We start from the raw sequence: 288,358 nt of genomic DNA, 5'->3' as shown, positions 1-288,358 counted from the left end.
GTGATCATGAAAGAATGTTCCCGGCAGCACTGTATCATTAAGTAATTACTTACATGGCTTATACGAATTCTAGATAAATTGATACTACTATGGAATACATTGTACTGCCCCCACCCCATCCAGATTTTATATGTTGAAGCCCTAATCCCCAGTGTGATGGTGTTTGGAGATACAGCCATTGAGAGGTAATTAGGTCATGAAGGTGAATCCCTTATGACAGGATTAGGGCCCTTACAAGAAGAGAGAGGAGATCTTTCTCTCTCTCTCTATTTCTCTCTCTCTCTCTGCCATAAGAGGACATAGCAATAAAACTGCCATCTGCAAGTCAGGAAGAGGGCCCTCATCAGGAACCAAACCAGCTAGCACCTTGATCTTAGACTTCCCAGCCTCCAGAATGGTAAGAAATAAATGTCTTTTGCTTAAGTCTCATAGTCTATGATATTTTTTATAGCAGCCTGAGCAGACTAAGACAGACACCTAGCAGAATTCAGATAGAATGACTAGTTTAGCCTAATCAAGCAGTTAGTCAGGTCAGGATGCAGTTAGTTGAGGATGCAATTAGTTAGGTGAGGCCTGGATCTGGGCACATGCCTCGGAGGAAGACATGAGAATTATTCATGGTTGGTCCCGAGTACCCCACAATGAAAGAAACACATGTGAAGAAATAGGAGACCCATCCTAAAATTAAATCATTATATATAATATTATAGATAGTAATTATATTTATAATGTTATATAGATTATTTTCTTTGGTTTTAGGAAACAATCTGTTTTTGGTTTTAACCCCTCGCTATTTTAAAATCCATATTTTCTCATGCACAATTGATGTTGGCTGTCCCCAGAGGTGTTGTGAAATGGACTTACTTCAATTCAATGAATCTAAAGGTATTGAGGGCATTGAACATTTAGGGTCGAGACTTAGTATCCTATTCTCTTATGTGTTGCAGAGACTGAAAATCCATTATTTATGTTCTTTTGAACCATGAGATGTCCTTTGAACCACAGGTTTCTTTAACCTGGAAAATAAGCTTTTTAATTTAGAATACTACAGCTTGGAGCTACATATACAGGATGTACGCATCTTCATGGGATAGGAGAGAGTGCGTTACAATGTAGGAGTGTTTCGCCACCTGGGGAGATGCTGGCCTTAAATCCCTGGAAGAACGCCTGGAGACAGAGGGAACCTGGGTCACACCCCTTCTAGAACATGAGGCTTCTTGGGGTTCTGTAAACAAATTACAAGTACTTCAAACTAAAGAGGCTTTTTCTTTTTTGTTAATCTGCAAAGTTAATACTGGCAACAGGAAAAATAAAAGATCAAAGAAAAATATATTTCCAAAGAAAAATGACCATAATAGTGAGAATCTGAAGGTCGCATTACAAAAAATTATTAAGTGTTGCAAAATATGAAGTTTATTTTTTTTTCACCAGATGAAGTAGTGCATGTAACTCTAATTTTATTTTCAAGACAATGGGAAGGTAAATACAGGTAAACAGAGAAGGAGGCAGATTCAGCAACTTAGGGAAATGTCATTTTCACTTGGTTTGACTAATGTTCCTAGTCAAGCTAGAGAAGCATTTATATTAAACTATCACTATTAAGGAGACAGTGTGACAATGGGAAACTCACAGTTGTTTCCAGTCTCTTTGGAAATGCTTTTGTAACACAGAAGGCAAGTGTGAATTCAATCCAAAGACATTAAATCTCAATAGACAATGGGAAAATCTTATGTTTTCAATTTGAAGAAAATAACGTATTTGCCCCATATATGTATATGCATCTTTTTCCAACATGGGAATTGGGAAAGAGCATTTGCAAATCATTACCTAAAATTTACTGCTCTAAAGTCTACAATGGCAAAACTTTGGGAAGGAAAGAAACCAGGGCAAGTAAAATAGTACAGATAAAATTTGAACTATTTCATACACATATATATGAATGTGTGTGTGTATACATATATAAATATATATATAGATACATAGTTAAAATAGTTGTGTGTGCTGATCATCTTTTTTGTGTAGGTGTTCAACACAATTATATTGGAAAATAACACAGTCCCCAGACATTTATCTTAGTTTCTTCAGTAAATTCTATATCTTTATTCACATTACTTAATGTTTATCTTTTTAAAAGAGTAAATAAATTCTGAACCATTAATCATTTACATAGTTTGGCCAGGCATGGTGGCTCATGCCTGTAATCCCAACATTTTGGAAGGCTAAGGCAGGCGGATCACCTGAGGTCAGGAGTTCAAGACTAGCGTGGGCAACATAGTGAAACCCCGACTCTACTAAAAATACAAAAATTAGCTGAGCATGGTGGCGGGCACCTGTAATCCCAGCTACTCAGGAGGCTGAGGCAGGAGAATTGCTTAAACCCCAGAGGTAGAGGTTGCAGTGAGCTGAGATCATGCACCACTGCACTCCAGCCTGGGCGGCAGAGCGAAACTCGGTCTCAAAAAAAAAAAAAAAAAAAAAAATCATTTACATAGTTTGTGTTAATGTTAGAAATAATGATGAAAAAATGCTAGATAATCCTGTGAATCTCTTAAAGCTGACTTCTCATCATACTCCAGTCCTTTTAGTTTGACATCCTAAATTACCAAGGAGACATTCTTAACTCCTACAAATTGCTATTTCAATCAACGTCTACAAAAATTCTTAAGAAGTGAGCATTTCTTTTCAGGGCTAGCTGGATTCTCCTCTGATATATAGTCCCTTATAGTGAGTTATGATGCCTTCTTGATTTATATGCCATCTCCTAGTCTCTCTCTCCTCTGCAGATGTATCCAAATAAGCACTACTATTGTTGCATCTTTTATTCATTATGCAAATGTTTATTCAACATTGAAGGGAATGCAAAGATGCATGAGACGGCGTTCTAGTCTTGAAGGAGTTCACAGTTGAATGTAGACAGCTTAGGCTACACATTACACCAATGGCAGTGATAATAAATACTTTCACCTTTATTCATTTAAAAACTTTGCAATGACTTCACATTCACTATAAAGTCCCTTCTCTTTAGTAGGCTGCTCATAGTCCTTGACTAGCTATGTTCTAAATTCATTTCCTCCTCCATATACAATGTCAATTTGGGGAAGGAATATGATTATTTTATTTCCCAAGTTTCTGCAAATACTACTTCCCTTGTCTCAATGCCCTTATCACATCTCATGGCTTCTTACGATATAATCATTTTTTTAAAATGCAGTTTTATTCCCTCTAGTATAAAAATGTCTCTCTTGACCTTTACAGTTACCAGTTATAGTTCCGACTGTAAATTCATAAGGGTTTTTTTGACCAATTAGTGACATTTCCCATATTTTAGCTGTGTATTATATCTTAACTTCTAAATGTGTGTTTATCCTATATCATCCCCTGAAATGCTTAACACAGGTGTGATGCACACAGTATGTTGAGAAAATACCTGATGAATAAATTAACAAACGGAGGTGTTCACCACTTTATTATTTCTCCATCAGAGATAAACCAGAGCTGAGAATACCCAACATGGAGGGGTTAAGACTCCAATTTAAACATGAAAAAAAAAATGAAGCTTAAAAAAAATTCTAGGGAATGCAAAGACCTGCCATTGAATACTGGAGTGAAACAAAACATTTGCCAAAGGAAAAAGGACATGTTTGATAGAAACATTACAAGCCCCAAATTAATTTAAGTACCAAATCCAGCATCTATGGAAAAGGAGGAGACAGTTTGGCCAAGAAAGGGAACGTGCTTCTTCATAGGAGGCTTTGAGGGAACAGAGAGCGTTCCATTTCCTACTGAACTGAGTTAGTCATGTCTGAGGAGGACCCAGAATGAGACCTGCTCAGCATCCATGCAGTGATCTGTGTGGTTCCACTTGTGGTTAGGTTGTTTCCTGCATTGCTTCCAAGCGGCAGAATGAAATCCACAGCGGACTTTCATCAAAGGCCTCTATTATGCTATGTGCTCATGCATATGTCAGTGAATGAGATACTCTATGGTAGTGAGTTCTCATTCTAACTTGACAGTTCAGAGAACTGACTAAAGTATTAACAGATCTAATGGCCATGGCTACTAAAGTGACTGAGTTCCAATTTGAATGGTGATCTCATTCGATTCTTTTCATATCTTTAGTTTTTTCTCATTTTTTAAGATTTGTGAACTCCTTTTACAGTAATACCTATTCTTCTATAGCCCCATTAGAATTTAAAAATAATTATCCCACCAATTTTGCCAAGTGGAAGAAAAAGAACTGACAAGAAATTTGAAATTATATCAGATTAGTCTACTATATAATTATATTATACATTTTATTTTAAATAATATCCAATACCATTCCTAATCTTTGTATATAATACAAAATTCAATTTTTTCTCATGTAATAAATAAGGCACATTGCCTAATTATTTTTATATCTGTCTTGGGGGTTGGGGAAGGGAAGCATGATTTTTTTAATACAACTCCAAAAAGTGAAATATTGGTTTCAGAAAGAGATTAAATTTAACATCCTGTTATTTTATTTTTTAAAATATGATTTATATGCTGCATAGTAAGTGCTATCTGATAGGCATAACTTACAAATTTAGGGAGACTCATTTTGAGGTAAATTTGTAGAATTTTGTAGAATTATCATGTTCATATTTCTTATCAACTTGTTCTTTTTCTTTCCACTGTTATTCAGTAGTGAACTATGCACATAAATTAAACAATATAAGTCTTAGAACGAAACCTATTTGTAATTGAATAGCTTTCTAAACCACAACACCAAGTAAAATTCTGTTTAGGGATAAACAAAGTGACAGAATCAAAAGCAGAGTTATGAGACCTGTGGTAACCAACATGGTACTTAATTTTCTAAATAAGCACCCATAGGCTCTTTAACTACTTTATATTGGAGGTAAGCACATTGAAATGATTATTTTCTGTACCACTTTTTAACAAATGGAAATCGATACACGTTAAGAACGTGAACCTTCAGCATAACTTCGAGAACTACTGGAACTTCTGAAACTATTGGGAAGGGAATCATTTTGTAATCTGCTCTACCGAGGAGAGGGTTAATTAAGAAGGGCCTTTGCAGAGGGGAGATGAGTCATCATCATCACATGTGGGCAGCCAGCAAACAGTGAGGTGGAGTTCTGACCTTCAGCCTCTGTCACTAATTCAATGTGCAAATTGACTGCTGAGTTAGTAACGCAGCTATGTTGACATGTCAAAGACCAGATGAATTCACATTGCATTGGCTCCAGAGGTGACAGTAGAGCTTACAGCCTTTATTTATTTATTTTTATTGATACATCATGGCTGGTGCATATTTTTAGGGTTTGTGTGATAATTTGATACATTCACATAAATCAAGTTAAGTGTAATTGGGTTATCCATCACCTTAAATATTTATATTTTCTTTACTTATAGCCTTAATTGATGTGACTTTCAATGACTTAAACATATTAAATTCATCTAGCCATGAGAATTTAGCAGCTGAAATCTAACATTTGAAATGTTAACACTGGTGAACTTATAATTAAAGAATAATTTACAGAAAGTTGACCTAAAAGGTAAACTATGCGTTATTATTGATGGTCAGACTATCCAAGTATAAAATTCCATGTATGGATCATTTTATTTTTATTTTGCTTTGTTTTTAGTTTTGTGGGTACCTAGTAGGTATATCTATTCATGGCATACATGAGATATTTTTATACAGGTGTACAATGTCTAATAAGCACATCAGGGTAAATGGGGATATCCAGCATTTCAGGCATTTATCCTTTCTTTGGATTACAAACATTCCAATTATACTCTTTTAGTTATTTTTAAATGTACAAGTAAATCATTGTTAACTGTCATTACCTCATTGTGCTAACAAATACTAGCTTCAATTCATTCTACCTAACTATAATTTTGTACCCATTAAGTATCCCCACCTCCCTTCCCCCTGACTACCCTTCTCAGCCTCTGGTTACCATAATTCTATTCTCTATCTCCATGAGGTTAATTGTTTTTTTTTAATTATTTTTTTTTAGCTCCCACAAATAAGTGATCATTTTGTTTTTAAGCCCTGCCTTTCCATTACATAGAGGAAATCTGTCCAACTTCCATAAATATAATTGGGAACACTTTGCAAAATTAAAACTGTCTTTTTAGGCTTAGGTCTAAATGCCACTCATGTAATTACTCTCTCTAGTATTAGTCCTCCGAAATTTTGTCACTGGTTTTGAGGTTTCAATTTATTTAACGAACCTTTCAGAGTACAACAAAATAAAATGTCAGATGGGCAAAGTTAATTTTTTGAATTCCTGAGGGAAGTGAACTAGTTGGAGGACAAGATAATGTAAACTTAAAAAAAGAAACAAAGAAAGAAACCTAGAAACCTCATTATGAAAGTCAATAAATCATTTGTAATTTCCTTACAAACTTATGACTAGTAAACTCTATGTTAATTCAAGATGGAGTCTCTCTCTATCTTTCTCTCGCTCTCGCTCTCTAAATGTTTTACATTTTTCAAACCACCACATGGGATTACCATATAGGGTTTCCATAACCTAAGTCTCCTATAGAGGGCAGGCAACTAGTGATACCTTATCTTCCTTCAAGCTAGAAAGCCTTTGCAAATAATCAAGAAGTGGGATTGTTGGCATCTGCCAAGATTATTGAAGCAGTTGGTCCTTGTTTTCTGTAATGGTGGACTGAGTTTTGAGAAAAGGGTTATGGTTACATGAAAAACGTTCCATCATTAACACTAAAGGTACAAAAACAGCTGAAAAACATCTTTTATGCCTAAATCTCAGGGTTTTTGTTCAGTGATTTCGTATTCCCATCTTGAAGTGTGTGCCATTTTAATGACAACTCATTGTGTCCTAGAAAAACTCTACTTCATAATTTCCTTCTTTCATTATTTTACAAATAATGTGGCTGAAAACAAGAATGGATTCTTTTAAAAATATTTGAAGGTGTTAGTTATCAACCCTCAGCTTCAGAAGACTGGGTAACACAATGCCTTTTTGAAAATGAAATAAAGGCACAACTGGAAAAGTAAAAAAGATGTTTCCTGTGTCATGTACTCGTGTACATGAAGATCAGATTTAACAAACTCATGCACTAGAAGAGAGAAGAGGCACGGCGAAACAAGCAGGTACAACAAAGGTTGTAGCAAACATTTCAACTCCGTGTTTTCCCCATGTCTACACACTGACTTGCAAAGTTTCAGAAGGTGAAAAAGAACCCTAACCCTACTCTAAGAATACACACCTGCACTTGTTCATCCTATAGCTGTTTGAAGTAGTAGACTGATATAATTCTAGTGTGTTGTTGTTGTTGTTGTTGTTGTTTTTAGAGAAAGGGTCTCACTCTCTTGCCCAGGCTGGAGTGCAGTGACGTGATGTGATCTCAACTCACTGCAGCCTCGACCTCCCTGGGTGCAAGTGACCCTCCCACCTCAGCCTCCCAAGTGGCTGGGACTCCAGGCACATGCCACCTTGCCTAGCTATTTTCTTAATTTTTATTTTTTGTAGAGACGGGGTTTTGCCATATTGCCCAGGCTGGTCTTGAACTCCCAGGCTCAAATGACCCTCCTGCCTCCACCTCGCAAAGTGCTGGGATTACAGGCATGAGCCACTGTGCGCAGCCTAACCTAATTCCTGTATTTTTAACATAGCTAGCTAGCTAGCAAGCACACTTTTCTCTATGTCCAGCCATGGAGGAGTCAATGCACAACTGTGGACTCACATGTAGAATACCCTCTGAAATTCTTGACCTTCCTGGGTTGAGGAGTGTCCAAGAGAGGCTTGAGAGCCTTGAGAAGCTTCTGGAGCTTGAGAGACTTCCGTGGGATAGCATAAGAGGAGATCTCCTTGTACACATACTAATAGCTCATTTATTGAGCACTTACTATGTTCCAGGGAATGCTCTAAGCACCTACATGTGATGACCTCATTTAACCCTACAATAGCTTCATGTTAAAGTTACTCTTCTTACCCCATTTCACAGTTAAGGAAACAGAAGCATAACAACTAAGGGAAAAGATGGTGTTCACCCAGCTAGTCAATAACAGAGCAAAACTGCAAACTCAGCCATCTGGCTCCATGGCCTTTTCCTTCCTCCTTCAGTTCTGTTTTGCTTTATTGGAGAAGAGCTTGCCTTTTCCCCAGTAAAGTCGTTTTAATCACCTGCAGTGGATGGGGTACAGGACTTATTAGCAAGGTCTCTGGTGATTCTGCACTAATTTTAATTGCCCCTTTGTTATGATGGGATGTGGAGCGAGGGAGGTAAGGCTGAGCTGTGTGGGAAGCCAGGTTTTTCATGACTAAATAGCTTAACAAAGATGGATCCTGCCAGTTAGAACCCCTTTTAACCCCTTCCCCAAATTTAAGGTGTATTACTTTCTGATTTGGCTATGAAAAAGAAAAGTCGGATTTTTCTTATTTTGTTTGCTTCCTTAATTGGCAAAATTTAATCTGAAAAACTACACACACACACACACACACACACACACACACACATCTACTTTATTAAGCTTTCTCCGTTTTTCCTTTAAGTCGTATAGAGCTAAAAATGATACTTGAAGAAGAGACAAATGGGTAGGTTCTGCAATTGCAAATAGTTTTATTCTCTAAATGTGAAAACTAGTTGTGTTCATCAAATTATTTGCAAATTCAAATTCACAAATTGTTTGTTGTTCACCAAATTTTTCATTGAATGATGCTTTTCTACTAAACTTTCAAATTTATTATTTACTAATGTATTTATCTTTAACAGAGGGAACATTCAGTGGGAAAGAGAAAGAAAAAGATTTCCTTTTTGTTAAGTGTCTGAATAGTAGCCTAGTTTTGTTTGTTTGTTTTGGATATATACTCCACATATACCTTGCTACGCATGTATCTATGTAGGAAAAAATACTTAAAGGGAAATAAAATAGCTCAATTCAGGCATAGTTATATTGTCAAGACCCAGTTCCAATAGCAATCAAAATATATTACCCTGAAAATGATGTTTTATCTACAGGCATGATTGAATTGACTGTTATGATAGTGAATTTTTTTTAAAAAAATAAGAAAACAGACAAGATTTTTAAACTGACTAAATTGCCTTGGCCCTTGCTTAGCTAAGTACATAGGCAAGATTTATAACTCCAGTGATCTACAGAGCAAGTCTTGATATTATTCCTATACTATTCAATATTGCTGCCTCTTCTTACTCTGATTCAATATTAGATGCCTAAACTTAAAATAAATAAGATATTCTTAGAGGAGAGTCCTTTCAGCAAATCTATGATGATGATGGTGATAACAGCAGATATTTACTGAGTGTTACTACAGTTAAACGTTATATAGACATTATATCGTTCAACCTTTCTAACAACCCTATAGACTAGATGTTAATATCTCTTTTCATAGATGATGAAAATGAGCTTCAGGGCATTAAGTCAGTTACCAAAGATGGCTCAGTAAGAAAGATTAAATCAAGATTTAAACCCATGTGTTTATGACTCTAAAGCCCTTGCTTTTACTACTACAAATAACTCTTCATATTTATAATTTACGATGTTAATTTTCTCAAAATAAAAATTTTCAAAAAGACCACTGCAAAGTGAAAGATTTTATGCTGTAATGGAGAACATTCTACCATATATTCAAATTCAAATGGAGAAATGAGATATCCATGATTTAATTTCATTAGATTCAAGAAGATTTTTTATTTAGAATACTTAAATAATTTAATAATGTTTTATTTAGAATGATTAGATCAGTCCCATGATTTAGTTAAATAATTTATTTCAGTGATTTAACAATTATTTAATAGAATAATTAAATAGAATCATTAAATAAATTTTATTTAGAATAATTAAATAATTCCCATGATTTAATTTCATTGGATTCAGTAAGATTTTTTATTTAGAATTTTAAAATTCTAAATAAACTTTTTAATGAATTATAACAAATTGTTTATAAGGTCCTCCTGGCATATTTTGCACCAGCATGATAGAAATTTTGTACCCAAATTGCATTTTGTCTTTTTATGTATAATACGAAAACTGTAAAAATTTAAACATGGAGTTTAAGATATTTTACAGAATTTGAATGTCTGCCAATATGAGAAACAAAACCTGGAGGGAAATTCTGTGACTTTTCTATGTCTTTTTTGCTTTGAAATCAATTGCCATGGCTACTCATAGTTAATATTTTAATCAATCGTGTCATTAAGATTTCATATTGTTCATTAAAAAATTCACTGGCCTTGCTCATGGACACTATATTTCTTGCAATGTAATTTTTATTTTCAACAAATACAGTGGGATGTATGGGGAAGTTTTGTGTTATTTGGCAACTCCAGAAGGACGTCTACCTGCCTCTATAGAACTCTGCTGCTGTTGGTCAAAGGTGTTTCCAGGGCTTAAGATACAGAATTACTTGACTTCATTCAGTGTCGTGTGCTTTTTAGCCACTGGCAGAGAACTATATACATGTTTGCAACTCTTTCCATTCTTTTCCCTGCCACACACATACAAACAAAAATATGCTAATAAATCAAGGACTATGCAAAAAAAGGGGCAAAGTCAGGTTCATCAGAGCCATGTCCATTTTAGCACGCAAAATATGCATAATTAATGTAAAATGAGGGAAATAGAATTGGCAGAAAAGTGTGCATTGGTTTTATCTTTGAGGGGCAGATGAGACTTTATTTTCAATGAGTATATAGTGTTTTTGAAAGAAAATAGAAATATGAAAAATAATATGATAGAAATTTTAGTAATCATGAAAAAGTAGTTATTTTGATTAGTGATTTGTTTCTAAAATTGTTTGAACAAATCTTCATTAATATTTCTGAAGAAGAGGGTCTAAAATATAAAGTGATAATTATTGTATGTATGCACTGTTTCAATAGAATACGTGTTATGATTTGAAAAAAAACAAAAAGGTTAGAATAATTTTGCTTTCCATTTTTAACTTCTATTATATTCTAGAGAGGAAATAAAGACCTTGACTTATATAAATTAGTTTTGAACCAAAGGACCAAAGTTAATGAATGCTTAGGATTTTGCTTTGTTTTGTTTTATGATGATGAAAAAAATATATTTTCATACAGCAATTTACAAAAAGTACACAGACTATAGACAACTAGAAGTAGATAAATAAACCAAAATAGAATTAAATCAAGGCAAACAGTACACAGTAGGAAAGTAAGAAACCAGGAATGTGATTAATACACAAAATACATTACAGAGTAATAAATCAATGCAAATAGTATGAAAAACTCCCATCTTCCTCACAATATTCTCTCCATAGTCTCCCCTATTTGGCTAGGTGGTCAAATACTTCTGGACTACAAAAAAAAATAAGGCTGCCTATGGGAATTTGATCAGATTCTTTCTGTGCTGATTCTTGACTGGTTGTTAGCATTACTGATCCATGCTGTGCCTGAGACTGGCTTTCCTGAATACTCTTTCTAAAACGTACCTGCTCATGCCATGCTCTTGCTTAAAATCCCTCGGGGTCTCCAGTGTGAAAGAACACCCTTCAAAACCTAACCATGTCATGGAAGAAGCTCTGTGATCCTGCTTGCTTCTCAATTATGCTCCATCTCATAGCCATCTTCACCACCACAATTGTTCAACAGTTTTCTCAACAGGACCAACTTTGCTTCCTATTTGGGCATTTTTATGTGTTGTTCCCATAGTTTCATTTTTCCCATGTTCCATTTCTCTGTCTTTATATATATTACCATTTCATCTTTAACAGCCAAATACTACCTCTCCTGAAAAACCTTCTCCAGTATCCCCAGCTCTGGAGATCCAGGCTGATGTCTCTCCTCTTAACACTGCTCTCTGTAATTATTTTCTTACAAGCATTTGCCTTCTGGACTATGAGTCCTGGATGGCAGGGCTTGGTTTGAATGTTGTTAGAATCCTCAGCACTGAGGTTAGTCATCAGCTCACTGTAGGTTTTTAATAAATGGTTGGTGAGTAAACTAGGTAGGGACGAAACAAAGCAACCTCATAGAAGTGACTGTCCAGTGGGAGGAGTATTCATGCTTACACAGGATTCAGAGCTTACAGGAAATAACACATTGTCATAATATGCCAGCGCAGTGTCTCAGCCACATATACAACTCTCTTCCATATCATACAGGGAGAATTGTCCAGGTATCTTCCCAAATTTATAAAAGTGGAGATTCTGCATCTCAAAATTTGTTTTCACAAAAGTCATTTCCACATCTAGTCCACATGAACAAATACTGAAGGCATACAACACAAGATTGGTTTGAATTGCATTCAAAGGGTGCCATTGGTCTTTTCTCCTGGTAAATCGCATGCTTCAGTAATGACTTTCCAAACTATCTGATCAAACAGAACTATAAAGGAAGAAAGGTGAGTATTTTTTTTCCCCATGGAATCGGAAATGACAATTTGGAGAAGTTCACAACTTCAGTTAATATATTTTGAATAATCCAACTAATAGCATCATATCATTTGACAGTGTGACACTGTGATATAATATTAATAAAAATATATATAGATCTGCTCTCTGCCCTGGTTTCTAGCACACAGCTCCTAAAACTCTAGGAATCTGGGGAGTGTTAAGAGGAGGTTTTTGTATGCAAATGAGATGACTGGTGGTTGAGGACTCTTAAACAGCTTCAGGATGGCACTGGTCACCAGAAAGAACAAGGCAGGATTAGAGGGTTGGGGCTTTCAGCCCCATCCGTAGATTTCTCAGGAGGCAAGAGGGACTGAAGATTCAGTTGATCATCAATGGCCAAAGATTTAATCAATCATGCCTACATAATGAAGCTTCCATAAAAACTCAAAAGGACTGAGTTCAGAGCTTCCAGATCACTGAACAGGTGGGAGTCTCTGTGAAGTGGTGTGCTTGGGGAGGGCATGGAAGCTCCACACGCCTTTCCAGGTACCTTGCCCTACACATCTCCTCCATCTGGCTGTTCTTCCGTATCTTTTGTAATACCCTTCCTAATAAATGGGTAAACTGAAGTAAGTGTTGCCCTGAATTCTGTGAGCTACTTTAGCAAATAAATTGAACCCAAGGAGGAGACTGTGGGAATCCAGATTTCTAGCCTGTTGGTCAGACTCACACATCGCAACCTGGGGCTTGCAATTTGAAGTGGGAAGAAGTCTTGTGGGACTGAGCCCTGAAGCAATGGGATCTGATGCTTTCTCCAGGTAGAAAATGCCAGAATTGTACTGAATTAGAGGATATCCAGCTGGTGTCTGCTGGAGAATTGCTTGCTTGGTGAGTGGGAGAAAAATCCCATACACATCTGGTGTCAGAAGTGTTGTGTTGAGATTAGGAAAAACACTTTTCTTTGTGTCTACTAATAACCAGAAAAACTAGTTTCTGAATTCCACCACTCCCAAATTCAGATACTGTATGTGGGTATATTAACATATTGAGTAAAATCCCTGTTTAATTTCTAGCATAATGAACATTAAAATCTGACAACTTTCTGCACTTTGTATATGAAGCTTAATTCCCTGCTCCTAGGTCAGAAGGAATACTGTTTTACATCCTTAATTCAGGAGTGGTGAAACATGGAAATTTTCATCTATGTTTTTATCCATGGGGATCTCCCTTGTATGGCTACAGATGGTAAATAAAAAGTTTATTCAGGGTGGTCACTGATTACAACATATTGTGGTTGATTGTTAGCCATAACTATAAGTGCTGGAACAAATTAGTGAATTTCATCTTTGAAAATAATGAGAATATGATTTTTCTAAACTATTAAGATTTTAGAAAATAAACATTCTGCTAACATTTAGCAAAAAGCTAATTTTAATTCATTTTCTTTTATTGATTGCTAATAGTCTCCCAATAGGGCTTATTTTCTATATTAAGCTTACTTCCCAAATCATCATCTGCCAGTTCACTGAAGTATGGCCCAGGCATTGACCAAAAGGTTTCTTTATATCCCCACAATCTCATACTTAAGTTAGGACACAAACGTTTCTCTTAGGTTCTTTCTTCTTAGAGTAAGGAATCTATTTTTGCCACAGGAGTACATTTGATATACCATTTTGTCTCTGATGGCACATTTCTGCCAAAATCACATACTGACTACAATTCTTTGGATAATAACAATAAAAAAAGCTAGCTGATCACAACACTCTGATCCTTCAAGTGGAGTTAATAGCAGTAAGTTGAAGCCATAATTCACATCATAAGTTACATAGCAGTTGTGAAAGAGGTGACTTTTCATGCAGAAATACAGTAGCACTTAAACATTGAAAAACTACTTTCTGTACTGCTATGTGAATAGTCTAGGGGAAAAAAAATACCTGATTATTTAGTATTTTCTCAGGCAAAACTCCCAATAAATTTGATGAGAAGTTTCCCTTAGTAAATAGTGCAGAATTAGCTCATTTACTTTTCCTTGAGCTATTTTATGGTTATGCAATAAAGTAGAATATACATGCCCAATAAAACTTGTTAAGAGTCAGCTAAGGGATGTGTACTTATTCTTCTATTGTATACAAATAAATGCGTGAAGTATAGATCTTTATTTCCTTAATATTTATTGTTATTTCCTATCTTGACGTAAGAACGATTCTTCAAGAACTTTGATAAATACAGTGAAACTAAACAACCATTCAGTCTACTCCAATGAATTTGCATCTGTGTTTCCCATGATGATGCTGCATTTTGTACTCTTTCATATTTTAGAGTGGGCATGTCACATCCATCAATAGTTGGGAATTGCACTCACTATGAAGCACAGCCCTAACACATAGAAGTGGCAAACTGATGAAAAAACGAATTGAAAAGCAATGAAGCAATCCCTAATGAACAGGAGAACATGACTTGTTTAGCACTAAAAAATCGATGAGGTGAAACAGTTTCCCCCACCAAATGAATACGGTGAAAATCAACCTATCATTGAACCCTGTAATTTCTCATCTTCATACCAACCATATACATGGAACCACCATTCTAACGCGCCTGAGTTTTACCATTGAGAGCAAGATAAAGTATGTTTCTTTATCTTAAGTAAAGTCTCTCACTTACCCATTAACCCTTTGCATTTTGATGTTTTGAAGACTTTCAATAGTCAGCAATAACCTTGTGTTTAACAAAGTTAAAGTTTTTAAAGTTCTTCCTACTCTAACAGCTGAAGCATGAAATTCTTCTAGGACGGCTTCTGTGAGCTGACACTCTACTTGTTCTCTTCCCATTGAAGAACGTCTTTTAATTCTGCTATGGTATTATTTTCCCCCTTAACTTTTATCTTACCCCATAAATGACAGTATTGCTCAAAGCTTCTGCTTTACACCTTTATCTCTTCTCTCTTCCTGCTTCCTTTTTCTTACCACTCATCTACCATTTTCAGAACTGACTACCTCTATCTCTATGCAGTTGACACCCAAATGTACAATTGCAGTTCGTTTACCATACAAGAATCAGTCCGGAATTTCAGCTTCCACTCAAATATGTATGAGAATTTCCTCTGGGTGGTTGAATGCCCTGGCCTCAGGCTGGCTTTGTCAGCCTTAATTCATGTGTCCAGTATGATCGAGCCACAATACTCCTCATGGAGAACACAAGGATGGCAGGACACAGCCTCTGTTCTTTCACAGTTTGCAAACATATAAACAGACAAAAACAATGGAACATGACAGCTGGTGAAATAGAGCAAAGCTCTGTAAGGACACAGAGCATTTCTTCCTTGTTGTGTCCGCATTTATTCTATTGTATCACTGTTTTCCCATACTCCACACTGGAAACCTCAGATTTATCCTTTGTTCTTCCAGTTGACAATTTCCTCTAGCTTTACTTCTGATTCATGGTTTGAAGGAGCCTCCTGCTTTATACACCTTTGCCTTTTGACTGCATCTCCTCCTATAATAATACTTCCATAATCCCATTACTTCTGCCTCTGGCTTCCCTAACATGGATATATTAAGGACTCTCCATGATGGGTCCCAACCTGTTTTCTGTTTCTGCTTAATACATGCTCACATTCACAATCAAACAGAGCTCCATGATATTTTCCAAACAGATCTTTTCGCTAAAAATGTATTTTTTTTTCCTTCAAGTTACTCTTATTCTTGGCTCAGAAAATTGAATTCCTATATGTTATCAAGGTTTGGATAAAAATCCAGTTGCCAAGTAATATTTACTAGTCCTTCTACCTAAACACAAATTTTCTTTTATGAATTTTCAGAGACATTTATTTACACAATTTTCAAACTTAGAATATTTCGTGATGCATTACAGTTTTATATACCCATACAAATGTGCGTGTGCGTGTGCACACACACACACACACACACACATAGTCCTTCTCTCATTAGATGAAGAGATAACAGTGGAAAGAGCTAGGTTTTGGAATAAGATAGATCTTCCATTTACAAGCTACAATAGCTTATTCAAGTTACCAACCTCTCTGAGTCTTCATTTTCTCATCCATAAAATTAAATGTGATAAATAATGCAAAGTACCTTGTAGTAGAATACATGGCATATTGCAGGTATTCAGTAAAGGCTAACTGTAATAACAATGAATAATGGAAGTAGAAACATTGTGAAAAGGAACTATGCTCTCCTACTCTGTTATTTTTGACAAGGTCTAACAGAGGCCTTTGCCTGTACTTGACTCTCAGTAAATGCATTTTCTATGAATGAATATATAGATGTGTTATACTTCTTAACAATATGATTTTCTGTCTAAGAACTCTTCAATGATGCTTCAGATTTCAGATTATCTTTTGTGCTTAACACTACTTTCAGCACATCTTGGATTCTTTTTCCATACCCATTTGTCCCTCTTATAGTTACAGAGTTTCTATAAAACCATCATATTAGACACCTATTCCTTGATCTTCCAAACTTTCTCTTTCTAGGACATTTTCTCCATTTCCCGAAATGCTTAATTATCACATAGTTGATATGCACTTTCTGGAGCCCTTAATTATCACACAGTTAATATGCAATAGGAGATAATTTCATCAATTCCCCATTCCTCTAGCAGCCTCATCCTGTTGGTGTCCTGGAGCAAGCGCTCTACCCAACGACTTTTCCTGGTTTCCTCAAGGCTTCAAAGGGCAGCATTTCCAGGCAGTGGCAGAGCCAGAATCTAAACACAGCTACACATGAATTTAGAGTGTAAACGCTCAACTATTTACAATCCTACCATCTCTTATTCTCATGTCTTCTGGTTTTTTTTATTTTATTTATTTTTATTTTTTTTTATTTATGGCCGGGCGCGGTGGCTCACGCCTGTAATCCCAGAACTTTGGGAGGCCAAGGCGGGCGGATCACGAAGTCAGGAGATCGAGACCGTCCCGGCTAACATGGTGAAACCCCGTCTCTACTGAAAATACAAAAAAAAAAAAAAAAAAAAAAAAAAAATTACCTGTGCGTTTTGGCGGGCGCCTGTAGTCCCAGCTACTCGGGAGGCTGAGGCAGGAGAATGGCGTGAACCCGGGAGGCGGAGCTTGCAGTGAGCCGAGATCGCGCCACCGCACTCCAGCCTGGGCGACAGAGCGAGACTCCGTCTCAAAACAACAAAACAAAACAAAAACAAACCAAAACAAAACAAAACATTTATATCTCTCTTATGTTAAGGATAAAAATTATTTACATTGATTTTTTAAAGCTTAAATAACTAACAAAATTTGTTCTAAACCCATCACACACAGGTGAAAATGGAGGCTTAGAGCATTTCAAGGGCTCACAAACGACAAGGTTCGAAAATAATTTCCATAAGAATATAGATCAGTACAAACGTTGCTAACAGGTATGAGAAGGTGACGATCATGAAGAAAAATTATTTTTTTCATAGACTATTTTAAACATATATGATATAGAAAATATATTCCGAAAGGAAAAGTATGTGAATAATTACGCTCATTCACAAAACATTTTCTAAGCACTTTATAAAAATTACAAAAGTTTGCCACATACGTATTTCATCATGTATGCTTTCATGCATGTTTTTGAAGTAATTTTGGAAATAAAATATTTGTACAATTTTAAATATGTACAATATTTACCTTTAAAATGAAATATAGGAATTTAAACACTTTTTTTGGTACACTGTGGAAGCTATTATCTTGAAATTCTCCAGCCTCTTCTAGCACTAAATGTTCTATCAGTATACTAAATGTTTTCTATAGTAAAGAATAATTTGAAATAACTACTCAAAATACGGAGTTGTCTATGTTATCCTATGCTTTGCAAATATATATATATATATATATGATTAGGTTAGGTTTAAAAATATTTTGGCAGGACAAATATTTTTCTATACCTATAAAAGTTAAAATACAATTTTCCAAAAATGAGAAAATTATAACTCTCATGTGATACTAGAAGAAAAAGTATAAAATTATAATATTACTCAACTTGATTACAGATGGAACTAGTAAGATGTTAAAACTGGTCCAAAGAGCATTTGACAAAGAAATAATTATAGGCAGTACTGGAATAGGTTTTCCGATTTACGTATGAAGCTTGTTAATGTCCAACAGGGCCATAAACTGTGACCTTTGAAGTAACCTGTTCCATTTGATAGAATTATCTGCATCTCTACTGGACAAAAATCTACACATTAACTTCCACCTCTACAGAGTTGTGAAACAACTCAGACAATAGTCATTCAAGCCTAGCACTGCTCAGAAAGAACACCCTGGAATATCTCTTGCCTGTTTCCAAGTTTCAGATAATATTTCTGACCTGGCTATTTTTGACAATGAGGTAATACACTCCAAAATATATTCGTATGTATATAACATGCATTGGCAACATTTACTCAAAATATTTATTCCTTACGCTAGAATACTTTGTATCTTCATTCCTGTGTTGGCTTTAATGAACTGAGGGCAGGGTGCCCATATCAAATTCCCCTGAAATGCTAACTGCTGAAGAAATTTTAGAAAATCTGTAAGAAAAAAAAATGACTGAAGATCTAAGAAAAGAAGAGAACACAATCAGATATACCCATGGAAATAAATAAAGAGGAATTAAATAAAAAGCCTTCTATATATAACCCATTGCCCATAGTAATTCCTATTTTCTGACAGTCCTACCAACAATTCATTAACAATTTATCTGAATCTATCCATCTATCTTTACTAATAATTACACATTTTTACTTTACAAGAAAAATATACATATCAATGGCACTACATTTTATCATAAAATATGTACTAAAATAGCACAAATGGAAAAAGTGTTTTAAAGTAGTTAGTAAGAGACCTATTATTATACCTATTAAGATGTAATGCAAAGAACTACATTAGTCTATTTATAGACATATTATAGTGCCTCTTTGTCCCAAATTGATTTCCTGTATCTCCAACAGTGCCTGTCTTGAATAATATCTTGATTTATCCACTCAGGTATTTAATGGGCACCCAAAGCATACCCAGTCTAAAACACTCCTGATTCCCCAGGCTTCTGTACCCACTGTCTTCTCTGCCCCATTGTCTTCTCTACCCCTGTCTACCCAGCAGATCACATTAAAAAACTGGGGGTCATCCTTCAGTCTTGTATTTTTTCTACCCTCAATATTGAATCCCTCAAAAAGCATTTTGGCCTTCTGACCTCTCCTAACCATTGCCACATCTACCACCACCACATCAGTAGACATTGTGAACTTCTCCCTGAATTAAAGAAATATATTCTCCCTCATGTCACTGTTTCAAAACCCATGTCTCTAACCAGTCTCCTTATTCAATAGGCAACAGCAAAACTCTTCTTCTAAAGTCATGCTATATCACTCCCATGCCTTTTATCTTCCAATGACTTCTCATCCCAATAAGAAAAAAAAAAAAATTCAAAACTTTACCATGACCTAGAAGGTGCTGTATGTCCTGATCCCTGGGTAGCTTCCTGACCTCACCTTGTGCCTTAGTTTCTGAAATCAGCAGGTCTTTTAGTTTCTCCAAAAGGCTTTCCTCCTTCTCAAGATCTTTCTTTCAGATTCGTTAAGAGCAATCCCTTTCACATACTTTATAACATTTATCAGAGAGGACTTTCCTGACTCCAAAATGTATTCCCAACATTTCCTATCCCTTTAACCAACTTTCTTTTTCTTTGTATTACTAAGCACTCAGTATGTTTTATTTCTTATTTATAGGCTTACACTTATTCATTGTCTGTGTTACTCACTAGAATGAAAGTTCCACAAAAACACGGCTGTTTTTCCTGTGTTTTGTGGTATCTTCATTGCCCAAAACAATACCTGGCATATGGCAGGCATTACATAAATAGTTGTTGAATGAATGAATTAAAAAGCAAATGATTAAGAGAATAAAATAGAAAATATCAACTTAAAGTTTTTATTGTCTCATACACATCATTAAAAATGCCAAACTACTGTCACTTTGTCCAATTTTTCAAGAACAATGTTCTTTCCTTTCTAGGTTTACATGAAGTAATTTCAAGTAGGAAAATTTTATTCTATTAATACAGAAGGAAACCAGTAGTCACATAAGTGAGCCTTCTAAACAAATGATGTTTGATAGAACTTTGAGAAATGTACGTATTATATCAAAATAATTTTTACCTGTGTCATTTGTCATATTATTAAACATAGATTCCTTGCCTTTCCTCTGTTGATACTATGTTTATAAACATACTCTACTGATAATAAAATTCTCATCAAAATATAGCCCTAAGATTTACCTACAGCTTTGATGTTTTATATTCTGATGATAATTAAGTAGAAACATTTAAATTCTTGCATATTTCAAAATGGACTCCCGAAAACAGTCACACAGAAATTTTTAGCACATACTTAAGCTTCTTTCATGAAGGCTGTTTTTAAAAATTACAATATATGTTCTAGAGATCAGCAAAAACAGCAGAGAATCCTAATTTTACAATTAGACCAATGGAAAAAAATCTAATACGTCAAAAATTGAACCTTATAATAATTAATAGAGTTCCTTATTTTGTTTTTATTAAGGTGCATACACATTATGACCTTTCTTATTCCTAATTTTGTCACTATTCCTGATAGAAAGGAATAAGAAGAAATTTAAATAAAAATAGTATTATGCATTATGAGAAGCAATGTGATGAAGATCAGTAAGGTCTTACTAAAATGCCATACCATACTAACAACCTTTGGTTTCGATAGGATTACTTGACCAGAAGAAGAGCAATAGACTTGGCTGTACAGAAAGGGCCCAGCCCGAGCATATTTATTTCCTGCATTCCCCTTGGGTTAGAAGGGCTTGACTACATGGGTAAGACTACAGCTTCGCCTTATCATCTCTTATAAAGAACGACACATTTAGGCCAGGCATGGTGGCTCACGCCTGTAATCCCAGCACTTTGGGAGCCCGAGGTGGGTGGATCACTTGAGGTCAGGAGTTTGAGACCAGCCTGGCCAACATGGTGAAACCCCGTCTCTACTAAAAATACAAAAATTAGCCAGGCATAGTGGTGGGTGCCTGTAATTCCAGCTACTCAGGAGGCTGAGGCAGGAGAATTGCTTGAACTCAGGAGGCGGAGGTTGCAGTGAGCCGAGATCGTGCCACTACACTCTAGCCTGGGTGACAGAGTGACACTCCACTTTAAAATAAATAAATAAATAAATAAATAAATAAATAAATAAATAAAATAGTGATCCTAAGAGGTCATTAAAAAAAAGAATGACACATTTGCCACTTTTTTCACTAATAACCAATCCATAAGACTTAACCTTCACATTTGAGAGAAATGACATGCAACCTGCATACTGAATTAATGATATAGACTCAACTCAGAATTGAACTTCTTTACCTACTTGTCAATAATATTACAGCAGTGCTGGCTGCCCACATGTGATGATTCCAGACTGTCTGATTCATCTCCTACCTGCAACTGGTACTCTTTAATCCTCTCACCTATGGATGGGCTTAGGAAACTCTTCCCTTACCACTAGTTTGAGAAGTTGTAATAATTCATAAAGGAATTATTAGGATTCATATATTATTTTTTGAGATGGAGTCTCACTCTGTCACCCAGGCTGGGGAACAGTGGTGTCATCTCAGCTCACTGCAGCCTCCTCCACCTCCCCTGTTTAAGCAGTTCTCCTGCCTCCGCCTCCCAAGTAGCTGGAATTACAGGCACACGTAACCCCACCCAGCTAATTTTTGTATTTTTAGTAGAGACAGGATTTTGTCACATTGGCCAGGCTGGTCTCAAACTCCTGACCTCAAGTGATCCACCCACCTCGGCCTCCCAAAGTGTTGGGATTACAGCCATGAGCCACCGCACTCGGCCACGGTTCATATTCTTAATGTATGTTGATTTCCATTCTTTAAAAAACAGTACAGAAAATAATCATTTTAATATGTTTATTTTCATAATACAATAGTTTAAGAACCTATGTGTGTTTAATTAAAAAATTACGTATTATCTAGGCTACCACATATTTAATGACCCTGCTTTTAATATATTTTAAATTACCTCAAGTCACTGACTTGAGGCACAAAGGCTATTAAAGTCACAGATTTAGGCAAACTCTAACTCACAGCCACATTCAGATGATCAGATGAGATAGCATGTTATCAAATGCCTTTAAAACTGTGAATTTTATCTAAGTGTCTTAATTTCTTACAAATAATAGTTGTCTATTAAGTATTTATTATAATCAAGCACAGTACTATGTGTGCTTTAATTCTTTTCTCATTCCATCTTCATTACAATATAAGAATTCATGATCAATTCCATTTTCCACATGAGAACATAGATATTCATGGTAGAGTCACTAGGACCAATTATATCTCCTTGCTAAAGGAGGTATAACTGGTAAATGATGAGCAAGGAATTGAATATAAGTTTATCTAACGTCATCCCTGTGTTCCATCTACAATACTTCCACTGCCTCCAGAGAAAGAAAGAGCTCAAATAGGGTAACAGTTTTCAAAAGTGTAAAGTCCATTATTTACCAACTCTGCCAAGTCTGGTAAGGTGTAGGGTAGATGGTGCCATGGATATAGTTAACCCTTCTCTAATTTTCCTAAGGCTGACATGGATGTTTTAGCTATTTTCTATTTGAATCGTTATATAAAACATGCTTTGTAAGTTTAATAACCTCTTTAATCACTGAGAAGATATGGGGCTTCTCTTTGGAGTCTCTATCAATGATGACATTCTTAACAAAATAGTTGATGGATGCCTAGGATGTGCCAGGTACTTCTTAGGACCTGTGGGAATTATTAGAAAACACTGTTCCGTGGCTCAGTCTAGATGAAAGAGACAAAATGTAATAAGCACAATAAATAATAAATTATATAGAATGTTAGAAATTAAGTGTTTGGAAAATAGCACAATTTAAGAGAGTAGTAGCACAGGCGAAGGAGAATGGGAGCAAAGCTGTAATTTTAAATAAAATTGTCAAGACTGACATTGTTGGCAAAAAGACATTTGATCAATGAGGGGATGGAAGTAGGGGGCGTTAATTATATGAACACAACAGAGACAATAGAGAAGACTTTGGCAGGCAAAGAAAATAATCGGCACAAAGGCTTTAAACCCAGTGAGTTTAAAGCAGAATAAGGAAGAAGAGCCAAGATAGGGATGGGAGCTGGAAAATCATGGTCTCACCTGCCTTCATAAGAACTTTGACTTTGACTCTAATGGACACATGAGCCACCAGGAGTGCTTGACTGCAGGAATGACATGGTCTAATAATGGCAGGGTCTCCTCATTATATAGGGGTCAGTTTGGGTGCTGTATTGAAAGTGGATTTTAGAATAAAGAAACAGGGAAAGATGGAGACTAGTTAGAAGGTAATGTTGTTAATCCTGGTGAGACATGATGATGGCTTAGTCTAGGGTAGCACAAGGTGATGAGAAGTGTTTGGATTCTGGATATTATTTTTAGTAAGAGCCAATAGGACTGTCTTAAAGATGACTGGGAAAGCTGCAAGGAACAAGTTTAGGTTTGGAGTGAGATCAGAGAAAAGCAAGACTTGAGATTTGGCTATGTAGAGTTCCAGACACCTATTAGATATCATATCTTGTCACTATCTTGTGTTTGTTGAAGTCATCAGTAACAAGTGTGGTGACCTTCCCTTGAACTCAAGTGCAACCACAGAGTCCTTCCCAGTAGAGTACTCCTGGTAACCACTGCCAGTAGAGATAAGCTTACATTAGACAAGGAAGTACAAGGAAGCTATTTGCCATCACTCTGAATTGCTGGTTGTTAACTGAAGCATTAACCAGCTGCATAGGTAGATGTTTCTTCTACCTGCTGACAAATACTTATGCTTTTACCTTTTTTTTCTTTTTTTTCTTTTTTTTTTTTAGACAAGGTCTCACGCTGTCAGGCTGGAGTGCAGTGCCATGATCACAGCTCTTGACCTAAACTCAAGCAATCCTCCCACCTCAAACTCTCAAGTAGCTGTGACTACAGGCATGCACCACCACACCCTGCTAAATTTTAAAATTATTTGTGGAGATGGGGGTCTCACTATGTTGCCCAGCTTGGTCTCAAATTCCTGGCCTCAAGAATCCTCCCACCTTGGCCTCCCAAAGCACTGGGGTTTCAGGCATGAGCCACCATGCCCAGACTGCTTTTATTTTACATATGCATCTGAGGTAGAGACTCATTTAGAGTGCATTACTGAGATCATTTTGTCAGTGGAATGTGGTCACGTTAGAATTACATTTCTCTGAAAGTATGTTTTCTTTTTGACTTGGGGTCATTAAAACCTTGAGATAATTTACACACATTATAAGCCATAAATTCGAAATTACATAATAATGTATTCTGCAATTCTGTGTATTTCTACACAGCTTGTTTAGCAATAAAATAAAATAAAACAAAACTCAAAGGTGGTCTTTTTTGTTTTCCTTTATACTTTATATAACACTTCTGATAAACTCCAACTCTGGGTCAACATCTCATTCCAATAGCACTTGAAGGTCAATACTAACCTGCTTGATTTTCTTCAAACAGAGAACTGTTTTTCAGACAGTATTCTAACTTGATGTATCTATGTGAAAAGGGAGATGAGGTTAAGTCAGCCATCAAAGCAGATTGTTTACTGAATAAGGATAAAGTTCAGAGAGGAGAAAGGGAGGAAACAACAACTCATCCCCATTGTTGCAGTTATTGTAATTACCAGGATCTAGGAAGTAACAATAATTATGCCTAAAGGAAAAAAGAAGATAAATATAACAGCTCAGTGTCTCTATGCACCAAGACAATTAATGCACTGGATGAGAATGTCAGGATTCAGGAAGATCTTGGCAGATTGAGTGACAGGCAGAAACTGACAGAAGGGTATTTAACAAGGATAAGTTAAGTTCATAATTTAAGAACTTTTATTTGGATGAACATATAATTTTGTATAAGTATTCCAATATTTTAAAGATAGGAAACATCTGTTACAGTTTATAGAGAAAAGACAGGAAGCCTGGACATCTGGCATCTGGTTCCAGATCTTCAGAAAACTACATATGTGACCTTGGCACATCGCGGTAAAAGCTCCGTTTTCACCACTCTCAAAATGATGGAGGCCTGACTTTATCAGTAAGTCCTTTCCCTTCCACATGTAAAAATTGCTATGAGCCTAGATACTGACTGACATGATGTCAATAAAGTAACACAGCTAAACAATTTCTCCAGGTTTTAGTCACTGCATAAAATGCAGTCATACTATATATATGCACTTCCAATAAGTACATACCCCAGATAACTTAAAAGATAAGCTCCAATGCATGTGTTTCCCAGGTCTTGTAGAATTTTCCTTTACCTTGTCAGAGTCCAATTCCACAAGAAGGCAGACACAGAATTGTATTCTTGGAAAACACTGCCTAATGTTTATTTAATAACTTTGTTGAAAATCCTATCATATATAAAAATAATACACAAAACGATTTGTAGGGTGTATGTTTAATGAAAATTAAATATTAATCTAATAAGAATTACTTTTTCTTTTCTTAAAGTCTGAAAGTCACTGACTCTCATCTGATTTCATTAAAGAAAAAAATCACAGAATTTTATAAGTCAGATTTCTCCTTGGATTCTATATTACACCTTGCCTCGTTTTTGGTCAAAATATAACTCATATTTTTGCGGTCCTGAGAAAGTTTCTTCAGAAAAGATTGACAAAAATAAAGCTCTATGAGGCTCCCTACTGCAGTGTGCGTAACAGAAAAGAAAATAAGAACTCCATCTAACTACATGCTGCAGCTGAACAGGCCAGCTCCTGGATATTGCATGAAATTCCGCTGGGTGCCCGAGAGCATTGTTCTTCAGAACCCAAGAAGATTTTATCAGCTTTCTGTTGACAGTGCAAATCCAGAATTAGCTACAGTAAGCAGAATAATCAATTAATAGTTTTTGGCCTTCTGACCTTCTAAAAATCCCTGCCGACACACTGTACAGGTACTGCTGAATTAAACTGTGATTGGCAGGAACGTCTCACGAAGAGGCAAACAGACAATTTCTGTTGTGGTCCTATACCAAATTTACCATCAATATGCTGAACAACATCTCCTATTTTGACAGAAGATCCAATATGGAGACTAAAAAGGCTGCGGGATGGTGTCTTCATAGCACTCCGATATTTTCATTATTGCATTGGAGAGCCAGTGTTGGACTAGGTGCTGATGGAAATTTGAACGAGAGTTGAGCGATTAATTCAACTGGGTCTTAAAAATATAAACCTGCATCTTTCTCGATACAGTGGTGAAACTGATGTATTCAAGATGAAGTTTCCAGCCTGAATGCTTTTATAGGTGGAAAATGAAAAAGTTTAGAAAATGGAAACGATCTAATGAAAAACATAACATATCCCATTTTGAACGTGATCATTCAGCCAGGTAAAGTCTGAGGTTTGTCTGCCAGTACTTTAATTGTATCCCAGGCAATGGAAGAGTTATTCATTTATCAAGGAACAGAGATGACCTAACTCAGGCTGACTGCAAAGCTCTCAGAAGCCCTGAAGCTTTGGACTTTCAGCTGCCCAGCCACCAAGATCATTTCTGCAGGCCTTTTAGAAATAGCCTCACATCCTCACGTACCAGTTTTTCTTTAGTTCTACTACTGTGGCAGAAGAGATTAGTTTGCAGATAACTGTATTCAAATTTTAACCACATACCCTGGCTGAACACAAATTTCCTTTATCCTTTGAGCAATTGCCGTGTACAAGAGGCACCATTCACAGAACGTTTAAAGCTGCTGCCCATGCATCCCTGCCTGGTCCACCTCTTTCCATCCCACCTTGGGAAAAAGCATTACTTTGTAATTTTATTGTAATTGATATTGGAGCGAGACAACTGATAATTTTTTCAGGTTAGAGATTTCATATATACGTTCTGCTGTATGATACTTAGAAGATGATTTTATGTGATTATGTAATACAAAGTTGTCTTTATTTTAATAAAATGATTAATACTTTCAGTGTGTATAAATGTGTCAGCCTAATGTCACATAAATATGGACATTAATAAACATTCAGTGAACACCTAAATGGCAATGTTATCATTGCCACTCTACTGTTTCCATTATTGCAAATGTTAAGGAAACGTGTACCTTATATTTAGACACGTGTAATTTCAAGCTTTTCCCTAATGTCAAGTCTACAGGCATGCTGTCATTGTTTTGGTAAACCTTTCCTTTACTTTTAATTTAGGGGCAATGTATTGACCTTTGCTGAAGGTATCCATTGCCCTATAATTAAAACAATATTTTCACAATGTAAAAGATAAAACTTCAAACGTAAAACAACAACTAAAATCTGTAATATTTTGCTACTCTGTATATCTGAATCTCCTTTTCATGTAAATGTTATTTTGTTTTCTATGTCCTCTCTTGATTTTAAATTGTATATTTTAATCTTCTTACAAGGCCATATTTTATCATTTTAGTGTTATTACCCCATTTACACATGTGTTCTTGAATCACTTCTCAAATATATGCCATCATTCTTTTGAAATACATTTACTCCTGAGTCTGAGAGCCTCAATTTCCTGTGGATCCCAAAATGATTCTTGGAAACTGAAGGTAAGGGGAGTTCTTGAGTGATACACCCATGTTTAAAAGAAACTATAAAATTGCTGTCTTAAGAGCTGAGGTATAACAACCCCTTCATTCTGCTCCACTCCCTTCATTTCTTCCTGAATGTAGATCTTAAGTAAACAGCAAGGCCACATCTCAAAATTTGCTGAGTCTGTGATACAGTCACATTACACCTTCCAGCCTTATTTCAAAAGTCACTTCCCTCGGGATAGCTCTCCTCTTCCCCGGGCAGAGAAAGTAATTGCTTCTCTCTAGTCTTTTTTTTTTTTTTTTTTTTTTTTCTGAGACGGAGTCTCCCTCTGTCGCCAGGCTGGAGTGCAGTGGTGCAATCTCGGCTCACTGCAACCTCCGCTTCCTGGGTTCAAGCGATTCTCCTGCCTCAGCGAGTAGCTGGGGCTACAGACGCGCACTACCACGTCCAGCTAATTTTTGTATTTTTAGTAGAGACAGGGTTTCACCGCGTTGGCCAGGTTCGTCTCTACCTCTTGACCTCATGATCTGCCCACCTTGGCCTCCCAAAGTGCTGGGATTACAGGCATGAACCACGGCACCCGGCTGCCTCTCTCTACTCTTACAGCATTTTACACTTATATCTGTTATAACTCACATTACTTGTATTGCAATTGTGCATTTATGTATCTTTCTCCCTCACCAGACAGCAAGATCCTTGCGGGCAGGAAAAGTGTCCTCCTGTATCTTACATACTGACTGCTGGAAAATCCATATGGGCTAAATCATTAAATCAAATAATCTCTTCACACTATTTATCTGTGACAACACAGACGCTGCTATAGGAGGCAAAATAGTACTCAATCACGATTCTTCTCCAAGTTAATATTATACCTGAATTAAACCAGAGGTGGAGCTATCCCCACTGCATCAAGAGCACAGTGCATGATGACTGAACAACCTTTTACATTTTAACCTGTTTTTTAATGCCAGTTAATAAGTGTACATGAAATGAAATCTCATCCAATTGCCTGAAGGATGTTTTACACCTACCTAAAACCAAGTGGACACACACCAACAAGGTATCGGCAGTTTTTCAAGAATTTGAAAATCCTTCTTCTGCTTCATACCCAAGAACCAAAGCAAAGGAAGCCAAGTAGTGCAGGTGCCCTTGCCTTCCCTGTGGATCCTGCATCTTACCCTGCTATAGGCCTTTGTATCACTCTCTTGGAGGTTCAGCTGAAGTGTTATAGACTGGATCAAACATCTCACTCTCTTCTATTTAGATTTTTCCTTTTCCCAGGAAAGATTTTTTTTATTGTTGTTTCCTGTAAAGTAGGCAGTTGCCTAACCCTCCATTCTATAATACCATAATACTCCAGGTCTCATCCCACCAGTTTCTCGGCCTCAATGTATAAAGAGATGCTTTTGAAATATCTGCCTTGAGTGACTAGCTCTTATAATGGAAAATCTGACTTTCAAAAAAGATTGTTTCCAAAATGGGCAATAAGACTTATGGAGGACAAAATCAGATGTTGATTTTTGCTTTCACTTTGCATTCCCTCTTTCTTAATTCTGGAGATGGCAGATTGATCCTTCTGACTTAGGTAAAAAGACCATACAAGAAAGGAAGTATGAATAAATATAAACTCTTTACAGTTGAAATTTCCACATTGATGGAAGAATAATAATAAGTCCCAGTAAATGAGCATCTTTTTGTGTGCCTGTTTACCCCCTATATCATTCACAAGGGATCCTCACTGTGGTCCTGCCAGTTGGAAACAGACTCCACGCCGCGAAGGTCACATTGCTGTCCAAGCAGAAAATAAATGGCAGCTGCAGGGTCTTGTAGCTCAGGCCTATAATCCCAGCACTTCAGGAGGCTGAGCGGGGGTGGGTCACTTGAGGTCAGGAGTTTCAGACCAGCTTGGTCAACATGGTGAAACCCTGTCTCTACTAAAAATACAAAAATTAGCTGGGTGTGGTGACACTTGCCTGTAATACAGCTTCTCATTAGTCTGAGGCAGGAGAATCACTTGAACTTGGGAGGCAGAGGTTGCAGTGAACAGAGATTATGCCACTGCACTCTAGCCTGGTCAACAGAGCGAGACTGCGTCTCAAAAAAAAAAAAAAAAAAAGAAGAAGAAAGAAAGACAGGGCAGTAAATCTTACTGATGTGCAATGATCTCTGCTATCAACCTTATTTTGATAGTTTGCAATATATTTCCTTGTGATAAACTCTGGAGGAAGAGTAATATTCTAATTATTTAACAATGATAGAAAAAACTTTTTTTTTACTCCAATAAATTCGTTTTTTATTGGGGTAACCAAACGCAGATTATCTGAAACACTTTAAAATCTCTGCATGAAGCAATACTTCAAAAAGTGTAAAGAATTTACATGTTTAAATAAATATCATTATTTTTTCAGTCATTAAATTGGCCAAACTTTTAAAATGCTTTTAAATCAGTGAATCAGGCCACACATTGTCAAATTAAATTTTGTGAAAAATACTACAAGATGATTAGCTCCATTATAAGAAAATCTTTTTTTTTATTTTTTATCTTTTTTTTTTTTTAATTGTTTGAGACGGAGTCTTGCTCTGTCGCCCAGGCTGGAGTACAGTGGTGCGATCTTGGCTCACTGCAACCTCCACCTCCTGGGTTCAAGCAGTTCTCCTGCCTCAGCCTCCCGAGTAGCTGGGATTACAGATTCCCACCACCACACCCAACTAACTTTTTATATTTTTAGTAGAGACAGGGTTTCATCACGTTAGCCAAGCTGGTCTCGATCTCCTGAACTCAGGTGATCCACCTGCCCTGGCCTCCCAAAGTGCTGGGATTACAGGCGTGAGCCACCGCGTTCAGCCAAGAAAATCTTTAAAATAGTTTTCAAAAATAAAAATACATTTTAACTTTAAATATTATAATTTAATGATTTTAACATTTTACATTTTAGAAACAATTTAGACAATTAGAATTCTTGGGAATCCTTTTTTAAAATCCTAACCACATTCAAGGAAATAGTACCCCACAGAAGAGAGAAATCACTTGGGAAAAGCTTCAGGGGGAGACAGAGACCACACCCTTGCCCCGCAAAGTGAGAGTCCAGGCTCAGGACTCAGTTCCAGTCCTGATCCTGGCACCTGCTTGCGAGCTCTGTTGCTTCACCTCTTTGAGTCTCCACTTCTTTGGCATCTGCAAAATGAAAAAACTGGACAGGATGATCTAAAGAAATCTTCCATTTCTTAGGAGCATAATTATACGACTTGATAAGCTATTTCACAACTTTTAAGTAGGAGGCTTGCGATTGATCAGAAAAATAAAATAAAAATGCAACTTTTGGTGCAGTTTGATTAAGTAATGAGCTTCTCTGACAGTGGAACGTCAGAATGTGCATTTGGTGATGGCTGAACCCTCGCACCACCTGGGATATTGTACTTTCCACTCTTCCAATGGACTTTATTTTCTAAGGTGATGGACGGATGGCCTAGGTATAGCGTGACTGAATGGAGAAGCAGGATATCCCTAATTTATGCTTTAAGATTTTTTTAATTTAAAATACTTTTCATGAAACAAGTCAATCTTTATTTTAATACTCTTTCCAAATTTAGCAGTAAAGGTCAGTACTATTTTTTCAAGCAAAATCTGAGAATTAAGGACAGTTAGCTAGAGTTTAATGACAAACTTGCTGTTTCGAATGTGTGTGCCATCCCAGAGGATTCTGTAGACACATCAGATCTGTGATTTGAAATGAAGCTGTTTCAAAAGAAGAGTGACAGGATCAAGCCAAGTGATATAGCATGGGTTCCAATGCACAGATTTCTTAAAGAAATTATAGTTTTTTAAAAAGGTTCCTTTAGCTTATTTTTCAAATTCAGACTCTGACTCCACATGTGGTCAAATGAAAACCACAACTTTGCTCTGTAAAATGGCAATCTAAGCCAAGTCTCCTCCTTTGAGAAACAGAATAGCATCGTAATTGTGCCCACTTGCTGGAGTCAAGACAACCTGGGCGCTGGTTCTTCACCGAGTAGATGTGGGCAAGTTATTTAAAACCTGTCAGCTACAGTTTTCTCATTTATCACAAGAGGGACATAGGAGTCCCCACATACTGGGTTCTTTTGTGGATGACAGGAGCCAATCCTTTACAAACATTAAGCATAGTGATTGGCAGGTAGTACGTGCTCAAAATATATGAGGTTTAGTTTTATTTTTTAATTAATTAATTTATTTATTTTTGAGACGGAGTCTCGCTCTGTCGCCCAGGCTGGAGTGCAGTGGCGCGATCTCGGCTCACTGCAAGCTCCGCCTCCCGGGTTCACGCCATTCTCCTGCCTCAGCCTCCCGAGTAGCTGGGACTACAGGCGCCCGCCACCACGCCCGGCTAATTTTTTGTATTTTTAGTAGAGACGGGGTTTCACCGTGTTATCCAGGATGGTCTCAATCTCCTGACCTCGTGATCCGCCCGCCTCTGCCTCCCAAAGTGCTGGGATTACAGGCGTGAGCCACCATGCCCGGCCTTATTTTTTAATCTTTTAAAAAAATCTGTAAAGCATCGCTTGTAGCTTGTAAAAACCAGCAAAATAAAAACCATAATGATAAAAATAATAAAGGCTACTAGTGATCTAAATTACAGTATATTTTTTTATTCTCCAAAACATTACCCAGAATGGGTTCAGACTTTCCTTGCGTGTCAACCAGGCGTAGTTTCAAAAACCCGAGGAGCAAGCCAGGCCTTTCCAGGTAGTGTGTCTACCTCCCACTCCAGCCCAGGCGAGGAGCCGGGCGGGGGCAGGGCTGGGTTCGGAGAAACCCTCTGCTTGGCTCTCCAGGCATAGCTGCCGTGTGCCACTATGCCTGACACTGATCCCAAACTCAGACTTCTCCACTGTGCAAATCCTCCTGCCTTCTTCTGTTACAAGGGCATGGCAGGATGCAAATTCTCTCACTTTGTGATAAAAAGAAACCACTCCGAAAAACCTCTGGCCTTGCAAACCTTGCTTCTTATTGTTCTGAATTACTCTGCATTTCTGTCATTTTTTTCCACTCTATGCTCTTTATTATCCAAGCAACACATTTTCCTCTGAATATCCTCTTTTTCATCCAACTTTAAAAAATTCAATTTAGACAGTATTTATTGAATGCACAAAAAATGATGAGGCCTTGCTCCTGTTTTCAGGGGCTTAGAATGAAAATGAAAAAAGTAAAGAAGATACACAGGCATGGAACAAACAATGATCCCATGATACTCTGACTTCCTTTATGATTCTGAGGCACCACCAGGTGCTTGCATCAGGGTCTACTTTGTAATATTCAAATCAAGGATTAGGTCCTTTGCCAATATGATAGCCACTAGCCACATGTAGCTATTTAAGTTCTAATTAGTCAAAATGAAATAAAACCACAAATACAGTTCTTTAGTCACACTAGCTGCATTTCAAGTGGTCAACGTCTACACAGGGCAAGTGGATACCATACTGGACAGTGCTAGGGAATATTCCTATTATTGCAGAACGCCAATTAGATGGTGCTGATCTAGGGAACTTTGACTTGTGTCATGTTTTGGATTCATGGAAATGCTCAGATTATTACATTAATTTTCATTCTACAAAATTCCTTCCAACGTTTTCTGAAATAATCTAGAATGCAAACAAATCGAGTGATCTTTTGAGCTATATATGACTGATCTACAGGAACATTAATACATGGGATATTTCATTAAAGGATTTGATTTGGTAAAATTTGAGTCATCTATAAAAGGTTGTTGTTGGAGGGAAATTCCAACTACATATGTAGAAAAAGTGATTTTATTTGAACATTATTGGCTTTAGAAATAATTCATATGTAAACAAGATAGTACAAGCAGTCTTCTCTGTGTGTGTGTGTGTGTGTGTGTGTGTGTGTGTATAAGAGAAAGAAAGAGAGAGAAAGATGTTGATGATGATAATGATGCTTTCTCATTTAGTATATCAGAACTTTTCACTCAAAGGGATCTAACACATGCCTACTCAAATATAAAGTAATAGTAACAACAAAGAAACCAAATTACCATGCCCATCTCAACAGGTCCATTTGATAGGAATAACAATTTCACATCAGAATGTAAATCAAGAGTTAGCAAAGGCAAGAATGATGTGGGGAAAAAGCCACTTAGACATTTTATTATTGCTTAAGATATGAGTAAGAATATTTTAAAAATTAAAGGTCCACGTGAGGTGCCTCACACCTGTAATCCCAGCACTTTGGGAGACTGAGGTGGGAGAATCACTTGATGCCAGAAGTTGGAGATCAGCCTGGACAACATAGTGAGACCCCATCTCTACAAACACCAAAAAATATATATATATAAACAAAGCAAACCCCAGACCTCTACATTTTATCTACCCTGAACTTCCCCCAAATGCTGTGAACTGCACCAGATCATTACAGAATTTATATATGACGCAGACTCTCCCTGATATCAAAAGGTTGTATGCATATAACATTTAAATTTCTGCTCTGTGTCAACAGATGCCGCTACAAAGTTCAGCAATGGCACATCTAATATGATTAAGGTGGATGGGGCACTCTAAATTCTGACTTGTTCTTGGTGCTTATTTAAGTAGCTAGCATTGAAGAAAACAAAATTCAAAAATAGTCTTTTCCCAGATGCGCACCATCCCCTCCCAACTCCCCATCTACCCAGGCAGCATCCAACCTTATAAAGGAATTCTCAAAATGTTTGCTAGTAGAGTTAATCTTGCTTCCCATGGATTTTAATCACTGCAGAACCCTTTTGGTTGATAAATACTGTTTAAAGTTCTTAATTCATTGTTTGGATCTCTCTGTACTCAAAATCTTTCTATGAGTTCTTCGTCTTCCCAGGGTCAGGAATCTTTTCTCCTGGATTGTCTCAATGCAAAAATTGAAGTCACCTGAACTATTACAGATGCTTCAACTTTTACACTTTGCTTCTAATTACTGCCAGATGCAATCTAATTAAACCCACCAGGTGTCTCCCCTCAGGTTAGAGTACCTCATAGAATCCTTGCTACGAATAAAATATGGAACAGCAGAACGCTAAGTATGTAACGAACCCTTCATGAAGCAGTTGATAGGTAGGCTTAAACATTTTTTTTGTTATTGACTATAATAGAAAGAGTGAGAATAAATTAACTAAGAATCGTGTAGGCAGTGATGTTCATGACTATTCTGTCATTCCATTGCTCCCAAACATATTTATCGCTGCAAAGTTTCTTTTCTTCATTTAAATGAAAATGTTATTTACTTATCATGCTAAATATAACAGTACAGCTCAAAAGTACCATGTGGGATTTTTCAGATAGACATACTATTTTATTTTCTCAAGGATATGCATGTAATAATTAATACTCTACATGTTCTTAAGTTATATGTAATTTTATTCATTGTTTAATTTTTCATATATAAGCATTATTTGTTAAATGTTTAATATCTTACATTAAACCTTCTGTGTTAATATATTTGTATAATTATGATTCCATAAGCCTTCTTGCTTACTAGTGTATTAATATAATAACCATCAGACTAAAATCTCAGAATGAGACAATTATCACCTTAACTGTAACTTTAGCATGATATAATAACTATGTATAGTTGACAAAGTGCTTATGAGAGTCAATGCATTTACATTTGAATTTTATTTGAACATTAATTTATAATATATTTAATTACTTGTTTCTTACGAAAAATGTTCAGTTTATTTTATAATATAAAATGCTATATGTACAGAAATATAATGAAATTAATATATCAACATATTTGCATATGCAAACTAGGTTTATTCTTTTCTAATTTGGATGATTTTTTCAAAATAGCAAATTATTTTTCAGAGTTAAAAATACAACTGGTTTAAAATAACTTAGCTATTACAATTAATTTTTATTAAGTGAAACTTAAAATCATTTAATAATACCTTGAGCAAAAATACAGCACAAATAGGAAATATATTATGCCATTTATAATTCAAACATTAAACAAGATTTCCCTATCCTTTATGAATTTTTAAATGAATGCATTCTTAAGTTATGATAGAAATATCTAAACATTATGAATTTCTTTCCCTTTATCAGCAGAACAAGGATAAACTCACATTTAGTTGCTAAAATAATACTAAACTTTAAAAAATACCAGACTTCCTTATAATATTTTATTATTAAAATATGATAGTATATGACTATCATTTCATATTATTATAAAATGCAGCCATAACAAAATAGAGAAATATCAGTGACTATCATTTCTAATAGTCACCTATGATATTTCACCATTTTGTTATGGATGCATTTTAAAACAACATTTTTCTTAGAATTATCTGCAACTATATATATATATATATATATATATATATATATATATATATATATACCAACATTTATGTAAAGAAGAGTAGTTTTATAATTAGCAATCCACAGCACAGGCCATCAGAATAATGTTATATTTCTTCTCATTTTAGTGCGTTGGGTGTATTTGATTGAAAAAGTTAATCTATATAACTATCACTTTACTGGCATATGTATGGATAAAATCTCAAAGGCTCAATTATGAAAGTCTGTATTACACTATGGTCAATTCCAAACATTCTTGTATATTCGATAATATTAATTCACAAATACAAAGTCAATATATTGCAAAATAAACAACTAAATGAGGAATATATGAGCTTTGTGTGTATGTGTGTGTGGCTATTCCGAGAAATGTTTAATAATCAGGCTAGGTTGAGCTTTTGACATTTCTTCCCTGGACTTGCTAACACACACTTCAAGGCTGCAATAACTAGATTAAAGTAATAACATATCAAGTGTAGCTCCAGGCTACAGTTTTAGCTGACACAAATCATCTTTCACTGGAAACACTTTATAGTCTCTAACACCGATGACTTTGCTGGAAAAGTTAGTATTTGCCAAGTTGGGGTTGTATTTATATACTGTCATAAATCTGCAGCTAGTCACCACAAGTTTTTGAGTTTGTAATGAAATAGTTCTGATGTAGTTAAAATATCTTCATTATATTTTTAAATCACGTCAGCTTTAACCAGTGTATCCTACGAGTAAATGCTAGCTGATCTGGGTTCCTATTGGCTCCTGAGAATTTTTGGCTGAAGGCTAACAGTTTCATTTGCGCATTTAAAATAGCACATTTGTCTTCAATTTAGAAAAATTAAACTAGTAGTTTAAATGCAAAAGTAAGGAAACAGCATATCTGGCTGAATTATAATAGGTTGTAAGAAAATGAACTCACATCATAAAATTGTGTATCCTAACATTATAAAATACATATTTTACATAAAAATTTGATGATTGATTTTCAATAATAAGCTTTCAGAAATATGTGTTTATAAATATATAATAAACAGGTCTGAAGCATTGTCTATCTATACATCTTTAGAAAAACTAAAAAACAAGTCATGTTTGGGAGTTTATGATTTAATTGGTAGTGTTGAGTCTAGGAAGAACTACAAAGTATGCTTTGAGGAGTGTCAAAACCTAAGAGATTTTAACATAGGTATTTCTACTTCATAAAAATGAAACACTTAGGGATTACATAATTATTTTTATGGGAAACAAATACTATTGATAATACAGTTTGCATGATTCCTCTCAAGAATATACGGTTGACTCTGTGGAACTACACTAGCAAACAGTTTTGCGAGAAACTTCCAATTACGGCATTTTTCCCTTTCCCCATACCTGAATCACAAGCCCCTTAACATACAGAAGAATTATGTTTATCTGACTTTAAAAGCACATTTTGCGGATAAGAACATATTGAAACATATCAGAATGTGATAGTGAAACAGCATTTACCAAGAAATCATCATACCACGTTTGATTTCAATTTCTTGAATCACTTTGAACCACAAAAACCAGACAGCTGGTATTTCGAAGTTTCATAATATCTGTAAAAGTAAACGTTATATATTTACACAAAAACAACTACATAAATACATATATACAAGGGTATCATCAGTTTGAGAGTCACACAGATGGTGAGAATTTGTATAGTAGTAAAACAGGTGATTTTGTTGTCTTAGAAAACGATATGCAATTTCTCATAAGGAACCATAACAGGCAAGTGGTCCATACATTTAGGGGTTCGCTTCCAACATTTATTTACATCCTCTGAATCCTTACAGTGAAGTATGCTGGTTAGATACAATTTATTTTAAAATGAGTACTGTTATATGCAATAATAGTTATTTATAAAACATTAAAGAAGGCTGGAAGCTACTTCACAAAAGGAAACAGTTATCCTTTAAATTTGTTTTTTTTTACTACGGGCAATAGTGCAGGTGATTAACAGATGTAATGATTGAATATATGAGTATATAATATATGAATATACGAAAAATATATGATATATGAGAAATATATGAATATATGAATATATGAATATTTGAAATATATGAATATATGAAATATATTTGAAATATATGAATATATGAAAAATATTTGAGTTATTAAAGAAATATTAAGCACTTTATGTTAAGGGAAGTTTTTTCTGAGTTCCAGTCGACTTGTTTTCAAAATTACCTGGATCTGGGCTAATTCTAAAACACGGTGCTAATATAAAAACCACGCAGGTAACAGTGCTGCCTGTTTTCATGCTACTTACCTGGAAAAACAGTCTAAAACCTGGTAGGGATTGGTCATTTCCTTTTGAGGATGGGAGAACAGTAGGCTATATTTTGTGGAGAAATAAAATGGGCTAGTTTTCAAGTCTGCTGATACATACAGTGCCTAAGCATAGCCTCTATATTTACAAAAAGAATAAAGACTAAATCAGTGGAGTGACTTCTTTTACTGTTTAGAACCAGGACATGAGGTAGAAAAGCTGGAGCCAGTGTGCCTGTCTTCAGGATGTTTGGACATATTTGATGCTTCCATATGCATATGTATGTTACGTATGTATGCAGGTGTACGCATACAGTATGTATCTATGTCCAATGTAGGTGTGCATGCCTGATGTCTGTCTGGCATGTGTATTGTGTGTGATATGTGTATGTACATATATACATGTATGTCTATCTATATAGTTGATAAGATTTCAGTCTTATTCTTTGAGGACAGCATTTTTACTCAGGTTTGCCTTCATTCTGCATTTCCGCAAGATAGTTTAAAGACCCTGGATAACATATAATGTAAAAATAATGTAAGAAATTGTTGCAGTTTTTAGAGCAAAGAGACAAGACACTAGCTTTGAGACAAATGTTTCACTTAAAATTTGTCAGTTTTCAGGTCCTATTTTTCTCCCATTATTTTGTAGTCTCCTTAATTCACTTTTCCAGACCCCAGCTAATGACTTCTTATCTTTGCCTTTTCCATATCAACCATTTCTCCGCATCTCAATTCTGCTACTTGTATTGCAATTGACTTTCTTACCTATTCTCCAAATATTTTTTCACTTATTAAGCACTGCTTCTTTTCTAAGACATCTTCTGTTTTTAGTGTTACATAAGCCTGTTCTATTACATTTGTTAACAGTTGAAAATCTATGATGGTATTAAAAAGGTAAATTAAAAAATGGTAAAAACATCTTGTTCTCTATTCATTGTTAATATCATTTACTATTGTATGATAAAATGTGACTAAACATTTCAATTCATAAAATTTTTCTTAAGAAATCATTTAAGCCTGCCGGAATAACTAGTAGATATGCTAGTACAGTTTTAGAAAGGTTGTTTTAGTGTCATTCTAAGTCATTAATATGCTGTGATTACATGATTACACTTTCAGTTAGCAGGTATCATATTTTACAAGTTTATTTTTTTACGAATGGTTTATTACTGAATTATGAATATGTTAGCAGGAAAATTGAACATTTATTATTTTTCTTTTTTCCTTAAATTATCTTTTTAAAAAGTCAGCATAGAAAGAATTCCTAAATGCTCAATGGTCACAGATTTAAAGCAATATCAGAAATAGTAAGGATTTCAGGGTTATTAAATTGCTGTCTTTAGAATCATGTCTTACTATGTAGACCCAGAACAAAACAACAAATGAAAAGGGGAGCAATAGCACCCTAAACAAATCAAAATAGCAATGTATTGCAACACCTCCAAATTACATTTCCAGTTTTACTTGTATTACTTATTTTGAAATATGCTTAAATATAATTTCAGTTTTGCAAAATAGGTGTGCAATTTAATGATTCTTGCAATGGTTTTCAAAATATCACATTAAAAATCACCTACCCTTCTGCAGTCTCGAGGATTGTTTCTTTCCCATTTCCCTCTGTTAAACTAAATTTGATCTTGCCTAAAGGTGCAAGTATACTTATGTGTGCAGGGACGTCAATAATTCATATTTTTGACATCCAGACATTATATGACCCACTGAATATTCTTAATTAGTTGGGGAAGGAAGCATCTGTATGGATTCACAAATTGTTTTAAACATGCTTTTAAATATTTTAAATTAGAGCTTCCAATTAAAATTGTACATGTCACATTGTCTCATTTAATTCCACTGTTCTTTTTAGGAAGCACAGCCTCAGCTGAACAAGCCTCACTGATGTGAGCTGAGCTCAATTAGTTTCTGATGTTCTGCCAAATTGCCTCATTACCTGTCATACAAACACCACTGACACTTTTAAAGTGGAGCCCTTTGCATCCATATTATTGTCTTTAGAACAAAAATAATTATTCTCATTAGAGTAGTAAAAATAAGCATTTTGCTAATAAACAGTAAACCAATATATTTGTAATATAAATAATACAATAAAGCAATGATGAGACATAAATCAAGTGTGTGCTTACACATATACGTATGTGCCCCTGTGGGGACACACGAGCACACAATGTTTTAAAATTATATAGACTGTGGGTCCTTCATGCAGTCCCTGGAGGTTTGTTATTACAATTACTTTGACCACTGGGTTTTCCATATTAACTGACAATGTATTGATGATAAGAGAAACTAGGAGTTTTCCATTCTGTCTATATTTGAATTTAAAATGTACTTCACCCTTGGATCATAAAACCATTATGAATTCCTCATTGTACAGAAGGCTTAAAGTGGCTTAAAATACACTTACACTACATTCTAGAAGAGAAAGTATAAGCAACTATTGCAAACAATCTTTATTTGTAAGTCTTTCACTAATGTTGTTGACCACTTCTCAAAATATTGACCCACAGGTAAAGATTTATGTGGTTTTTAACCCTTGCATCTTTAGCTTTTTCCTTCTCCCTTGCCCTTTATTCATTGCCTTTTGCGTAGGGAAACAGCAGGACCGAAGGTTAGAATCTAATTAAGAGATAATGTTTCTTCAAAGCTGGTCTATACACATGACATATATCGAAGCAGAAACCATTTTTTTTTTCCTGAATGGCTGGCAGAAGATCATTAATAGAGAGAGAAAAAAGTCGCATTCCATTAACAGCCTCATGATACTGTAAAACACTCTAGTTAGAAAAGTTTCTGTTTGCCAGTGGCTTTCAACCCCAGCTGTATATTATAATCACCTAGAGGGTTTTTAAAAAATACCCCTGCCTGGGCTGTACTGCACACCAATTAAATCAGAATCTTGGTGCTAGAGCTGGAGGCATGGGTATTTTGTAAAACCTCCCTGGCTGATTCTACTGCACAGCCAGGGCTGGGACCCGCTGTTCCAAGAACTTCCACCTTACAGATTAGAGGTAATCATGGCACCAGGCGTAACCACATGCCTTTCTTTGGGCCTCACATCTATTCTTTATTTTAAGTAAACTCCAAAGGACTCTTTAAAACTAAAATTACCATGAACAAAATTGTACGTTACTTTAAATATTGTTGGACGTGTCTATATCCCTGGAGTTTGTATTGACATATTTATGAGTCTTGTTTTATTTTGTGATGGAATTTAGATAATCTAAGGAACTCAATATTTGTGTAACTAAAAATATACTATTTTAAATTTCTACTTTAGGATGGAAGAATCCTTTTTGTCTTGTATAATATGAGATTAAATGTCAGAAATCTTAGTGTTGCCTTGGATACAAACCTGGGGTAATTATTAGAAGATTGGGCCATCTGAATTTCTCTCCCACTCAAGTTTTATGTTGATCTCATTACCCATGCATTGTTATCAGTGTTCCTGGAAAATGTGAATAACCTGGCGTCTGCAAACACTGAACAACAAGCCTTTCTGGAAAGGAAATTTGCTCCTGTGCTATAAGGTTCATGCCATCAGCAAATATCACTGCGCAATTTACTTTCAGCACCCTTTCCACTTAGCAGAGGCGTTCTGCAAACACACAAGGAGGTTACAAGAATAATATATGGACTGACAAATGCACTTCACTCAGCATGGCATGCGGTGTCCTTACCTTCCATGCCTCTAAATCAGTAATTCTTAAGGTGGGCAGTTCATCGGAGTGTCTGGAAAGGGCCTGGGAGACATAGTAGCAATGTAGAAACAAAGCAATGTGTTTCCCCGTTAATTGTATTTGGACTAGTCTCACTATTTAACTTCATTTTTAACTTACGGCCAATATTACAGGAGGGCAAATAGTATACTATTTCCTGTTAATTAAAGGGTCAGGAAATTAACACGTTCACTCATTTGAAGGAGCACTCTGGGTCAGGTGATTTTGGAGAAGGTTCTCCTAATTCAAGATCTCCTGACCTTGGGCACTACTGACATTTTGAGAAGGATAACTGTTGCGCAGGGCTAGCCTGTGAATTGTGGGATATTTGAGAGCACCCCTGGCATCTACACACCAGATACCAGTACCACCCTCCTTGCATGACAATGAAAAATGCTTCCAGATGTTACCAAATGTCCCCTAGGGTGAAACTAGTGCCCCTCACCCCCCACCCCACTGAAAACCATACTTCTAATTCAAGTCTTAGTAGTTGATTAGTCTATTTTATTACTCTATAATTACTATGTAAATACATGTTTTCAATTTCCTAGACAAAGGATATTCACGATGTTTCAGACAATGACATTGAGCAGGGAGGGCTTATGCAGTGAATTTCAACCTGGTGTTAGTTTTCTCAACATAGAGTGAGCTGCATTTGTGACACTGGTTCCTGATCAGATCATTGACCATTATTTCTCCCATTCTTTGCTTTACAGTGAGCCACTTACTACAATTCCCATCTTGTCAGTTTTGTCCTTCATATTAATACTATGCTACTTTGCCAGACACTCTTCATGACTCAGAGATGGTGGAAAGTAAGATTAGATGATGCACTGCCCCGCTTTGTAGCTAACTTCACAGTGATGTCACATTGGTTGGGAAAGCTTTTTCCATTTTCAAATCAGAATAATGAGGGCATCAGATAATTTTAGAATCTTAGAGACCTTTTAATAGAGATATCTTTATTTTATATGTTAAGAGACAGTGGCAGAGGTAATTTAAATGACTTGTCAATGTGTCTCATGACAAGTTGGTGTTAGAACTCAGATTAAACATTTCTAAGCCTTCTTACTGGGTCCACTTTTCATTTTATTGCAGTTTGTTTCCTTTCCTAATGCTCTGAATATCATATATATCACTATAGTGATTGCTAAAGAAAACAAAGCTCTGAAAGCAAATCCCAATTCTGCAATACTTGTTATTTATGCTAGGCAGTTAAGACATTTTCCTTGATGCTCATATCTGTCTCGATTGGAACTTATAGACCAAAATTAGCCTCGTGAATTATTGTTTATAGAAATAATGTCGTGTGTAAGCTTAGGATACATTCAGATAGTTTAGCTAGCTGGTAAAAGACTTCAAAATTCTGTTTAATCTCCTATTTATAGTGCTGTCATTGGATATTATTTTGCTTTTCTGATAAGGTAAATAATAATAAAATAATTATGATAGCAAAATAAATTTCCAAAAAAGGCTGACATTAACACTTTGAGATTTTACTAGGAATCTTGTGATTTTCCCGCATATGCATCTTAAATGCAAAGCCAATCCTCAGAGTATATTTTCCATTTATTAATTAACAATGGTCCTCTTCATTTTTCATCTCTCTACACTCTGTTGCCTGTCTTGGAATAATTTCACTGCACCTAAGCACATTTATTAGAGCAGATAGAAGGGGGAGAGAGAAAGAAAAATTCAGTGAAGTTCATTTTTCTATTCCAAAGCAGGTCCTGCAAGATCTCAAGGGATTTATGCTGCTTTGCACTCCATCTGTGATTGCCGTGCCTCTTAGTCCCTTGAGAGCAACTACAATGCCACTTGGTTTTAAAGTTAGTTTCAGCAAGTTGTTGTCGCATAGCTTCTTTCACCTACAAAGTGATCACCTCCCTCTCCCTCTTCCTTTCTCTCTTCCTTTCTCTTTCTCTTACTGTCTGTGTTAAAAAACACATACATGTATATTCATTTTGCTTTACATTGTATGCATATTTACACCATCCTTAACCCCAAGCTAATGAGAACACTTGATCCAGGTCACATAATTCTCCCCAACTTGCTAAATGAATTCTAACCATGTATGTGTTTGTAACATTTTTAACTCACTTTACATTTTCTCATTGAAACTGCATATATATTGTGGCTATGTATGTGCCTTTTTGAGGATAATAAATTAAATGTGGCAAGTGTCCTCACTGCATGCATTAAGAAACAGAGGCCCACTTAGGCCTCTTCAAGATGAGGCTCGAAATTCCACTTTGAGGCTAGAAATTCACTGCAGTCTTGGGGACACCATGTTGTGAATAACCCAGGTGATATCACACGGGCATGGCACTTCCCTCAGCTTATGCCTCAGCCCAGACATCTTAGAGGATATAGCCTACTGGGCAGCCTGGATTTTTATCCTGCAAATGCTCATAAATTAATTTCATGTTGCAGAAATTAAATGCATTGGAAGAAGACTCCATTTAAATTAAAATGGTTTGAGTTAATTATGCAATAGGCATAACATAGCAATAGAGAGTGGGCTAGTAAAAAAAAAAAAAGTTTTGATGGGTGGTGTTTGCTACTTTCTATGGTGTAAATATTCCCACCAGAGCCATTTTCAAGCTACCAATGTGATGTCACTGAACACGAGGTTGAGAAGAGACATGTAGAATTGGCTCAGGATGAGTGGCTTGCATCCAAGAAAGAGGCAGAGGAGTAAAATACAGCCTATGATGAGCTAGTGCAGGCTGCTCCCAGTGGATTGGCATCTAAAGTGGGCAATTAAGGTAACTGCAACAGAGCAAGGTTCTCCACAGCCTTGCAAATCAAATCAATTTCTGAGGATCAGCACCTTTGTCATCATCTATAAATTTGTGAGATATGAAAGATCTCAGGCATTTCTCCCATACTTAGTCAGAATCTGCATTTTACAAGATTTCCAGGTGATTCACATACAAATTAAATTTTGAGAAGCACTGGTCTACAGAGTCATCCCATTCTAAGAGACCCAGAATCTCTGCAAGAGAAAGCCTTGTCCCATCCATTTGCCCATGTTCTGCTCTAGAGCCTTCCCTTGGCATCACCGTACAGGATGCATTGTGTCAAAAGGACATGTGCCCCATCCCCTTTGCTCAGGTCAAGGTGTGCATTTCTCTAATTCAGTGAATTTGCCAGTTGAACAGTTATGAGATTAGGACTCACATCTGTTAGGTGAGAAAATTCTTTTTTATTCATGACTCCACAGGGGAAAAAAAAGGGTTTTTATTTAATGATTATTCCCTTTTTGCATTTTATTCAGTTTTTATAAGTTAGCCAACATTTTGCTGCAGTCAGGGACAGGATGCATAGACATAGCAGGTACAGTCAAAACCTGATGTTTGCTGGGCAGAGTGGGGGACTGTTTCTGGCAGAGACTGCATCGCGGCAGAAAGGCAGGGCAATAATACTGCCCAGGGCAATAAGGAGGATAAGATGAGGGTCTTTGAAAAAACCACGTTTTTCTTTTTTCTGTCTCCAAGGGCAGCATTTTTTTTTTCTGTGCTGAATGTCAACTATTCTCCGCTCCATTCCTGAACTCTCAGAAAATGACTCAACCCTTCCCCTCTCTCCAGAATCTCCTTCACTTGTGCCCCTCTTCTTCCTTCCCTCTACTTCCCACCTGCATATCTTCTTCCATCACTTAGATCTCTTCTCTTTTAGATCTTTTGTGTCTTACTATTCAAGGGCTATTCAAGGACCCCTTAGAGAGGCAAAGGTGATACTGTTGAAAATATTTCAATTATATTTAGGGCAGTTGTAGGTTCATCTCAGCTTTGACACTTACTAGCTGGGTGTATTTGGGTATTTTTTTCTTACCTCTCTAAGTTTGTTTCTTCATCCCTAAAATGGTTTTAATAATTCAGAGGCAAGATATCATAAGCTTCAAGCTTTTAGCAGTGTCTGGCATATAGTAAGACCTCAAACGGAGTAGTTTTTCCAATTTCTTATTGTATTATTTAGTACATGCTTAACCCTGGACCAAAACTGCTCTCTTGAAAATCATCAAGGATCTGCAAGTGATGAGATTCGTTGGCCCTTTCCAAGTCTACAGTCTGTTGAAGCATTTTAGACCTTTGATATACTTTACACACAAATGTCTCCCCTTCCACATTTGTTATCATTGTTGATTACAATTTATTCTCGCTGCTGACAAAACATTTTGCTCCTTTCTACATGCTTAAGGAAGGTTACTCTTGAATCAGAACTCTCTTATTTCTCAGATTGAGGCAATTAATTGCTCAGAAGACCATAAATGAGTGGAAAGATTATAAAAAGTGGTGTCAAACAAATACTGGTTCTGCCACTTACTGCCTGAAAGTAATTTAAACTCCCTGAACTTCAGTTTACCCTTGATAAAAATTATCTATTTGGAAGCATCTTGAAGGTTAAGAGATAAAAATTATTGTGTGCAAATACTAAGCATAGCATTTGGAAATTACATAATAAAAGGTTTGTCCTTTCTCCTTTTCTGTTTTACAACTCACGTGCTGATTAATTGTTTCACTGTGTGAGGGTGAAAAAAAAAAACACTTGGATTCTAGTAAGTCTACATTCTTATTTTTAGTTCTACAATGATCCCTATTGACATTTATGCCACATTTAACCATGAGCTGTTGTTATTAATGATAAACATCTGCTTGGTAGAGTCATTATACTTAACATTCAAAAACAAAATTTGGGTCTCAACTACTATGTATTGCTTTTATAAATGTGTTATCTTTCTTCATTTAAATCCCATAAAGTGCTATGCTTTGTGAAAGTGCATTTGTTGATAGTGTGCCTACCAAAAAAGATAGCATTTCAGGAGAGTATATAAAAATAGACATTCTTAGAAAGGAGGCATTTCAATAGATAATGGAAAATACTAAAACTGGAAATTATGTCATTTTGATCGTAGCACAACGTACAAATTCCCTTCAAATCAGTGTCTTTGGGTAATTTTAAATCTCCTCTATGCAAATCAGATCTACTGAATCATCTAAGAATCACCTTAAATGATTCCTTAATTGAAAATTTTAATTATGCATAAATGTTTCAGTATAGTCTTAATGGTAAAGTCCACTTCATTTGACTGATGTACTTACTTTGAGGTGCTATATTAACATGAACTCAAAGTTCCTTGTAAAAGCGTTCTGTGTTTAGATGGGAAAGATATTACAGGCTTCGTTGTAACATTATTGTAAGCAAGTTGTTTTCATAAATGTGTGCTTCTGACCCTGAAACACTCAGCTCCCTAGAACCACAGGGATACTTGGAGCTTGAGAGTTGACTGGAGAGCCAGGACACACTAGTAAAGGATTTACAATTATTTTCTGTGAATTCATTGCCTCAGTCAAAAATCATACCAGGTCTATGCCAAGTACTGAGGATATCAAATGAGGAAATATGTTCCTTGTCCTCAAGAAATTCACCTTACACAGCCCATAGCCAAAATCACACGGTGAAACATTTGAACTTCAAATGGAAGAATATGTCAATGATCTGATGTTATCGGGTATAAAGTCTTAGTGTGTGGATATCTCTGCCTCACCCAGAAGACAATCAGTGTGTCAGGTGACCTGTGTGTATTGATAACTAAGTTGCACTGGGAAGGCTGAGGTAGGTTACGGTAAGTAGAGACTTGTGGTCGTCACATTTTAGACTTGGAGATAGAGATACCAGTGAGTCTCCTATGCTGTCCAGGACCCCACAGTTACCAAGAGATGAATTTGGGGACCAAACACCAAAGCCTAACAAACTCATTAAGCAAAGCACTACATTCTTATTGCATTTAGGATGATTCATAGAACAGAACTTCAAAAATGTCCCATTCTCTCGGGCCGTTGAAACTGAAACTGCATCATAAAATCTAATAAAATTAAAAGTGGTGTGATCACTCTTTAAAAAAAGCAATGGGTCTGTGTGTAAGCCATGCACAAGAAGCAGCTTTTAGGCTGGAGAAGTGAAAATAGACTCCTTGGGTTTCTCTGTTTAAAAGGTGTGAGGTGAAGTGATCAGCAGATATCGGGAAGGAAGCTGTAAAAGATATTTTTATCATGAACTGATATTCGCCTCACTCAACAGGGCCACTTTCCGCCTTTGCTTTCAGTGGTAAATTGTCTCTCTCAGCCCCATTGCCCTCCCTGCTTCTTCCTTTTGCCCATCGCAGCCTTGGTGGCCATGAGTTTGTTGCAAAGGTCTTTGGTCACTGCGGTGGCAGCTCTGTCTGATGCCACCTTGGCACTCTGCTCAGATTCAAGACCTTCTCACCTGTGGCTTTCGAAAGGGAGATCATGGGAAAAGATTGTTTACCATCAAACTTTCTGGATTCAATGATAGGTTTTGTTTGTTTGTTTGTTTGTTTGTTTGTTTTAATTTATTGAAATTCCACATTTTGTTGACTGGGATTCCAGCAGCAGCTTGCATAACTTTGGTGAATGGATGCATGGGTGAAGCTGAACTAGCAGAAAGTCCAAAAGCCTATATCCCAGAACATTGGGAATACTATAAGCATCCTATATCAAGACGGATTGCCCACAGTTTCCATAATAGTCCTGAAAAGAACTATGAAAGAGCAGTGACCGTCATTCAGATCGAAGCCAAAAAGGCTGAATTACAGTTAAAGCAGCTGGAAATATGAAGATTAATACCTGACAGAGGAGATGGGCCCTAGTATGAATATCTGTTATTAAGGCACTTATTGAGCATTCTCCAAAATCAGCTCCTGAAAATTAATCATTCATTTTTCTAAATACAAAGTATATTTTCTTTAGTGAAAAATAAATTGTAAATATATTCTCAATTTTTCCTCTCTGATGAATAAAAGAGCTTCTTCCGTTGCTCTGTTTCTCAATGTTGATTTAGATTAAGGCTTTTGATGGGGGTTTTGGCTTTCTCTTTTGGGTTTAAAATATACTAATAAAAACTGGAGAAATAGGAATTTGTAAATTCCAAACTTTGTGGTAACTGTGAAAGGTTAGCATTGATCTGACAAATGGAAGTTTAGAAGAGAAGTCTAATTATGTTAAGCATCTGTAACTGTGATAGTTTTTACAAACATCTATATTATAGACATCTGTATTATTGAGAAACAACTCAGGATTTTAAGTTCCATAAAAACTTTGAACCAACTATATAAAACATTAACACTTTAATAAACAATTTTCAGCAAAAAAGAAGAAATGATATTCTAAGATTAAAAAGTGAATCAGCAGTCTCCCTATTTTGGAATTTGATGGATCAATACGATCTAAAATACCATTTAATGACCAATGGGCATTGCCCACTTGTGGTATGTGGGAAAGGCAATTAAGAAATGTAAAAACCAAACTTAAACCACTTGCTGACACCATAATGTCACAAAAGGGTACACTTTGCAACACAAAACATTAAAAAGTATATAATCTTCAAATAAAGGAGCTTTTAGAAAGTTATTTAATTTATAAAAAAATCTTCTGGCTACACTCAGTGGCTCATGCCTGTAATCCAGCACTTAGGGAAGCTAAGGCGGGAGGATCACTTGAGCCCAGGAGTTTGAGACCAGCCTGGGCAACATATGTCTCTACAAAAACAAAAACAAAAACTTCCCACGTACATTCTTGTCCTTGGTATGTATGATGTATGTACACACAGGCCCATAAACTAGTTTGTATGAACCTTTGATTTAGATCATTTAGAGTTGTGCTTTGGAGCCTCGGTGTGCACATGGGAATTCATCCTTTTCAGGGGGACTTTCTGCCTCTACTTCAGAGCCAGCCTGCTACTACTGCGAGAGGAACAGCTATCTCAGGGTACCTTTGTGAGTACACTATGGTGATGCTGCTGGAAGAGAAAGCATATTGTTTTCCTCACTCCACAGCTGTTGCTTCAATTCAGCTATAGTCGCCACCTTTCACTTTGTAAAGCAAAGCTGCTTCCATGTGGGCATTAGGAGAGGTGTAGGTTAAAAGGATAAAGAGGTTGGAGAAGGGGAGGTTTTTTTTTTTTCTCTTCACACCTTGAGAATTATCATGATCTGGTTCAGAGAAGGATTTTGCCTATCTGTGTAAAATGTTTAGATGAAACTCACACAATAACATATACTTTCAATTTTCCTTGTAAGATAACTAAAAACATTCACTTGCATGAATATGTAAACGCTTTTTTAAACATGTGCATTGCACTTCTTCAGCACACTACATCTCTGAACATGCTTCACATAGTATGAGAGACACAGCCGGGCATTCTGGGCAATTCTTTTAAATGTTCCGTGATGACTTTTTAGGCTGTAGATTTTGGAGAATGAGAATTTATCCAGTGCCAAGCAGCGTGTCTATTATGCGTCATTGATCCCTGTAAATGTAGTTTTTGACTTGAGATGGATGGCTGTAAACTTCTCCACAGTCATCTAAGTAACAAGGAAAATCATTAGCATCTCAAACAGGCTGTTCAGACCAAAATGTTTTGCATTACTTCTGTCCACATTTGCCAGCCCCACTGTTTTATTGCTCGATGCACAGAAATAGCTGTCTGCAGCACACCCACTTTTAGTGCCTCTCAGACACAGATTCCCATCAAAGTGAAATGCAGTGGGGCCAGAGTGAGGTGCTGTGACTTGGATCAGTTCTCCATCGTTTCCTGCCCACAGAGTTGGAGCGGTTTTGTAGATTTAGAACTTTCACCCCCAGAATTGCTCCCTACCTTTTGAGATTCCCATTTCAAGATACACAGTTGCAGGGGTAAAAACTGTAGGAAGAGATGAAGGTACTCCCCAATGCTCTGGAAAGAATCGTTTCTTTTCCTAGAGTTGTTTATGGGGGAATACCAGGGCCTAAAAGTGTGCAGTGATGGTGGCTGCTACTCTTTTTCCCTCCTTAGCCCTCCTGATAACATATTACTTTGGATCAACCAGTGAAATTGATGAGTTGTTCATTCATGTAAAAATCTCTCTTGGCTCCTTACTTGACGCCAGGCACAATGCTATTGCAGACATTGTAAGTACGGTGGTCAAATTAGGGAGGAGAGATGCTATTTCTAATGGAGCTTACCTGCTAATGAGGGCAAGAAAGCCAAGAAACACACAGAAAAGCAAGCAGCAGATGATTTCAGATGGCGGTGGGTGACGTGGATGGCTGGGTGATGGTGAGAATAGAGAGTAACTTAAGGAGCTGGTGTTACACAAGAGAGGACGAGATCAGAACGCTTTCCCAGAGACCTGACAACCAAAGCCTGAATCCAAGGGGATATCTAAGTGTACGGCTCAAGTACAAATAAAATCAATTGTGAAAATCCCAAGGCAGGAAAAAGCAGTTTTGAAGAAAATGAATTAAGGCGACATTGGTCTAGGCCAGTTAGACCATAGCAGTAAGAAGTGAGGTCGGGGAGAGAGGCAGGAACAAGAACCTGGCAGGGTCTTTTTTTTTTTTCTTTTTTTTTTCTTTTTTTTTTTTTTTTTGAGACGGAGTCTCGCTCTGTTGCCCAGGCTGGAGTGCAGTGGCGCAATCTCGGCTCACTGCAAGCTCTGCCGCCCAGTTCACGCCATTCTCCTGCCTCAGCCTCCCGAGTAGCTGCGACTACAGGCGCCCGCCACCGCGCCCTGCTAATTTTTTTGTATTTTTAATAGAGACGGGGTTTCACCGTGTTAGACAGGATGGTCTCGATATCCTGATCTTGTGATCCACCCGCCTCGGCCTCCCAAAGTGCTGGGATTACAGGCGTGAACCACCGCCCAGCCCCTGGCAGGGACATATAGGAACGGATGAGCACTTGATTTTTACTTCATCTTCATCCTTTAAGGGTGAGCATTGTTGATGCTATGGAGATAGAAACAGATATACATGCCCAGGAATCCATAGCACCTACAGTTAACGGAGAGAGGAAATTCATTTCTCTTCCTTTCCTTGGCCCCAAATATAGATAGAACATATCTGCTGGAACTTGGAATCTCCTAGCACCACTCTAAGTATAGTCGTCTCTATTTTTTCTCTGTATTTTAAAACATCAATTGGGGTTATTAAGATTTATTTTATACAGCCGCATCATGAGAGAATGTAATTTTTTCATTTCATTGTTATGCTCACTAATGGGAATTGTGACATTTTTGTTCAAATGTCTTTCCCTGTAGCTTGTTTGTTTATCTGAAAAATCTTCATTTAGTGCTGTCAGAAGCAGCAAAATAATACTTAGGCCTTTTCTGCTGAGCAAATATTGCATCCGCCACATCCCTTCTGCTATCGCTCCTGTCATGTATTTTCAGGAACATAACATTAAATCAATATTTTTAACAAAAGTAAAAGTAGTGTATATTTAGCTCCATGTGTTGAGAAATAATTCAGTGCCGAAGACCCATCAAAGATGTCAGCAGAGTTCAACACATATTTTTGTTAACGGATGTCTAGAACAGAATAAAATATGTCTGCTGCATAAAGCTTTTCATAGTATACTTGAATTATTTTTCATTGCTAGGTGGGGTAAGAAATCATAATATTTAAAGTAATTGTTTTTACATATCTCAATTGTTTCACACACAACAAATATACAATTTGTGTCATCACCTTAAAAATAAAAAGTGACCCAATATTGCCATATTTTACAATCATCATCTTGGATTTCCTTCTTGAATATCTAACATTGTATTCTTTTTTTTTTATTTATTTTTGCTTAAAAGCTTTTTTTTTTTTTTTTTTTGGTTGTTTATTTTAAGTACCTCTTTTAGAAATACAAGTGCTCAAAATGTTTCAAATGTTACCTGAGGGATTCCCTCCTCAGATTTGGGAAAAATTCAAAATGACATTGAACATAACTCCTTGGCTGTATCTCTAGCATAAAAAATTCCATTTTATTTTTAATATGCCTCAGTGCATTCAAAATAAAGTCTTTAACATTTCAAATGCATAAGTGATGAGAACTTACTCTTTAGTATACTGAGTCCCAAACTATGGCTTCAGTCACTGTGTGAAACTTTGATGGCCCAAGGATTTTAAAATTCCTAAAATGTTACTGTGGTCACCAAACCCAAGAAAAGCATAGTAGGTTAAATTTATATTTAAAACATTTGCGGCTTTCCTCGTAATTAAGCAAACAAGTATATCACAAAATCTTTAACTCTCTTACGGGTGAAAAGAAGGTTTGTAAACGTATGTCCTATTTAAACACAAATATTTAAAATGCTGTATGTGAGAAGGTTATATGAGGTGAGTGTTTTGCAGGTCTTTGAAATCCGCCTTTTGTTAGGGTTTTAGGGTAAAATTTTGTGTTTAAAATATTACTGATCATTTATTTGGGAAAATATCCCAATTTACAACTAACGTTATAATTTAAATTAATGTGTCTTAAAATGCAACTGACCTTTATCTAGTAAATTATGAATGAATTCATAACCACTGCTATGGTTCATGGCCATTTTTTAAGGATAGAAGCAAGTGCTGGAGGAAAATATGATTTACTAACAGACTGCTTTGAGAATGGAATATTTTAATAATTTGGGTTTTCTAGCCAAATGAATTGCTGCTAGAGATCATTTATATTTCAAACTATGACATTGAAAATCTTCCTGACGTCTGTTATTCCCAGTCCCCGGGCCGATGTCTGTAGGCACCGGGTAAATATTTGTTGAAGGCGATGCAGGGCTGATTCCAGTCCTGAAACTGTCGCAAGGGTGTGCGGTGAGTGCCCCTCCTGGGAATGTGCTCTTCAAACTAGCACAGAAAGAAGTATGACTTTCTTCTTTCTTTTTTTTTTTTTTTTTTTTTTTTTTTTTTTTGAGACGGAGTCTCGCTCTGTCGCCCAGGCTGGAGTGCAGTGGTGCGATCTCGGCTCACTGCAAGCTCCGTCCGCCAGGTTCACGCCATTCCCCTGCCTCAGCCTCCCGAGTAGCTGGGACTACAGGCTCCCGCCACCATGGTCTCGATCTCTTGACCTCGTGATCTGCCCGCCTCGACCTCCCAAAGTACTGGGATTACAGACGTGAGCCACCGCGCCCAGCCGGCAGAAAGAAGTATGACTTTCTAATCCAAAATCAGATTTCGCCATTTAGAGAAGATTTGAGAAATTCTGTTTGTATTTAAATCATCCTCATCCCACCCTCAAGCCTCAAGAAAGATGAGAAAAGTATACTATGTGTGGGGAATGCTTTTATTCAAAAGCTTGTTCCTACCTTCCTTCAGGAGACATGTCACACTGCACATTTTGTCTTACATTATTTTGAATATATTAATTGTCTATTACGCATAATGATCATATACTACTAGCCCATAGATCCCATGAGGACAGGAGCCATGTGGATTTTATTGATTAGTGTGTACACAGCACCTGCCACATACCTGACACAGATTAGAAACTCACTATGTATCTCTCAAATGAATTAATGAATATTAAATATTGAATTAATGAATAGTGAAAACCAGGCAATAAGAATGTTTTAGCAGCTGATATTTATTAAATTAGGTTTTCCTAGGTAGCTCACGGCAGCTAAGCTAATTACAGTAAGTCTTCACTTAACATCATTGATAGGTTCTTGGAAACTGTGACTTTAAGCAAAACAACGTATAATGAGAGCAATTTTCCCATAGGCTAATTGATATGAACAAGATTTTAGCTACTAGGGCATATTTCTGGTCTCCTAAACATCAGCAAACTTCTAAATAAAGACCAAAACATTTTCATATAAACATTTAAATAAATGTGAGCTGGACATACATTTAAGAAGGATTAATCAAAACAAGTAAGATAATTATTCACCAACTTATTCCAGTCCAGGGTCCCAGGTGGCTGGAGCCACCCACTGACACCCACACTCACCCATAAACACCCTCACTCATTCACTCTCATTCACACTCACCCACACACTCACACGCACCCAAAAAACACACTCGTTCACTCTCGCTCACACTAACCCACACACTCACACGCACCCACAAACACCCTCACTCATGCACTCTCACTCTTACCCACACACTCACACTCACCCACAAACACCCTCACTCATTCTTTCTCACTCACACTCACCCACACACTCACACGCACCCACAAACACCCTCACTCATTCTCTCACTCCACTCACCCACACACACGCACCCACAAACACCCTCACTCATTCACTCTCACTCACACTCACCCACACACACGCACCCAGAAACACCCTCATTCACTCTCACACACGCACCCACACTGACCCACACTCCCCCTCATTCACCCTCACCCCTACTCCCCCTCATTCACCCTCACTCACCCACACTCACCCTCATTCACCCTCACTCACCCACACTCACCCTCGTTCACCTTCACTCACCTTCATTCACCCTCACCCACACTCACCCACCCAATCACACCCACACCGATGCTCACTCACCCACACACCCTCACTCACCCACACACCCACCCAATCACATTCACACACACCCTCACTCACCCTCACCGTCACCCACACACCCACACACCCTCACCCTCACTCACACTCACTTTCACCCTCACCCACACTCACTCACACTCACCCTTAGTCACACACCCACACATTCACACATACCCACACACCCACACTGACCCACACACACCCTTGCTCATTTACTCTGTCACACTCACCTACACACTCACCCACACTGACCCAAACTCACCCTCATTCACCCTCACTCACCCACCCAAGCACACTCAGCCACACTGATGCTCACCCTCACCCACACCCACATACACCCTCACCCACACACCCACCCACTCACATTCACCCACACCCTCACCCTCACCTACACCCACTCACCCTCACACTCACACACCCTCACACTCACCCTCACCATCACCCACTCTCACCCACACACCTGCACCCTCACTCATACACCCTCACCCACACTCACACCCACACTCACAATCACCTACACTCAGTGACCCTCACCCACACTCACCCTCACACACCCTCACTCAACCTCACTGACCCTCACACACACCCACACTCACCCAGTCACACTCACCCTCACACATTCACATTCATCTGCATTCACCCTCACCCCCACACTCACACCCTCACCTCATCTCACCCACACTCACCCTCACTCACACCCAGTCACCCTCACTCACCTACAGTCACCCACACTCACCCTCACACTCTCACACTCTCACCCCCCACTTCCTCCCACTCACCTGTATTCACCCACACCCACTCTCACATTCACAGTCACCCACTCCCACACTCACCCTCACCCACTCACCCTCACCCACAAACACCTTCACTCACCCACTCACCCACACTCCCTCCTGCTCACCCACACTCACCCACATTCACCCTCACCTGCATTCACCCAAACTCCCTCCCGGTCACCCACACTCACCCACACCCACTGTCACACTCACACTCATTCACACGCCCCCACACTCACACTGGGCCCTGAGGACGCACCAGCTCAAAGGGCTAAAGGACACCTCTTGGGGATGTGGGAGGAAACTGGAGTCCCTGGAGTAAAGCCACACAGGCCGAGGGAGAAGGGGCAGATCCTGTACACACCGGGGGCCCGATGGGTAGCAGCTGTTTTCTCTTCACCATTATAACAAAACAACCCTGTAGGGACCAATGTTATTGTCAGACCTGAAGTGTAATGAAGCGCCCCCTTTTTCTAAGTGGGTCTCACTCACAGAGATGCCATTAAAAATTATTCCTGGCCAGGCGCAGTGGCTCACGCCTGTAATCCCAGTACTTCGAGAGGCCGAGGCGGGTGAATCACCTGAAGTCAGGAGTTCGAGATCAGCTTGGCCAACACGGTGAAACGCCGTCTCTCCTAAAAATACTAAAATTAGCCGGGCGTCTGTAATCCCAGCTACTCGGGAGGCTGAGGCAGGAGAATAGCTTGAACCCGGGAGGCGGAGCTTGCAGTGAGCCAAGATCATGCCACTGCACTCCAGCCTGGGCAACAGAGTGACACTCCATCTCAAAAAAAGAAAGGAAGGGAGGAAGGAAGGAAGGAAGGAAGGAAGGAAGGAAGGAAGGAAGGAAGGAAGGAAGGAAAGAAAGAAAAAAGACTCCTAACTCCCAGCTTGTCACTCTTGGAATAGAGTGCCGTCTCTTTTACAGGGTATGAGGAAGTGGGAGGGAAGGTGAAAGGAGTCATTGCCAGAAGGGCCCAGGGTCTCCCAAGACTAACGCATCCTTCCTGGTTTCACGATGCCATTAGAGCCAGAACAACGCCTTTACTTTTTTCTTTTTTTTGGAAGGCAGTCTTGCACAGATCCAAACCAGGTGGAAAAATGCTTAAGGTTTCCCCACTTTCTCAAAAAATGTCATCACTAGTCCCAAATCAGTTAACCCTTTGCTCACATAAAATGCATTTGTACTCCTTAAATGCACCAACAAATAACGATTCCAGTTGACCCTGTTAAATCTAAGAACACATAAGAGTAGGATTAAACAGTTTGGCAGGCAGGTTCTCTGACTGCTGAACTCTTGGAAATACAATCACTCACCCTAGATCCTTTTTCCTCACATAAGGGCTATGAAGCGAGCTTTCTAACTATCCTTCAGCTGAGCACATAGCTTTCTTCAAGGAACGAACACCACTTCATCCTAATTGCTATTGTTTCTTTTCATAGCTGGCACTATCTCTGCCTTCTTGGCTCGTGGACTGTGCGAGAAGCAGATGTAAGGGGAGGGCTTTAAACTGAGAAGGGAAGACAGGTAGTAAATCTAAAATACAAAATTAATTAGGAACTAATTCAGGAAGAGAGTATAACTTGCTGACTTTATTGCCATCTTCAAAGCAGATGGGGCGGTGGTAAAATTCCCTTTCAGCAGCAAAGTGAAACAACAGTCAAATGTGAATTCCATCTTAATAATTATTTTTGCCTAAATACAGCCCTCCTTTGAAGAGACAGAGACTAGCAAAAAATAAACTTACAATTACGTGTTAGTGCAGGGAAGATGTGGTCTGGATAACACCAAGGGGATTGGCAAAGACATTCATCTCTTTGTTCAGAAATCATTATATCGACCTTGACTTACTGGCATGTAGCAGGCTCAGGCTGGCCTGCGCAGCAGCAGAGTCCCACCCTCCATCCAGCCAGGCCCCCCTGGCCAGCTCATTCTCCTTCACTGATTAAAGTAAGGAGAGCAAGTCCCTCAGTCACAGGATCCCCAAGATGAAAGGCATTTAAAAATAGTTTGGAACACACACAAAAATCTTCCTTTACCATTAATAAGGATTTCTCTTGTTTATTTTTTTCGATGACAGCTTTTTAGAAAGAGCCTATTGTTTTGGTTTGTGAGAGACAGAAACTTGTTAGTTTTTCTTCTTTTAAGTTAAAAAAGACTAACGGGAGCTATTAGCAGTTGGAGTGAAACTCATTCTTCATTGCCAAAATCATAAATGTTATATCATGTGAAAATATAAATGTCAAAGGATTTATGGTAGGGTGGCCCTTTAAACACCCCAAATCCAATACAAAGCAATCTACTATTGTAATGCATAGACAGAAAAATATCCCTTTTTCTTTTTAGTATATTACACTGGCAGAGATACTCTGAAAATAGTTCAGGATCAGAAAAACGTTCATGGCCCTTGTGTTGTTATCTTGCAAATTGGGGACTATCTATACTCACCCTGCTCTCCCTGTAGAGCCTGCACTCAAATCCCAAATGTTCTGTGAGAACTGGCGAAGACACCTCCTCCAGGGAGCCTTCCCTGATTTACTTCCCTTTAAAAGAATCATGCTATTGACTTGAATCTTTCAGCAATTGTGGACCGAACCCTTTACCAGGATATTTAATACTGACACACACTTTCAGATCTGTTTCATTCTCTTTTAAAATGTAATGCTAATAAAATAAATAGCTGCATATTGCTAATGCACGTTATCTTAGACATATACATCTAATTTCCAAAATTAGATTGACGGTTGAGGTAGCATATTTTTAAATCACAAAATAGGGTTGTATATATTTTTCCATCTGTTTGGGGGATCCTTTCCCTTTCTTAGTCCAGAATATTCCTATTCACTTTTAAGAGCCAGCCAAATAAGGCTTCTGTTTGAATAAGGGCTTCTACGTGAAGAGCACCACTGCCCCAGCCTGGCACAATCCCAGTCCTTTGTTCGTCTTTACAAGACAGCACTCTGCCGTTTGTGTCTTTCTGGTCTGTTCTCCCATTTACCTGTCAGTATCCACTGAGTTCCGCCAAAGCAGACACATGGATCATTTATTCATGTCTGAATCCCCAGGACACAGAGAATACAAATGTGTAGGCTGTGGTACTCAATCACCGGTATTATATGTTTGAGAATGAATGCTATAACATCGCAACATTTTTAAAAATATGATACAACGATAGCCTTTTAAAGTGTGTTTTAAGACATTTGGAAATTTACACATTCTACTGGGTTACTGTACATTAAAAAATAACCCTTAAATCTAGCAGAATGATAGGAAATAAATTAGCTGGCTTAGGATGCTGTGATATTTCTACATGTGATTCAAAAATTACTCTATTTGAATAAAACTTTTGACGAATGCTGCTCAAAATGTGTTCCTAGAACGGCAACATCATCATCATCCCTGGGAACTTGTTAGAATGCACCTTCTCAGGCCTTTTCAACACCCTCTGAGTCAGAAATCCTGGGGTTGGTGGGCAACAAGCTGAGTTTCAGCAAACCTTCCAGATGATTCGAATGCTCACTAAAGTTGAATAACTATTGTGATTTTATTGGGAGGCAGAGGCACAAGAATCGCTTGATACCAGGAGGCAGAGGTTGCAGTGAGCTGAGGTTGCGCCACTGCACTCCAGCCTTGGTGACGGAGTAAGACTCCATCTCCAAAAACAAAACAAAATAAACAAACAAACAAACTATTGTGATTGTATTGAAATATGAAAATCTGTAAGCAAATACTCTAATTATAATTTTGAAAATAAGATTTAAAAAGAGGAATGCTTTGGTCTTGGATGCAAATGTTTAATTATAGGATGTGCTTATCTCACTTTTTCTTTTGTCACCTTTCATAGCTCTTTATAGCTTCATTTTCCACATATGTTTGTGAGGTCTTCAAAGCCAGAGGCCTCTAAGTCACATGACCATTATTCTAGTTAGAAATAACCCTGTTGAAATTTATTTTGACTTCTAGGATTATACGCCTTCGGTCTAAGCTAAGACTGCTATACTAATTCCTCCTCCAGCTCTGTGATCTAAGGAGGAGAAAAGTGTAAGTAGGGCCAGAACATTAACTCAACGTCAAAAGCCTTTTGTGACATGAAACAATTCAGGAGACACACAGTCCGGTCATTTCAAACTGGGCCTTATCTCTCAAGCTCTTTTATTTTGTTATTTTTTATTTCCATTTAATATTTCTTTCTCCAGAAACTCTTCACTCTTTATGATATTCCTGTATTTTTTTAAATGGCAGAAACTTTGGTATTTCCAAAAAGCAAACAAATAAATGATACTGACCTTCTAATTTAACATTTTAATATTATAGAAAATGAAACCAAAGTTAATAGGTTAAATTATTTTCTTGAGATCTTCTACTTAAAGACAGAAGCAAGATTTGTTGCTCAGTGATATGCGTGTGTGCGTGTGTATGTGTGTAAATATATAATTGGGTAGGATAGGAGGACAAATACATCCAAAAAATACAGTAATTTTCTCTACATTATTATTTTTAGTTGTTTTATAGTGTACTATTTTGAATCTTACAATACCTTTCCTGATGAAAATGCAAATAAATAAATAAATAGATGGAAATAAACTCTTGTGTCATCTCTTCTTTCTAATAATCCTACACTGTAATAAAATTTTGCCTTTAGAAATTTTTGCTCATAAACAAAATATAAAGAGTGTTTGTTAAACACAAAGTCCCAGGTGAGTCACAAATTTAGGACAGAAAAGTTGAAACATTAAAATACAAACTGAATAGGCAGTTTTAACAGCATGCATAATTTCTTAGACTTATTTTGAATCATATTCCATTAACATCTTTGTTTTATTTATTTAGGACTCTTAGCTGAAGCTTTGTTCAGGGTGTTTTGGTTCATGACATCCTAATAAGTCCTTTCATTTCTGAATTTTTTCTTTCCTCCCTCTCTTCCTGAGATGTATGTAATACTTCCTCTACATTGGATTGCTAAATTCTGTTTCTGTTGAGATATCTGCCAAGCTTACTGACTCATAGTCCAAATGCCTTTACACAGAATCTGTCGGGGAGAAATAATCCTAGAGAACCTGCTACTGGAGCCTCATTTTAGAGATAAAGAAAGAGAAACCAAGATGTTAGCTGGAATTAGCAGAATAAAAGCAGACTTCAATCCAGAACTTTTTCCACTACATGAAAAAATTAACTCCCGTACATGAAAAATGTGTAAGTCATATAAACAATAATGTTTTACTGATGGACAGTTTTTAGTATACAGGTTAAAAATCTAGACTTTAATTTCAGTCAGCCTTGGTGAGAATCCGCATTCCGTAATTTACTTGTAAGTTTTAGCAAGTTTTGTACCTTCACTAAGCCTCAGTGTTCTCATCCTTTAAGTGAGGACAACAATAGTTCTTAGCTCAGAGCTTCTATGAGGGTGGGATGAAGTGATATTTAAGTCACTTAGTTTAGTGCTTCACACTGAAAAGCACTCAACTGATTTCTCTAGTATAAGTACATTTTAAATGTTTACTCTATTGTAAATTGAACTCTTTGCTGTTAAAAATCATTATTAATATTTAAAAAGCCAACCTTTCTATCTGAATTATCTAGAGAACGATCAATGTAATATTGTTTTCTATATCCCTTTACTGATAAAAATCACAGTTTCATTTTCCACCCAAAGGTACCTTTCAATGTTCTTTGGTTGGCTCAAGTGATACGGACTTAAGCAGACTTCTGCAAGAAACAAATTTCTAATAGGAATGTTTTAACTAATTATCTGAGGAGCTCTCAGGAAGCCTGGAATCTATAAGTATATTAATGAAGAATAAAAGATTGAAAAGGACAAAAATGTATCAAACAGGAAACTGATACCTACATGTAAAGTAAAACTCCTACCTAAATTAGCATGGGTCCAATTTGAGAGCAACAAAATGCCCTGAGAAGGGAGGGTGCAGGCCCTGAACAAGCATCCCTGCTGTATGTCCACACCTCCTCTTTCTGGACTGCAGGAGGTCTCAGTTCTGGTAGAGAACCCTGAAAGCTTATTGGGAATTGCTTACTCTCAAAAAGCATGAGAATTCCTACCTAAATGGGAGATATTTTTGCTCTTCTGCTCTTAAGCTTAATATAAAAATAGGGTGTTATACATACATGTTAACTGAATCGGGTGGGGGGAGGGGGGAGGGATAGCATTAGGAGATATACCTAATGCTAAATGACGAGTTAATGGGTGCAGCACACCAGCATGGCATATGTATACATATGTAACTAACCTGCACTGTGTGCACATGTACCCTAAAACTGAAAGTATAATAATAATAAAATAAAAAAAATAGGTGAGCCTTGAAAGCAAAATGAAATATAAAAAATTTCCCCAAAATTTCTAATATAGCTTGACACATCATTAGTAGAAATAAAGAAAAGGTATATTTTTAAGGAACAAGTGAGTGTATAATAAAATATTTAAACAGAAATAAATAAACCTATACGTATATAATAATTCAATAATGACGTAAGAAATTTTTAAAATAGTTTTATAATCTAGGAAAAATCCTGGCCATTTTAGAAGATAATTTTATGACAATTTAGATGTCATTAAAAAAGTATATGACTAAGGACAAAAAACTTCTTGTCAAAGTCACAATATTTCTAAAACGTAGGTTTGAATAGGGTGCTATTTACAGTAGAATCTTGAGGCTTTAAATAAATCTAATAGGCTTATGTTTCAAACCATTCCGAGTTTCAGATTTTTAGCAAATACTTTCAAGTGACTTATTTGCAACCCAATGATACCAATAAATTCTTAAAAAGTTTATGCTCAGAGTGATCTGTGCGCAATGATCTCTCATTATTTATCTTAATTGGCTTTATCTCCTGGTGCCACCATCAGAGATCTGTCACCATAGAGATGCATTTAAGGTGCCAGCAGGAGAACAAGTGGGTTTAATCTCTTTACTTTACTTTGGTAACATATCAGTGTTATTAGAAAATAATTAAATTAATTATGCTGGCCAAATAACATAGGGCATTCTTGTATTAACTTAATCTTGTATTTTTGCTTACAGAGCTCACAGTAGTTTATAGTACTTGACATGCATTTTTTTTCTGTAAGTAAAAAAAAAAAAAATCTAAAGACAGATAATCTTTTCTCCAACTCAAGTGCTACCAAAGCCCAAATCAATATTCTGTAAATTGATAATTATTCATTGTTTCTATGATTTAGACTTTGTTAGCAGGCATATTCAATGTTCAGTCTCGGAGACGACTTTGTACAAAGAGAGAGAAGATGATGGGGGAATGGTAGCAGGCACTGTGACCCTTCCAGGCTGGACAAGGTTTCTCACGGTGCAAATAGGAGCCTGAAGGCTGTGGAGACAACTGCATATGAACTTTCTGAGGGCAGGAAATTGCGGCTTACAAATATACTTGGCACCTAGAATGGGTTCAGTGTGTGTTTATTGAAATAAATGGAGACAATAATGACTCAGCGAATAAACCTGTCTAATCTAGGGGGTGGGGGGATAACAAACGCACTACTCCCCTCAGCCACAGCCAGGTATGGCAGCCTTCGTTGCTGAGAACGCTAAAACTCTGCCCCAGATCTCTAATCCTGACCAAAACATCCTATCTTCTCGACACACAAAAAGATATTATTCAAGTGTTTGTTTAGGACATGGTTTAGAGACAATGTGGCTATGATTTATGCAGACAAAACCTCTGCTCAGCATTTTTTGCATTGATGTTTCTTGTAAATAGCAATAAATAACACCAGCAATAATTATTAAGTAAGTGACAGGGAAATCTTTTCTTTATTTACGAATTCTTGGAGTAGAGCTCCCCCTTAGCTCCCCAAAGCAAACGTGATAGACTCCAAATCTGCCACTTACCCTTGCATGATTGTTTGGTCACTCCCTCCCCATTTGTTTTTATTTTCCCAGCTAGTCAGTCATGTGTAATGATGCTTCTCTGCAACGATACTGACCACTTCTCTCTGGTGTGTAAAAAACAAGCCCTGTCAGTGACGGGCTGCAATTGTGTCTCCTTAAATCATTCTGAAGGGATCACTGCATTTGGCAACAATCAAATAAATACTCAGTTGCTTTTATTGTTTGCTAGAGCAAAGTAATACCTTTAAATGAGTGCATACTGTAGTTAAGGCATTAAATGATGGGCTATAAAACATGCATTGCCTGTCATTTATTCCCGCTATATTTTGTGATTCCTAGGGTTACTTGTTTGATGCATGGGATAGTTTGATGGTTACTATTGATTCATTTGGATCTAGCAGTAAAGTCATGAGATGGATAGAGGTAAGGTCTGAAAATGATAGTTTTCTGAGCTACATTTAAACTTCAAGCAGAAGGATGCTCAAAGAAACAGGAGCAATAATATAGTTCTTTTTTTTCCCAAGTAGAGTATGCATTGAAGGGACTGTGTCAGAAGTTATAACAATGTGGAGTCCAAGATGGGACTATTGTGGTCTTTGCTTTATGGAGCAAGATAGCCCAGGAACCTGGTGAGGCAATTTCCTGATGCAATTCTTGAACCGTCCATTAGGAGGCTCTTAGTGTATTTGTGTATTTTCATTTTTACGTAGTCATAAAGTACTAAACAAACAAACAAACAAAAAGTTAAAAACAGGTGATAAAAAAAAACACATGGCATGGGTCCAATTTGAGAGCAACGAAATGCCCTGAGAAGGGAGGGTGCAGGCCCTGAACAAGCATCCCTGCTATATGTCCACACCTCCTCTTTCTGGACTGCAGGAGGTCTCAGTTCTGGTAGAGAACCCTGCAAGCTTATTGGGAATTGGTTACTCTCAAAAAGCATGGGAATTTCTAATCTGGAGCAGCTTTAACCCTACTAATAATTTAAAGATTAGGAATGGTCATTACCTACAATATAGGAATGACCCTAGAAAAGTTTGGTGAAGGTGGCTTGATCTTTTCTTCTCAACCATAGCAAGGATGTGCCAGGGTATTCTGTCTCACTGCCCCAGTTAACCTCAGGAATCTAACTTGACCCATAAAGAAATGGACACATTCTGTTTCCTGACCCTGATACTAGTAGCTTGGAATAGAGGGTTCCCCCATATTGGCTGTCAATATGCCCAGTTTATGGGATCTTAGACTAAATATATATACCTGTCTCTCCCAGGCATTGTTTGCAAACTCTCATAGTACCTATTTTTGACACTTACTCTAGCTTCCAGTTCGACATGAAGAGGTCTAATTAGTTGTCAGTTCCTGGGTATTACCTACTCCGATGTCTCCAACTTCTGAATAAAGTTCTAATTTTTAAATTACACTAACAAACAACGCTCTGTGTCTTACACTATTTGAATAGAATGGGTGTGTATAATCAGTGAGAAATATGCCACTTAAACACATGCTTTGAATCACTAGTATATCAAAAACATTGATGTATTATAATTATACATACAAGTGAGGTATACTCTAGGAGCTATGATTTAGAAGTCAAAGTGCAGTATCAACCATACAAAATACTGGGAAGTAGTGTAAATTGCACTAAATGTATAGTAAGAGAGTTTTGATAAGCTTCTTTCATAAAGAGGGGTAATAAAAAATTAAGGACCTAAGTTTCTACCATGCAAAATCTAAATAAGAATAAGTTAAATACTGTATTGTGCAAATGCCATTCTTTAGTGATGTAAATCCATAATATATTGGTAAGTTGCCTACGTATGGTGTTTACATACACAGACTAAGGGTGTCATACAAGATGAAGGACAAGCAAATGAAAACAAGTGAAATTTTTAAGTCTCCTGCTATGACTTAAGCATTTCATTAACTTCTTACTCTTCATTTTTTTTTTTTTGCCCCCAAGCCCCATCTTGCTGGAGGGCTTGCCTGTAACCACAAAATTGACTAAAAGTTGGAGTAGTTTCCATATGCTCACCAAGCTGTAGGAATGTCTGGAGGAGAGTGCTTGTCAGGAATGCTGCAGAAAGAAATATATTTTGGGCATCCTCAGCAAGAAATGAATATAGGTTTTCTAATGGAAATATCCTTATTGTGACAAATGATGGTTTTGTGCTATGGTGCATTGTGAATCAAGTCGTCAAAGTGAAGTGTAAACAAAACTTTGGGTGCAGAAGATAATCCCTGGAGTACAGTTTTAAAAAAAAAAGGTAGAACTTTAATCTGTGTTTATTTATTTTTCAGTCCTATCTTTTTGACTTTCTATTTTTACAAATGTGTTATAATGCACACAATATATTAGGATACAATACCTGCAAAGGATTTATAATATATGGAACATGTATTCTTAAAACATTTTACTAATAGAGTTCCAAGAAAGCTTGGCGACTACAATTGATACACATACAGATACTATGATTTATATGACAGTGTTAACCTGCCTTGTGGATAGGCTGAAAATTCTTTCTCCCATTTATAACAATGACTGTGGGAATATTCTTTGTAAATAAGTCATTAGTATTATGACCTACATATGAACTCCTGTTGTTCACCAATGTGTACAGTAGGAACTCTTGAAGTCCTAATAAGAAGAAAATGTAAATTCTTACTAACAACCTCTGATTCCTGCTCCTTTTGGTATCTCAGATCAGTTTAACCGGCCATTATCCAACTGGTGGTTGGATCTATACCCTCTATCTCCTACGGCTAACTCATACATCATTTCAAAAGGGCTAGCCAGAAAATTGTAACTTCTTTCTAGTGAGCCGCATAATGATTATATCTCACATTTTTATAGCACCTTGCAGTTTACAACGCATTTTCATATCCATTATCTCATTTCATATATTGCCCACAAGCCTCTGGCTTCCTGGGATTCTATCATTCAAATCTCTCAGCAGTGACTTTAAGCACCACACTTTTCAATAATGTTGGGTTTTCTTTTATCTTGCCATTCTCTGTCAATTTTACATCCCTGAAGGGTTATGAGTTTCCTCTCTTATTTTTTTTATTTTATTTTTTATTTTTTTTTCTGAGACAGAGTTTTGCTCTGTCGCCCAGGCTGGAGTGCAGCGGTGCGATCTCGGCTCACTGCAAGCTCCGCCTCCCGGGTTCACGCCATTCTCCTGCCTCAGCCTCCCGACTAGCTGGGACTACAGGCGCCCGCCACCACGCCCGGCTAATTTTTTTGTATTTTTAGTAGAGACGGGGTTTCACCGTGTTAGCCGGGATGGTCTCAATCTCCTGACCTCATGATCCGCCCGCCTCGGCCTCCCAAAGTGCTGGGATTACAGGCGTGAGCCACCGCGCCCGGCCTCCTCTCTCATCTTAAAAATTCATCTCCCCTCCATGTCACACTGAACACAGTAGGCGGTCAATCCACACTTGTTGGATGGTTGGAGTCATTATGGGTCAGTCTGGCTTCCTCCGGTCGGGCAGGCTACTCACCGACTTACTTGAATCAAATGGCTCCTGAAACCCCACAAAGACTTCTCTATTTCTTCATCATTCCCCAAGTAGCTACAGGTAGTTTGATTTTCTGAAACACAGAATTTTTTTCCCAACATTGGTATTTACTGCACATGCTTTATTCACATCTCCATATCCAGCTTTTCTAGGAATGTTTATCTATGCTGCAGAGCTAGAGTTAGTTTAAGGAGGTATTACAGAATGTGTAAGTCCATGGTTTAGGTTGGTAGTGAATTCTGTTTGGCAACAATTACTTATCATTCAATCAGTACTGACTGTGTATTTGACAAAAACGAGCCAGGTAGTTGGTGCAGAACTTAGATAGTTGGTGTTATACTGTAGGAAAGGCTATTCCCAAATAACTGTAATACCAAGCAGACTGCGTTAAGCCTCATGAAAGACAGTTTGAATGTGTTTTCAAGTTCAAAGGAAGAAAGAGTACATTCAATTAATGCTGACAAGTTTAATAACAATCACGAGGGTTTAAGAAGTTCCTATTTATGCACAACATTTGTTAAAAATTAAATTAGTAAAAGCAAAAAGATTTAGTCTCTGTGTTTATGAGCACATTATGTTTTAATAAAAACATTAAGGGCATAAAGAGGAATCAGTATTACACACAAATACAAATTAATTGTTAAAAGTAGTAGCAGAGAATTGAAAGTGATAAAAATTTAATATTTCTCAAGCTGTCCCTCATTACTTTCAAGTGATCTAGAGACGTGATTCCTGCCTACATCCCAGTACAGTGGAGAGTCATAAAAAAATGGGTAACATGGGAATTCTATTCTATTGAGCAGCCCTAGCATTTTGTTCAAGGAGTTGTTAGGACTGTGGTTCCCTTTAGCAAGATGTGGCTTCAACATCCATAATTCAACTTACCTGTTCATTGAATTACAGTGATTCTGCTGAGAGGTGTGGAAAACACATTCTCCACAAGAAAACATAATGACAACACAGAGAATGTTCTGAAAAAATTGCTTGCCAGCTTTCAACACTCTGTCTCAAAGACTGACTTCAGGGATACATGTTTTCGTTTTAACCACTTTCCCCCTACTATTTCTTAAAGCCACTGGCTCAAAATTTAGAAGACTAAGATAATGAGAACTCTCTCCTGTGTGTTTTAGCTATTTAACTTAAGATAGTTAACCAGAATTTATACTTATTTAACATTTTATGATGAACCAGAAATGCCGATTTTAGCTCCCAACCACAGGTGAACCTTTTGACAAGTGAGTTTTAGAAAGTGTCATGCAGATACTTCTGCCTTTTACAAATGTGCAGAGAAAAAAATCATAAGTACATGGGAATTGAACTTCCCTGGTATATAATATTTATGCCTTTAGGGTACAGAAAAATTGGCCAAAAGCCAGTTCCTAAATAAATATTCATTGATTTTACCCTAAGGGCACTTGTATCATATTTTACTAATAAGGATGTTGTTTATAGAGGTGGCATTATAAAGAGTAGAGGCTAACGAAATAGCACTTTTATTATCTTTGGTTTCTCCTGAAAAAGAGAGAAAGAAATTAAGAATGTGCATTTTGTTGCCTAAATGAACTGAAAAAGTCCCCAACGTGTCAAAACAAATAAATATCTATTAATTAGTCTATGGTTGAACTGTAAGAATGTTGACGAGGCTGTAGTGTTTCTGGGCCTAAATCTAATTATAAAGGCCAATATCCCCTTGAATGTACATTTACATCTGCATAAATGATCTGTTTAAAATGCTATTATAAAATTATTTACTAAAACCTTTCTGGAAATTTTGTATTTGAGAAAGTTATTTCAAAGTGTCATTCTCTAAAAGCTTCTGAACTGATTGCATAGGAACTTCATTTTTGTTCTATCCCGTTCTCTGAACAAAGTTGTTCTTGTTTAGTTGAACGACCATTTGGCAGTAAAACTTCCGTAGTTTCAGCTTCCACAGGTGTTTGTTTTATGAGAGGGGCCACAACTGCAGACTGAAATAGGGCATATTGAGAACATATATGATATTACACAATCTTCCTTTGCTGTTCTTCAACACCAGGAAAGTGTCAGTCTGCCGCTGAGATCCCAATGGCTTTGGAAGAGGAACAAACTTTTCTGAGTTTTGAAGGTTGACGTCCACATGAGCAACCATACTCTCCTATAAAATTTTCCTTTGTACCACCATCAAAGACAATATTCTGTACTGACTCAGTGACTGTACCACAGATCTCAATCTGTCCGACATTTCCTACCTTCTCAAATAATACACAGAGGTGAGATCTGAATAAATTTTAAGGAGCTAAGTTTTCCCTTTGGATAACAAGAAAAATAGATTATGTCAGGATTGCAATATATAATTGTTATAATATGCATGAAGTTATCTTGATTTATATCTACAAATAAATAAATTCCCTGTTTCGAAGAATTACTCAGTTAGTTGTATTAATTATACTATATTATAATCAGGTATTTTTAGTTTTGCAAAGTATCTTTTCCACATTTGTGTGGTTTATACTTAGGGTAATGCTGAGCATTAGATAAATTAGATGTGGAGTTTAGTAGTTCTCAGATCCTGAAATGAGCTGCTTTCATATTAGGAACACCCATATTCTAATAATATGCAGGTTGTTTGGACCCAGTACTGGGATTAGAATCTAGTTTCCTTACTTCTGGCCGAAACGTTTTGTTGTGGTTACTTTATTTATTTATTTTGTTATTATATAGCATCAATTGTTGTGTTGTCACATGGAATAAAGCAACATAGTTTAACAGTTTATAGTTTTAATATAAACTAAAGGTAAAATCCAAACTAGAGTAAGTCAGCAAATGTTGAGTGCTATGATAGGATTAGCACCACACTAGAGGCTACATAAAATAAAACTCCACCCCAAGGAAGATTGTTATCTAACCAGAGGAATATAGGAAACATCTTCAGATATCAGAAAATGTAGTTCAATGAAAAATTAGTATTCACGCACCATCTAAAATAGGGGTTCAGAAGTGGGAGATAGATTTAGAGACTGCACAGTAAGATTCATGGACGACAGTTTGAAATGAGCAAGCTACATTTTAGCATCAGTGAGTACAGCATGCTTACTGGAAGAGAGGGTCATGCAACAGATTAGGAGGTAAGTTTGCAAAGGCAGGCTAAGGGAGGAGACGCACTGAATGCCATGGTAAGAACTCTGGACATAAAAATATTGGAAGTTGTTGAGCAAGTGAAAAAAATGTTTGGAAGTGTTACTTTAGCAATGGCAAGAATGATAGTATGGAATAGATTGGCAGAATGAAGGCAAAATGATTAGACATATTGCATTAAGGTAAAAAATGATAACTGAAGAATTATGTGCCACACTTATTAATAAGAAAGAATATGTGAACCTTGCAGATGTTTCCCTCTAGTAGAACCAGAGGCCAAGAGGAACCTAGTAACTCAAACAGATCTTTCAGCAATCAGTAGAAGAGCTCTTCACATCTTCATAGGGTCAGCTTGCTTAGATATTGAATCATCTTGCCAATTCCTTCATGACCCACAGTGAAGCCTCATACTTGTTCATTTCGTTCCTTATGGTCTCTGTGTAGTATCTTCTGGTTTTCTAGACACTGTAGTTAAGATTAATTTGTTTATTTATTTATTTGTTTATTTTTGAGATAGAGTCTGGCTCTGTCACCCAGGCTGGAGCGCAGTGGCACAATCTTGGCTCACTGCAACCTCTGCCTCCCGGGTTCAAGTAATTGTCCTGTCTCAGCCTCCTGAGTAGCTGGGACTACAGGTGCATGCCACCACACTTGGCTAATTTTTTGTGTATTTAGTAGAGACAGGGTTTCACCTTGTTAGCCAGGATGGTCTCAATCTCCTGAGCTCGTGATCCACCCGCCTCACACTCCCGAAGTGCTGGGATTACAGGCATGAGCCACCGCGCCCGGCCGAGATTTATGTTATATCAAGAAATTCAACCATCCCTCAGTGTCCATGGGTTCTGCATCCTCAGATTCAACCAACCCCAGATTGCAAATATTAAAAAATAAAAACAACAATAAAAATAACACAACAATAAAAATAATAAAAGGCTGTATAACAACTGTTTATATAGCACTGACAATGTATTAGGTATTATGGTTACAGTAGGCAGACAGTTAGACATGAGTGGGACATGGGGGGCATGAAAAAAGGCAAGTCTGGAAAACCTGACACCAGAAACCAGAAACCTGCATGCTATGGATGACCAGACAAGAGGGGAAATATCTGCAGAAAGAAACACCCCTTAAGACGCCCAGTAATTGCTCACTCTGCAGTTAACTTGTCAGAATGTAGCTACCTAAATGCTGATAAGGAGGGGAAGAGGTCAAAGGAGAAACTCCTAAGATATACAAAGGCACAGTAAGTGCAGATTTAACTGCTATGAGGCTTTCCTGGGGTGGCAGTAATGAGCAACACCACCACTAGGTAGAATTCGTATCCGGGCCTATGCAGGTGCATCAGCTGACAGTAAGGGGGAATCCCACAAACCTGGGATGGGAACTAGCTGGAGAGAGGTGGAGACAAGGCAGCAGCGAGAAAACTAGACAAAGAAAAAAGATGGAGACTTAAGACAGGGGTGGAAACTTCAAGAAAAATCCGACGTTGTAAAAACCGAATGCCGATCTCTCAGGGCTGCTACTGGCTCATTCTCTTTCAGCAGCCCACTCTGCCTCGTCTTTCAGAGTGTCCTGTCTCTCTAAATCAACTCTCTGCTATTTTCCTTCGATAAATTCTCCTCTTTGGCTAAATTGTCTCTTGGCTGAATTCTTTCTCCCAAGTTAGACAAGAACCAAGATTTGTGCACTTCCTGGTAACATTGCAAGTAATCTAGAAATGATTTAAAGTATATGGAAGAATGTGCATAGGTTATGTGCAAATAGTCTTTTTTTTTTTTTTACAAGGGACTTGATTCTCATATCTGTGCGGGTTCCTAGAGCCAATTCCTCAAGGATACCAAGAGACCACTGTATTTGTATGTACCATAGCCACATTTTCTGCAGACATCCCTGAGCTACTTTTGAAGAATACATCTGTAATTTAACCGTCACACTTAATGGCTAACTGAACACATGGAAGAAATAGTGTTGGGGAAAAGATATAATTCAAAAATAAATATGTCTGATCCTGGATAGTGAGAGAATAACCAATATTAAGTGTTTCTCAAAATTTAGTAAAGAATATACAAAATACCACAAAAATGTTATCACACTTAATTTTTATTAAAGTGCACTTAATATTGTTTATCTGCTTATAAACAGCAAATTAGCCCTTATAAAACTGAAAAAGTACCCTCAAACTTTAAAAATCTGTAAAACCAGTACAACTTAAAGTAACCGTTTCAAGTTTTTTACATAAAAAAGCAGCAAATCGTGTCACTCACAGCAACATGGATGAGCCTGGGGTACATTATGTTAAGTGAAGTAAGTCAGGTACAGAAAGATAAACACTATATGTCCTGACTCATATGTGGACCTTAGAAAAGTTGATCTCCTAGAAGTAGATAGTAGAATAGTGATTACCAGAGGGGGGAAAGGGTAAGTGGAAGGGGAGATAGAAAGAAGTTGGTTAAAAGAAACAAAATTACAGCTAGGCAGGAGGGGTAAGTTCTAGTGTCCTATAGAGCTATAGAGTGATTATCGTAAACAATAATTTATTGTAATTTTTCAAATAGCTAGAAGAGACGATTTTGAATGTTACCAACACAAAGCAATGATAAAGTTTTGAGATAACCGATATGCTAATTACCTTGATTACATATTGTTTACATGTATCAAAATATCACACTGTAGCCCATAAATATGTACAATTATTATGTTTCAATTAAAATATATATGTTAAAAACATGTAACTTTCCTGTCTGAAAAATAAATAAAAGAGGCATAATATATTATCACTGATAATGTTGTTTAGAGGAGACTAAACGGCCACTTGCAATATTACTAAATTTTAAAGTGGAAACTTTTATAAATTCCACTTTGTATTATTTGTCAAGTAATGACTTAATTCTCCCAACAATTTTCTGCATTCTAACGACAGTGAAACAGGTGATTCCAGCTTTCTTGGCTTCAGATGGCTTTAACTTAACGTTAACACTTTATTTAACTGATTTATCTTTCTCTCACTCTCTCTCTCCCCGCCCCCTCATGGTTTCTTACAAACTATAGCAGTACAATTTGAAATTGCATGGTACACAGTATTATAAGGTGGTTAATCAGGATCCCATTAGCATTCATATATCAACATATTTAAAGATTAATGAAGAATCAAAACACAGAGATGCACACTTAATCATAAAAATCTCATGGGAAACTCATGAACCCCTGAAAATAGGTTTGAGGGTGTCCAATTTCTGGGAAAATCAGGTTTGAGAAACACACATAAAACAGTGAAAGTCACAAAAGAAGAGAAGTATTTACATTTTTGTTTGTTTGTTTGTATTCCAGGAACGATGATTAATTTTCTTTGGGCTAAGCAGAGGTAGAAATGACAGGAGAACATTTTCAACTAAATGATGTATATGAAAATTTTACATTTTCCTTGTAAGAGTTGCTGCCTCCAAACACACATTTTCCTCAGTGAGAGCAGTATTTATAATATATATAAAACACTCCAGATTTTCGTTCTGTAAATCTATTCTTTCTGGGCTTTTAGCCAAGATGTAGGAACATGCTGATAACTCAGGTGACAATTTCTATATCACCTAGGTCATTACTATAGTTACAAATGGAATATTTGAGTTGTATGAAATTTATAATTCCATTTAACAAAAAAGGAGGGAAAAGCCTGACTTTTTTGCATTATTTGCCATTTATTTCAACTGCAGTTCTTTGAGAGTGGAAGACGGGCGTCTACATGGTTTGAACAATAACCACAATAGTCAGACTTATGTTCTTGCCAGTGGGTGAAAAAAAATCTAAGGGAATCTTCAACTCTTAAGTAAATGTGAAGTTGCTAGAGGACACTGTTTCCTCCTTAATCCTTTAAATACTGGAATGTGGTTCATAGTTTTGTCCCCAAATGCTCTTGGATATGTTCAAGTCTCCTAGGTCCTCTGCTGCTCCTTTAGAAACCCTCTGTTTCAACCATACTGGTGTAAGCAGATTTTTTTTTCTGTCTGATCTCCTCTAAAGAGGCTATTGTGAGTCTTGCCCTGCTAAGCTTGAGATCACTGTGGAGATACAGAGATGGGCAGACAAGGAACAAGCGAGGAGGTGAATAAGTCCCAACAGGTAGAAAGTTCTGAGCTCAAAGGCTGAGAAGCCAACCTTAGGTCTTAACTCCATGGGACAAAAGAAGGGGAAGGGGACAAATGATAACAACTTTTGTGTTCTGAATGGGGAAGAACTGGTGTAAAGGATGAGTGAATTATAGCCAGATGCAAGCTGAAGGCGTTTAGGCAGATGGCCCTACACAGCACAGAACAGCCCTCTAGTAACAAGGCTTCTATGGCTCAGGTAAACATGGCCTGGTCTCCAGGCATAAGGAACTCCTGTTGCTAATTAAGAAAAGTAGGTTGCACTTTGGGAGGCCGAGGCTGGCAGATCACTTGAGGTCAGGAGTTAGAGACCAGCCTGGCCAGCATGGTGAAACCCCATCTCTACTAAAAATACGAAAATTAGACAGGCACAGTGGCTCATGCCTGTAATCCCAGAACTTTGGGAGGCCGAGGCTGGCAGATCCCTTGAGGTCAGGAGTTCAAGACCAGCCTGGCCAACATAGCAAAACCCCATTTCTACTAAAAATAAAAGAATTAGCCAGGTGTGGTGGTGCATGCCTATAATCCCAGCTACTGGGAGGCTGAGGCAGGAGAATCACTTGAACCTGGGAAGTGGCAGTTGCAGTGAGCCAAGATCACGCCACTGCACTCCAGCCTGGGCAACAGACTGAGCCTCTGTCTGAAAAAAAAAAAAAAAAATTGCCGGGCATGGTGGTGGTGGTGCGTGCCTGTAATCCCAGCTACTCGGGAGGCTGAGGCTGGAGAATCTCTTGAACTCAGGAGGAGGAGGTTGCAGTGAACTGAGATCATGCCACTGCACTCCAGCCTGGGTGACAAAGCAAAACTCCATCTTAAAAAAAAAAAAATTAAAAAAGAAAGAAAAGTAGGTTGATGATCTTATGATGGATCCTGTGTAGCGTGAAGCTGCTAGAATGTGTTAAATTCATACTGAGCAACATGCAAGGATGTTCAAGACATATTGCAGAGCAAAATCAGAAGTAGGCAATCCAAACACGTAAACAAAGCCTGGAACATAAATGGAGGAAATCCTTGAGCCTGGAGATCCAGTGTCTCACATTTTCAAGCAGTAGGACTTTCAAAGTGACTGCAGAACTGCTTGAGGGAACACGGAGATAGCACAGCTAAAGAATGGTAGAGTGTTTCTTTGATAATAAATCTGCAGCATGAATAATAAAATACCACTTGGAAATACTTCCATTAGTTCACCTCTGGGAACTTATCTGAAGGGACTAATAGAGGTTGTACATATGTACAGAGGTTCTCCTTATGACATTATCACTAAGAGGGAAAACTAGAAAACAAGATGAATGTTCAACTGTGGTACACGTGTAGCCTGAAGCTGTTAGAATGTGATAAAAATGATACCGAACAACAAGCAAGGATGTTCAAGACACATTGTAGAGCAAAATCAGAAGCAGGCAATAAAACCACGTATAAACTGCAGTACGAGTCAAAGTTCCAACTAGGAATGGATGGCACCTCCTTCTTATTAGGACAATTCCCAGACAGTTAAAGAAAGGAACCATTGATCACGAGGTCAGGAGATCGAGACCATCCTGGCTAACGCAGTGAAACCACGTCTCTACTAAAAATACAAAAAAAAAAAAAAAAAAAAAATTAGCTGGGCGTGGTGGCGGGCGCTTGCAGTTCCAGCTACTCGGGAGGCTGAGGCAGGAGAATGGCGTGAACCCGGGAGTCGGAGCTTGCAGTGAGCCACGATCGCGCCACTGCACTCCAGCCTGGGCGACAGAGCGAGCCTCTGCCTCAAACAAACAAACAAACAAAACAGAGGAACCACTGATAAAGGTGTAGGTGGAATGTTCCGAAAACCCCAAGAAGTTCCAAAGGAAAATTCTTACCGTGCCTTGGGTGGCAGGGACAGACAAGGGGCAGTTCCCACAACCCAGAAGAGAGTTGCTGAGGGAAGTGTGCCTGGCGGGGAACTGAGAACTGTGGCCAAGGGACACAGACAGCTTGAGGTGATCTTGGAGGGAGGGAGCCAGAGAAAGAAACCCTGATCTCACTCTCTTATCTCCTTCTCATCTCCCTGGCTATCTCTCTCCCTGACAGACAAAATCCAGACCCAGAGAGACCTTGATGCCTCTCAGGACAGAGGGCGGGATGGGAAACAGCATATCTAAGAAAGGGACTTGGAATACAGTAGCCCCCCAACTCACTGAGGGCATACCTTCCCAGACCCACAGTGGATGCCTGAAACCACAAATAGTAAGCAACCCTGGCCGGGCGCGGTGGCTCACGCCTATAATCCCGGCACTTTAGGAGGCCGAGGCGGGTGGGTCACGAGGTCAGGATTTTGAGACCAGCCTGACCAACATGGTGAAACCCTGTCTCTACTAAAAATACAAAAATTAGCCGAATGTGTTGGCGCACGCCTGTAATCCCAGCTACTAAGGAGGCTGAGGCAGGAGAATCGCTGGAACCCGGGAGGCAGAGATTGCAGTGAGCCGAGATCGTGCCACTGCACTCCAGCCTGGGTGACAGAGTGAGACTCTGTCACAGAAAAAATAAATAAATGAAATAAAAATAAATAAATAAATAAAAATAGTATGGAATCCGATATATAGTATTTTTTCTATACCTATATACGTATGATAAAGTTTTACTATAATTAGGCACAGTAAAAGATTAACGACAGCTAATAGTAAATTAGAAGAATTATAAGTATATACAGTGGACCCTCAATATCCACAGGTTCTGCATCCTTGGATTCAGCTGACCCCAGATTGAAAATAATCCAAAATGTTTTTTAATTTAAAAATTTACAATTATAAATAATACAAATAAAAATACATTAGAGCACTTAGTTACATAGCATATGCATTGTATTAGGTATTACATATAATCTAGAGATAGCTTAAAGTATACAGGAGGATGAGTGTAGGTTCCCAGACCAAGACTCACAGTGATGATGCTGATGGCTGGATGTCAGAAGCAGCCACATCAGTGACTAATGGGTGGGTAGTGTCTACAGTGTGGCTATGCTAGACAATTGGATGGCCCAAATGTGAGGCAGGACAGAGCAGGATGGCATGATATTTCACCATGCTACTCAGAATGGCACACATTTTAAAATGGATAAATTTGTTTATTTCTGGAATGTTTCTTTTAATATTTTCTGGACCATGGTTGACCACAGGTAATGGAAACTGAGTAAGGTGAAACGGCCGGCAAGAAGAGATTAGTCTATATCTGCGCAGCTGCCATAACATTGATTACGTATAAATAAATGCATTAAAAGTCCAGTTGAACACTGGAATTCCAGTAGTAGTTATCTCAGAATAATTGGGTGATGGTGAAATTTTGTCTTCTATAAATTCACCATAACCCAGGAGCTGCATTTGATGCTCTTTCTATAACGAACGTTCATTGTGGAAAGAGAAGCTTGCTCATATTTATTTTATTGTATAATTCAAGTTGTAATATCTATACCGATTTTCAATATGAAGGTTTTGTACTTATGGTAATTATTTAAATTAAGAAAACTAGTTCTTGGGAATTCTGAGGAGAAAAAGGTGGCCCAAGCATGCACTTTAATCACTCTCTCAAGTGGTGTGAGGCAAACACATTTAATCTAAGGTAAATGTATAAAAGTAAATGTGTGATGATATGTGGAAAAAAGGACCGAATGCTAAATTTTATTCTATAGAGACGAAATTCATTTAAAGAAACCCAACATTTTATCTGGTTTTCTATGCTTTACATATTCACCTGAAATAGTGATATAAAGTTCGATCTCAAAAATATGCTAATGACCAAATTGCCAGTGAAAACATGTCAAAAGTTGGAAGTTATAAAGAAGCATAGAGTTTGATTCAGAAATGAAATAGAGGTACCATGGCTCAAGAGAACTAGGTACAATATCAGAATTATCAAAAAATGAAATAGAAATGCATGTGTGCCTTTGGCAAGGAAGTCAACAATACATGATGTAGGTTTTAAAAAATATGTGCAAGCAGGACATTCTAGATGTAAAGAAAAAAAAGTCTCTGGATTTTTCAGTCTTCTAGGAAAAACTGCACGCTAAAAAATAAAATTTATTCAGAAGTGTTAACTTTAGATTTGAATGCTTCTCATATAGTTGCAATGCTCACAATGGACACCCCTATCCAACTTCTAACCTATAAGCCCAGATAAACTCATCACATGCTACTTTTATGATCATTTTAACATCAGTGTGTGGATTTATCAAAATTAATATAGGATTACTGTTCAAAACAATCAAGAAGCAAAGAATAAACAAAAACATCCATTTGTCTGATTGGGGAAGAAATTGTTTTGTGATTAGTAGGTATAATTAGTAGGTTTTGGCTTGAGAAGAGTGAGGCAAACCATAAGAAATTTAGGCTCACATAGATGATATGATGAGATAAAAAAGGTATTTTCTGAAAGCACTAGAATCCAGCAGTAACTTTTCAGTAAAAATAGAAAGTAAATCAAGAGAAAACTACAAGATAAAAAATCAACAAATGTCAAAGACTTTCAATTCTTTATTATTAAAGCACTTGGAATGACATTTAAGGGTCAATTAAAAAGTTCTCAGGGGAATCTATTGTCCTTTTTTCTTAGTCACCAGGATTAGGTAACTATGCCTGGCAAATTGTGACATATAGGTCTTCTATCATTTTTCCCAGAACTTTACTAATGTCACATATACATTGCATTATTCAAGCAGAGAATTCCATTTAAAAATGAATCTCTCATTTATCACTTGTAAACTATCTTCATTTTTGGCTTTTTGCTATTAAAACACATCAAGCTCCCTGTCAACACTCAGTTTATTTTGGCAAGGAGCCTGGGGAGGGCTGGGCTATTGAGGAGCTGAGTCACATTACCACATGCAGTACATTTTGTCTGGTTTTCTTGTCTCATATTTGCATATGCATGAGTAAATCCATAGAAGGAAAATAGCACATGAATTGCTTTTACGTGATAGAATGACGTCGACAATTTGAACTGCTTTGGGTGTCAGAAACCCCAGTATTAACCGATGTTCTGCAGAGTTTAGCCAAGTCACGTCCTTCTCTGTTTCCTGATCAGAAACACAAAAGTCGTGATTTCCCCCAAACTTAACAAAACTGTTTGGCTCAGGTGTATGAGAATTTGTGATAAGCAAAACATATAAATTATTCTTAAAATTTTGAAGGCAACTAAAAAATCAAAGGGGTTGGAGAATAGTACAGAGAAGATTTAAAATAATGTGTTCACAATTTTCAGAGGAGAACTAGATATCAATTTATGTCCATTTGAAATTTTTTATCTGCAGTGGGAGAAAGGGGAAAAAGAGAAAGAGAATATTTACGTGAAGCCTTGGATGCACGTAGAAGCTTTATAACAAGCATGGAGAGGAAGCAACCCTACTTTTATAAGTTTACAGGGCTGCCTGGGAATAACTTTGGGCCTCAAATTATTCCCCATACCAAAGAGCTCATCATATTCCCTTGTATTTAGGTTAAACCATTACAAAAGCTCATTAAAATGTAAATACTACCTTGAAAGGCTATTGAAACATTTTCAGTCATGTAGCTATTCAATTACCCAGCAGAGTTTGGAGAGAAAGGATTGTAAGGAGATGCTTTCCTAAATAGAGGAATAAAAGAAGCTAGAACAGGGCCCCAGTTCTAAGCTTTAGTATGTAGTAAAGAGGACTAGGTCTCTGGACAAGAAATAGCCTAAGTAAGGGCACTGAAGAGAAGACAAAAAAGGAAAGAAGTATTTAAGATTCATAAAGAGTTTACTAAAATGAGAGTTGTTTGCATTCACAAAATGCCTGTAAATCAATCTCATGGGTGTATACTTTCACACCAACAGAAGGCAGCATCTTTATACAGAGTTTAGCAAGATATTATGTTCTGTTTTGTAGATGTGAATAGTCTACCAGGTTAGTATATTCAAGGCAAAGTTTATATACATAGAAGAAAAAAAAAGAGACAAGCTTACCATAAAATTATAGTTTTATCAGATACAGCATTAAGGAATTTGTCTAAGGCTGTGTACACAAGATGAGATTGACTCTTAGGGGAAAGCAGGGAACCAACAAATCACTTGCAGCATGTTTATGGCAGTTGTGCAAAATAGGTATTATTATATTCAGTCTGAAAACTAATTTAAATGTCTCAGAGGGGTGAAGTAACTTGCCTGAAATCACACAGCAAGTAAGAGCTGGAGGTAGGTCTACAAGTGAGTTCTAACTGATCCTAAAGTCTACGTTCTTTTTACTACCCAGTTTGTATGGAAGGGGAAAAAAACTTTCGAAATGGTTAAATTTTTTACTTTTCTTGATTGTTTTTCTGCAATGTAGTCTAAACCATGGCTCTCATAACCTGTACATCATATATTTACATAGCTTAAGATTAACTTATAAAAAAAGAACTTCGTTGTAATTCTGTCATAGTTACCAACTTCCATGACATGGCAGAATTTGTGAATTGTACTTTTAAACATAATTCTTGGTAACTTACTTAACAGAATTACGGGCTCCTACCGTAAGAGAGCAGGAATTTACAAGTAACAGACGTGCTATTTTCAAAATGCAAAGTGCCTGTAAAATATATTGCTTTGCTAACTGCATAACTAGCTGTGATAGTTAGCATGATGCTAATACATCAAGCTAATACACCAACTTTACCTGATAGCAGAAATACAACCCCGTAAATAAACAATTATCAGGTGGAGGAAAGAGTTATAATTTATTAATTTACTTATCTTGGCAACATAATTACACACAGAGCTCCTCCGTTATTATAAGCAGAAGCTGAATTCAAATGCCCTAAAGGCAAGAAGTTTCTCTCGTTACAGCATCCAAAACGTATAGAAGTAAAAAAGTGATGATACTCAACCAAGAGGTATAAACAAGTGAAACTTCCAAGCTAGAGCAGTAATAGAGATTGATGTTTGCCATGGATGCTGTAGAAGGGTGTCTTCTGAAGACATTCACCATGACTTGTTAGAGAAACAAAGACTATACCAGGAATACAGTAATTAATCACCCCTCTATGTTTTCACTGTCTGAATCAATGCTTAGGGAAAGGCAAGCCGAGAAATAACACAACGAAGGAGTCATTTTTGGGTACATAATAAAGCACAAAGTATTCTCTACTTAAGCATTTAGTTTGCTTTCAAACATCACAGAATTCTTGAAAATTTAAATACTAGATTGAGTCAGCTCTAAAATTTAACTTATGGTTGAAACTAATACATTGCAAAATTTGAAAATATAAATGTAGTCTAGTCAAAACTGTACAGTCTTTATTGGTAAGTAATATCTTTCAGACACAAACATTTTTAACTTTCAAAATGTACAAGCCCATTCTCTGACTCCAATTAACCAAACAAATAAGAAAGAAAAACCAGTAAAACAACAACAACAGCAACAACAACAACAAAAGCAAACTGTGGCCATACTCTAAGTTACTGGCAATTTCCATGAAAATTATCTACATCCATCCAGAACTGAAACAAATGTGATCAAACTGAACTGTGTTAGTTGTATCTTACTTCAACAGGTATTTCTTCTAAAAATCACCAGGTTAATTAATTATTCTTACTAAAATAGAAAACTGCGCCAGTTTGTCCTTTATACTTAATGTCAGCACCATGAACGATAATCTGGAGCTTAAGATAATTAATACTATATATCCTCGCCTTTGAACAACACAGCTGTCAGCCATGGGGCTTTAAAATTAATAGGCTCTTCAAAGCTATAAATCAGAAATGATGATAATTTTATATAATATTTCTTAAAAAGGCACTTACCTTTTAAAAAGGAAAACACACTTCTGGCAGCAAATTGCCTGTTAAAATAAAACATATCATTTATTGGTATCCAGTAAATGATATAAAGAATGATGCATTGTTATACTAAGCACAATTACAGCACAACTTTAAAAAAACTTTTCCTGACCTCATTTAGTTTCTTTTTTACCCGAAAAGAAAATCACCTCCTTGGTGGTAATAATTAAACGCTTTTCTGTTCATTGCATGTGCACTGAAACCACAAAAGCTAATGAGTTTCATGTCTGAGAGCAAAAACAGAAATTACGGGGCACATTATCCAGGTCATGGGTATAGATTGGAGCATATTCCACTCAACGTCTATAATGAGAAGCATGTGAATTAAGGTCTATTCCAGAAAATTTAAAGGTTAGGTGTCATAGAGAATTTCATTTCTACTAGATAAAAATAAAATACCACTGGGTAGAAGTTATTAATATCAAATGTACTCTTTTCAAATATTACATTAGTTATTTGAGTTCCTTATATACTTTTCACTGTGCTGCATTAACGTCCAAGAGATTTTTATTTACAATACCTCACAAATATCACTGAGATAAAATAAGGTAAAATCAAGGTTTCATGCAATGTATACTTGAAACAAGCTGGCCAGAATCAATAAAACATTTAATCCCAACCAGAGGAAAGGAGGGATATACTGGGTAACTAGAAGGAGAAACAGCAGCAGAAGAAACTCTTTTGATTGTTTACTTTCCTGTAGGACCTGAATTGGTTTTCTCAGAAGTGAAAACCAAAAGTATCGAGTATAATTTCCTTAGGAACTCTGCTTTATTTGCATATGCAAGACTACGCAGATGCATTTTTTTCAGCTGTCTCTGTACGTCACAAATGCTGACGTTTGAGTTTCTCAAATTACAGAGAATTGTTTTTAACTTTGTTTTATTGTCTCTTCAAAACAAGTAAAATCCCAATGCTTGCAAAATTGATAAGTGTAGATACTAATTTGTAAACAGAGGTAGATGATGTTGCAAAGTCATCTGAGTTAACTTGAGTGTTAAATTGTCAGGACAGCAAAATTGCTTCTCACTCCAGTCCTAGACTGACTCTCTAACAAGATTTAGAAAGGGGTCGGGTGCTCAGAGGTGGATGGAGTGGCGGTCTGGTAATTCTCTTGGCTCCTTGGGAATGGCTCTCCTTCTGAGCAGACCTTCCTCTCCTGGTGCCCTGTCTCTCATATTGCACTCGTTGGAACTGCATTTCCTCCCTGATGGTGCCTTCTCAAGCAATTAAAGGCAAAACTGACTAATAGTAAATGAAACAATTAATACAAATTTTCATCCGTCTACAGAGATGATTTTAAGATGTCTCTTTGCTTTGATATAAACAGAAGCATTTAGGGCAAAATAAATTTCTCAAGTTTTAGTTCCGTTAGTTCTTGAAAATAAACAGTTTATTACTGAACCAGCACACAAAAACAGTTTTCTTCCCCCACTACTGCCACGATAGCTGAATTTCCACAATCTCTCAAAATGGCTATTACTTTAGCTTGCTAAGAGTCTTCACAATTCTCTAGCTATTCATGCACCTAACCCCAACCCTAATCCTTTATCCACACAGATGTTAAGAGTGTTTTTTTTTAATAAGCAGGTATAATCAACTTTCAATCCTACCTAACTATTGCAACATTTTCTTTTTATCGCTCATTTGAAAATCCTTGACATGGTCTCCAAGACTTGTTCAGAACCCTGCTGACTTCTCTGTTCTAATTTCCCCAGCACCCTCCTTACTCATCATTCTGCAGAGACACTGGCCTTTCTTTTATGCTAAAATGTGCATCCCTATTTCCTTTCTCAGCCTTGGGACCTTAGCAAATGCGAGAGCTGAGAAAGTCACTTCCCTCATCTAATTCTTGCTCTAACTTTTGAATCCCAAACATCCTCTCATTAAATAATCTTCCTCGAATCCTAAGCTGGATCCCTTTTGCAATATTGTAGTTGTCTTTTGCTCAGTTTTCCATTTTCAAGCATTGCAGAGACAAATTCTGACTCTGCTTAATCCCCTTTTGGATAGAGTGGACATAAAATTTATTGCTCACACTGGAAGACTTTTGAGATTAAAGAAGGAAGTAAATGAACAAGATGCTAGCACACTAATGTGATCCAGCACTGGGCTCGGCAAACCGGGGGCATATGGTCAACCACTCTGTGGAGGGAAAAGTTACCATTTCATCTTAAGGCTGCCCAACATGACCTAAAGGGACAAGATGCAAGCAGCTGATGAGCTTTAAAAGCTGATGGCTACTCACATGACGTGTTATACAAACAGTCAAAGTGTGAACAATTTTTAGTGTTTTTCCCTGTTGTAAACAACTATGATAAAACATTTCCCTAAACAGCTCAAAGTAACATCACAACAGTATGCAATTAATGCATCAGGTTATAAATAGCTGGACTATAGCCCAAATCAAGGACACCAATTAAGTGATATCTGGGCTTCATTCTGTGCAAGCCAGGGCTGTCATTTCTCAGTCTTGCTGCCAACTTCTCTCTGGTTAGAAGCACATTCCTATCCATCAGCTTCCCAATCAAGGGCTGCGGCAAATGACCTTAACTCTTCTACCTGAGTGCACTGGTGATAGACATAAGTTCAGTGGAAGAGAGGTGGCCATTTAGCTCTTCTAACAGCTTTGCAAAGTCCTCTTTGAAAATATTTTAGGGTGAGGCGTGAACACTATTTTAGTGTGAGGAGAAGCAATAGACCCTTCCCTTCAGAAACTGATCTTCAAATGAACTATCCACAGAAAAAGATAAAGAAGAAAAAGCTGGGAGGCCAGTTGTGGTGGCCCATGCCTGTAATACCAGTGTTTTGGGAGGCCAAGGTGAGAGGATCACTTTAGGCTAGGAGTTTGAGACCAGCCAGGGCAACATAGTGAGACCCCCATCTCTATATTTTTTTTTCTTAAGTCAGCTGGATGTAGTGGCACATGCCTATAGTCCCAGCTACTCAGGAAGCTAAGATGGAAGAATTGCTTGAGTTCAGGAGTTTGAGGTTACAGAGAGCTATGATTGTATCCCTCCAGTCTGGGTGAGAGAGTGAGACCCTGTCTCAGAAAAAAAAAAAAAAAAGAAAGAAAAGAAAAAAAGAGCATGAGCATTTCGATTTTTGAAATGTACCACCTTTCTTGACATGGTCAATACTTCTGGGTAAGTTCATCTCCTTTTGTGAGAATGTGTGTGTGTGTGTGTGTGTGTGTGTGTGAGACATAGGAGTTATTGGGTGTGCAAGGTAACTTATTTTTCGTTATTTGGAGGTTGAAGGAAAGAGTGAGTGGTATTTAATCGGACAATCAGACAGTGACAAATGGATAGGCAAAGGTCAAAGATATGGGGCAACCTCACAGCCTAGAATATTTCCAGGGTGCTCACTTTGCCCAAATTAGAGAAAGACTTTGAAGGAGGCAGGAAATAATTCTGGAAGGCCTAGATCAGTATGCTGCTTTAAGATGATCCAACTTTTTAAACAGAAGAAATGTGGATCGTTTTAAAAAGGCAGGCTGGTATATTTCTGTTTTGGATAATCAAGTTAGCAACGTGGCGGATGGCTACACTGAATGAAGCAAGCTGGTTAAGAGACCTTTACATTAACCCACAATTGAAATGGGGAAAGTCTTAACTGACACAATGGCCATGAGAATGTAAAGAGAGAGGCTCCCAACTTATTTGGAAAGCATAATTGATAGATAGTTTTAACCATCTGAGAACAGAAGTTTATAGAATATCTTTCTGATTTGGGGCTTAAGTGACTGAAGCACCATTTACTAACACAAAGATCATAAGAGAAACAAAAGGGGTGCAAAATTAGGGAAGGAGAAAATAATGAATTTGTTTTCAGATTTTTTAAGTTTTGGATTTTTCAAGTTCAGCAAAAATCTCAGTAGACTGGGCTCAGCACTTTTATACATGTTACTCTCATTTTATAATTGAGGACATTAAAACTAAGAGATCCTATGTGTGTTATCTTAAGGCTTTACAGCTACTATGTGGTAAGGAAAGGATTTTACTTCAATTCCTTGACTTGAAGCGCCATCCCTGCTACAGAACTGGCTGGACAGCTTTTTAAATTATACCTGTCTACCACAGTTTCTTTATCTGGAAAATAATGGTGGTATCTCTCCTTTTGATTATCTGAGATATATATTAGAAAGTTAAGATTTAGTAAATAAGGCAAAAATCTATAAAGTGAATATACTGGCTGGCCTTGATATAAGATCCTTTCGAAACCTAATCATCGGTGGGAAATATCTTGTCAAAAAACAAAATGGAAATGGTTGTGTGGCACTGCCCTACCATTCCACATTGATTCCACTTAATTAGGGGACCAAAAACCATGTCCATGTCTACATTGATAGAGGACAGTGGATATGGAGCATGAAAGGGACCAGATGGCTCTTAAAGTTGAATCGGCTACCTAGCAAGACATTGACTCTGAATATTTTCATTTCTCTCTGTTTCAGGCTGGCCTCTAATGCTCTTTTAATGTAGATTTTTATTTGTGCATTTCATGGGTTGTTATGTGAATCTGTTGCTGATGAGTATGTTGAATCTTAAGGCTTTTGTGAAAATTAGCATGATTCTTTGTAGTTAGGAATAACAAATATATTCCTTTTGATAGAAAGGAAAATTAAAAGCTTTTCTGGTTATCTTTATTCTTAAATTTTGCTCATATTGATTTATTTAGATGGTAATCATCACTAAACTTAAAAAGATTATATCAAATGAGAGCATGTTATATAATGTCTATTTTGCTCTTTGCTAGAAATGGACCATTACAATGCCAAAATGCATTATTGGAGTAACTTATTTTCCTGGTTTTCACCCTCCCCCACTCTACTGTGAAAAGATATGTTAGTGTATTCCTCTAAGGTCTTGCATTTTTAGAGATGATGAAAAAGAATTTGTCATGCATAACATAAAGCAGAAATATTATTTATCACTGAAGTTAGTAGAGGGTTGAAACATGTTTAATTGTACAGAGTATGCAGCAGTAAGTCAGCTTGTGGAATTTTAAAAAGTTGCATTTAGGTAGAAAGGATTTTGTTACTTGAAAGGTTTAAAGAATTTTAAGAAATCAATTGCATAGTGTTTATCAAAAGTGAATAGCTGGAGTTTAGGAGAACTGACTCACGGGTCATACTATCTGCGTTCAAAGGGTATCTCAATACCCCCTCACTACAGGGTGACCTTCAGTAACTCATTTATCTCTTTCTACTACTAATTCTTTAAGTGCAAAAGGAGGAAAATAATAGGCACCATCTTACAGGGCTATTGTGTTATAATTAAATGAATCAGTTTTTGTAAAGGTGTTAGAATACCGCTTGACTCATAATTAGCCTTCAATATAGGCTAGCTTTTATAATGATTTGAATGAATCTATTTTTCTACTTTTTGCTATAATAGTTATCAAATAACATTTATTATGTAAGCTCAGATTTTTCTAAATATGAAATGCCAGAAGGTCTCAATTATTTAGAACTCATCAGAAAATCAGAGAGCAAGAAAAAATGTGAGTAGCAAAGAGCTATCACAAACTCCATGCACCCAATTTGAAGTATATTAGCTATATAGGAAAGCCTAGCATGTTTAGGTCCAGGGCTATGCCACAAGAGATACAACAATAAACAAGAATCTTCTCCCTTAAGCAATTTGTAATCTAGTTGGAAAATAAATAAAAATAAATAGAGTGTTGTGTCTTGCAGGATTGTTTTTATGAGTGGATTACAAGAAGAGAGGGATCAAAGAAGGCATGTGAATGTTGGCAGAAAGGCAGACTTCCAGAAAGAAGCCCCATCATGTGGATCCACACTGCTGTTTCGTCATTTCTAAATTCACTTCTAGAATTATTCCCTCTAGACTAAGCCTCAGTCTCAGGCTATCTAACAGCTGAGGCCTCATTTCTAGTTATGTGTACTGCTGGACAGCACCGTTTCTTTCTTTTTTTTTTTTTTTTGAGATGGAGTCTTGCTGTGTTGCCCAGGCTGGAGTGCAGTGGCACGATCTCGGCTCACTGCAATCTCTGCCTCCCGGGTTCAAGTTATGCTCCTGCCTCAGCCTCCTGAGTAGCTGGGATTACAGGCACCCACGACCACACCCAGCTATTTTTTTTTATTTTTTTTAGTAGAGACGGGGTTTCACCATGTTGACCAGGCTAGTCTTGAACTCCTGACATCGTGATCCACCCGCCTCTGCCTCCCGAAGTTCTGGGATTACAGGTGTGAGCCACAGCGTCCGGCCAGCATCATTAATTTAATGAATATTTACTGAGCACCAACCAAAGTGAAGCACGGAAAGACGGCATCATGGACCTTTTAGTCTAGAGTTTTGAAAACAGTCACAAAATGAACAAAGCCGTACTGAGTTCTCTGAATAAACTAAAACAGGGTATAATAATAGTGTGTGAGTGACAGAATCCATTGTATTTTGCATGGCCGTGAAAGTGCGCTCAGAAGATACGACCTGGGTGGATGAGCAGCAGCAGGCAGCCTGGGAGGGTCTAGCAGCAGAGCGCTCCGGGAAGAAGGAAGCACAACAGCGAGGGCCTGAAGGCAGAAAGTTTGGAAACTGCTAGGAGAAAGCCTCTCAGAGCGAGAAGGTTTGTGAAGAAGATCTGGAAGGTGGATATGAGACAAGATTTAGAACTTGAGGGTCAGTTGCTAAGAGAAAAAGGATAACGTGGGGGTTTGGGAGTGATATGGCTTGGATTTTGGCCCCTCCCAACTCTTGCAATCCGGGTTTGGGAGGCGGGGCCTGGTGGGAGGTGATTGGATGATGGAGGCGGACTTCCCCCTTGCCTTTCTCGTGATAGTGAGTGAGTTCTCACGAGATCTGCTGGTTTAAAAGTGTGTAGCACCTCTCCCTTCACTCTCTTTCTCCTGTTTGGCCGTGTACCAAGTTCCTGCCTGTCTTCTGTCTTCACCCGTGACTGTAAGTTTCCTGAAGCCTCCCCAGCCATGCTTCCCATACAGCCTGCAGAGCCATGAGACAACTAAACCTTTTTACTTTATAAATTACCTGGTTTCAGGTATTTCTTTATAGCAGTGTGAGAGCAGACTACTTACTACAGGGACGAAAATAGATGTCCAATTCGTGTTTTAAAAAGAGTTCTTCAGGTGCTATGGGAATGGAAAGCAGGGGCCTCAGGCAGCCGCTGGGAAAAGAATTCAGAGGCTACTGCATGATGGGGGTCAGGTGTGGTGGCTTCAACGGACATGAAGAGAAATAGATGATGCTAGAATGAATTTTGGAAGTAGAGCTCACAGAATTTGCTGATTGAGTAGATGTGAGAATGTGAAAAAGACAGGAATTGAGCCAACTCCTAGGTTTCTGGGAGGTAAGATAGACTATGCTCCCACGATGGGATTCCAAGAGAAAAAAACGTACTCAGGGAGGGAAATAAAGATTTCTCTTTTAGCCCTTTCAAGTGTGAGGCACACATCGCCATTTCAGTGGCAATGTGGCATAACATGCGTTCATAACAGAGCGACTATATGTTTCTCAACCTCATTACTATAGACTTTTTCGCCCAGATATTTATTTGTTCTGGGGGCTGTCCTGTGCATGTCTGCATTGTAGGATATGTCACAGCACCTCTTGCCTCTGCCTACTTAATGACAGTGTCTCCCCCACCCAGTTGTGAAAACCAAAAATGTCTCCAGAAATGGCTGAGTGAGGGCAAGGCAGTGAGCGAAATTGCTCAGGATTGAGAATCACTGGGCTGCAGAAACAAATTTAAATGTAAAAATACAGATGGAATTTGGCACCAGAATGTGGATGATCTCACCTATGGAAAGATAAAAAAGAGTAGAGGGTTCACACTAGGGGACTTCACAATTAGAAAGAGAACAGAGGCTCCAGCAGAGGAGACAATCAGGCAGGGATTCCAGCTGATGAGTGCGGTGGGCTGGGTGGGAGTCCTGGAGGAGAAGTTGCCAGCAGGAGGGGGTGAGCATGTGTGGCTCACATGAATGAGTTTGATTAGGTAAACCAGGACAGAAAAACAATCACTTCAAGATCTGTATCAAAAGAGAACTCTTCTAAAGAAGCCGCGAGACAGTCTCCACATGAACATTGCTGTAACCATAAATCATTTTTGCAGGACATTTGCTTGGACAAGGGTCTGACAATGGCTAAGAGTTAGTTGCTTATAAGCTCTTCCTTAATATGATTAGCTTCATTTGAATTTAGTACACAAGGGGCTGGCTGCAGGTGAGGATGGATGAGAACTTCCGCCCATGGATTTGCACAAGAGGTAGAAGTACCTCCAGGGAGCAAAGGGGCATGGACCTGAAGCTCCCACCTGCCTCCTCCTTACCATTGAATTGTAATGCTTTACCAATATCTGCACTGCCAAAGATCAAGGCCAGATTGCAAAAAAAGACAAAGTGTTCATGCAAGGAAACTTATCATGCAGGTGGAAGGACTCCAGACCAGCAGACTGGTCTCTGCTCTGAGGGCAATGCATCACAGAGGAGTGCCACTCTGGACCTAGCCTGTTTCTGACACTGAAAACTTTCTTGCCAGCCATGCTGATCCTGCAAACATTTGGAGAGGGGTTGCCATGGACATGAACTGGAGAAGCTGTATTTCCAAAATGCTATAGCACCCAAGATTCAGCCACATATGGCAGTGCTTTCCTGGCTTATTAAAAAACCAAGTCAGGAAAGGGGCAGAGAGAGCCCTGCCAAGCTCCCAACCCCAAAAGCATTGTGATGGAAATGAAATCACAGCACAAGGGCCTGGCAATAGAAAGCTTTAGAGGCACTGTGACTAGGTGCTTTGGTGGCAATTGCACTTTAGCCAGTAACAATGGCAGCAACTTTAGACTTCCAAGACCACCATAAGGAGTGACTGATCAGATCTTCAGTTACATCATGGCTATTTTAGCAGTGACACTTGAGACAATGAAGCAGAGACAAGCCAGCAGATTCATACAGGAGGAATTGGAGAGGGCAGGGAGGTGAGAGAAGACAGAAGCTGAAGAATTCAGCCACAGAAGAGCTAATGAATTTATATATATATATAATTCCTGCAGAATTAACTGTGCTGGGTCAGGGGATATATAGATTTATAATTTCAATTAATAATTTTAGTAGACACTGATAGATTAAACTTTTAGTAACTTACAATAATACATAAGCCCACTTATGAATTAATAATAACAATTTCTCTAAATATTCACCAGCTCTAGATTTAAATGATCTTTAATTTTGGCAATCTGATGGGTTTAAAAAAAGTTTTCTCATTGTTGCTCTAAATTGTAATTTATGTTCACTAGTGAAGACAAAATAGACATAGGCTCTTTGTACTTACTATTCTATAAAACATCTATTCGTATTCTTTCCTTATTTTTTTTTGTGAGAATATTGGTCCATGTATTAGTGTGTTCAAATGCCACTATAAAGAACTGCCTGAGACTGAGTAATTTAGAAAGAAAAGAGGTTTAATTGACTCACAGTTCTACAGGGCTGGGGAGGCCTCAGGAAATTTGCAATCATGCCAGAAGGGGAAGCAAACAAGTCCTTCTTCACATGGTGGCAGGAAGGAAAAGAATGATTGCCCAGTGAAGGGGAAAGCTCCTTATAAAACCACCACATCTCCTGAGAACAAACTCACTATCACAAGAACAGCATGGGGGAAACTGCCCCCATGATTCAATCATCTCCACCTGGTGTCTCCCATAATCTGTGGGGATTATGGGAACTACAATTCAAGATGAGATTTGGGTGGGGACACAGCCAAACCATATCAGTTCATTTCACATGTATTTATAGGAACTCTTTTTATATTAGGGGCATTATTCTTTGTCATATTTCAAGATATCATCCTATTTAATATAGGTGTATTTCTGCAAAACAATTTACATATTCCCGTAAATCACTGATGCTTGTCTGATAACACTTCTCTGAAAACCCAAAATTTAGATGACTCCCTTGTGAAAGTCTGAATGTACAACCCCTAGAAAAGACTGACATTCCTATTAGTAGGACAGGTAGGGACTTTGAATTATGAAAATATATATTATTAATATGATTTTTTTTCATAACATGATTAGGAAAAAAGTGACCACCTGTTTGTTTTAGGATAAGGATCTAGCTCATCATTCCTTTGCTTTGAAAGACAGTTGGGTCTTTCTAAACCATCATGAGTTTCTTCATTTAAGGTAGATTTCCCAACCAAAAGATAATCCCTGAGGTGCTATTAGTTGTTGGAATAAAAAAAAGTCTGTGGTTAAATATATTTGGAAAATATTTTGTATTTTTATAAAAGTTTTTATTAAAAGATTTCACCAGTACTTTTAAATACTAATGTTCATTATGAATCACTTAGAGAAACCTGAATGTGCAGAATTCCCAAGATTATTGAACTACAGCCCTTCGAGGTTTCTTTTTTCCGACTAGTTTTTTTCCAGCGATAGTATTTCATGAAACAACATTTTTGATGAATGCTGACTTCAGGAACTATCTTCACACTTCTTTGCAAATGAATGGCTTTCCTTGTATTTGCCTTAGAACTGCCATCTTGTCACCACAAATCCTTCAGAGGCAACAGCAAACCTTGTATAAAATTACTAGGGAACATTTTTGAAAAGATTCATAAATTCAGTACAAGGTTTGAGTTGAGTTGGCACAACCTAAATGTAGTTAGACATTGTACAGTAAAGTAAAAAATAAAGCTCAGTGTTTTTGATTTTTCTTGTGTGTGGGTAGGGTGGAGGGGTTTGCCATATCTCTATGAAGGTTATAAGAAGGGGCCACTCCTTTAACCCAAACAACATATGAAGAGATATGTGCAGAAAGATGGGAACTTAACACTTTCTGAGATGCCTTTACTAATTAGGTAGAGCTAAAACAGAACAATATAATTATAATATTTTAAAAATATTTTAGTATAATTTTGCTTATATTTATGATGAATTTTACTTACATTTAACTGTTTTGGAAGCATCACATTTTTACAAATTTATTCGTTCTAATTTCTCAGGACATACCCTGATTTCCTTTGTTGTTACTCAATATAATTTTAAAATTTAGTTTGGTTTTGCCCACCTTTATATGTTCATGAAGAGTAGAGGTAAAATTATAAGAGATATATTGGTTGAGAGAATTACCATAAATCATCTATATTGACATGACTGGCTCATCATGCAATTAATTAGAAGGTAATATTGATAAAATATAAGTAAATGATGGCTAATTACTCCTGAATTCCTATGCTTACCATTTTACCCATGGTTTTTAATAACTACTGGTTCTTCACTGTTCAGCACATAGGAACATTTCTTCTAAAAATGCAGACTTATGCACTGCCTATTAAAGTTATTGCCAGCATCTCAGAAACTGAAGTAAATGCTTTCACAAATAGCATTTCCAATGAATAATGCTGAAATCAGACTTTTTTTTTTTTTCCATTGCAAGTGCCTCAAGTAGTTGGCTCCTTTCCCACCGGCTACTTTGTAACTGCGAATATGACAACATGACGGTGATTCACAGATGCCAAAATATGACGAGCAGAGCAAATCTGTGTTCCAGATATGATAAGGTGAGAAAAGCGGAACTCTCGGCCCCAGGTGATTTCCATGAAGACACCTACATACGGCGGGCCTCACTATCTGTACCATGCAGCCGCCAACTCTAATAACCTGGCCAGGAGAGAAACACATCTAAAAATGCAAATGAATGAAAAAAATAAAACTGGGTTGCATAGTAACATCTTAAGCAGATTTGAGAGATGTATGTTTGAAAAGCATAAGCTTCAGCCTTGGAAAATGCTTTCTGTTGTATTCAACACATATTGGGCTAGAACTAAGAAAAATACATAGAAATTATGAATGCCTTTAAAAGTCCCTTCTCCAATCCACCAACCTTATAAACAATGCAATATTGAGTGAAATAACAGCCTGTTTCTTATTTTTATCGTAATATTTGGAACCTTATTTTAAATATACATATGCTTTATAGATTATAGTTACACATCATTGGAACAGAGAAAATAGATTGTGAACATGCGTCTTAGAAAGACCAGCTACACAATCATATAAACCACTTCTCATTCTTGCACCGCAGCACTCAGGAATAATATAATTACAAATTATACAAGACTGTTTTTACTGGTTGTACATATACATTTTGTATATTGAACTCATACATTCTGACTTCTGCCAAGCCTGATTGGCAATTTAACTGATGTGAGCTCATTTACTGGCAGAATTTATACTTAAAGTCAGTGTTTTCCATGTCCAGTCCAGAAGAGGCTTTTATTAGACAAAAGATAATGTAGATAAATATTATAGTAACTTTACCAGCATGAGAAAATTAAAGGTATTTTTATGTCAGATGATGATTTCTAAATATATTGTTTAAAATAAATGTGAGAAAAATAAGAATATATATTTTTCTTTTTTAATAAATGAGAAAAAGATTTGATAAGAAAAAATAAGAAAAAAGAAAATAAGAAAAAAAATTGTCAATGTTTCTTCTAATGCATACCTTAATGGTATTACTTGGATGTATCTGCGTATGTTAAGCAACAGTGCTATTTTTGAAAACTACATAGTATAGGAAAATAAGAGTTGTAGCATAGACGGTTTTCAAGCAGTTTCTTGTCAGTTTGTATGGCAAGCTACAGATGAACTGCAGAGTATTTACAGATGTTAAGCTCTCTGAGAGGAGACTTGTTTGTTTACCATTGCATTTCAACATTTAGTACAGTGCCAAACATGCAGTAGGTGTTCAGTAAACATTTGTGGAATGAATTCATGAATAAATTGAGAATTGAAGTCGATTTTGGAAGACGAGGCCTAATCAAAATATTTTGCAAACTACCCAAGTCCAGCAATCAATATTAAATATAAACTACCTTTTGCCTCACTGTATACATTAAGGTTCTTTTTGCAAAGAATTGCTCAAAATGTTTCCTCATCAATTTCCTCCTTTTTTAGGGTGACATGAAGGAAGAAAAAGAACCTATTATCATGTAAAAACCATACTATGGAAAGCGATTTCATAAAAAGTGGAATTCTGTAATATAATGCTACTTATTCACCACATTCTATTGATAAAGGCTTGGTCCCTACCTCACGGTATCTCTTCCTCCCTGCCAATATGGCATCCAGAGCAATGATAGGACAGAAACATGTTCATTTCAACATTCACCCACACACACTTTACCATTTCTGACAACATGCCTTGATTCTTTGAATGCTTACTATATTCCAAGCACACACTACATTCTGTACACATATAATCTCATTGAAGTACATGCTGTTATTATCCCTGTTATACAAATAAGAAACTTAGGCTCAGATAGGTAAGTAAATTACCCAAGGTTATATAAAAGAAAGTGGTGGGACATTTATTAAACAGTCAGAGAAAAATAATTCTATCTAGCTTCTTAGCTACATAGCATTAAGAAGCCTTATAAAGGAGTAAACCAAAGGCAAGAGAAGGACTAAATTGAGAAAGAGACTAAGAAAGATACAGACTAAAGAATGTGTACTGGATTTCTAGATTAGGAATGCAAAACAGTTTCAAAGGAGTATTTGGAAGAAGCCAGGTAGCAATGCATTGAGCAATTAATGAATAGTGAGAAGGCAAATAAAATGGATTAGCCACCTGGGAGAGTAAGGAGATAAATTTGGTTATGTGTAGAGGAGAAGGGGAGAAATATATCTGGTTACTAGAAGAATGATCTAGGTATGTTTTTAGCCTGAGAAGCAACAGATTGATTTAGGAGACAGATTCCTCTTAGGGTATGGGATGGAGAGCAGTCTATAGATTCAAATGAGATCTGTCTGTAGATGCAGAATAAATCAGAATGAAATGCACATTTCATACACAAATGTTGGCCTTGCATGTATACATGCTATAATTGTCTATATTCATCGCATATATAAATATTTATTAAATAATGCAGGGCCGCCAATATTTATGGCAATTTATTCAGTCATGAGCAGTGAGCAGTGATAAAGGCACGTGCTTGGTTCCTGTAGTGGGGCCCAGAGACCAAAGGCTCAAACCTGACCTTAGGAACCTTGGCGCCTAGCAGACAACACAAGAGAGATTTGCTTCAATCCATGACAAGCTTCATTATTCTGAGTTTATGTAGGAGGAAGACCTAAGCCAGTGGGAGGGAAGAGGTTTTCTAAAAGAGGTACAAGAAGTTGAATATTACAGTTAAATTTTAATACTTAAATAAACATACACATAGGTGTTGGATGTATTTATACATATGTAGATACATGTACACTCTATCAGTGTTGAGTTTCAGAACCAGAGAACATCATAGAAACCATATTTGAAACAATGATCTCTAAGTGATGGGAAGGCTTATAAAATAATCACAATACAACTTTCTTAGTTTTTAAATATAAATAGACACAGACATATTTTGAGTATTTTCTTTTTCAATTAGAGAATTATTCAGAAATTATGAAATTTGAAGTCATATTGCTTAATAACTACTTTGAATGATTATTTTTGAGAACCAAAATTACGAGAAAAAAATTGCAGTATAGATAGAATGAAATTAAGGTCCTTCGGAGCAAATGTCTTACCAGATAAATGTAAAATAATAATAGTATAGAATGAAATTAAGGTCCTTTGGAGCAAATGTCTTACCAGATAAATGTAAAATAATAATAGTAGAAACCATGTAGCATTTATTCCTCACAATATCACTGGGTGGGATAATATTATTACTAGCATTTTACAGATGAGAAAACTGAAGACTAAGAAGTTAATGAGCTGGCCTCTTTAACCCAATAGTAAATGTAATACTACCTGTATTAAGGACAACTCTGGGAATATATCATCACATAATTTGAAAGGTTAAGATGGAATAAATAGACCAGACATGGTGGCTCATACCTGTAATCCTAGCACTTTGGAGGCCAAGGCATGTGGATCATTTGAGTCCAGAAGACTGAGACCAGCCTGGGTATTATTTTGTAGAGACTCCACCTCTACAAAGAAAAAAAAAAAATAGCTGCATATGGTGGCACACATCTGTGGTCCCACCTACTTGGGAAGCTGAGGTAGGAGGATCGCTTGATCCCAGAAGTTTGTGACCAGCCTGGGCATCACAGTGAGGCCCCCATGTCTACAAAATAAAAAAAAAAAATAGCCTGGTGTGGTGGTGTGCACCTGTGGTCCCACCTCCTTGAGAAGCTGAGGTGGGAGGATCACTTGAGGCCAGGAGGTCGAGGCTGCAATGAGTCATGATCCTGCCATGGTGGGCAGTAGAGTGAGACTCTGTCTCACACACAAAAAAGGGACAAATAAAATACTATTGGATAACAAAAGAAATCTTAATATTAACAAGTTGATCAAAGTATCAAAACACATAAAAGTTTCCAACAGGTTTAATTCTGAACACACAGAAGCACACAAATGTAAAAGCTATCAGATTAATTTCCATGAGACTAAAATATACGACCTCACATTTGAATGCAACATGGAATCCTGGTTGGTATCATGCTGAGACAGTTCTTGTTTGGTTTTGGTTTAATTTTCTTTGAGATATTGATTGTTACATCATCTACATCACCTCATAAGATACAGACTTTTAATATTAATATAATATACTTACTAATTCAATACAAAAAAGAGATATCATTAATTTAGAAAACATAAATTTTTAATATCCCAATGTAAGTTACGATGCCAAAGTAGCCCAAAGGAAAAAAGAAAAGTACAATTGTGGAGTGAAGTCTGTGTGGAAGATACACCCCATGGAAGCCTTTCATTTGATTGGATTTACAGTGTAATTACTTTGCAAGTAAAGAAAAGTACAGATTCCTCCCTTTCACTTACTCTCTCTCCCTGCTACTCTCTTTCTCTATAAAAGCATGTGAACTTTAAGTTGATCTAAAAGAACGTCTGAAACATTGAAAACTTTGCATGCTACTTAATATTAAAAACTGCTCCTGAGAGACGTCTATGTCAAATTTCACCTTTGGCTACGATATTATAAAATCCAATATTAAAATCATTACAATGAGCATGTGCATGGAGGGGGAACTAGTGTGTGGTGCAAGGGAAATAATTAGGAAATACATTTTGGGATCAGATTAGAGAGTCCTTCAGTGCCAGTCTAAGAATTTTCTGCTTTATTCAAAAAACCGTAGGAAGCCACTGCAGGTTTTTGAGCTAGATGACATGGCCAATGTCATGCTTCAGAAAGGAAAAGTTGACAGCAGTGTTTGGAGCCTTCAGAAAAGAGAAAAACTAGAAACTGAGAGATTAGGAAGCCCATTAAGCTGTGCACTAAATAGTGCATAGTTTCTCTCATTATTGATAGAAAGTAGATTTCAGATCATTTACATCGTTTTGAAAATTCCTCATTTAAAAGTTGTGCCTAACAGTTTTCTCTCAATGATAGAGGTCATATGACTATGTGAATTAAAGAAGATGTCTCGAGAAGTAATGAAGTTAAAGCATATTTTAAACAAAAAATGTGCTTAGAGGTTATTTTAAAAAGAGAGACAGAAAGAGAGTGAGACTGTCAGAATCCTGTGAAAACTTGCCTACTTGCACTGAAAGATTACCCTCTAGTGAATTGCCTTCAGGCTGCATTTTCAGAAATTATATTCTAGTAGTGGTCAATTTTTCAACCCAAAGGGTGATATTTCTCTCCATAAATTTGATTCCCAGTCAATATTTCTTACACATAATATGATCTAGGTACTTCACAGTTAAAAATAACCAAGGTTAAAATGTATCATAAATACATAGCATCATTAAACATCGGCCACATAAGGTGAGTTCTAGGTGTTTCACTGTTGAAGCTAAGTGTGTTACAGGCCTACTTGTCACTCTTTATTCTTAGAAAATTTCAACAAATAAATAGTGAAGCCCATTATTTACAGCTCCCGCTGTCAGAAGCTGCCATTCTTATCCCTATCCAAATAAGAGAATGTGCTACTTATTTTTGTAAGAGGATGTGGCCACTTTTATAATGCCCAAACATGATGTAATTCCAGTGAAGTTGATGGAATGCAGGTAGATTGTAAAGATATGAATGTCTAGGTTCATTCCAAATGCATGATAATTTCCTGGGTATCATTTATTTCTAAATGTTTAATAAACCTGTACACTCTTTTCCCCGATTATATGACAGTTCAAACGGTTTCAGACTGGATTCTAGCACACCGCTTTGCAGCACATGAGTGTCTTGCAATTGGGTGAAAAGCTGACACAATCTGATGTACAGAAAGTGGTCATGTGATAGCAGTCCACTCTCATCTTTCTAATCCACTCATTCACGTCGGGGCAGTCACTCATTCAACTGACTTCAATCTTTTTTTCTTTGCTACAGGAGACTCCCTTTAAGTCTCTAATTCTTACTTTCCACTCAACTTTTTTATTTAAAACTTAATACACAGCATTTAACTTGTTGGTATTGCTTTGAACTCAAACTTCTGATCAATAGAGTTCATTCCCTTCCCACCAACCCTTCACACCCAGAAACTGATGCTTCCTCATTATACTGGTGATGTCTAGAAATGTTGAGTTACCTGTGTCTGTGATCCTTTTTTTTTTTTAATTAAAAAAATAAGGGGGGTGCTGGGTGCGGTGGCTCACGCCTGTAATCCCAGCACTTTGGGAGGCCGAGGTGGGTGAATCATGAGGTCAGGAAATCGAGACCATCTTGGCTAACACGGTGAAACCCCGTCTCTACTAAAAATACAAAAAAAATTAGCCGGGCTTGGTGGCGGGCGCCTGTAGTCCCAGCTACTCGGGAGGCTGAGACAGGAGAATGGCGTGAACCCGGGAGGCGGAGCTTGCAGTGAGCACAGATCACGCCACTGCACTCCAGTCTGGGCTACAGAGCGAGACTCTGTCTCAAAAAAAAAAAAAAAAAAAAAGTGTAGAGACATAGTCTTTCTAAGTTGCCTAGGCTGGACTGCAGTGGCATGATCATAGCTCACTGCAGCCTCAACCTCCTGTTCTCAAGTGATTCTCCAGCCTCAACCTGCCAAAGTGCTGGGATTACAGGCAGGAGCCACTGCACTCAGCAAAGACTCTGCTCTTTTATCACCTAAGTCCAGAGCACCAAGTATTGTGAGTCCTTCCTTTGCAGATTCCATTTGATTTGCTTCTTTCCTTTCCATTTTAACAATGAGATTTTATATACTAGCTCATAATCTAAACAACTGATCAGAACAAAAGCCTTGGAGCTGCTTTCCTGGCCTCCGTCCCTCTCACTCTGTCCACCCTGCTTGGTGTTATGCCACTAGTTTTATCCTGACTGCCCTGTTCAAGAATCTAACCTAGTTGAAATCTGTCCATGCATAGTTGTCAATGGTACACACAAAGGGTCCTTTTACTCAGGAGAATGGCTTTGCATGAATAGTGATGACAAATGTGTTATGAATTCGGATTTATTACTAACATTCGATTCGAAGCCAAAGGAGGAAAAAAAAAAAACCAGTATTAATGGACATTTCCTAATGAATCCGTAGGCTTTTAGTACCTGTTGATTGTTCTGGTTAAAGGTAGTTTCCCAGTCACATTTTCTTCCATTTAATAGCTAATGGGGCAGTTTAGAAGTCTGTAGTAGACTTCGCTTTTAGATGCTCATTGCTATAGTTCAGGAGGAAAAAATGAAAATGGAAGTGATTGTTGGGAATGGAAACTTCCCCCCCTTTTTTTTTTCTGAGGGAGAAACCTTTTTATGAATGGTAAGATTTTTTTTTGTCCATTTGCTTTTTCTCTTGAATAAAATTCCTTTTAAAATCTGATCTACATGTTCACTTTTTAAAATCTCAATGCTTTATTTTCAGTCAACTTATTAACAAAGTACAGCTCCAGGGGCTCTGTCCAGCCAACAATTTTATTTAATCACAAATTATAAATGTATATTTGGTATATGCATCACCCCCAACGTTTTAATAAATCAGCAATGGCTTCTGCCCTCTAAGAGCGCATTGTCTATACATCAATAATGATCAGGCTTTACTGAGCATGTCATGATGTGCAGATACTGTGCTCTGTGATTTATCTATAGTATCTCATTTAAGACTCACAATAACCAAGCTTTACAGATGAGGAAACTGAGAACGAAAAACAAACTTGCCAAAAGACACATGAGTAAATTTTGAAATGAGAATTTTTATAGAATCTTCTCTGACTTCAAAGACCAGAAATATAACCTCCATGAAACACTGTATTCCCATGCTTCCTGTAATATAACACTTACCGAACTCAATTATGGAAAACTATCTGTATTCTCTTCTATTCCCTTGCTAAATATGAACTTCTTGAGGAAAGGATTTAGCTTATTAATCTTTAGTTTCAACAACACAATGTAAGACCCATCTAGCAACCAGTTAAATATGTTTGAACTGAACTAAGTACATTTTCTGAAATAGGATAGAGAATGCATATTCTTACAGGAAGAAACACAATACTTCATAGGTTAAACATATGATGTCTTAAGTAATCATTTATAAAACGTATTTCAAACGATTTGATCATGGAATACCACAAATTGCATTTTGCTGGGAGCTGACCATCACTGTTTTCTCTCTGAGAGGCAGAGTTCAAGAGCAAACCCCAGGGGCCAGTGTTTTACTAGCTGTGTGACAGGGGAACCCTCACTAGAATCATTTCATGGCTCATTTTCTTCATGTGTAAAACAGAAATGATGATAATAAAATGTTTACATAGATTTCATATGAGAATTACATCAATTAATTTATTAAAAAGCACTTAGGTCAGTGCCTGGCTTACTGCTAACAGTAGATGTTAGCTATTCTTATTACTTAGGCATAACATACAGCAGATCGCAAACATTTCAGTCTCAGATGGCTTTTATTTTGATTTACATATTCTTAGAATTATTGACTACCCAATAACTTTAATTTATTTAAGTTATACCTATTGTATTTACCATATTAGAAATTAAAACTGAGAGGATATAAAAAGATTTAATTAATTTAAAAGTAATATGAATAATCCCATACATGTTGACATAAAAATGATTATGAAAAATAACATTTTTAAAATAAAAGCATAGTGAGGGAAGAAGGCATTATTTTATATTTTTTGACGTCAGTTTCTACATTGCAATATAATATTGTAGCCTCTGGAAAACTCACTGTACACTGATGAATGAAAAAGGCAAATCACATCTTAGCACTATTAGTGGACATAGTTTTGAGCTTTTAGGACTCCCTAAAAGGAGATACAGAAACCCTAAGGTTCCCAAGACCAAACATGGAGAAACTGTTTTATAGAGAAGCTTCCGCAAGTAAATCTCATGTTTTTGAACACTGATGTTTACTGACAGCTCTTATTATTTCAGTGTGTATCCAATTGTGCATATTCCAACTGGTTCGAGGGTAGAATATTGTTTATTTTGGAAAGAAAACATACAGTTTTCTTCTCATTAAGACAAGAAATCCTAAGGTAAACAACCTTTCCCTCTAACCAGCTCCAGTGTGGTCTCTGCAGCTTCCCTTGACCCTGCTTTACAGCATGGATGTGCCTGGAGCCAGCTTGGGAAGCACAGAGTTTAAAACTAAATGAAAGAAAATTGGATTTCCCGTCGACTGCTTTCCTAGGAAACACTCTCAGGAGACACAATACATGTGGAAAAAAAAGGAAAAATCTTTTCATACAGTGCGTTATTTACAACATTTGGCTAAAAGTGTTCTGAATACTTTAGATTTAAAAAACCGATGATGCAAGGTAAAACAGACTATAAAATATTTTAACTGACAAATACATAGTTCCAGGGAATTATTTTTAAATTTTATGAAAAGAAAAAACATTTTGATATCTACCAAACTCAGGATGAAGTTTCTCACTTTTCAAGATTCTACTAAATTAGAGTATCATGGTTTTCCATAAAACAAACAAACAAAAAGCATCCCTTATGTTTTAAACTCTAAATATCAAAAATATCATTAATTTGTTTTTAAAAATTTACAAGAAAAGGGACATATGAGATTTTTAGCGCTGAACACATCTGGCCAGTGTGTTTTATTAAAAAAATAAAACAGCCAGCTGGGCGCAGTGGCTCATGCGTGTAATCCCAGCACTTTGGGAAGCCAAGGTGGGCAGATCACGAGGTCAGGAGTTTGAGACCAGCCTGGCCAGCATGGTGAAACCTTGTCTCTACTAAAGATACAAAAAAAAAAAAAACTTAGCTGGGCGTGGTGGCACATGCGTGTAATCCCAGCTACTCTGGAAGCTGAGGCAGGAGAATGGCTTGAACCTGGGAGGCGGAGTTTGCAGTGAGCTGAAATCTTGCCATTGTACTCCAGCCTCAGCTGCAGGGCAAGATTCTGTCTCAAAATAATAATAATAATAACAATAATACTAACTAGTTCGATAATGTCTCATTAGTCTTTATCTTCAAATCTCCTAAAACAAGATTTAGTATAATGTCAGTAATAATGGTAATGATATTTATTTAGTGATTACTATGTGCTAGATACCGTCCTAACGACTTCACACACATTTACCAACGAACACATTTACCCTTCATGATAGGTGTTACTAATTTCATCTTACAGATGGGTTAACTGAATAAGGAATAATTTAAGGCTGGGCGTGGTGGCTCACACCTGTAATCCCAACACTTTGGGAGGCCAAGGAGGGCAGATCAACTGAGTTTGAGACCAGCCTGGCCAACATGGCGAAACCCCGTCTCTACTAAAAATACAAAAATTAGCTGGGCTTCGTGGCACATGCCTGTAATCCCAGCTACTTGGGAGGCTGAGGCAGGAGAATTGTTTGATTACGGGAGGCAGAGGTTGCAGTGAGCTGAAATTGTGCCATTGCACTCCAGCCGGGGCAACAAGAGCGAAACTCCATCTCAAAATAATAATAATAATAATAATAATAATAATAATAATAATAATAATAATTTAAGTAAGTTGTTCAAAGTCACAGAGATCTTATGTTTGGAGCTAGAGTTTGATCCCCAGCAGCCTCTAAGTTAGAACCTGGATTCTCTACTGGTATGTCACATTTCCATACTTGGTAAATATTTGTTGCAAGAGAGATCATGAATGGTGTGGTTAAGTTTATGTCATCTTTTTCTTAAAATTTTAATGTAAACTTGGTTTTCTGTATAATTTATAAAAGAAAATGTATGTTTCATTGGCAGAATAGCAATTGGATTTGGCAAACAATAAGAAGACAAAAATGACACCCTACAGGGAGCCTAACCAGTTGGTAAATACTTGAATGAGCTGAGAGCCAGGAAATTACCCTGCATTTCTAATCCCATGAATTAAGCACATGTTTATGACACAACTTTATATATTATTTAATGTTAAATTCCTCCAACTTTTCTCTCTCTCTCTCTCTCTCCCCCCCCTCCCTCTTTTGGGATAGGGTCTTGCTCTGTGTCCCAGGCTGAAGTGCAGTGGCACAATCATAGCTCACTGCAGCCTCAACCATTCAGGCTCAACAATCCTCCGACTTCAGTTTCCCAAGTAGCTGGTACTACAGGCACATGCCACCACACCCAGCTAGTTTTTTAATTTTTTGTAGAGGTAGGAACTCTTGATGTTCCCCCGGCTGGTCTCAAACTCCTGGGCTTAAGCAATCCTCCAACCATGGCCTCCCAAAGAGCTGGAATGACAGACATGAGCCACTCCACTTGACCTTCTCTCATTTTTTTTTAATATTGTTAAATAATCAGGATGTAACAAAAAATGGTCCTCCTGTAATCCTGGCACTTTGGTAGGCCAAGGCAGGAAGATTGCTTGAGGCCAGGAGCAATGTTTTCAAACAGAAGGCTGTTTGAAAACAGCCTGGGCAGCATCGGGAGACCCAGTCTCTCTATAAAGATTTTTTAAAAATAAAAATTAAAAATGTTCTTAATCACATGGATATTTCTAATTAAGTTAATTAGTAATTTAATAGTATAATCTATTCCTGTATCCATTTAAATTTAGAAGTTTTTAAGTCTTTGACTTTTCAACTAAAAATTATCTAGTCACTAGACAATTCACTAGTCAGCTTCACTTGAATTTCCCACTGGAAGCTGTTTTTTTTTTTTTTCTAACATTTCTACAGTTAAATCAATCACTTTACTCACCACCTTATTCCTCTCCCTCTATGCCAGTCTCCAAGAATAGTGCCAACTTTGAAAGACTTGGCCCTGCCAGAGACTTGGGAGTCTTCTGAGATGGGTTCCTACCACCTCACTCTCCCAATCCAGTTAGCTGCCAAGTCACCAGTTTACCTTTTCAATAGCTATAAATATATCACTCTTGCTCCACTGCCACTGTCTGAGCTATGCTCTGACCCCCATCATCTTCCCCTGTATTACTCAAGCAGCCTCATAGCTGGTATCCACATCTCCATTCTGTCTTCCCTCCAACTCTTCTCCAGGCTGAGGCTGTCTATCACCAGGCATCATCTTCCCAAATTAAAAATCTGATCATGTCCCACCTTGTTGAAAATCTTCAGTGGCGTTCAGTTTTCATGGGGTGAAATTAAAACTGCTTAACATGATATACAACATCAAATGCAATCTGCTCTAGCCTACCTTTCTCTGTTCAGTTTTAACCAATTTCCTCTCCTCTCTGAAACTCGGAACCTCTTCTCTAGCCATTCTGTAGCTTTGGGAAAGTACAATGTATACCCCACATACTATCTTTGTTTATGCCTGGAATTTAGTCACCCAATTTCTTCACCAGCTCCTACTCATTTTTTTTTTTTTTGCAATATATCTGCTCTAGAAGCTTTCTCTAACTTTTTCCTATTCCATTGCCTTTATTCTTTCTGCAGAGTGATATCAGGGGCCACACATCCCCATGGCAGGCAGTGCTTAGCTTGGCATAGGGCTTCTCACTCTGTTTCCTCACCTGCTTTCTGCATGTACTGTGAAGGATAGAAGCATGCTCTTTTTTTTTTTTTTCCAAGACTGAGTCTGTCTCTGCTGCCCAGGCTGGAGTGCAATGGCGCAATCTCAGCTCACTGCAACCTCCGCCTCCTGGGTTCAAGCGATTCTCCTGCCTCAACCTCCCGAGTAGCTGGGACTGCAGGCGCATGCCACCACACCCAGCCAACTTTTGTATTTTTAGTAGAGACGGGGTTTCACCATGCTGGCCAGGATGGTCTCGATCTTTTGACCTTGTGATCCACCCGCCTCGGCCTCCCAAAGTGCTGGGATTACAGGCATGAGCCACCACGCCCGGCCAACATACTCATCTTTGCATCCTCAGTACCCAGCACAGTGCCCAATCTATCATAGGCATTCAATAATTACATGTTTAACAAAAGTCAATATTATAAAGAAAAATAGAATTGCTTTTTTCCTGGTCTTATGCTTCAATAAATAAACTGTTATGTTGCCTAGGTAGTAATATGTTTTTACTAGCTTAATTACTGACTCTAACTTTGAATTCCTAAACAGTTTCAAATGATAACTGTTTGAATAGGAAAATCATAACTAATTTTTTTTTTCTTTGAGACAGGGTCTCACTCTGTCACCCAGGCTGCAGTGAAGTGCTGGGATTTCAGCTCATTGTATTCTTGACCTCCCCAGGCTCACTTAATCCTCCCACCTCAGCCTCCTGAGTGGCTGGGACTACAGGTGTGTGCCACCATGCCTGGATAATTTTTGTGCTTTAGTAGAGACAGGGTCTTGCCATGTTTGCCCAGGCTGGTCTTGAACTCCTGGGCTCAAGAGATCTGGCCACCTGTGCCTACCAAACTGCTAGGATTACAGGTGTGAGACACCATACCTAGCTAAACGTAGTGACTAGTTGAATTAAAAAATCTGTCAAGTTATGAGTTTATGCGATACAGATGGTCTCAACTTAGTATGGTCCAACTTACAATTTTTTGACTTTACTATGGTGCAAAGCAATATGCATTCAATAGAAGCAGAATTTCAAATTTCTAATGTTGATCTTTTCCCGGGCTGGCCATACGCAGTGCAATACACTCGCCAAGCTGGGCAGCGGCAGCAACCACAGCTCCCAGTCAGTCACACAATCATGAGAAAATAACCAATATTCTATGGTGTCCTGTGTTGCCCATGATTTTGTCCACATGTAGGTCTATTTAAGTGTTCTGGGCATGTTTAAGGTAAGCTGGGAAATACCATGATGTTTGGTTGGTGAAGGGTATTAAATGCATTTTCGACTTACAATATTTTTAATATACAATGTGCTCATCAGATAAAACCCCATCGTAAGTGGAGAAGCACCTGCATTGTGATGTTAGCTCCATGCACGCACTTCATCCGTGCTTTGCCTGATGCGTCTCTTCCATTTGGCCGTTTTTGAGTGGTATCCTTTATAAGAATAACCCAGTAATAGTAAGTTAAGTACTTTCTTGAGTTTTATAAGCGATTCTAGTAAATTATTGAACCTGAAGTAAAGGGTCATGGGTACCCTCAACGTTGTAGCCGATCACTCAGGAATACATTAGCCCTGATTTGCCAATGGTGTCTAACATGTGGGCAGTCTTGTGTGACTGAGCCCTTAACCTGTGGGGTCTGCATTAACTCTGGGTAGTTGGTGTCAGAATTAAGTTAAATTGTGGAACACTCGGTTGTTGTCCAGAGAGTTGGAGAACTCCTTGGTGTGAGAAAAAAAAAAAATCCACACATTTGGGATGAGAAGTATTGTAAGTAAAAGCATTTCAATTGATTATTTAATAAATTAAAAAATATTACTCTTATAGAGTAGATCAATGACAATAAGCTGAAATATAATGGACTGGAATCTCACTTCTAAGTTAAAACAAATTATTGGCATTGTGATTTTATTTCAAAATAGTATGGTCTTATCATCAACAGCATTCTCAAAGGATTCATTCACCAATTAATCTTGAAAGTAAAACACTTTGACATGGTTTCAAAATGTTTGAAACAACATTTATTTACATATTTTAAAGCTTGGCTGCAATGGCTGGAGGGATCTCACAACATGTCTGCTATTCTGTGCATTAAGACACAGGTGTTTAGATCTCTGGTTCTAGAGTTAGCCTTGCCGGGATTTCCATTTTAGTGCTCTGTCACTTCCTCACTGCACAATTTGGGAAAAATCACTTAACTTCACTGAGCCTCTCAGTTTCTTAGCTGTAAAATAGGATCAGCCATTGTCTCTGCTTCTTTGGTTGTGGTGAGACTGATGTAAGATAGAACTCAATGCATTGTCAGACACAGTAAGGCTCTATAAGTAATTCCACTTATTGCTGATACTATTGTTTTTATTGTAATCTTACTATTATATTTAAAATTGAACTCCTTCAGAACAAATCCCACTGAGCTCTACTTTATTCATAACCCACATGTGGCTGGCAGTCCTCCTGAGCAGCGGCATGATCAGCAATGCTTCAAGAGGCATGGAAGTATTTGAGAGCATCTGGCTCTTCAAAACCAGCTGGCCTGCCTCATAAACCCTACCTCCTGTTGTCTAAATTTCCAAAGTCAGCATGATACTGATAGGGGATTCAAGGAGAAGACAGTGCTGGCACTGAATAAGCAATAGCTCATTATTCTACAGGGTCACTTGTCATTGTCTTTCTCAAGATGGTAAACTCTTGATTTAACAATAAATGCCTTTGCCTAAATTACTCTAGCAAGACTTCCAGAGATGAGTTCTGTACTTTATACTGGTGTACGAGCATATGGTTAGCAATGCCTGCACAAGGAATGAGTTGACTTGTTTGTGGGATAAGGACATGCAAATAGTCTGGCTAAAGGCCAGAATGAGATAATGATGAGGATGGCCAGCCAGGCGCATTGCAACTAGGATCACACAGGACTCTTGATCTTCCAAAGCTAGAATCAGAGCCAAAAACAAGGACTAAAAGAATGCCAGATAAAGGAAGGATATGTATTATTCCTTAACTCCAGCATCTGTCTTATAGTCCCTATCAATTTTTTCCTCTATTAAAGTATTATTTGTGTAACTGTTTTGCCCCCTCTACTTGATTATGAACTTCATCAAAGCAGGTTTTATGTCCCATGCTTCTATGTACATGAGGGCCAACAAAGAAAATTCGATAAGGGGAGACAAATAAATTATTGATACAATGTCCTCATTCAAGCTCACCTTTAAAATAGAATGTTAAATGTTGACATGTATTAGTTATTAGACATTGAGTAAATACGAAAATCATCTGAATAATTGCAGTAAGTGGCACTATTTCAATTACAAGAGAAGATTCTTACAATTACTATTTCCTATTTAAGTACAAAGATGAAGAGGTTAAAAAGTAATGTTCAGAGGTAATTATCATGGATCTTCAGTATTTAATCAGAGTAAAGGTAAATCACCTCCTAAATGAATTTGTAAGTGGTAGTAAGTGCTAAGACACCATTCAAGATACTGAAAGGGATGGGATAAGGTTAAAATGAGAAGAAATATGTAATACCCCAAGCAAGATAGAAACTTATTTACAGAAAACTGCAAACAGAGGAGAATGTGTGAAAAACCAGGTGGACCAAATACCCAATGTTATTTTTTAATTTTTTTTTGTAGCATTGATTGAGTAGTGTCTCTAGAGAAGAAATGGAAGAGAAGTAAAATGAGTGGAAGAATGTAATGAGGTCTATAAAATCCCTGAAGACTAACTGGGTTTATAATCTAAATTAGATTAACAAAGTCTACACTCAATGGGGGATTCAATTAGGCAAGATCAATTATAATAACTGTACATTTTCAACAAGTTAAAAAAGAGAGGCAAAAGTGTATTACATCTAAACAAAATTAATTTATATTTTATGACAAGATTCCTGAGGACAGTAAAAAGGTGACAACAGGAAAGAATTAATTTGGGATTTCATAGACAACATTTTTATAAATGTACCTAAGTTCTTAATAGACATTTATCCATACAGAAATATGAAGCTAAAGTAGGAAGCACAGCTAGATAAGGAAGCTGGCCGATTGTTTTGCTTGGTCAATCACCTTTTTATGCCTTACTGAAGGGCATTAGTGGGAATTACATCCTTTGCATTGGCAGAAAATTGTCTTTCACTTTGTTTCATATTCTCTATATAAGTGATATTCTCTCAAAATTGTTGGAGACTTCTGCTGTGCTTAAAGGAACCTAGAATACATGTTCAGTCATGTGCAAATAATTATTTTAATCGATCCTTATTCCAAATAAGATTTTAGTGAGCTATCCAATATTTATACCAGTTTATTAAGAGATATTTCCATTTCCTAAAAATCAAAAAAAAGGAAGGAGGGAAGGGAGGAGGGAAGGAAGGAAGGAGGGAAGGAAAGAAAATGATAGAAGAAAACAGAAAGACAAGAAAAAACTAACAAAGTTAATATTTTAAAATATATTTTTAATTATTCCCTCTACTGTTAGAGAAGAATATATAGAATAGTTTTTGATTAGCTGAAGAAAAGAAAATTGATAGAAAGTAAAATACAATTTAAATTTTTATGTATTCATTTTAAAAATCAGGTATGGAAATATTATTATTCAAAGAGCTGTCTGTCAACAGAGGCTAAGTTTTTGACTAGAAAAGTAGCAACATGGGTCTTGGTTGTGAATATTGAGGACTCAGTTACAAAAGAAATCCCAGATACGCTTCAAGAAATCTAGATATTAGCCAGGATAGAAATACAGGGAGGAAGACATCATCCTAGATGAGCACTGGTATGAGCGAGGGATTCATGGAGTCGGGTATGTGACATTAACTTTATTACTAGGGAAGGCAGTACCAAGAGCAATGGCAGTAAGGATAATGTTGTCTACTGGTTTCAGGGATGGGCCTAGCTGTCAGAAGATTTGGGCTTAACGTGTTACTGTGTGACCTTTTGCAAGTTATTTACTTCTGATTCTTCACTTGTAATGGAGTACGATACTATCTATGTTATTGCCAGGTTATAAGGATGAAATCTGGGCCATGTGTCCAGTGAAGTAACTTACAGATAAGAAAGTCATTTTAGATGGTATAAATGTTAATAAAAATTATGATTTGTGGCCAGGAACTGTGGCTCACGCCTATAATCCCAGCACGTTGGGAGGCCGAGGTGGGTGGACCACCTGAGGTTAGGAGTTCGAGACCAGCCTGGCCAACATGGTGAAACCCCATCTCTACTAAAAATACAAAAAAATTAGCCAGGCATGGTGGTGGGTGCCTGTAATCTCAGCTACTCAGGAAGCTGAGACAAGAGAATCGCTTGAACCCAGGAGGCGGAGGTTGCAGTGAGCCGAGATCGTGCCACTGCACTCCAGCCTGGGCAACAAGAACAAAACTCTGTCTCAAAAAAATACATATGATTTGTTTGTTTTATTCTTGTTATTATCAATTTCATATTGTTTCTGTTACTTCTTCCTACCTAAAACAAGATTACAATCAAAACCGTTCAATGAAACGAAATCTACAGGGAGAGGTGAAATGGCCCCAGCTTTAAAGTAGAAGACTGGGATGCAGACTGGCTTGCATGTATTTAGACTTTGCAATGACTAACCTGAATGTCTCAGTTGAGGAAATTTTTCAAATTTTGATTTCACATAAAGTATTTGCTTCCATCTGCTTTTGAGAATGCTGTTAAATACGCTTGACAAGGGAGATGGGTAAAGATTGTGTGATTGCTACTTCCAAAGGAGACAGAGAGGAAAAAAATAACTAAACTGGTTTATTTAGTTAAAATGATCAGAATAGTAGTTTTTTTAATGTAAAGCTTCAGCATTTATCTTTTAAAGAAAATAATTATAATTAATTAAATATTCCCTAGTGCATATATTCCCAAAGAAACATAGGAAATTGGCATTGATGTCATGAAAGATGACACAGTCACATTGGTATTTAGTAAATCATTCTGAGTTCTTGCCTATTTTGACAACCCTTAAAAAACTGATGAGTACTGAAGAAGATGCAGCCTTAGATGAGTGCCATGGGGGTGAAAATGCAAGTGAAAAAGTACGACAGATTGCTTAAAAATTACTCCTTTCATTTCTTCAGTAGTGAAGATTTGATTAAGTTATAAGTCCACATCTCTCTCTAAGCAGAAAAGCAATAGAAACAAATCACTAGAAAAAAAATCAATAACTTTGAAAACATAATTAAATATTCTGTAAGTAATAACCACGAAATTAAAGGCAAATGATATTCTGGGAAAATATTTGCAGCAAATATACTAACTGGGTTACAACATAATCTCTACAAAAATTGTAGTGATAAAAAAGTCTTACATTCCAACATAAGCATTAGACAAATAATACAAACAGATAATATGCAGAAATAAAAAGCGAAGAGTCTGACTCCAACCTCAATCAATAAATTAAAAAGTGAAAAAGCAAATTACCATTCTTTACCAAACTAGCCTTTTTGTTTTCTCTAAAAGTTGTAAAGGGTCTGTATTGCTGGAGTGGGAATAAGAAAACGCATATACCCCTATACCACAGGGGTATTTCGGAAGGACAATTTTAAATGTGTCTTAAATATCTGTAAAAGTCTCTGGAAGCTCACAACAAAAGTTTATTAATTTCTTATTTTATCAAGGATTGACTGAACCAGTTTTCTCTGCTACATTCTTTACAAATTTTGGAAAATAGTTAGTGCATAAATTTTTATAATTACAGTCTTGGGAAATAACACTTTAGTCAATGACAGGCCACATGTATGACGGTTGTCCTATAAGGTACAGTATTTCTATTGTACCTCCTTAAGTTTAGTTATGTTTAGATGCACAGATATTTACCATTGCGTTACAATTGCCTACAGTATTCAGTTGAGTCACATGCTGTACGGGTTTGTAGCCTAGGAGCAATAGGCCATAGTATATAGCCCAGGTTTGTAGCAGGCTGTACAATCTAGGTTTGTGTAAGCACATTCTATGATATTCACACAATGACAAAATTGCCTCAAGATGCATTTTCTCAGAACATATCCCAGTCATTAGGCGACACATGACTATAATTAAATTGTCGCAAAAATACCACTTCCATCTAGTACAAAAATAAATTATATGCAATGCCAAACATACTTCTAAATATTTTAATTTCTTTGAGACATTCTAGTGTCCAGTAGACACAGCTATACAATGGCTGTATTACAAGGCATGCCTGTAATTTTTACTTCCTGTATATAATATGAATTTTAGAGATCACTCAAAATTAATCTTTGACACATTCAAACTACTAGAATATCTAGAAGTTAAATTCAGATGTAACACTTAATAAGTATCCAGATTTCTTGGGGAAAAAAGACAAAACCCAGTACGCATGCATGATGGGTTTTATTTTCTTATGCTTCTACAATCACAGAAGTTGCTGTGGCACCATCTTGGGTCTCAGAATAAATATTCATGGAGTAGAGCCAACATGTAGAGGAGTGAGAAATGCATGCTCCCAATTCGTCCTGAAATTCATTTTATTTGATTTCATGTATTTGAATTTTCTAGAAAAAAAGCAAAACTATAAAGACAGAAAGCAGATAATTGGTTTCTGGGGCAGTGGATAGGAATTAGCTATAAATGGACACGAGGCATTTTTAGAGTGATGAAAGGAGGCTAAAATGAATTGTTATTGATGGCTACATAAGTGCACTACAACACACGAACAGCAAACTTAACATGGGTGAATGTTATGTAAATTTATCTAAATTATGCCTCAATAAAGCTGTTTTTAAAAATGAATGTAATTTATATTTGCTGCATTTGTAGATATATTTGACTTATTTCTGTGATATTTTGTGTTTTATGATTATCAAGCTTTTTTTTTCCATTGCTATCAGATAGGTAAAATTCTCCTGGCAATTTAGCCCATACTAATATAACTGAAATTCATAAATTTTAAAATTTCCCTGTATCAACATCTTAGCAAAATATACATCTTAAATGCTGATCCAGATGATTATCTTCTTATGCCTTTACTTCCCTCTGATCTACACATGAGAATCCATCCTTCTCACTCTCAACCATATTTGTATTTTATTGCAAAATCCAGAGAATTATGGGAACAGTCTTGAAAGTCATCCCTCATTTAGACAACAATGTATGCTTCTAACATCTTGCCTCGCTCATAATTTCTCTACATTTGTCACTATACTCAACTTTCTTTTCTTTTTTCTTTTTAATTTTTTTTTTTTTTTTTTTTTTTTTTTTTTTTTTTTTTGAGACAGAGTCTTACTCTGCCTTCCAGGCTGGAGTGCAATGGCATGATCTCGGCTCACTGCCACCTTCGCCTCCTGGGTTCAAGCGATTCTCCTGCTTCAGCCTCCCAAGTAGCTGGAACCACGGGCCACCACTCCCAGCTAATTTTTATATTTTTAGTAAAGACAGGGTTTCACCATGTTGGCCCGGCTGGTCTTAAACTCTTGACCTCAAGTGATCCGTCCACCTCGGCCTCGCAAAGTGTTGGGATTACAGGCGTGAGCCACCAAGCTCGGCCCCTCAACTTTATTTTCTTTGTTTTGGCATCTCTCAGGTTGAATTTGGTGAGAGGCCCAAGAGCCCATGCTGAGTCTCGTCCTTCTAAAGCCCTTCACTAAGCATTGTGTTGTTCAGTGAATGTTCCTCCTCTGGATTCACATTACTACTCACTAGCACCTCATTTGACGGTGGATGTAGACTCATTTGCATGCTTATTTCCTGTTTTATGTTTATGCCGACCTTCTTAAATAAAATAAATCCTTTATGAGTTCTACCTCATTTTATTCCCCTTTTTCACCACTTTGACCATACTGATTCCCCCAAAACCTGTTCTAGAAAATGTATTTAATAATGTTGATGATGACAATGATGTCTAATGTCAATAATGACATGGTAAAAAATTTCTGTTTCAGGAATTTTTTTTTACATTCAATAAAGATACAATACATAGATGAAGTATAATTTTAAAACATGGTCACTTTCGGAATTCTGACAATCTTTGAAAAACCAAAAGAGGCAAAATGGAATTTTGATCCTGATATACCTTATCCAAACTTGAAAGAACAAGTGATTAAGATAACAAAGAAGACTTGATATTCTTGATATTTGGTCTGTGATGGAATGGCCTGGGAGACAACCCAATAAGCAGAGAGCTGGCCAGTAAGGTATACACTGGAAATAAGCATTTAATTACTGTACCCAAATATCATAAATTTAGAGTAATGAAAATAATATCTGAGGTCATTTAACTTGGATGATATCTCCATTTCTGATTTGTCCTACATGTATTGGGACAAATGTTATATTTATGCCAAATAATCACAATATCTTTTATAGGACAATCAATTGTTTAATTTCTTTCCAATATTTAAGATGGCTTGTAAGTAAGAGGTGGGAAAAACTAGTTTGAAAACAATAAATTTCTTTTTTTAACACTGTAATCAATATATGGGGATAGTTTTAATATTAAAAATCTTAAAATACATTTAAAAATATCCCCAATATATGGGGATAGCTTTAATATTAAAAATCACTAAGAAATTGAAGGCAGGTTAATTAGACTTCACAATTATAGGCATGTGTCAGTGACTTCCATCCATACCCCTTTTTTTGTATTAGCGATGCTCTCTGCTGTAGGAAATTGTATATTATGAAGATGGCATATCATGGAAATGGCCAACTTGGTAAGAACCAAAGGATGGGTACAGATGCCCACATTAATTCCAAACAAGGGGTAATAAAGTCAAGGTGTCCATGGCTTAGGTGGGCAGCTCGTACTGAAGCTTCTGATTTACTTCCCTATTTTGTTCAAGGAATCCAGAATCAAGGCTTAGAAGGCTTTATGTGTAGATGGAAAAGGGATCTTTAATTTTTCCGGGAAAAAAAGATAAGGAAATTTTTATCCTTAGATAGAGAGCACAAATGACAGAGACCCAAGCAATGATATCCAAAGAAGATTTCTTCTGAATAAAATTATTTTTTTTCCTAAAAAGGAAAACTTATTCTAATTGAAATTTCTTCATCTGGTATTTGTGACTATGATTTTACTAATTAAAAATTAAACTTTAAAAATTCAGAGAGTAAGCACCTGACAGAACTTGATATTACAAGGAAAAACAACAACAAAAAGAGGATTTTTAATCTATGAAACAAATGGCAAATTACCAAATGACTTTAGGAAGTGAACCTATTCCAGACTTAGGGTGACCAATGTATCCTTGTTGGCCTGGAGATGTCCTAGTTTGGACACTGAAATTGTTTATCCCAGGAAATCACTCTGTCCCAGTTAAACTAGAACATCAGTTACATTGTGACTAGAACATAATACTAGTAACTAACATAGACTGGCCTTCCACCTAGAAAATGATGGTGCTACCTTTAAATATGAAGGGTGTGCATCCGGAGGAGACATGCTTTTCCAAATAGCATATGGTGGAGGACTTCTCAAAGGGGAAATGAAAATTCTCCAACCCTGAGACTCAGGCACGTGAACTTCTTGATTAATGATTGTCTCGTTTGCCCAATATGTTCACCAGGTCTGTGGTGTGGGCCAGAAGCCAGCCACTACTCACGTTCCTCCCAAAAGAGTGAAACACCTGAAAGTTTAAGCTGGACCATTTCATCTGTTCTGGATTATAACTCAGGTTTAAACACTCAACCTAAACATATCACATGACCTGACATATTGGTCAGGAATAATTCTCTGTTGTTTTATATATTTTCAAAGTACTTATTTAGTAAAGTATTTAGACATGTTTCTGCAATAAGACTCGAAAGCACAATATAGAGCACATGGCTAGTTGGAAAGAGGTATACTGATACTTTTGATTATAAATATTTCCATGATCGGCACAAAAGTATAAAAATTTTCCTTAGAGTATCGAACTGCATAAGGACAGAATGATCATCCCATGTAAGGCATGATTGGAAGAAGGAAGTTAGTTATTCTATAGTTCTCTTATGTAACATCATTTCCTTTACATTTCCAGGCAGATAGTCCCGCCTTCCCAGCTGGGGGATGCAAACAGTGATCAGATATAGGTGGAAGAACAGGTGAAAGGGGTGGGACTAAAGGAATGGCTCATTTTGTTCCCAAAAGGTGTGCTAAAGAAATAAGGGGAGCTGGGTGCACATATTAGGTACACATAGGATTTGATCTGAATATTTCTTGATTGCATCAATTAGATTTTTTCCTAGTTTACATACTAACACATGTCTGATATGACTATCCTGACTATAGATATCATCAAGCTAGTTAAAATAACTCTACTTAAATCAACAGTCTATCTAAGGGAATTATAAATTAGGAAAAATGTACAATCTTTAAACTACCGAGAAGTATGAAGTAATGACAGATTATTAAATCAATTAAAGAAGGGCTGGATAAACCTGACAATGTAAGTCTGTGTCAAGTGGAAGAACATATTCTTGTCAAAACTGTAAAAATTCAGTTGGTTCTCCAGATATTTTGGTAACATTCATATGTTCAAATGCACAGCTCTTTGGATTTGCCAGGCAGACAAAACATGCTAATGATGGCCTGGATTGATTCAGTTTGTTCATCTCTCCTTCAAATGACTAACGCTATGTGGGCAGTCTTAATATTCACCAGTTTGTCTGATGATGTCTTGAAAAAAAAAGAAAGAAAACACTTCTGGAAAATATTTTTCTAAAAAGCTAATGTCTTGGAATCCCAGTCTTGGGAATCCCAGCTGCCTAAAAGGTGTGTGTGTGTGTGTGTGTGTGTGTGTGTGTGTGTGTATGTTTATGTTTGAAATAAATGTGTAAGAGGTAGGAAATCTATAGCTGGGATAGATAACTGATTGCAGAACAATCAGTTATCCCAAGCTATGTATATACAGAGTTGAGCAGGTCTTGATATAATTTGATTTTGAAACAGTCAATAGTAAAATAAGATCACAGGTTTTTGCATGCATTTTTTTTTTTTACCATTAAAGGCAGTTTCCCTGTTCAATCGATGCTTACCACTGTAGTCTGTTGCTTTATATTTGTTCCTAATTTTAACATTAATGTTCCCTGCAAATGTTCCTCAAATAATCTGGTTATAAGACCAAGTTTCCATTTACTCTTAGAGAACAGGAGTGTCAGTCACACTTTCATCCCAGGCAGTGATCAGGATTGGACTTCATGGCTGCCTGTGCCATTAATGTTAAGAGAATTTCAAGAACCAATGTTTTGTGGAGATTTCAAAATACTCAGCCGAATGACCTCAAACACAATAAAGGATATTATAGAATATTCTAGTCTACAAAGTATTATAAACAATTACATTCTCATATTTCTCATCACAAAACATGGTTCTTTTTCAAAATGTGGAAAATATATCTTAAGATAGATAAAATCTCAAGACCTTTATCACTTTAATTGTATTATAAATAACTAGTTTTGTTATGTAGACAGAGTACCATTCTTTCAAAAAACACTAAGTTGCCAATCAACATGCATTTTAGAGAAGGATTGTGGATTTTAGAATTGGGAAGTGAATGAGATTATGTTTTAGTAGTTTGCTCTATTCCAACTAGCCCTTTCCCCTCCCATGTTTTTCTAACTGACTTTATTGTTGTTGTTCATTCATAAAATCACTTTTACTGATGAGTTCTTGTGAAATTAGAAAGCTCCCACTTATATTTATTTATTTATTTATTTATTTATTTAATTTTTGAGATGGAGTCTCGCTCTGTTGCCCAGGCTGGAGTGCAGTGGCATGAGCTCTGCTCACTGCAACCTCCGCCTCCCAGGTGCAAGCAATTCTTCTGCCTCAGCCACCTGAGTAGCTGGGATTACAGGCGTGCACCACCATGCCCAGTTAATTTTTGTAATTTTAGCAGAGACGGGGTTTCATCATGTTGGCCAGGCTGGTCTTGAACTCCTGATCTCAAGTGATCCACTCGCCTTGGCCTCCCAAAGTGCTGGGATTACAGGCGTGAGCCACTGTGCCCCGCCCCCTTATTTCTTTAGCACACCTTTTGGGAACAAAATGAGCCATTCATTTACTCCCACTTCCTTTCACCTCCTCTTCCACCTGTATGTGATGACTGTTTGCATCCCCCAGCTGGAAAGGCAGGACTATCTGCCTGGAAATGTAATCATATCACATTGGGGTAAAAAAGAAAATTAATATTGATTGAAAAGCCTCCAGATTCTGACAGTATCTTTAATGGCATATCTTTTATCATCTCTGAGACACAAAATCTGATTTACTAATGAAACAAAACCTCTGAAATGAAATATTTAGCAACTTGTTTAAGGGCACACAGTAAGTGTCAGGGCTGATATTCAAGCTGGGATCTATCTTATGGAAAGGCCTTGGCTCTCGTATTACCTCTCACTAATCATCTTCAGAAGTAAATGTAAGAAGTTTAAATTATAAAAATTTCCTATTAACTTTAGATCAAGATGGAAGGTTCCTGTAATTCCTGCCTAGCTTGAATGTTTGATGATTCTATTGAACAAGATACTTTGGTTCGACCTATGGTCTTGCTCATAAGATACGTGATATTGAACAAGTCATTTCATCTTTCTCAAACTTAACTACACATCTAGAAAATACAAGAATTGAACAGAAATCTCCAAACAGAAAACTGGTATGATTATCTATAAGATACAATATTATATTATTCTTATTCTACCAATATTCTCAAAATTAGATTTTAGCCAAAACATGTTGACTGCCTCATTTAAAAATATGTTCCTCTTTTGGAATGCACATGATTCTAATAGTTGTCATTTGTTGTTTGAGTCTCTTATATGATTCAAAATAATATAAAATTTCAAGTCACTCAAAAATGGCGATTTGAGAATATATGTTAAATATGAAAGACCTTAGAGGCAATTAATCATCAAAATACTAAGAGAACAACTGCATATCCACAAATGGTGAAGACAGAGGCATATGAAACTCAGCATTCTTAAATAATAATTACCAGAATGTAATTTCAGTAGTTGTATAAAGGCATCATCTTATTGTAATATAACTACACAAAACAGTTTGTAGTTAACTTGAAAGACCCATGTGCTAAATCCACAACTTAAATCAAACTACATCTCATATAAATGAAGTAAATCTAGTCATTGTCTTTACTTACCTCTTGGAAGCAATTAGAAGCAAATAGAAAATGCTACTAACCATGACTAATCCAGGAAGAATGCAGTGATAGTTGGGACTTACCAAAAGCAAAGAACAGAACAATTTCTAATATTTTTAGCTTTCAGAAATTTCATATTTCATATTTCAATTTCATATTTCAGAAATAGGTAAATTTCTGAAATAAAATTTAATGAAAATTATGTGACCTCTCGGTATAAAATACTTCTTATAATAATTTGTTAAGTGACATAGAGAAAATGGCAAAGGGAAATAAAATATAGGTAAATGGAAGTTATTTGGCTGGGTAGAGGGTTCATAACTGCTCAATCTATTATTAAAAGCAGATGAATGGTTAGATCCATTTCTGTGATGCACATGTGCAATGCACCAAGGATGAACCAATTCCCTATGATTGAATTTTCTTAAAAATACAAACAAACCAATGGAAAATCATGTGCAATAATTATGTACAATAATTCAAAATTGTAATACCTTACAATTTTGAGATAGGGAAGAATTTATTTTTACAGAAACATGAGCTTTGTAATTATGGTAGAGAATAAGAGAATTTCATTTAAGTAAAATAAAAAAGGATTAAGCACATTGTGTAATACTGCAGATAAAAAATTAAAATACAGAGTTTCCATATTGGCAATATGCCAATGCATATTGGCATATGCATTAACATGCATAAATTAAAAATTAAAGTAATACTGGATATTATAATTGTTAAACAAGCATTTAGCACAGTATTGACAATTCTTGTCACAGTTTATAACATTTAATTCACAATCAGTGAGTGGAAAATGTGTTCTTTTCTAAATAAAACATTATTTCCTTTTTATATGGCCTATTGGAAAGCAAGTAAAAGCATTAATAAATAACTAAGCACCTTAGAAATAAGGTTGATGACTGAAGAACAGCCAGAATTTGAGAGCCAGATGTGTTCTGATCCTTCTTTAAAAAACATCCTTAAGAGAATAGAGAGGCATTTCTAGTTCCTACTTTGATCAATTAAGCAGATGCTAATCAAAGTAATCTAAATAGAATTATATCCAAAGTTTAATATGGATAGAGAAACTAAGACAGTCTTCATTTGTCACCATCATCATCAGCAGCATCAAACACCATTGCCAAATTCATCATCTTTATTGCCATCCTCATCATTGGTAGTGTTATACTTCTGAAACACACAACTCAAGGATTGTAGTGTTATGAGCAAAAGTGAGTTCATCTAGAGTGTGGAGGGAAAACATAATGTTGAAATACAACTTTAAACAAGACAGCATATGCTATTTACTGCTAGGAGATGGCAGCATCACGTAGCATACAGCCATCTAAGTGGCCATCATTCAGTGGCAACAAAGACAGAGTACAACATCTAAGGCGAAGAGACAGAAATATGAACAGCAGTTGCCCCTGCAAACCACAGCCACAGCTGCTACCCAGAAGACATACTACAAGTGAGCTTCCAATGCAAACTGTTTGATGTTAAATCACAGAGAGAGGAGCCAAGCTCTCTTCAGGTTTTGAATAAAACTCTGTTAAAATCAGTGCCGTGTTCAAGATCAATAATTGCTGTTTCATCATCAAAATACAAATACAATTATTTGTAATATGAATTAATTGTATGAGAGTACTCCAGGTTATTCTAATACTTTGAATCACTTCCAATCTGATACAGGTTTGTAAGTTATAGAATTAGAATTCATATCCTCATTTATTTGACAGAAGCCAAGAGAAATCTGTACCATATGGTCAACTAAAGATAATATTATCAAATTCAGTATATAACTCCTGATGTTCTAATATGTCCTATTCAGTTATTTTACATCCATTGTTATGGTTTATTGGAAAAAGAGCAACCTTATATCTGATAGGGTTATATATTGTTGTAGGTACCACACACATACAATTTTGTATGAAACAATGTTCCTTCCCTAATGGAAATGACATTCTAGAGGTCAAGAAAGGCATTAAACAAATAAACTAATAAATAATCATAAAATTCATAATTTTCAATCAATGACAGAAAAAAATAAACAGCACTGGAATAAAAAAAATGCTTTTAAATGTATTGGTTAAGAAGGTAATTTCTAAGGCTTTCTAAGGAGATAATATTGAGAGAAAAACCCAAAGTATGGAAAGGAAGCAGTCATGTAAAAAACCAAGGAAAAAGCAGTCTAGGCACATGGAAAGGCAAATTTAAAAGCCTGGAGGCAGAAAAGACCATCCTATGCATATCCGAAAATGTATCTGCAGGCTAATGTGGCCAGAAGGTTGGAGGGAGAGTGTAGGAACACAATGTTAGAGAAGTTGGTTAGGGATACATGCAAGGCATTAAAGACAGGGAAGATGGGCTGCACATGATGTTAAGTTTAGCAGGAAGCCAGAAAAGAAATTGAAGCAGGAGAGCAACAGGATTGGATTCATATCTTTCAAAGGTGATTCTAGTCCTTGGAGAGTTAATGAAATGCAGATTAGGCCAGGGGTGGGAAGCTGTGACAGAATAAGACTGGTTAGGAGGGTATGGCTGGAGTTCAAGCAAAAGATGGTACCAGCATAGACTGAGATGTCATCCATAATGATGGAGGCACAGGGCTGGGTGCAATATATTTTGGAGGTAGAATCTGCATACTTGGATTTGATGTGAAGGGTAATTAAAAGAAGACTCAAAATAATAACTTGGTAACTGATTTTCACTACTATTTGGATGAATGATTCAATTTACTATGATGGGGAAGAAACCAGTTCAAAGATCTTGAAGCATTTAGGGTTGGACATGCTACATTTGAGATGCCTATGAGACATCCAGGGAAACTCAATTTTATGTCCTCACCTAAAAATGTGAAGAGAGATCTAGGTTGGCACCATAAAATTTTTAAAAATATGAACAAGTAGATGGTATTTAAAACTGTGGCATATAATCTGGCAATCCCACTGCTAGGTATATACCCAAAGTTATATACAAGATATACCTAGATGGTATTTAAACCTGTGTCTTATAATCTGGCAATTCTACTTCTAGGTATACACCAGAAGGTGTATACTGGAAAGGAAATCAGTATATGGAGGAGATACCTTCACTCCCATATTTATTGCAGCACTGTTCACAATAACCAAGATTTGAAGTCAACCTAAGTGTTTATCAACAGAGGAATAAATAAAGAAAATGTGGTACAGATATACGATAGAATACTATTTAGTCATAAAAAATGAAATTCTGTCATTTGCAACATCATAGATGGAGCTGGAGGCCATTATGTTAATAAAACAGGCACAGAAAGACAAATTTTGCAAGTCTCATATATGGGAGCTAAAAAATAAAATAATTAAACTCATGGAGACAGAGAGTAGAAGGGTGGTTACCAGAGGCTGGGAAGCGTAGCAGGGAGTGTGGCAAAAAATGGGGATTCTTAATGGGTACAAAATATAGTTAGACAGAATTAATAAAATCTAGTGTTTCATAGCACAACAGAGTGATGGCACTCAATAATAATTTACTGTATATGTTAAAATAAATAAAAGAGTGAAAGTGGAATGTTCCTAACACAAAGAAATGATAAATGCTTGAGCTAATGAATATCCCCAATTACCATGATTTGATCATTGCACATTGTATGGCTGTATCAAAACATAACAGGTACCTTATAAATACATACATGTATCTACTATGTACCAATAATAAAAAAAACTAAAACGGTGGGCAAAGAGATAACCAACAGATAGTATAGCTTGAGATAAAGGTGGTCAGGATTTCACCGGCAAAGTATGGGTAGAGGAAAGTCAGAAAAAGGATGGAAGCGCAAGATCCGGCAAAGTCAAAAGAATGGTGTGGCTCCATGGAAGGGTTTCAGGAAGGAGGAAGCAAAGGATTGTTTTCAAACCTGTTGGAAAATCTGTGATAATGTAATCAGGAAACATAGGATAATGCAGGATCAATTGTTGTCCCTGATAAGACAAGTGTCAGTGGATTGATGGGGAGAGAATTCAGTTTGGGGTGGATAGAGGTGTCAGTGAGAAGAGAGGAACGGGGACAAAGAAAGTGTAGAATGTGATTTTAAGACAAGTAATAGACTGATAAACAAGGAAGAGAATTCCTTGCATAAGGCTGGGGATACGGGGTCCAGAACATCTGAGAGGAATTTTAACAGGAAGAAGATGGGAATGGTTGGTATGAATGTAAGTGTGTTTTCAGTTCCAGTGAACCATGAGGATACTGCTGTCCAGTGGCTTCCCTTTCTTTACTAAGTGTGAGGAAAGGGCACACGGGAGAGGAGGAGATGGCCTAACGAGACAGGGAAAAATTGGTCATCTCAAATTATGGGGAAGGAAAATGCTGGAACAGCATGATTGCAAGAAGTGTTAATTATCCATTTGAGTTCAATAATCTACGAATTTAAAGGAAAATTGGTCAGTTGGTTTTGTGGGCTCGCTCTCTCTCTCTCTCACTCTCATTCTCTCTGTCTCTCTCTGTCTTTAGAAACCTAAAGCTGCTTGCTTTTGAGGCATGGAGAATCTGATTTGAACCCAACAAATAAATTCTAGTTGCAATCTTGGCATTTTTCTTAACTTTTCCAAATATGTTTGCTCTTTTATGCCTACCTGTTGCCATTTGCAGATTTGTTATTTTCTCATTTCTTCTGTGCCTTTTTTTAACCTGTGCATTTTTTAAACTTGAAATTTATGTCTCAATGAATTCACAGTCACAGGTAAAAAAAAATCAGTATGTATGAATATGCAGGCGCCAATTATATAGGACTCACATGTATTTGTATATGTGTATACATAAAAATATATGTATTAGAAAGCTCTAAAATTAAACAACTGTGTGTGTGTGTGTGTGTGTGTGTATTGTCCCTCCATTTACAATCTTCCTTTTTTTTTTTTTTTGCTCATCTATTCCATTTATTTTTTTATTTTATTTTTTTAAATTATACTTTAAGTTTTAGGGTACATGTGCACAATGTGCCGGTTAGTTACATATGTATACATGTGCCATGCTGATGCGCTGCACCCACTAACTCGTCATCTAGCATTAGGTATATCTCCCAATGCTATCCCTCCCCCCTCCCCCCACCCCACAACAGTCCCCAGAGTGTGATGTTCCCCTTCCTGTGTCCACGTGTTCTCATTGTTCAATTCTCACCTATGAGTGAGAATATGCGGTGTTTGGTTTTTTGTTCTTGCGATAGTTTACTGAGAATGATGATTTCCAATTTCATCCATGTCCCTACAAAGGACATGAACTCATCATTTTTTATGGCTGCATAGTATTCCATGGTGTATATGTGCCACATTTTCTTAATCCAGTCTATGATTGTTGGACATTTAGGTTGGTTCCAAGTCTTTGCTATTGTGAATAGTGCCGCAATAAACATATGTGTGCATGTGTCTTTATAGCAGCATGATTTATAGTCCTTTGGGTATATACCCAGTAATGGGATGGCTGGGTCAAATGGTATTTCTAGTTCTAGATCCCTGAGGAATCGCCACACTGACTTCCACAATGGTTGAACTAGTTTACAGTCCCACCAACAGTGTAAAAGTGTTCCTATTTCTCCACATCCTCTCCAGCACCTGTTGTTTCCTGACTTTTTAATGATTGCCATTCTAACTGGTGTGAGATGATATCTCATTGTGGTTTTGATTTGCATTTCTCTGATGGCCAGTGATGGTGAGCATTTTTTCATGTGTTTTTTTGGCTGCATAAATGTCTAAACCCACAGCCAATATCATACTGAATGGGCAAAAACTGGAAGCATTCCCTTTGAAAACTGGCACAAGACAGGGATGCCCTCTCTCACCACTCCTATTCAACATAGTGTTGGAAGTTCTGGCCAGGGCAATTAGGCAGGAGAAGGAAATAAAGGGTATTCAATTAGGAAAAGAGGAAGTCAAATTGTCCCTGTTTGCAGACGACATGATTGTATATCTAGAAAACCCCATTGTCTCAGCCCAAAAGCTCCTTAAGCTGATAAGCAACTTCAGCAAAGTCTCAGGATACAAAATCAATGTGCAAAAATCACAAGCGTTCTTATACACCAATAACAGACAAACAGAGAGCTAAATCATGAGGGAACTCCCATTCACAATTGCTTCAAAGAGAATAAAATACCTAGGAATCCACCTTACAAGGGACGTGAAGGACCTCTTCAAGGTGAACTACAAACCACTGCTCAATGAAATAAAAGAGGATACAAACAAATGGAAGAACATTCCATGCTCATGGGTATGAAGAATCAATATTGTGAAAATGGCCACACTGCCCAAGGTAATTTATAGATTCAATGCCATCCCCATCAAGCTACCAATGACTTTCTTCACAGAATTGGAAAAAACTACTTTAAAGTTCACATGGAACCAAAAAAGAGCCCGCATCGCCAAGTCAATCCTAAGCCAAAAGAACAAAGCTGGAGGCATCACACTACCTGACTTCAAACTATACTACAAGGCTACAGTAACCAAAACAGCATGGTACTGGTACCAAAACAGAGATATAGATCAATGGAACAGAACAGAGCCCTCAGAAATAACGCCGTATATCTACAACTATCTGATCTTTGACAAACCTGACAAAAACAAGCAATGGGGAAAGGATTCCCTATTTAATAAATGGTGCTGGGAAAACTGGCTAGCCATATGTAGAAAGCTGAAACTGGATCCCTTCCTTACACCTTATACAAAAATCAATTCAAGATGGATTAAAGACTTACATGTTAGACCTAAAACCATAAAAACCCTAGAAGAAAACCTAGGGATTACCATTCAGGACATAGGCATGGGCAAGGACTTCATGTCTAAAACACCAAAAGCAATGGCAACAAAAGCCAAAATTGACAAATGGGATCTAATTAAACTAAAGAGCTTCTAGCACAGCAAAAGCAACCACCATCAGAGTGAACAGGCAACCCACAAAATGGGAGAAAATTTTTGCAACCCACTCATCTGACAAAGGGCTAATATCCAGAATCTACAATGAACTCAAACAAATTTACAAGAAAAAAACAACCCCATCAAAAAGTGGGTGAAGGACATGAACAGACACTTCTCCATTTACAATCTTTCAATGGCTTCTGGCTGCCTTCAGGATGAGGTTCAAACCTCACACCTTGCATAAAAGGCTTTTGTGTCTTCTAGCTATAACCTTTTTCACCCTGATAGTTCTTCATACAAAACAGAAAATGAATATTCCTGTCCATTTTTATCCTATCATCTTCAGATTATCACTTTAAATTTATTTTTCACTTTATATGTTTATCTACCTATATCTATAAGAAAGACTTCGATAACTCGAATAATTTTTTTTAGCCTTAAACTGAATATTTCCTCATGCCACTGGTCATTCTTCTAAACACTATATTTAAAGTCTGTTTAGAGTTAACTCCCACTAAATTATGATGATTAATAAATTTCATGATATACTAATTTAAGGACATAGATAGACAAAGATATAGATAGAACTTCTAACTATTCACTTTTGTAGATAATGCTGTGGCATGTATCCTTTCATAAGAAAGTCTTTTTTGTTTTTTTGAGACAGAGTCTCATTCTGTTGCTCAGGCTGGAGTGCAGTGGTACAGTCATGGCTAATTGCAACCTCGAACTCCTGGGCTTAGGCGATCCTCCTGCCTCAGCCTCCTGAGTAGCTGGGAGTACAGGTGTGTGCCATCATACCCAGCTAATTTAAAAACAAATTATATAGAGATGGGGTGTTGCCATGTTGCCCAGGCTCCTCCTGCCTCAACCTCCCAAAGCACTGGGATTACAGGTATAAGACATTGCAGCTGGTCTTAAATGAAAGTTTTAATCCATCTCTGATTACTTCCTAGAACTTGAATGACTTGGTTAAAAGATGAGGACCTCAAACATATTGATAAATTACAATTTGAAGATGTTATACTAGGCAATGCTTCCATGAAAAATGTATGAGATTGAGTTTTTGTTTCACGACACCACTATCATCCCATGTTAATATTATTTTAAATAGTGTTACTAATTTATTAGGAAAAATGACAAATACTACCCATAGACCTATAACTTCATTTATCTATTTTCCTGACTAAGAACTGTGGGGAGTTCAAGGAGGGCGCCTGGTATGTCTTATTTACTGTTGTATGATTCCACATGCCTGGATCAAAACTCACAGTAAATGTTTAATATTTGACTGAATCAACAAACTGTTTTCCAGAGTCCAAGGTCTATATGTCTAATTGCCTGCCATCTATCTCCATCTGAAGAACCCATAGAAATTGCAAACTCAGCGTCTTATAAATTAAGCTTATGTAACTTCCTTGACTTGATTAGCTCCCCAACCACTCTGAGTTACCCAAGTTTGAAGAGTTCAGTCATGCTTGAGTTTTCTTTCTATCTCAGAATCTGTACTGAATAAGCCACAAACTTGAGTATTCTCGAGTACCTTTCCATTGTCTCTCCTAAATACTTTCAGTCCCTTAGTTCTGGTTTTAATTTTTTTTTCACTTGAACCATAGCAATGGCCTCCTACAAGGGAATTCCACCGCAGACTTCTCCTTCTAAACAGCCCCATTAGCTACATGATTGGCTGTTTCTCAGCAGCAGCAGAATTGATATTTGGAGCAGATAATTATTGTAGTCCTGTCCTGTTCACTTAGCAGCATCTCTGGTTTCTCCTCACTACAGGCCAGCAGTACATCTCCCACTGACAGCAAAAATGTCTCTAGCCATTACCAAATGACCCCCAAGGGGCAAAATCACTGTCCACTCCCTACACTTGTTCAGAACCAGGGATCTACACTGTGGTTTCAAATCCTCTCAAGCCTCTTCATTTCCTGGCGGCTAACATGCAGATTTCTTATTATGACATTTTGGCTCCATGAACTGTGATCCCAACCCACATTTTCCAGCTTCATTATTTGCTGACTTGCACACTCCATTTATCTTCTATCTTTCCTCTCTCAAATTAAATAGAACACGCTGTTTCTGAAGCATACTATGTGTTCTCTTTTTATTCACTTCTTTGCACTAAAAGTCTCTCCCTCTCTTATTTACGTGAAAAACTCCTATCCCTTCTTCAAGATTCATCTCATGTGTCATCATTTCTACAATTATTTTCCTGATTCCAGCATGCTTCAAAAAAATAGCTCTCTTACAGTACTAGTACTTTGTTCTATATTATTATTTCTATGTTGGTTACGCCTTGAGAGCAAGAATTGCCTCCCATTGATCTCTGTACACCCAATTCTGAGCATAATAATTAGCCAGTCCATGGTGAGCATTCAATAAATGGTTAATGAGTTCAAATATACTATTGATTGTTTTAGGTGAGCCCACATTCATACCCCAGCATAGCTAAAGCACAGGCTTTCACCTTTTCAGTGAATGGCTCCAAGTTTTGGTACAACCTAAGCATGTCTCTCTCAATATTGACACAATATTCCTTGCACATTCAAAATTATTCTTATGCACTGTATGTCTCTGTACTTTTCTGATTCAGTCCTTGCATTATATTGTATGCAAAGTAAATATACAGGCCAGGCACGTTGGCTCACGCCTGTATTACCAGCAATTTGGGAGGCCGAGGTGGACAGATCACTTGAGGTCAGGAGTTCGAGACCAGCCTGGCCAACATGTTGAAACCCAGTCTCTACTAAAAATACAAAAAGTATCCAGGTGTGGTGGCAGGTGCCTGTAATCCCAGCTACTCAGAAGGTTGAGACATGAGAATTGCTTGAACATGGGAGGCAGTGGTTGCAATGAGTCAAGATCATGCCACTGCACTCCGGCCTGGACGACAAAGTGAGACTCCACCTCAGTAAATAAATAAATATACAGATAATTGTATTTAAAATTAAATTACAATTAAAATTATACACATGTACAATTTTGTATATTGTACATTTCACAATTTGTATTTGTACACTGTACATATGCATTATAAAATAATATACATATAATGAATATATACAATGAATATGTACAATGTTCATTAATATAAAGCATGTATCATATACAATAAAGTCACTTTATTTCTATACAAAATATATGATTCTCATTAATCTCTGACTCTGGCTGTAATGTCTCTGAATTTCCAGCCTCTACAACCTGGAAAATCGAGAGCTGAGTAAAATTTCATTTTTGATTGAGTACATGTAAGCTGAGCACTTAGCTAGCTCATTTCCTTCTATTTAACTGCAAGAGACAATTTAAGAGGAAAGTAGGAAATGGATATAGCCCTAGAAGCTCTGAAATATATCCTTACTGATGATTCACAAAGAGTAGAAGGAATAATGATGAAGTGCCTCTAAAGCATATTGATGGGTTTCCTTGAAAAGCAAAGGAGATTGTTAGGAGCAGTGGGTTGGAGAAACATATATTAGCTATGGTTTCGTGGGAAAAGCCATCAGCCATTATCTGAGTTTGTGCGGAGGTCAACATTGTAACACCAGTGAGGTCATCCTTGAAGCATTTTTTTTTCCCCTCACATACCACTATCTATTAGCATGCACATTTTAGGGCAGTAGTTTAAAATACTCAATAAATATTAATAATTTATTAAATTGGCTATAGAAGTGAGAAATGCTGTTATTTGCACATGATCAATAGAGGGGTACAAGAAGATATTAAATGACTTGATCATTATAGTCAAACCAAAAAATAGGACTTATGTTTGATTAGACAAGATTCAACGATAAGCTATTCTGTAGAATTCAGTGATTGGCCTTTAAGTATTCTAAACTGGTTAGACATAACAGAAGACACACATATACTGTCTAAGTATAATAAAATTATTTTAAAAACAAGCATTTGGATGTCAGGAATTTTCTGTTTTCCTAGTAGTTCCCCCACACAGAGTTCTCTGTGTTGAGGATTTTTCAATCCATATCCTTAGATAAGGAGAGAACACAGTGTCACTCAACACTGGCTCTTATACAGAATTGACAAATTCAAAGCATTATTATTTTCTCTGGTAACAAAGAAAACACAGCTTTATTTCATTGATTAAAATGACTCAGATGTAGAAACTCCAGAAATCAGTCTGTTCCTACAGAGGAAAAGGAAACACATTAGGTGTGAAAGTCTGAGTTTTAGCTCAACTGTTGGCTTAGTTCCTGATTAAGGAGGCACCTTGAATCATCATTTTAGGAAATCATAGTCATTATACACCTCCCTCCTCTAGGTTCTCAAATTTGAGGTTAAACCCAAAAGTTTTGTAAAGCATGAAAGTAATTTTCACAAAGGAAAGAAAATTTATATATGTTTTTAAATGCCAAAACCTAGAGGGAAATGACGCTATTAAATTTTCCTCACGCCTCAACCTTAAATGGTGATTGTTTAGATGGTACATAGTGTTCTTCAGAATGGGAAAGGGAGAATTGAACTAGATGGCTTGAAAACATTAACTATAGCATAAAATATGAATTTTGCAGAAAGTATATTCACCTCCTTCCAATGACAGAAAATGTAAAAATCAGAAGTGTGAAAAATTTGACATGTATAACTATGAAAGAACCATGGACCCTCTTTAATTCAAAAAGCACATTATATCTGGAATTACTTACAGGTAATGAAAAAAATGTAAATGATAGAAACAGAAATGATGATATCATTCAGAGTTTAACAGTGGAAAAAGAATATTAAAAGAAGTCAACTTCTATGGGCCAAATCACAATTTCTCATTCACTGTAATTGCAAATATTGGTTCCTGAATGCAGCAGAATGCAAATAGAAGAGAGCAGCACCATGACAATGCAATAGGCAAAGAAAGGCAATACATTTAAATAAAATTGCATGCATGTGTCCATTTGCATTGTAATTGAAATGGTAATTTGAAGGCTAAGCACAAAATTATCCTAGGTATAGAATATATACTGAGAAATTTGCAGTTCTGGCTGTAAGTTGACAGGCTTTTGAAATGGTTACTGTAAAAAGATGGACTATCCATATATGGAAGAAAAATGGCAGGTAGAAAGGGAACACTTATTTCACTTATCTCTGTAGTTCTTTTCCTAATTTTATTGTTAATGGGAGTAAAATTTCATTTTTATTTTTCATTCTTTAAAATCTTTAGCCTTTAAAAAGGATAAAATCTGCCTTCTCTTTCTAATTCTCAAACTGACCATCTATGTTTTTCTTATATTGTAGAATTAAGATTAAGAATACCTTATCAATAAAGTTCAAGCAAAGATTGCTGAATATAGAAGAGTAATTGACAGTCCTTCACAACAGAAGAAAAGGGGACTTTTCAGTTTGTCTAGTACCTTGAAAAGAGGCCATACAAGTACAAACTTCAAGCATAATTTTACTATTTTACAAACCCACCACATGTGATTTTTCTTCTCCATTGAGAATAAGAAAACAAAAGTCAGTGGTAAATATGTAATCATATCTACATTTTATACACGGGAGTTCAAGCAACAAAGTACATGAGAAGACTCCAGAGCCCACTGTCTTATTTTCTCAAAGTCTATCCTTCTGAGCCATTCAAGTGCACTGGGCACTTGGATTTATTCCTTAAATGAATTGTAGACAAAATTCAGTCCTCATGTCTTGACTTAGCATTCCAAATGAAGGAAAACCTTGAAGAGCCTGTATGTCCCCACCAAAAAACAAGCCACCACCTAGGATAGCTCCAAGCTTTCCTCTGGCAGCAGAATTTTCCGAGTAACGATGTATTAAGCACCCACATTACTAGGCATTTTATTTGTATTATATCATGTGTAAGAATTATATAAATGAAGTGATTACCCCATTCTATGCATGCTAATGAGGCCAAGGCTCACTGAGGTTTGGTAGATGGCACCAGATCACACAGGTCATTCAATTAAGCATTGGCAATAGGATTAAAAGGGCAAGACTGGGGCTGGGCACAGTGGCTCACACCTTTAATCCCAGCAGTTTGGGAGGCTGAAGCGGGAGGATCATCTGAGGTCAGAAGTTTGAGACCAGCCTAGCCAACATGGCGAAACCCTGTCTCTACTAACATTACAAAAATTAGCTGGGCGTGGTGGTGGGCGCCTGTAATCCCAGCTACTCCGGAGGCTGATGCAGGAGAATCGCTTGAACCCCAGAGGCTGAGGTTGCAGGGAGCTGAAATCGTGCCACTGCACTCCAGCTTGGGCAACAAGAGTAAAACTCTGTCTTAATAAAGAAGAAAACAAGGCCAAGACTGTCTGGTTCTGAAGCATACCATTTCCGAAGCATTAACCACTTGACCTCCTTTTGCCGATATATTACATTTCACCCTCAATTACAAAGGCTCCACCTAAGTTGCCAGTATGCCACCACTGTAATTACCTCTGCATGCTTTCAGGCTCAGGCTTAGTCACATTTTGCTATATTTTTGAAGCCACATCTGCAAGATCATGTCACCACACTTTATTTTCCTCCACACACAAATTTCCAATGGCTATTAAAGTTTATAAGAGTTTCCCTAGCCTAGTGTGGAGTGTGCATATAAGCAGCTATATACCCACCAACAAAACACAAAAATAAACGGAGGTTATAACACTTCCTCTTGCTTATGGGATTCCTGACTCACAAGGTCCAATACATATCTTGACCCATTTCCCATTGACGTCCATGCTCACAGTTAGTGACATCAATTTTCAGGAATAACCCCAGTTATGTTTCTGATTCAACACACTATTTCAGTATTTCAGTGCACAGATTCAATGTTTATCTTTCCAGATTCTAAACAAAATTTTTTTGGATTGTGATTTTTTCTTTTTGTACTAGAAATGTATCTGTGGAATGATGTGTGTAATGTCCTAGGCAATTAGACCCCTCACCCAGGGCCTGTCTCCCTGTATGCAACACTTAGAGAATATATTCATGCTTAGTTTCATCTGGCCACATAATATTCCTTCCCCTCCTTAAATATTATGAATTGACTAATAATCAATGAAAGAAAATTACTGTATCCAATTAGAGTTTTCACAAAATATATGCCTTTCTCTTCTTTAAAACTGTAGTGATTCTGGCAGTTTAAAAAAAAAAAAAACAAAAAAAACAATGAATCGAAATATTTAATCCAACATTCCAGGCAAATATGATTTCTGAGGGATAAGGAGGTACATGTCTTCATTTATTCTACCCACACAAATTAAGAACTTACTATTCTTATCTGATATTTTGTTGTCATGTATAGCAGTTAAATTTTTTTATGTTGCAAATGACTGACATTTACTGAATTTAATTCAGCTTCATTTATATTGAAAAACATAATTTATGACATTAAGTAACTGAATAGTTTAGGCTTATGCTGGTCTTAAGCATGGCTTGATCCAAGGCTGAAATGATGGTGCTAGTATACATCTTTCATCTTTGTGTCTTATGTGACATACACTGGCTAACTCTTCATCAAGCCATTTCATGTTTCTCCTAAATACACAACTAGATTACATTATATAATCTCCCTTACGCTTAATATGGCCATGTACTGGCTCTAGCCAATAAAACGTATGTGAAAATGATGCCTGCAACTTGTAGGCAGGCCCATTAAGATCCCTCAAGCACTATCGTCCACTCTTTTTCTCCATCTGTTAACTGAATACTGGTCTTGGAATACGGATGCTGAATACAGACCCTTCATCAGCTTCATCCAGCCAAGCACCAACACAAACACCCCCACTAACTGGAATTTCTGAGTGAAAAATGGATTTCTATTACATTAAACTCCAAATATTTTGAGTTTATCTGCAGTAGTAAGTAGCACTGGCTTAATCTAGTTGATGTTTCCTGCATTCTTGGAAAGCTCTCTGTATGTGGTCATAAGACATGTTACTATTTCCTTTACAGGTGTATCTTCCACCAGTCATCACACAGAATTCATGAGCTTCACTCTGATTAGGCCAGTGCAGGTAGTATGTCTACTCCGGAATTAATCATTGCTCATTAACTGGGTCTCTTCCCTAGGCCCCACCCTAGAGCTGGGAGCAATCAGCTTCTAAGCACATGCGTCTGTTGGAGGAGCGCAGAGAAAAGTGAAGCTATTCAAACCAAATGGTAGTTGTGTTGCCTTGAATGATAGGAAATGGAATCTGGGAGGCCACATTCAGCAAATGTTTGCTACCCTAGAGAGACAAAGATAAGAAAGCCCAAGTTTTATCTGTTATCTTTAGTACACAATTCATAAGTTTTTAGTAATTGTGAAAGCAAAATTCAAATAGAGACCACATCTGAAAAATTCCTTAGCCAACAATACCAACTAGGCCTTAAAAATAGTCTTGACCTTGCTTACACTGCAAACGTGGTTGAAACTTAATTTGGGTCATTTCTGGTAAGTGCTTGTGTTAGAGAAAAGCAAAACTTAAAACCCCAACCAATGAAAAGCAGCCAAGAAACATCTGAATAACATCTGAGTGCCTATAATCTCAGCACTTTGGGAGGTCGAGGTGGGAAGATCACGAGTTCAGGAGATCGAGACCATCCTGTCTAATACATCTCTGTCTCTACTAAAAATACAAAAAAATTAGCTGGGCGTGGTGGTGGGCGCCTGTAGTCCCAGCTACTTGGGAGGCTGAGGCAGGAGAATTGCTTGAACCCAGGAGGCAGAGCTTGCAGTAAGCTGAGATCATGCCACTGCACTCCAGCCTGGTCGACAGAGCAAGAATTCATCTCAAAAAAAAAAAAAAAAAATTTGCCGCAGGTTTTTCTTTGTTTTTTCTTTTTTTTTTTTTTAGCAGCATAAAAATTTTACTTAGGAATATGGAGATAATTAAGAAAATGCAAAAGAATTTGAAAGTTTTTCCCATGAGAAATACACCCTCCATTTATTTCAATATTTGCAGTCATCATAATCTTCATTCTTGATGTTCCTTGGAGAAAATTCATCCACTTCATTCTAATATTTCACCAATTTCTTTGTAAAATTAAAATGTAATAATTTTATAATTATAATTTATGGGGAACATGGGCTATTGTGATAGCTGCATACATAACAGCATGGTATTGGCAATAAAAACACACACATACAAGAAAAATGTTTTGACATACAAATCTAGGATATGTCCCAACTAGTTTCTAAAAAATCATATGGTCCAATGGAGTTCTGAAATAAACAAGTTTTGCCAAATTTTATTTACTTTCATCTTTTCAGCCTGGAGTAAAACATCATATATTTTCAAAGGTCTACTTCTAATAACATTTTATTTATTTATTTATTTATTTATTTATTTATTTATTTTTTACTTCAAATGATGGAGCAGGTATTGAGAGTGTGAAAAATCCTTTTTCTAGCTATCCCTATGCTCTGCTTCCTCACATTCTTCAGTTTCCAGCTCAAATGTCAGCCTATTAACAAGCCCTCAAGACCTTCTTTTAAGAAGCCTCCCAAGGACTCAACATCTCCATAACACAATTTGATTGTTCCCCAAAGTGCATTTCACCATCTGACATATGCTATCTTAATGTATTGATTGGAGCTTCTCACTAGGATGTAAGTTACATGAGGGCAGGGACTTAATTTATTTTGTTTATTTCTACATAACTGGCAATGCTAATCATATAACACATGATCAATATTTTCTGATGTGGTGTTAAGTTGGTTCCTCATTTATTTACATGCATCCTGTACACGTACCTATTTACAAAGTTCTAAGTATTTTATTATTCCTATAGTAATAATATGATTGACACTATTTACAAGTAGTATTAATACCAGCATGCTTAATACATTTTCAAAAAATATTTGACTAAGAATACCAGTACAAGCTACACATTAGTCACTATACAACACTTCTTTACACTGTAACATAATTTATGGAGATATTTCATTTCTTAAACTCTGATTTGTCTTCTTTTAAATATTTTGCAGTGTTATGAAGCAAAAGATTGGAATGTATTTAAAATAGTGCCAGCTTATCTTTAAAGAGTACTTCATAAAGACTATAATTTCAGGGATCATATCTATAGTTTGTTACTAGAGAACTAGAGAAGTTTTTCTGAACGTGTAGAGCACCAAAAAAAAAAAAAAAAAAAAAAAAAAAAAAAAAACCAAGAGTATTTCATGGTAAGTACTAAATAGATGGCTTCTTTTCCTGTAAGTTGACAAAAGAATTGAAGGAAGAAAGGAAGGAAGGAAAGAGTAAAGAAAAAAAGTGAATTAGAAAAGAAAAACTATACATACAAACACACACCATCAAAAAGAGAGGCAATGAGTACATATGTTTGTATTGGTCTTGATTCATGGTTCCCAACTGAGGGTAAATTTCTCCTCTACCCAGGAAACAGCTGGCAACATCTGGTGACATGTTTGGTTGTCATTACTTGGAGGAGGATCTACTCTGATACTGGTATCTAGTGGGTAGAATCCAGGGATGCTACTGACATATTAAAATGCCGAAGACAGTTCCTACTCATAACAAAAACTACCCAGCCCAAGATATCAATACTGCCAAGATGAAGAAACCTTGGTTTTGATCCTGGCTAGTTTGTAGAAACAAGTTCTTGCTATGTTGACCAGGCTGCTCTCAAACTCCTGGCCTTAAGCAAACCTTACAAGCCTGAGCCACTATGCCGGGCTAGAATTTTAAAAATAAAACAAAACAATGTCTCCCTGAGAATTGAATAACCTAAGCTAACCCTCACATGGATTTGGGACCTAAATTCATTCCAAGTAGCTCCTGATATTGGAAAGTGAGGGAGAAGGGAGTAAAAAAAATAGACCATTGTTTTCCAGGAAGCGCTTTTAAACTGAAAGGAACTGGGAGGAGTTTTTTGTGCGGCACCCCCTCCCCTTTTTTTACTTAGGAGGGGGCAGGGGGCATCTCAATAATCGAAACAAAACTAATAAATACCCTCGTTGAGAAAAAAAAACTTTCAAAGTATAACGCTGTAAATTACCTACAAAATAGTACATTTTCCATTCATATTAAGCATAGGAGAAAAGCGGAAAACATAGTTTCAGATTTTAAGAAAACAAAAGGCTCTACTTACTAATTACTACAGAAATTTAATGTGATACAGTTTTTTTCCTCAACTGTCTCATTTATATTATATATTCTTAGCTTCAGAATAATTTGATTTGTATTAATATACGTATCATATTATATGATTTATATTATTCTGAAGATAAGAAGTAGATTCTTTAAGAACGCCATTTTTTATTTAGCTAACTGTACTTGCAGCCATTTGAGAGCATTGGTCACCAAACCCCGTAGCAACAAATGTAGCCAAATGTAATGAGGTGATATAGTGTCCATTGTTTTTTTAGGGACTTTTGCTCTCAACTTTGTAATCAGTGTTGAAACTGTCTTTCTTCCCCACTATGGAGATTGCATTGCAATTCAGTTTGGGATAAAGTGAATGTATTATCTGAAGATTTAGTTTTGTTACTTGGAGGTTAACCTGTTTGATTTTTATTATCTATTTATAAAGGATCTAACACTCACTTCAGAGTTGTGAATTGCAAGTGTGAATTTTGAAAAGTAGGGTACTTGACTTTTTGGATGGTAACAGTGGGAAAGGGGTGTTGGTACACAGTCTCCTCGTCTCTCCTCACTGCTGTTAATGCAAGCCATCTGCTAGCTGTTGCATATTTCTCCTTGTGCTGAATTCCTACTGCCCATTCTTGGATAAATCCATATGCTGGGCTTGCCCACTCACATGAGCCTGTCTGTTTCTGTAACCATAAACTATCAACTCTCAGGCTCAAATATAAAACATACTCATTTTTTTAATAAAGGAGAATTAAAGGAAAATTATATTTTTCTTCTTGTTTGCTTTCATGATACTTTTATTCCCTTCATTAACTGAAACTTATCAGATGAAGTCACATAAATGTTATTGCATTTAAAAATTCTCCTAAGCTATTTTGAGTGACTTTGAATATAGTTCCTTTACTTTAAAGCAGCGGTTAGCAAACATTTTTGGTAAAGGGCCACATAGTAAATAATTCAGGATTTGCAGAACGTCGTGTCTCTGTCTCAACTATTCATCATTGCTGTTGTAGCACAAATCCAGTCAGAGACAACATGCAAACAAATGAAACTGGCTCTAGTCCAATAAGATTTTATTTAGGATCACTAAATTGTGAATTTTATAAAGTTTTCACAAGGCACAAAATATTCTTCACCTTTTTTTCAACCATTTACACATGTAAAACCCATTCTTAGCCTACAGGCCATACAAAGCATGCAATGGTCACATTCATCCTTGCGGGCCATAGTTTGCAAACCCTTGCTCTAAGCTATAGTGTTTGAAACTCTAGATCATTTTTCTCTTCCAACAAAAATTATACAGGCACTTGTAATCTACATTGTCTACATAAAAACAAAACAAAAAAAATCTAATCATCACCACAATACCTGTTTCTAACAGAGAATATGGTAACTTTTTCCCTATAAATATTTATATGCTTACATCTTTGAAAACATATTATCATTCTATGCATGTTGAAGCTTTTTGCTGAAGCTCCTTAATAAACCAATAAATCTTACTGCTTTGCTTGAACCTTTTGAGTATGTTTCTCCTTTAGGTAATAAGAATCAATTCTGCATTGTGATCAATGCAAGGAACATATTACCTGCATGTGGATGTCCAACTGACTTCAAAGTATCCTTGGATTAAATCCATGGGGTGCAAAACCAGAAGAGAATTAGAACTGTCCATGATGACTCCAAACAATCACATAGCTACTGTACACCCAGTTTAAAAAGTCAGATTTAGAAAATAAATTAGAAATTAAACTTTCCGCTACCAAGGTATTATGGCAATATTTTTCTTTGCAAGCATGAGAATTGTACAATCGCCTTGTCTCAAGGTATCCATTTGCCTCTCTGAATGACTGACAGGAGATTATTATTTGTATCTTTGTCATTACTAAATAAATTGCACCTTTGGAAATTAGTGCTTACCTCAATGAACTGTGCCACAAGGAAACCTATAAATAAATTAAATAGCTGAAGGTACTTATAAAAGCAGTATGAAGAGATAATTCTCTTTTCCAAATTTTAATAGTGCATACAATCTTTCCCCCTAAAATATCTGATCTCTTTTTATTCATATTTCCTATTATCACTGAGAGCAAAGTAGCATTCTAACCATTCAGTGGTAGATAACTATCCCTAAGAACTTAACTCTCATCAAGATAGAACCACCCTTCAATGTTAGAAGTTCCAGTCTTCCCAGCATGCAACATGTGAAGGTTACCTGTTTCCAAGCAATACCAGCAGGATTAGTTACAGACCAATTGCATAGGCAGAAAATAAGAACAAAAGGCTTACTGAAATATTTAAAAGAAGGGAAAGAGAAAAGAGAACACTTTTCTTTACTGACTGCTTTAGTCACTGGATGCCCTAAATATGCCACACTCTTTCTTATCCTGTATTTACTTTTGCTGCTTACTGAGCTAAGAATGTCTTCTCCCTGTATCCAAATGCTGAACCTCTGTTGCATGCTCAAGAGTCCAGATGGACTTTGCTGGTCTTCCCAAGCAGTAAAGCACTCCTTCCTCTGATTTCCCACACTGCCATGTACATAGCAAATGCAAAAGTCCTTAACCTATTCCATGGTTGTTATTAATATTGTATGTATTGGACTCAAAGCTTATTTCAGACTGGAATTATTTCCTTTATATATTGGTATCCATCCATGTCATCTAGAACAGTGTCTATCAATAAATGTTGAGTGAATGGGGAAGAATGAAATTTATCAAGCAAAGGAACAAGAGGAATCTATCAGAGTTCCACCCATTACTATAGATGACACTCTGTATAGTTTCTAATTTCCAAGTCTTCATCTGGCAAAGGACAGCTAGGATAGTTCACTGGGGGAGAAAGGAGGTAATTTCAGTAGTTAAGGCGAGATTCACATTAAAAATAGCAATGATTGTATTAGAAACATTAATGAAAGAACAGTAACGGTTACCATTTATTGTCTGTTTCTCTGCTAAGCATTGCGTGTATTTTGCCTTTTTTATCAGCATTTTTATGCAAATGACAGATCTGTACAGAATGTATATATGCTGTAGCACTAGATAGCTTTATTCTCTCCTCCCCCATCTCACCAGATTACTGCCCAGCTAATAGCAGCAAAGAGGTCCTATCCAAACATTCCCCTGATAAGAGAGTTTTCGTTCTGTGCAAGTTTTTCACTCTATTCAGCCTGACGCTAGTTTGTCAGGAAGATGAGAGTACAGCAGTAGGTATAATTGTTAGAACAGAATTCATTTCAAATTACTCATCCTCCACAAGTACGTTAGGGAGAAAAAAGACAAAAAGCTACGCAGAAAGAGGAAGAAGTACAGTTATCAATGATGATTCCTTTCAGTATGATATTGAGCACTGGCTTATCTTTTGCTCTTCTGTAAATTGCATTTGTGAAAGCCTGAGAATCTTGTTACATTTGAGTTAAGTTATATAAGCATGTCTTATACAAGTTAATGAGAATGACATGAAAGGAAAATAAATCTCTTTTTCAATGAAAATGGTTATAAATATGTCAGCAGATTTAATATTTTAAATGATTAAATAATGTTTTCATTTGAAAATAATGTTCAATTTTTAGTTAGCTTTAACAAGGTCATTAAAGAATCTTATACTGTATCATATTTAGTATTAAATTATAAAATAACCCTGGATCACATATTGGTATAAAAAATTACATGTAGAAAACACATTTTTAGTGATATTCTCACATTCTTTCATAATAACCTGTTATGCATTACAAAAACATAAACTCCAACAAAAGTACCTTTGATGAATGTAAAAATTGAGAATATCTGAAATGTACACTCTATGTTTCATAACTCAAATTTAGTATATCTCCCCTAAACATTTTGTTGTCAAGAATTTTTGTTTTAAAAGTATATTTTAGGTTAATCTATTTATGACTTGATGTGAAGCCAAGTGAATAATTATATACATGAAAAGTATAAAATAATTATAAATAAGTTTGGAAATTTGTTCCCAGTTCATTAGCTTCAGCACATTTATCATTGTACAATTTAATTCCAACAACTGTTACATGTAAACCATTTTGTCCAGTTAATCTCTATTTTAAAAGTACATTCAGCCGGGCATGGTGGCTCACGCCTGTAATCCCAGCACTTTGGGTGGCCGAAGTGGATGGATCACCTGAAGTCAGGAGTTTGAGACCAGCCTGACCAACATGTGAAACCTCATCTCTACTAAGAATACGACCATTAGCGGGGTGTGGTGGTGGGTGACTGTAATTCCAGCTACTTGGGAGGCTGAGGCAGGAGAATCACTTGAACCCAGGAGGCACAGGTTGCAGTGAGCCGAGATTGCACCACTGCACTCCAGCCTGGGCCACAGAGCGAGACTCCATCTCAAAATAGATACATGAATAAATAAATAAATACATAAAAGTACATTTAAAAAAAGGCCTGTATAGCCAGCTGTTGCTATTTTATAATATGATGCATTTAATGTATATTAACACCCCTAATGAGAGCAGATGGCAGTTACCCCTTTTAACATGTTTAAAGCATTAATTTTTTCAGTTTAATTTCTGCTGTGTTGAGCACTGGGCATTTTAAAAAGTAACATGTTCAAGTTCAGAATGAATATTTGCAGCAAGATCATTAAGTGAAATTCTGCTGTCATTTTAATTAACTCATTTGGGATGTATCTAAATTCATCATTATTGATGGCTGTTTTTGTAAAAATTCTCTAACAATGCTGTACCTTAAAAAATGAGAAGTGACATAGCATACTATTTAGTAATCATAGAGCTGAAGTATTTTTGACTATATTTTAAAAATGAAGTTGTCCATGCGCCTTAATTAAACTACTAGGTACACATGAAATCTGAGACAGTTCTTAGCTATTTACTTTATTATGATAAAAGACCAAACAATTTCTTTTTCTCAACTCTTGTTTTGATAGAATATCTATCAGTAATTTTAAAAATTGATTTAATGGTCTGCAGAAACTCTTTTAAACATATTTATAACAAAACAGATATTTAACCACCATCATAATTTTAATTCCTGGAAGATATACAAGTGAATGACTAGCATGTATTGAAAATAAAATCTTAAGAATTGTTTTAAATTGAGAAACTCTGTTTTATCTAAATCATTTCAGAGAGATTAATGCCTGTAAACCAGTCTGTAAGATGTCTGTAGAGGATTATCTAATGCTCAAAACGGCCAATTTGAATTCATTTATTTATTTTATATATATATATATTTATTCAATATATATGTATATTGAATATATATAGAACTACAGTGGCCCAGGCATAGTCCCAGGCACTGGAGATATAATGGCGAATAAAACCTATAACATTCCTGCCATCATGTAACTTGAATTTTGGGGAAAGATGAATACAAAACAGATTCACACATATATCAATAACATATTCAGATGATAGTGCTCTGACAATTTCAAAATCAGGATATGAGAGATAGAAAGTCTTAGAGGAATGATTGGTTGTAATTTTTTGAAGATCTTACAAAAGATTGTACCTCTTACACATCTCACAAATATTAATACAAATTTAGCATCTCTTTACAATCTATGAAGAGTCTTTGAGCACTAGCAAAACGTGAAAATTAAGTAGATGAAGACAAGTCGAAAACAAAGTTATTTATTTATTTAGAGAAAATGTTGACGTCTTCTGAAAATAGAGAAATTTGAAGGTTTTAAGAGAAAAAAACAGATTAAATTTTTTTTAAACCTTTACTTGGTCCTTTAAATATGTTGAACAATATCTGAATCCTCAGAAAGTCTTGCTTTTTAGAATAATTTAATGAATAACAATAGTCATTCTGCAATTAGAACATCATGTGTTCCAGAATCTTTGTTAAGCTATGTATAAAGATTGTCTCATTAATTCTTATAATACATTCGTAAGTTAGATATTGTCTCCATTGTATAGAGGATAAATCAAAATTACAAGCAGTTAAGTCACTTTGTCAAAATCACACTGCTTGCAAATATGTGGCAGACCTGAGATTTAAATATCCCCTCATGTGTGATTTCAAATATTATGCTGCACCATCAACCTCGTGCTATTTTATTAGTCCTATTTTTTTTTTACTAATGACTGAGTAAACATTTAATTTTTAAAAGCACTTTTTTTTTTTACCACTACTAGAAAAACTAAAACATTTGAACTCCAACCTAAAGTTCATACATGCTAAAATCAAGCTAGGGAGATTATTGTAAAACTCAAACAAAAATATACAAAAAGAAAATTAAAGAATAAAATCTCTCAAGGAAGTAAAAGGTTAAAAAGAAGAAAACAAAAAAACTAGTGAAAAAGCATTAATACTGGAAGAAGACAGGTCCGAGGAACAAATTCAGATCTTGAAATGACAATGCCTCTAAGACAGAGAAGTGAGCAAGCATTGAAAAATGAACAACAAAGACAAGAAATGGGAATATAGTCAATCAATTTCATATGTATTTAATATAGAATCCATTACTTGTGCATTGAGTACTAATGATAAATACAATTATACATTATGTGTGTATATATATATATACACACACATATAAACATATATATACATACACACAAATACAAATGATTAAAAATATCATTCTGCCTGGCTTCATACTGTAGGAAGCATATGCTGCCCATGTGTCAGGCAAGTGACAGGCCACAATGACAATTCAAGTGGGAACTTGATGAAGTGTCAAGTTCTTTATGAGAAAAAGGTAATGCGGCCTCCAGCCAATGTTCCTCATGTGCTTTCAGCCTATAACTTTTATATTGTACACTGTATACTTTGTCAAAAAGACAGCACAGTATACCAGAAAATGCACTTAACTGAGAGTAAAGAGATCAGACTTCTAGTGCTATACCTGCCCTCATGTAGCTAAAGGTACATGAACAGCTTACTTGATTGTAATATATAAAATGAGAAGGTTAGACTAGGTAATCTTGAGAATGTATGAAAATGTCATGATTAAAATCTATATTTGCATGTGTGTCTCTGTGTGTGCATGCATCTTCAATTCATTGTTTTCTTAAAAAGTGAAAAGAAAAGTCAGATGTGAAACGCAAAGCAATTTTTCTTCCAGTGTGGAGAAGTAAGCTCCTGAACAGAATTATACTTAGTGAATGCACTGAGTTATAATTCTATAGCACCTTGTAAAAGGATTTCATTTAAATCATGATGAAAGCTTATGAGGAATGTTGAAGAAATTAAATGAATATAGACCAGAAACTCCTGAAAAAGCTTATTAAGAGGCAAGGGTGCTGAAGGAAATAGGAATATAATTGAAGAACTCTTAATGTACATTTTATGAGCACATTTGTTCCTGCAGAGGCTCATAAAGCAGAAAAGTAGCCAACAGACTTTCTTTATTTCTGCAAAATGGAAAGGATCCCAATACACATTCGCCTATTACTATCTAATTTAATGACTACTGTGGCAAATGTCATAGAAACAATTTAAAAGGATCAAGGAGCACATTTCACATTTTGATTAAGGCAAATACAAGGTATTTGAGAAAATGCATCCTTTTTATTTGAAAATGCTATTTCTATATTTCTAGCACAAGATAATCAGGTCACATGACCACTCCCAAATGTGTCTTTTACAGTTTCAAGATTTGAGGGAAATGTTGAACATTTAATGATAATAGTCATTAAATGAAATATGCACTTTCAACGTATGCAATGTTAATTTAACCTTAGCTTAGAAAAATGTGGCTTTTTTGAAAAGTATTTTATTTTATATCTGTATATAAGGACATAGCCAAGACTGGGTAATTTATAAAGGAAAGAGGTTTAATTGACTCACAGTTCCACAGCGCTGGGGAGGCCTTGGAAAACTTACAATCATGCCAGAAAGGGAAGCAAACACATTCTTCTTCACATGGCGGAACTCACTATCACAAGAACAGAATGGGGGAAAGCAACCCCATAATTCAATTATCTCCACCTGGTTCCTCCCATGATACTTGGGGATTATGGGAACTACAATTCAAGATGAGATTTGGGTGGAGACACAGCCAAACCTTATCAATATCATAAGGCAGGTGCAGTGGCTCACGCCTGTAATCCAAGCAATTTGGGAGGCCAAGGTGAGATGATTGCCTGAGACCAGGAGTTTGAGAATAGCCTGGGTAACATAGGGAGACCCTGTCTCTACCAAAAATAAAAATAAATCAATAAAAAGTAAGAAAATTATACAGTAACTCCTCACTTAACATCATCAATAGATCCTTGGAAACTGCAACTTTAAGCCAAACAATGTTTAATGAAACCGATGTTCTTATAGGCTAATTGATATAAATGAAGTTCTTAGGGCATATTTTTGGTCACAAAGACATCACCAAACTTCTAACTAGAGACCAAGGTACTTCTAATATTAAACAATGAAATAAATGTGTGCTCTCTCTATATATATTTAAGAAGGATTAGTCAAAACAAGATAAGTATTTACCTGCTTATTCCAGTTCAGGGTTGAGGGTGGCCACAGCCCTTCACACCAGCTTAGGACCCCAGGTGGGATCTTTCCTGTAGGGGCACCCCCCCATCACAGGGCAACTCACACTCACCTTCACCCACCCTCACCCACACTCCCAGCGACCATGTACACATGGCAGTGAGCCTAACAAGCACATCTTTGGGAGGTGGAAGGAATTGGGAGAAAACCTACGCGGATGTGGAGACAACATGTGGACTCCACACAAGGGGCCCAGCCTAGAAGTGATTGTTTTTTCTTTTCTCATCAACATCATAATAAATGGCACTGAACAGTATTATTCGAGGACCTACTGCATAATTTGAAATATTAATATAATATTCCTATAGTTCTCACCAGAGCAAACAGAAGGATATTTCCTATTTGTATTCTTGAAGTTAAAAGACAGGTGAAATATTTATTTCTTTAAATTTATTTATTTTAATCGTACAGCATGGAGATAAAATACAGAAAAAAACTTCTTGTAAGAAGAGGCCTTTTTACAACAGTCTATTAAAAAGACTTAATGATTCCCAATACTAATGAAAGTTGTCATGTAAAAACAAAGACACACAGAAAGGAAACAGAAACTCAAATGATCAATAAACAGCTTAACTTGCATGTACATAAATTTCACTAAATCAAATATAAGTCATGAAGAGATCTACTGACATTGGCAAAAAAACATATTTTAAGCAAAAGAAGAACTTTAGGTTTACAAGAGATATTGCTAATACTTTTATTCTATGTATTCCTTATCAAATTGATTATAGAAACTGTATATTAATTTATATTCATAACAACTTATGACAACCTCAGGAAAGAAACAGCAAAATAAAGAGTTTCTGACTCATTTCTTTCAGCCCAGGCTTTAAAAAAATTGCCTTCAGGTAATTTGGCTATTTGTTACACAAGAAATTTATAATGTGACAGCAAATATGACTAAATAAAGATCTAACAGGAGTGGAATTTATCCTTCTATTCAAATTAAAAATAAATGCCCAGATGGTTATGAATTTTCCAGATAGGCAGTATTGGTTCCATTTTTATCCCTTTTACTGATGTCTCTCATCTAAGAAGAGCTCACAGGGCAAGTGTTAACAAAAGAGACATCTGAGCGAACTTCACCTGGGAGAATTCCCTTTCCTGAATAAACCCATGAACCTAAAAGGCATCAACTGGGGTAGGCTGAATAATGGCCTTTCAAAAATGTCCACATTCTCATCTATGGAACCTGAGAACATGTTACCCAATATGGCAGAAGGAATTTTGCAGGTCTAATTAGATTACGGATCTTCAGATGGGGATATTATCTTGGATTTTCTGGACAGGAATGGTGTAATCACAAGTCTTTATAAGAGGCAAGCAGGGGGTTAAGAGTCAGAAAAGAAGATATGAAGATGGAAGCAGAGACAGAAGAGATGGAGGCCCACCAGCCAAAGGATACGGGCAGATTCTAGAAGCTGGAAAAGGCAAGGAACAGGTTCTCTTTCAGGGCCCCCAAAAGTAAGCTCACTGACCCATTTTGGACTGTGAACTCAGAACTATGAGATAATAAATGTGGTTTGTTTTAAGCCGTTATGTTTGTGGTAGTAGGTCACAGCAGCAATAAAAAACTGATACAACTATGTGGCCAACTAAACCAAAAGTGGATAATTTGGATCTTGACTCTTCAGACCCATGTTTACATTTACTCTATACCTAAAACATTTCTGCATGATGATCCATGCCATCAAAGAGAGCTAAATGTTAATAGGTAAATGATAAACAAAATATTATTTTAATTTCATGATTAAAATAACAAATGCCTATTAATTATATCTGTGATTAGAGCCACTTAGCATATCACGTCATGAAAACAGCTGGGAAACAGACTGTCTTTAAAGTCTCCTTTGAATTTTGGGAAAGCCTGTCATAGTGTTTTTTAATTATTTGTCTTTGTTGACTTTAAGAAATTAGTATGGTCACATGTGAATTTTTTTATCCATAAAATCTTGGTGAAAGGTTGTATTTTTAAATGCAATATACAAATTAGCAATTGTTAAGCACTGCTTGTTACTTTCAGCCACTGCCTTAATTATGTTGAAGCACAGGTAGGACAGATATAAATCTTGTGGTAACAAAGATAATTAAGCAAAGCACATATTGTTAAAGATTTAAACAAACAAATAAAATAAAAATATTGGCTGCATGTTAGTATGCTAGATCCTGAACTGAACATAAAAATCAACAAAGGTTTTCTGTTTTTTTAATATACTTTAAGTTTTGGGATGCATGTGCCGAACATGCAGGTTTGTTACATAGGTATACATGTGCCATGGTGGTTTGCCGCACCCATAAAACCATCATATACATTAGGTATTTCTCCTAATGCTATCCCTCTCCCAGGCCCCCACCACCCGACAGGCCCTGGTGTATGATATTCCCCTCTCTCATTGTTCAGCTCCCGCTTATGAATGATAACATGCAGTGTTTGGTTTTCTGTTCCTGTGTTACCTTGCTGAGAATGATGGTTTCCAGCTTCACCCATGTCCCTGCAAAAGACATGAACTCTTTGTTTTTTATGGCTGCATAGTACTCCATGGAGTGTATGTCCCACATTTTCTTTATCCAGTGATTATCCATCATGGATGGGCATTTGGGTGGGTTCCAAGCCTTTGCTATTGTGAATAGTGCTGCAATAAACATACGTGTGCATGTGTCTTTGTAGTAGAATGATTTATTTATTTTTTATTTATTTATTTTTTTGAGATGGAGTCTCACACTGTCACCTGGGCTGGAGTGCAATGGAGCAATCTTGGTTCACTGCAACCTCCGCCTCCTGGGTTCAAGTGATTCTCCTTCCTCGGCCTCCTGAGTAGCTGGGGTTACAGGCACCTGCCACCACGCCCAGCTAATTTTTTGTATTTTTAGTAGAGATGGGTTTTCACTATGTTGGCCAGGCTGGTCTTGAACTCCTGACTTCATGATCCACCCGCCTCAGCCTCCCAAAGTGGATACATTCCATCAATAACTAGTTTATTGAGTGTTTTTAGCATGAAGAGGTGTTGAATTTTATTGAAGGCCTTTTCTGCATCTATTGATATAATCATGCGGGTTTTGTCATTGGTTCTTTTTATGTGATGGATTACGTTTATTGATTTGCGTGTGTTGAACCAGCCTTGCATCCCAGAGATGAAGCCGACTTGATCATGGTGGATAAGCTTTTTAATGTGCTGCTGGATTCGGTTTGCCAGTATTTTAATGAGGATTTTCGCACTGATGTTCATCAGGGACATTGGCCTGAAATTTTCTTTTTTTGTTGTGTCTCTGCCAGGTATTGGTAACAGGATGATGCCGGCCTCATAAAATGACTTAGGGAGGAGTCCCTCTTTTTCTATTGTTTGGAATAGTTTTAGAAGGAATGGTACCAGCTCCTCTTTGCACTTCTGGTAGAATCTGGCTGTGAATCCAACTGGTCCTGGGCATTTTTGGCTGGTAGGCTATTAATCACTGCCTCAATTTCAGAACTTGGTATTGGTGTATTCAGGGATTCGACTTCTTCCTGGTTTAGTCTTGGGAGAGTATATGTGTCCAGGAATGTATCCATTTCTTCCAGATTTTCTAGTTTATTTGTGAGGAGGTGTTTATAGTATTCTCTGATGGTAATTTGTATTTCTGTGGTATCAGTGGAGATATCCCCTTTATCATTTCTCTTGTGTCTATTTGATTCTTCTCTCTTTTCTTCTTTATTAGCCTGGCCAGTGGTCTATGTAATTTGTTAATGTTTAAAAAAAAACCAGCTCCTAGATTCATTAATTTTTTGAAAGGTTTTCATGTCTCTATCTCCTTCAGTTCTGCTCTGATCTTAGTTATTTATTGTCTTCTGCTAGCTTTTGAATTTGTTTGCTCTTGCTTCTCTAGTTCTTTTAATTGTGATGTTAGGGTGTTGATTTTAGATCTTTCCCACTTTCTCCTGTGGATATTTAGTGCTATAAATTTCCCTCTAAACACTCCTTTAGCTGTGACCCAGAGATTCTGGTACATGTGTCTTTGTTCTCATTGGTTTCAAAGAACTTATTTATTTCTTCCTTAATTTTGTTATTTACCCAGTAGTAATTAAGGAGCAGGTTGTTCTGTTTCCATGTAGTTGTGTGGTTTTCAGTGAATTTCTTAATCCTGAGTTCTAATTAGATTGCACTGTGGTCTGAGAGACTGTTTGTTATGATTTCCATTGTTTTGCATTTGCTGAGGAGTATTTTACTTCCAATTACGTGGTCAATTTTAGAATAAGTGCTATGTGGTGCTGAGAAGAATGTATATTCTGTTTATTTGGGGTGGAAAGTTCTGTAGATGTCTGTTAGTTCCACTTGGTTCAGAGCTGATTTCCAGTCCTGAATATCCTTGTTAATTTTCTGTCTCGTTGATCTGTCTAATATTGACAGTGGGGTGTTAAAGTCTCCCACTATCATTGTGTTGGAGTCTAAGTCTCTTTGTATGTCTCTAAGAACTTGCTTTATGAATTTGGGTGCTCCTGTATTGGGTTCTTACATATTTAGGACAGTTAGCTCTTCTTGTTGCATTGATCCCTTGACCATTATGTAATGCCTTTCTTTGACTCTTTTGATCTTTGTTGGTTTAAAATCTCTTTTAGCAGAGACTAGGACTGCAACTCCTGCTTTTTTTTTTGTACTTTCCATTTGCTTGGTAAATCTTCCTCCATCCTTTTATTTTGAGCCTATGTTTGTCTTTGCATGTGAGATGGGTCTCCTGAACACAGCACACTGATGGGTCTTGACTCTTTATCCAATTCACCAGTCTGTGTCTTCTAATTGGGGCTTTTAGCCCATTTACATTTAAGTTTAGTATTGTTATGTGTGAATTTGATCCTGTCATTATGATGCTAGCTGGTTATTTTGCCCATTAGTTGATGCAGTTTCTTCTTAGTATCAATAGTCTTTACATTTTGGTATGTTTTTACAGTGGCTAGTACTGGTTTTTCCTTTCCTTTGCATACTTAGTGCTTCCTTCAGGAGTTCTTTGACATTTGGTGGTGACAAAATGCCTCAGCATTTGCTTGTCTGTAAAGGATTTTATTTCTCTTTCACTTCTGAAGCTTAGTTTGGCTGGATATGAAATTCTGGGTTGAAATTTTTTCCTTTAAGAATGTTGAATGTTGGCCCCCACTCTCTTCTGGCTTGTAAGGTTTCTGCAGAGACATCCACTGTTAGTCTGATGGGCTTCCCTTTGTGGGTAACCCAACCTTTCTCTCTGGATGCCCTTAACATTTTTTCCCTCATTTCAACCTTGGTGAATCTGACGATTATGTGTCTTGGGATTGCTCTTCTCGAGGAGTATCTTTGTGGTGTTCTCTGAATTTCCTGAATTTGAATGTTGGCCTGTCTTGCTAGGTTGGGGAAGTTCTTCTGGATAGTATCGTGAAGTGTATTTTCCAGCTTGGTTCCATTCTCCCTATCACTTTCAGGTACACCAATCAATCGTAGGTTTGTTCTTTTCACATAGTCCTATATTTCTTGGAGACTTTGTTCATTCCTTTTCATTCTTTTTTCTCTAATCTTGTCTTCATGCTTTATTTCATTAAGTTGATCTTCAATCTGTAATATCCTTTCTTCTGCTTGATCGATTCAGCTATTGATACTTGTTTATGCCTCACAAAGTTCTCATGCTGTGTTTCAGCTCCATCAGGTCATTTATGTTCTTCTCTAAACTGGTTACTCTAGTTAGCAGTTCCTGTAACCTTTTATCAAGGTTCTTAGCTTCCTTGCATTGGATTTGAACATGCTCCTTTAACTCAGGGGGGCTTGTTATTACCCACCTGCTGAAGCCTACTTCTGTCAATTCATCAAACTCATTCTCTGTCCAGTTTTGTTCCCTTGCTGGTGAGGAGTTGTGATCCTTTGGAGGAGAAGAGGCATTCTGGTTTTGAAATTTTCAGCATTTTTACACTGGCATTTCCTAATCTTTGTGGATTTATCTACCTTTGGTCTTTAACGTTGGTGACCTTTGGATGGGGTTTTTGCGTGGTTGTCATTTTGTTAATGCTGATGCTATTGCTTTCTATTTGCTAGTTTTCCTTCTGACAGTCAGGCCCTTCTGCTGCAGGTCTGCTGGAGTTTGCTGGAGGTACACTCCAGACCCTGTTTGCCTGTGTATCACCAGCAGAGGCTGTAGAACAGCAAAGATTGCTGCCTGCTCCTTCCTCTGGAAGTTTTGTCCTAGAGGGGCAGCTGCCAGATGCCAGCTGGAGCTCTTCTGTATGAGATGTCTGCCGACCCCTGCAGGGATGTGTCTCCCAGTCAGGAGGCACGGGGATCAGGGACCCACTTGAGGAGGCAATCTGTCCCTTAGCAGAGCTCGAGCACTGTGTTGGGAGATCTGTTGCTCTCTTCAGAGCCATCAGGCAGGAATATTTAAGTCTGCTGAAGCTGAGCCCACAGCCACCCCTACCCCCAAGTGCTCTGTCCCAAGGAGATGGGAGTTTTATCTGTAAGTCCCTGACCAGAGAGGAGGAATCTAGAGAGGTAGTCTGGCTACAGTGGCTTTGCTGAGGTGGGCTCTTCCCAGTTCAAACTTCCCAGCGGCTTTGTTTACACTGTGGGGGGAAAACTGCCTACTCAAGGCTCAGTAATGCTGGATGCTCCTCCCCTCACCAAGCTGGAGCTTCCCAGGTCCACTTCAGGCTGCTGTGCTGGAAGCGAGAATTTCAAGCCAGTGGATTTTTAGCTTGCTGGTCTCCATGGGGGTGGGCTCCATTGAGCAAGACCACTTGGCTCCCTGACTGCAGCCCCCTTTCCCGGGAAATGAACGGTTCTGTCTTGCTGGTGTTCCAGGCACCACTGGGGTTCGGAAAACAACAACAACAACAACAACAAAGAAAAACGCCTGCAGCTAGCTCGGTGTCTGCCCAAACGGCTGCCCAGTTTTGTGCTTAAAACCTGAGGCCCTGGTGGTATAGGCACTCAAGGGAATCTCCTGGTTTGCAGGTTGCGAAGACAGTGGGAAAAGCATTGTATCTGGGCTGGATTGCACTGTTCCTCACTCGCAGCTTCCCTTGGCTAGGGGAGAGAGTTCCCCAACCCCTTGCACTTCCCGGGTGAGGCAACACCCTACCCTGCTTCTGCTTGCCCTCTGTGGGCTGCACCCACTGTCTAAACAATCCCAATGAGATGAGCCGGGTACCTCAGTTGGAAATGCAGAAGTTACCCACCTTCTGCATTGGTCTTGCTGGGAACTGCAGACCAGAGCTGTTCCTATTTGGCCATCTTGCCTGGGAATCCCAAACAAATGTTTTTTAATTGGTGTTCACATGATAGTAGTGGTAGCCCCTGAACAATAAGACAGGACATTTATTAGAGGCACCAATTGCTGGAGCTATTCCAAGGAAGGCTGATGCAGCAGGTAGAATGCAGAAACTGTAGGAACCATTATCATTATAAAGCATGGCATATGAGGAACCACTCCTGTCATAGACTTTTCCCTGACCTAACCAGAAGGGACCTCTCCTGCTTCAGAAGCCCCATCCCAGTGGCCTGTGCGACTCCTAGAACACACTGATGACGTAGGTAGCAATAAGAGGATAAGAGGTTTTGTCTCTTATCTGCCCTCTTCCAATTGTAGGTTCTTAGAGAACAGTGCTTTTGTCTAATGGAAGTTAAATATTCTGCAGGTTAAGAAGCTGCAAATGCATTTGGAGTTTTTTTGTTTTTTTTTTTTTTTTGGTCTGTGTCAATTTCTTCAATATCTGTTTTCATCATTCACCTTTATCATTATAAACTGTAACAAATGTATCTAGCTCTTGTCAGAAGAAAGAATGAGTGTGAAAGATTTAATTATATGTATTAAACCCACGGAAAAGAATAGTTTTCTTGAACTTTGTGACTTTTTTGTGTAAATCTAAGAATCAACAGGAATAAATCCTCCTACTTTTTAGAAATTTGGCATGCGCAAATGATACATGCTTCCACAGACTTATGATTGCTAAATAGTTCAGATTACATGAATTATAATTTTTTCTTTGATTCATTTATAAACTCAATGAAATTATATTATCAATATTATTTTATAAATGTAACTTACATTTTAGAAATATTCTAGATATTTTATTTATCTTCTTAGCTCTAGTAATATCAAATTAGTTCTGGAAAGATTCATTCTTTTTGGATGCTTTGTTTGACCAAATATATATTTATTCTTCAAAAAAAACCCCACACAATTGAAGTAAAATTTGAAAGTATAACTATGTGATATTTAAAGAGGAACAATGAAAACACCGTAGTAGGCTTGCATTAAATAGGCAATCAGCTAATAAATCCATAAATGCTAATAGAGATTGTTAACCTTGAAAAATACTCCCAAACTGCATGTTTTCCCATTTCACTGGGATGCCACATTCTTATTTACAGGGATTAACTAGACTGATTTGTTCTGCTTTCTACACAAGCAGAAAATGTCAGGTTTTCAATTCAACAGAGCACAAATAAATATCAGTTTGCTTGTGTGTGGTTGTGTGTGCATGTGCACACACACACATACACACACCCATATCCAGAGTCGATGGGAGGATTATTATTTTTTTCTAGATGAACTCTGGAAAACAGCCTCAGAATGACTTATTTCTGATGCTAATTGCTGTTCTGCAGATATCATACTCTTCCTGGTCCAGACAGTTATGACAGAAGAGGTGCTACTTCCATAATCAATTTTGGCATGAGAGATGCTGTGCTAGTCGATGATGTGGAAAAATATGGATCAGACATTTCATCCATAATTGATTACAAACCTAATGTATTATTCCAAAAACCACAATTCTAGTCAGAGCCCATTCCTATTACACTATTTTTCCTCTTGCTATTTTGCTTTTTATAGTGTATTTCCATGAATTTCTAAAGTTGGACGATTAAACAAAGACAAAGATCTCTTACAGTAATTAGAGCAAATGAATGCTCTAGAGTCCACTCATTTCCTTGAAATATCAAATTCCATAAAATGCACACCGGTATTTCATTCTGCATTTGAGGATTTTGAACATTAAATAGAAGATCAAGTTTCACACTGAACAACATAAGTGATTATTTTCCCTTTATAAATATGAATACATTAACCTTTGGAGAGTAGTAGATGAGTGAATTATTGCTTTAAAGGTGAAAAATAACAAAGGGTTAAATTAATATGTTTAAGGTTTATATTATATATATATTTCATGTAATATTTAACAGTATTTATTAATACTTTGTAATCATGACCTAAAACATTTTCTTTTCTATTACATAAAACATATAATGTCCCTAATACTTCTAAGCAACCTAAAACTATGTTCCTATGCATAGTAGCCTGCTGTTCTCCCTTTTCATTAACCAAAGGTGGTCAAACCCTTACAAACAACTGACTGTGTGGCAGAAACAGTAAAATTATTCCAAAAATACTTATTGAAAGAACCATTGGTTAACTGACTAAATGAATACTACCTAAATTTGCTTAGTGGCTTAAGTATATACTTCTGCATTTTTCCAAGGAGCTGGCGGGTTTTGTTTATTCAACAAATATTTACTACATATGCCCTACTATTAATGCAATCTGCTAGGGACTGGGAATTAAAGAGTTATCCAAATACACTCATTAATTTGGAGGCTTATAGGGAATTCAGATCAGGACTCTCACAATTCCACCATTACAGAATATAATGTGGAAGAATGAGACTGTTCTGGAAATGAGGCTTTCTGGAGGACGGAACAACTAAATTGATACCTGAATGATGAGCAACTAATGGCCAGTTGAAGAAAACCCTTGTTAGTGGAAGTGAAATCAACTCTCACTGAGGAAATAGCATATGCAAATATCTAAAGTGGGGAGAGAGAGACAGAGAGAGAGGTGGGGGGAGTGATGGAGATGAGAGAAAGATACATTTGTTAGGTGGAAATAAAAGTATATTAGCTTGACCAGAATACACAGTAGACAGGGGATAGTCAAGAAACATAACTCAGACATCAACGTGAACTAGATCTTCACGGGCATGTGAGGCATATTGACAAATTCAGAGTTCTTTCTATTGTCAATGAAGACCAATTGAACATTTTCTATCAGAGGGTGATTAGAGCAATTAGATTTGTACCCTAGCAGTGAAACAAAGGGAATAGAAATAAATTTAGCCCAGATAGTACTAAAATTTCTGCTGAAATCCGGTGCTATCTGATGGCCCTCCAACCAGTTACATGGTTGGCAACTCCGTGAAGAAAAGTCATGACGATAGTTATGTGTAATTAAGACATTAGGACCTTATGTTACAGCATCCCTTTCACTGTTTATTCCCATAAAAATAAAGCACAAATAAATAAACAAAGCCTCCCAGCCTTCTTTCATTCTTAGCTATACTCTTCATCTTTTCTCTCTAATAAGCTATACTCTTTTCATAATTTTAACTTAAAAACAATGCTTTGAGAATTATATTTTATCAAAAGAATATTCAGAAGGCAACTAGTATTTAATATGAAAACCTACATTTTCCACAATAGATGCAATAAGGAAATAGGGATGATAAGATAGACCCTTAAAATTTTATATATTTACAGGTTTGAAGACATTTATGTATAGAAGTGTGTGCATGTGTATTTATCCACATATCAATCTATTCTATCTATCTAATCTTCTAGGCCAGGCCTATAGGAATTTATTGCTTAAAGAACTAAAAATATACATAATTTTACTGTGGAGATTATAAGGATTGGCAATGTAAAATATTAGGCTTTAATTTTATATATTCTCATGGGCTTATTAATATGGTAATTACTAACGTAATAGTAGATAGAACTTGTTTCTAATAACATTTTTGCTATTGACAAAAAATGGGCCTATCTTCAATTTTAAGTATATTTTCGGTCTCTTTGGGGAATAATCAGCTGCTCTCGTGTGTGTGTGTGTGTGTGTGTGTGTGTGTGTGTGCGTGTGTGTGTGTATAAATTCATAAGAAGGAAGAACTGACAGAAGAAAATTGGAGCGAAAGTATCTGAATATGTTATAGTAGTGACAGCCTCTATCAAAGTAGGATTTAAGAGCAGTAAAACAGCTCCTAGGTTGTCCTACTATTATCAATACTACTCAAACGTATAATCAACGACATTTTGCAACAGGGTATATGCCTTTGGCATTGCTAGTTTGCTGTTTGCATTAATATTTTTAAAGGGTCTTGGATGATGATATGGTATGTTTAAAAAACTACAAATAGAAGATATGTCAACAGCTTCAAGTATCATAGCTACTGGGTAGACTACAATAGTGAATACCAACTCTCGAACAACCTTGTCTAATAAATCTTATGAAATGCAGCAGGAATTCACATTTCTATCTGACTATGTCTGCCTCTCCTCCATTTATTTTCTCCTATTTCTGTTTCTGCCTGTCTACTCATTTATGCTTCATAATTTCCAAAAGGACTGGAAGTACTTTATAGAAATACATTTAGTTCAATAAGATAAAGTGTAAATAGAAGAAAATTGACAAGGAGCAGCAGGTGTTTTTTGTTCCAATGGCATCAGCAAACTAATGGTATGAGTTTGAATGTTTGAGTACAGTACCTCTGACAAAAGCCTTCTGATCCAATCACAAATTTAAGAAATTAGTCTTCCCCTTGAGAATTGCATGTTTCAAAGATAAGTAATAAAATCTAGGCCACATATATCAAATTTCCTGACTTTTATTTTACTATTCCACTATTAGCAATTATATACATTTCAAACCTTTATTTTCAAAAGGTGGCATTGATATTCTTCATCTCTAAAATCAACAACTTAGAAAAACTGTTCTCAGTTTTCCAACCAGATGGCATTGCCACTGTCTTCTTAATGAATATAAAAAGGCATAGTGAAGCAGAGTAAAACTGTAAATGTAAACAAAGGGGAAATTTATCATCTTTTTTATCCTCCTCAATAAGTACATGTCAATAACAAATATATTTTCTGATACCTAAAAAAAAACTCAAAGATTTTCATGATGTTAACTAGAGACATTACTGGATTTAATTCTGACCTATTTATGAAAACAAAATAAAATATATATCTTTCCTTTTTCAAAATGTAGAATCAATTATTACACTAAGAAAAAAATAATCGATCTTCTTATTACCTCCAACTCTCCTCGATCACATACCTTCAATGCCTTAGAATAGGCTATTTAACACATTAAATGCTGCCCTCTTATTACATGTACAGAAATGTGTCAGGCAGTATGTGTGATGTAAAGATGCATGTAAAGATCAGCAAAAAGGAATAGTATAAGATGATATTCAGGGAGATCTTCTAAAAGATTATATGAGGTGACCAAATGTATGGTACAGAGAATAATTACTGCTAGAAGAGAAAGAAGGCTTGGAATTACTGCTGGAAGAGAAAGAAGGCTTGGAAAGAAGGCTGGAAGAGAAAGAAGGCTTGGAATAATTACTGCTGGAAGAGAAAGAAGGTCTTAGCTAGGTTCAGAAAAAGAGGGAAAGAAGAAAACACCGAAGAAAAAAGCCTAGAGGAAAATATGATGTAGATTTGACAACCATTGGGAAAATCATATGAAAATTTTATATAGAGGAGAAAAGTTGGGAAAGTGTTAAAATTATGTAAAGGATGAAATAAATATCTGAAAGATAATTTGGATTTCAGAGACAAACTGTAAAGGCAGAAAATACTCAGGAAAAGACTTTCCACAAATGTTGTAAAGAATGTATTCGAATAACCAACACTCACAGAGAAAATATTAGCTTCCTCTACAAGTTTCCTTTATGCTATTCAGTGGCCTTTATTGTCAGGCATTTTTTTTGGAATTTTATACAAAATATTAAAACTTTGCATTGCACACTAAACCACCCTTTTGCTCCTAAAATCATTTAATTTATTTTGCAAATATATGTAAGAAAATGACAGCGATAATTTAGTGAGACGGGAGGATGAATTAATTTCCACTGAGTCACCGTCATTCTTCCGATTAATAAGTGTTAACTGTATAGCTGGACAGCCAATTATCTTCAGTATCTCCACAATCTAGTTCCTAGATGCCAAACAACTGTGACCATGTCATAACTTGCCTTACATAAACATAAAACAACACGTATCGAATGTCTTTTGTGTACTAGGCTAAATGCATTACCTACAAAACTCACTCAAATCTCACAAAACCCTTTGAAGTAGTTTATTATTGATATCTTCATTTTCTAAGAGTAAAGCTAGACCTCAGAGAAGTTAAGTGAATTGTCTAAGTTCACTCAACAGGGAAGGGTGGATCCATGGTTCCCATCTAAGCCAAGTTGCCACTCAACAAGGATGTTATTATAGAGATATTCTGCTTCAGCAGTACTCTAGGCACTACGAAGCTTAAAAAAAAAAAAGAGAGAGGATTTTTTTTCTTGATTAAAACCATCTTTCCTTCCAAAATATCTATTTCAGAATGTAAGCAGTGAAGCATAATTTAATTCTATAAGTTGTTCAACAACCAGTGGGAAATAAATTAAAATAATAAATAAATTAAAATGTTAACTATTCGAATTCACATCATAAATACAAAGACATGTGTGTGTATAATAAGACTACCAAAAGTAGTCTTATTTAGTTATGAAAAGATGCCTTTCATGCGTATAGCTTATAAAAGAATTTGCATTTTAATTGAGTAACAATTGTAGAAAACATTTTCACATGATCAGAGAGAAAACTCTTCATGAAAATCCATTGACCATAGTAGGACACCATTAATTTCTAGCAGCTCCTTAGCTTTTTATCAGGTTTATCTAAAGTCTCAAGTGCCAGACAGCCCTCTGAAGCACTTCAATTCTGGTAATAACAGGTTGTTTCCTCTGGAGTAACAACTTACTAGTCAATCTCGTTTTCAGTATTGTTAATGTAGGTATTTTCATATCACAAAGGTATTACCTCTTATTGCTATCAAACTGAGAAGTGTGATGATGGCTTTTTCCCTAGAAAGTGAAAGTTACATTATTTCATCTCTATTTCCCCCGTTTAATCTGCCTTTTGCATATGGTATTTTGAAAATTCCATCAAATAATTTTTATAGAAATTCCCCTCAGTGTTGCAACAGATACTATTTCAAAACCAAGGATCTAATTAAATGGTCCTAGTGATTTGTAATTTCTCACTGGGGAAATTAATGTCCCTGTTACATGCACATTTAAATGATTTTGTAGATACTGCTATAAAGACATAGCACATAAGCAAAGCTTGTCATTTACTCTGCAATCTAACCTAAGGATACAAACTCTGAGAAAAAAAGTCCTAAGTCCACTGCCTAATTTTTCAAAAGAGATGCACAGACAGCCCCTTAAATGAACTTCAGCTTTGGATATTGTCTAACTTGTCAATCAGAAAAACAGTTCTGCCCCTACTCAATCATTTTACTAAAAATATGCATAGAGACCAGCAACAGATGAAAAGAAAAAATAACTGTGGCTAAAGATACGTTTGTCCACAGTGGTCTGCTGAGGTCAGAATCACACAGCTTCTCTTATTTATGACTATCAGTCTATGTCGCCTCCAGGCACTTCCTAATGAAAATCCTTGCTCCTGGTAACACACTTCAAAGTCAAGCTGCTGGAATGTGCAACTGAAGGAGCAATAAAATATAAATTTATTTAAATGCACAGAGTAAGCAGCGGGTTATCACTGAACACTCTCAACAAAACATTTCAGTTTGTTTTGCTTTTTCTTGAAACACCTAAATGTTAACAGATAATTGGTAGTTTCAATTTTTAGTAGAAACGTAAGGCAATTTTTTTGCTCAAAATATGTTTGAACTCTATGCTTATTTAATATATAGGATGACATATTCTCATAGTTGCAGAATTTCAGTCCTGACTTTTTCTACCATGTCTCTATTGTTTGTTTTACTTTTGTTTTCTAGGTCCCATCTTCTTAGGAAGTTTTAAACAACTGTCAAAAGTATGCACAATCAAAATCAAGAATCAAATCTGAATATCACCGTAACCCATATTTTGCTCAGTTACCATCTTGTCAATTGCTTTTCAGTGATTTTTGCATAAAGGTTTGTTCACTAAACTGATAAAACAAAGTAACGACATCAAAGGAATATTTTTCAAAAACAGGTTTTGGCTACGTTGACTATTTCATGAGTGAATCCTCCCATATAACCTAAGTTAGTATATGAAAATATTTTTGGTGATACATTTTAAGCTGCTAGAAACAGCAGTGTAGTGAGATCTAGGAGTAAATTAATTCAATCAAATCAAGTCAAGTCTATAAGATGACATTACAAATTCCAAAACAATATCAATGCAAATCAGAGGGACAGTGTTTGGGCTAGCCAGTCCCCTATAAAATAGTATTTGAATATAAATTACTTTCAAAAATTGGAAAAGCGATCAGAAATAAATTTGATGCTACTCAATTTAGATAAATGTTGAGAGGAAAAAAAATCACTATGCAAATCCTAAGGGTAAATAAATAGAATGATATGTAGCTTATCACTAAAGAGGTTTGAAGTTAATTCACAGTCTTATATAGGATTTTAAATCCTTTCAACTCACCTTGCTTTTACTCTTGGTCATTTTAGAGAAAAAAAATATACTGTCAAAAATGCATCTATTCACATCAGGCCTAACTCAGAGAGGCAAAAGTGTGTTGTCTAATAGAATCAGTTTTGAAACAGCTATCAAATATACATGACTTAATTTTGTCTATAAATCTTTAAAATGTCATATATGGGGAAGTTCCATCATGGACTATATTTAAACTTGTTTTTCAGGTTAAAAAGCAGTCATTTACCTCATGTCACTCAATCCTCTATTTTTTGCAATGTAAGAATGTCAATCTGGGGTCATAAAAATGGTCACGTTCTAAATATGTAATAATTTTCTGCCTCTTAGTTTACTTGCTGTTAGGTTGAATAACAAGAAACTGTCTATATGTAAACTTTTTAGCTTCACAAAACAGCAGTTTTATATGGCTCAACATAATATATCAGCTCCCAAAAATCTTAATCAGAATCTTCCTTAGAGATTCAAGTTTGGAAACAAAAAGAGAGAGAAGGGAAGATTTTCTTTCCTTTTTTTTTTTTTCCAGTTGCTACATGGCATTTACCATTTGTCCCCAGAGGATGTTTGCCGCAGTGGACTCTACTGCTTTCTAAACAGTGAAAGATACAATCAACATCGCGGCTTAAGAATGGGATTCCTTGAAAAAGATACATTGAAGCCCTAACGCCTGGCACATGTGAATGTGACTTTATTTGGAAACAGGGTCTTTGCAGATGTAATCAAGTTGACGTCATACTGGACTAGAGGCCCCTGATCCAATGTGTGTTGTTATTATAAGAAGAGGAAGCAGAGACAGACACAGAGACACACACAACAGAAAGCCATGTGGAAATGGAGGCAGAGCCTGGAGTGCTTTATCCACAAACTAAGGAACTGCCAAGAATTGCTGGAGAACACTAGAAGCTGGAAGAGAAGCATAGATTCTCTCTCTGAGCCCCCAAGAAATAATTAATCCGCATGAAACCTTAAGTGTAGTCTTTGTTCTCAAGAACTGTGGGAGAATACATGTCTGTTATTTTAAGCTGACAAATTTGTGTCAATTTGTCCTGGTAGTCTGAGGGAACTAAGGATTCCTTTATGGGAGGTTCCCAAAATTTCCCTTGCAATACTGCCTCTCACCCACCTAAAGCTGCAATAACAGGGCAGCACCATCATGTGATTATGTCAGATTGGATTTTCTGGAGCCCTCAGTCTATGGAAGCCATGCCACACTTCATCAGGTAAATGATGCTCTTCTCTTCATGTTTTATTATGGGATGAGCACCAAAGAAATATTACCCCAAAGGTCTCACAGTGCATCAGTGAAATGAACTCTTCCATGTTTGTTCTTTCATTTTTCCTTGCAGTTCACTCTTTCCTGAGAAATGGGATGAGCTGGTGGTTGAGCTGAGCAATAGTCACCATATCATCGGCAGAACTTGCCCTTCCAAGTCTCTCTGTGTTTCTCTTGCTCACAAACCAGCATTTATTTCACACAAAAAAAATCATGAGAATAAAAGAGTCCAGGGCTGAGTCTGAGAGCATGGTGGGGGTGTAGATAAAGAGTTGTCTTCCAGAAATAGGTGTACATCTGAATCCTGCAGTAAATACAGCATAAGCTCACATTATAAATAAACCATCTCTAGCAGGATCTGCTAACCTTTTTGTTCATAAATTGTCTTAAGTTCTTCAAGATCTGCTGCGTATCAATGTAGAACTAGGAGAAAATTCAGGCATTTGTTAGGTGGATGTTGGGTATACAAAAATGGGAGAAGAGACCAGGCATTGTGGCTCACTCCTGTAATGCTAGCATGCTGGGAGGCCAAGGTGGGTGGATTACTTGAGGTCAGGAGTTCAAGACCAGCCTGGCCAACAATGGTGAAACTCCATCTCTAATAAAAATACAAAAATTAGCCAAGTGTGTTGGCGTGCACCTGTAGTCCCAGCTACTGGGGAGGCTGAGGCAAGAGAATCGCTTGAACCCGGGAGGTGGAGGTTGAAGTGAGCTGAGATCGTTCCACTACACTACAGGCTGGGCAACAGAACGAGACTCTATCTCGAAAAACACAAACCACAAAAAAAAAAAGAAGAAAAATGTTTTAGGGGAAACAACCAAGAAAAGAAGATAAATTCTGGATTAAATATACAGGGAATTAGAACTATATTTTGCATGGTCAACTACCAGAGTAAAGGAAGATAATGTGGTTTAGTAGAAAAAGGACATAAGCAGCATGGTTTTGCCTCAGCAAAGCTAACAGGATTCTCATAAAACTGAGAATGCCAAATGTACACTAAAATTCAGAAGTTCACAAAGAATGAATACAACTTTAAAAAGTACTTCTCATGTAATAGTGAAAGGTTTTATAATTATATTAAAGATGCTGTGCAACCTTTTGAAGTTTGTGGAAATAAAAGTATGCTGAGAGTCACAAAGAAGTAACTCAGAGAATAAATGAATTTTTTTTAATTATTGTTATTTTTTTAGAAGGAGTCTCACTCTGTCACTGAGGCTGGAGTGTAGTGGCGACATCTCAGCTCACTGCAACCTCTGCCTCTGGGGTTCCAGCAATTCTCCTGCCTCGGCCTCCGGAGTAGCTGGGATTACAGGCGTGAGCCACCACACCTGGCTAATTTTTGTATTTTTGGTAGAGACGGGATTTCACTTTGTTGGCCAGGCTGGTCACAAACAAGTGATCCACCCGCCTCGGCCTCCCAAAGTGCCGGGATTACGAAAATAATATGAGGATATTTTCACCGCCATGTGGTCAGATTTGGAAATGCTAGGTATGCATATGGACAGCCCTCAGGACGTTCCAAGGAATTAAAAGACATCAAGATACATCAGTACGCCTAGGTAAGTGTAATCTGGGAATCAGGAAGGAAGTAGAGCAAAGTCTTGCAAACGAGAATTGCTACTGAGACCCAGCTTGAACATGTGTGTACCTGGGCTGCACTAAGTTTAAGAAATTGGCATGGAAAGCCTTTCTAGGGAACCATTCCACACTGACTACCCTGCATTATTGTGAGGCCCAGGTTCACCTTGCTTATTTGTATGATCCCCCTGCTTTGTCTCTGGGAATTAAGTTTTTTTTTGTTTTGTTTTTGTTTTTGTTTTTGTTTTCTGAGACCGGGTCTGGCTCTGTTGCCCAGGCTGGAGTGCAATGGCGTGATCTCGGCTCACTGCAGCCACAAACTCCTGGGCTCAAGCCAGCCTCCCACCTCATTCTCCTGAGTAGCAGGGACTACAGGTGCGTGCCATCATGCTCAGTTGAATTTTCATATTTTTTGTAGAGATGGGGTTTCGCCATGTTGCCCAGGATAGTCTGGAACTCCTGGGCTCAAATGATCAGCCCACCTCAGCCTCCCAAAGTGGTGGGATTACAGGCGAGAGCCACTGTGCCCTGCCTCTGGGCATTAACTTTTGAGACCCATGACCAGATGGAAAACACTGCTCATTGGGAAAATGGGTGCTGTACTGGCAAAGAGGTGGCCTGTTGATGCTTACCTACCAGCTATGCAAGAAAGTCGAGTTTATTAGAAAGCACACACTTATTAATTAAAAAAAACTTGCTGGAGAAAAAAATGGTTATGTTAAAGAGAAACGATCATAATAATGGGGCTGCAGGGAACCTATTTGAATCATTTTTAAGAAGATAATAAGTATATAGATTAATAGAATGTAGAGGTTATATTTTACGTAAATATTTTGCACATCCTTAAGTTCTCTGCCAACGACTGTTTAATAAATGCAATCACTAAGGGCGTTAGCAGGAGAGGAACTTCTTTTATCATAAGTGAAAACAATTCAAGGTAATAAAGAATAAGGCTCTATGGCCATTTCTCTGCCTAAAAATATAAGAAATAAACAGCATTGATATAAAAACCATTAGACTAATTAAATATGAGTATAAGGTAAACATTTTTACTCTTTATCATAAATATGGCCTTATCTAAGAGGAATTAGGTCTGAGTAGCAGTTTAAAAGCTAAGGAGTCTTAGCTTTTTCTTTAATGAGGTTTATCCTCTCTAAGACAATCCTGCCTGTGAGGCCACCACTACCAGACTTAATTAGGCCTTCTGGCCATCATAACGTTGAGCAAGAAAAGGCAACAGTTTATTGCACTTTCTAATGAACACTTCATTTCATAATTTTAATTTATTTGGATACATTAGACATAACTATATTTAGACAACAAATGTATTTGTTCCCACAGCAAAATAGTAAGCAAATTATCCCACTTTGTCACTTGTACATCCCGTTTATCTAATTCTGAGTAGCTTTTACTTAGAGATATTAAACAATGGGATCACTGAGATTTTCTTGGGCACAGCATACTACAACACTGGAAAGAACTGTTCATTTACAGCCACCATGTGAAAACAATTCTGTGTCCTCCAAAACAGAGGAGCTGGGAGGATACTGAGCTTCTGTTCACTAAGGTGCAAAACCTGTTTTGCAGCTTTTCAAATGCAGAAGAAATGCATAAAACATGTCCTGTGACTACAGACCGTAATTAGCTTGGTACCTAGGCTGTCAGTCTTAATAAGTACATAAATAAGTAACATTTATATTAGTATTTTATGGCTATTTCCAAAAAAAGAAAATTAAAAAGAACTTCTCTTTATGTTGATTTCCCACGTTTATTTATCTGATGTTATGTGAATGCCTAGAATATACCAACAGGTGAAAGCGGCCTATTAAAGTGCAGTATCATGTTGTATTGTGAAATATTTTTCAAAAGATCTTAAGAAGTAGTTTCCTTATTGTCAGCCGTATAAGACATAAAAGACAAAAGCCAAAAGCCTTATTGTCAGGCTTATAAGACAAATTTAAAAAGAAATGGATTCTGTATTTGAATGTGTAGAGAAAATCCTTTCTTCTACTGGGCAATTTCAGTTCTAAAAATAGTAAATTCTGAGAAACATTCATGGCATTGTTCAAAATTTAACAAGATGATTGTTCATTATCAAAGTATTGATGACAATACAGAAAAATGGAAAGCAACTTAAAAGTTAAACAGCAGAAAATTGGTTAAATATGTTATGGTATATTCATATTATAAGGCAATATTATGTAGCTATTGAAAATAGGTAAATACAGATTAAACCAAAAGAGTAGATTAAAATCTAAATATACAGAATAACCTAAGAACCACCACCAAAAGAAGCCAGAAAAAACTTTTATTCATACACAAACAAAATACCATAAGAGTATTCACCAAAATGTAAGTAGTGTTTAGTCCTAGATGTTGAGGTCGTGTATCAATTGCTTTTAATTTTATTTTTTTCTTACACTATGCCTTTCCTATGTTTTAAAGTTAAAACAATAGGGCTCTGGTAATAAAGCAATAAGATTATTCTAATTTTGAAAGAGGAATAAAGAGGACTGATACATACAATTCCTAACTCTCCTTTTATCAATATGTATAGGATCACAAAAGATCATAAAGGACTGTTTCCAAAGCTTAATTCCCTCAGGTTCTCCTAAAACTCACAATACTACATAGAAAATTGAGACCTCACACATAGATAAATATTATCTATTTAATCTCGCTTAAGTAAAAAAGGAAAAGAAAAAGTGTTAGTCATAGTTTAGTTCAAGCAATGAAAGCTGAGCTACATTTAGCAAAATACATCGCCTAGAAGGAAAGTATGAGCTGCAAATCTAAAACGAAAATCACATCAGTATGGTTTATAGGAAGAGATATATGGCTAAAAGTAGAAAAATTCCTAAGTGAAGGGTATACAGCAAAGCATACCACATAACAAGAAATGCTTAACATAAACTCAGAAACAACTTTAAAAAAATTCCCCAACAGCAGATTTATGACAAACACAAAATGAAAAGGAAACGTAATGTAGTCGGAAATGTTTTAAAGGATAATGTATGCTGTCAGTTGCCACACTTGGTTTTTATCTGGTCATTGAAAATGTCTTCATGTAGTGTTTTCTAACAATGATATGTTGAAAATGTTGCTCTGAAATGTTTTTTTTTAAATCTATACTTTTTTCTCCTCCTCCTGTTTTGGCCATGGATATAACACCTAATTCAAACAGCCACAGCATGATGGCTCTGGATTTTGTCTTTTTAATGATCAGTTTAGATTGTTCCATGCTCAATTTAACCGTAATAAACCAATCCATCAAATCCTACCTACTCAGTCGCTATGCTCAGACAGGTGATTTAAGTAAAATCAAGTAGTATCTCAGGAGCAGTTACCTTCCAATATTTGAATAACATGGCAGCAGGTCTAGTTCCTAGCCTAGTCACCTACATGGTGACATTTAAAACACATTCAAAAATGTTTCTCCCTGCTAATGTGAGACTGGAATTTTGCTATTTTTCTCAAATATCTTCATTTGTACACCCAATATTGTTGATCTGACATTAACCAACCTAAACTTCACGATTCCTTTCATGTTACATTTTGTTTGATATTTTAAGTCAAACTTGCCTACAACTTCTACCTCCCTCCATGGAGGGTGGTAAATAAAAAATAGATACATGACAATACAGAAATTAATGTATGACAGCTGCAACTCTCCGGGGGGCCACACAGACTGATGGGAGCGACAGATATTTACCAATTAAAATTAAATACAGCAAGTGTTAGGGATGCACATTCTAACAGAAGTGTGTACAAAGTACTCTGAGGAGGAAAAAGGCAAAATGGAGTACAAATTCATCTATCAAGTCTTCCAGGGAACCACAAGAAATGCAACAACAGTGTATGATAAATACTGAGTGAACAAGTGTTAATAAAATCTATGGGAAGCCATTGATTTGGACTGTGCTTCTGTACTACACCCTAACAGACCAACCCAAAATGGAGTCACTCAGGTTAAGGTCCCATGTCACCAAACCAAAACCAAGCTGTTTACTTGTAAGATGTGACCTTCTAAGAAATCAGGGGAGAGGTGAAAGTCAGATTTCCATGTAGGCTGGTTTCATGGAAAAAAAAAAAAGCCAGGAGACTCACAGCAACCAATCTGAAGGGGTCCAGTCAGCCTGAGCTGCTATGGTAAGGGCTTCCTGTGCTGTAACCCATGCAAGGAAAGTAACGTGAAGTAACCTGATACTGACCAGTCCACTTTGTGCACTAGGCTGTTCCCTTGTTCCTGCTCCAGCTGCCTTACACAAACTGACTTTTCTATCAGATGCAGAGGAGCTCCTGTGTACTTTATAGACTGGATGCTGCTCAGTTCATGAATCACTAATAAAAGCTAATTAGATCTTTAAAAACTCAATTTGTTGAAATTTTGTTCTTTGACAGGAGTAAGACCTGCGAGTAAAAGATGAGCAGGAAGCAGTCTTTCAAATAATTGTCTAAGGTCACTCTTCTTGAGCACATCCAAGAAAGGTCCTAAATCTACATCTGGTTATTTTCCTGTATTAGCTTCCCATTTCCTTGTAATTTCAATTTACTAAATGATTCATAATTTATTTTCCTGAGGAAAATAGAATGTGGAAAATGGCCACCTACAGGATGTCAAAAACGCCTAAACTACTAATGAGGTTTCTTTACAATAAGAGTTTTTTAAAAAAATTATATTATCACCAGCATATCTGCAGGAGTTCAAATGTAATACAAATCCAAGATTAAAATATTTAAAATCTTATAAGCAAATAATAAACTCATGGTATTTTACTCTATTCTCAGTTATCAAAAGAAAAATTTATAAAGAGGGTCCTTAACTTACAATGGTTTGACTTATGGTTCTTTGTTTTTTTTTTGACTTTTTGACAATGTGGAAGCTATATGCATTCAGTATCCTCCTTGGTTACAATGAGGTTGCTGAAATGTACTTTTGATTTATGCTATTTTCAACTTATAATGTGTTTATCTGCATGTAATCCTATTGCAAATCCAAGAGCATCTATGATCAATATATATTTCTAACTATAGAAATATATTGACAAAATATTTTTAATATATTGCTCATGTATACAACCTTCAGTTGATAATGATAAGAACATAGCTTAAAAACTCAAGAACTCAAATCCAACATTTTAGCCTTAAATATTATATTTAGATTAAATATTTTCATGTGTAGCAAATAAAGCACTATAAATAACTTCTTCCTTGTTTTGAAATAACAACTTTAATTCTCCTTCAGGAAATATAAAACAAAGCAATAAAAATGATTATAAAATAAATGATGAAGATCACTTAAAGGATAATGGCAAGATCAACTGCAATTTAGGCCATGTTTCAAGGTTCTGAAAAGCTTGATATTTACAAATATTTATCAATCTTTAGTGTCAAATAATGTTGAATAGGTATTGATTATTTACAAGTAATCTATATCCTAATATTAGCTTTGAATTTTGTTTGAATAATATATCTGTGAAATGAAGAATCAATATTTCATTTGTTTAATTTTAAAAAGCAGTTTGAAAGATAAGGATTCTTCTCTAATCCTAAGCATAGGGCCATAGTTTTAGCTATGGACAACAGGATGAAAATGGAGGAAGCAATATCTGTGAGAAACAAATGAGTTTTCCAGTCTAAAATTTTGGAGTGTAAATTCAAAACGGAAAACAATTTAACGTCATACATAATTGTCCTGAGTTTCCTAACTTTTGGAGTATCAGGAATGCCTCACTCCTATTCCAGAAGCTACCACTCCATTGAAGTCCTAAGAACTCTCTCTCACTTACCTGCCTATGATTTCTTTTCTTTAGCAGAGAATTCCCTAAAATAGTGGAAAAAGGTTTCTGAAAAGTAAGTACCCTGTCATGTGTTAGTTTTGATAATGTTTACTGTGGTTATTGAGACACACACAACTGAATAACAAAAGAGCCGTTCTAAAAGTCATCGCTTATGCTTTGACTTGGCATTCAGTGCATCCAAAACCATTCAACAAAAATATTTGTATAGCCTCATCCTCCTCTGCAGATCCATACCTGCCTACTGAACTATTCAGGTAGGGGCCATGTATAATTTGTACTTCCCAACCTCTTTGTTCCTGCTATTCTCATAGTTTGCAATGTCTTTCGGCTTTGCCCTTTCTTTCCTTCCTGACTTTGTCTTTTTTTTTTTTTTTTTTTTTTTTTTTTTGAGACAGAGTCTCACTCTGTTGCCCAGGCTGGAGTGCAGTGGCACAATCTTGGCTCACTGCAACCTCCCACCTCAATGGGCTCAAGCAATCCTCCCACCTCAGCCCCCCGAGCAGCTGGGACTACAGGCATGCGCCACCATGCCCGGCTAATTTTTGTGTTTTTTGGTAGAGAAGGGGTTTCACTATGTTGGCCAGACTGGTCTCAAGCACCTGACCTCAAGTGATCCACCTGCCACGGACTCCCAAAGTGCTGGGATTACAGGAGTGAGCCACTCTGCCCAGCCATAACTGTCTTAGCTATGGAAGTTCTATTCATACGTCAAAGTCAGGCTTGAAAGATTGCTTTCTTTCTCTAGAACTTTCCTCAGCCTCTTGTTTTTCAGACCAAGTTAACTGCCCCCATATCAGTGTTTCCATAGCATTTTTCTCATTTCTTATGGCATTTGCTGTACCTATACTTTATTTTTTTCTCTTTATTCTTGTCTTTCCTACTTGATCGCTAAAACCTTGAAGGCAGGATGATTTTAATATCTACATACACCTTACTGAACACCTTTAATATAATAAGCTATGATATCTGGCAAGTTATTTAGCCTTTTTGTCTCCTTTTTATACTTAGGAATAGTAAAGATGTCTATCACAAAATATTATTATGAGAATTTATTAAATGAAACGTTGAATATAAGTACAACGCCTGGGAGAGCAAATGCTAAAAAAAAATTAGTTATTAGTTTAAAGTAATGACCATATAATGAATATAAGCTTATTTCATGCATCCTTCAAGAAATCTAGCAAAATGTTTTGCATGTAGTAGGCACTCAAATACCGAATTAAATTGATATCTGCAACTATATTCTCTAAACTCTGAAAGCCAAGAGCAAATTTCTTTCAGCAGCAAAATTATTAGGGAATTCTGAAGTTCAAAAATCCTCTTCCAGGGTTGATATACTTTCATAAATTACCTGTATGAAATGTTAAGTTTCAGTAGCATAAACCCAGTCTCTGCTTGATATTGCCTTTCGTGGATAAATAAGTGAAACTTGGGGCCAGAAATCCCAGTTGGATATAAAAGCAAGGCGTAGGTAGAAAAAACACATAGAAGTTTAATATTATAGATCTTCCATCCTCCTACCGTGCTGGTCATTTCTAACTCCAGGCAGGCAGGATTCTAGTCACTGGAAACAGGAAATCGTCACTGACTAGGCAGCAGGGAGCTGGCAGCCAACTTGCGCCCTCTAAAGGAGAGGGAGCTTCACCACACATTTGTGGGCTGCAGAGAAAACCGTCTCTTCTTTATACATCTGTGGATAATGTCACTATATTTGATTTGGCACAAACACACTGAGAAACAAGTATCTTTGGTTGAATTTAGATGTGAGTCTCAGTTTCATATCTACCTGGCAATAATAAATTCTGATATTTACCTTGTAATGGTGTAGCACGTGATTATATACATTAAACCTTAAAATTATCCATCAGAAAGAAATACTGTAAAATCTGAAGAGGCTATATGTAGGTTTTAATCTTATACGGTCTATTAAAGCAGTCAGAATTTTCAAAGCAGTCAGAATTTTCTTTTTTTGTATATATTTTCAAAGCAGTCAGAATTTTCCAACAGTCAGAATTTTCTTTTTGTACATATTAACAAAGCAGTCAGAATTTTCTTTTTTTGTATATATTTATACATTTAATCTCCTTGCCAACTCTAGCTATTTTCTTTATCTTTGTGTAAAATCAATGGAAATAATAATAGTAGCTAAACAAACTTTGGAAGACTAATACTCATTCTCACAGTGAAGGTATACCTCTTTAGGTGAATTTAAGAGAAGCAGTTTGAATAGTAGCTTTTATGAAGATGGAGAGAAGCAGAAGGCTTCCAGTATATCACAGAGAGACGCAAGAAATATTTTTAAACCTCTTCTTTAATAATTCAAACCTAGCCAAAGAAGGTTGTACTCTCTGTTTCTTTGTGGACTCAGAGGTGTTTGGGCATTGGCGTCAAATTGGTTCTTTCCCAAGAGAAGCTTATGAGTGGGGTAAAAAACAAATGGAATCAAATAGAAGGGAGAAAACTATTCTCTTGCATTTATTATAAAAATAAGTGTAACATTATATAGTATACAATACAAAATGATACAAATGAGTTTTAGCACCTGTTAAAGAAAGTTTATGGGAGGCCATTGTTTTGGACCAGCCTCCTGCCCTAGGCCCCAGCAGACCAGATCAAACTAGAATGGAGTCACATATGCTAAGTGCCACCTACTCAAATTGAATTTTGAAACTGCCCAGTTTTCCAAAAAAAACAGGAAAGTCCAGTTGAACTTTGTTAGCATAATAAGGAAGTCCTCTCTGATTTTAACCCCATAAGAGAAGTCACTTTGAAATGATTCATCTGCTTTTTATTCACCATTTCTGCCTTCTTCAGACCTTTCCTGCCTATGAAACCAATTTCCTCGGCTCAGCTCATCTGAACATTTATTTTATTTTATAAAATGATGTGTTGCCTGATTCTAGAACCTCTGAAAACCATTAGATATTTAAACTAAATTTGCTGTTATTTTGCCTTTGACACATCTTAAATGTTTAAATATCTAGAATGAAAAGTGGTAAAATATTTTTAAATGTAAGTATAATATAAGAATATAAGAATATGTTTAGTAAGATTTTCAAAAGGGGCATTGTGAATATGACAGAGTTCTTGATTTAAACTATGAAGTAGTTTTTTTTTAACAGATTGTACAAGGTAAGACATGTTTTAGAATTGTTATCTTAAAATAACATGTTGGCATCATTATTATCTAGTTTTAATGGGTAAGTTTATGAGTAATATTTTTATGCACTTCTACATTTTCAAAATTTTGACTAGAGCACACTTTGACTTTATAATGAGAAAAGACTTATTAAACAAATAAGGCCAAATGCATGCAATCAATAAACAAAGATTAACAGACAAGTAGTTTCAATTCAGATCTGTGTTTTTATACGTTCTGCTTTAAATGTATAATTTATCTTCCAACTTCTTTCTATAGATCATAATTGCATTGATAGTTGCTGCTGGCATTTTAAATTTAAAGGTCCCATTTTTTTAGAATAAGAGAAACTCCAAACCTCAGCATCACAAAATATAACCATGTAACAAACGTGCACATTAACCCCCTGAATCTAAAATAAAAGTAGAAATTCAAAAACATAAGCTAATTGAATATTAACATTTATCTCTTTTTTTTTGCTTTAAGTTAAAGTTTGAAAAATAGTAAATTTGAAAGCTGACATAATTCAATTACACATGTTTTATATGGCATTCTTTTTAATAAAAGTGATTTCAGGAAAAAAAAAAAAAGAAACTAGACAAGACTCATCAGCAGTAACAGCCTGAATGCAGGAGATTCAGAGTTTTACACTGTCAAACAAGAGGGTCCATGCAAACTATCAGAGGCCAGAAGTATGTGCTCATATGCATTTAGTTTGCAGACACAGAGATATAGAGCCTCTGGAGCATCGAAAAATAAAACATATAATAAAGGTCTATGTCTACCTAATAGTTAATTGCAAAATCCTCTATAACTCTTGAAATCCCACATCACTCTTGAAAATCAGCTACCGTCTAAAGTACCAAAGTTGCAAAGAAGGCAAAGAATAAATTAGTGTCACCTGTTCCATTCCCATCTCTACATGCTCAAATCATGAATCTTCATTTCTTTTCTTTTCTTTCTTTCTTTCTTTTTTTTTTTTTTTTTTTGATAGGGTCTCACTCTGTCACCCAGGCTGGAGTTTGGTGGTGCAGCCACAGCTCTTCATGCAGCCTTGACGTCCCATGCTCAGATGATTCCCCTACCTCAGTCTTCCAAGTAGCTGAGACTACAGGTGCGTGCCACCGTGCCAGGCAATTTTTTGTTTGTTTGTTTGTTTTTTGATAGAGACAGGGTTTTGCCATGTTGGCCAGAGACAGGGTTTTGCCATGTTGGCCAGGCTGGTCTCAAACTTCTGGGCTCAAGCAATCTGCCCACTTTGACCCCCCAAAATGTTGGGATTATAGGCATGAGCCACTCTGCACCAGGTTCTTCATTTCTAAGAAGCTAAGTGGTTTCTGGCAGAAACAGAATAAAAATGGGCTACCTGGCATGGTGACTGTTCTACACTATCTCATAACTTTCTTCTTCCTTAACGCTATACATTCCACAATTCAGCTGGCTTTCTTTTGCTTATATTTTTCAGTAAACAAAGACAATTTATTACATAATTTGTTTTGAAATTTTGGTTGTGAAAAATGTTTTACATTTGAACGAAGATGTCAAATGACAAGAAAACAAGCTCTTAGCACTTGGGATTCAGCAGTGCTCTGCCCTAGTGTTCAGCGACTTTATGTACTCAGTTATTTACAGATCCAAGTATATGCTCACTTAGTATTAAAAAAATAGAGGAAGAGACAGCCAAATATAGAAGATTCTTTCGCAGCACTATGGTAATTTGACAAATTTTCCACATTAAAATGATAGTTATATTCTAATTTAAGGAGAGTGAAATTGAGACTGAAAACTGGTTCCTTATTTCAGATGCATAGGGCAACATACCTCAAGAAATATGGCTCTGCCTAGTTACACGGAGACGTGTGCTTTAGGAAACAAAGTGCTCAGCCTCGTGTTGCTATAGCTACACTTGTGTACCTGTAAGAATTCTGCAAAAATGAATCCCATTATATTGAAGAACAAAACACCAGAGACATTTCACTTGACAGAAAATTTAAATATATCTCCTTACAGAATATGCATCACTTTTAGTCACTTTGCAGGGGAGTGACCTGCTACTGTAGTAGTTCCATTCATTATATATGCATAAATTTTAAGACTATTGCTATTTGCACAGTACAAAAGAAATATTTGCATGCTGGGACATAATGAGAATCCATCACAATGAAAAGTTTCATAGTTTATGGGAAAATGTTTAGTTTTAATATGCTTGGTTCTTCAATTTGGGAATATGCCAAATTCTTTTGTAAAATCCTGTAAATTAGAAAGATCTTCCCCACTCCCTCATCAAATGCTTCTGGACCATAGGCTTCACCTCTGTTGCTTGTCATGATAAAAAAAAAAAAAGTTGATAGAATAAAAGGGAAATGGAGATTCTTCTTTTTCTACAATAGCAAGGCTTATGAAAAACTAGCATTAGTTCAAGCCAGAACCAAAAATCACAGTTCATTTATAAGCACTAATATTATTTACACTACTATCCTGCTGTTAATCATGTTATAAGGAACAGGCCTATGAGACATGCTGTTTCTACTTTTTTCCATTATCTCATTTTCAATGAATTCCTTTAAACTTTTTCTTCTGATACAGTCTAGAGGCCCCATCATGCTGTCTTTAGGATCATAATCCCTTATGTCTGAGACCTTGGCTTGAAGCCTTGACAATGTTCTTTATCAGTTGTCCAACTCTTCTACTAAATGGTGCTAATCATAGAATCTACACCATGTATTGGTTGTGAGGTTAAATGAGAACTCTTACCCCAGTGCTGAACCCAGTAAGTTCTCTGTGTGAGTTCACTATTATCATTGGTAATTTTGCAGGAGCAAACATAATAGCAATTATAATCACTATGGCACACTGTACTACCAGATAGCTGGTAAGCAGAATAGATAAATCTTATCAATCGCTGTGACTTGAGCTATTAATGGCCCAAAACTTAACTACAGTGCTTTTGTCCCCATACTTCGTGTTAGCATTAACTCTCAAGCAAAGACATTTAGTCATTTAAAAACATGTTTTAAAGACACATACATAGCATATGTTGTTTTAACCTAGAGGTCTTTTCTGTAACATTGATCCTGAGGATGACATTATAGTAATAATTATGCTTGGAAATTCATCCACTTGCAGATGCTTACAACCCTGTACCAGAGTTGAAGTGACAAACCAAAGACAACCTGTGCTCTAACAAACATTCAAGTATTACCTCTATTTAGATCTAAATTTATGTGTACGTCATAGTCATATCTATACCTATATATATAGAATTATAACTTACAGGTAGTATTTGAAAAATTATAATGAATCAATAAATCCTACATTTTTTGCAGATTTGTCATGTTATCTAGACAAAATCCTTCTAAAAACATTAAAGCAAAACCACCTTCTCAGCTGTTACACAACAGAACTACCTCTCCATCCTGTTTGCCAAATAAAATTCTACTTTCTTTCATGTTTACCATTCTATCAGGGACACCCCCAATTCCACTTTGGTCTGTATCAAACGCTTTTAATGCCACATGCCAGCACATAATTTCCACTTATTTTAGTGTTGAGTTTTCCTGCCTTCATTTTATTTTATTTTTTTGAGTTGGAGTCTCGCTCTCTTGCCCAGGATGGAGTGCAACGGCATGATCTCGGCTCACTGCAACCTCCACCTACCAGTTTCATACAGTTCTGATTCTCCCACCTCAGCCTCCCAGGTGGCTGGGACTGCAGGTGTATGCCACCATGCCTGGCTAATATTTTTGTGTCATTAGTAGAGACAGGGTTTCACCATGTTGGCCAGGCTGGTCTCAAACTCCTGACCTCAAGTGATCTGCCCACCTCGGCCTCCCAGAGTGCTGGAATTACAGGCGTGAGCCACTGCACCAGGCCCTGCCTTCATGATTACTTACCTCCCCTTTCATGATGCCCAATCTCAAGAGGTGCCCCTCTGCAAACAGTTATCTGCCTTTGAGACATCACGGCTGTAGACTACTCATCCTCGGCCTCTATTAAATTATCTGGTTATATTTAGTGACAAAAGTGAGACAATTCTTTCCCCTGTTATCAATGCAGCATATCCTGGGAAAACACAGTCATGAGTCAGTCTCTTATATAAATATACTTAAGATTTTTACTATTCTCTAGATTGAAACTCCTCAGTGTTTAATTCATATGCAAATCACATGAGGAAACTGATGAAAGGTAGATTCAGATTCCATAGGCCTGGGGTGGGACTTGAGAATTCAGATGATCCTGATGAGGCTGTTCCAAGGTCTACGCTTTATCAAACCAGGAGCTAAAGTGATCCTAATGCTATCCTTTATTTTGATAACTGTCATTTCATTCTACTTTATTAATGTGAAATTTGGCATATTCCTATATAATTTTTGTCCCATAAATTCTAGCCTTCCATAATTCAATGTTTAATAGGACACAGGCTACTTTCTGGAAGTTTAACATTGTAAACGGCATGCATATCTTCTGGTAGAGACTTTTATGAATCTTTTCCACAATATTTCAAACAGTTATCTAAACGCTGGGCACGCACATACACATAAACAGTGACAGGAGCTGGAGATTTTATTTTTTCTCTCATAATCCTCATCAAAAGGATATTCTAGGACATTATCAGATGACATTGGTAAAATAAAATGATATATGAGAGCATTTTAAATTTATTTTTTATTTTCCATTTTTTGGGAGGGTGTAGGGTAGATGAAGATACAACAAAGTTTCAAGTCTCTCAACTACAGGAGATAGTAACGATGCCTGAAGTCTCTCACTTTATTCATACAAAAACTCTTATATACAATAAGATGAGGTGTTTTTTTGTGGTGGAGTACATTGTTAGTGATGTAATGATTCACGATAATTATTTCCATCATTCTTAGCCAAAGACAGCCTGGGACAAAGTTGGGTTTAAATCTTAAATCTTAGTTCTGCCACTAACTAGCTTTGTGACCTACAGCTCAATCTTAGGAAATGTCTGACACTTAATATTCATTTGATTATTCATTACTAATACTTTTCATACTGGCATATTACAGAGAACTTTGAAATTATAGTTGTGGACATGACCATATGGCAAGAATGAGGTAAGGGTGGATGGCTGTCTTGGAGCACACAAGAGCAGGGATGCTAGGAGGTTTTATAGAGCCTTCAATTTTCCCACTGGTCCCTTCCTTACGTTTCCAAGTTTTTCCTCATGTTATTGATCTAAACCTGCACAGGGATAAAAAAAGTTATAGAACATAACTAAGATCAGTGAAGAAATTAGCTACTAGAAAATAGCGACAAGAATCAGAAGTCCTCAAATTCATAAATTGACAGAAAATTTGATGTCCATAAAGTTTATGTTGACCTAAATAAGGGCAAAAATATATTCTGAATATTCCAGCTAAATGTATCCATCTAATTATTTCTTATATATTCCTAAAAAAGATTTCAGTACCATTGTCTTGAAAATTGTATAAGCAACACACATCCTTACTATCTGCATTTTAAATTGAATTAAATAAAGAATAACCTATTCTACTTAAATTTATAAACAGTGAAAAACAGTGTTAAAATTAAACACAATTTTGAAAAAAACGTACACTGATAAATGGCCAAGGAAATTTTAAACATATATGCATTTAATTGCAGTATAATATTTCCAACTATGAATCAAGTGAATTTCCAGAATTTTCTCAATAATGAAATTTATGGGCTTCAGGTTCATTATTATGATCTTGAGGAAATTTCACAGGACTGCAGTGCCATCATTACACTGTTCCATTACACCTCTTAGAATGCAACCATTTTCATTTAGGGCACAGGTAGATATTGAGTCAAATGTGACGGCACATTTATTTGATGTTATGGAATAGATATAAATATATTATTTACATTTGATTACTTTGCAAACAAACTGTTATTATATAGTTATTTCATGTATTTATTTTTTGGGATTGTCTAATGCGGTTTTAAAATTTCTTCCTGATTTGAGAGATATAACTCACTGTTTATTCTGGAGAATTAAAATATGCAAGTGAATTATTGAGATATATATTTATAATTTAATTTTATTCAACAGTCAAATAATACAAATGTAGAAATATTACTTTCTAAATCTATGGGGATGCATAATGCAAAATTATAAATAACTTAAACCATACTGAATACGTTTGAATAAAATTTTTACTGCTGATTCCTCCTATATTTAATTACTAGTTATATTATGTATTTTTCCTCCAGGTACCAGATACTTTAAATAACAAATGCTATTTTTATGGTGCATTATCATATCATTTAGAATATGAACTGATTATACATACTAACTTGAGTTACACATTATTCTCACCCCTAATGCTGATTTGGATACATTTCTGTACTGGAAAATATAGGAAGGCTGAAGCACCAGCTAACATTTATATGACAACAGAAAAACCCAAATAAAAAACATTTGGATCTGAACTAAAGTGAATGCATCTGATGAAATCTAAATTGCAATGGCATAACATTATCTGGTAATGTTACCATAAAAGAACTGCTGCTAGAATCCAAATTTACCTTACAGATATCACAAAAGTTAAGTGGTGTTACTAAAATTTGATTCTTAGGACGTTTCTATGGGAGGCAAGTGTATTCAAATGTTCTGTGCAATTTGACTCAAGATGTCTTTTTCAGTAATGATCATTTATAAGGCTTGTAATGAAACACAGACAGTGAGAGAACACATGGTTATGTGGGTGTTAGGAGGGTAAACGTAAATTCCCGGCCCTGGAACCAATTTCTTGAAAAAGGCTTCCCTCCATCACCTCATCCTAGTTCAAAACAACTAATTGCACTTCAAAATTTTAAGGAACAAGTTAAATAAGAACAAGGACTGGCATTTCACTATTATGGCCAAGGAGTTAATTATTCCTAATTATATGAAATCATTTCCAAGTATATCGCTTAAAATTCTTGATTTACTAGGGTTGGGAAGTTTGGGGGAGTAACTAGGTGAGGTCTTAGCCACATCTCTGTTGTACCTATGGGCTCATCTTATGCGAGTGCTTTCCTTGCTTGAGACTGTTAACAAGAATAGACTCTAAAGAAATAGCACAGGCTGGACCCGGTGCCTCATGACTATAATCCCAGCACTTTGGGAGGCCAAGGCGGGTGGATCTCGAAGTCAGGAGTTCGAGACCAGCCTGGCCAACATGGTGAAACCCCATCTCTACTAAAAATACAAAAATTAGCCGGGCACAGTGGCAGGTGCCTGTAATCCCAGCACTTTGGGAGGCCAAGGCGGGTGGATCTCAAAGTCAGGAGTTCGAGACCAGCCTGGCCAACATGGTGAAACCCCATCTCTACCAAAAATACAAAAATTAGCCGGGCATGGTGGCAGGTGCCTGTAATCCCAGCACTTTGGGAGGCCAAGGCGGGTGGATCTCGAGGTCAGAAGTTTGAGACCAGCCTGACCAACATGGTGAAACCCCATCTCTACTAAAAATACAAAAATTAGCCGGGCACAGTGGCAGGTGCCTGTAATCCCAGCTACTCGGGAAGCTGAGGCAGGAAAATTGCTTGAACCCGGGAGGCGGAGTTTGAAGTGAGCCAAGATCACGCCACTGCACTCCAGTCTGGGTGATAGAGCAAGACTCCATCTGGGGGAAAAAAAAAAAAAAAAAAAAAAGAGCAGAGAAGCTCTCTGGATTGTGTGGGAGAACAGAACAACACATTTCATTCAGAATGATGTTGGAAAGTAGAAATTGAAATATATATCGGTCCTGGACTTTTTCAGGTGTTCTAAAATTCCTTTGGGCTTTCTGTTTTGTGGAATGATTCTTGGACTCAATTCTCCACATATGTTCCATTTACTGGTCATTAAAAATGATTTGAGATACAGAGCAAGAACAATCAATTAACTACGGGCACAAAACACACAGGGATCTCACAAACAATACTGAGTGAACAGAAGCAAGACTCAAAAAAGTACTAATTGTATGATTCAATTTATATCAGTTCAAAACTGAGGAAACTCATCTATGGTGTTAGAATTGAGGATGGTGGTTACACTTACGAGGGAGTAAGGAGAGAGGGAGGAATAGTAGACGACAGGGACTTTCTCTAGTTTGGATTGAGTTGCAGATTATATGAGTAGGTTTAGTCTGTGAAAACTCTTTGAATTAAACACCCATTATTTGTGAGCAAGTTGTACTTTAATAAAAGTTGATTTAAAATGATTTGAGGCAATCAGAGAGGGAAGATATTTATATGGTCTATAGTGGTATTTACATTGTGTAAATTGTGTGAAATGAGTAATGTCAACCTGTTTACAATGACTAGATTAATTCATTTAGAAATAATAAGGCCGGGCACGGTGGCTCACGCCTGTAATCCCAGCATTTGGGAGGCCGAAGTGGGCAGATCACGAGGTCAGGAAATCGAGACCATCCTGGCTAACACGGCAAAACACTGTCTCTACTAAAAATACAAAAAATTAGCCGGGGGTGGTAGCGGGTGCCTGTAGTCTCAGCTACTCAGGAGGCTGAGGCAGGAGAATGGCGTGAACCCGGGAGGCAGAGCTTGCAGTGAGCCAAGATTGTGCCACTGGACTCCAGCCCGGGTGATAGAGTGAGACGCCATCTCACAAAAAAAAAAAAAAAAGAATAAATAATAATAATAATAATAATAATAATAATAAAATGAGGAAATACACCAATTTTATCTTGGAAGAAATCTGTAATCATAAACCAGGTTCACTGCTGAAATGAAGTACTGTTCTCATAACGATAGATTTCAATTTTGTTTGAAATAAAAAAATGAAAAATGATTTTCAACTTCTGTTTTTTGGTGGTGGTTGTTCGTTTTTTGAGACAGAGTTTCGATCTTATCACCCAGGCTGGAGTGCAATGGCACTATCTCAGCTCACCGCAACCTCTGCCACCTGGGCTCAAGCGATTCTCCTACCTCAGTCCCTCAAGTAGCTGGGATTATAGGCACCCGCCACCACGCCCGGCTAATTTTTGTTTTCTTTTTTTTAGTAGAGAAGAGGTTTCTCTATGTGGGTCAGGCTGGTCTCCAACTCCTAACCTCAGGTGATCCACCCGCCTTGGCCTTCCAAAGTGCTGGGATCACAGGCATGAGCCACAGCTTCCGGCCTAATTTTTTACCTCTGAACACCCTATGGATAATAAAATCCATTTCCTCATTTAAATTATCCGAGTTTATCAATAAATTGCATAAATACTTATAGTCAGGTACGTGTCACATGCTTTGCAAATATCCAATTCTACTTTCAGAAAAAATAAAGAACTTTTAAAATATTCCTATTTGACAAAAAGGAGGAAATGAGACTCAGAAGTTTGAAGTATCTTCTCTGGGATCAAATTACCAGTAAGAATAAGAGCTCTAACATTAATCTTGGATTTTCATTCATGACACCAGCCGTTCTCAACATCTGGTGTAACAGAATGAGACCACTGTGCAGCAGAGGGCTCGTTCAACACAGACTGCGGCAATCCACTCTCGGGTCTTCTGGTTCAGTGGGTGTGGATTGGGGCCCAGGAACATGCATTTCGAACAAGTTCCCAGGTGACACTGCTGGGGCTGGTGGAGACACTTTAGGACCCCTGTGCTACCCCAGGCTGTCTGTGGTTTCTCTCCCTTACTTGACTGTGCCCACCTTGAGGTTTAGAGCCTGGTCCCTTTATTAGGTATCACTCTATTCCCAGAGCCTAACAGAGTGTTTGGGATATAGGAGGCATCCAATAAATACATAGGAATAAGTAGATGATTGAAGAAAGTCTTCTTTTTTTTTTTTCTTTTTTTTTTGAGACAGAGTCGCTCTGTCATACAGGCTGGAGTACAGTGGTATGACACAGCTCACTGTAGCCTCCACCTCCCAGGCTCAAGTGATTCCTCTGCCTCAGCCTCCCGAGTAGCTGGGATTACAGGCATGCACCACCCCCTGCGGCTAATTTTTGTATTTTTAGTAGAGACGGGGTTTTGCCATGTTGGCCAGGCTGATCTCAAATTCCTGACCTCAAGTGATCCACCTGCCTCGGCCTCCCAAAGTGCTGGGATTACAGGCATGATCCACTGTGCCCGGCCTTAAAGAAAGTCTTTACAAGATACTTGGAATGGCTCAGCTCCTCTTTGAATCCAGTTGAACATAAATTGCTGTGATAGAATTCCAGAAGGTGAGGTGAACTTCCTCATTTTACAGATGACGAACTGAGTTCCAGAGACCACAAGTGAACTGCCTGAGGATCAGGAAGCCAAGACCACAACAGCTGCCTGTTAGTATTTTCCTTCTTTAAAAGAATACAGCTTATTAAGCTGTCTAGGGAAACTACGGGAACTTCAGACAATAAACCATTTATCTTAGTGTTTTATCCGTTGTTTCAAACTGAGATGTGGGAAATATAAGAATTCAAATGTGTGTGCTCAACACAGATTTCATGCCTATGATGCACCAGGCACAGTGGAGAGCGTAAGAGATTTGTAAAGCACAGTCCCTTCCATCAAAATCGTACCTTCCAGTTAGGGAGATGAAATTCACACATAAATCCCACGCAGCGATACCAGTCAGCATAAATTGAAAGTAGTGCGGTGCTTGTTATGCATCCGCTAGTGCCGACAGAAGACGAGTGCTCTTTAGAGATGATAAAGCTTCAAGAAGAGGTGGAGTTTGAGCAAGGCCTAAAAAAATGTGAACTGGCAGGAGGAGAGGAGCTTGGAGAGTAAAATAGCTTAAAAGTGCACATCATAGTACATAAAACAGATGTGGAAATGTGCGTATTGAAGTTGGGGATGACGGCATTTGGGAATAAGTGAAATGATAACAGGGTACATTGACAGACTTTCAGAAAAACTTAGAAACCACTGAATATTGTGGAATGACTGCGGTTACTAGGGCAGGGTAGTGACACGGGAAAAGGGAAAGGGAAGCTGAGATTTTCTTCACTCACACCTTACGTGGCTCACTCACCCTTCCACCCGCCCCAGGATCCACTGCAGGCAAAAATATTTCCTGAGAAAATGCATCCCAAGCCTGAGACGCTTCCGCAGTGTTTATCTCAACTTACCTATGGCATGGATGTAATGACAAATAGGACTCTTGGCTCATATAATCTAAGATTTCCAAATTTATTTATCTGCATATGAAGAATGCACAGTTTATTTTGTAGCCACTGCCTGTGTTTCTCTGTTTCTAAGAGGATGACTTCTCTACCCCTTGTTTGGCATGAACCCGTGCCATGCAACCACGCTCTTACCCTATCCTCTACCAACAACCACAATTCTTTCATGTGAACTGCTTTTTTTTTTTTTTTTTCGGTCTAAGACCAAACAACAACAACAATTAAAAAAAATAATCTTTGGTCTGTGGTTAGATTGTAAATCAAAACTGCCATTCCTGAAGTTAAGTGAACCTCAGTGCAAAAGCCTTCCTGAAATTGTTCCCAGAGAAATTCCCTAACTAGCCTTTCATCTGTCTTTTTTGTACATCAACCATATTCAGCCATTTGTGTCTGGAATCCAACTAGCCCATCTGCTCCTGTTTTTAATAATTTTCTAGCACATTGCTTAGTTCAGCAGCCCCTCCAATCTCAATGAGGCCATTCTGACTCAATTGTTTGTTCTCTTCTTTCTCTTATAGAAATTTGTATTTTGCTTTGAAAGGCCGCTTTCTTACTCAAGACCATCCAACTCCCCATAGGGACTCCTCTCCTTACACACACTCCTGTGATTAGGATATTGTTGTCTCATCTTCAGACTGAATACATTGTTCAGGATTTGTTTATTTTATAGGATAAATTCCAAGTGTTACTCAGCAACAACCTTCATATTGCTATAGTCTCCTTCCAACTAAGGATATTCTTAAATCTACATGTGGATTCCAGGGAATATTTGAGTACTTTTTAAAATGTGATTTTACAAGAATTAGTGGATCACAATACAGATCAAATTTGAAAATGATTTTCACAAAAGACCACATAGAGAGGTTGTTTCTGAAAGTGTTAATCCATGCAGCATTGTAAATGCTTTCTGCCAGCATTTGGTTGTTCTAATAATATTGTTTATTGTCACAGGTTTTTAAAAAATCTATAAATATATTTTTAATTATGTAGAAATATTATACCATATGTAGCTAGCTGTCACTCTTCCTGCATGTATATGTTAAAGAAGAAGTTGAAAATTGAATATTTAGCTTGGATATCATGAGTTTAATCATGAGAGTTTAACACAAAAACAAAAGGCAACTAACCAGGGGAAAAAAAACCCCACTTCAATCCCTTTATTGTAAATCACAAGTTAATGAATCTATTATAAATTCACAGACTTTATCTTGCTAATTAAAAGAAATCATTAATCCTAGACTACTAAGTGAATTCATCAAATTATAACAGAAAACCAAGTATAAAAACTGACCAAGCATTAAGAGATACTCTGAAAGCATTATCTATATTGCCCAAATCTCTGCATTTGTGAAGTTTATTCACTAATCCTATTAGTTTCTGATTATGGGCTGTTAAAATAAGAAGTAATATATTACTATAATAAATGTTTGATGTTAGTAACCAATAATTATTTCCAAAGAATTTTTAATTAACCAGTAGCCTTATAAACCACAAGGCAAGGCAAATTAAATACTACTTTAGTAAAAAAAATATTTCTTTAAGTGCTTATTTTTTACAAGAAGGTAAATCATTAAAAGCAACTGAAAATGGACTTCTCAATTTGAAAGTCATAGCCGATAGAATTGAAAATATGTAGTATTTTCATTATTTTCTGAAAACACTTGTTAAGTCCCTATGGTACTGACTCACTTTCAAATTTCTGAATGTCTACCAGAATGAGACACTCTTGTGCTGAAAATCCACTGGAGAATTATCCTCGATATAGGATAGCAATATCTATCCCATTGTTTCATTCAGATGTAAATGTGTATACATTTCCTCTGCATTCTTGCCTTCAGGGAAGCTTTATTTTGGCATAATAAATGTTTGAAAATACTTCCTAATAGCATACAGCTTTTATTCTAGCTATGGACAACTGTATAGGAAATATATTTTAACTGGTTAAAAAAAACCCTTTCAGACTCTGTATTGTCAAACACACATTAGGTGAAAAGCATGAAAAATGCTATTTAAAGGCATGCTCAGGGGCTAACTGCAAGCTTGCTTTCCCCTGACACAATCAACTACTCTTTGTCTTTCTATGTGTATGTGTGTTTATATAATATATATAGCTCGTCCTCTGCAAGAAAGACGCTGTCAAAAAGGGGTGGGGAGCCTCAGAAATCATTCGCAGTGTAGATTTACCAACATGGTTTCAGTTTATGTCTTCCCCAAGGCAATAACTCTGTGCAGATGTTGAGGAAACCAACTTCCTACAGTGTTTGAAACACAAATCATTAACTTGTTACCAGTCTACATGGGAAGTCAGAATACAAAACAGCTTAAATATGTTAACTTAGATGCAGTCAAGCTTGTTCCCATTCATTTGAACTACTGAGAAGTCAGTACAAAATCCACAAACTTCCTATGCCTTGGAGGATTGCTTTATTCTCTGAAGAATACACTACTATGTCTGAATACATTCTCCAGATATTTGTACAATTCAACAATTTGATAGACACATTCATAGTGAGAAAAAAATGTAACAATTCAATATTATAAAACAAGGAACACAAAATCTTATTGGACAGAACCTAATAAAAGATGTCATTGTTCAACTCATTACTCAGATAATGTGGTAAACATTTCTAATGCCTCACCACCATTGAAGTGACTCAGCCCACTCAGGTTAATTCATTCAGGTAACTATTATTTGTTAAGTGCCTATTATTTTCTGGATAACTCAAGTTCAAACAACATGAGTTTTCATGAGCAGAAAAATAAAAACTCTCTTATATTCTAGTTTGCAGAAAGAAGTAGTAAAATAAAATAAGTAAAACCTATAGAATTGGTGATAAGTAAAACTTAAAAGAGAAGTAGAGTGGGAGAAATCGTGTTGAATAGTGTGAAATAGCGTTGAAATAGTGTTTTCAACGGGCAGGCCTCACTGAGATGGTGGAATTTGAGAACAGATCTTACTGAGAAATAAGCCAAAGGGATATCTGGGGAAGAATATTCCAGGAAGAGGGAAGAGACTGGGTGAAATTCTTGAGATCGAACAATAGCACCCCACTTACTTTCTATATAGCTTATTTATCCACTGAACATTAGAGTTCTTAGGACTAGTATAGCATGAGGTAATTGTGGTGGTTAAAGGAAGAATACCTGTAAAGAACTTTGCCCAGAACCTGGAAAGTAACTGATTACATTTTAGAAATTGTCATAAACTGATGATACGTTAAAATTACTTATTCTTCCAATCTTCCCCAGAGACATTATCAATGTCCACAGCCACTTATCAAGCAACTGAGACATGTGCTAGGGAAACCAAAGCATGACAAATGTGTCCTGAATTCTAGGATTTCTGCTCGATGAATACGACAACAAATGCATGCATGACCAATGCACATATAACAGAAAGGCAAAGTTAGAATATTAAGAAAGTGGGGGCCTGGTACGGTGGCTCACACCTGTAATCCCAGCAGTTTGGGAGGCCGAGGCAGGCAGATCACGAGGTCAGGAAATCGAGACCATCCTGGCTAACGTGATGAAACCCTGTCTCTACTAAAAATACAAGAAAATTAGCTGGGCGTGGTGGCGGGCGCCTGTAGTCCCAGGCTGAGGCAGGAGAATCGCGTGAACCCGGGAGGCGGAGCTTGCAATGAGCCGAGATCACGCCACTGCACACCAGCCTGGGCGACAGAGCAAGACTCTGTCTTAAAAAAAAAAAAAAAAAGAAAGAAAGAAAGAAAGAAAGAAATTGGGGCTGGGTGCAGTGGCTCACGCCTGTAATCCCAGCACTTTCGGAGGCTGAGGCAGGCGGATCCCCTGAGGTCAGGACTTCAACATCAGCCTGGCCAACATGGTGAAACCCCGACTCTACTAAAAATACAAAAATTAGCCAGGCGTGGTAGTGTAGGCCTGTAATCCCAGCTACTAGGGAGGCCGAGGCAGGAGAATTGCTTGAACTCGGGGGCGGAGGTTGCGGTTTGCGGAAACTGCGCCACCGCACTCCCGCCTGGCCGACACAGCAAGATTCCGTCTCGAAAAAAAAAAAGAAAGAAAGAAAAAAAAGAAATTGGTTGAAATAATACTATGAATATTTGCAGTTAGTCTTCTAACCATGCTTGAAACAACTGCAATTTTTAAATACTGTCTTATATGGTGCAGTGAAGTTTGAAACTGATGACAAAATTCACCCACATTTCTTTACCGGACCTTCATGTAGTAGTACATCTATAGATTATGTGTAGTATACTAAAACTCAGAAGTGTTGCCAAGAGAATTTCTCCTTTGTTCACAGAAATTTCTTGTTGCCTATGTTTTTCTTATCATACTATGACTGAAGGCATCAATTCCTCATTTCTAGACTAATAGGAAAGCCTCACAAAATCAATATCCGTATTATCAATTGGAGCTTGGTGGTCAGATATAGATCCACAGTCTTTGCAGACATTGCTCCATTTTTGAAGAAAAACAAAGTATTCAAATTTATAGTACAAATACTATCCCACCTTTCAAGGATACTAATCTACTATTGACTTGGGAGGGACTGATTATTACTGAAAGAAAGTCAAATAATTTCTTCTTTACTTGAAACATAGCGCCTCAAACTGCAGCTCACTACCAATATGTACTTTCTTCATATTGAAGGTAAGACAATATTTCGCCTTCACAGAGAGAAAAGACATAGGAATTCTGCAGAACGCTCAAGGTGAAGAGACAGAACTTGAAAATCCTGAAGACAGAGGAAGAGCAGAATAATAAGACTTATTATACAGTCAATTATTTTCTCACCATGAATTAACATGAATTCAAACCAAAAAGAGCATTTCAAATGAACAGAGGACACACACATATTTGCAAAATGCCCTAAAATGACTCCTCTTGAATAGTAGTCGAAAGAGGCACCTATTTCTATGCAGATTTGTGTGGCACCTAGCGCTTTGCTGTACTTAATACTTTATGTTCAATATAGGTAAAAGGTGAATAATGCCTTTGTCAGTATCCACTAAAATGAAGATAGATCTCCTCTCCAGGAATATTGTAGCTGGGCTAAATATTTTATGGCAGAAGATTAGGGAGCTGTCTCACATCGTACACATCGTGGTCAAAGTGGAGAACGTCTTCCTACCCCTGAAGGAATTCCTTCCAGGTGCAGGCATATGGATAAACAGAACAATCCCGACTGTGCCCTGCCCCGTTCCCCCGCCACAGAGGAGGTAGTTGAATGGTTAGACCAGTGGACTTGGGAAAAATAAACTGTGCTGCACTGAGCGCCGTATTTATCCTTCTCATGAGCCATCCTCTACGGGGAGAAAGAATTTAGTATTCCACTGGTGTAGGTTCCTCTTGACTAATTAATAAAAAAATACGTTTTGGCCACAATGTGCCATATTTGGTTTTATTTCTCAATTGTTGGGAAGCTTGTATGGGGAAGATAGTTGCAACTTACGGGGTCTTTTCAGAGGCCTCAACGATCCTGGCCCTGTGTCTGTGGCTATCTGGCCATCGTAATTTACCTAAAGAGAACATCTGTATAGCGGAAGGTATTTCCAGGGACAGAAGAGGCACTGTCCTAATGCTACGTGTCAAGACATGACCCGGTGAATTACCATAGTAATAACAATGATTTAACATTAATTGCGGGCTTACTGTTTGAAAAGAATGGTTTTAAATACTGTATTTGTAGTGACCCACTTAAGTTCCCACAACAACTATCTTATAGATGATAAAACGGAAACACAGAGAAGCTGAGTGACTTGCAAAGTTCAATCAGAGAAGGGTAAAAGCATTTGGATCCAGAAAGCCTTGCTCTAAAGCAGCACCCTCGAACGCCTTGCTATACAACAACTGACAAGAACAGAAATGCCACACCATGGCCTGAAGGCCTGAGCACAGGGAGTAAGGGCGGCACCTGGTCCCGCCCCAGGGGCAGCTCTGCAAGGTTGCCCTTCTTTGATGGAGTATCCGAGGCCTCCCTAAAAGGACCAGTTGATTGCCACTGATGTGAACCGATTCAAAGCGAGATCAAAAAACGATAAAGGACCTCATAAGAAATTTAAAATCCGGCCGGGCGCCTTGGCTCATGCCTGCAATGCCAGCACTTTGGGAGGTCAAAGCGGGCGGATCACGAGGTCAGGAGTTCGAGACCAGCCTGACCAACATGGCGGAATAAAATACAAAAATTAATATACTAAAATTATACAAAATTACACAAAAATTATACAAAAATTAAAATATTAAAAATTCAAAAATTAGCTGGGCATGGTGGCATGCACCTGTAGTCCCAGCTACTCCGGAGGCTGAGGCAGGAGTATTGCTTGAACATGAGAGGCGGAGGTTGCAGTGAGCTGAGATCCTGCCATTGCACTCCAGCCTAGGCGACAGAATGAGACCCTGTATCAAAAAAAAAAATGTTTAAAATCCTTCCTTCCTCACTCACGCATGCTTCACATGTTTATAAAGCACACAGGGCGAGCCTGGGGATGCCAAAGATGACTGATTTCCTCATAAAGAGAGCCGGTCAGGCTGACAGCTGGAAAGAGCTCTCTGGACCATTCAGCTGAATGAAATTGGAGAAATTTTCTCTGAGTTCTGGAAGAGAGACCAGGCCTTCCATGGTTTGAATGTGGCCTCACTAAAATTCAGGTGTTGAGGACGTGCTAGTATTAATGAGGGTGGAATGGGGTGCTTTTAAGAGGTGATTAGGTCATGGGGCTCCTCCCTGTAGGATTAGTGCCTTTTTGAGAGGGTTTGATGGACGGAATTTGCTCCTTTTGCCCTTTCACCTCTGCTGTGTGAGGCAGCTGCATGGAGGCCCTCACCAATACCAATGCATCGATCTTGGACCTTACAGCTTCTATTAATATAATTGTGAGAAAAAAAAATCTGTTATTTGTAAATTATCCAGCCTAAGGCATTCTGTTATAGCAGCAGGAACAGGTTAAGACATGGGCCTAGTGTCTTAAAAGGCAGAGTCCCCTGTTAGGTATTTATTATTAGCATATGGCATTTAATATATTAAAATGTTCGATGAAAGGTATGATTTCATTTTAAAAAGTTCAACTGTAATGGACCCATAGGATGAAAATTAGTAATCAGTTGGGCTAAAACTCACCAAAGAGAGCCTGATTCTCAAAGCAGTCCGCACAAAAAATGCAATATGATGTTTTGTTTTATATTGTTGCTTGAAAAAAAAATACATGTGCATTGTGTTGGGCAATTATTTGAGGTGAAAAGTATACTAGGGAATGAAAACGTTATAAATATATTCCAAATATTTGAAAGATTTTGCATTTGTTTCCTAGTTTATACCTGTTTTAGTGCTCCTATGAAGTGTTAATGAGGTAATTTTTATAAGCACAAAGGCAGAAGAATTCACGTAAAACAAATATGCTTTGTCTGCATGAATGCTAATCTTGAGGTCACTATCCTAGCAGAAAATTTATCAATTCAAATATGCTAAGGTGCTTGTCCAGAACACTCTTCTTTAGTAACATAGGGAGATACTAAGTGACACAACCTGATGTTTAGAGAAAACAAAAGAGCCACAGGCAGGATCATATCTAAGACATGTTTCTGATTGTAGACACGTTAGAGAACATTAGAGAGTTAGGTCAATTGCCCTCAAACGTATCTCCAAAGGAGAATAGTTAAAGTGGCTTAACATTAAGAGGCTTTGTCTACAGAGTATCTTTGGGGGAAGCAAAAATATCCCAAACTTCTGGACTGTATGCTAACATTTTCTTCTCTCCTCCCCCATCTTTTCCAGCTGAAATCAGAATGGGAAAATAGTTCCCTTGCAATTAACTACTTAATCATTCCCCCAAGTGCTGAAATTGTGGATATCAGGTGAAGGGTATCCAAATAGGCCACGCACAAAGGAACATTTGGTGTCAAACAAGTAATTTGCTGAATCTAGATTTGCTTGGTCAATTTGTATGTTTTGTGATTAAAAAGCAGAAGTATCATTCCAGGTTACTGGTGTTACAGGTCACAAAGAACAAAATATATCAAATAATGGTGTCATCTGAGATCCACCAAGAAATAATTCATAAAGATAAATTTCTGTCATAGAGATGTATTATGAAGATATAGATATAAAGCCATTTGTATTTTACAAAGGTCAAATAGAAGAAATTAAAAGTGACTTTTCTCATTCCTTTTGATAGAATTACTTATAAAAACTGATAATTTACACTTTTTTGCTGTAAGTAACTGCTAAATGCAGATGACTAACTACCTCTTAGGCTATAATAGTATATGTTCACTAAAGTCATTTTCTTTTCTTTTTCTTCTGCCTCCCTATACTTAAAGTACTATGGTTTAATGAAAGTATCTGTTGTTGAATAAGAATGAATAGAGTTTGTTTCACTTTATTCTATTTCACACCAACTAAAGTGATGCTAATCATTTGATCAAAGAGGGCACTTCATCTTGGGAGTTTTAAATGCAGTGAATTAGTTCTATTGTAGCTAAAACTTGAGTATATTTAAGAACTGATTCATACTGGTTAACTCCAGAAACAGCATATTATGGGAAAATGACCTTTAAATATCACCTAAAATATTAACATTAAAATATGTGCTTGAAATAAACAATTAAAAGCACATTTATAATGCACTTACAACAGCAACACTTGTTTTGGTGTTCTGTAATTTGAAAAATTCCAATAATATTCATACGTCTCTATTTTAAATAACACTATTAATATACATAATGACATGAATCTAAGCATTACTATTTACTATTCTAATATCAATTTCATATAATTGTTTTTCTGAAATAGAAATTTATAAGCATTTAGTCCAGAAGACTTAAAGTTCTGATTCAACTAAGATATATTTCAACCTTATCAAAAGATGTAGATCTTTAAATGGAGTAAAACATCTTTGATACAAGCTAACTTTAACTGTATAGTTTATAACTTACTTTCTATGACCTGATAATACTGTTTAGATATTACTTCCTATTTTAACATCTTTGAGTCTATGTTCTAGAAATACAGCTTTGGTTCACATTTGTCTTTTAAAATATGCCTGAAAATAAATGTGTTGAACACTACAAATTTTTCCTCTAATAGAATAAAAATGATTAATTTTTGAAACTGTTGTTAATGGTTATATTCTCTTAAACTAAAATCTTATTATATTTGATAAGCTTCAGTCTGTTTTAATATATTCCAAGGAATGCCACACACTGGAGGAAAAAATAGCAGTCACATGCCAAGGATTAGAAAAATTAACTTCTTCAAAATATCCTCTTATTGGAAAACTTTTTTCATTAAAAAGTCAGTTCTAATATCCAGTTAAATCTAAAGGTATTACAAATGCCATAAAAATGACAGGGTGAAGAACCAAAATAAATGCCTCAAAGTGAAGCAGCAGAGTTAATAAATAGCTGTGAAAAATCCTGTGCCCTTAAAAATTATACGGAATACACACATCCACCCGTAAACACACATATTGCACTTTCACATAATACACACGAAATATTTTGGGGAGAAATTTACAAAGTACCTTTTAATCAAAGAAAATTTCCTCATTTTAAAACAATTACACACCAACATTTTCAATAGAGATCTGACTTCTAGGCATATAAGGAACTGTTCCAGTTATAATGAGGCACAAGATGAATTTCCATTCTTTTACTGCTTCCTACAACTGTATCCAAAGTTCTAACTGAAGATTTCTTCTTTGGTAAGAGGTTCACTTTGCTAAAACACCCTCCCCTTTTTTAAACACTCTTTTTATAATGCCATTTCTTTGCTTGAAATAGTTTAACCACATTCCATTAATAATGTTATCTAATGCTTTTAGGTTGCTTGCTCTGTGCTAGGCTCTGACGTCAGCAATTTTCACCTGCTAACTCTTCTTATTCGCCATGGTTTTGCAATGGAACTGCTAGTAAACAAATATCCAATTGGATTCTACAACAGGAACTGGCAAAGGAGCTCTCTTGATATCAGCCAGCCAGGAGGTGGTGCAGCTTGGTGGAGTCCAACTGGCTGACTTCAGAGCCCATATTTTCGAGTCCTATGCAGTTCACCCCTCCCAGGTTTATGCTCAGTCTCCTTGATCTAGGGTGCAAGGCCCTCCACTGGCCATCTCTAAATTACCTCTCTAATCTCATCTTCCATTATTCTTTTTATCAGCAATTCACATGGTAGTCTCAAGAGATGTTAGTAAGTGCTCCTCAAAGAAAGTCTTCAGGATTACATAAGCATGAAAAAAAATTCCTTGTAGGTTAAATGCTCTGAAAAGTCCTGCAGTAAAGAAATGTGTTTACTTTTACTAAACATTCCTTATGCAGTCACAGAAATGTTTCCTTGTTTGTTCACAGAGCACCTTATGTGAATATAGTTCTTTATGTAACACAGTCTGGGAAATCATATTCTGCAAAAATACTGTGCTCCAGACTGATGAATTTATTCTTCCCTCAGTATTGTCGAGGTATAATCATTTCTATATCTTTGTCCCTATTGTTTCCATACCGAAAATGTCCTTACTTTTTCTCTTCTTAATTCAAATACAATATATCCTTCATGAATTAACTGGAAGCTTACCTTATCATGATACTTTATCAGATGACATGTTCTCACTCGAAACACCTTGCAATGTCTGCCTGTGGCACTCATTGAATACATAATGATGTGCATTCATTGTATTACTGTCTAATGCATGCATTGCCCATAGCTGCTTATTAGTACATGGCTTCTCTCATAGCCATATGGCAAACTCCTTGCAGTGACAAAGCATTAAATGATTTTGGAATCCTAGGGAATCATTCACTCAACTTGATTTTTCAACCATCATCGGAGAGTATAGTGCTTGCAATAATATTATAATCACACTCACAATAAGTTATCATGTTTTAAACTAAACCATGGATTTTTAGGTCCGAAAGGTATCTGAGATAGCATTCATTACAAATATCGATGAAAATTGAGTCCCAAAGAAGTTATTTTTATTTACTCTCTCTACTCAAAACGTTTCAGTATTTCCAATAAGAGGCAGAAAGAGAAAAGTAATTAAATATGGAGAATAAAGGCTAAATTATGAAATATGATAGGGTAGATGATTATAACATTAATAGTGATCCATAAAATGTGAGCGCCGTCGCACACAAACTGTGCCTTCTGACAAGGTGCAAAAGAAAACGTGATGGGCTCTGTAGCTCCTCTTATCCAACAAACACCTAACTTTGCACATGAAGTCAAAGAAAAGGTTATAAAATTAATGAAGTGCTTCCTATGTGCCAGACATGTGCAGCACAAGTCAAGTTCGTATTATCATTTAATTCCACAAGCGCTCTATAAGGTTAAACGCGTTTCCTTTTTTCAGATTACAAAACCAAGTCTCAGTGAAGTTAAAAAGGCAATACAAATTGTTTTGTTCATTATTTTTGTTAATAATTCCAAAGCCACTTAAATTTTGAACCAAGGGAGTTACAACATGGCACACAGGCAGGAATAAGGTTGGCCTTCCTCAGTGCTTAAACTCTGAGCCACACTTCTGGAGGAAGGAAGGAAAAGAAAAGGTGTCATTTCCTAGAAGAGTCTGGGGTCAAGCTATCAGTCATCTGCTTGTAGCATTAGAGGACTTTATTAGGACTCCTGTGGAAAACAAAATCTTGAGCAGACTGCTTCCCAGTGGGTTTGCCAGGATAAATAATCTGCAAAATGTACCCCTAGACAAATAAATTAGTTAACCTGTTGAATAGAGTTGCTGACTGTCATCCATCTGGATGATAAATAATGCCAAAATAAAGATTTCAGTTTGGGTGTCATTTATATTTAGCTCTTTTCTGAAAGAAACTGGCCAAGAATTTCCACTGAATCTTAAAGTTAGCACTGAAATATAATAAAGACCCTTATAATCTGCATAAGGAGATTGTTTTTTTGCTTATTTACTGATAGAAGAAGAATGTTTCAGGTAATCCAGAAACCTTATAAATTATTACTTCTCATTTTAAAAAAGATGTCAATTCCCCTGAAATGTGTTCTGTAGAAAAGTCCACTCTCAATTTTCCTGATTCACAAGTGTGTACTTTTACTAAATTTATCTTTTGAAATTTTTGTTGGTACGTAGTAGGTGTATACAACAAGTGTGCACTTTTGATAACTTTGTCCCCACGTGGTGCTTGTCAGCTTGGAAACTGGGCACTACCAACTGCAGTTCTGAGTGAATTAATGCAACGGGGTTTCAGACTATGAAAGAAGGGTCTTCTGAGGGGTTTTCTTCCAATCTTCAGGTAAGATGCTTTATCTTCTGAGCATTAATAGTATATGTATATATAAGCATACATCTTTTTTTTTTCCTGGAAACTGTCATGTTCTGCTCTTATTATCTGTGTACAACTCTTCCCCTGCTCCAGCAGATGTTAAGTACCTTGATGGTGGCAAGAGTGCTGTTCCTCTTTGTACTATCAAGATATGGTTCTGTGGATATGCAAACACACCACACACATGGGACTTGCTAAGAAATGAACAAATAAATGCTACAAAATATCTTCAGTTATTTTTAACAATCTCTGCACTGAAGGGATTGTTGATGATGACCTACAGTAGAAAATGGGACCTACTGCCTACTTGTGACTCATAGAAAATATTTGATCAAAAAGGCCTTGGGCTAGAGTTTAAACATGAAACCTGCCTCAGAACATTGTAGAGGGATTCAGCCAAATGATGGGCACGTGGTTCAGGGCAGGCATAGGATAATCTGATGTATAAGATGTTTACACTGAGAGGGAAGAAGTAGGAGAGGAGGGTGAAAAGAGATGATACTCATATTTAAAATGTCTCCAGTATTTCTTCATGATAATTTTTCTCAACTGTACTCCCCAAATGGGAACAAAACAGACTAGTAGAAGTGTAATTGTGGTTTGCTAACATGTGTAAGTACAGAAGAAAGAATTTGAAACATTTAGTTTAATATAGTTGAAGTAATCACAAACTACCAAAAACAATCCTTTTATAGGAAAATCCCTGCGTGCAACCATCCTCCCAACTGCTCCCTCTCCCCCTCCTCCTGATTTCAGCAGCCACTCACGATATCCAATTAGACAACACTAAGCGTGAAACCAGAGGGAAACCATAAGTACTCTCATGCTTCCTACCCGCTGTACATTCCACTGTCATTGTCAATAGAGTCAAGTGGGTGACTAGTTGTGAGTGATGAATCCAGGATCAATACAACACCATATACTTCTGGGAGAGCTTGCAATTATTGGCTTGGAAAGCACTCTAGCAAAATTTCAATATTAAGTCAATGCTCTAAATGCCTCTATTTTGATCCACGTTATACTAGCTAAAATGAGGAAAGATATTTTAAGCTGATTCTTAAGACAGGTTAATGTGTATGTATAAAAGATGTAAAAACTGAGGCAGTGAAGCAGTCAGCTCTAAAACCACTTTTCATGAAACAGTATTTATAGCATGCAAATGAAGTGATGTAAAGCATCTTAGATTAACAAAGTACTATTTTGTATTTCTCATTTCACTCTATCCCATGATATGTAAGCATCCCATAATCACACCCTTTAACATTTTATTTATTGGATAATGCAAGAGATATCATGTACTATAACTCTGATTGTGGAAAATAAAATCTCTCTTTAATGTTGGAAGGAGTTATACTAATGAAGCCTGTTTCTCCTCATATATGACCTCCTTCCAGTTCTGCGAGCCTTAAGAACCAGCTAATGTTGTTAAAATGGTAATCTGATGCAGCCCTTCCAGATCACGGCTTCCTAAACAGTCACTGTAGTATAATTCCCCTTATCTCAAACTAACAATAATAATGCTTCAAGCTTTTATATGCAGTCTTATCAGAAAATCACTGAGATACATTTTAGAAAGTTTTATTTTCAGGAAAAATGTCAATTGCATTCTGATGAATGTCATGTTCACCTCTTTTTTTGCTCCTTCGCAGATGAATTTTCCTTACGTTTTAGGTGAAAACAGAAGTGAGTTGAGGCAGTGTTAATGTTGTTACTGACAAAGGCCAGAATGCCATGTTTTCAGTTTACTAAGACAGAGAAAGTATCTAGCTAGAAGAAAACATTACGATTTGTAAATAAGAAGACAGTTTTTAAAATCAGGACATTTTGACCTAAGTAATATGTTTGCAGGAAAAGAAGAAGAAAATATATAAACAAATAAAACTTGCCTATGAAAATACTTGTCACAAATACCAGTTTGGGAAGTTCACAGGAGTAAATAACAAGCAGTTTTGGGAACTTCTAAAACTCAAAAGTATGCATTCTTATATATTTGAATGTAATAAACTGATATTGGTAATTATTGTAAGGTACACAACCCTCCAGAGTGGAAAGAGTGTGTGTTTTTGCCTCGGATGAAGCAACATGGATATACACTGTCTCTACCACTTATCAGCTGTGTTATCTTTGGCAAGTTGTTTAACCTCTCTGAGCTCCCATTTATGCACTAATAAAATAAGACTAGCAATTCTTACTTACAGAGGATTGTGAGAATTAAACTGATAGTTCATACCAAAAATTCCCCTCACAGTTCTGGTTCCCAATAAATATCATCCATAACGTTACTACCAAACACAAAGAATAAAATCAGAGAGAAGAATAAAAGGGAATATATGTCCCTTTGGAGGCTGAATTTTTTTTTTTAGCTTAATTCACTAGGTGATTGAGGCAGAGATAAAATATAGATTATTTCATTAATGTATTGAATAACAAAATGTTAGAAGTTCCAGAACCTCTAGTTAATACTAATCATGTAAATAAAAAACTTACATTGGCTTAAATTGTAGTCTACTTTTCAATCGAGGTTTCCTCCAGAAAATCCAAACCAGGAAATGTGGATTCTTTGTCAGACTAGTGAGTTGAAGAAAGTCCGAAGAGGAAGTAAGAATAGATTTGGGGATAGATGTAGTAGATTTGTATATGGGACTGTTACAGAGCAGGAAATTGTAATATTTTAGGGAAAGGTGAGAGATTTTCTGACTCCTGATGGTAAAGTTTTGGTTACAGGAACAGTTTGGGCTGAATCCAAGGAAATTGCTATATAATTCATATGCCTACTAGGAGACCACATTGCGCCTGGATGACTTGGAAATTGACAGATAGGAAACTGAGAGAATGAACTAATAATAGTAAGAAAACTTAATTATTGATAATATTTTTTTAGAAAATACTTAGGTAAGAGTTAGATCACTGAGAGGAGGGTGTGGTGACAGTAATGTCTGTAGGTGTGAAGAAGGGAGAGTTGACCTGGCTGAGTGGCCAATTTTGTCTATTCTCCTGCTGGTCTCATTATATTGTAGAAGTTAACGCACGTAAGTCAAGACCTTTCAGCTAACAAACCCAGCATTGCAAGACACATAACAGAAAAAAAATAGTTGCTATTTGATCAAGCAAAATAACCGTGGATCTACAGAAACAAAAATTATTTGCCTGGTTGGTGTAAAGGGAGCAATTGAAAGGTAAGTTAGAAACAATATATAGTTATTGAGATACAATGCTAGGCATATAATGTAATGTGATTTAAAAATAGCAATGGTTAATGAACAGGTAGAGGAAGCATTGCTAATGTAAAATGTTCCAAATGAAAGAAAAATGATCTTTTGTTTTAGAGGATAGTTTTAGCTGTTGTTATCCTGTGATAATAATCCTATTTGGTACAAAAATTAATAATTTGGATTAGCGAATTTTCATTTTACTTAGTTTTTCCACTGGTTTCTCCCATCTAATTTATTAGTTTTGTTAAGTGAATATATAGTGCAAGGAGATGAGGGAATTAAAAAAAATTGATATGGGGTGAAAATAAATAGAAGAGCGAACACTGTGTGTAATTTGGAGCTAATCCATTTTCATAATGTTTAAAACTTGAAATGTTAATTTTCTCTGATGTTAAATATTTACCATGTAACTGAAAATGAAATTACCGAATAGAAAATAATTAGATGGGTAAAGCAGACCAACTATGTACAGAGCTTATCATTAGTCACTTGGAATCTATTTTAATATAGTTTTAGATTATAAGACCCTTTTTACAGCTCTGAATGCATGTTGGCCCCCCTTTTTTACTCATATTACCAAGGAATGTGTAGAATGTTTATTTGCTATCCTTATTTTCAAACACTCAGATTATGCTAACAAGATTAATTAGACTAAATTTTAATAATGCTAGTGTCTTTAGAGTTTACTTGACTTCTCACAATTGTTGAAAAGCATATTTTAAAAAGCTCTATAGCAAAAAGCATTCTACGTAATACTAATGAACAGATAATAATGATTGACCTCTTGCTTCTTATAGTTTCTTCTCAATTAATGGCTACTAGATATAATTAGATTACTTATTCGAAGCTTTAGGTAGAAGTGTATCATTATAATAAATATCATCATGCTGAATTATAACGTATTTGAAATTTCCTCCCTAAAAGGATTAAATGTGGTGAAACCAAGGTATGTTACTATCTTTTATCACTAAAAGAGTACAGAGGCTTTAAATATTATCAATGCTTATTTTATCAGGGTCATTATTATAATCAAGAACCATTTAATTTACATGGATTGATTCATGCTATACTTTACTGACCAAACTAAGCATTTTGATTCCTTTCATGCGGCACATCAAAAACGTTATCACAAAATCGTGAAACTGCCATGAGACTTAGTTTGTCTTTTCTCAACAGCAAATATGTCACTGCTCGTCCTTTGAAAACTTCTAAGGAAGATTCAGATACAAAAATGCTAAATAGCGGTATTATAAAAATACATGCATTTTTTAGATCATTATTTCATCTAACTGAAAAAAGTAAGTTCAAAAAGAAGATCCAGAATTCACAAAAGTTGAACTATTGCCACTTTCAAATACTATTGAACCCCTGGAAATTTAACCTGAGGATGGCAATATTCCCTGGCTTGCACTATAACTCTGATGCATTGCAAAGTATAAAGTTAATGCATTCAGGCATTGCTTTCCTTTAACAAAAATGGAGAAAATATCCTGACAATATGATGGAAAACAGAAAAACAATAGTTATTTCATAAAGCAGACAAGAGCATCATTAAAGGAATGAATGTGTTATACTCTCTAAAAAGGACTGTGTTTTTTAAAATATAAAAATAACAGTGTTTTAAAATATAAAAATAACATAGTGTTTTTAAAAGATGATAGCAATAAGGAGCTAGTTGTGGCAAAGCATGAAATTGCACTTACAAGAATTAATTCTATAACAAATAACAGCATGGTGTGCTTTCACAGTGAAAGGGGGCATCCCACTGCTTGTGATTAACAGTGTTTTCTGGGATGAAATCACAAACCTACAAAATGATTTTAAGCAGAAGACTAAAGGAATAAAAAAATTATTTATGGAAAAGCGAACCATGCTGGTTTTTATTTTTGAGTGTTCCACAGGAGAAGTACTATGCTCAATATTTAATAGGAACTGAGTCTTTTAAGAGTAACATTGTAATGTTACAAAGTAATTATATATACCAAGTGAAAGATTTTCTTCCCATTTCTCTCTCAAGTTCAAGATGATATTTAATCTCATCTAGCATCAAGTGTAGTAACTCAGTTAAGAGTTACAGGAATCACTGACAAAGATGTTCTATGTTTAGGTTCTACCCATCGTCAATGACCATGAAACCCACCTTCTAACAATAGACACACGTGGTCTTTCTAAGATTTGAGAGAAGGAAATAGCATCTTGAGGCCACGGTTGGGCTTTACCTTGCAATCTTCTAGTTAATTTGCAAGCAGGTTTATCTTAACTCTTTGTGGTATCCAATTCTCAATTTTCAGGAGTAGATGATAAAAGCTGGCATTTTGAACTTGCACGTGCAAAATGTTAAAATTCATCTGATGTTACAAAGAAAGCCAAGGGGCTGGGGAGAGCTGAGGTTTCCGGCAAACATATATTGACCAATAATAAAACATTTGAATTCTAATGGGAAACCTGACACTAAATTGCTTTCATCAGCAATTAAAAACTCAGCACCTATGAAACAGATTTTCCCCTTTCGCTCTTAACTACAATTTCACTCACAATTTGAAGAAGTGTGAATTATATTCTATCACCTTGCAGAAGTATTTGAGGTTAAAACAGTATTTGATGTTAAAACAGAGACTACATCTATTTTTTTCAATCAACTCTTTGCCTCTGCTCAGAAGACTCTGAATCTTCTGACACTTCTAACTCTCCACCTTCCCACCTTCATTGCCTGCCAATCTCCCTGTCTCCAGTTAAGCACAGACACACTGACGGTTCCCAAGGTAAAGCGAACTCCTTCCCATACAGGCTCTCTGCCCCTTATTTACTCCCTGCCAAGGAAACTCTCCCTCCAGATCTTCTTCAGGCTGTGTCTTCACTTTCAGGTCTCAGCTTAAATGTCAACTCCTTGGAATGGCCTTTTCTGACCACCCATCTGAAGCCTATTTGACTCTTCTCTTTCCAGTCACACAGTTAGTAGTGTTCAGTTAGACATTTATAAGCTATCTGTTAAAGCTCTATGTCTCTGAGTAGAATATAAGTTCCACGGGTTAACAATTGTCTTCTCTACCCCATGGAGCTTATATTCTTGATTGTCTTGAGTCTATGAGTTCCACAAATATCCAGTGCATACATGCTTACTGTGCTATGTAATTAGCAGAATAGACACAATTCTTGACCTCCAAAAGCTCATTGTCTACTGAGGCTGGAGGTGGGGGTGGAATAGATTGTGTATCCCAGGCATTTGGACAAATAAATTTATACTATTTCACTATTATCCTTCAATTCAGCTGTTACCAAGACATTAACAACAACAACAAAAATTATCTGGGAAGAGTGAATTTTTCTTTCTTAAATATTTCTGGACTATCAATTTAATGTTTTATAATTTTAAGGTGGATTTATAAACAAGCAGAAGAATGCTCCAGTGGTTAAGTCAGTGGTTTCAAAACTTCGATGTGCATCAGAATCACCTGGAGGAATGACCATGCTGCATCAAACCCTCAGAGTTTCTGATTCAGTGGGTCAGGGAATATTTCTAATCCTTTGTAGGTAAGTTGCTGCTGCTGGCGCAAGAATGACACTTTGGAAACCACTGATATAAAAAAAAAGAAGTAATATATTAATATACTTGGAAACGAATTCCATTTCTTAATGCATACATTTTCCCCCTGGCCTCCATCTTGTCCATGTTCTTTTGCAATATTGTGTTAATTTGGATTATTCAACAGGAGAGGTAGTAGATTTTCTTTCTTTGGGAATTTCTACAGCTTCATAGCCAACTAAGTGTAGAGTATTTGAGAGGAACTCTCTACTAATTAAGAGACACGATTGTGTGACTTTTCTTTCCTTTGCTGCTCAGTGTTACTGTATGGAAAATGTTGTGCCTTGCATTTCTTGTTAATTTTTATCTCATTTTCCCCTTGATATTTTATTTTTGGTGACTTTGTAATTTGTCCTGAAGTTCCCAGTTTGGCTCTTATTGAGCTCTTGTGTTGGATTAACTTAACTATGTGAAGAGATTTTTAGTTTTTTAACATTAAACATTCACTCAGCAATATTCATTGATCAGAAGCTACGTGCAACTCTGAAGATGTACATGACCATTTTCTTCAACTGGCTTAAAACACAATATAACAATGTACACACAAGAAATACTTTCAAGAATTCCTTTCCAAGGAAGTATATGGTAAGTGTCATATCAGAGGCATAAACTATCATAAAAAGACAAAGCATAGAGAGTGCATTAAGTTAGAATTAAAAAAAAAGAAGTTGCATCTAATTTGTGCCTTAAAGAATTTATTTCCTCTAATGGTTATTGAAGGCTTTGTCATTTTACACTGAGGAAAGGCAACAACAAGGGGAATGGTTCAGACAGCAAAATAAAGGAGAATATATTTAGGAGTGAGGAAGATCTGTTTGGGAAGAGAGATCTGGGTTTACTTGCAGAAAGCTTTAAGTGCAGCATAAAGAGAGGGAAATGAATATAATAGGAAAGTGTGCCTGATGGAAGGATAGAGAGCAACTGAGAGATACATTAAAATCTATGTTTTAAGAAGATGAAATTAAGTCATAGGAGGGACTGGAGTGAAAAAAAGCTGGGGGAGAAATTTATTTTCCTATGCTAATATTACCATTTCTAACACGGTGTGGTAAGAAAGTCAGGGAGAGTCCATAGGAGGTGCCAGCGAACCAAGGATGAAAGTTGGTTTGATGGATGATGAAGAAAAAGAAAATGAGGATCATGTTCTGGGGGACTCAAGACACAGGAGAGGAGGAAGTAAAGAGGTTTTGCCCAGACACAGGGGTTCTGAATTTAAGGTCCTGGAGGTGGAGCTGCTATGAAGAGGGTTAGTCTGGAGGAAAACTATGTAAGTCATCTAATGGGTGACAGGAGGGTGGAGAAGAGGGCAGAGATTGCTGTTAAAGAGGAGGGAGACTTAAATCAAAGTGTTAGCGAAGTCCCTCATACGGATTTATAAGTGGTAAAATGTAGGATATAAAGCTTTGAGGAAATAACAGAAAATGTGGGATCCTTTTTTTCTTTTTTTTAAAACAAGGGAGAGAATGTTTTGAAGGTAATCAAACCAATGGTTTGAATATACACAGATCGTATAAAAAGTTGGGTTTCCAAAGTGGAAACTTTGTTAAACATTTTTGACAGAACAATGAAGTGGAATTTTCATAGATGGGGAACTCTAAAGAGCAAGATTATCCCCTTGATCTCATGAAGATTTTGGAAGAGTAGAAAAAGGCATGGTGTCCACTGGGGATAGCTGTAGGAAAAGTTCTCCAGGTTCGAAGCAGTGCTTTATGTTACAAATTATCAACGTAAAGAAGATTTCTCACAATAGAAGGGAGGTTGGTGTACAATGACTGTTACCCCTGTAGCATCACAACTATTCTGCAGCGGAATAGCTTACAGAGCTCCACCTTACAGGCAAAGACTTACCCTAGTTCTTGAGTTCAGGAGTGGCTTCTGCCTTAGGAATCTCCTCCAGCAGTGACATTTCTACAACTTATAGGTAGATATCTAAGAAGCAACACTGACGACTTATGCCTCTACTGCCTAGACAGTCTAGTGACAGACTGCATCTTCATAAAGCACACAGTGCCCCGGTGTACTTCATCAACAGAAGACCATAGAGGCAACAGACGGTGAAAGAAAGGTGCAGGCAACAATGGTAGCATCACAGCTATTCTGCAGCGGAAGAGCTTACAGAGCTCCACCTTACGGGCAAAGACTTACCCTAGTTCTTGAGTTCAGGAGTGGCTTCTGCTTTAGGAATCTCCTCCTATCAGTGATATTTCTACAACTTATAGGTAGATCTCTAAGAACAAACCACTGATGACTTATGCCTCTATGCCTAGACAGTCTAGTGACAGACTGTGTCTTCATAAAGCACACAATGCCCCAGTGCACTTCATCAACAGAGACCAGAGAGAGCAACAGGTGGTGAAAGAAAGGTGCAGGCAACAATGGGGAGGCTAATTTGTGTGGCAGTGGTGGCTACTCTTGCTTGGCAAATTTATAAGCAAATCCTAGCAGACCTATATCTTGCCTGCTTCTCACTGTAGGGAAAAAGGGGGACATATTTTCAGTTTTGCTTGTAATTTAGAGTAACTGTGTGACTCAGTTCTGTTCAATAAGCCGTAAGAGAAAGTGTGATGGGGCATTTCTAGGGTAGTTTTCTTCTAGCCTGCCCTTTTCTAACTGCTTCTACCTCCATATATTGTTTTCTGCTTGTAAATATAATAGTGACATCCAGAGATGCTGCAGTCCTCTCTAAACATGGAGAGGAAAGCTAGTTATTCATGATGGTTAAAAGAGAGAAAGAGTCTTGATCCATATGACAGTCCAAGAAGCTGAAACAATGATATTAACTGCATTCCTAAAAAATTCAGTGGGAAAATTAAGCTCCCACTGTTCACGACACTTTAGTTACCTGTTTTTTCTGTTACTTTCAAGTAAGTGTCATCCTAACTGGTATAAGTGACATAAGACGACTTCTAAACCTGGAACTATGGGAGTAATTAACATACCTGAGGACGTTAGAAAGTGGGTGAAAAGGCTAAGTACTGTGTTATTGACAAGGAGAACCCTAAACAGTCAGCCACCTTGTGAATGATAGTGAGACGATTATATTCTGAATGGATGGAATACAACTCTATGAAGAATACGATGACACGAATATGACGAGGGTGATGAAATGTGTTCCCTCCCTGCTTGGGCAAGGTAAATTTTATCCTTATGTTTTCAGACACAGACTAGTCAGTTTGGTGACTACGTGAAGAAATTTATGTCTTTGCTGTTTGGGGCTTTTATACAATGTGATTCACTTTCAAAACATGTTGCTATCACATGTTAAGAAAGAGTGAAAATCTTGATGTTTTATTCATCTGGATCACAAAAAGACATGTGGGCATATTATAGGTAATGCTCCCAAACTCGTATAAGTTCTTAAGTATTACTGCCTTTTGGCTCCTAGAGGAATATATTTCCTGCCTATTCTTCATGGAGAAGGAATTTATTAGAGTATTTTAAGTAAGTCAATATAAAAATATTGTCCATTAACCACTCTAATATCCTGCCTGCCTCCAGTCATTAAGATGCACAGCAGGACAATGAGAAGAATGTGATTTAGACTGGTTATTAAATGATATATCATTTGCTAATATTCAAAGTTCATTTAAAGAGACTCTTAACAGCTTAATGTGAAAAATGCAACTTTAGTCTGTGTATTCATTTAGCATCTTAAATGCAATATGGCATATTAAATACACAAAAGCAACTGTAATGGAAGAACACCAGCTATGCAGTTTGTCTTTGGGGCTGAAAAAATTTAAAACCTCTAACTCAGAGTTCCATGGCATGAAATCATGGATTTAAGTTAATTTTTTTTCCAGAAACATTTTATTTAGTGTTCCAGTATAGTTACTTTCCACAATGAAATATTTGAGCTGTTTAGGTAAAAACCAAATAGTGACTGTCATGACTATCCTAATGGCAGCCTGGTGGCCCCGGTGTCATCACACCGATATCCTTGAGGGGATGTGAAGATACACAAAGTGCTTCCTTCAAATAAGGTTGAACCTTTAGAATGTATTCTGAAATCGCCCTAGGCAAATTTCAACACTAAGTCTCAGAGTTAAAAGTGGATTATAATCACATTATACACATTATTTTCTTCATAATGCAACCATGTGGCACATTTCCTAGCAAATGATAGAAATGATGAGCTGCTTAGGCCAGAGTGACTTCAGAGGAAAGAAGATGCATCATGAGTTTACACTTCACACAAGTCAGAGAAACAAAATGTTGGATTAAGCTGCAATATTTCAACTGGAGGAAACAATTTTAGTTAGGAAATGGCCTTCAATTAATGCGTTTTAAGTTGCTTTAATGTTTGTATTTACTTAGATGCCTGTCTCAGTGTTTTCTACAATGTGACACAGATTCTTTGACATTTCATTTAAAAGTATGGAGTATCTTAATTTTTCTTTTAAATGGAAGTATCATATAATTCCTTAATTCCAGTACTTATTACGTTTGGGGCCTCTGTAGCCATCTTATAAATGTAGGCTGTACTCCATCATCTGTGTTTCAGAGTTTATGGTCCATACTTACCCCTGCAGGAAAGTTACAAAAGGCATCTATATTGCAAAAAGATAGCAAACCTAAGATATTAGCTAAATATGTCTTACTTTTCTTGTTGTTTACATGCACACATAAAATATGTTACTTTGATTTTTGTATGCAGTTTACATTTATTGGCTTGTGTTTAAAATGATTTTGGGAAGAAGTATAAGTTTTTCGAAGAAAAGTTAAGATTGATATTTGGGGGCTTTGGTTTTCCACAGAAATCAATATGGCAGTCTCTCTGCCTTCCAGTCATCCCGTCACTCCTGGGTACTGAAGCATGGACTGGAACTGTTAGAACACCCACTGTTCTGAGGTCTCCCTTGTACCAAGCTGCAATGTTTTAAGAAATGACAGCCTCAGCTTTAGAGTGCAACTCTCTAGGATTTTCTTTATAATTCTGACTTTTTAGTGGGACTCCCTTTTCATTAACTTCCTCAATCATTCATATATGTTATCACAGAAAAATGAATCCATTATTTTCTTGTGCCTTAGTTTTATTCACATTCTCCCCAAATTTGCACAAATGAATTTACTCCCATGTTTAAGTCTTACTTCTTTTTGCCTCGATGGAAAAAGTATTGTTGTCACATGGAAAAAACTGGGGAATTGGAACATAGGAGGAAAAAGGACCTAGGTATTCCAAGAGTTAAAAGAGTCAGTCATTAGCTAATACAACAGACAAGAAGGCCAGATTCCAAAATGTAAATCCAAAAGCTTTATTGTAAACTGAGATGAGTTCAAATTTAGTTTTAATTGCAACGTTAAAATTCCTGCCTTTTTTGCTTTTAACTCATCTTCATTTGGGCTTAAAACAAGATTATCAAATTTTAAAAAAATCTAGCTTACACTGAATAGTATTTTTAAAATATGCTATAATAATAAAAGTGAAATGACACTAAGCTGTGATTCAATCTATTTCTTTCATTTTAATCTGAAAACTACATGTATTTTCCTAATACAGTTTCAGATATCAATTTTTGTTTTACAGCTTAGGTATACATATCATCCATTCTAAGATTGTGAGTGCTTTAACAATATGACACTGGAGTGGGGAAGAGAAGAAAACCACTCAAGGTGAAGGGTTAGGAGGGAGGATCTGTGGGAAGTACGGGGCAGTACTGGCAGCATGAGAGACAATGTGACCATTGAGGTCACAGGAATGTAATCCACACCAAAGAATCAATTTCAGATTTATTGTCTTGCTGGCTTTATGCTGAATCTTTAATTAAAGTCATAATTTTCCAAGTTTAAAGTGATGGCTGAAGACAGTGTGCAAAATTTGGGTTTGCATTATGGCTGCAAGTCAAAATACTGCTTGTGTTCCTAGTAATAAATGGCCTGCAATAGCTCAGTCGGAACAAGCAGGCGAGAGGTAGAAACTGTGTCTGGAGGAGCTATGAAGACAGGGAACCACCTCAGACCTAAAAAACCACTCCTAAGTCTTCTTAGATGAGATTCCTCCTTTTGTTAACAACTCCATTATTTCCACAGTGTCACTTATTTTCTTTACATTTAATTCTTATGTTTAAGTTAAGTTCTTAATACAGGAATTTGCACTAATTGCCTCACGATCTCCCAGTTTCAGAAGAGCATTATAGTAAGTATATCTCCTCATAATATAATATTTTCTCTTAATATATTTACTGTATAGTCAAGAGAAAAAAACATAAAATGGGCATAGAATATAATACACTTAAAATACAAAAATATACATTTTGAAAGGTTATCACTTAATTGCTTTAAAAATTAGTTTTAAACCTTTCCTTTTAATGTGTAATTTTCTAATACAATAGCTTATTTCCCTCTAACTAAATTCTATTCCCATAATCGTCAAATCTGCACAAATGCACCTATCCACATGTTTAACTCTTATTTCCTTTTGCCTTAATGAAAACAACATTGCTGTCGCATGGAAAGAACTAGGAAATTGGAAAGTGAGAGAAAAAAAATAATCAGGGGTACTTTGAAAAGTACTTCATCCAAGAGTGGCAGTATGCCTAAAACATCTGGAATAAGGCAGCCTGGGTTTGAGTCCAATTCACATATTTTTGTGATCTTGAGCAAATTAATTTAATCTATCTCAGCCTCAGCTTTGCCACATGCAAATCGGGTATACCAACACTACCTGCATCATAAGTAGCTTCTAATTATTCATTTTAAAAAATTAACAGCACCTGGTACATACACTGGTTAAAATTATTATAACATTTTCTCTCTATCAAAAGCATAGATAATACTATATCATTACTTAAATACTCCTCTCAGCTTATCAGTGAAGAGTTAGGTATTCTGAACTGTGTTCATACAATTAATAAAATATCTTCATCCTTTTCACAGTGAAATATATTATCAAGAATTAAGAATCTTTCGCTGAAAGGTACCACAGAGAAAGGTTTTAAAGTGAAATAACCCAGTTGAAATGTACTTTTCATGATGTTAGAACCCATCTGAGCTTGGAGGGAAATGCCTGTGGAGAGGTCGACATATTAGGTCAAAATTGAAAGTAAAGTTGATTTTTACTCCCACCTTACTTTCCTCTTTTCAGATTCATAATGCCAACCCTTTTCATGTCCAATTACAAAGGCCTGTTGGGGCCAATCAGCATTGAACTGCAAGTCAGATAATCTGACTTCTAGAGCTAGCTCTGACTTACTCTTGTAAACTTGGGTTATTTGTTCAACTTTTCTCAATTTCCTCATCTACAAAATTAAGAAGTGGGCAGGTGATATTGAGGTTCTTTTCAGCTCTAATAGGCTATAATTCTGTTCCATTAATGGATACTTGATTTCCTTGAACAGCTTCAAATTTTATGTAAAATTTCCATTTTGATTAAGAAATAAAAGTGTAACAGGTTGAAGACTCTCAATTCAGTTTTAACATGAGCTCTGGACAGACTCCATATTTCTTATTCCTTTTAATCATTAAACCAACTCCAGTTTAAAGATTGAGCCTCAACTTTAATGTAAATTCCATCCCCTATCTTATGGTTACTACTAGACTGTTGACCTGAAGCTCAGGGGACCTCAGGTTGGAGATGGGACAGTGGTCTGTCTGCTCTTTGACTTCCCCTTTCACCTTTGTATTTGGAGTGAGAAAGAAGAAGGTATCTTTGGTCTAGATTTATGATAATTTCCCTCTTGTTTAATCTACAGCCCAGATCACATAGTGTTAGGGAATGACAAAGGAAATGGGGAAGTGAGAGGGAGGGTAGGTATCTTTGGATATCACTGATAGAAAGGGAGGTCTTACTGTAACTTGGTCTGTTTCTATCTATTACTGGTTGCCATCTTCACACATGACATCTTTAAAGGGCAAGACCTTCTTGCAACATTGACAATAAAAGTTTTCCAATAAGCTAAATCTCAAAGAAGCGTGAAATCATAATACCGATGAATTAGGAAACCCCTAACAATTCTATAAAGAAAGGAATAAGGGAAATACATAACATTTCTTTCTTTCTATAACAAGTTTTGATTCAGTCCTGAAAAGTCCTGGCCAATTGAGCAAAAAGAGAAAGGTCTGATTTGCAATTGAGCACCTATACTATGCCTTGCTTTAAAATACTTTGAATAACAATTTTGTATGTCTCCTTTCTTCGAAGATTAATTACAATTTTTCATTTTTGAAGAACACTGATGAACAATAGAAGATGGGATGACATAGTGATGGTGAATAGGGAATTTTAATTACTCCTAAAAGACAAATAAACATTGTCCAATTAGACCTGGGGTATTAAAATAATGTGATTGTTATGTCTGAATTTTTATTTTTTAAAAGACTACTTTTTTCCTTTGTGAGATAATCTATTATGAGTATTGTTTTCAAAAATGCTTTTAAAAGAAGTTTTAAAGGTTTCATTTTAATCTGGCCCAGAAGAGCAAGATTTTCATGTTTAACACAGTATATGTAGAACTCACGAACGAACAAATGACAATATTGTTCCTGAGAAGTTCTACATTTTATTTTTCTTTAGTCTTATGAAATGTCATAGAGATCATCAGGCTTTGATGGTTGAAACATATCGTAGTTAACTTTTTTTTCCCCTAAACCTTATTTAAAGACAAATTAACGAGTGCCACTTACAGTTACTCATTGATTCTGCTTACCTGTGCTGTTCATAGAGTTAAATGGTAGTGAAACATAAACAGCATATTTGGTGGTTTCTGTGGCCAAGGCCATCAGTACCCAAGATGGCCATGAGGTGTTAGGGGCTGCAGAAAGGACGGATGAGGCTGATACAAAGACACTTATTGGCATCGACCCTCTCTTCCTTTCTTTATTTGCCAACCTCCCACAGGGATATCATTACCAAAGATCTTATCCTGTTTTTCCCCTCGATAATATTGTCTTAGTCTGTTTGGTCTACCATAGACTGGGTAGTTTACAAGGAATGGAAATCTATTTCTCAGGCTACTGGAGGCTGGGAAGTCCAAGATCAAGGCACTGGCTGATTTGATGTCTGAGAAGACCTTGCTTTCTGGTTCATAGATGGAAACTTCTCACTGTGTTCTCACATGGTGGATGGGGCAAGCTAGCTCTCTGAAATACCTTTTATAAGGGAACTAGGCTGGGTGCCGTGGTTCATGTCTGTAATCTCAGAACTTTGGGAGGTCAAGGGCGGATCACTTGAGGTCAGGAGTTCCGGACCAGCCTGGCTAACATGGAAAAACCCTGTCTCTACTAAAACACACACACACACACACACACACACACACACACAGACACGCACACAGACACACACACAAAAGTTAGCTGGGTGTGGCGGCACTGCCTGAAATCCCAGCTACTCGGGAGGTTGAGGCAGGAGAATTGCTTAAACCCGGGAGGTGAAGGTTATAGTGAGCTGAGATTGTGCCACTGCATTCCTCTGGGCAACAGAGCAAGATTCTGTCTCAAAAAGATAAATAAATAAAAGAAAGGAACTAATTCCAATCATAAAGGCACCACCCTCATGATCTAATCACCTCCTGAGGCCCTGCATCCTAATGCTATCACCTTGGGGTATAGGATTTTAACATATGCATCTTATGTGGGGAGAGGACACAAAAATTGATCACAAATATAATATAAATTCCAAAGTCTTCTCATGTAAGTTCTACATATGGAAAAATTATAAAAAACACAGAAAGCTACTTTTTCACTCCAACATTGAAACAAGAGCTGCCTTTTTAATTCCAGAAAGATTCCACCAAACATTCACTGTTTCAGAGTACTCCCCATAGTCTGCTTTATATATTATAAATCCATTGGGCAGGGGAGATTACTGGCTGTTTTACAGCCATTGTCCACTATAGATTCAGTCTTAATAAAAACGGAAGGAAATAAACTATTAAGATAAAACTTATAAGATTTTAGAAATCACATTTATATTTGTATTTGCTTTCAAACTCTTAAATAATTATCAATCAAAATGGGAATTGAGAAGACTTTCTGCTGTTTACAGTGATATAGCCAATTTCAGAGATTTTTCTAGGAAGAATACCCTCTGTTTACAGCTGAGTTGACAATCTTGTCTCATATAGACATTTAGTGGGCAAAACATTCTGCACCTTAACAAGTCCCTAATGCAAACATAAAGAAGACTGATGTCTCAGCAATAACAATAGCACACAATTATGCTCTTTTGTAACATGTTTTCCATGTATGATATTGACAGATAAGAGCTTTATGGCTTAGAGCACGCTTCTTGGGGTTCATATTCTTCAAACTACCTGTCCCGTGGGATCTCACCATTTCTAAAAGGATATATTAGACACTGTGGTAATAAGGCAGACTTTTGTTTACCAGTGTGGTATCACAAACCTTTCAAAAATGGCATGTAATTTGCTTCTCAGCATTATGTCAGTGTATATTGCATAGTTCAATGTGTCTCAAGTTGAGCAGAAGCAATCTGTCAACACTATGACTAAAGCTGCATAAGTGGTTTCCTGTAATATCTGATATGCATATAGACTCCACAGGTTTGCCTGCGTGCAGTGTAGACCTGTCACTCATTTTCTTTACAATCATCTTGTCTGACTGTTTTGGAGGAAAAGCTTTCCAGCTGGCATCATAGGCCGTGGGGTAAGTAATGTAGCCTTTCACATCTGTAAATGAAATTGCTTCTCTTAATGAGTCAGGCCCAAAGTGAGAATGAGTTAGATGTAATCCTCATTCATGCATATAAAGCTACTGACAATCTAGAACAACTAAAGACAGTGTTTCAAAAATTAAAAAAAAAAACCCTAGGCCAAACTCGAGAATTATTTCAACACAGCATTTAAAAAATGTACATAGGGCATGGCTACCTATGATTTATAGCAGCTACTGGAAGCTCTTGTGCAATAATGCCCCCTAGGAAGTAAAATATAATAATCAGGTGTTCTAAAATAGACACAAACAAAATAATATGCAAAGTAAGCAAAGCTGTCAAACCACAAACAAGAAATTTAAGTTAAGAACAATAATGCATTTAGGCTAGCTCTTATTATAGATTTGAAAATAGGTGACATTTCCATAGATTAAAAAACATTTTAATATAAATAATAAATATTTTAAATTTGTGTGATTTCATTTATTCATACCTCAATAGGACAATAATTTGCTGAGGACTTTAGTAAATTATTTTCATTTCATAGTACTTGTGTTTCAGATATTTACAATATGTATATGCATCCATTTAAGAGACATAATAAAAGCCATATACACACCAGTTGATATAATTTGGATATTTGTCCCCTCCAAATCTCATATTGAAATGTGGCCCCCGATGCTGTAGGTGGGGTCAAGTGGGAGTTGTCTGGGTTATGGAGGCAGATCCATCATGAATGGCTTGATGCCTTCCCCACTGTAATGAGTGAGTAGTAGTTCATGAGAGAGCTGGTTGTTTAAAAGAGCCTGCCACTTCTTTTTCTCCTCCTCCCCTTCCTCCTTCTCTCTGACCATGTGACACACCTGCTCCCTTTCCACATCCACCAGGTTTGAAAGCTCCCTGAATCCCTCACTAGAAGCAGTTGCTGGTGTCTTGCTTCCTGTGCATCCTGCAGAACTGTGAACCAAATTAACCTATTTTATTTGTACACTCCCAGTCTCAGGTATTCCTATTCAACAATGCAAAGTGGACTACACCAGCTATTATAAAAATCCAAATTTGAAAATATTGCTATTAAAGTAAAATTTAGATTTTGCAAAGTTTTCTAACTGTAAAGGCAGAGTCCATAATTATTATACCCTTTGGTGAGACTAATAATGCCATAATATTTTGTCCATTTGCAGATTACAGGAAATAATTTTACATTTGCCTAGCGTGATCTCACATACCTTTAGCATGTTTAATATCTATTAGAAATACCTTTCATATACATTTTCTGGAACTTGTGCTTGCCTAGATTATTTCTTGCAGAGCTATTCATGTTTGCAAAGATAGCCTAACAGCAACATAAGAGACACTGGTTCATTCCATGTCCGTTCTTCTTCTGTGTAATTGAGCATGCTCTTGGTACCCAACAGTTAAAAACAACTGATAGATGATGAAGCTGCACAGCACTTCTGAAAATTCACCGCTGAATACACAGGCACGAAAGAAAGCTGGGGGTTATACTACAGTGTTAGAAATGTGCTCTGAGCCTGGGGTAGGTTTAGGCAGTTCACTTAGAAAGGTTAGGACAGACAAAAAAAAATATGGTAGTTAGCAGGAGAAGCCTCAGCTGATTTCTGAAGAACAAGTTGAATGGACAAACACAGGGGAGGCACGCCTTGTGAAAAGCATGGAATGCTGGCGGAGAAGACACACTTTTGAACCTGCAATGGCTTCACTATGCCTGGGACATTCATGCCTATGAGGAAGAGATTGGACATAAAGGCAGGGACCAAAGAGTCAATGTGTCATAAGCAACATGGTAAGAAGTTAAATTTTATCTTGAAAGTAACTGGTGGCGAACTGCAAGAACTTAAGCTGTATGGTGACATAATTCATTTGTGTTACAGAATAATAACACATTTTTACCTGTCTGTCTGTAGTGGGATGAACTAAAAATGATAATGACTGAAGACGATGAGATTCATCAGGAGGAAGCTGTCATACAGTAGATAATTTGTAACCACTGAAGTACAACAATGGATGTTTAGGAGGTAAACTCTATTACTGGGTTATAGTTACTGAACTTTTCTTCCATTTGTCTGTTTTTGTTTTTTGGTGGAGGAGGAGAGAAAAGAAAAGTTTCATTGCAAAGTGAATACATTCTCATTGTGGAATAACCCAAGCAATTTAAGAGTTATAAAAAGAAAATTAAAATTGACTCTGACCTTCCCAGTGTCCTTTTTACCTTTCACATTATACTTTCTATTACATTAATGAAACTTGAGTTGTTTTATATTGTATACAAACAACATTTTCATGAATTAGAAAGATTTGATTCCAAATAATTGTAAGTTTGACATTAATGTATTATTAACTCTTTGTTTTTGAACCCATATATCCTCAGTGGCTGTTCTGCTGAATGCATGTGCTTGGTGCAACTTAGAATACCGCACTGCAGTGTGTAGTGTCTGGTAAACTCTTTGTACCTTAGATGAAATAAACTTCAGATCTAGCAACAATTCAATTATTTACAAGGATGCAGTAGTTTATTACTAGATAAACAAAGCTGAAACAACTGGAAATTTGAGGATTTTAAAAATGTATTCCAATGTTCCAACTTAATTTAAAGTTCTGAAGTTTCCTAATAAACTACTTATTAATGTTAATGAAATATGGGATTAAGATATATTCAGAAAGAATATGCTTTTGATAATCCTAAATATTAACGGATTTATGGCAACAAATTGATTCATAAAGAGCTAATCAAAATTGGACAAAATTGGACAATATGTCATAAATGTGAAATCAATCATGTAAAGTAGAAGGGAAACCAATGAAATACTTTAGAAAGAAAAATGAAGTGAAGTTCAAGCTAACATGTAGCCAGAAATAATGATGAAACAATGGAAATCACAAATATGATTTTCTGATTGTATCCAAGATAAAGTGTCTGCTAGAACAGAAGATGATCACAAAAATAGACTTCCTTAATGGGCTGAAGAAAGTATTACTTTGAGGCCATGAGTTTGGAAATGAAATGTAATAGGTTTCATCTAAGGTTGAAATGAAACCTTTTTCTTCCCCTCATCTACGGAAACTATTCAGTTCTCTTGCTGTAATTCCACATTTATGAAATAATCTTTCTGAATTAAAATTGATTTTTCTAACTGGGAAGTGAGTATGTAATATGAGTTTGTTCAATTGATTAATTAATGAATATTTTTGAACCAAGAATTATTTGACAAATCATAGAACAAGAAAGGGAGAGAAAACAGGAGATTATATATTTTTAAAATGTACAATATAAAATATTAACTAATGTGAAATACAAGGATAGTCCTCTGAAAACTAGCTATAATATAAAGAACATTTAAGAGAATATATATATGTGTGGATATATATATTTACATGTGTATATATAAATACATCCATCAGTAAAAGGAAACAAGAAAATTGTCCCCATTATCACATTATATTGTATTTCTGTGCATGAAGGACAATTACATGAATTTGTGCAATATGAGCTGACTTTTATGATCTGATTAATGACAGACAAGCTAGAAGATCAGAACCAATGTAGCATGACATCAACATTTTTAATGCATTAATTTGACAGTATTAATTGGGCACCTTCTCTGTTCAGAACCTATTCCAGACTAGTAACACAGTAGGGAGTAAAACAGACAAAGTCCCTGCACTTTAACTTTCATTCTAATGGGCAGGGCAGGGAATAATAAACAAATCCATTAAAACACATATCAGATAGTAATAAGTGGTATAACAAAAATACAAAGGAAGATAAAGGAGTACGGCCATGCCACGGTGGGGAAAGGATAGTTACTTAGGTAAGTTGTCTAGGATAACCTCTCTTGTAAGATAAAATCTCAGCAGAAACATAAAAGAAATTTTAGAGAGTGAGCTCTGCAGACAGTCAAGAAAGGGTATTTCGAGCGAAAAGATCTGCAGAAGCAAATAACCCTGATGCAAGAGCATCCTTGGCAGCTTCTGTGACATGCAAGAAGTGCGGTTTATAAGAGAGGTGTGTGCAGGACGGAGGAAGGAAGGAGAGGAGGAGGTCAAGTATGTTGCAGACACCAGGGTAGATTGCGTAGGGACGTATAGGCAGGAGCAGAGCACATCCAGTTTGTCTGGGAATGTGCCTGTTGACACATGTTGTCTGGAAGTGATTACCATTAAGCTTTTTTCCAGGAGAAAGAACACCTAGGTTTGCATGGGAAGTTATATGGATACCCTAATAATAGCTCATTAAAATGATTTTAGCTTTTGCACTTAGCGAAGTGGGAAGTTATTGAAAGATTTTTATCAAACATAGGACAAATCTTAATTCAAATTTTAAGTGACACTTTGGCTGGTGGACTAAACAGACACTGTAGTAGCAAAAGGGGAAAACGAGAAAATAGTTCAAGAAGAACTCTAAAAGAATCCAAGTAAAATTTTTGCTGTGGGCTGGGCAAGGGAATTTCTGTTGGATGTGGGGAGAAGTAGCAGGACAGTTCTTATTTGCTGATAGACTGGCTGTGGGATAGTAGAGAATGAAGAGTCAAGGGTGATTCTAAAGGTTTCGCCCTCAGGATCTAATTGGATGAAGTTGCCATTTACCAAGATAAAGAAGGGTTGGGGTGGATCAGGGGTTTTGGATGGGGAAGTCAGGAGTTTGGTTTAGGTGTGCTACATTTGAGATGTCTACTAGACATCCAAGTGTAACTGAAAGTATGAGGGTATGACTCTAGTGTTTGGGGGGAGGTGTAGGTTGGGAGCTTAAATCTGTAAGATAGTATAGAAAGGCATAAGTCTAGATGAGATCACATAGGGGTTACTTAGGTGAAATGGACAGAAGTTTCAAGGATGGCACATCAATGTTAAGAAGTCAGGAAGATGAGGCCGGGCACGGTGGCTCACGCCTGTAATCCCAGCACTTTAGGAGGCCGAGGAGGGCGGATCACGTGGTCAGGAGATTGAGACCATCCTGGCTAATGCGGTAAAACCCCATCTCTACGAAAAATACAAAAAATTAGCCGGGTGTGGTGGCATGCACGTGTAGTCCCAGCTTCTTGGGAGGCTGAGGCAGGAGAATCGCTTGAACCTGGGAGGCAGAGGTTGCAGTGAGCCAAGATCGTGCCACTGCACTCCAGCCTGGGTGACAGAGCCAGACTCCATCTCAAAAAAAAAAAAAAAAAAGTTACGAAGATGAGAAGAAACCAGCAAGGGAAACAGAATAAATGGCCAGTGAGGAAGCGAGAAAAATGAGAGCAATGGTGCTCCAGGAACCAAATACACTGTTTCAGGAAAGGGTGAGCAACAGTGTCAAATGAGACTAGGAAGGAAAATTAACCTCTGAATTTAAACATTCTGATTAGTAGAAATTTTGGCAGAGTTGTTTCAAGAGCTATTTCAAAGGAATAGCACATGGTGGATATAGGTGACATTTTAAAGGAGTTCTGATATAATTTGGCCGTAGAGAAATGAAGCAACATCTGGATGAAGGGAGGGCTTTTCCTTTAAGGCAGAAAATTTTATCACAGTTTGAAAGCTGGTGAGAATGACCCCGAAGAGGGAGAATAATTGATGTATGAGATAGGAGGGAGATAATTGCTAGAGTAAAATAATTGGGTAGAAGAGAACGATGAGATCTAGTGAAGATAAGAGGGTAGAGTGCTGATGGGAACACAGGGAGGTTCTTCCCTACTTTTTCCTTCTTTCCCTTGCATGGGCACTAAGGTCACCAGCTGCATGGGGACTAAGCTCACCAGCTGCATAGGAACTAAGGTCACCAGCTGCATGGGAACTAAGATCACCAGCTGCATAGGGACTAAGCTCACCAGCTGCATGACGACTAAAGTCACCAGCTGCATGGGAACTAAGGTCACCAGCTGCATGGGAACTAAGGTCACCAGCTGCGTGGGCACTAAGGTCACCAGCTGCGTGGGAACTACGGTCACCAGCTGACAGTGATGATGGGGAAGGGGGCATTAGATACGTTGACAGAAAAAGGCATGAAATAATTACTTAGGGAGATGAAGCATGAGGGGAAAAAAAACAAGAAAGCATAAGAGGGCTACTAAAGAGCGATTAAGAGGCCGGGCGCGGTGACTCACGCCTTTAATCCCAGCACTTTGGGAGGCCGAGGTGGGCGGATCACGAGGTCAGGAGATCGAGACCATCCTGGCTAACACGGTGAAACCCCGTTTCTGTGAAAAATACAAAAACTTCACCAGGCATGGTGGCGGGCGCCTGTAGTCCCAGCTACTCGGGAGGCTGAGGCAGGAGAATGGCGTGAACCCGGGAGGCGGAGCTTGCAGTGAGCCGAGATCGCACCGCTGCACTCCAGCCTGGGCGACAGAGCGAGACTCCGTCAAAAAAACAAAACAAACAAACAAAAAAAAGAGCGATTAAGAGTCATTTGAGCCCAGAGGTCATAAATTTTAAGCAAGAAAAAAATTTATCTTAGGCGCAGAAGAATTAGAAGAATTCTAATATTGGTTTAGGATTTTATAAGGTTAATTTAAAGAAGGAAGAGAAGGGCAAGGGAGCTGGTATAAATAAGGGAATTCCAGAGGGCATAGTTAAGGTGTTTGGATATTCTGGCAGAAGAGGAAGGAAAGATCAGATTAGCGAAGAGGCAGAGAGCCTGTGACTATGAGTGTGAGGATGATGAGGGAATGGCAAGGGTGAGTGAAGAGCTTTTTCGGCGAATGCTTTAGGCAGCACTAATGCACATGACAGGATTGGTACTGGAATAACCAAGCCTCCTTGTGGTAGAGAGACAGAGTAGTTGGGAGCAAGGTATGGGGAACTCACCAGAGCAGGAGTAGCTGTGAGCATTGGCAATTACAACTCTCCATTTAAATGAAGAAGGTTGCACTAAAATGATGGGTCCTTAGTCTTAGGGAAGAAATCACACCTGAAACACAGTGATAAAGTGTGTGGACAATAGCATCATTTGCTGCATTTAGTCTTTCATACAATGAGTTTTTTATCTAGTCTGGGAACTTTCAAACTGTTCCACAGAATCTTGGAGACATATAAAAGTTTCTCCGAGCCACCCTGTAGAAGTTGAAGAAAAACCATTCCAAATGCTTGGCTCCAACCAGAGAAGTTAGGACTAACCTTGTTGTAAAATAAATATGCTGAGATTAATCATGATTTTTAAAAAGTTTTACTATTAAAAATAAACAGACCAAAAAAATTTTAAAAATCATCGATCTTCTCCAAACTACAGGTTATTATTATAACCTTGCTTAAGATTACTTTGCTAGAAAGCGAGGGAGCCAAGATTTAAACAGAAAAATGTCTATTTCTAAAGCTCATGTCACTTTCATTATACTTAAACTCTATACAGGCTTAACTGCTATAGTTATTCCACTATTTTGCACTTGTTACATTTCTTTTACTTTACGTATATGAGTGCATCTGGCCAAAAGTAGTCTGTAATGAATACATTTGCAATTTCTAAGTTTAAGGTAAGCTATTTTTTAAGTTAACTTTTTAAACAAATTATTTTCTCAGGAGACTGAAACAAGTCTTTTTTATTTATCCTTAGAAATTTTTAGGCTTTGGAAGTTTTGTGTGAATACGAAAAAGTCAACACCAAGAGTTGATATGATACTTAATATTGGCCTCTAGGGAGTCATAAGTCCTGGAGGAGTCTCTTGCAATTCTTATGTGACACTAGGCATGAAAAATACAAAAATCAATAATGAGAAGACTTTACCTTAGATCTAGACTGTGAACACCACTCTTGAGAATAGGACCTTGTAGTAATCAAGACATAACCCTGCCGAAGATTGCTAGACCAGACAAAGAAACACCAGGATCATTCTTCTTAAAATGTAAATAGTAAGTAATACCAATTTTCTTCAAGGCAACCACCTTATCAGAGTAAGTCTGCGAAAGACACGGTTGTTTAACAAGTCACCAGGGGAATATTTTGGAATTGAAGCACTAACATCACAGCAACCAGATAGTGTATATGTATATAAACACCTTGTCAAATGTAAGTAGTATTTTTCCCAGTAGACACAGTGAAAAATATACTTCACTCTTGGTCAATTCTAATTGAAAAAATAACTAAATAGCTGCTAGATGAAGAATTCTTGGAAGAGTTGCTCTCCTAGCACTGGGTCTTGCAAGATAATGCCAGCGTCCTGAAGACAAAATTGGGAAGAAAATGAAATAAAAGTGTAACAAAAGATCAGTGAAGAATTAGTGATAAAATCAGCAGGAAATCCAGAGTGCTTCAAACAATAGTTCAACCAGCTGAGGACTGATAAATGGGGGTGGGGGTGCTGGGAAGCCAAGCACGGTGATAAAAAAGCAGTAGGAAAATGGGAAGCACCAGCAGGAAACTATGGAAGCTGCCAAGGGGTCCACTGAAAAGTTAATTGAAGCAACAAGCTGAGAGCTCTGGAAGTCAGAGAGCAGGCTCCTGGAGACAGATGGAGAACAGTGGCAAGAGGAGACTGATGTACCAAGAACGAAGAGAGCAGACAACAGAATGAATGAAGAAGTAGCAACCTCAGCCAAGTCTTGGGTAATACTTGGCCATCGATGAGGGCTACAGATGTAACTCTAACCACTAGCAAACAATCAGAAAAAACAGGCAGCCCCATGTCAGATGGAGCGTAGAATGTGCGTTTGAATGATGTGGAAAAACATTTGTAGTCTTTTCTGTTACACACTCATTTTAATCAACTTAAATCCAATTCCTCACTAAAAGCCAAAACACAAACCAAAACTCCAAGAAATTACTTTGTGCTAGTACAATTCAGAAAAATAATTGATGATGATGTGGTGGCCATGCATTTAATAATAAATTATGGACACTGAAGTTTCAGTCTTTGGGTTTTTGAGACATGATAATGTTGGAGAATAAAAGGAAGTTGAGGCCAGGCACGGTGGCTCACACCCCTAATCCCACCACGTTGAGAGACAGTGGCGGGAAGATCGCTTGAAGGCAGGAGTTTAAGACTAGCTTAGGCAACATAGTGAAACCTGCTCTCTGCAAAAAACTAAAAATTAGCCAGGTGTGGTTGTGCGTGCCTGTAGTCCCAGCTACTCAGGGGCTGAGGTGAGAGGATAGCTTGAGCCCAGGAGTTCAAGGCTGCAGTGAGCTATGATCCACCACTGCACTCCAGCTTGGGCAACAAAGCAAGATCCCGTATAAAAAATAATAATAAAATAAACAACAACAATGGAAAGATGAATTTTTCTGCCTACACGTTCTTGGAAGATGCTAGATTTACACAGGGGTTTCTCTTGCTCTACATGTTTTTATGAAACATACTTGCTGGGAGTATGAGTCAACACATAGGAGAGTTTGTTTGTGGATGCTGTATGTGAAAAGGCACAGGGAACATTAAAAGGGCATGTCAGATCAGACTCCACGAAAAAGATCCTTTAAGAAGCATTTCTTTTTTGGTTCTCACTGTAGAAAATACTCACATTACAAGGAGAGATGTGCAGAACGGAGTATTCGAGCAAGCTCAGCTGAAAAGAGATAACTTCCACTTCTGAATAATCGCATTTGAAAGAGAAACCATTATAAAATATCTTGAAGAATACAGACCACATGTGTTGAATTTGTAGAACTAATTTATTTTTTAGAGTTTTTAAGTGTGTGTTTCTGACTAGCAAACAGGAAACTGGTACTACTGTCATCACTACTATAAAATAAGTGTCATTAGAGAGCTATGCATAATTTCTCTTTTTGATAAAATAAAAAATAAGAGTATTGGCCGGGCACTGTGGCTGTAATCCCAGCACTTTGGGAGGCTGAAGCGGCAGATCACCAGTCAGGAGTATGAGACCAGCCTGGCCAACATGGCAAAACCCTGTCTCTACTAAAATACAAAAATTAGCCAAACCCCATCTCTACTAAAAATACAAAATTAGCCAGATGTGGTGATGGGCACCCGTAATCCCAGCTACTCAAGAGGCTGAGGCAGGAGATTCCCTTGAGCCCAGGAAAGCAGAGGTTGCAGTGAGCTGAGATCATGCCACTGCACTCCAGCCTGGGTGACAGGAGCGAGACTCTGTCTAAAAAGAAAAAAGAAAAAAAAAAACCCAAAAACGTGTATTTTCGTCATTCATTACAAAAAAGTCTCCACCTTTGCATTATTTAACTTATTTATCCAAAATTAAACAAGTTCTCTCAAGACAGTATATATACATAATGATAAAAGAATTAATGAAACAACAAAGTTAGTTAATTAGACTGAAATGAATGGCATTTTAAGCTAGAGAAGAGAGTTAAATATTTTCTTTCTTTCTTTTTTGAAACAGAGTTTTGCTCTTTCACCCAGGCTGGAGTGCAATGGTACGATCTCGACTCACTGCAACCTTCGCCTCCCTGGGTTCAAGTGATTCTCCTGCCTCAGCCTCCTGAGTAGCTGGGATTACAGGCGACTGCCACCACTCCTGGCTAATTTTTTGTATTTTAGTAGAGACTGGGTTTCACCATGTTGGCCAGGATGGTCTCGATCTCCTGACTTCGTGATCTGCCGGTCTCGGCCTCCCAAAGTGCTGGGATTACAGGCATGAGCCATCACGCTCGGCCTAAGTTTTGTATTTTTGCACAGGCAGGGGTTTCACCATGTTGTTCAGGCTGGTCTCGAACTCTTGACCTCAGGTGATCCACCAGCCTCAGCCTCCCAAAGTGCTAGGATTACAGGTGTGAGCCACTGCGCCCGGCCCAAGAATTAAATATTGTCAAGAAGAACGTTGTAGAATCAGCAATTAGATGTGGAAATATCGCATTCTTAAAATAATATTCATTAATATGAATTATTTAGAATGAGTAAGAGACTATATCAATTCTATGAGAAGATTCTAAATTTCTGGCATAATACAAAGTTCTTGATTTTACTGACTTTTTTTGAATATCACAACTAACATTACAACTGTTAACTAATATCATTTTAGAATGTAAGACCTATGAAAATAATTTGATAAAAGATGAACATTGTAAAAAAAGGACAGCCTGTGGTAGCGGGCACCTGTAGTCCCAGCTACTCGGGAGGCTGAGGCAGGAGAATGGCGTGAACCCGGGAGGCGGAGCTTGCAGTGAGCCGAGATCGCGCCACTGCACTCCAGCCTGGGCGACAGAGCGAGACTCCGTCTCAAAAAAAAAAAAAAAAAAAAAAAAAAAAAAAAAAAGGACAGCCTGTTCTGTAGAATAAACTAAATCTCCAGGGTATAAGCTTTTGGATAGTTTGGCTCATATAAGCATAAATGAATTTTTGTGAAATTTACATGGAATATGGTTTTAATTTACATTTATGTTAAGCTGATTTGAATAAAAAATTTAAAAACACAAGTTCAAAAACAAAATAATGTGCATTAAAGATTGAAAAAATCAACTTTAAATCATTTGTTTATTTGATGTGTTCAGTAGAACTTGACTCTGGTGCTAGACAACATCACTTTCTGCTATAATCATGCTTTCTTAAACTATCATTTATTGAATATTGATTTTTTGTGAATTGTGATTACATATACATGTATATAATCATACATGTGATATATCTATAATTATATATAATTACAATATTAGATGTAATTATGCATGTATATAATTATAGGTAATTATATACATATACAATTCCATATAATAATTATATATTATATATTCATATATGAGTTATATCACATGTGTAATATATGTCTATATGTATTATATAGACATATATGATATGTAATACATATTATATACGTATACACATATATGCCTACAATACATAATGATATATTTGATTAATTATGTATTATATATGTGATATGTATGTAATTCCATTTATTCCTTAGTGGAGGTGTTTTTATCTCCATTTTATAAATGAGGAAGAAGTTGAGAATTAGAGAACTGATATATGAATGTGCCAGAAATTCATATGGGCAAGATCAACACAATTAGGCACTTTATCCATGTTCATTGATAAAGTACAAGAAACTATGCAAGGAACCATGAATGTGATAGTATTTTATAAGCAGCGATTTTCAGAATGAACTAAAATTAAATCATATTTTTAAATATAGCTCTGGAAAACTCCTAGAAAAGAAATCTCCTGCATTCATTATATGCAAGGGGTGTGATACTTGTGGAAAGTTTTATGTTATGTCCTCAGATTTTCTTCTAAATTTTTTTAATTCATTGAAGCATTGATAAATTAGCCTGATAAATTAGAAAAGAGGTAAAGAGAGAAAAATGTCTGTGATAATTGTTAGCCATATGAAATAGTGGGAGAGGAACAGACCTTGTGTCAAAAGACCAGAGTTGGAAACCTAGCCCTTACACTATTAAGTTTGAACAAACCAAATATCCTCCTTAAACCTCAATCTCCTCCTGTGCAAAACAGGATAACAACACTGAACTGTCTCCAGAGAGGTTTCATGAGGCTCAAAGGAGATTCTGCTCGCTAAAGCGATTTGCGAAACTAAGTTGCTATCCTCTCTTAAGCTTAAAATTTGATTGTTAACAATGTCTTTATTTTCCTATATACATCTTTGCACACTCAACTTGTTCTTTTGTTTTTATCAAAATATTTAGCACTATATTATAAAACATTTATTTTACCGTGTGCCAAGGAAACTAGAAGAAAATGAAAGCATTGTGTGGTGAATAAAAATAGCTCTTATTTTGGTTTATATTTCAAACTTTTGAGAACTTGAACAGTGAACAACATTTTAGAAAATATAAGTTTTAAGGCCTCCTGTGGAATGAATGCTACAGGAAGGAAGTGGGCTTTGAATACGTACAAAGGAAGAGAACATGAGGCTCCCTGTGGTATGATCTCCTTACAGTGTCTAGTGGCCACAGACAGATAAGCAACAGAAAAATTTAGAATATATATTTTCATAATTCCCCTAGTATACACGTATGCAATGAATGGAAAGTCAAAATAAATGGGTGTAGAATGAAAGTGATAAAATAGACATTTCTAGCCAGTCTTGGTGGAAACATATATAAGCATCTTTTAAAATTCAAATATATCACGTTTCTTAGGAAATGTTACAAACACCTATGGATTAAAGACATTTTCTAAATAGCTGTGAAAGTAGTTGACTTAGCAATAAATCTTGGCAAATATCTCTCTAATCCTAAAAAATATTAATTAATCTGAATCAACTTATTCAGAAATTCTTTTTCTTTTATTTATTTATTTATTTATTTATTTGAGACAGAGTCTAACCCTGTCTCCCAGGGTGGAGTACAATGGCGCGATCTTGGCTCACTGCAACCTTCACCTCCCAGGTTCAAGTGATTCTCCTGCCTCAGCCTCCCCAGTAGCTGGGATTAGAGGTGCATGCCACCACGCCTGGCTAATTTTTTGTATCTTTAGTCGAGACGGGTCTTCATCATGTTGGCTAGACTGGTCGTGAACTCCTGACCTCATGTTCTGCCCGCCTTGGCCTCCCAAAGTGCTAGGATTACAGGCACGAGCCACCACACCCAGCTGACTTAGTCAGAAATTCTTACTGAATTTTATTTTGAAATATAATATTGATAAATATGTTAAAAATCAAATCTCTTATATAAAATAGGTTGAAATTGTTACACAAAAACATATTTTCTGCCCCAAATATAATAAATCATTAAACGTGTCACCTTGAAAACAAATATGTATGTAAAAGAGGTTGATTAGATTGTATCATGAAATAAAATCTAATTTAATAGTATAATCAAAAAAGCCATTTTCATTGTGGTTAGTCAAATAGAAGTAGGGTTTTATAGATTATGTAATCAATTATTTCCATGTCCTTTCAGTATTTTAACAATTATATGCAATTCCAGACCCATATAGAAATTTGGACTTCATTTGTTTGGCAATGAAATGGCGTTTACTGTAATGAACGATCAATTAATTGAGAGCCAAGATCCTACCCTGAACTCTCACTACATTTAAGCATGATTCTAGGACTGGACATGTACAAATCATTCTAATATGGATTCTGCACTTGAGGACTGAAAAGTATATATACAAGGAAGACAGATATTTACTTATTTTTTATTATACTTTAAGTTCTAGGGTACATGTGCACAACATGCAGGTTTGTTACACATGTATACATGTGCCATGTTGGTTTGCTGCACCCATTAACTCATCATTTACATTAGGTACATCTCCTAATGCTATCCCTCCCTCCTCCCCATCCCACGACAGGTCCCGGTGTATGATGTTCCCCATCCTGTGTCCAAGTGTTCTCATTGTTCAATTCCCACCTATGGGTGAGAACATGTGGTGTTTGGTTTTCTGTCCTTGCGATAAGTTTGCTCAGAATGATGGTTTCCAGCTTCATCCAGATATTTAAACTGACATCATAGACGGTAGGAAATATAAGAGAAGGAAGAGAAAAAATAATGTTTTGAGAGACATGAGAATATGAGTGGGGAAGGCAGGAAAATTATTTACAGAAACGGTGGCATTTTCCTAAGGAGCTGCTAATCAAAGAGGCTTTCAATAGTTGGAAATGGGTAGCTTCTACCAAAGCTGGTAGAAGTATGATCTGGATCCTAGTTAGAGGAGAACAGATTTGAAAATAATTCACACAGACTTTACAGTGGAAGCAGTAGTGAGTAGAAATAGATAAGTAGGCCTGGTGTGGTGGCTCACGCCTGTAATCCCAGCACTTTGTGAGGCCCAGGTGGGCAGAACACAAGGTCAGGAGATCAAGAACACCCTGGCTAACACGGTGAAACCCTGTCTCTACTAAAAATACAAAATAATAATAATAATAATAATTAGCTGGGCGTGGTGGCGGGCGCCTGTAGTCCCAGCTACTCGGGAGGCTGAGGCAGGAGAATGGCGTGAACACAGGAGGCAGAGCTTCCAGTGAGTCGAGATCGTGCCACTGCACTCCAGCCTGGGCAACAGAGCAAGAATCCATCTCAAAAAAAAAAAAAATAGACAAGTATAATATTCTGTTCCAGAAATGTGTGCCTGGCCCAGGATAGGTCAATATAATTGTCTCGGTTTTGAAGAATAAAACTGTCACTCAGCAAAACTTCACAAGTGGTGCACTATCACTCACTTAGGCTTAACTCAGCCCTTAAATTTCTCCAACTATTAATGAATGAATACAGACATATCAGGCAAAGACCCAATACAGAGCCTTTTTTAACAGTGGAGAAAGATTCAAAGAAGTGGTCAAGAGGGTAGCTGAAGAAACAAGGAAACGTTTACAGATAAGTAAGGTGCACTAGACAGTTTGTGTCTCCTCACATTCCTATGTTGAAACCACAGTCCCCAATGTGGTGGTAGTAGGAGGTGGACCATTTGGGAGATAATTTAGATCGTGAGGATGAAGCTCTCATTAATGGGATTAGTGCCCTAGAAAAGAGATTCCTCCAGGACATTCTAGCCCTGTTTCTGCCATGTGAGGATACAAGGAGTCTGCAGTCTGCAACCTGCAAGAGGACCCTCACTAGAACCCAACTATGTGGGCACCCTGATCTCAGATTTGCAGTCTCCAGAGCTGTGAGAAGTACATTTCAGTAGTTGATAAGCCACCCAGTATTGTACTTTGTTAGAGCAGACTGAACCAAGACAGAAGCCAAGAGATCGAAGATGTTAAAATTTTCTATTTGCTGATTTTGACATATAAATCCAGATAAGTAACCAGTTAACTGATTGATTCATTTAGAAGTATGATAATTTCCACAGGTTTTTAAAAATTAATTTTGATTATCTGAAAGAAAAAGTAGTTTATCCTTAGATCTTTTAATAGTAATTGAAGTAATCATTTTCTCCATACTCTTTCACATCCAAAGGCATGTTTTCTACACTACAAATAAAATGTCATCAACTTGGTGGAGATATCAAGAGGCTACTGTAATGATCACAGGTTGTTTCCCACAATTTAAAATTTTAACCCTACTTCTACTCATTCATCTACCGCCTACACTTTTTTGAATCTTTTAACAACATTAAGTTCATAAACTGTTTATTCCAAAAAGGTAGTTATATTCAATAATTATGTTGGATATATAGAGAATACAGCTCTAAGAAACATATATTATTTTGCTTAATGTTTGCTTAATATTTATTTAGGGATTAGTATTAATATGCTTATATTTATCAGTTTTATATATACATTTGCATACATATATACACACAAATATGTATATGTGTGCATATATACACAAATATGCAAATATGTGTCTACATAGATATTTACATGTACAAAAGCTACATGGATATATTATATATATTTATAAATATAATATATATACATATATAAATATATATAAATATATATACATATATAAATATATATATAAATATATATATAAATATATAATATATAAAAATATATATATAAATATATATAAATATATATAAACATATATAAACATATATATAAATATATATAAATATATAAATATATATATAAATATATATAAATATATATAAATATATAAATATATATATAAATATATATAAATATATAAATATATATATAAATATATAAATATATAAATATATATAAATATATATATAAATATATATAAATATGTATAAATATATAAATATATAAATATATATAAATATATACAAATATATAAATATATATATAAATATATAAATATATATAAGTATATAAATATATATATAAATATATAAATATATAAAAGTATATAAATATATAAATATATATAAATATAAAAATATATAAATATATACAAATATATATATAAATATATACAAATATATATATAAATATATACAAATATATATAAATATATATATAAATATATATAAATATATACAAATATATATAAATATATATATAAATATATATAAATATATATAAATATATATAAATATATATAAATATATATATAAATATATATAAATATATATAAATATATATATAAATATATATAAATATATATATAAATATATATAAATATATATATAAATATATATAAATATATATATAAATATATATATAAATATATATAAATATATATATAAATATATATATAAATATATATATATAAATATATATATAAATATATATATAAATATATATATAAATATATATAAATATATATATAAATATATATATATAAAAGATGTTGTTTATTTTAAAAACCAGAGCATGAAAGAATATTACTCTGCTGTATCATTACATTCAAATTCAAGGTTAATTACTGAGAGAGGGGCTCTATAATAAAATCAAGGCCGGTCGATTGTGAGTGTCCTCCCTTTTAAACAGCAGGATTTCTTCCATACTGTATGTGCCATATAATTACTTCACTTCAATGTAATACTTTAATGAAGACCAGTTTAATTAAATTAAATTTCTCCCTTGTGTTGACTCAATCAAAATGCATCATCCCCTCATTATAATGTTATCTGTAGGAGTCCAACATTCTAAGTGCTATAAGGAGGGTTTATTTTAATGAGAGCAGCAATAAACAACTCTCCTTTATCAAGTTACACAATGCAATTTCATAACTGAAAATTTCATATTAGGTTCACAGCATATGCATTTTAGTTCCTAATTAGTATAGTCTGTTTATTTTGCTTTATTAGAGTTAATGCCATTCAAGTAATTATCTTTTTTTGACTAATGTTTATGGCAAGCCTTTACTTAAACTGGTATAATTAAATTTACATAAATAATTAAAGAATTCTTTCCAAGCCAGTAGCTATCATCATCATAGCCTTGGTTTAAAGACGATTCATTTTTATTTCAGAGTCCTGATTAGACCGGATGTATTACAACTTGAAAGAATTTCATCTACACTTAAAGGGTCAAGATGGGTTCAGGAAAATGTTCAACAGACTCAGTGAACTAGGTAAAATGAGAAGGATTTCACCTGGTAACATAATTAATAGCATTTTGAAAGAACACATCTGCTTATGTTTTGAGGTGATGTAAAACTACCTACATCAAAATGAATTATATGTGTTTGTGTCTTTTGGGTATGCATAACTCCAAACCTAAATAAACATGTCTACAAACAATGCATTTCTCAAGCAAATAATGCTTGAAAAGCATAACTATAGCAATTAACTTTATTTTACTAGATCAAATTCAAGTGGTAAAATTTTAACAATACTTCTGGACTTCGAATACAGACTGCCTTTCCACCTTAAAGGCAGCATAGTGCGGCAGAGAACACTAGAATAAAGTTAAATTTCCACTTACCCGCCTCCCTACAATGAATTCACATTCATTCTGGTTTCCAAGTTCTTCCACTTTCCCTGGAATTTAGTTGGCCCTTGAGTTCTATTGACCATACAACCTAAGTGTCTCTGGAATCCATCTGCACCTTCCTCTCTGTCTTCACTGTCATTTTCATAAATCTGCCCATTGCAATAGCTTCTTGGTATTTCTGCCTCCAGACTCAGCCTCCGCCAAAGACTTTTTCATATTGCTTTAGAATAACTTTTAGATCTCAGAAATGCCACATGATTCCATGCCCACTTTAGATTAAGGGACAGGGATCCCAACCTACTTTGGGCTCTTGTTCTGTCCTTCCTCCAGCTCTGCCCCTCACAGTGGTGCAAGGAATGTACAAGGCCTTCAGAATCTGGCCACCCAGGGCCTACCACACATTTGCTCACAAACTATAATCCCCTCAGCACGCCTCAGGAAGCATCTAACATCTGCTGGAGCCTCTCTTGGGAGTCCTTCCTTATGAGGACAGATTGCTGATGTGCTTACTCCTAGGCCTGAGAAATGGCCACAGGGCATCTGTTTGGGGAGCAGGAGGACAGAGCTTGGACAGAGGCTGCTCTGAAGCTGTTAGGATTAAGGGGGACAGGGAACAGATCAAGAAACCTGGATCTTCCTCCTCTACTGCCATGTTGTGCGTGAACTCCGAGGAGACTAAGAATTCTGAACCTTATCCTGATCCTGCAGGTTATTATAGAAACATGTACTGTTAAGTAAGAAAACAAACAAACAAAATATTTCATTTAACTGTTCATTATAGGCTTCAAATACTTTGGTCTACAGTACAAGTGCCTCTGATTGTACTCTTATTCAGGGCTGTGTAAATGTGGGGGAGGGCCTGCATCCCTGCCTCCCAGCACGTTTACATCTGCCCGGAATGCCCTTCTATGTTCCAAGCAACTACTTCCATGAAGCGTTCCCTGATCCCATTCACAGGAAGCCTTGCTGCTCCCTACCTTTTGTTTTCAGTATACATGCCTTGATTTTATAATGTATTGTAATTATTCAGAGGAGAGCTAGGTTCTAGTTTTGAAGTTTTATTTACTACTTGTAAAAATATTGGCAAATGTTATACCATTTATAAGATTTATTGCATCTTCTATAAAAGAATCTAGTTTAACTGGATAATCATCTTAATGTTTTTAAGAACTTACTAGAAACTGGGTACCATTTTAAATGATTTCCACTATTCATTCATTCATCCTAACTACAGTCTTGGGGCTTTGGTGCCATTAAGTCATTTACATGAAGAAGATGAGGCCAGAAAGGTAAAGGAACTTGACCAACATTATTAAAATTGATACAATTTTGGCTGAACTCCCTTTAAAAGATAGTGTAGGCAAGTTTTGATTTGAATACACTTTTAATAAAGTTACTCCTTCATTCTAAACACTATGGTAAATGATTAAAGAAAAATCTTTAAGACATTATGATTAGGGAAATATTAAGAATATCAATGTTTAAAATATTGGCCCCTCATTTTTATTAAAGTTAGATATAATGTGTACTGAACTAATTCTAATCAAATGTTTTTGGAAATGTTTTGCAAATTATGATTAGAAATGTGTATATATGGCTAAGACATTATTAAGAAAAAGAAAAAATTATCTTATTGACATTTTGCTTTTTATTTTGAAATACCAATACTTTCCTTCAACAATAGAATGATAAATAAAATTCCTTGATATTGTAAAAGAGTCAATGTAAACAATCATTTTGCACACACTGAAAATAAAAATGACAAATTCTGTGCCTGACCTGAATAGAAAATGTTTTGCAGTGCTTTGTGCTAGCTGAGCATTTGCCACTAATCACCCAGGAAGCGAGAGAGCCAGTGAGGCCTATTTGAGAGCCCATTAAACCAAAAAAAGCTAGTAATTGGAAAGAAAAAAAAAATCCTACATAGGAAAGTCAACAATAAGACTTTTGTGATGTCTTGTTTTCCTTTGTTATAAAATTTTATAATTTCTTAATAAGTATGTGTTTTCATTTCATCCACATCAATATAGTTACAATCCAACAATTAATTGCCTGCCCATATATGAAAATAATATGCATATTGACTTCCCTCCCACTTTAAAAAGTGTACAAGCTAGAAGAGATAGAGATATATTTCAGATATACTCAGAACCACAATTAATGAACAATTTATCAATAAAATACAATATAAATAAAAATCTGTCAAATAGAAATAGAAAATAGAAATAAATTCCAGTGAGTAAATGGAGAAATATCAGTCATCTACAGACCTGACTGTACTCACATAGGAAAGTATGTGAGTTTGCATCACTGCACTCATGTATTTCAAGGAAAGGGCCCACTCTTCAAATATAGTTCTTCAAATATAGTTTGCTGTGTTTTAGAACAGATATATTATATAAATACAGTGTATAGTAAAATGTTCCATGAGCAGAATTAATTTATCTGAAGCAAGAGTTCAAAATTTGAGATGACCACCAATAATGAGTGCATTGGAATTTGCAGAAATTTCAGGGTAGACTTTCAATTATTCACCAATACCAAAGTTCAAGTCAATTAATATCTATAGTCACAGGGCTGAGGTGATACTAGCTGACATTTCGATGGCATAAGGTTGACATGACTAATTCCTAACTATGCATATGGAAGTAGACGGTCCAAATCTAAATAGAGCCTATCACTTAAACTATATGAGCCTTAGTTTTCTTGTTTGTAAAATGGCAAATATTGGTAGAACAAAATGAGACAAAATATATCAAATCACTTACTCCTTGTCTAATATATGTTAGAATTTGATTCTAAATACCAGATAGTTTATTTAAATATAAATATAACATAAATATAAGACTCCATTTCTTCAAGACAAACAGTTAAAAAAAATTCTGGGAGGAAACCATAGGAGCATAAGTTTTTACTCTTGACTCCACAGACCTTTGGGCAGGAGTAAGGATTATGTAAACAGATAACATTTGTGAAATTTAAATTCTTCTTGAAATGTTGCATGTGTACATTTAAATATATTCTATCTCCCTGGAAAGAAGGGATGGTTGCAAAATTCTCCTAACTTTTGTGTTCCAAGAAATGGCTAGTCAAGGGACCACCCTGGTCTTGCATATTCCCACCATTACCCTTCCTAGGCTACTGAGATAAGACGCATCTCTGGCTGGGCACGGTGGCTCACGCCCGTAATCCTAGCACTTTGGGAGGCCGAGGCGGGTGGATCACCTGAGGTCAGGAGTTTGAGACGACCAGCCTGACCAACATGGTGAAACCCTGTCTCTACTGAAAACACAAAAATTAGCCAGGCGTGGTGGTGGGCGCCTGTAATCCCAGCTACTCCAGAGGCTGAGGCAGGAGAATCACTTGAACCCGGGAGGCGGAGGTCGCAGTGAGCCGAGATCGCGCCATTGCACTCCAGCCTGGGTGACAGAGTGAGACTCCGTCTCAAAAAGTAAAAAAAAGAACCAAAACCCCAAAAAGACACATCTCCATCCTTTCTCATGACTCTCTTGTCTATCTGACTCTATCAAACTCCAGGCTCCCTTCCTTTCTTGAAAATATTCCTGATTAATGAATGATCTCCTAATTGCAATAGATTGAATACAGTCATCCTATTTATCTGGTGCACGTCATCTTTCACAACTGCAAATTCTTTTCTTGCAATTCAGTTTTTATGAGCTACCATTTGTCCTTTCCCAGGCAAAATAGTTCAATAGTAGTATTCCATTGAATAAGGGACGTTATCTATTTCTGCACTATGAAAAATTCCCTTTAAAATCAAAAGAGAAATATAACAGTATTTTTTTATTCTTGGCCACAAAAATTTTGGTGTTAGCATATTACATTTCTCAACAGAAAACATAATTTTCTGGAAAATGTTCTTATAGACTACTGCACTGTTCAATACAGTAGACACTAGCCACGTGTGGCTACTTAAATTTAAATTGACTAAAATTAAGGAAATCATCAATTTAATTTCTCAGTTGCACTAGACATACTTCAAGTACTTAAGTGTTGTATGTGGCTAGTGACTACTGTATTGGACTGTGCAGATATAAAATAATTCCATGAATGTATGAATTTCTAATGGATAACGCCAGTCGAGAAGTACTGTTACAGAAAGCTATTATGCCATATATTAATCAGAAGATACCTTGGCTAGAGAAGTGTCTTGGCAGACAAGTTACTAGGTTCTACCTTCAAATTTCAATTATTTTAAAAAATACTGTTTCTGGTTCATGGTTTCCCATATTAAGAATTTAGGCTACATGATCCTTCTAACTCCAGTTTAAGTTCTATGGTACTATTAGTGTTTTTGCTAAGACGTGTAAAGGAACTAAGACATTTACAAGGCATTATTTTCCTACTCAGAAACAAATAAAATTCAGTGAGTTATGTAAACACAAGTAGCTGCAATGTGAAAAATTTCTCTGATATTATAATAAAACTTCAGAGGAAATGCATGTAAATTCTGAATAAAGCTATATGGTGAGAGATTTTTGGAAGAGATATTATGTCACCCGAGGCTTGAAGAATGAGTAGAATTTTGACAAAGGGAATGGAAATAAATACATGCTAAATAAACAGATGAGCAAAGAGATTGTGATGGGAAAAAATGAAAGACGTGCTCAGAAAACAGTAGAGTGCTGTGGCTGGAACCCAGGTAACAGCAATGGGTGAGCTGTGTGAGAACCAGGTGGGCAGGTAGACTGGAGGAAGTCATAAGTGGACCTTGAGTTCCATGCTAGGGCATTTGAAACTACACCCTTAGACAATAACAAAATTGGTCTGTACCTGGTGAAAATGTTTGTCAACAGCTTAAATATTGGTAAGACAGGGAGATAATTAATACAACAGACCCAACTAGATGGCTTCATGACCAGGGCCTAAAATAGAGTTCAGTAATAAATATGGATTGTGAGGTAGTTCTCAGGGCTATTTCTGGAGTAAAAGTGACAGAATGGGCAAATAACTGAGACTTATAAACAAAGACAAATGTTCTCCACTGTCTAATCTATTGTAACTGGTTTTAACTGTTTCAACTGTAGATGTCTGAATGTTTTCCTTAACAGCTCACTTAATTGTTAAATTGTTTTACTGTCTACCATGACACCTATTCTTTCATGAATATTTTTAAAAATCTGTTTTTTTCCATCTAGATAATTTTGAATTTTAGAAGTAAATTAGATTACAGGTAGTGTAATCTAATAAAAATAGTAACAGTAATAATATTAATCCAAATAAAACACAATCCCAAACTTCAGCAGTTTAGTGTCTTTATTTAGAGTCTCTGAAATCATTTTAGAGTTCACTAGTGAATGGAGATGGACACTTCAAATGACACGGTGATTGGAATTGTTCCAATTGGGGATTTTTTTTGTACTTTAAACATATTTTTAAAGAAATCTGTTTGTTTTAAATGTTATGTGTTCCAGCATGCATGTAATAAATATGTATCAATGATGCAAGACACCTAGTTCAACTGAGTTATATGAAGTACATAAAATTGACTAAAATATGGCCTCAACTCCCTGGGAGCTTCTACGTTAGAAGTAAGCTACATCTGTTTGTACTTATCACTGGTGAAACTGGCTGGCTGAAGAGAACCAGAGAAAGAGGTCATAGATAACCACAAATAAAGCATAAAGCAAACTACAGGTAAGCCCTGCTTTTATGTATATTAATGTCCTTGAAGTCTTGTAGCCAGTGTGTATTAAGTAGGACCAGAGTCTCTGTCCTGGCCTCAAAGCTTTATTAGTACCAGTAAGAGCCACCTGAGTTCAAGGAAGTATGCTATTTTTGGTAAGATCAGCATATCAGGATTGTCCATTTTCCATTTAATAAAACTATTGCTGGATGAATGGGGTGTCAAAGACAGATGTGATGAATCACATAGAGAATCAATACTGGAGGATTGCCTACTTTGCATATATAAAAATGTACAACCAGCTAGATATGTATGGTAATGGAAAGCATGCAGTAATCATATCTAGGATCAATAAATTAAAGGTTCAGAGATTGTAAAACCCTGACTTTTCTATAACTTACTGATGCTTGCTGTTGCTGTAAAGATGTATGTGTCCCTTCATTTTCTGAACACTTGCAGTTTGAATCACTGATGTCCCAGGAAGACGTCACTTGGGAGAGAGAGAGAAAGAACCCACATCTAGAAATCAACTAAGGAACCACTGCACCGGCCCTCTGGAGGTGAAGAACAGTGAGGTGGCCTTTCCCCAAAGAGATGTGTGCATGTTAGGGATTTTTAGGAAGGTTTGGCTTAGATATGTTCAATAATTTCATGGTCAGTAATATTTATCTTACACTAGATAACCTTTTATAACTGAAAAATTATTTAATAAATATATATAACTGTTTCTTTACCAGCATTTATTTTCTCTGCTTCTCTCCATCCCCAGGGGACTTCCATTATTAATGCTCATCGACTACTGCCAAATGCTAGAACACCAAGGGAGATGGGCCAGGCCCAAGTCCCTGCTGTGTTTTAATCACAATTAATATGCACTCTTCCTAATTTACCCTGGATATCTCGAGTCTGCAAACCTATAATATTTGGCAATATGAAGTTGTTGGGCAAACAAAAGCAAATGACCAGCCAGCCCACTGAAAGCCTTAAAAACAGAATTTAGTGGGACATATATGGACCTTTGAGTCAGATGTTAAACTCCAGGGAGGGACCCTCTGGATCATGGGGACGTTTAGCTTCATAATCAGGTGATCGGGGACTGGGACCCCACCGTAGTGTTGTAAAACAGAACCTTGGTCTCCGCGGAACACCATCTCTCTCTCTGGGATGTCAGCCTGCAGGGATCACTCTTGACTTCTCTTAGAGATAAACAGAATATGAACACTTCACAGTGATCAGAGAAGGGATACAAGGAGAAGATGGAATTTGATCTCAACTTACATGGATACATAGGGTTTCAAAGGTCAGACAGTGAAGAAAAAAATTCCAGGGGAACGCTCAAGTGTTCAAGGCATTAGAAGCAGTTTAAAAGAGCAGGGAAATAAATTCAGCATAAGTACTAGACGTCTTTGTAAAGCAGGCAAAGGTTTTAGGCTTCATTTATGTAGTTCTGTAAGAATTATCTGTAGGAGGGATTAAGGAATTTAAGAAGCAGATATGAGAGAATAGGACACAAAGAGATTATAAAACAAAGATCTGAGGTCAAACAGTGTTGGTGGGAATAGAAAACAAATGACTTATGACTTATCTGACCAAAGCAGTAGATAATCAATAGGGGCAGACATGTATTAAAGTATGCAAATCAAACTTGTGACTAGTTTTCAATTAATCTTTAGAAATGAAACCACTACATCTACAAAGATATTTGAAATAAACCAACATCTAAAAAGCAATTCAATTTTCTGACAGGAGAGTCAATAAGCTCACAGTTATTTGAGGATTTATGTATATTGAAGCTGAGATACAGGAGGCTGGGGCGGGAGCTGAGGCAGGAGGCCCACTTGAGCCCAGGAGTTTGAGACCAGCCTGGGAAACATATCAAGAGCCTGTCTCCAGAAAAAAAAAAAAAGTGCTGAGACATAGCTGGTCCAAAAAGTGACCATTAGAATTACCTTTATCATCTTTTTGGAATAATTTTTTATTAAAATTAATGTCACTTTTAAAAAAATCACCTCACCTTCTATGGGGGGGGGGGAATTCTCCAGTATTAATATTAAAACTTTATTGGAGTAATAAGATCAAATGGTAATTGCATTACTTATCTGTTACCAAAGAAACAGACAGGTCATAGAGTAGATGTTATTCTGTTGAATGAAATAAAAAAGGCTGCATTAATAATATGCAAAAAGTGTTCATAAACTTCTCAAAACACAACAAAAATACTCTAAAGAAATATTAAAACAAATTCTGCCACATTATTGTAATATTTCACCTTTTTAGGTACTTCATCTGGGAAAGCTAATTTTTTATATAGTTTCTTTCTTTTAATCCATGAAGTTACTTGTGACATTGGTAGGTGCATATTTCCAATTTTTTTTCATCATTTTGGCTATATTTAAAATGCCCACATCCATCTAATGCAAGGGTCAGCAAATATAGCCCACGAGGCTAAATGTGGTGCCTCCCGTTCACGTATGTAAAGATTTCTGGAAGCACAGCCACGCTCATTTGTTCACCTGAGTCATGTCTGTGTCACACATCTGTGGCTGCTTTGTAGCTATGATGCAGAGTTGAGTCACTGCAGCAGAAACTATGTCACCCCAAAGCTAAAAGATTACTATTGGCTGGCCTCTTTAGAGAAATAGTTGACTGACTACTGACCTAGGACTCGTTTTTCTTATTTTTATTTTCTTTATATAAAAATATTTTTATAAGTTTCTCCTTTAAAGGGACTACAAAAGACAGAGGTTTTCACTTTGTCTCTGATTTTTCAAATTCATTATCTTAATATAATTAGACAACCATGATCACTGTAATTTTAAATATCACATCTATATTGTATCATATTTTTTCTATCTGATAAAGTCACGCAGGCTTCTCTGAAATGCCAGAATATATTACTTTATGGTAGAAAGCTGTTTGTCTCACTTTTCATAAATTTTTTTATCTTTAAAACTTTTAGTGACCCAATTCAAATTCATTAAAATCTTCAATAAAGGATTACATTCATTTTCTTCAATAAAGTTGCCAAATAGAATATAAAAGTACAATGTCATAATAAATATGTTGGAGGAACATTTTTTATCGTTCAATTTCTTAGGAATTGATTACACTTGTGTTGAAACCTCTTACTGAGGGCTTCTAAGAGCGTAAAACCCTTTGGAGAGAATGCAAGACCACTTATTTTATGCTAAATACCACCCAGCTTCTCAGAGAAGAGTGCTAGGTGAGGGTCCCTATATATTCACAAATACTCTTCATTTCCAGAAGAATGGCCAACCTTAAAAATTAAGAGTGCACAGTTAACATAAACATTCTCACCATCCTTACTAGAAACCGTGATGAATGAAAATTACTGCCATAATTAGGTTGCTTAATCAAAATGTTTGAAATCCAGAAATTCATATCTTTTTTACAATGTATGTAAAAAATACATAATTGATTTTCTGGTATAAAAAAGGAATTAAGGAAAAAATATTAATTATTTAGGAACTGAATAAAATGATATTGAGATGTAATCTTATCTCTTCTGAGTGGATAAATTTTTTTTGTTTCTGTAGAGTTTTATATTATAAACTGAAAGTTCATTAAGGTCAGGCAGACAATGTTTTTATTAGGTTCACTGTTATATTACTGCACAACAAAGTATTTGGTAAATAGTTGCTCCATCAAGATTTATTAAGTAAATTAACGAGTGTATGAATGGGCAGATACAAGGATGAATGAATAGCTGGATGAAACAAATTTTGTTGTTTTACTGTATATTTGACATGGTTTCCTTTGACTTACAAAGAACCACTGGTGATCACAGCATAGATGCTCTTGACTAGAAGGAATGTTCAAATGTTGAGATAGATGAAGAAAAAAATGGAAAGTTGAATCAGTGTCTCAGCTTTATATTGATTTTATTATAAAACAAGATTTTCTACAGTCCTAGTTTTTTTTGTATTGTTGCAACATTTGAAATTATATTGTTCAACCCAGACTGATTTAAAAATTAGAAACAAGCTTTACCAGTCAATGAAAAAGTATCATTTACCCTAGATGGATTTTATTACATTTAAAAACAGTCATTACATATTTTAGTTTTAGCTTGCTGATAATACATAGCGGTGGCAAAGCATGGAATAGGGAATCACAGAGAATTGGGCTTGATTTTTATTTTTCTCCATTACTCAGTGTATGACTTTGTCAATGTACTTATATATCAATTTCGACATTACTTAAAACAGGGGCACTTCCTTATGAAGTAGTTAGAAGTTTTAAATTAGATAAAGTAAAGGGAAGGAAGGAAAGGATGAAGGAAGGAAGGAAGGGAAGAAGGAAGGTAGGGAGAGGAGAAGGAAAGAAGAACATAGAGGAATTCAAAAGAGGAAGGTAGTAGCTAAAGCAAAGGAAGGGTGATATTAAAGTGAAGACAAAAAGTTGCAGCTCTTCTGATATTTTATATCACTGAAAAAATGAATGTAACTGCCTTGATGCCTAATGTTTGTTGTAATCGGGTCAACATCCAACATTATAGCCAAATACTGGGATTTGGTAAGCTTAGTTCCTGGGTTGGAGAGTCAGCCAGATGGTAGACTGAGTACTCTTATGTTTCAAGACCCAAGAGTAAGATGAACAAGGCACATATTATATCCTAAAGCAAAAACTAGGATCACTCAAAATATTATAACTCTAAATGAATCAGAAGTAAGAATTTAAAAATAAAATATTAATTAGGCTAAGTAAAATTGATTTTAAATATATAAAAAGCTGGTTCTTAGCCAGATGCCCCTGAATATGAAGAAGGCCAGAAAGAAAATACTTGAGCTAATTAAAAAGATGCTCAATAAGAAGTTGTACTTTTGAGATATAAATATACTAGAGGTGAAAAGTGATCAATATTAATTGTAAGGGACCAATGAAGAAAAAGCACAGGAAACCCTGAAAATGATAATCCAAAGGAATGGCATGACCTAACATGAGTTACATAAAACTGAAGTGAATACAACAGATGAAAAAGTTCAAGGGAGCCACGATTAAAGATGAAAGGTAAATTGCTGAGAATACAAAGACAAGTAATTAGGTCCTTGACAGAGATAATGCTTCTATAATGAGCCCCTTGAGAATTTTAAAGGAAACAGTGAAAACAGATATGGATATTTCACTAATTGAATTACTATTCCATGTTACCCTTGACTACAATAGGAAAAATGATTGTCACATAAATTGTATGATGGAATTACAAATACATTTTTAAAAATGAATGCTATAACGTTGCCTTGGCATTCAGGAAGGATAATTATGCTATTTGTAATTAATAAAAGATATTAAACAATGCAGCTAATTTTCTTTCCATGTATAGATAAAGAAGAGAATAAGGTCTCTATTTTTTAATCTTTTTGGAATGTATTAATGTAAAGTGCTTAAATGTGAATTTAAAACGAGGCTTCCAGCCATGATGGGGTAACTGGAGCAGGACAAGCATTTCTGCCAAAACCAATTATAAACCTGGACATAATACATGATGCAACTGTATTTATTTTGGAGAGCAGGCAGGCAGCACAGGATTTTCATCCCCAAAGGAAGGAAAAACTGGCATGAACTCCACTATTGCTTGGGCTCTCTGTCTGAAGGCACTTTCTAGGTTGCATTTCAGGCAAGTGAGCCCAACAGCACAGAGATCTCAGTCTCACTGAGCTGAAGATAAAATCAGGATTGGGGGATGCTGAGGTGCTGATGGAACTTGTTGGGGCAGAGTGAAATGAGTGAAACTAGAGGGAAATGAGCTGTACAAAGAGGGGCTTCAAGAACTCTGCACAGGAGCCCCTTAGAAGAGTCTTCAGCCAAATGCCAAGCTCTGCAAATACAGGTTGACACTCCCAAAGGCCTGACAGATCAGCTCCGGGGAAGCTTTGAGTGAAATTAAAGTGAAATATGGAATAGAACAAAAAACATTTTGCGAGTGTTGAGTATTTCAAAACTAGTTAATGGTAGAAAACAAAATTAAGTTGAGGGTCCTTGGATCTTTCCAGAGGTCTCTGCATCATCTAGACTGCCGGCCAGTATACAGTCCAACGGTGGTGATCACAATGTCTGCTGCCAGACATTGTATTTCTATTTCATTTCTTTCATTTTCTCTTCCCTCCCTGTTTCCTCTCCTCTTTCCATACTCTCTGCAGCAGGATGCTCACTATCCCTTCCTCAGTGTTGGCCCAGAAGTGAGACATACCAACAAGAGATAAAGGAAGGGGGAGCTGACAGGCACTTAGAGGAGGTGCCAGCTCACCTCTCTAGATCCCATGGCATCTGGTTACTAAGAGGTTCTCACACAGATATAATCCAATATTGACTAAAATTGAGGTTGAGAGTCATAGCCTGTTAAATTGAAAGAGGTTTCACAGGATGAAACTTAACTTCCTTCTTTACAGCACGAGTTACTCTTCAAAATTCTAGGTCTATGAAGTATGTTTGTGTTACATATCTCTGCTTTTCACTTTAATTACATATTAATTTATCCACCTACATTTCTTTCTAAAAGTCACTCTCATATTAGTATGTTCTGGGAAATGTATCATTAACCTTCCTTTTATCTTGTTTTGAGACAGCGTCTTGCTCTGTTGCCCATGTTGGAGTGCAATGGCGTAATCATAGCTCACTGCAGCCTCTACCTCCCAGGCTGTAGCGCTCTTACCATGTCAGCCTTCCAAGTAGCTGGAACTACAGATGTGCCTAGCTATTTTTTTCATGCCCAGCTATTTTTTTTTTTTCTTATTGTTGAGACTACGTCTCCTTGTGTTGCCCAGGCTGGGCTCGAACTCCTGGGCTCAAGTGATTATCCCACCTGGGTCTCCCATGGTGCTGGGATTACAGGTGTGAGCCACCTGTACTTCATGCCCAGTCTGTCCATTATTATTATTACTACTATTATTTATTTTATTCCCTGCTATTTTCCACATTTATGTTAATTTTTTCACTCCTCTTGTAAATGTATTTTCATTTGAGTATAATTAGCAAGTATTTTAGTCTGCCCTAAATATATTTAATTAGAGGTAAAGGTTAAAATAAAGTTTTAATGACAAATTACAATGAAATACAAAAGATACGACATATGCCATATAACGGTTGTCAATCAATATAAGTTAATGTGATAAATGAATGTCTACAGAAAAATTGAATGTGTCTGCTATTGTGGTAAGTTGAAATTTTTATGTTTGGGGAAAATACATACTACTCTTTAAATTTTATCATAAGACAATACATAACCATTTTACTAATCTTTTTATGTGGGCTTAGATATATTGAAAATATTTTAACATTTTAAATTTATTTACATTTAACTTTAAATAGAGAAAACTATGTGGATTTACTTGAGCTGTCTTTTAAAGCTGGCATTATTTAACTTTTGTTTGACAACATTTGAGCAGGTTTTGTTTATTTTTACAAACAGTATAACATTGAGGGCAGGGCACAGAAGCTCACACCTGTAATCCCAGAACTTTGGGGGGCCAAGGCGGGTGGATCACCTGACTTCAGGAGTTTGACACCAGTCTGGCCAACATGGCTAAACCTCAACCCTGTATCTACTAAAAATATGAAAATTAGCCAGGCATGGTGGCCCATGCCTTAATCCCAGCTACTTGGGAGGCTGAGGCAGGAGAATTGCTGAAACCCAGGAGGCAGAGGTTGTAGTGAGCTGAGGCTGCATCACTGCGCTCCAGCCTGGGCGACAGAGCAAGATTCCATCTCAAAAAATAAAAATAAAAAAAAATAATAACATTGAGAACTGTGCTTCAAAAATGGCATGTGGCAATGTTTGTAAGCTAGTTGGGCCATATATCACACTTTTATTGTTCTACAAAGAGTTTGGAAATTTAGGAGAAGATTAAAAGCTATATTTATGTTTTAAAACTTGTATCTGAGGAGATTATTCAGACTTAACCAAGTAACTCCTAGATTTTTCTTTGGCACAAAAGAAAATACTGTAAATTGAAAGGAAGTAAAATTATAATTTTGGGCAAGTGTATGGAAATAAGCAAACTGATCCACATGTTAATAAACCTATTGTTAAAGGCAATTTTAGAAATAAAATGAGTGTACTTTTATAAAACCTATAGATAATTTATTCTTTGTCAGCTTTTGGCAGTGAAAAGTTTGATTAGACTGACCTAAATTCCTGTCCTTAGATGTCCTGCCTGGGCTCAGTCCCATAAAGGGTTCCTGCTCTCATATTTATGCTTTGCTTTCTTGTTCTCAATGCTTTCATCACTAGGACAATTTTATAGATGGACTAAATAAATGGCTACAATTTTTCATGCCTCCTGTATCCATTCCTTTTGGTTATATTCTCCCACGTCAAGCCTGGATTGGGCGGACAAGTAACATTTACACTTGAACAAAATAATAAATAATTATTATTTTAGCCCTAAAGCAATGGCTGCTTACTATAATAGCCCTTGTGAGATTCAGCTTTCTAGCTTTGGAGGGAGATGATGTTCTTAGAAAAATAGCCACTAAGATGTGGCAACTTGTTTTTCTCAATAGATTGTAACTGTATTCATTCCTAAATTTTGCTTCATTATTCCATCAGAGTGCATACTAAATGTTAGGATATTAGTCTTAGTACCATTAGATAATTATCTAAAATTTCTTATTTATTGCCTTAAGAGTTTAATTTTCTGCACTGAGTCCCCAGTTAGTGTGGTGAACAACTTCTGGCACAGATGGGAAAACAGAACACCACGGACTCCCTGGGTGAGTCCTGGTGTTTCTGTGTCTTCAGGAATACCAATGTGCTTCTCTGTGATTGTACCTGGTTTGGGGTTAGGGGCCATGGCTTTTGATAGAGAATGGGCAGGCAAAAGTGTGTGAGGGATTTTCTTCCTTCACCTTCTGGAAGTGAGGTGTATGGAATACAGAGTAGTGCTGTGGAGGGAGAAGACAGGAGTCTGGAAGACCTGGAAGACTCGAGTGAGCAAAAAAGGCAGCAGATCCATGTACAACACGAGCAAGACACAAGAGAAAGCCTCCAAGCAAAGAAGGGTGTGTGTCAGAGAGTGACACCAGAGCCAACACAGGCCTCAGGACAGGAAGACCCAGACCTCCTGCAGTGACTGTAAGGGATCTAGAAGATGATTCCTGTGGGACTTCAGTAAAAGAGATATTGGGGGGGGGGGGGGGTCACAGTGACGATTTCCCTGGGTTACAATGAATCTTTTCTTATGGTTGAGTATTTCTCTAAAATATTTTGTTGGAGCTTGCTAATATTAAAGATTCCATTGTGCTAATAATGCTACAAGGCTAAGCTGAAACATTGGGTTTAGTGCTAGGAGTACTTCTACATACATCTTCTTTCCTTCCGGCGTGCCGGTTCCCACATTCTAGAGTCATCTCTAACATATCGCAGGCTCGTGTCCTATTCATGATCTCTATTAACTTACTCAGATCCCTGAGTCTAGGCTGCTTATTCATACCAATGACAATGGATTACACCCAGATGAAACTTTGAAAAATGGAATAAAAACTTCAGAAAGTGTTCTACTAAATAGATAACATAGTAAATTGAACAGATTCATGAGGATGTATTTAAAACACACACACAGCATGGTGTAAAACATTTATTTGATACCTCACAGGAGGTGATTTTGTGGCAGATTAAACTACAGAGTTAATTTGAGTTTAGAGCATGACTTTTCACACAAACCGAGGCAAGCTGTTAGAACTGAGCGGTGGTCTCACTGGTCTAAATATTAATAAATCAAATAGCCTACGTAACGCTACAAATCTTGCCATGTGTCTTAGAAACACAATTGATCATGCATGAAGACTATACAATGAAGAATATAAGTAGAAAAATGGAACAGATTGAAGACATGTGCATAAAATACTTTTGATGAAAATTATGACACAAACCTTAATTAATGTCTGGAACTAATGCATCTACTTGGCTAAATTATTATAAAAGGAAATTTTAAGAGAGAAAATGACTGATGTTTAGATAGAAAGATATAATGACTCAGAATTCTAACTGGATAGAATGCTGTAGCATAAATAACATATGCCTCTTTTCAAAATTTTTGCTTAATAACTTGACACCACAATTAAAAGTCAGTGGAATTGAATACAATATATTTTTGCGTATGAATCATACTCCTTTCCCCATACTATGCAGGTTGAAAATAATTCAATATCTTACATTCAACAATTGCTAATAAACACCCAATTATTTCTCAATTTAGCTAAAAAGTGAGGCAATTACATGAGTCCATAATCTCATATAATTTTGAAATAACAGAATTGCCCATTTAATTGATAATTGCTTTTATTCACTCATTTTTACATAGTACATATTTTGCAAAAACCTACAATTGCACTTTCATTGCAGTAGCACAATAGGGTTCTAATATTCTTCCAAAATTAAGTCATAAAATGTTACACAGGCCAAAAAACCCCCTTACATCAAGTGTGATATTACATGTGGTACACATTTTCCTGCTTGTTATATTGTTCAGATAGAATAATTACAATTACCATCAGGACACATGCTTTGGAAGGGGAAACACCACACTAAGTATGCTGCTTATTGGCCATGATCCAGCATCAGTTTCATTCCTTGGAAGAACTGTCTTGCAGATTCATATTGCACTACTTACAATAAGTGTTATTCTGAGAGGGTTTCTCTAGTTCATGTGATTAAGAGAGTTTTCACTCAAGCATGTGGATTCATTGTGATTTCCATTTTCTCAAACTGTCTTACACAGTTTCCTTATTTCTGGCTTCCAAATAAAGTATATTTCTACAAAAAAATGTGTTCTAAGAAAGTGTGCATAGATAATCATCTAGGGACAATTATATATTTATATATGTGGTTGTAATTTATAATATTAGCCAATATTTTGAGTGTTTGTTGTGTTAAAGTAAGTGCTTTACATGAATTGATTGATTTGATCATCAAAACCATCCTATGTAGATGGTCTACTATCTTCATTTTACAGGTGAGAAAATCAAGATACAGAAATATTCGTTAACATGCTTAAGGCTATTTAGTTAGAAATGGTAGGGCCAGTATTTGAATTCAGGTGACCTGACTTCATCTAGCCGTTATAGCATAATGGCAAATGTGCTGAAGTTGGACTCTCTCCGTTGAGGTTCGAGACCAGGCAAATGGCAAAAATCACTGAAGGTCCTTGGGAAAAGCATGTAACACTTATGAGCCTCATTTTCCATCCCTACACAATGAGGAAGCTGGGCTACATGTTTTTGTTAGTACTAGAATTCTTTTATTTGCTCTTTGCAAATAAGAGATCATTCGCACAATTTTGAAAAATGTCTGCTTGAATTTCATTTTCTTTGTTTCAAGAAAATGTCCTATTCTTGACCTAAAGCTCATGCATTGTATTCTCACTTTTAGGAAAGATAGATAACAGTTTTAATCTAAGAAATTTATTTGTAATATTTTACCCTGAAAAATGTGGAGATATAAAACATGCCTGCCTCTCGACTCTATGGCCCATGTGGTTATGACCCACGGGCAAAGGGGGCTTTTGACGCAGCCCTTGAATGTTAGCGGGTGCTGACACAGGCCTCATCATTGGTCAATACAAATCAGTATTTCCTGCCTGTCTTGAAACCATCAACACAAAAACAGATGAGTATAAACGCAAAAAACAAGCTTTTCACTTTTGCCCCTGTCTCTTACAATATGTCCATAGTTGAAACAGGTTGCAGCCACTTACACAGTCCCAGGAGGAAGCCTGTACATCTTCATGCCCGGGAAAACGGAAACTCAGTCATTAGAAGTTTGAGAATTCTTAGAGTCACAGAGGTACAATGGACATTGGGGTTGAGACAAGAGAGGAAGAACAAAATCAGAGTCATAACGGGGTTGGTAAAACAGGTAGCTCTTGAAATCAGAAATCTGGATTTCCATGACTGAGTGCAATGACTCGTGCCTGAAATTCCAGCACTTTGAGAGGCCAAGGTGGGCAGATCACTTGAGCCCAGGAGTTCCAAACCAGCCTGGGCAACATGGTGAAACCCCATCTAGGCAGAAAAAAAAAAAAGAAAAAAAAATTATCTGGGCGTGATGGTGCATGCCTCTAGTTCACTACTTGAGAGGCTGAGGTCGGAGAAGTGCTTGAGCCCAGGAGGTGGAGGTGCAGTGAGCAGAGATCGTACCACTGCACTCCAGCCTCGGTGACAGAGCAAGACTATCTCAAAAAAACTCAAAACAACAATCTGGATTTCCAGACAAGAAAGCTGAGCACTGACTCCATGGATGTGTGTCTATACATATTTGAGTTAATATGAGAATTCATTTCAATACTATCATTTAGTCATATCTTCACAACCAAATTCATCATGTTTTTGTTCAGCTATCTAACATCATGGAATTAGATTATGTAAATCTTTAGTGAAGGCTTTGCCAGTTAATTTGGTACATCTTTAATTATATCAGTGTCTTTAGCTTTTCTTAGGAATTTCTTTGCTCAGTTTTGTTTGCTTCACTGGCTCCCCGGGCACACGGTCCAGATTGATATAATTCATGTTTATGACTAAGTACAGAGTCCCCGAAGCTGCATTTTCAGTCAACATGCTATGAATTGTCATCATTAGAATCTGCAAACAGATGTGAAATATTTGTACATAGGTCTCAGGTTTGGTCATTTTAATCCACAACTGATTAATATTCTGTTTTGGGAACATTAAAAACTGTAATTATTTTCAAAAAATTGCCAAATAAAAGTGTCTACTTCTTATTCAACCTGACAACATCCTCTGAGAATCTTCCTTTATGAGATGAAAGGAGATTTTACTATTTTTGGTACTGTTTAGCTAATAGAGTCCTAGGAAGTTGCATTTGAATTGAATTATTTTTTGCACCAAACATTATTAAAATTTTACTTAATGATTTGGTAGCAACATTATAGAGGTGAAATGAAAAATGATAATAAACTACTTGATTTATAACTATTACTACATAAAAAAACCACTTAAAAGTTTGCAAAAGTACCTCTACTAAGTAAACTAGCTGCTGATGTCATATAGAGAAATACAGATAGAATCACCTATTTATTTTGTGATTAAGTTCATAAAAATCTACATTTGAAATATTTTTTTAAAGAAAGTAGTGTCATTCATTGTCACTTTACTTCTGAGTGGAAACTTTGTTTTCTTGGAAGTTTTCAAACAATTGTTAACTCTTCATTAGAACAAGGCTTTTTATCTCCAAGAATTATACCGCAAATATTTATGGAACTCCAGGATCTTTCATTGACTATGACAATATACATAAGATAAGCTACATTAGCAATGAAATATTCTGAAAAGATTAAAGCAAGATTTAAAATGTCTAATATTAAAAGAAATCTGTGACACAGAGAATATTAACACATTGCTATGTTCATATTAAAAGAGGTGATCTATGAATTAGCATGACTTTTTATATGCTACAAGCTTAAGGAACAATCAACAGTCAAGTATCCGAAGAAAAGGGAAAAGAAAGAGGAGGAAAATTTAAAAGTACAAATAAAATCATATTTTAATTTTGTCTGAAAATTCCATCTTCTTAGCAAACTTTGTCCTAGGCCAGATAGAATAAATAGTAAAGATAAAATTAATTGGTTTAAGCTGTGCTCCAACATTTCAACTCAATTTGTTATTCTCTGGAGAATCTAAGAAGTAATAAAATATTCAAATGTGCAGCCCCAGACCTCTCCCTGTTTATCATATTGACCAATTGTTTCCTTGAAATTATAATTAATTATAAGCTTGATATTGGGTAATATTTGATTTGTGTGAGACTGCTTTGACAGTCCAATCTTTACTTTAGTTCACCCAGTTATGCCTGGATAGAGTCAAAAAATGACATTGTGATTTCTTTTGGGAAGCTACTTTCAGTAGCACTTGTCAGGAGAGTATCTGGGAAAAAGCATTAGAAAGTTTTAGAAAATGTAACTTGCCATTAATGCCAGGTGACTTCAGGTGTTTACAAATAATATACTTAAAAATGATTTGAAAGGCTAAATCCAGCTGATTCTTGGATTACTTCTTCAGTCTCTAACTTAAAATGTTAACAAAGAGAGAGCAGAAATGGACATAGATTTGATTAGTCTGCACTTGGCGAGTGGGGAGGAAGGATGAGAATATCCCAAGTGCCAGTCAAATCAGAGTCAGACTCAGCTTACCATGCAGTATATTTAGAGTACTCCAATCATTTCTCATGCCCATAGTAACACTCTTTTTAATCAAAGTAAGACTTCTATGTTTTCAAGCCAATTCTGGAGAAAAGAACACATGCATTCAGATTGCCATTGTACATAACATTTGGATTTCAGTTATAAAAGCCTCTCATTGTGAATCATCATAGACTTTTGATGAATATCCCATTAGGATAACGATTCAGTCAGCTGCAATATTCTTTATAATTTTAAAGCCTTTTAGGCTGTGATGAAAGGGAAATAATTTTGTTTCATTTAAAAGAGGATAGTTCTGAAACAACTGAAGAATATTCAAGAAAGAGTCCTATTTTTCTTTTCCATGTATATTTTATTATACAAATTAGGTTTTATTAGTCTATTTTACCAAATGGTTTCTTTAAAACCACTTACATTAATGTAAAAGATCCCCATGCCTCCTGTTCTTACTTAGTATATTTATTTTCATTCACTGCCTTGACTTGTTCTGCAATGCCACAAGAGGCAATGAACGAATGCCAACAGCGTTCCCTTGCCCTGTAACCATGAGGAGTCAGCAATGTCTTCTAAACACCTCACTCTTTCCAGCTGAACGCTAGTTTGACAGTTATTAAAAAAATTCCTAAATCTTCTAAGCTGATTAATGTTGATGAAATTTGTCCAAAATTTAGTAAACTTGATTTCCTTTGAAACCAGCAATACTCTTGTTTGCTTCATAGCAATAGATACATAACAGAGAACACAATTTTGAGAGAACTAGAAAGTACATGCTGTTTACTGACAGACAATTGATATAGGAGACGAAATAGGTCTTAAAATATGAAAATTTAAAACCTTACTAATCTTCTGGTCACAGAAATAAGCTGCAGAAGTACCAGAAAAAAGAGCTGATGCTTCTCCTCGAAAATCAATATTGAATCCATTAAATATTCAGCGAAGTACTCTATTTAAACACTGAAATGTTGTCTAATCAAATTTACGAGTGACCGAAACCTGAATGATTTGAGAAAAGGAATTAGAGATCATCCAATAATATGTAAAGAACCTGAATATGATTTTTGTAGTTAAAATATTCTTTTCTAAAAGAGTCCTAAAAGCTTCACTAAGTGATCAGATGATCAACAGTATAGAAAAGCTTCAAAATGTCTTTCTTCTTTTTACTAACTGTAGACAGATTAATCAGGATGTTTAAAGCTGCATCCCATGTATCCACACACCTTGTGGAATCTAGACTAAGTAGTATTGTAGGGAATGCTGTACCATCTGGATTCCTGCTCAGGATGGAAGGACTTAATCCCCCAGCTATTGGGTATGATGCCTTTGTTTTTGTTTTTTTTTTGTTTCTTTGTTTTTTAGGTAAGCTCTTTCTCTGTCACTCATGCTGGAGTGTGGTGTCATTACTACAGCTCACTGTAGCCTCAACCTCCTGGGCAGCCTCTCGAGGAGCTAGGACTACAGGTGTGTGCCACCACGGCCAGCTAATTTTTTCATTTTTATAGAGATGGAGGTCTCACTGTGTTGCCCAGGCTGATCTCAAACTCCTGGGCTCAAATGATCCTCCCGCCTCGACCTCCCAATTGCTGGAATTACAGGCATGAGCCACCGCACCTGGCCAGTATAATGCATTTGACCCATCAGCCTTCTCATAAAATTGCTCTCAGGTGAAGAGAGCTGCCATAGTCCAGGACACATCTCTGTTCCAGGGACAACTACATCTAATGACTGGCCAGTGAGGAAGTATAGAGGCCTAACCCCTCATGACCCCAATTTAAGACAACTTTGAAGGTCCATCCCAACTTTGAAGGGACTTGACATCAGGTGAGGCTTTTCTTTAACTGCATCACTGCCTAATTTATTTCTCTGTCCCGTCCTGCTTCCTTGCCTTCCCCCATGAGGGAAGGACTAGACGAGGCTTCCTACCCACTAATCTCTGGCTCAGTGTTTGCTTTCTGGGGAACTTGGCCAGCCACACATGTTCACGTTCACATAACACTGCAGGTCTCTAAAATCCTGATAGTGTGCTTTCTTCATAGATCAAATAATTGTAGAGGGGCCTAAAACTGGATGCACAAGTGTGAAAGTGTGTCTTTGCCACATTTTCCAAAATAACTTTTTACAGACATTTTCAAAACTATAGGCAAGCAGGTGTAAAATCTGAACTATTTCCAGATGGCTGGCAATTAAGAACACCATGATGAATATCTTGGTGTGATGCCACATTTCATTCACTTTAAAACATAATAGAAAACTTCATGGAGATGTGAAGATAAGTGGAGAAATGCAATTATTTTTGGTAGAGCAGTGACTGGGTAAAAGCAATAATTTCTCAATTCTCTAATGAAACTATTCCCCAGAAATCATAATGAATACACTGCTCTCATTATCTGGGTACATAAAACTATTAAGTACATTAGGAGTTATTGTGTAATCAAAACTGGGTATGAAATAACCTAAATAAGTGATGACTACTTTAGAAATTCTGGCATATCAAATTTCCCAGGAAGATATAACAATATCATAAAGCAAAAGACTCTTAAAAGTGCCACTAGCTAGAGGGGCCATGGTCAGTAGTGAGAGGCCCCAGGGGGACCTGATCCTAATGATGACCGGTATTGAAAAATCACTTACAATAAAATGAGATATTCACCTTGCAGTTACTCACCTGCTAACGTAGATTTATGAAGAATTTCTGAAAATATTTTATTCATGTATTCATTCATGTCTTAGCACGTGGCTGGTAGTATTACAGTGTTGTAGAGGACATAAACTAAATATAAGACAAGCTTAGTCCTCAAAGAGAATTATTTGCATAATGAGAAATATGGTAATCATAATAACATCCCCAATAACTACTATAGTCACCATTTACTAAATGCCACTATTTACCAGGCATTGGCTGTGTGATTTATGTACCTTGCTTTTAATTCACATCAGTCGTAAGAAGTAGATGCTGCTCATCCCCTTAGTACATGATAAACTGCAGGAATGAAAGTAGGTATTTTTGCCTCATGTTTTCCAGATAATCGTTAGCTACTTTGGGATTTGAAGTTAAGTACATATGACCGCAAATGCTAACTCTTTGTTTTTGCTACCTTTCCAAAACGAAATACAAAATGCTTAAATAACAATACAGATACATTCACAGGTAAACACCACAATGACTAAACGAATGATAAAGAGATAATAAGCACTCAAGGAGTTAAGACAGAAATCAGAGAAATGTTGAGAAAAGTTTCATTTCTCCCTCCCTTCCCATACCACCCAGCTTTTCCTTAGGGCAGACTTAAATTCTTCTTTGAGAGGAAACTTTTATATATATAGAATTATATATATGTAAAAGAATACATGTAATATGTATTATATGTGTATTTTATAGCTATTTTATTTATATTTTTTTATTTGTGTATATATATGCATGTTTATATGTATGCATATATGTATGTATATATAAATACATATACGTATATGAATGTATATGCATGTATATACATATATTCATATGTAAAATGCATACACGTGTGTATATGTGTGTATATATTATATATGTATATGTAGATATGCATATATGTATATATTATATACAAATGCACATATGTACATGTATATATTATATACATATATGTATGTATATATGTATATATGTATATGTATATGCATATACATATATACATATATATTTTACATATGTATACATATGTGTATGTGTGTGTGTATAAAATTATATTGGGCCCTTTGGTTATGCAAAGTTAAAGCAAAAATGGGATCACTTGCTTTACGACATTAAGAAATTAAAATATTCTTAAATACACAGTAAAAATTGTAAATCTAATGATTCTAAAAAAATGTGCTTGTTCTCATAAGATAAGTGTATATCTGTGTGTATCCTGTTTCCCAGACATTTGCTGCTGTGAGATCAGGAATATCAGTTTTTGAGTATTGACTGAAAGGTGGGGGACATGTCTTTACCTTATGCTGAGGTAGAAACTTAAAGTTTCCAGATAAGAAATTTAGGTTCCCTGACCTACTGTGTGACATCCTCATAAAGAATGTTATGCAACATTGAATAATCTGTACTCCAGAAAATGCATTATTGTTGAATTGTTGGGTTCTGATAGGCTGTCCAGTGGGAGAAGGGGAAACTCAAAACTAAACTTATAAATAGACGTTTGAAGATGTTTTTGGTCTAAACGAGTAAGTTTACCTGCCCTATTCTCCCATCACACATCAAAATTACATCTAGAGGTAAAGGAGGCTTGAACTCAGGGTGGTAGAGCTGGGACAAAACGATTGTTCTCTGAGGAGAGGGGTTACTTCCTTAGCATGGCAGTAGTCAAAGAAGATGGCAGTCAGAAAATGGGGTGACTGCTCAGAAGGCTGAGGTGGGAGAATCCCTGGAGCCCAGGAGGTTGAGGCTGTTGTGTTCAACCTACACTGCAGTCACTGCTGCACTTCAGCCTGGGCGACAGTGAAACCCTGTCACTAAAAAAATTACCTAAAAAAACAACAACAAAAAAGAAAATAGGGTCTTCTTGTAAAGAAATGCAAATGGATGGACCCTGGTGCAGTCTTATTTTCACACACATTTTTAAACCATTCCATAATTATTTGTTTAATCATTGCCATATATATAACAATGTTCTTAATATAGTAACATGGCTTCAGTCATGAAATAATTAATGCTTTTACTATCAAAATGACAATAACAGAAAGCCAATTGATTATACTACCATATAAGAGCCCCTGAACAAGTGAGATTTCTCAAGTGACTTTCAAGAAGGAACCATGTCAGATTCTACTAAGCTGGAAGAGGAAGGTAGCAACGTTAACAAGGACCTGTAAGATAATATGAACTTTTATTTTTTCAGAAATATCGAAATCAGCTAAAGACTATAACTTAGTTACATACAGTCGTGTGCTGCATGAGAATGTTTTGGTCAATGACAGACCACGTATAAAGACCATGGTCCTACAAGATTGTAACAACCCATTTTTACTGTACTTTTTCTATGTTTAGATATATTTAGACACACAAACCCTTATCATTGCGTTACAATTGCTTATAGTATTCAGTACAGTCACATGCGTGCAGGTTTGTAGCCCAGGAGCAGCAGATCCTACCATATAGCCTAGGTGTGCAATAGCTGCATCATCAAGGTAAGTACACTCTGTGATGTTCATACAACCAGGAAATTGCCTAAGGACACGTTTCTCAGAATGCACCCCCCATCATTAAACTATGCATGACTGTATTCTACATAACTATAGATGCTGACTCCTATAAATAGGTCCTATAAAACTCGTGTCAACTAAAACCCAGTTTGCAAAGTTCTTACTTGGAGGATCAACAGTATTAACAAGGCTGTGCTTTATAAAGGGAAACCACAAAGCGTCACATGGACCACACGCTGGAATGGGAGTCTCAGCTTCTTCCTTCCACTTCTGCAAAGTAATGTTGCCCAGTATGGTTCGGTGACAGGCAAAGACTTTGCTTTATAACTAGAAAAGCATAAGGGAGAGACTCTCTTAATTTAACTTGGGAGACCAGTGTTTCAGCTATGTTATTGTTAGGATAGAAATGTTCCAGAAAAAACAGTGTGCAAAATTATCTTAGCGAGATTGGACATAGCCTTGTTTAATTAATTGATGCAATTCTAATTATGTAATTGAAGAAAAGACAATTCAGGTAACTAGGGCGTACTTCCAAAGTATAAAATCAACATTATATTTTCTCATCTGTTAATAACTAATATGGCTGAATATACAAACAACTACTTAGTTAAATTTTTCTAAACCAGCTAAATTTATAGCTCTCCATTTGCAGTCAAATACAATACTGCAGCCCACAAAACACAACCAGAAGCAATTTTTGCTTACTTCGCTATAAATAATAATAAATCATAAATGTTTTCTTGAGAAATTCTATAAATGTTGATATTACAAATCACAGAAAATTTTATTATTTTAAAATTTGCTTAATAAAAAAAAGAGAAGGCAATAACTTCACACCTGATAATGATTTCTGACATTTACATTATCTGAAATAATGACACTGAAGTGTTCTCTAGAAATAATAACAATTTTTTAAAGAGGCTGGTTAAAACACAGAGAGCAGATTATTTATAGTGTAATATATTTTGAAAATGTTCTCATTTGCTAGCCAGACATACTGAGGAGATAAGGAGTACAGGCAGAGTTTAGTGAGATTCCTTTTCTGATATTTCCCTATGTATTTCATTTTTTTTTCAAATGTCATTGAGTAAATTGATATTAGATATTTCTAGTAATAAAGAATTTTTTTAACAATGACCTTTATGACTTAATGTCCACTTCATTTAAACCTCAAAGTTAATTGATTAAAAACAAAAGCCATATTCTCTACTAATCTTTCTCCTCTTTCGTGGTCATTTTTCTGTTTGTAGCATCACAGCATCTAATTTTCCAAAACTAAGATTTTTCCAAAATTGGAATCATTTTTGCTTCTTCCCTTTCTCTTCTATATGCATCCTTCTATCCCTGTTCAAATAATTAGAATCATGTATACTCTTCTTCATTTTCAATCCTCCAAGTAACTTAGTCTATGACTCAAGTCCTCCTTAGTCTACGTGCTATATATCACCATCTTTCTTCATTCATTAAGTTGCTAAATACCTACAATATGACTATATGCATTTTAGGAATCAGAGTCAGACAGACCAAAGGCTGATTGCTGGCTTGACTGAGTAGCTGTGTGAACTTGAGGGAACAGTTCAATATCTCCAAGGCACTATTTCCTACTCTGAAAAATGGGTAATAGTACTACAGATCTCCTAGTGTTGTGAGAATTAAATAAGTGATTGCAAGGAAAGTAGAGATGATGTTGCCTGCTGTGTGCTATGTACTATATAAACATTCATTCTCCTCTTCTTCCTCCTAAACATCATCATCCTGTTGCAGTGAATGTTTTCTGCCTTCTGTTAACTCATGTCTCTGTCTTGGAACACCTACTGGTTTTCAGAGGCATGTCAGACTCAACTCTATATTCCCATCATCCAGCATAGTATCTTTCACAGTAGGAGTTCAATTCATGTGTGCCAAATTTATTAATGCCAATATGTTTTGCTGAACACATCTCTACATTTTCTTCTGTTGGAAATGAAAACCAACAAAGATCAAAAGGACAAAAAATGCATTACATAATGGTAAAGGGATCAATGCAAAAAGAAGAGCTAACTATCCTAAATATATATGCACCCAATACAGGAGCACCCAGATTCATAAAGCAAGTTCTTAGAGACCTACAAAGAGACTTAGACTCCCATACAATAATAGTGGGAGACTTTCACCCCACTGTCAATATTAGAGAGATCAATGAGACAGAAAATTAACAAGGACATTCAGGACGTGAACTCAGCTCTGGACAAAGCAGACCTAATAGACATCTACAGAACTCTCCACCCCAAATCAACAGAATACACATTCTTTTCAGCACCTCATTATACTTATTCTAAAACTGACCACATGATTGGAAGTAAAACACTCCTCAGCAAATGCAAAACAATAGAAATCATTAAAAAAAAAAAGTCTCTCAGACCACAGTACAATCTAATTAGAACTTGGGATTAAGAAACTCACTCAAAACCGCACAACTGCAGGCAAAATGAACAACCTGCTCCTGAATGACTACTGGGTAAATAATGAAATAAAGGAAGAAATAAATAATTTCTTTGAAACCAATGAGAACAAAGACACATGTACCAGAATCTCTGGGTCACAGCTAAAGGAGTGTTTAGAGGGAAATTTATAGCACTAAATGCCCACAGGAGAAAGTGGGAAAGATCTAAAATTGACACCCTGACATCACAATTAAAAGAACTAGAGAAGCAAGAGCAAACAAATTCAAAAGCTAGCAGAAGACAAGAAATAACTAAGATCAGAGCAGAACTGAGAGAGAGAGACACAAAAAAACCCTTTAAAAAATCAATGAATCAAGGAGCTAGTTTTTTAAAAACATCAACAAAATAGATAGACTGATAGACTGCTATCCAGACTAATAAAGAAGAAAAGGGAGAATAATAAACAGACGCAATAAAAATTGATAAAGGGGATATCACCACTGATCCCGCAGAAATACCAACCACCATCAGATAATACTATAAACACCTCTGGGAAAATAGACTAGAAAATCAAGAAGAAATGGATAAATTTCTGGACACATACAACCTCCCAAGTATAAACCAGGAAGAAGTAGAATCCCTGAATATACCAGTAACAAGTTCTAAAATTGAGGCAGTTATTAATAGCCTACCAACAACAACAACAAAAAATGCCTAGACCAGACAGATTCATAGCTGAATTCCATCAGAGGTACAAAGAAGAGCTGGTACCATTCCTTCTGAAACTATTCCAAACCATATAAAAAGAAGGAATCCTCCTTAACTCATTTTATGAGGCCACCATCATCCTGATACAAAAACCTGGCAGAGACACAACAAAAAAAATAATTTCAGGCCAATATTCCTGATGAAAATCGATGCAAAAATCCTCAATTAAATACTGGCAAACTGCGTCCAGCAGCACATCAAAAGGCTTATCCACCATGATCAAGTCAGCTTCATCCCTGGGATGCAAAGCTGGTTCTACAAATGCAAATCAATAAACCTAATCCATTATATAAACAGAACCAATGACAAAAACCACATGATTATCTCAATAGATGCAGAAAAGGCCTTCAACAAAATTCAGCACCCCTTCATGCTAAAAACTCTCAATAAACTAGGTTTCGATGGAAAGTATCTCAAAATAATAAGAGCTATTTATGACAAACCAACAGCCAATATCATACTGAATGGACAAAAGCTGGAAGCATTCCCTTTGAAAACTGGCACAAGACAAGGATGCCCTCCCTCACCACTCCTATTCAACATAGTGTTGGAAGTTCTGACGAGGGCAATCAGGCAAGAGAAAGAAATAAAGTGTATTCAAACAGAAAAAGAGGAAGTCAAATTGTCGCTGTTTGCAGATGACGTGGTTGTATATTTAGAAAACCCCACCATCTCAGCCCAAAATCTCCCTAAGCTGATAAGCAACTTCAGCAAAGTCTCAGTATACAAAATCAATGTGCGAAAATCACAAGCATTCCTATACACCAATAACAGACAATCAGAGAGCCAAATCATGAGTGAACTCCCATTCACAGTTGCTACTAAGATAATAAAATACCTATGAATATAACTTACAAGGGATGTGAAAGACCTCTTCAGGGAGAAGTACAAACCACTGCTCAAGGAAATAAGAGAGGACACAAACAAATGGAGAAACATTCCATGCTCATGGATAGGAAGACTCAATATCGTGAAAATGGCCATACTGCCCAAAGTAATTTATAGATTCAATGCTATTCCCATCAAGCTACCATTGAGTTTATTCACAGAATTGGAAAAAACTACTTTAAAGTTCATAAGGAACCAAAAAAGAGCCCATATAGCCAAGACAATCCTAAGCAAAAAGAACAAAGCTGGAGGCATCACACTACCTGACTTCAAACTATACTACAAGGCTACAGTAACCAAAGCAGCATGGTACTGGTACCAAAACAGATATATAGACCAATGGAACAGAACAGAGGCCTCAGAAATAACACCAAACATCTGCATCCATCTGATCTTTGACAAACCTGACAAAAACAAGCAATGGGGAAAGGATTCCCTATTTACTAAATGGTGTTGAGAAAACTGGCTAGCCATATGCAGGAAACTGAAACTGGACCCCTTCCTTAAACCTTTTACAAAAATTAATTCAAGATGGATTAAAGACTTAAATGTTAGACCTAAAACCATAAAAAGCCTTGAAGAAAACCTAGGCAATACCATTCAGGACATTGGCATTGGCAAAGACTTCATGTCTAAAACACCAAAAGCAATGGCAACAAAAGCCAAGATTGACAAATGGGATCTAATTAAACTAAAGAGCTTCTGCACAGCAAAAGAAACTATCATCAGAGTGAACAGGCAACCTACAGAATGGGAGAAGATTTTTGCAATCTATCCATCTGACAAAGGATTAATATCCAGAATCTACAAAGAACTTAAAACAATTTACAAAAAAAAACAACCCCATCAAAAAGTGGGCAAATGATATGAACAGGTATTTCTCAAAAGAAGACATTTGTGCAGCCAACAAACATATGAAAAAAAACTAATCATCACTGGTCATTAGAGAAATGCAAATCAAAACCACAATGAGATACCATCTCACGTCAGTTAGAATGACAATCATTAAAAAGTCAGGAAACAGCAGATGCTGGAGAGGATGTGGAGAAATAGGAATGCCTTTACATTGTTGGTGGGAGTGTAAATTAGTTCAACCATTGTGGAAGACAGTGTGGTGATTCCTCAAGGATCTAGAACTAGAAATACCATTTTACCCAGCTATCCCATTAATGGGTAAATACCCAAAGGATTATAAATCATTCTACTAAAAAGACACATCCACATGTATGTTTACTGTGGCACTATTCGCAATAGCCAAGACTTGGAACCAACTCATATGTCCATCAATGATAGACTGGATAAAGAAAATGTGGCACATGTACACCATGGAATACTACGCAGCCATAAAAAAGGATGAGTTCATGTCCTTTGCAGGGACATGGATGAAGCTGGAGACCATCATTCTAGGCAAACTAACACAAGAACAGACAACCAAACACCACATGTTCTCACTCATAAGTGGGAGTTGAACAATGAGAACAAATGGATACGGGGAGGAGACCATCACACATTGGGGCCCATCGGAGTGTGGGGAGCTAGGGGAGGGATAGCATTAGGGGAAATACCTAATGTAGGTGATGGGTTGATGGGTGCAGCAAACCACCATGGCATGTGTATATACCCATGTAACAAAATTGCATGTTCTGCACATGTACCCCAGAACTTTAATAGAAAATTTAAAAAGTAAATAAAAAAGAAAGCTCTATGCCTTTTTCATTGTTCATTATTGCTCACTGAGAATCCACATGAAGAATAAATTTCAAAAATAAAAACCAATGAGCCAATAATAAGTATTGGGCTAATTTGGAAAAGAAGGATGCCAGTTCATAGGCTGAAGATTCAGATTTTTAAAAAATTCTTTATTGAACTAAAGCTTTGTATATATGTGCGTGTATGTGTGTATATACATATATATGTGTATGTATACATACACATATATATGTATATACACACATACACGCACATATATATGTGTGTATATATGTATGTACACACACACACACACACACACATATATATATATATATATCCCATCTATGTGATTGTGATACATTTAGTCTCCACATTGTATAATTACACTTTACTGGAAGGAAATATTACTTAAGGGTATCTCTCCCTTTCCAGAGGCCCAGTGACTGTCAGATGTTTTGGATTTTTTCACACGCACATATACAGACCCACACAAGAACTACAGCTTCCCCCAATATTCCCCACTCCTATTGCCTCACACAACTTCTCAGCATGGGAAGGGAAACTCAGAGAAGATAATAAGAACACAAAGATAAGTGAAACAATTAGTTTTAAAAAATTATTTCCCCAAGTAAAATAATTTCATGAATGCATTGTAGGGTCAAATACAAACGATGTTAGAATATTTCACTGTCTTGTATGTTTCATGCTAATGGGTGTTCACACTGAATGTTGGCTATTTAATGATATGGAAGATTAGTTACTTTTCGAGGAGATATCCTAGAATGCAGAAGTCATATATTTTCTATGATCTGGTCTATCATCATATATTTTTACAGTGATAGTAACCAAGAAGTTGTCAGTATTTTCGATTACATACCTAGTGAAAAGAAAAGATCAATTATTATTGCCCTCAGCTGAATTTTATCTACAGTGGATATGAGATAAGATGAAAACACTAGGGTGCTATGGATGTTTATATAAGGGAGATGAGCAACATATATAACTGGGAAAAATATTTCCTTTCTGTGTTTTTCTCTCCGGATTGCTCTGCTTTTTCTCCTTTTGTGCCATTTTATTTTATTCCAAACCTGTTCATTCTTTGATATATGTTTCAGCTGAGACTTGCAAAATACATTGTTTGATAAATTAGATACTATGTCCTTATGAAAGATAGAAAGCCTTTTATGAAACACAAATATTATTGCAACCTGTACCCAAGAGGGAAATGGAATAGACAGTCCACTTAATTTCCTTTACAGTTGAAGAAAAAAATACATGAGATCAAGAAACCAAATTCTTGTGGGTTCTTTATTGACTGTGACAAAGCCTGTTAGAAATTCTCTGTTCTATTTAGGCCCTGCTACTGTCAACACAGTCCAGAACTATTCCTACAAAAGAAATGGTAGCAGTGACAATGGAAAGCATTGATGGCAAATAGGAATTAAACTTCTCTCCCCAAATGAGTGCTTTCTTTCAGCTTTCTTACTTTGGTTGGGAAGAAAGAGGCTGTTGATTGCTTCATTTATTTAGTTAGTTTGTTTGGTTGTCTTAACTAGCAAACTCAGAAAATGTTTGTTTTATATTTTTAGTTGCAAAATTTATCCATAAATAATGTATTCATTTTATAGGTCAATAAAAAAGTCACATTTGCTTCTATAATCATGCCAAAGTACTTTTAAGAATATGTATTTGACATAGATGTTTTTCTTAAGATACATACACACATTTTACTATGTATTTACAGATACAGTAATTTGAGTTTGTAGAATATAAAATTGTGAGTTTTCTTTTCCATCGTGTGTGTGTGTGTGTGTGCGTGCAAAATGTATTTATTCTATAAGCAGCTGCTCTCTCCACTGGTATTCTCACAGTCCTAATGCAAATGGCACCTCTCCCAGCTATCTTTCACGAGACTTCTTGCCCTTCTGAGGCTGATGTGTCTTTGTGTCTTACTGTTTTGTAGTTTATCCACATATATGCTGTTATCCTGTCACACTTTAATTTTTTGAAGATGTTATTAATCCTTGCATACTAAATATTATAGACTCATGTATATAATCCTTCATAATTTATTTAATGCAATGGAATATAATGGAGGCTTTTCATCTCTTCTTCTCCTTCAAAACATTTTCCTCACTTGAAAATGAAACCACAGAATACAGCACATGGAAGAAAATCTCAGGCTACATCTGTTTTGCGTAAGCCTGACAATGACAATTGCCATTAAGTTGTAATTTTTAAAATTTAACCACTTGCTTTAAAATAACTACAAACCTACCCTGAATGCTTGTGTCTTTGTGTACATTTCATGAAAACAAAGATATTCTTGAACATAGTCTCAGTACTGGTGATAAATTCAAGAAAAGGAAGACATGGAGGGCATGGACCTGCATTCTCCAATTCCTCCTTTAAGGAAAGGTTTGGTGCCACACCTGCTGGCAGTGGGTCAGCTGTCTACCAGATGCCACCTTGTTCAGGCTTTGCCCCAGCTGCAGAGATCAGCCTTGGGGAAGAACACGCCCTTTCTAGGGTGGTCCACACCCAGTGCCTGATCCCTGAAGGGGTACTTTGGCCCAATGTGGATCATATATAGTCTTAATTGTTTTATAAACTCCAGATGGAATTGTCCAAGGGCTTGTTGTTGAGACTAAATCATCTTTTAACTTCTTTCTTCACCCAAATCTTCTCCAGGTATTAATTCCTAAGTAGTATTCTGCATTTTTTTTATTTTTATAGAGACAAGGTTTCCCATGTTGCCCAGGCTGGTCATTGTTCTTAATCTAGAGTCAGGGATCATCTTTCTCATCCTTCCTTGCTTACAGGAAGGAATATGATTCTCACCAGTGGAATGAGAGAGGAGATAATTTTTGCTTCCTTTCATGTGTCATTCCCCAATCTACCAACTGAAGGATGTAGAGGATGCACAGGCCTTACAGCAAGAAAGTCCCACAACCAGGGAGGTCTTGGAGGCTGTGATTAACCGCATGGAAGCCCACCTGTCAATCAGAAATGCTCACGTGGGATTATTATGTCAGCAAGAAAACTCTTTTTTTTTTGTATGAAACCAGTAAGGATTGGTGATTGGTCTTTATTTGTCATAGCAGCTAGCATTATGCTACTTCACTCATGCACATGCATATTTTGGCAAATGACCTATACTTAAACGTAAGCAAGGATCTTTCCTGTGTTTTTTTGCTCCTCATAATACTCCAATGGTTGAGAACTTTCTTACAAAATACATAGATGCAGTTAATTATAAAAAATACACAGCTGCAGCTAACTAATTACTTTTCATTTAAAAATTAACAATTTACAGATATTGAAAGTGCTTGTCCCCATCTCTTACCTACCACCCTATTTGGAAATTGCTGCTAACTCCTAATAGTACAGAAGCTCCATGGGCATAGAAGCCTTTTCTTCTTCACATCTGAGGGCCTACTTTACTGCTTACCAAAGATTTTCAGTCTGAATAAATAAAATAATTCTATGTTCATATATTTAAATTCAGCTTTGGCCTAGAAGGTGTAAGTTTTGACCTAAATGACATAATTACAATAAAATAAATGTAATTTAATAAGTTTTTATTGGTTTCTACTTCTAGAAAAGTGCACAGGATTATATATTTCTTTATATGTATTATGATTCAATAAGTGTTGACAGAATGAATTGCCTCTAAAAAAACCAAATAAACTCAGTTCAAATAAGTACTTTTTCAAAGATATTTGTAATTTCTGGCCATACACTAAAATCCAGGATTTTTTTTTTTGTAGAAATTTATGTGAAGCAATACATTTTGAAGTTGTTATTACTATAGTGATAATTTGAGGAGGATTTTTACCAAAATATTTCTAATTATTGAGGTTAATTTAAATGATCTTGTTCTCACTTGCAAACAGGCACGGAATCCATATCTTTTTAATCATACGAAAGGAAAGATATCATTAAGAAAAATGGGCAAACTTTGTAGGTTATTATCCACTTAAAAAAATCCTGAGTATGTCTTGTTAGCCTGGGAGGATACAAAAGCAAACCAAAGCTTTTCATTGTTTCCTGTGAAATTGTATTTCTACAATTATTACACTTGACTCTCACTTAAATTTCTCTCAGACAAATCAGCTACACTGACAATAACTCTTTAATGAAACTGAAGTTCTTGGGCATATTTATTTATTTAATGTTAGGTGAATGGAGAACAGAAGTTTTCCAAGGATTCCTCCCCTACGTATTTTCTTTTTTCCCTGCCATCATGGATTTTACTGGTAAACTGGCCACTAGATTACTTCTACTCCTGCTTATCTTCTAGAAGGATGTTCTCCAAAGTCTTTGCTCTATTGATATTCAACGAAAAGGTTGTGATGCTGAAATAGGTTTGGGAAAAAATACTTTAGCATGACGGAAATTCTGCATTTAAGACACAGAACTGGCTGGGCGCGGTGGCTCATGCCTGGAATCCTAGCACTTTGGGAGGCCAGGGTGGGCGGATCACCTGAAGTCAGGAGTTCAAGACCAGCCTGGTCAACGTGGTGAAACCCCGTCTCTATTAAAAATACCAAAAAAAAAATTAGCTGGGCGTGTTGGTGGGCGCTTGTAATCCCACGTACTCGGGAGGCTGAGACAGGAGAATCGCTAGAACCTGGGAGGCGGAATTTGCAGTAAGCTGAGATTCTGCCACTGCACTCCATCCTGGGCAATAAAGAGCAAAACTCTGTCAAAAAAAGAACAAAAAAAAGACACAGAACCCCCCCTTTGTTTTTACTTTAAAAATAAATAAATAAATAAATAAATAAATAAATAAATAAATAAATAAAAATTTAAAAAAGGTAGGCCCGGCGCGGTGGCTCACGCCTGTAATCCCAGCACTTTGGGAGACCGAGGCGGGTGGATCACGAGATCAGAAGATTGAGACCATCCCGGCTAACACGGTGAAACCCCGTCTCTACTAAAAATACAAAAAATTATCCGGGCATGGTGGCGGGCACCTGCCAGCTACTCGGGAGGCTGAGTCAGGAGAATGGCGTGAACCCGGGAGTTGGAGCTTGCAGTGAGCCGAGATTGCGTCACTGCACTCCAGCCTGGGAGACAGCCAGACTCCGTCTCAAAAAAAAAAAAAAAAAAAAAATTATACCAGTGAGCACCTCAGGGGATGAATTTTAAAAGAAATATATTTTTAAAAAAGACAACATCGTTCAAGAATCATGCGCTCTGTATCATTTGCATTTCTACATCATTTCTGGGGGTCTTACATTTAATGGAAATCTCTACATCATGGTGACAGGTTTTTAAACTTTAATCAGATCAATAACATTCTGTATTCACTGAGGTTGCATGTTCAAATTTCATCTATCATTAAGCTCAATTATACATTTAAATATAAAGATAGGAACTCCAGGCTTATGGTAATTCTATAGATGTTACGTTTGTGATTTTACCATTTCTGCTTTATGATCTTATGTTGTGATAAGAATTACAGATTTCATATAAAACTGATAACTCCCTAATGACTGATACAGTCACGCAATTTCCTCGTGTCATTCTCTGCAGCCTTTTTTGTAGCTTTTGATATCCAGCAACTCCTAGTTTTAAACTTTGCCTCTTTGGCATCTGTAAAACAATTATTAATTTCCTATTTCTCTACATTTTAGTTTTTTTAAGCCTACTTCCTCCTATTGTTCTATAACACTGGCTCTTCTTACATGCTCTGTTCCACTTTCTCTGCATTCATCTTGCTTACTCCTTTCTTCCTGATATGGTTTGGATCTGTGTCCCCACCCAAATCTCCTGTCAAATTGTAATCCCCAATGTTGGAACTGGGGCGTGGTAGAAGGTGACTGGATCTTGGGGGCAGACTTCCCTCTTGGTGCTGCTGCAATAGTGCGTGAGTGTTCATGAAATCTGGTTAAGAGTGTGTGGTATCTCCCCCCAAACCCTTCCTTCTGCTCTGGCCACGTGAGGATGCCTGTTCCGGCTTTGCCTTGTGCCATGAGTAAAAGCTCCCTGAGGCTCCCCCAGCCATGCTTCCTGTACAGCATGCAGAACTGTGAGTCAATTAAACCTCTTTTCTTTATAAATTACCCAGTCTCAGGTATTTCTTTATGGCAGTGTAAGAACTAATACTTTTCCCCTTCCTTCCCTCCTTCTTTCCTTCCCTAGCTTCCTCCCTCCCTTCCTTTCTTCCTTCCTGGCTTGAGGTTTATTCTCACTTAATAAAGACTGTTTTTTTTTTTTTTTTTTTTTTTGCATTACCCTAAGACAGCACATATCTAGGGCTGAAAGGCTTGAACTCTGCTGTCAGCTCTATCTGGATTGACCTTGCTTCCTCTAGCTTAGTTATAGTGAAATAACAACAGAGAGATTTGTGAGAACTACAGGAGACAATGAATATGATTAGAAAGTGCAGTAATTGAGAAAGAAGTCTCTGATGTCTAAAATGGAGATGGGGTTTATATTAACTCAATACTTAACTCTAATATTAACTCTATTCTACATTGCACGTGCTCAAATAAAGCAAGCTGTTCCCTGGTGTACGTTTATATGTTCTTGGGATATGAGCACTATGTGTAAATTTGGAAAACAGCTTATGTCCTTTCAATTATCATTTAAAAAAATGTAAACATATATTCAAACATCTCAGAGTACATATTACAAGCTATTTGACAAGCGATTTTCTTTTTTCCTCACATTTGGAGAGTACTGGACTATATAAATTATCTACATAATGTGGATTAAAAGAATTGTACATGGGTAATGAAAATGATAAAAAATTTACTAACTCTTTCCTACATCTGTAATTCCTGTAAATCAGTGCTTTATCTAATACCACTTAATCTCAGTCATGGGAATTTAAATTTATTTGAATGCTTTATACAGAGAATTCAAAACCTTTCCAAAAATTTGATATTTTAATTCTAACTCTTAACTACTATTTTTTAAAAACTTTGATTTTATACATATCTCAAAAAATACATATACAAAATATTTTTATAGTAATTGCAAAAGGAAAAAAGTCCTTTTTTTATTTCTTTGTTTTAACTAACTTGATGAAGAAACTACAGAGAGAAAAAGAGCACAAACTGCTTCTTTCTGGACTTTTCCTAATTTTCTTTCCATTGGGTATCACTGGAGAGTCTTTCACCAATCAGAGGACATTTTATCAAAAGCTTCACTGAAATACTCTAAGCTTTTCCATTTCTTTCAGGCAAATGCTCTAGCTGATTTTATGATGCAATCTATTTTAAAGTTGACCTGTCATAACAGCAAGTAAGTAAAACCACAGGCTTGGATTTTTAAAAAAGTGCTTTCTAAAAAATGCTATATTTTGCGCCAGTTACAAGATACACAGAACATAACTTTTAACAGAATATGACGAAATAGAACTTAAAAGACATAAATTGAGATGTAAAGTAATCTGGTTACTCATTCATGTCTCAGTATTTTTTTAAGTACCTCCCATTAGTCAGGGAGTATGTCAGTCTAAGGATATCAAGATAAATGGAAGATTATTCTTTTCTAGAGGGCCACAATGTAGTAGCCTGACAGTGTAAATGGTGTGACTGATTGGCCAACAAACCACTGGAACAGAGCTATGTATATGTCTCTGAAAGATGTATGTATACAGTGATACAGGAGGAATACGGAAGAGAACACACACAAACATTTTGGAAAAAGGCAAAGACAGGAGAGTTTCAAGGAGGAATTACCTTTTTTGTGGGTAAGGACTACTTGAGAATTTACAAGGCATTCTGGATAAAATGGTCAGGACATTTAAGCCAAGGGAGAAACAAGTAGAATGAAAGGATGTGTGAAAGGTCATAGGAAGATCAGGAAACAGGAAAATGCAGTACTTTTATGTGACTGAAGTGAAATAAATATAGAGGAGTAGATATGACCTAGAATTTTAAGTCATCTATTCACTCTTGCATGACAGACTTGAGGAAACAAAGATAGTCCCCAAACGATCATCTTATGCAGTCTTTGGAAAACAGGAAGAAATGTTATCTCTTTCAGCGAAGTAATTCCAAGACTTCTGCAAGGAGTGAAGCTGTTTTTGACAACATCTCAAAAATAAAGCAGCTTAAAAAAATTTTCTGAGTCTGTGGGAAGAAAATTAACATGATATCTGAGATTTTTAAAAGTTGACAGATTTTGTTTTGTTTTGTTTTCAGGTATGAAATAATTTGAATCAGAAAGTTTGGACGAAAATCAATTAGGTAATGTTTGAAAGGGAATTAAATGTAAATGACTGTCTTTAAAAATTGTATCAATTAAAGAAGCATACATGTAACAGGGGAAAATGCATCCTGTAATTAAGTACTATCGAAAGAATTACACTTTCTTTTTTTTTTTACAAAGCTCCTACACTCTGTCCCTCACTTCCATTCGCCAAGCCTCATGCACTCTTCTCAAAAATAGATTCACCCAATGAGGACACTGATCCTCTCTTGTTTTTATTTCTAGTTTCAGAACCTTTTATGTGAGTATACAGATACTTGTTAGATTGAAATTAATATGTTGTCAGGACATGGTTATATTTTAGAGGCAAAAATGGTCATGTTGAGAATGAATTTTTATATAGATATTTCCTACCAATATAAGCAAGAAACAGTCTCTTTCTGTATCTCATCCAGATCACTGTGGTACAGTGAAAAAAGCAAAGGGCTCATAAAAAGGTAGAGAGGAAGATTTGAGTCCTATGTGAGTTGAGCCAGTCTCTCTCTCTCTCTCTCTCTCTCTCTCAATGGAGGTGACAATACTTACTTGAAAGGCATCAGGGAAATCCACAGTTGGTGGACATATGGTGGTGGGGCAAGCAATGCTGGAAAAGTAGGCAAATAACAAAATGTGAAGAACATTCAATGCCCTTCTCTTTAGATTAAGAATCTTAAACTTACTAGATTCTGATGAGTGAGAGATAGAAAATCTATATTTCATTTTGAAAGATGGGCATGCTAAGGAGATGTAAGTATAAATGGAGTGAAAATGAATTACTATGGGTTTCTTTTATCTTAGAAGTACTGTTTTCTTTTTATTACATTTTATTGTTTTTAATGGTATTCTACACACACATATATGGTTTTGAATTACGTGAGTGGTCAAGAAATCAAACTTTGCCTATGTAGTATCACATTTAAAAGACAGGCATCTCGGGCTGGGCGTGGTGACTCATGCCTGTAATCCCAGCACTTTGGGAGGCCAAGGTGGGCAGATCATGAGGTCAAGAGATCGAGACTATCCTGGCCAACACGGTGAAACCCTGTCTTTAGAAAAAATACAAAAGAAAAAAAAATTAGCCGAGCATGGTGGTGCATTCCTGTAGTCCCAGCTACTTGGGAGGCTGAGGCAGGAGAATTGCTTGGACCCGGGAGGTGGAGTTTGCAGTGAGCTGAGATTGCACCACTGAACTCTGAACTCCAGCCTGGCATCAGAGCAAGACTCAAACTCAAAAAAAAAAAAAAAAAAAAAAAAAAAAAAAAAAAAAAAAAAAAAGCATCTCATAAATATACACAATTTAAGAAAATGCATGTTAGCTATTTAATTCTAAGGTACGCAAACATAATTTAAGCATTACATTCATTTTGTAATGTTTCTTCAAAGTAACAAAAGAAAAAAAAATGGGGAAAGATTAGAAACTGAGAATCATTAAACTATTTGTTACATTATTTGTATAATTCTAAGACATTATCAAGTTTAAAGTTTATTTTAAATATATATATATATAGATTAGGCAGAAGAACACATATTTCTCCTGTTTTGCTATTTTTAAACTAAATACAGATATATCAGAATCAATTGTTTTATTTAGAAACACTTCCCAATGACAGCATTATCATACATACCTTCTCTACTAAATATATTCACATTATTGATGTGCTTAGAATTGTTCTCTTTTCATTTTATTAAATGTGTAAGTATGATTTATATCAATATACTATTTATGATCAGGACTCAACAGCTTAAATGACTTCATTTAATAAAGAAAGATACAATACTGATTCCTTGTTAAAACTATTTGAAATGATAAAATCTTAAAAAAACCTTACTATTTCAAAATAATTAACAAAAAATTAATAAAGAAATTGTAAGTTTTAATTATGCCTAAATAAGTATCTATATCTTCCCAATTTATATTCATTACTTAATAAATTTGTTTAGTACTTACTGACTGCTAGAGTGATAAGCTAAAATTCCCTAAAGAAATTGTCAAGAATATTGAATAAATTAGAGATTATGTGATACTTGTAGATATGTAGATATGGGAACTGCTTTGTCTTTATTTTCAAAGAGACAAGAATCAAAGTTCACTGAGGAGGAAGCTTATCATCTCATTTTGATTCCTAGTCTTAGAAAATATAAGGTGACTTGTATAATTTTCCATATTGTAACATCTAATTTATTATAATCTTGGAGAGAAATTCATGTATAGCCAATCATAGTCTCAGGGAATAAAAAGAATATTTTTCTCATACTAGCCTATTATAATTGGCTAACTTTATTTGTAAATATGAAGGCTACCTTATAGTTTTTATAGACTGAGATTATGCTTGGAAGATGGCAGAATCCTTTTCAATATGATACAGGTTTTATTTAAAATAAAAATCTCATATAACTGCCTTTGATTTTTAATTGGGTATGTTATGCTATTATATGTTCTGGAAATTGAAAAGAGTATTTTTGAATCGATATTGTTCTCTTAACTGGGAAAATACTTTCTTTTTTTAAGCCAATATAACATTTGTACATTTTTTCATTAAGAATATGATCACTAAAGAAAAGTGTGAAAATGGCATCTCGAAGGTTCATCATTTCTCCTAACCATAGAATATTTTGATCAGATCTTCCCCCTTGAAACTGCCCACTGACTATGTAATTCTCAATCACTGCAACCTACGTCATCCTAAGACAGTCAGAGAAGCAGAACCATATTCATCACACGTAGGCAGTTGTCGACTATGGCACTATCAAGCTTTAATACCCTTAATATAAAACCCCTACCTTCTGTATTCTGGATATACAACCCCGACTGGTATCAGAACAGAGCAAGCATAAACTGAGAAGACTGTATCTCAGAAGCGGAACTCCTAGTCAGAGAACCCAGACCTGTTTGTCTGTTTCTCAGTGTTTCTGTTTACTTTGATTAGACTGTAACCTAATCAATGTATAATGGTGAGGCTATTACTTTTTTAAGAAAATAGAAGGTAGTAACAAACATCCATTTACTTCTCCATTTAATCCCTTTTAAATTAAATGAAAATAAAATATTTTCATATTGATTCATGTCTCTAAGCAAGACCTAATTGCACTATGGTACTTAGCTACCATTAAAAACTACGGTAAATACATTTAAGCTACTAGTTTCAACTTCAAAACAATAATTTTAACCTCAATTTAGCACAGATTATTTGCAGAAAAAAATACATAGGAAACCCTTTTATATAGGCTTTTGTCCTAATCAATTTTAATATTTCTTATCAAATATATATTTCTTAATGTCATAATTTTCTGTTATAAATATTATTTTCAGGTATAAATATTAGCTTACTATTATTTGTATTTTGGATACTTGGGATGTTTATTCAATTTAAGCTTGTGAAACTGGCAGTAAGTTTAAGCTCTAAGTAAATTTTAATCCCCAATGTTGTATTCATTAATCAGTGATAATTTACACTAATATAAGTTCATTGATCTTATTCTTCAGACTCTCCCTTGTAATTTCATCCTTTAGAAGACATTATTAGATACATTAAGCAGTGGCATTCTATTCCAACAAATGAGCCTAGCTTGACTGCTGGAGAAACACCCAATTAATAATGAAATATCAAGTGACTTGTATAATTTTTCATATTATAACATCTAATTTATTATAATCTTGGAAATTCATGTATAGCCATGCAAAAATGAATTATCAGAAAACATATATCACTAGATACTGACTAAATCAATTGAAATCTACATATATTTCTCATTATGTTTATCTTCAAATATACTTGACATGGACATTCTTGCTGTTTAATGTATATCATGAACATTTAAAAATGCTTTAAATTTAAACCTTCAATTTATTAATGAAATGTGGAGGTATCTACTTTACAAAGTTTAACTGACTTTATTAGTCTTAAATCTACAGTCTCTTTAAAATACTACCTCATGCCCTCTGTTGCTGAGAATGGTTTCTTTCTTGCTTTCCTAAAATCCGTTTTTAACTTAAGATGGGTCATGACCACAGTGGAGGAAAAAGTTATTATAGTGTCATTTTTTTCATATGGTATTAGACTTTTAAAGAAGAAATTAAATATTACTGTTACTATAACTAGAAAACCTGCCCCTCAAATGTATTTTATCATTTGAATCTAAAAGTAGCTCTTTACGTGGACAGTGGGATAATACTGATACTATTTTGAAATAGGATGCCTACCCTTTTTAAAGCATTTCTCTTATCTTCTGTCACTTTCTACCCATTTATTCAGTAGCATTCATTGCCTCAACCAAGGGAAAGCTGAAAGACAAAGAAAAAGCACTTCAAGTTAAAAAGTTTAGGCTTTTGTACTGCCAAATTCTTGACACTAGACTAGGTATAAACTAGAGAGCATAGGCAGAGGTAAAGTAAAGACTACAGGCACTGGAGGAAGAAAAGGAAAAAGCAAATCCCACCTCCATGGAAGCCACACATCTGTCAGGCTTGCAGAAATCCCTGCACTGGGCATGATGCAGGCACAGAAGACCACCCACATTCATCAGGAAGACAGTAGTGAACCACCTCCTAGAGATTCACTGCCCTCAAAGGGCATCAGGAATAGCAGTATGATTCCAGAACAGCCAAGGTATCTAAGAAATGTGCAGTGGGGAGAGGCTGGTATAGTGACCTTCATGAACCTTTCATCAAAGAACCAGTGAAAACAGGAATATCTCAACATTTTGCTTGTAAATTTTCCAGGGAACAAGACCAACCGCAATCATGGAGAAACTCTTCCCAGGTGGACAAAGGAAGAATTAATTGGATCTGAGCCCATCAAATCAAGAAGCATACCATAGTATATACTGGAGAGCTCTGCCTAAATTTCTTCATAAGAGCCAGGGCACCTGTTCCCCAGCTGCTAGAAGTGTCACCCTTTAATGATTCACAGTTGTGTCCCTCATTAGACATATCCCCCACTTGCAGAAATTGGCCTTTCCCAATGCAGCCCATGGCCAATGACTGGCTAAGGCAGGGATGTAAAACTCAGCTCCATAATCTCAATTTGGGCCAATTCTGAAAGTCCATCCAAGCTCCAGAGTTCTCTGGAGAATCAGTTGCAGTCACATTGCAGATCAGCTCCTCCCTCTGCCCACCTGCCTTTCGCACATCCTTATAGCTGTATCCCCTGAAAGCATCCCTTCATGACAATGCCCCTTCTGCAACTCAACTCACCATCTCAGAGTCTGTTTGAGAACTCACTTAAAACAAAGGGATAAATGATAAATAACTTTAATCCTAGAGTCCAAAGGCAGACACAGGTAGTAGGGCTTTGAATATTTATGGAGGGGACGAATGGAATCTTGCTATGACAAAAAAAAAAAAAAAAAAAAAAAAAAAAAAAAAAAATCTGAGCTCCTACTTAACACCTGCTGGTGGAAGTGTACTGTCTTTCTGAGATGATGGTTTACTTTAGCTCCTGGGGATTCTCAAGGACACTGTCTGTACCCTGCAGAAGAGTCACACCCGTGACCAGCTCTGCTCTCCTCCCACAACTGGCTGATCCGATGCTTTACAGAACAGATAGGTAATCCTGGCAGATTAAATGTGGTAAGAATTCCTGATTTGAAGTTTCTAAAATCTAGAGTACTAGGAGAAAATATTAGAAATTAATTGTTACAGAAGAATAGAGAAATAGTGTTTGAACATCTAGTCTGTTGACTAGAATTTGTGCAAGTTACATAAAAGAGGTATGATATTGCTCATTTTACAAATGGGGAAACTGAAGTTTTGATATGTATATACATGCCCATATTCATCTTGTTTAAAGTGTCAGAGAAAGATTTGAACCCAGGCCTAACTTCAAAGTCCTCATTTTTATCACATCCCTACGTAGTATCATACAGTTGAAACAATTATTTTCATTATCAAAAACTATTTTATAATTATCTTAATTTTCCATTTATGACTTCTCAGGGATTTTTTAAAAATGTGACCAATGTTTCTCATTTTTCATATCACACATATAAAATTATTTCTGACATTTTATTGCACTTACGATTAGAACAGAGAGTAGAGTTAAAAAATGTCAAATGCCTTTTTATGGTTTTTTATACATTTAAATATTTAAGAGATTAGGCAGACATTATTTGCTTTAATTTTTATTTTACTTTTTCTCTCTGTAAATGAAAGAGTATGTCTATGGCTCATTTTGTTTTGTTTGTTAAATATTTTATTAAATAGCATTCAATATGATTTAATCATGAATGAAATTCTGAAAATGTGTAACAAACAATTTACTGTGCCTATTACAGCAATACAAATTTCCTTCTGGCTTGAGGAAACAATCTTGACAATGAAACTTAAAATTTCAGAAAGGTTATTAAAAAATATTATCATGTATCCAAAGGTAAAATAATTTTTTACATATATTGAAAAAGATACATATTATACATTAACATGGGATTAATTTTTATTTATATAGTCAATTACCTCCATAAAAGCTACAAATAATATATTTAAATACACTTTTAAAAGAAATAAATGTGAAAGGATGATTTTAGAATACCTTTAGTCATTAATCTATGTCCTGGAAAGAAAAATACAATCATACACAAAACAAAACAAAACAAAACAAAACAAAACAAAACAAACTTCTTGGCTAAAATGCCACAGGGCTTTGGGGTATAGAGTCCTACGACAGCTAAAGCAATATCAGAAAGATATAGACCTGAGTTATGCCAAATTTCTTCAATCATTTCACCCCAGAAAAGGTCTCTTTTATAAAGGATATTATCTTATTAATAGGTCTTTTTCAAATCAAAAGCTTAATGAAAAGAGAAAAGAGATAATGGACTCTCATAAATTATATTTCAGCTTAAAAGTTATTTTCAGAATTTCTCAAAGAGAAAGCTGAGAAAATACTACAATATCTAATCAAAGGAAATATTTGAAACCCCTATGAACAGTGCTACCTGCAAGAATTGTGGGATATTTTCCTTTCAAGGAAAACAAACAAAGGTTGCATATGCCTATTGTGCTTTCTTATTAAATATATTCGGTGACTGACATTTGTTTCTCTTTTATCAGTAGGTGATTCTTTAACTTCTTAACACATTCTTCTCATAAATGTAGTAATCACAAAATGCTCATGAATTTAGCTTCTATCGTATTTTCCAGGGTTTATTAAGATAACCCTTTGAATGACAGTATTTTTTTTTGTTCTAAAATACGGGAAGCCAGGTAGATACTTAATCCTTTGGAACCGAAACGGCTAATAATAGTGCACTAATATGTACAGAACTGTGTGTGTGCATGTATACATACCTTCTTATTTAGCACAGTGTTTAATATTATACAAAATATTGAATAATTTATAGCATATTCACTGTGGTCAGCTTATAAAATAGAAGTTATTTTATCTGTGCTTTGAAGAATATAATGGCAGATTAACTATTCAAATAAGTAAAACTTGTGATAGTTTTCATATACCACGTATCAATTTATTTCTCAAACATGATAGCCCTGAGTATATTTGTGATTATTTCTATTTATATATTGAAATTAAACATTTATTTCTTTGTTTATTAGTATGTTGCATAATGCTGGTTCTAGATTTATTTTTAATTGTTAAAAATTAAAAAGTTACTTAAAATATTTAAAGAAAAAAATGAATGTACCTGGACAGTTAGGATTATACAAAAATTATTGCGTTAAAAAATTAAGAAAACAAAAATGAACAAAATAGGATTGAACAAAATTTTACAAAATAAAAATAATAGCATGGCAACTTCCAAACACAATAATAATGAGGGTCAATTGTAAACCTTATGGAAGGCAGAGACAGGTGCAGAGTTTGACCAAGCTTACTTTATGGAAAAGATGAATTTCCATTGCCTTTCATTTTCTCTTTGTCATTTTGCTTTTAATTAGAGAAAAATGAAGACAGAGGAAAAGAGAAGAAGAGAGAGAAGATGGTTAAAACTTGCTAAGAAGCCAACACAATTATTCCTCTCTGGGAGTTTCGGATGAACAGAAGGCAGGCTAAGCTGGAGATGTAAGTGCCTAATTAAAGACTAAAGATGCGATGCCTAAAGGGAGCAGGAGTAATACACTGGAGAAGTCGCAAACACACAGATATTCGGAATTGAATCCTCTGAGTACTAAAACAGATTGAAACCATCTATTTCCTCGACTACTAGATTCTGTAAGAGCTGTTTGAACCATGGATTTGTAAAGTATTTTAGGGCCCTAAAATTCTGAAATTGAAGGAAAGATTTAGGGTTATTAAAATACTGATTGTAACTAGCAGTTTTCTGAGAACAGTGGAATTTTAGGAGCAGCACAGGCAATTTTAAGTGTAAGCTCTTCTTTAGTATGGAAGCACTTCTATTATCTTCCTATGAGAGAGAGTATATAAATATATATCTCATATATAACCACTATATATAATATGTATGTATGTGTGTGCACCTTTGTGTGTGTGTGTGTGTGTGTGTGTGAACCTTTGATACAAACCAAAAGAATATGGAATGGTTACCTCCTTTGGGATCATCAGTAACGAGCCTAGAAAGATGTTGAGATTTATTATAGCATATTCTTTTTTTTTTTTTTTTTTTTTGAGATGGAGTATTGCTCTGTCACCCAGGCTGGAGTGCAGTGGTGCAATCTTGGCTCACTGCAACCTCCACCTCTTGGTTCAAGTGATTCTCCTGCCTCAGCCTCCTGAGTAGCTGGGACCACAGGCATAGGCACATGCCACCACGCATGGCTAAGCTCTGCTTACACGGAAACAAAAAACAAAGAAATGTTTAAGTATTATTTTGAATGGTTACATCCAAGTACCTAAACTTATATACAAGAAAATATCCAAATTTCAAAACAGATAAATTCATCTCCCCACTCACTTTCTCATTCCCATACAGTCCTAGTGATTCTAAACAGTTAAGAATCCTAGGAAACTTGGAGCTCTCTTTGACTCTTTTTGTTGCAAATCTCATATAAATGACCAATCTCATTATTCCATGACTTCTGCCTTTGAAATAAATCTCAGATTCTCCTGTTTGCACTGTTTCCATTGCTAACACTCTTCTTGTGACTTTTCTCGTTTTGCTCTAGGATTATCATATATGATATACAATATAAAAAGATGATGAAAGTAAAAGAAATTATACAAAATAGAAAGATGACACACATGCACGTGTATGCTCAAGTGAGTGTATGTGTGCGTCTGTGTGTTTATGTGTATACAGAATCAACTCAGAGAATTTGCTAATCATTTAATTTGATGAGGACTGCTCAACATATTGACCATGATAATATTCTATGGAGATCTTAAACTAAGCAATATGAAAAAAAAATTGTTAACTTGCACCTATATTCCATGATACATCATGTTATGTATGTACTTTAGTACACAGTATGTACCTTAGTCAACCTGGAGAAATAATTGAAATATTTAGTAAGATAGGTTGATAGATGATTCATAGACAGGCAGACAGATATGAAAAAATACTATAAAGTGAAATAAAAGAAACCTTTACACTTGCTTGCTTTTATAAAATAGTCCTTTATTAATCATTCTCATTTTAAAAAAGAGAACAGAAAGGATACTTTGGTAGGATAGAGAAGTTAACTTAGAAATATACGACCCAGGAAGGTAATGGGAGTTTTGGCCTCAACCACAGATCTTTTGAAACTCTGCGGAACAACCTACCTATTGAAATAAGCATTCCCATTTCATGGATCATTAATTTCTTTTTCAAGTGATTAACGATATATGATAGAAGAAAGTCTTAACCAGACCAGGAAAGAGGACATTATAAAGTGGCTTTTCTATCTATTAAGTCCCCAAAGATTTTATCTTGTCTGTTTTTGATCATCTCTAGTGCTCATGTCTACAGGGAAGAATATTCTTTCTAATTGTTCTCACTGACAGAAACATTTTTCATTATACTTAAATTTTTATCTTTTTAAAACTTCAGATCATTATTCCTTGTTCTAAGACCTTAGCTAGCTAAAATAGATCTTCCTTCTCTTTTATAACATACTATTGCAAGTATTTATATATAGTTATAATATCCCCTCATTTGTCATCATATCTCTTAGCCCTACATATTAAATGTCTTTAATTTTCTTTATTAGATCATATGCCCCTTTCTTTATCATTTCCACCATCCTTTAAATTGGCTAATTTTTCAGTGTGCCTTTCATGTCAAAGAAGAGATATGAGAGAAAAGAAGAAAAGAAGAGAATTGAAAGATACATATATATACACACACACACACACATACAATATGTCGTATAACAATATATATGTAGTTATAAAAAAGACTGATGTTTTATTTTCGTTTCCCAACTCAACTTCCTAATTTTCAGTGAGAATATGAAAAATGTTTATATTAAGCTTACTTTTGACTTATGGTAACATAAAAATCAAAGATCTCAGGTAATTTACCACCCACACTATTTAACACACAAATAGACCCTTAAGAAATTATTAATACTGTATGAAGAACATACTTCAAAAATGTAAAAGGAAGGTGTCTGAGCATTGATTAGCAATCAGAAATTCCACCACAGAGTGACTCTTCCATTTTTGGTGTCTGGGTTTCTGTGCGCATGCGTGTGTGTGTGTGTGTGTGCGTGCATGTGTGTGTGTGTGTGTGTGTGTGGTGTGTGTTTTAAAATGTAGAGCAACCATTATAATATCTAGTCTACTGAGTTTGCCAGATTATTTTATAGAAAAAATGAACTAATAGATTAAACATCTTTGAAATTATATAAGGTCTATAAAAATACAGACATCTATTATATTCAAGCAAATAACGATCAGAACGGAATATTACCTCTAAACCATGTCACGTGTCAGAAACAGTAAGGAAACTCTTCCAACACTGCTGAAGACAACGTTATTACAGGTTTCCTAATTGGTCACATACTTTCATGTTATCCACACCTTTGATCATAGTCCTCCCTCAATCTGGAAATCTCTTTCCTCCATTTCTGCTTCCTGAGACCTTCCAGAGCCAGTTGAACTCTCTCCTCCTCTATGTAGGTGGTGTTATTCTTCCTAATTAATGTATTTTAACTTTATTCTGAACACGCACAACACTATGTTCATTTGACAGATATTTATCACGTATTTTTACAGAGAGTAAAGCATTTTGCTACTTACAAGAAACACAATAGTGAGAAACTGTTATCTGCTCTTGTGGTGCTAATATTCTAGTGGCAAAGACTTAAATTAAATAAGCACAAAAATATGTAAGAACTAATCATGATAGATGCTAGGAAGGAAAATGAGCACACTCTCCTCTTCGCTTTTCCCACAGTTCTTCTCACACTGCAATAGCTGAAGTGGGTCCAGGCGCTGTTTCAATGGAAGCTGAAGCTGGAAACTTCATTTTTTTTAAACTTCCTTAAGAACAGGGATCAGGTCTTCTGTTACTTTATTTATACCTCTTACGGTATCTAGTACAATGCTATAGCAGGTACCCAATGCATGCATGTTAAATGGAGTGCAGGTGTGCTCACTTGGGATTTTTTTTTTTTTTTTAACACAATCAAAGAGTTTGCAGACCACCTGCATCAGAAATACCCAGGGTGCTTGTTAAAATGCAGAGCCCTCTGAGACCTTTTGAAACAGAATCTTTGGTGGAGATTTGGGAATTGAAAATTTCAATTATGTTCCCAAGTGATTTTCACATACACTATTATTTTGGAAATCACTGGAGCAGAAGATATGGACCACATGTTTAGAGAATCATTTACTGCTTATAAAAAGAATTTACATTTAATACAGTTAGTATATAAAGTATAAAAAAACAGGCTTTTTTGGTATTTCTTTGTATATGTAGTTGATGCTATTTGATAGACATATTATATTACAGATATCTTGTTTTCCCAAAGCCCTCAAGGAGGTTTTCTGTCACGTGTCTATAAATGAAGAAGTAGATGCTCTTGTTTGCGCACACAACATCCTTTCTGTCTTTCCCACAGAGTGCTGACTTCTGCTCTGGGTGACAGTGTGCCCACGCAAAAGTACAAATCTCTCGGAGCTGGCTGTAGCCATAAAGTGCGAGAAGTCACTAAGTAGGGTTGCCAGGAAAAGAAAATGTTAAAAGGAATGATTCTTTGTCCTTTCTGCTTGCCTTTTCCTCGTGCTGAGAATGTGGGTATGTTGGATAGAGGTGAAAATCACACACTTCCAGTGGTGAAGTAGAAGGATAATGGTGCCTGGGAGGTTGATAACCACAGGGAATGAAAGGCAGATTGCACATCTCAAATTGTTACGTGGGAAATATAAACACCTTTGTTATACCAACCACTATATTAGTATTTATGTCCTTGATTATTTAACAGATAACTCCAAACAAGACATCTGTGGTAACCAAAAATGTCCATATCCTAATCCTTAGAACTTGTGAATAGGTTACATTACATGGCAAAGGAGAATTAAGGTTGCAGATGCAATTCATGTTACCAATCAGCTGATGGGAGATTATCCTGTATTATCTGGGTGGGCCCAATGTAATCAGGAGAGTCCTTACAAGGAGAACAGGGAGGCGGAAGAGTCACTGTCAGATTGATGCAGCCTCAGAAAGACTTGACTGGGCATTTCTGGTTTTGTACATGGAAGGTGATATGATTTAGCTGTGTCCCCACCCAAATCTCATCTTGAATTGTGGGAAGGACCTGGTGGGAGAGAATTGAATCATGGGGGCACTTTCCCCCATACTGTTCTTGTGGTAGTGAATAAGTCTCATGAGATCTGATGATTTTATAAGGGGTTTCTCTTTTGCTTGGCTCTCATTCTCTCTTGCCTGCCACCATGTAAGACATGCTTTTCACCTTCTGCCATGATTGTGGGGCCTCCCCAGCCACATGGAACTCTGAGTCCGTTAAATTTAATCTGAGTCCATTAAATCTCTTTTTCTTTATAAATTACCCAGTTTCTAGTTTATCAGCAGCGTGAAAACAAAGTAATACAGAAGGTGTAAATTAAAAGTAAAATCCTAAGTTCTGCAGCCCTGAATAGAACCCCGCTTCGCCAAGTAAACTTCAGAAAAAAACCTTAAAATCTTAGTTCCCTCCCGTGATGGGACAGGAGGTCAGACATGCCTCCTTATAACCTCTCCCTTTTGTGGTTTAGACACAACAGCTGACCAGCATTAATGTTAAAATAGAGATCATAAGACTGACAGAATGGACTCTTTGTGGCAATAAGATACCAATTTATAAACAAGACCTAAGGCCTTGCCAGGCAAGGTTTAGGTCCACACCCCTACACTTAAAGAATAAACCATGTCCTAGCTGCTACAAGGCTTCCTTTTTTCTCCAGCAGCTAAACAAGCACCAGCCTGGAAATAAGCAACATTAAAACAATTACAACTCATCCAGTTCACAGAAGCTGACTGACTCCCTGTTCTGCCAGCCATAAATGCAGCTTTGACTGGACAAAAGACTGATCTCAATAACTTCCTCCTGATAAGAAAACCACCAACCAAGAACTGGTTCTGACCAGTTTACAGAGGCTGCACACTTGTGTACCTTTGCATCCTGAAAAGACCTTTGGACGTACAGGCCCTAACTGTAATGCATTTAAATGTGAAGTTTTCACCCCAAAGTGAACATGGGGCCTTTCTTACATGCATGTTTTCTCAGTACACATGTGCCAGGACTACCCCTTCATGAATATTCATAGCTCCTCCTGTAACCTGTTGAATATGTCTGTTTAGCCAACCTGTTTGGCCTAAAGATCCTGCCCCAACCCCTCCTCCTTTGAAGTGCCTATCTTTGGTCTTGCCCAGGGGCTGCAATTCCCAGCCTGCTTGATGGCCACCTTGCAGGCTGTAACACTTTATAAGAAATATGGTCTCCCTCTCTCCTTTTCTAAACTTTTAATTCTTTTTTTAAGTTAACAAAGGGGACCCAGTGTCAACAGAATGTAGGTACTTCTAGAAGCTGGAAATGGCAGGGAAATGACTTCTCTCCTATAGATGTTAGAAGGAACATGGATAAATCGATTTTACCCCACGGAGACTCATTTTAGACTTAACTGTAAGATGATAAATTTGTGTTGCTTTAAAACCACTAAATTTGTGGAAAATGTTGTAGCAGCAACTGGAAATAATGTGATATTCAGTTCAAAAAGATAAACTAATGCCTATTTAAATTTTAAGAAATATTAAGGACACCAATAACATTTTAAAATATAATATGCTCTGGGTTAATTTATATACACAGATACAAAAATAAAAGATTGAAGAAGAATCTTTTCACGAAAAAGGCCAAGAATCTGTAATGAATATAAGAATATTCTACCATACAATGATTCTTTGTTAGAACACAAGCTACCATTCCACATGTGATAATACTTTCCCTCCACAAAAATATAGGCAATATAATTAAAACAGTCTGTGTCAAATTCCTTAGCCATGGTTGACTCACTTCTCAGCTGCAAACTCAGAGGCAATCTGGTGCTGAGCACTACAGCTCTAGGCAGCTCTCAATCTTCAGGGCCTAATTATAATAGTTTTATTAACACAGAGTAGAGTTAGCCAGAGGATTTAGTTCCAGGAGATGCAGACCTGATGTGGGAAAAATCAACCTGTGCTTAGAAACTTTGACTAACCCTCATATTATCAAACTGGCTCTCCTCTCCTTCTCTTTCCACCTGGCTATTTGTACGCAACCTCAGAGGGTAATTGGTCCTTCCTATGATTGGTACAATTTTCCTTTTTTTCCCCAAAAATATGTAGCTTACTTACAATTCTCTCCTTATTCAAGATGGCTGTATTTAAGCAAATATAGACAAAGATATCTACGCTCAGTAGACAGATACAGACTTAACAGAGGAAACAGAATGCCTCTCTATACCCAATGGGTTTATATTTTCTGGAATTTAACTGTCACTAGATAAAACAATCAATCCAAGGCAATTTCCTGGTTACTTCTAACACTTTTGATCCAGGAACTGGACTTGTCCTTCAGGGCGAGGGTGATGAATACAGGAGGGCAAGTTTCAGACAACACCTGCAGGTGAGCAGTTGTGGACAGTGTTCAAATGAGCTCCAGATTTGACTTGAGGAAAGAAACGCACCTTCAGATTTTAGGTCAGAAAAATGTGCCTGTTCAATCACATGCGCATGAATTTATAAATAAGAAACACGAAGCAAAACAATCCCCAATTCAATTGTTAAATATTTTATGAATTATTATCATCTATGTTGCTTTTTATTCAGGGTTTATCATGACCTACATAAATTATGTGACCAGTTTTTTGTTTTACCACAGATTCATTTTTTTTCCTCATAAGCCCTTGCAGTTTAAGATTTCTTAGGCTAAACTCAAAAACAGATCTTTTTTTTTATCTGTTTTGTGAGAATAAAACAGATTCCTTTTTTGATCTTTTTTATGAGAATAAAACCTATCTTTTATTCTCATAACCAAATATAATCCTTGTTCTAGAATTAATTTTAGAACATATTTGCTACCATAAAACATGTAATTATTAAAGAATTTAATAACTTGTAATAATTATCAGTTATAAAATTATAGGGTTCATATTCATAATTTTAGATATGCAAAATTTATTTTTATTTTATAACCTAATTAAATGGGTTTGGTAAACCTTTTCTCTTGGATGTTTTCTACTGAGACTTGGAAGGAAACTCAGATATGAGCCGTGCATGGTGGCTTATTCCTATAATCTCAGCACTTTAGGAGGTTGAGGCTATATGATCACTTGAGCCCAGGAGATGGAGAGCAGCCTGGGAAAGATGGTGAAATCCCATCTCTACAAAAAGAAAAAAAAATTAGTTGGACTTGGTGGTTGCTCCCACCTGTGGCCCCAGCTACTCGGGAGGATGAGGTAGGAGGATTGTTTGCACCCAGGAGTTCCAGGCTATCAACAGTTTTCTTATAAAACTGAAGAAATTGAAGATGGGCAAGGTCACCAGCTGGTGAGTATTACAGCCTTACCTGGCTCCACCATGGGAACCTGCAGACTGTCTTTCTCAAAGACACCTCTGCTTTGCTGATGTCATTGTTAGTGACGTGTTCTGAGAACA

The 288,358-nt window shown here is 36.4% G+C and overlaps 2 long non-coding RNA genes and 1 pseudogene across 4 annotated transcripts, besides 4 other annotated features; 2 read left to right on the top strand and 1 right to left on the bottom strand.

The window, feature by feature from the left end:
• On the top strand, positions 48,452-49,012 carry NDUFB5P1 (NADH:ubiquinone oxidoreductase subunit B5 pseudogene 1; annotated as a pseudogene).
• Positions 66,500-224,957, bottom strand: LOC105377567 (uncharacterized). Of its 3 annotated transcripts, none has more exons than XR_007058395.1 (4): positions 224,637-224,957; positions 221,994-222,982; positions 82,771-82,808; positions 66,500-67,835 (listed from the first exon to the last, which is right to left on the bottom strand). It is a non-coding gene; the product is annotated as an uncharacterized LOC105377567 (long non-coding RNA). The 3 variants fall into 3 exon arrangements; XR_001741469.2 differs by lacking the exon at positions 224,637-224,957 and having other exon boundaries at positions 221,994-222,096; positions 222,907-224,202; XR_007058394.1 differs by lacking the exon at positions 224,637-224,957 and having other exon boundaries at positions 221,994-224,202.
• LOC105377565 (uncharacterized) lies at positions 89,669-162,047 on the top strand. Its single transcript, XR_939517.3, has 3 exons — positions 89,669-89,729; positions 94,220-94,343; positions 161,979-162,047. It is a non-coding gene; the product is annotated as an uncharacterized LOC105377565 (long non-coding RNA).
• Positions 223,150-223,319: an enhancer, noted in NCBI's record as "experimental_76597 CRE fragment used in MPRA reporter constructs". NCBI's record gives its function as "activates a minimal promoter by MPRAs in K562 erythroleukemia cells, with activity observed for both the introgressed and non-introgressed 4:181320398 variant alleles {active_cell/tissue: K562}" and the evidence as "EXISTENCE:reporter gene assay evidence [ECO:0000049][PMID:34662402]".
• Positions 225,790-225,951: a silencer, noted in NCBI's record as "fragment chr4:181317681-181317842 (GRCh37/hg19 assembly coordinates)". NCBI's record gives its function as "represses an EF-1alpha promoter that drives an FKBP-Casp9 reporter gene in an ReSE screen in phorbol 12-myristate 13-acetate-treated (for megakaryocytic differentiation) K562 erythroleukemia cells {active_cell/tissue: K562(+PMA)}" and the evidence as "EXISTENCE:reporter gene assay evidence [ECO:0000049][PMID:32094911]".
• Positions 240,929-242,128: an enhancer, noted in NCBI's record as "P300/CBP strongly-dependent group 1 enhancer chr4:181301504-181302703 (GRCh37/hg19 assembly coordinates)". NCBI's record gives its function as "activates an origin of replication core promoter dependent on BRD2, BRD4, P300/CBP, MED14 and CDK7 cofactors, with strong dependence on P300/CBP, by STARR-seq in HCT116 cells {active_cell/tissue: HCT116}" and the evidence as "EXISTENCE:reporter gene assay evidence [ECO:0000049][PMID:35650434]".
• Positions 251,043-251,249: a silencer, noted in NCBI's record as "fragment chr4:181292383-181292589 (GRCh37/hg19 assembly coordinates)". NCBI's record gives its function as "represses an EF-1alpha promoter that drives an FKBP-Casp9 reporter gene in an ReSE screen in phorbol 12-myristate 13-acetate-treated (for megakaryocytic differentiation) K562 erythroleukemia cells {active_cell/tissue: K562(+PMA)}" and the evidence as "EXISTENCE:reporter gene assay evidence [ECO:0000049][PMID:32094911]".

This window comes from Homo sapiens, chromosome 4, assembly GCF_000001405.40.
Source record: "Homo sapiens chromosome 4, GRCh38.p14 Primary Assembly".
NCBI classification, from domain to species: Eukaryota; Metazoa; Chordata; class Mammalia; order Primates; family Hominidae; genus Homo; species Homo sapiens.
Note: the sequence above shows the minus strand (reverse complement) of the source record. Positions and strands in the feature narration are given on the sequence as shown.